General features: G+C 37.2%; 5 protein-coding genes and 1 pseudogene across 10 annotated transcripts; 2 read left to right on the top strand and 4 right to left on the bottom strand.

Annotated features, from left to right (window-relative positions):
• Nucleotides 1-26,968: 26,968 nt before the first annotated feature.
• On the top strand, nt 26,969-29,239 carry LOC149820217 (acid phosphatase 1-like). Its single transcript, XM_089982033.1, has 3 exons — nt 26,969-27,454; nt 27,975-28,184; nt 28,934-29,239. Exons 1-3 carry the CDS (start codon nt 27,063-27,065, stop codon nt 29,109-29,111), a joined length of 780 nt encoding a protein of 259 aa, XP_089838159.1. The 5' UTR covers nt 26,969-27,062; the 3' UTR covers nt 29,112-29,239.
• An 8,690-nt stretch (nt 29,240-37,929) lies between these two features.
• Nucleotides 37,930-49,003, top strand: LOC149820216 (acid phosphatase 1-like). The gene is made up of 3 exons (XM_089982032.1): nt 37,930-38,431; nt 47,739-47,948; nt 48,698-49,003. Exons 1-3 carry the CDS (start codon nt 38,037-38,039, stop codon nt 48,873-48,875), a joined length of 783 nt encoding a protein of 260 aa, XP_089838158.1. The 5' UTR covers nt 37,930-38,036; the 3' UTR covers nt 48,876-49,003.
• Nucleotides 49,004-60,653: 11,650 nt separating this feature from the next.
• On the bottom strand, nt 60,654-71,455 carry LOC149820215 (26S proteasome non-ATPase regulatory subunit 12 homolog A-like). Of its 2 annotated transcripts, XM_089982909.1 has the most exons (11): nt 71,373-71,455; nt 68,639-68,827; nt 67,728-67,835; nt 67,533-67,637; nt 67,246-67,302; nt 66,938-67,134; nt 62,596-62,695; nt 62,408-62,520; nt 62,160-62,313; nt 62,004-62,081; nt 60,654-61,250 (listed from the first exon to the last, which is right to left on the bottom strand). In XM_089982909.1, exons 1-11 carry the CDS (start codon nt 71,373-71,375, stop codon nt 61,029-61,031), a joined length of 1,326 nt encoding a protein of 441 aa, XP_089839035.1. In that variant the 5' UTR covers nt 71,376-71,455; the 3' UTR covers nt 60,654-61,028. The 2 variants fall into 2 exon arrangements, with proteins under 2 accessions (XP_089839035.1, XP_089839034.1); XM_089982908.1 differs by lacking the exon at nt 71,373-71,455 and having other exon boundaries at nt 68,639-68,915.
• A 23,951-nt stretch (nt 71,456-95,406) lies between these two features.
• On the bottom strand, nt 95,407-210,151 carry LOC149820214 (DUF1997 family protein, putative (DUF1997)). Of its 4 annotated transcripts, XM_089983869.1 has the most exons (10): nt 210,046-210,130; nt 209,331-209,437; nt 208,887-208,954; nt 208,540-208,770; nt 174,236-174,344; nt 164,966-165,011; nt 163,913-163,998; nt 98,227-98,285; nt 96,986-97,109; nt 95,407-95,835 (listed from the first exon to the last, which is right to left on the bottom strand). In XM_089983869.1, the coding sequence occupies exons 4-10, from the start codon at nt 208,608-208,610 to the stop codon at nt 95,812-95,814; spliced, it is 519 nt and encodes a 172-aa protein (XP_089839995.1). In that variant the 5' UTR covers nt 208,611-208,770; nt 208,887-208,954; nt 209,331-209,437; nt 210,046-210,130; the 3' UTR covers nt 95,407-95,811. The 4 variants fall into 4 exon arrangements, with proteins under 4 accessions (XP_089839995.1, XP_089839994.1, XP_089839993.1 ...); XM_089983868.1 differs by lacking the exon at nt 208,887-208,954 and having other exon boundaries at nt 210,046-210,151; XM_089983867.1 differs by lacking the exon at nt 208,887-208,954 and having other exon boundaries at nt 209,923-210,062.
• An 11,606-nt stretch (nt 210,152-221,757) lies between these two features.
• LOC149820213 (E3 ubiquitin-protein ligase SINAT5-like) lies at nt 221,758-244,666 on the bottom strand. The gene is made up of 3 exons (XM_089983865.1): nt 244,307-244,666; nt 222,667-223,053; nt 221,758-222,340 (listed from the first exon to the last, which is right to left on the bottom strand). Exons 1-3 carry the CDS (start codon nt 244,472-244,474, stop codon nt 221,978-221,980), a joined length of 918 nt encoding a protein of 305 aa, XP_089839991.1. The 5' UTR covers nt 244,475-244,666; the 3' UTR covers nt 221,758-221,977.
• A 33,337-nt stretch (nt 244,667-278,003) lies between these two features.
• On the bottom strand, nt 278,004-280,846 carry LOC149820212 (transcription factor MTB2 pseudogene; annotated as a pseudogene). Its single transcript, XR_016426860.1, has one exon. The product of XR_016426860.1 is annotated as a transcription factor MTB2 pseudogene (transcript).
• Nucleotides 280,847-288,358: the final 7,512 nt, after the last annotated feature.

Here is a 288,358-nt window from a genome sequence, read left to right as displayed (position 1 = left end):
ATATTGGATGAGAGAAATAACACATCTGCAAGTTAGGCTTGAAATTAAACAACGATTTTAATCAACAAAAATCCTGATTTGACTTTATATTTTATTAACAAAGTTTCCGAATCCCAAAACATCTGAAATTTTCACATTAGTTCGCTGACATATTTGTGTATCACATATAATAAAATCAGAAATTTACAGTGAGTACTTAAATACGAACTAACATGCTCTTTACTGATCTAAGATTAAAATACACAGAAATTTAATAAAACTCAATAAAACATGCTTTAATCAATAAAAACAATAAAAAAATACTTAAACAATAAAACAAAATTAATTTCTATGCTGAAATACATGTAATAAACATGAATAAGTAAAAAAATAAATAAAATACAGGGAATCCATGGTTAGATTTTGATTTACCCATTAAAAGATAGATTCGACCCATTAAACGAGTGAATCGTAATCTTTTTCAGGCGTTTAGCATAATAAATAAAAAAATAAAACATTTTTAATGGATCAAAATGTGTAAGAAACCATCAAACATCAGCTTAACATCATCTTGAGGTCCTCACATGATTTTTTTGAAATAAAAGAAAATAAAAAGCATGCTAAAAGAGGGGATAATGGTTATTTTAATGAAATAAAGTAATAAAAATGATAAAAATAATTAAATAAAACCTTACCTTGGGGCTTCAACAATGGAGGAAGGAGAGGAGATAGAGAGAGGAGGGAGACCACAAAAATTTGAGAGAAAAAAAGCCCTTTTTGACCTCTTGAAGTCCCCCTTTTATAGGTTTTCAAAACCTCCTTAATTAGGGTTAATTAAGGAGTTTTATTTTTTTAGAACTCTTTCTAATAAATCCAATAAAGGGGGCAATGATTTTTTGAAGAATTATAGCCTAGGTGGGACTCTAATTAATCTCTAATTAACACCTAATTAAACCCTAGAAAGTCCAAATGTGGCATCACCTAGTATGGACCCACATTTGGTTTTTAAAACTTGAATTTAAAACCTTTAAAAACCAATGGTTTAAAACTTAAATAAAATGGATTTTCAAAATTGCTTTTGACTCCTCTAAACCCCTAACCTAACTAGGACATTGACTAACCCTAGTCTAACCTTGACTTCTTCAAATGTGGTGCCACCTCGAGTGGGCCCCACTTGAATTTTCAAAAAACGATTTTAAAACTTGAAAATGAGAGGTTTTTCAAAAGAGATTCAAAAGCAGACTTTGAGATTGAAAGTTTTGAAATGGTACAGAGTCTTAAATGAGTCAGAACTTCTCTGGATATGGCGCCAACTGAGTGGACCCCACATCGAAGTTTTGAAAAATTTGAAATAAAGACTAAAAATAACTTTAAAAAGGGGTTAAAATCAATAAATGAGATTCAAAGACTTGGAAATAGAGTCATAATCGAACTGGAACTCCGGGCTAGAGTTCTGAATTTTTAGGACTCTAAGATTTTAGGATTTTAAAAGCCAAATGAATAAGTTTTTGAAAGATTTTATCAGAAATGGTAAAATAAGTCAGAAAATGCAGTCAAGGTTAGAGTCCTAATTTAACCGAAACTCTAAAATAGAGTTTTGAATAAACTGGGATTCTACAAAATGACCTAATTTTTTAAAACAAATTGAAATGAATGAAAATAGAAGTGAAAACAAACTTCAAGATAGAGTCCTAACTGGATTAGGACTCTGGGACAGAGTCCTGATCGGATTAAAACTCTAGATTTTTTTGGTATTTTCTGAAAAACAGATGAAAAAACTTGTAAAAACAGTGAAAATAATGTCAAATATTGAAATAAAATAGAGTTCTGATTCAACTCAGACTCTAGGGAGAGAGTCTTAATTGAACTAGGACTCTCAGATTTTTGGATTTTCTGAGAAAACAAATGAGAGAATTTTGAAAAACAGTTAAAAATAGGATAAAACTGAAGTTTTGGTTCAGAGTCTTGATCTAATTAGGACTCTGAGAAAGAGTCCTGATTCGATCAGAACTCTAAGAATTTTTGGTTTTCTGATAAGCAAACGATGAAATTTAAACATAAATTTTGAAAATCAATGAAAATGGAGTGAGAAAACAAACTTTGGATAGAGTCCTGATTTGATCAAGACTCTGGGGTAAAGTCCTGATTCTATCAGGACTCTAGGATAAAATCCGAGAATTTTGAAATTCTTTGATAAAAGTGTAATAGTTTTGATAGATGGAAAGATTTTTGAAAGATTTTCTCAAAATTGAAATCAGGATCAAAGTCCTGATCCAACTAGGACTCTCTGAACAGAGTCCTGTTTTGACTGAAACTCTGAGTTTTGACTCATTTTGAAAGATTTAGTTGAAAACAGGTAAAAATGGTGACAAAAGACAGAGTCCTAGTCTGACTGAAACTCTGAAAAAGAGTCCTAATCCGACTGGACTCTTGAAGAAGAGTCCTAATCCGACTAGGACTCTGGGATTTCGGCCAAAACGGAAGATTTTGAAAGGTTTTCTCCAAAAACAGGTAGAAAAGGTAGTAAAAAGTAGAGTTCTGATCCGACTGAGACTCTGGAAAAAGAGTCCTGATCCAACTAGGACTTTAAGATTTTAGCCAAAATGGAGGAAACTGACAAGGGATATAACCATAACTGGTTTAAAATCAGAATGGAGTTTTGAAAATGTTTTTAAAAGATAAAAAAAAGAGTCCTAATCCAACTAGGCCGACCCCATGGGGTTTAAACCTTTCCATATTCCAAGTTTTCAAACTTTCTTGCTTTGACTAGTCAAAAAATTTATTTTCTTTTTTCTTTTTCTTTATTTCCTTTTCCCATTGTCACATTCCTTCCTTCTTATTTAGTCCAGTCTTCCCATCTTAAAAGGCTCTAGTTTGGGATGCCCCCCCTCTCTTGGGAGGCTTCCTTATGGAAATGATAAGTTTTGACTTTAGGTTTCTCACTTTGATATTTCGTAAGTTTTACAATCCTTATGATTTTAAAATTTTAATTCCAATTTCACATTTTAAAGTTGAAAAAGAGGTGTCACGTAGGATGGGATGACCCACCTATAGACTCTTATAACTTTATTCAATCTAATTGAATTGTATTTTTCATTCCATTTATATATTTCTTAATTAATTAAATTTGGTATTTTGGGTTTCAATTCTTTCAAAACTAGAATTTAGATTTAAGTGGAATGACTCTAAATGCAACTCAAATTAGCTTCAAATGTAGGTGAATGTCTCAAAACCAAAATTTCGGCGATATTGATTATATTTTTTTTAACCAAAATTCCAAGTCTTCAAAAATAAATTTTGAAAGAAAATTTTCACTTTGGTATCGTATTGACCTAATTTTTAGCTTATTTGAAAGTTAAGATCTTTTAGTTTATTTTTTTTATCAAAAAATATTGAAGGAATCCATTTTAGAGGCCAGAAAAGAAAAGATATGAAAGTTACCTTATTTTAAAATAATGCAAAAATACGAGATCTTTGATATATGAAATGACTCCTTCAAAATTAGGATGTTTACACCAACTTACCTTGAGACAAACACAATACCATAAATTGGCCCCACAGTTCTGTGGGCCAGACCCCATCTTGGGGCGCATTGGCAAGGTAGCTTGCAATCTACAACTTCCTCTGCCATGTGAAGCAACATCTCGTATTCCACATTTTTAGGCTCATGCCTTACGTAAGCTCTCCTCCATCTGAACCTATCAACTTCCTGAACTTGAGAGAGATAGCCCAACCGGCTTCTCACCCGGTGCTTGATAAAAGAAAGAGATGTATCGATGGACACCTAATGTCTCAAGTATGAGGAAAAAATGATACCCACAATGTTATTTGGGTTGACCCAAACACGACCCAAGTGACATGTGGGTCAAGGATGGTGGAGGCCACCCACCATCATCTTTTTGTCCATCTCCATTGTATCCTTCAGATTCAATCTCCATCGCCAGAGAAGCCGAAGGCAACCCTTTGGGGGAAGGGCAATTACCCTAAATGTACTCTTTTGAATTATGTTGGTCATCCCTTAAATTCGAATTTCGGACTCCACCCAAAACTGGGTGGTTGTTTCTTGGATGGATTTGGATGCACCATGATGAGTCCCATGCCTGAGTCGTTGACAACCTGTGTATCTTTCGCATGACCAACCAATGGGTCCATTAGGTCAGTTCGGGTTGGGTCAGGTTTACCCGGCCAAATTTTATTTTTTATGGGTTATACTTCGTTCCTTTTTTTTTTTTTACATTAATTTTGTCATTATGGAGAGAGAGAGAGAGAGAAGCAGATCAAGTCACTAATTAGCAGCTGTCAATAGCGACAGTCAAGAGCCGTCGCTGCTTTCACGTTTTCTTGTAGCGCATACAATCCATTGAGATACTAGTCTAATAGAGCGAGTCTAGACCAAATTAAGCTACTTGGGAGATTGAGGACCATCTCTTGGAGAGGTTTTTGGAGTTCTGGACTTGAGGACAATGCTGATTTGTAGGAGGCAGGATTTGATTAGCATACCATTTTTTTTACGGGTTTTCTTTTTGGATCTTCTCTCACTTGTAGGAGGAAGTTTGTCTAATTAAGTCATTAGGCAGTCGAAACAATTTGAACTCATACAACATATTGTTTTGATTTTGTGAGACTCTTACTAGCAGTGTCTTCCTTCCTTGTCCCTTCATCTCTAACCTCATTCAAAACAAGGAGCATGTAGATCTTACTATGAGGCTATGCCACAAGGACACACCAATTTTGGCGCTGTGTCTAGTGAGAAAAAACGCTTGTAACATATATAACTGGTATTGATCATTTTATATATTAAAATCTCAAAAAAAACAAATATTTAAACAATTAAATAATAAAAAAGTCTGTGTCCTCGTGTTCATTTTTTGAGAAATTTTGTCAACTAGCATCTTGGCCTCATATCGAGTCAGGTCTGTGTGGCATAGCTTGGAGGAAATACTTGCAATGCACATTGCAAGTACTTCATACTATGAAGAGAATTCCTAAACCAGGTGCAGTACATCCGAAATGGGTTTAAAGTTGAAAAGATGCTCTCCGGATCTTGAGCGTCTTGAACTCAAAGGGCTACTTGTATATGGCTAGGACCCCATAGGTTTTCTTATTGCTTTTTGTTTTTCTTATCCCTATCTTTCCTTTTTTGTTTTATGTGAAAGGCTAAGTGAGTGCACTCAATTCCATGTCCGTGACTCTTGTGAAAAGGTACTAATTACTCTCTAAGGCATAAGTTTAAGCTAACATGCATCAGCAACTTTTAAACATACCATTCCATCTAATTATTGCTAATTCTTCATCTTTCTAATATATATTTTTTTGCTTTTCCCCTAAAAAAAACATATATTCTTTATACCGTAGGGTATGCATCATAGTGGGTGCATACCCTCGAGTGCACTAGTGGTAGACATCATTTGCCAGTCATTTGAGTTTATGGATGTGTATTGCAAAGTCTATTTGCTAGGAACTGAGTCTCTTACACATCGTCCAAAAGGATATATATATATGAAAAAATATTTGCTACTGATGAAGGTATGGAACTAATGAGCCACAAATCATAGGTACAAGTTGTATCGACTCAATTCAATCAACAGGATGCGTTCAACGTGGTTTGTTTGCTAAGGATCAACCTTGGATCATGCTTTTCTGATGTAAAATGTGATCTTTTGAGTAATGAAATTCTGACACATTGTTAGCCATTGATTTTTAGACCCCTTTAAAAACCTAATTGCTTATCATAATCACATTATTCAAAACAAGTTTTCTACTAAACAAACCATATAAATCACATCCCTAACATGAGATCTACAAATAATTGGATTTTTTTTTTAGAAAAGAGCCATTTTTATACGGAAAGTGATTTTCTGTATGATAAATTTAATGTTTTCCCCAAAAAAACTCACAATTTTCCAAAATCTGCTCGATGACCAATTTCATAGGTTTTCAACTTTTTTAGGACCTTTTTACCCTTAGCATTCATGAAACTCCCTGATTTTTGCATGTTACTTTGCAACGATCTACCGATCTCACTAAAAACAAAATTGGCACGATATTTGTGTAGAAATCACTTATTTCGCATAAATAGTATGAAAATTGGGATACTTCTTGTGAATATCGTAAAGAGTTTTGTGTTGGTGGTTGCAAAAGTTTGCCCATCGATGCAAAATTCATCTTTTGCGCATGGACTTTCACATGAGAAATTTTGTTTTACAATGCAAATTTTGTTAAGAGTTTTGTGTTGGTTGTTGTAAAAGTCTACTTTTGATGTAAAATTTATGGACTTTCGCATGCTGTTAATGTTAAGCAATGCGAGATATTGTTTTAACGTGCGAATTTACGTGTATATATATAGGTGTTTGTGTTCATTGTTTTCTTTTTTTCACATTTGTATATGAAAAGAGCAGTAACACTTTTTCCTCTAGAACCATAATCCTTTTCATGTACCCTTACGATAATTTCTATGAAAGCTTTTTCGCTATATTATGATGTCCATCAACTTCCCTAGTTAGTCTGTTCTCTCAATTCCAGTGATTACTGTTGTTTTCAAACTTTTTTCTTTTTCTGTAGATATGAACAGTTAATAGTCTTGCAATGTTTTTGTTTGATTGTTGTTATGGTGTATTATGTATGTTGTCTTGTTGTGGATGTTTTATTTATGTAACCTTATCTTTTATTTAATATTTGGCACCAAATTTATGATTTAGGGTTTACTATATTTATGATTATATATATATATATATATATATATATATATATATATATATAGAGAGAGAGAGAGAGAGAGAGAGAGAGAGAGAGACTTATATCTTCAAACACATAAAGTGTTTGAAGATATATTGGACGAAGTATCATTGTTGATCTGTGCGACTAAATGATGATGATTTATCATTTTTTTTATTGTTGTCCTAAATGTCATGTTTAAAAAAAAAAAGGAATGTGTGGCATTACACCGCACATTTAAACATGTTTGATGAAAAACATGTTTGAAGATACAAGTTTTCCTATATATATAGTAGAGCATAGATGCTTGATGAATAGGTACTTGAGCCCATAAATGTGTTGGTCAAAGAGGGTTTTAGACTTGAAGATTAAATCTATCATGAGTACTAAAAAAAAGTTAAAGTCAAAGCAAAACTGAACCGAAGGCCAAATCCAAATCTCAGTTTAAACTCAATGTCAAACGTCGAAATTCAAGAGTCGAGGTCAATATCAAGGTCAAGATCAAGATTCAAGATCTAAGATCAAGATTCAAGATTCAAGATTCAAGATCCAAGATCCAAGATCCAAGATCGAAGGTCAAAGAATAAAGTGATGCACAAGCCCAAGATCTAATGCTCTTGAGGGCCTTGCCCTTTAAGGCACCACCTCACTATAAATGAACATGAGATTTTTTAAAATCCTTTAATGTGGAACTAAACTTTTGCAGGCAACCCAATACCCACAAACTTAAGAAAAAATAGAAAATTAAAGGAAAAACATAGGGGTAGTTTTGAGCCAAAATATAACAATCCCACATATGGATCAAAATTATAGAAGAAGACTCAAAAGGTTGTTCGCGAAGATTCAATGCATAAGTGAAGGTACATTTTAGGTTTGAACTCTCATGTTAGTATTATTTAGTCATACTCTAGAATTTCAATAGCGTTAGCTTTGAATTGAGAATCCTAATTGACCTTTCAGACACTGTAGCACACACTTTCACTTCAGGCAGTCATAGTGTGTCTACCAATATATATGTCACATATTAAGGGTCCTATGCTATATCTCAATTTCATGAGTACTCTAAAGACAAAGTCTCAGTCCTATAGAAGGTGACCCTCACCTTCACACTCATATAGGTAAGTTCATCCAGAGTGTAAACCTGTTTAAAACACCCCAGCCATAAGGCCTATAGATCTTATTAAAAGTTTAATTCAAACTCATCTTCTTTATATAGATTTTGAGCACTCTGCATCAGGAATGAAAAAAAATATTAAGTGCTCAATTAAATAACTCAGAGATGTGTTCTTCGCATTGAACCACTCGACATGGTTTGACTCTCATCATGTGGTTGGGTTTCTGTCAATGGTGATTTTTTTTATAGGCTTTAATCTCATTCCCCTCGATGTCTTAAAGGTGATATCTTGAAAATTTTCTTTTGCCAACAAATCTGCTAAGTTTTGACAAGTTTTTATATATTCAATTGAAATTGGTCATTGTTTGAGTACAATATTGAGATAATTATGCTTTATATTGATATATCAAGATTTTCTACCATAAATATTACTTCTCGCTTTGTGTATAGCTGCTTGACTATCGTAATACATAGCTATCGAGGGTATTGACTTATCTCCTAATGATATTTTCAGTAAGAGATAATTTAGCCACTCAACTTCTATACTAGTTGATGCTAATGCTATCAATTTTGTTTTTAATGTAGAATGAGTTATCACAGTTTGCTTCTTGGAACCTCAAACAATTACTCTCTATTTACGGGTAAATATCTAACCACTTATGAAAAATAACTCATTGGAATCAAAATTCTAGTTTGTATCATTGTACTCTTCAAGTATAAAAAGTTCTCTTTCATAAAATATTTCATACTTTGGAGTTTCTCTCAAGTACTTTAGGACTCAATATATTGCATATCAATATTCTTATTCTGGATTACTAGTATATTGGTTCAACTTGCTCATAGTGAAAGCTATGTCTAGTCTAATTTCATTCATAGATTACATGAGACTGTCAATAATACTTACATACTTCAATTATGATATACTTCTTCTAGCATTAATCGATAGCTTAACACTAGGATTAATTGGAGTAGCAAGATGTTTACAATTATAATGATTATATTTTCTCCATATTTTCTTAATGTAGTGGGATTGAGTTAATAAATAATCGTTCTCATGTTTAATCAATTTAATATCAAGTATGACATCAGCTAAACTCATGTTTTTCATGTTAAATTTAGATAAAAGAATACTTTTGGTATTATTTATGCATTCTACATTATTACTAATGATTAACATATCATCCGCATAGAGACAAATAATTATAACATGACTATCTTCTATTTTTCTATATATACATTTATCAAAGTCATGATTTTCAAAACCATATGAAATGATTACTTTATCAAATTTCTTATGCCATTGTTTAAGTGATTATTTTAAACTATATAATGACTTTAACAGTTTGAATGTTTTTTTTTTATATGGTGCTATGTAACCTTACGGTTATTCCATATAAATTTTTTCTTCTAAGACACCAATAAAAAAAAAGTTATAACATCCATTTGATGAATTTAAAAATTGTAAATTGATGTCAAAGCAAATATAGTTCTAATAAGTACAATTCTACTTACAAGAGCTTAGGTGTCAAAATAATCAAGTCCAGGTTTTTATTTGAAACCTTTAGCTACAAGTCTAGCTTTAAATTTTTCAATAAAGCCATCAGTTCAAAGTTTTTTTTTTTTTTAAATTCATTTGCTCATAAGGCTTTAAAACCAACCAAAATTCAGGTTTTATTTTGTATGATAGAAACTAATTTTCTTTGTATAGCCACTTTGCAAGAAGGAGCATAAGGAGAGGCCATAGCTTTCGAAAAAGAAACAAGGTCTCTATCTATTCTATAAAGATAAAAATTAGGACAAAAAATATTTTAGTTTTTTGATCTTTTACTTTTTCAAATTTCAAGATTTTCAAGTTCACAAATTCTTTTCCTTAAAATATTTTCAATAATCTATGTTACCAAGTCAACCTCGCTGAGGATTTCCCTCTTTGTTTTGAAAATTTAGTGTGAGACCTCTATATAAATAGGTATAGAGGGTGGTTTCAATAGGTGAATTTTAAGAGAAGTTCTTTGAAAGTTATTGTTCATAAGTGTGAAGGGGTGCTTGTTGAGATTGCAACATTTCAGTTTTGACTTGTAGGGTCAAGGTAATCTGTATTGGTTGCATATTAGAGTATTTCTTCTTGTTCTTGAAATCCCCATAACATCGCATACTGTGATAGGTACCACCCATGCCACACCTGCAAAGAAGATCTGACCCTTTCCACTATCAGAGTCCACACATTTGGGCACAAAGCTGATGTCTGCGGAGGTAGGCCTAAGTATGATGAAGGCATCATACCACATGGTTAGCCAAAAAATAATCATGGATGTGTTTGATATGAATGGGTAATACACTTATAATCTCAAAAAATCAAAGCTGAATTGTCCTTCCTTGAATTTGGCAACTTTCCAAGGAGTTGTAACCTTACTAAAATGAGAGGAGACTCAACTGTACCATGTGATAGAGTGTGAGAGGAAGAAGATTCATAGCAGATGTAAGTCTTGTTGACCGAACCACTCTAAACCTTGTGTTCATTTTGTTGTTACTGTTTCCTTGGAGTTTTTACATGTATGTTTTTCATTGCATAGTAGCATAACAAGATTAAACTATGCCCCCATTAGTTTATTTTGTTCCGTTAGATACTATTTCCCTCCAGCAACATAAAACTTTAAGGGCATCCTCTTTGACCTCTAAGATGCCTCTCTTGAATTATGTTATGTAACTATATATTATATTATGTTTTATATCTTGGTTAATTTAGTTTTCTTGTTTATGTGTTACATAACACATGCCATTCAATTGTTTATGGCCACGATTTTTGCTCAAAATTGTCTCTATGTTTTCCCTTTAATTTTTCATTTGTCTCTAAAGTTTGTGGGTAATGGGTTCTCTACAAAAGTTTAGTTTCATTTTAAAGAATTTTAGAAAAGCTCTTTATAACACCCCAAAATTTTTGACTTAGAATATGTGAAAATTTGATCCAATTTTTTTTTTGAAATATGAGTTTTAGAAATAGCAACAGATAAAGTTGAGATTAAAAGTTGGACAATTTTAGTGGGTTAGATCTGGTTCAAACTTGGGTGTGTCCCAACCCGGTTCCGGACTTGGGCTCAAATAGGCACACCATAAGAATAACCATACCCGGGTTCATAAGGATTATATGAACCAGAACCGGTTCATACCTAGTAAAATAATATTTTTTTATATTAAAAAATTCTGAACGAAACTTCAGTTAGACTCGGGTCTGGCATGAAATTTTCACAAACTATATGTTGTATATTAATTGAACTCTTTGAGCCCTAACTGTATTCAAACCCTAATCCTGTTTTGGCTCTGGTCCAGGCCAAACCCAATCCATTAGAACCTGGAGATATGGAAGCCACTAATCCACAACAGTGAATCAAAATTGTGACCAACCAAGTTCTTGACAAGATTGGCAACCCAATTTTGAATGGCAATAATTGTAAAATAATAGAATAGATCTTATCAGGGATATCAATGTGTCGGTTTTGACCCAGGCCAGATCTGTACCAAACCTTGTAGAGTCAGAGTTTGTTGATATAAAAAAGGAGGTCCGATTAGAAACCGTATTTGACCCAAAGGATCTGATTAGTATATGGAGTAGGGTATGGTATATGAAATTTCATACCAGACCCGGTTAGGATTTGAGTTTCAATTAAGACCCGTAACTTTTCAATATAAAAAAAGATAAAAATAATACTTTTATCGATCGGGTATGAACCAATTCTGTTTCCTGTAATCTTTATAGGATCAGGGTATGGTTTTTCATATAGCAGACATGATAAGACCCTTGTCTGAACCCGGTACCAGCACCTACAAATATGATAATGTCTCAATGACAGTCTATCAATTATGAGAGGGTTGTGTATGTTCGCCCCCGATGATTCACTGAATCCCACTTCTGTGTTCGGGGCTTTGAATGAGCACCACGTATACAAGCACATGGGGCTCGTATTCCCGTGTATGTTGACATAACTTTGCATCAGACTCTGGTGTTGTTGCAAAGACTTAAGTACCCTTTCTTGCTATTCTTCTCATAAAGTGATGGTTTGAGAAAATGACAAAAATGCCTTTCATTCAAAAAAGAAAAAACAAACAGTTCAAAAAAAGGACAAACATGTCCTCCATCCAGAAAGTCGAGGATGATGTTGACTCTTCAAAGTCTTCTTCTTTTTCTATTCAAAAAAAGGACAAACATGTCTTCTTCTTTCTCCGTAAGACACTGTAAAACCCTCTCTCTCTCTCTAGAGAAGAAATTGATGTCTTTTTGCAATCGTTGTAAATTTTGAAAAGATTTTTATATGAAAAGCATGTGAAAACCAGACATCAAATAATAAAAACCGGTTGTCACTAGTGGATGAGACCGGGTCGAACTCAGGGAACGGGAATATTTTGTATTCAAGCACACAATTCTAAACTAATCTTTATTGCTGAATTATGGAAATGTAAAATGTTCAGAAAAATAAAAACAACTAGCTATTACAACAAATGAATACCCTTCGCAGAGGGCGTAAAGTGCAATATTTACAAACCCAATTAAATTCCTAAATTCTAAAATAAGAGAAAAACATCTTCTATTCTTGCACTTCCCATGTTATGCAATCGCTTCAACTCCACTCCTTCGTTATCCTGCACAAATTCAATGAACACGAGCAGTACCAGAGTTCGAAATAGAAATCTATATTGAATTAACTACTTCTTAAAAACACTGAAGAATATTAACAAAAGACTTCAATGACAACTAAAACTACATTAACTAACACAATTAACTAAATTTCAATTCACTAACACTCCACTTTATGAAACCTAATTATTTCAATTAACTAATAATGAAGACAATTAATCACTAATACTTCATTAACAAACTATGAACATACACTATTGAAAAACACAATATTAACAAACATTGAAAGCAGTAAAATCAAAAATTGTAAAAATCAAGAAATGATTAATGAAGGATCAAAAATTCAGGTATTTGAAAACAATAGGAAAAACATGTAAAACAAGCTAACAGAATGGCAAAGGAAAACTAATTTTGTAAAAAAAAATTATTGAATGAGGCAAAACGAGAAGAGTATTTATTTTTTTATCAAACATAGGAAATATGGAATTCAAAATGTGAACTAACCGCTAAGAATTAATATTCATCTAACGAAAACATCAATTACAAAGTTAATCAGTAAACTAAAATATCAATCTTAGAATTGATCAGCAGAGAAAAAGATTTCAGTACAACAGATTGATCTCTGCTGAGCTGTTGCAGAGTAGTTCACGGCAAAGCAAGAAATTCCGGCGAATGAAGAAAAATTCCGGCAGCTTCTCAATATATGATTCTTTTGATTTGTTTTAAATCCAACCGGAGAACAGAATGGATTCCAGTAGTGCCAGAAAAGTGACCGTGAATCAGATGTAATCCGTTAGCTTATTACAGACTTCCGAAAAAATTCACCAGAAATTTTTATCGATCCAGGTAATCAATCCCTTCTTCTTAAAAAAAACAGAATTCTATCGATTCAGATAATCGATATACAAAGCTTTATCCAGCAAATCCAGACCAATGTTTTGATTAAAAATTTATGCAGGTATTTATCAAAACTATTGATAAAAAAAATATTCAAGCCGATCCTTGTCGATCGCCGGATTCTTCATAGAATTTTCTTCTTTTTATGTTTTCTTTTTATAATTTTTTTTTTCATTTTCCAAATTGAGATTTAGCAGATTATCTTTCAAAAAGATTTAAAACGAAGAAGAATAAAAACTAATTAGAAGAAGAAGAAGAAGAAGAAGAAGAAGAAGAAGAAGAAGAAGAAGAAGACTTACCGGTGAAGGAGGAGGTGGCTTCCACTTCAGGCGCCGCAATCGACTGGAAATTTCCTTGCCACCGGATGAGGATGATCGGCTGTTGCTGCTGCAGGAAAAAGAAGAAGAAGAAGAAGAAGAAGAAGAAGGAAATGAGGGAATCCGACAATTAGGAAAAACAGAAATCAGAGGGGAAAATCAGAGGGGGAAAAGCAAATTTCTGGCGCACAAAACTGGAGCCCCCTCCGATCTGTTGTACGCCCCTTTTTAAAAGGGTTTACACCGATTGGAACCGGTTTGAAACAACCCTTTTTTATTTTTAAAACTTCCAAACCGGTTCCAACCGGTTTGGTTTTTACTTGCTACTTATTATATATATATATATATATATATATATATATATATATTTAAATACAAACCGGTTCCACCCGGTTTGGTTTCTTATTTATTTATTTATTTATTTTTTATTTTTTTATTTTTATATTTTTTTCTTTTCACAAGTAAAGAAAACTGTGAAACTTTTCAAAAACAAAACTATTTATTAAAGAACTTCAAAACTAATCTACTATATTTTTTTCTTTTCTTTTCTAAAAAAAAAACTTAAATTGAATAAAACTATTTTTCTAATTTTTTTCTTTTTAATAAAAACTAAAACCAACTAAAACTAAAATAGGTATAAGAATATAAAATAAAACTATTTTTTATTCATTTTCTAATTTTAAATCATTTTAGCACATTTACTCAAAAACTAACATAAAATTGGGTTTTTGAAACATTATTTCATAAAATCATGCATATTTAAATGTTAATAAACTCTAAATTATATGCATGATCAAATACCCCCATGCTTATGTTTTGCTAGTCCTCGAGCAAACTAGAAAAATGCAAGAAATCAAACTATCACCTAACTCACTTTCGTAGGAATCACGGTTGCATTTAGCTCATGCAACAAGCCCTTTCAACCCTTGGGTTACCCCAGTGGGCGAGTAAGGTCTCGTGAGGGTTTGCAGTGATGCTACCCACAAACATCTCTGTCATGTATGCATAATATTACACATCCTCACAAGCAGTAGGTAATTAAAGACTTTGTTTTCACAAATATTTCCTATTATTTCAAAATCACAATATAATTAGAGTTTTTTTTTATGTACCACCACAGAAAAAGAATTTCTTTCACTTTTCTAAATATCACAATTATTTATGTTTTATTCTTAGAAAATCCAATAAAAACATATTATTATTTACTTATCCTCACTCATATGTTTTCTGCACAGGTTTTCTCAATCACACTTCTAAGCACTGAACTTTTCTTTCTTTTTAAGCTCTTTTCTCTATTTTTTTTTTCTTTTCACGCTTTTTCTTTTTGCGCACTTATTTTTCTCATATAGCTTGCGTGTGGTCTGCTTTTATGCCTTGTGCAATGTCAATATCTTCTATACTTTTTCATACCAAAAGATATCAACTAAGACATAAAAGTGACTTCCTTCATTCACCCTTATAACATGAGAGTCAAACATTTCAACTTGTATCTGTTCTCAGCTACTTAGGATCACGAAGTTTTCCACTCTCCTTTTCGAAATGGAATTAAAAGTTTCAACTTACATCTAAGTTCCATCTACTAAGGATTGTGAAATTATCCAAACAACCTAACGCATGCTTTTTCTCACTTTTTGAGCTCATTTTTATGCTTTTGTTCATTTGCTTAGTTTTTCAAAATAAAACTGTGCATATTCATATTTATGATTCAAAATAAACTCTAACATGTATCTATCATCATTTCCTCGAAATCCACATAAACAACCATAATTTTTAGATCTATGTCAGAAAAAAAAAATCGTGGGGCTTAAAAATCCTCTAAAAACATCAGATTTGAAATAACATTCATATAAGTTCAAACTCTTTCTTTAAAAATCTACTTTTTATGAGAGATGTGTAAACATGTGCAAGAACGTAGACAAAAATATTCTGGTGAGCTACTACACCCTCCCCCATGCTTGAATTACACTGTCCCAGTGGCATTCCCCCATGCTTATGTGAAACTAAGTGAATGCACATGAGATAAAATCAATGAAGGAAAGAAAGTAAACTCAATGAAATCTAAAATGTGAAAATATGCCTACCATGATTATGGTTTATGAATTATGCACATGAACTATATGAAAGTACTCTTAAAAAAATTGTTTTTCTATGAATATTTACAAAATTTTTAAAATATATACAAACATGTGTGAGTCCTAAACTTCTAAAAGATCAACATCCTCAATGTCTTGTCCTGTCACAATATCTGAGATATAAGGCTTCAGCCGTTGCCCATTTACTTTAAAAATAGCACCCGTACGAGGGTCAAAAAGATCTATCGCTCCATATGGAAACACCCTATGCACAACAAATGGACCATTCCATCTTGACTTCAACTTACCTGGAAAAAGATGAAGACATGAATGATAAAGCCATACCTTTTGCCCAGGCTCGAACTGTTTCCTAACAATATATCGATCATGAAAATGCTTAGTTCGAGCTTTGTAAATCTTTGCACTCTCATAGGCTTCATTACGCAATTCCTCTAGCTCACTCAACTGTAATTTTCTCTCGACTCCAGCTTGGGTCATGTTGAAATTGAATTTTTTTATAGCCCAATATGCTCGATGTTCTAACTCAACAGGAAGATGGCAAGGTTTTCCGAAAACTAATCGAAATGGTGACATACCAATCGGGGTCTTGAAAGCAGTCCTATAAGCCCACAAGGCATCATCAAGGCGCTGAGACCAATCCTTGCGGTCTGGTCTGACTGTCTTTTCAAGAATCCTCTTTATCTCCCTGTTAGATACTTCAACTTGGCCACTGGTTTGTGGGTGGTAAGGTGTAGCAATCCGATGATGCACAAAATATTTCCTAAGTAAGGAAGCTACCTGCACATTACGAAAATGCGTCCCACCATCACTGATGATCGCTCTAGGAACTCCGAACCGACTAAAAATGTTGTGCTTGATAAACCGAAGCACCTCTTTATGATCGTTGGTCCGGGTGGCCACAGCCTCGACCCATTTTGAAACATAATCAACCGCCACTAAAATATATGTAAATCCAAATGATGGCGGAAAAGGACCCATGAAATCAATGCCCCAAACATCAAAAATTTCCACAATCAGAATAGGTAAAAGAGGCATCATGTCGCGCTTGGTAATGCGACCTGTTTGCTGACATCGCAAACACTTCCTACAGAATTCGTGAGCATCTCTATGAAGTGTGGGCCACCAAAATCCAGACTGAAGGACCTTTGCAGCGGTTTTCTGACTAGAAAAATGACCTCCACAAGCTAAAGAATGACAAAATGATAAAATGGAATGATACTCTTCTTCAGGCACACATCTCCGAATCATCTGGTCCGGGCATGATCTAAATAATTCTGGTTCCTCCCAAAAATAATGTTTCACCTGCGCAAAAAATCTATCTTTTTCATTCCGGTTTCAGTGCGCAGGATACTCTCTAGTAACCAGAAAATTTACAATATCCGCGAACCAAGGTAAACGCTTGACATGAAATAACTGCTCATCCGGAAAAGAATCAACAATCTGTCCTTGATCAATAGATGAATCTATAGTCAGTCTAGACAGATGATCTGCTACAAGATTCTTACATCCACTCTTATCTCGAATCTCAATATCAAATTCTTGTAACAGAAGAATCCAACGAATGAGACGCGGTTTAGCATCCTTTTTACTCATCAAATATCTTAATGCGGCATGATCTGAGTAAATGATAACTTTGGAGCCTAACAAATATGATTGAAACTTCTCAAGTGCAAATACAACGGCTAGTAACTCCTTCTCAGTGGTAGTATAATGCATTTGTGTGTCGGAAAGAGTCCTACTAGCATAATGAATAACATGAGATCGTTTCTCAATTTTCTGTCCTAAAATAGCTGCAACCGCATAATCTGAAGCGTCACACATAATCTCAAAAGGCACTGACCACTCAGGAGATCTGAGAATAGGAGCAGTGGTCAATGCTTCCTTTAGGGCTAAAAATGCCTTCAGACAGGCATCATCAAACACAAACGACTGATCTTTCGACAACAGGTTACACAACGGTCTAGAAATCTGACTAAAATCCTTAATGAACCGTCTATAGAAACCTGCATGCCTTAAAAATGAACGCACTTGCCTCACAGAGGTCGGTGGAGCTAATTTGACAATGGTCTCCACTTTGGCCTTATCGACCTCAATACCTTTCTCAGACACAATATGTCCAAGAACAATCCCCTGCTGTACCATGAAATGACTCTTTTCCCAACTCAACACTAGATTTGTCTCCCTACAACGCTGAAGTACACGAGATAATTTTTTGAGACAATCATCAAAAGAAGAGCCATAAACCGAGAAATCGTCCATGAAAATCTCAAGGACATCATCCATCATGTCAGAGAAAATCGCCATCATACATCTCTGAAATGTAGCCGGGGCATTACAAAGCCCAAACGGCATCCTCCTATATGCAAATGTACCATAGGGACAGGTAAATGTCGTCTTATCCTGATCCTCGGGATGAACGGCCACCTGGTTATATCCGGAATATCCATCTAAAAAGCAATAATATTGCTGGCCTGCAAGTCTTTCTAAAATTTGGTCGATGAACGGTAACGGGAAATGATCTTTCCTAGTTGCACTGTTCAACTTCCTATAGTCAATACATACTCGCCATCCCGTAGTAATCCTCATGGGAATGCTCTCTCCTTTCTCATTCTTTTCCACAGTGAGCCCAGACTTTTTGGGAACAACCTGGGTAGGACTCACCCACTGACTATCGGAGATAGGATAAATAATCCCAGCATCTAACAATTTAACTACTTCCTTTTTCACCACTTCTTTCATGTGAGGATTTAATCTCCTTTGTGATTCTCTTGAGGGTTTAGCTCCCTCATCCATAATGATCCGATGCATACAAAAGGAGGGGTCAATCCCCTTTAAATCCGCCACAGACCATCCAATAGCTTCCTTGTGCTCATGCAAAACCTGTAACAACTGATGCTCCTGTGAATCTGTTAGGTTTGCAGAAATAATAACTGGGAGAGTCTGCTCTTTTCCTAAAAAGACATACTTGAGTGAAGCTGGTAAAGGCTTCAACTCCAACTCTGGGGGACTCTCTATCGATGGCTTTGCGGGCTTCTCAGCTAACTCTGGAAGTGGTTCAGGATGCCAAATCCCACTGACATTATCTGCCTCACTATCTATCATATCAAGGCGATCCTCTTTGAATGATTCATCAATCTCCTCTTGAGGTGGATCACTCAACAACCAATCATGTTCAGCTTCTATAATATCTTGAATGATATCAACCTCAAAAGAAGCTTCTTCAGTATCAGACTCCATCGATGCACAAAAAATGTTCATCCTCATTTTCCTATTTCCAAATGAAACATCCATTTCACCAGTGCGGCAATTGATGCACGCATTGGCGGTAGCTAGGAAAGGGCGACCAAGAATAATAGGAGTCTGTCTGATGCTATCAACTCCCTCCATATCTAACATCACGAAGTCGACAGAGAAATAACAATCCTCCACCTTGACTAACACATCTTCAAGTATCCCTCTTGGGACCTTAATCGATCTATCCGCTAATTGAAGCGTCATAGGTGTGGATTTCATCTCTTTCAATCCAAATTTGTCATAGAAGAAACCCGGCAAAATGTTAACACTTGCCCCAAGGTCAAGCAAAGCACACTTAACAGTAATGTTTCCTATGACACATGAGATGATAGGGGTCCCTGGGTCCTTAAGTTTGGGCGGAGTCTGGTGTTGCAATACTGCACTGATCTGCTATGTCAAATATATTTTCTTCTGCGCATGGGACCTCAACTTCCTTTTCTGCGTACAAAGCTCTTTGAGGAACTTTGCATATGCAGGGACTTGCTGGATGGCATCTAGTAAGGGAAGGTTTATATGGACGTGCTTGAATATCTCAAGCATCTCTTGCATGTTTACTCCCGACTTACCTAATGCTCTCGGTTTCTCTAACGCCTCAGGAAAGGGGGCTTTAGGAATATGGGTTGTGGAAGGCCCAAATGGAAGAACCTTCTCGCTTTCCTGAGGTAAAACATTAGGGACAGGCTGCTTCTTACTTATCTTCTCTCTTTCTTCTGCAGCCTCCCTCGAATGGTACTGCTTCCCACTTCTAAGGGTTACTATTGCCTGAGCTTGCTCTTGATGTGTATCTGTCATATGCAAACTCTGCAGAGGTTCTTTACCCCTAGGGTTAACTATAGGCTGACTAGGCAATGCTCCCTCACTTCTCCTGCTAAGTGCTTCAGCGAGCTGCCCCATTTGAGTTTCTAACTTTGAAATTGAATGGGTATGTGAGCTCAAATTTGCCTTAATATCTGAAAATGCTTGTAGCATTTTGTCCTCGAAGGACTGACTATGTGAAGGCTCCTGAAAATGGATTTGATTATACGCAGGTTGGGCTGAAGGATCATTGGATCTGTGAAATCCAGGTGTATAACCACCTTGCCTGGATTGATTCTGGGAAGGGTTAGGAGCTTGGGCTTGTGAGTTACGCCATGAGAAATTTGGATGGTTTCGCCAGCCCGGGTTGTAAGTATTGGCAAATGGATTGGGTGCGGGCCTAGCGAAGTTCTGAGCCATCTGAGCCTGCTCTTGGACAAACTCAGGATACTGTGACGCAGCTGGACACTGGAGAACATGGTGTGCAGGACTCGCACACACCTGCATGGCAGGAGAGGGACCCAACAACAATTGATCTAATTTCTGGGACAATTGGTCTACCTTGTTGCTCAACTCAAGGTTCATCCCTATTTCGAAAATACCTGCCTTCTTAGCACTATCCTGTACAGGTGTAACTCTATCAGACCGTGAAGCTGTCGCGTGGTGCATCGAATTCTCACTTAATGTCTCAAAGAGCAACCACGCTTCATCCTCACTCTTGAGCATGAAAGTGCCCCCACATGCGGCCATTTGACGATTCTTCTCAATAAGACCGTCATAGAAATATTGCACCAGTTGCCATCAAGGCACCTGGTGGTGGGGACACTTGCGGAGAAGATCCTTCATCCTCTCCCAAGTCTCATGAAACAGTTCCCCCTCTATTTGCGTAAAACTGGTGATGGCTTTTCGATACTGATTCGTCTTACCGATTGGGAAATATTTCTTTAAAAATTCTCTTTGCATATGTTCCCACGTGGTAATTCTAACTGTATCTAATGCCTTCAGCCAGTGTTTGGCTTTATCCTTCAGAGAGAAGGGAAACAGGGTCAACCTCATAGCATCATCTCCAAAGTTGTTTATTCTCACTGTAGAACAAATCTCTAAGAATTCGTCGAGATGACGATATGGATCTTCATTGCTAAGGCCATAAAATGAGGGTAACATTTGGATTACACTGGCCTTAATCTCAAACTGATTTGCTCCTACATCAGGTCTTGTGATGCAGGAGGCGGGAGTATAGGTGTTAGGCATGAAGTACTCCCCAAGGGGACGAGTAATCTGCTGATTCTCAGCCATGGTTGCAGATCTCTGGGCTCTCCTAATAAGGGACTCGGGGTCCTCAATCGGCTCTACCAGCTCAGGGTCAAGTGAGCGTCGCCCTTGCATACACCTTAGAGTAGATCGGTGTAGCTCACGTCCTAACTTTGGGTTTTCTACCTAACTAACGCACTAAGCGGCCAAACCACGCAAACCACAAAGCGAGTAAACTAAAAACAACAAAAACTAAACAAACACCACGCAGTTACACATAACAGAGATTATGCAAAGAAATATAAAATCTATGTGTACGGTACCAATCGTACACAGTCACCTCTAAGGGAATCCTAATAGGTGGGCTGTGCAGAAAAGTAAGCTCTTCTCTAAGATATGCACATACGTGGTTCTAAACCTAAATGCAAAGCAAACACTAGGCAATAAAGTGAATACTAATATTACGCTGTTCCCCGACAACGGTGCCAAAAATTTGATGTCTTTTTGCAATCGTTGTAAATTTTGAAAAGATTTTTATATGAAAAGCATGTGAAAACCAGACATCAAATAATAAAAACCGGTTGTCACTAGTGGATGAGACCGGGTCGAACTCAGGGAACGGGAATATTTTGTATTCAAGCACACAGTTCTAAACTAATCTTTATTGCTGAATTATGGAAATGTAAAATGTTCAGAAAAGTAAAAACAACTAGCTATTACAACAAATGAATACCCTTCGCAGAGGGCGTAAAGTGCAATATTTACAAACCCAATTAAATTCCTAAATTCTAAAATAAGAGAAAAACATCTTCTATTCTTGCACTTCCCATGTTATGCAATCGCTTCAACTCCACTCCTTCGTTATCCTGCACAAATTCAATGAACACGAGCAGTACCAGAGTTCGAAATAGAAATCTATATTGAATTAACTACTTCTTAAAAACACTGAAGAATATTAACAAAAGACCTCAATGACAACTAAAACTACATTAACTAACACAATTAACTAAATTTCAATTCACTAACACTCCACTTTATGAAACCTAATTATTTCAATTAACTAATAATGAAGACAATTAATCACTAATACTTCATTAACAAACTATGAACATACACTATTGAAAAACACAATATTAACAAACATTGAAAGCAGTAAAATCAAAAATTGTAAAAATCAAGAAATGATTAATGAAGGATCAAAAATTCAGGTATTTGAAAACAATAGGAAAAACATGTAAAACAAGCTAACAGAATGGCAAAGGAAAACTAATTTTGTAAAAAAAAATTATTGAATGAGGCAAAACGAGAAGAGTATTTATTTTTTTTTTCAAACATAGGAAATATGGAATTCAAAATGTGAACTAACCGCTAAGAATTAATATTCATCTAACAAAAACATCAATTACAAAGTTAATCAGTAAACTAAAATATCAAACTTAGAATTGATCAGCAGAGAAAAAGATTTCAGTACAGCAGATTGATCTCTGCTGAGTTGTTGCAGAGTAGTTCACGACAAAGCTAGAAATTTCGGCGAATGAAGAAAAATTCCGGCAGCTTCTCAATATATGATTCTTTTGATTTGTTTTAAATCCAACCGGAGAACAGAATGGATTCCAGTAGTGCCAGAAAAGTGACCGTGAATCAGATGTAATCCGTTAGCTTATTACAGACTTCCGAAAAAATTCACCAGAAATTTTTATCGATCCAGGTAATCAATCCCTTCTTCTTAAAAAAAACAGAATTCTATCGATTCAGATAATCGATATACAAAGCTTAATCCAGCAAATCCAGATCAATGTTTTGATTAAAAATTTATGCAGGTATTTATCAAAACTATTGATAAAAAAAATATTCAAGCCGATCCTTGTCGATCGCCGGATTCTTCATAGAATTTTCTTCTTTTTATGTTTTCTTTTTATAATTTTTTTTTCATTTTCCAAATTGAGATTTAGCAGATTATCTTTCAAAAAGATTTAAAACGAAGAAGAATAAAAACTAATTAGAAGAAGAAGAAGAAGAAGAAGAAGAAGAAGAAGAAGAAGAAGAAGAAGAAGAAGAAGAAGACTTACCGGTGAAGGAGGAGGTAGCTTCCACTTCATGCGCCGCAATCGACTGGAAATTTCCTTGCCACCGGATGAGGATGATCGGCTGTTGCTGCTGCAGGAAAAAGAAGAAGAAGAAGAAGAAGAAGAAGAAGGAAATGAGGGAATCCGGCAATTAGGAAAAACAGAAAGAAGAGGGGAAAATCAGAGGGGGAAAAGCAAATTTCTGGCGCACAAAACTGGAGCCCCCTCCGATCTGTTGTACGCCCATTTTTAAAAGGGTTTACACCAGTTGGAACCGGTTTGAAACAACCCCTTTTTATTTTCAAAACTTCCAAACCGGTTCCAACCGGTTTGGTTTTTACTTGCTACTTATTATATATATATATATATTTTAAATACAAACCGGTTCCACCCAGTTTGGTTTCTTATTTATTTATTTTTTTATTTTTATTTTTTTATTTTTATATTTTTTTTCTTTTTACAAGTAAAGAAAACTGTGAAACTTTTCAAAAAAAAAACTATTTATTAAAGAACTTCAAAACTAATCTACTATATTTTTTTCTTTTCTTTTCTAAAAAAAAAACTTAAATTGAATAAAACTATTTTTCTAATTTTTTTCTTTTTAATAAAAACTAAAACCAACTAAAACTAAAATAGGTATAAGAATATAAAATAAAACTATTTTTTATTCATTTTCTAATTTTAAATCATTTTAGCACATTTACTCAAAAACTAACATAAAATTGGGTTTTCGAAACATTATTTCATAAAATCATGCATATTTAAATGTTAATAAACTCTAAATTATATGCATGATCAGAAATCAAGGGAAACAAAGAGTTCTTCCTGGAGAAGGCCATGAACATCAACCCTCTCACTCTCTCTCCCTTCTCTCTCTACTTCTGTGCACATCCAACAGACGATCCTACATTGCTCCATCGTCATCTTCTTCTTCTTCCTTCTTCGTAAAACACTGTAAAACCCTCTCTTTCTCTAGAGAAGAAATCAATGGAGGTAAAGGGTTCCTCCTGGAGAAAGCCATGAACACCAACCCTCTCACACTCTCTCTCTTCTCTCTTTACTTATGTGTCTGATTTAGAGTTTTTGCCCTTACAGGAGGGGGGTCCGGGGGCTCCCCCCCGGCGCGGATCCCGGGTCTCCAACGAAACGCTATAGTGATTTGCAGAAGACACTATAAATCGCTATAGCGATTTGCGGAAGACACTACAAATCGCAAATCGCTATAGCGATTTGTAGTGTCTTCCGTGAATCGCTATAGCGATTTGTAGATTCTTTCGCAAATCGCTATAGCGATTTGTAGTGTCTTCCGTGAATCGCTATAGCGATTTGTAGATTCTTTCGCAAATCGCTATAGCGATTTGTAGTGTTTCCGCAAATCGCTATAACGATTTGTAATGTTATTCAGTAAGCAAATCGTTGTAAATCGCTACCCGAATTAGGACCAACTTGTCAGGGCCATATCTCCCTAACCAGAGGTCATGTTCCAAATCTGTAAAAAGTGGGGTCTTCGTTATTGAGTCTAGTTTATTTCTGTAAATTTTCAGCAAATTTTATTGTCATTTCATTCCCCATTTTAACTTCAATGATACATTACAACCACAATCATCAAAAGAAAGATTGCCCAAGCTAAGAGTCACCGTTCTCGCTCTCCTCCTCGACAGCAACCCAGTCAGTGCAGTCGCGCTGAGGATGGCCAGCAGAAGCTCCACCACGTCGTCTTCCTCTCCCTAACGAGGAGGTCTCAGCGGAGCCGTCGTTCAGGTGACGGGTGTTCATCTCGTTCCGGTGACGGGTGTTCTACGAAATGTAAATCCCCCCTCCTGTAAGGGCAAAAGGCCATGAACACGCTGGGAGGAGCCCTCAGACCCCCCTTCTGTAAGGGTAAAAGCTCTGAATTAGACTCCATAACTCTTCAAGTTGAATGATGCTACCCACACTGGTGATGCTACCCACGCTGGGAGGAGGCCCCAGACCCTCTTCCTGTGCAGGTCAGTCGGTGCTTGATGGAGCAATGTATGATCTTCTAATGGATGTGCACAGAAGCAGAAATAGAAGGGAGAGAGAGAGAGTAAGAGGGTTGATGTTCATGGCCTCCTCCAGGGGAGATTTCTTTCTCGAATAATCCTGCAGTGCAGAGACTGAGTCTTAAATAATCATCTTCGGGGCACTTAAGTCTTTACAACCACTCCTTTTCAAGAACCGTCATTTTTTTTTTGCACCAATGGAGGAGAGGGTACTTAAGTCTTTGCAATCGCATCAAACTCCAACGCTAATTAATGCTGACAAACATGGGGATACGAGACGCACATGCTTACATACGTGGTGCTCTTTGGGACCCCCGATCATGAGATGTAGCTAACTGCCCTGTTCGGGGGGGGACATATAACCTGCTTTGATCAATTATGATAATGTCTCAATGAATTCAAATTGTTCTTGAGTGGTTTGGTTGAAGTTAGTTTCTGAAAAAGAAAAACACACACACACGCGCGCGCAAAGCCACCCAACTTATCAGCTATTCATAGAAGCTTCCCAATGTTTTAGTATTACATTTAACTACCCATCACATTTTTGTGTTACCCTTTATCTTGAGTTAAATAGTACTCATTTAACAATTGTTTTATGCAATTTCCTTTGAATTTATGGTAAATTTGGGTTACATTGTCATTAATTATTTGTATTTAAAAAACATATCATCATCATCATCAAGCCTTATTCTAGGCCAGATCCATATAAATCGGATCAAGTAAATGCCCACATTGGACCCCCCAAACTACCTTGTTTAAGTGTCTATCCATAATTTATATCTGTCTCTCAGATGGATCCTGCTCAATTTCATCAAGAACCGATATGGATGTGGGTCAGCTGCGCAACTCATATCCAACGCCATTTTCAGCATTTTTTAGGGTTGAAAATGGGTAGGATATTGGTCCAGTCTTGGATGACTTCTGTATCTATCTTTTGGTGAATTAAATCCTGTTTCAATGTGGGGGTGCTTCTACGCTGGGGATGCAAATGGATCGGATATGGGCCGGATCATCGCTTGTCTGAAGTCAAATTTTAGGTTGCAGTTTCAAGAATCCCGTTTATATAAAAAAATAAATTTTCAAAAAGGGAACTCAGTTTTGGGCATTAATAAAAAAGGTACCCAACGTTTAATTTTTTTTATAATATACCTAAAAAATAATTAATTAAAAAACTCACTAAATGTGATACGAAATTACCATTTTTACCCTCAACATCATATTTTCGAAAATGCATTTTGAAAAAAGAGTGACTTTGATCGGTGAATTAGTAAATTAACTCGTAACTCATCTTGGGTTAATCATAAGCACGGTTAAATTGATGAAACTTTGTTTTTAATTTATGGTGCAAAACTTTAGATGCCTTTTAAAAAAATTCAAAACTTAAGAGCGTTTTTTATTAATGCCCAAACTTTAGGTGAGTTTTTGAAAATTTCCCTATAAAAAAAAACAACTTACAAGCGGATTTGTGTTTAATTCGGATATGGATATAGACCCAACAAAAATATTGTCAGGTCCCAATCTGAAAATGTCCGACTACATATTTCTAAATCTGTTCAGCTTAAGATCCGTACACGAGATAATTAATTTGGATCTGGATCTTAGATCCGTCAATCTAGCCACTGATCTGGTAGGATGAAGCAGGCCCAATCGGAACATGAGTTGTGCTATATCCAAAATCCGGTTCCAAATGGGACCTTCCGAATAAAATATTTCTTTTTTCTGGTTTATGTTCATTATCTCTAGATTTTTCTCAGTCGTTGAATCCTATGTCCTGGACTGACAAACAGCTCGACCGACAAACCGACGAATAAATAAGAAGACAATTATAAGTGGACGATCTTCACCGGGAAGGAGCACTCTTCATCCCGAAAACTCTAGGGTTTCCCCGGCCATGGCTCCTCCGCCGCTCCTCCTCCTCCTCCTCGTCGTCGGAATCAGCGGCGGCTCCACCGCCAGGACGAATCGTCATGTGGTGCCGGAGATTCCTCGTTCGGCCGATCGCCGGGACGCTTCCTACAAGGGCGTGTTCTGCAACAGCTGGCGCTTCGCCGTCGAGACGAACGACGTGGGGCTGTGGAAGACGGTTCCCGAGAGGTGCGCCGCGTACGTGGAGCAGTACATGACGGGGGACCGGTACGCGTCCGATACGGCTGTAGCGACGTCCGAGGCTGCCCGATTCGGCCGGTCCGTCGAGCTCGCCGGAGACGGGAAGGACGCTTGGGTCTTCGACATTGACGAGACCCTCCTTTCCAACCTGCCCTACTACGCTGCTAATGGTTTCGGGTGAGGCCCTCTCTCTCTCTCTCTGAAAACACCAAACACTCTCTCTACGCTGCAAAATTTTGATCATTAATTTTATCTTTTTGGTGCAATGAAATCACGACTTTATCACTGATATTTATTACATGATTTGTGACAACTCTCGGAAGCCTGCTTTTATAAGAGGAAACCCATGTTTGGTAATATTTTCTCTTGAACGTTCAACGACGTATATGCATATTTCTCTACTTATCTGGTAGAGGTGACTCGTGAATGTTACCAAGTTAAAGGGGTGTCACAAGTTCGAATCCTACAGATGTGCATCTTTTGCCATGAGGTAAAAACTGTGTTTACTCTGTGGTGGGCAAGAGAGACCTCGAGATTTTATACCAATGACCTCACAAGTGAGTGAGGTGGTTTTCCTTGTTATCCAAAAAAAAAAAAAATGTCTCCACTGTTTAAACCAGCCCTTTTGTGTTTAAAGTGTTAAATGTTCCTGTCCAAACACCCTAAATCCATGTTCATGTGTCGTTGCTGAATTCAGGACAAAGCCTTTCAACGAGACCACTTTCGACGAATGGGTGGAGATGGGGGAAGCGCCAGCCCTGCCGGAGAGCCTAAAACTATACAAGGAACTTAAAAGTTTGGGATTTCAGCTGTTCCTGTTGACAGGACGTAGCCAACACCAACGGAATATTACAGAGTCTAACCTCTTATTTGCTGGATATAACTCTTGGAAGAGGCTCATTCTAAGGTACTCACTATCACAATGAAAATTGTTACGAATTTTGTCACCACCTCTAGATTGGAGATCAGACCTGGAACCGTAAATGGGTTCAGCTCGGTTTGGTTTATGCGGGTGCTGCTTGGTCTATATTGGTCCAGGACTGAAGGTAACATACAAAGTCCAGCTCCAAAATTCGATCTTGGTTTCTTGATTTAGTCTCCGTTTTAGTGCATTGCATTGAGATGGAAACACCATTTCCATCTATTTCTAAATTATGATTTTGCCAAAATATGGTGTCAATGATGTAGTTGCCAGAAACATCCTCTTGTGATGGTGTTGAAATGTGGTGAGTTCAGACTTGATATATTATCCCAGATTTAGACTCAGATCTGGACTTGGATCTGTATATCCTAGATCAGCTGTGCCCTTGAATTTAAGCTATGAATTTTAGTCCAGTGGTCAAGATTCAGATAATTCTGGAGACACCAAGAACTTGCTGAAGTCAAATCTTGACCAACTGTGGAGTATGGCATCGATTTTATGAATCTATCATTTATGAAATCCAATTTTTTTTTCGTAGATAGGTTTTTTAATATACCTATTATTTATTTAGAAAAGCAGTATAGTTGGGATATTGCATTATGCTCTATTATGCACTCTACCCAGTTTATCACAGTTTTTTTCTATGATCAATCAGAAATTCAAACATTTGTCGTTAAACCATCTTAATATGTTCGTTCAAAATTATAAATTTGATGCTGAATTTGGTAATTCAGAGGCCAGGAGGATCATGGAAAGCCTGCTGTACTTTATAAATCCGAGAAGAGGATGGAGCTTGAAGGGGAGGGCTATCGGATCCATGGGAGCTCTGGGGACCAGTGGAGTGATCTGTTGGGCTTTGCCATAGCTACCAGATCATTCAAGCACCCTAATCCTATGTATTACATTGCATGACCAGTTGTTGTAATTGTCTTCTTTTCTTTTTTTGTGAACAAATATCCTCATTGGATTGTGCAGAAACAAAGCATAATTTAGCTTGGTTTGTTTTCTGCTGCAATAAGATTGCTTTCTGCTGCAAATAAGATTGCTCTCCATTAGTTTTCAAAGTTTGGATGGCCTCTGATGAAACCCGTTGCCAGATTTACAGAAGAAAACTGCCCAAACTATGAATTATCTACGAATTTCTAACAATATCTACGAAAAGATAGAAATTGAAAACGAATGCAATGAATAGCAGGAAATTAACTTGAAACTTAAAACTGGAAACTAAATAACAAAAATCTCAATTCTTAAAACTGTCATCTTCCACCTATTTATAGATGAGGAGAATCTAACCCTGATGAGCTTAAGTTTCCTGTTTGATAGACACAAATTAAGAAAGAAATCTAATCTAATAAATTATCAAATTGAACAAGTTACGTAGATCCAAAGCAAAAGACAATATTCAAACTATAAAAATGGATCTGATTAAATCCTGTACACCTAGGTACATGATCCGCTACTGCTTCAGTCTTCTTTCTTTGTTATGTGTTTCTTATCCATGCTATGTAAATTTCATCCTCCTATTTGTTTTGCATTTCGGATTGGACCTATGTAAGGCTGATAAATGAAATAAATGACCAAACAAAGGGTATTCAGGCTCAACTCACTCCCCTCGCGAGCTGACCTGAGCTGGAACTCTTAGCCATGAGTTAAACGAGCTGAGTTTAGAACTAAGATCCAAATGCAAAATCTAACCTTTAAATTATGTTTAGTATGTTTTATTTACTATTTTTATATGTTAAAGTCGACTCAAATATAATGTTTTCTACGATTTTTAAAGCTCCCTTATTTTCATCAGTTGTGAGCCATTGTTTTTTCACCATTTCATGTGTAATATATATATATATATATATATATATATATATGTTAAAGGTAACTCCGCCTGTGTAGTTATACACTGCCGGTCCCAAGCCCGGATAAAGGAGGAGGGTTGCGGTAGGCCTGTGACAGCCAGCATAAAAACTTTGTCATATCCTATGAAAATGAACCAATATGAGAATTTCGTTGGGGCGTTCCCTACTGAGCGACGCGCTGTACTCTCTAGGCCCGGAGGCAGTGATAAATGTGCAAGGGTTGCTAGGTCGTCGCCCAGAAGCGACGCGTCACACCGGCGCCCGGGTGTGGTGTCAAATAGGCAAGGGTTCCCTCACTTTGTTGGACGGGTGGGGGTAAAGAAGTTAGTCCAAGACCATAAAATTAGGTTAGCCACTTGGAACATAGGGTCTTTAACTTGTAAGTTGGTAGAGTTAGTAGATGTTATGTGTAGGAGAAAGATTGATATTTTATGTCTTCAAGAGACCAAATGGGTAGGTGAGAAAGCTAAAGTGATAGAACCTTGGGGATATAAGATTTGGTATACAGGAATAAATAGGAATAGGAATGGAGTAGGGATTGCTATGAGTCGTCAGTTTATAGATAATGTAGTTGAGGTCCGTAGGAAGGGTGATAGAATTTTACTTATTAAATTAGTATTAGGTACGGATATTATTAATATTATTAGTGTTTATGCACCTCAAGTAGGTTTAGAAGATTCCATTAAGCATCAATTTTGGGAAGATTTAGATGGAGTAGTACAAGAGACATCTTATGGAGAAAAGCTTTTCATCGGCGGTGACCTTAATGGACATGTAGGCATTAGTAGGGATGGATTTGAGAATATCCATTGAGGCTATGGTATAGGAGAAAGAAATGAAAGTGGAGAAAGGATTTTAGATTTTTGTTTGTCCTATGATATGATCTTAGCAAACACTTGGTTTAGGAAGAGGGAGTCTCACCTAGTAACATTTAAAAGTGGGGTTAATACGAGTCAGATAGATTTTTTCCTACTTAGAAAGAGAGATAGGGGTTGTTGCATCGATTGTAAGGTTATACCAGGAGAAAGTGTAGCTACACAACATAGAGTCTTAATTTTAGATCTTAGAATTAGACAATGCCGCAAAAGGGATAGACATAGGATAGATCCTAGAATTAAGTGGTGGGCACTGAAAGGAGCTAAACAAGGAATGTTTGTAGAGCAGGTAGTTAAGGAAGTTGATTGGTGTCTCGAGGAGGATTCAGAATCAATGTGGAATAAGATAGCGGGTGGTATGAGAAAAGTAGCTAAGGAGGTATTGGGTGAGTCTAAAGGCGGTGCACCACTAGGTAAGGATACATCATGGTGGAACGAGGATGTCAAATTAGCTATTAAGGTTAAAAGAGAGTGTTATAGAAATCTAAGTAAGAGTCGTGATAATGAGAATTTGGAGAAGTATATGATAGCAAAGAAGGAAGCTAAAAAAGTTGTTCGAAACGCGAGGGCTAAGGTATATAAGGAGGTTTATGACAAGTTGGATACCAAAGAAGGCGAGAAGGATATTTATAGGCTTGCAAAGATGAGAGATAGGAAATTGAAGGATTTGGGTATGGTTAGATGTATCAAAGATGAAACGCAAAGGGTTTTAGTCAAAGATGAGGAGATTAAGGAGAGATGGAAAGATTATTTTGATAAGCTATTTAATGATAGTCATGCTCAAGATCTTGGAGACTTCTCCATTCCTTTTCATGAGATAAATCGTGACTTCATGCGCAAGATTCAAAAGAAAGAAATTGCAGAGGCTTTGAAGAAAATGAAATCAAGAAGGGCAGTTGGTCCAGATGGTATACCTATCGAGGCTTGGAAATGCTTGGGAGAGAAAGGTTTAGAATGGTTGACAAATCTTTTTAACTTGATTTGGCGAACAAATAAGATGCCTAATAAGTGGAGGAAGAGTACTTTGGTGCCTTTATATAAGAATAAGGGTGATATACAAGATTGCACAAACTATCGTGGTATAAAACTCATGAGTCATACTATGAAACTTTGGGAGAGGGTGATTGAGTCTAGGTTGAGGAAGGTTGTCATGATATCGGAGAATCAATTTGGTTTTATGCCTGGAAGATCAACTATTGAAGCTATACATCTTCTTAGACAACTTATTGAAAGATATAGAGAGAGGAACAAAGATTTGCATATGGTTTTTATTGATTTAGAGAAGGCATACGATAGAGTACCTATGGACGTTCTCTGGTGGACAATGATGAAGAAAGGTGTTTCTCTCAAGTACATTAGTATAATTAAAGATATGTATGAAGGAGTAGTAACCAATGTCCGCACTTGTGGAGGGGTGACAACCAATTTTCCGATAACGGTTGGGTTACATCAAGGATCTGCTTTAAGCCCTTTCCTATTTGCGATAGTGATGGATGAGCTTACGAGATCAATTCAAGAAAATGTACCATGGTGTATGTTGTTTGCTGATGATATTGTTTTGATTGATGAGTCTAGAGCTGGGGTTAATGCTAAGTTAGAATTATGGAGACAGACATTGGAAGCTAGAGGTTTTAAGTTGAGTAAGAGTAAGACTGAATATATGGAATGTCGGTTTAGTAAGCAACGAAGTAGTGATGGGAGTGTAGTGAAGCTTGGTGAGCAAGATATACCGGTGAATGATTATTTCAAATATTTGGGATCCATCATTCAAAAGTATGGAGAAATTGATGGAGATGTAAATCATAGGATAAAGGTTGGGTGGATGAAATGGAAAAGTGCTACTGGAGTGTTGTGCGATCGTAGAATGCCATTGCGGTTGAAGGGAAAGTTTTATAGGACGACTATTAGACCCGCTTTACTATATGGTACGGAATGTTGGGCTGCCAAGAGACATCATATTCAAAAAATGAGTGTAGCTGAGATGCGGATGCTTAGATGGATGTGTGGAAATACAATAAAATATAAGATTCGGAACGAAGAGATACGTAAGAAGGTAGGTGTTGCACCCATTGAAAATAAGATGCGAGAGAATCGTTTACGGTGGTTTGGACATATTCGGCGAAGGCCTAATGATGCTCCAGTTAGAAGGTTGGAGAAATGGGAAAATATATTAGTTAAAAGAGGTCGGGGTAGGCCTAGGAAGACTTGGATGGAGATGATAGGAAAGGATATGAATGCTTTGAACCTCACCGAGGACATGGCGTTGGATAGAAATGATTGGAGGAAAAGGATTCATGTGGAAGACCCAAAATGAATTTCTTTTTTGGTTCATATCGCTGACCCCAATTGTTTTGGGATGAAGGCGTAGTTGTTGTTGTTGTTGTATATATATGTTAAAGGTGGTAGCTGCTAACCACTAGCTATCTGGGCCTTTGAAGGGTTTTTTCTATGCTTTCCTTAAATCATTGCACAAATTGTTTTACATGCTTGATTTTATAGGAATCAACTCTTGAATCATTTGATTCCCAACGCATGTAGGTTTTTATAAGATTTAAAAATTGATAGTTTAAGATTTTAATAAATATTCAAAGCTTAAAAAATCATGCTTTTATTTCAAAAACATTATCCAAATGTCATTCCTTAGTAAATTGATCACGACGAAGACACATGTTTCAAATTTAAGGAAAACATGAAAAAGACCCTTCAAAAACCCGATTATCTAGAAAATTAAAAGACCCTTCAAAAACCCGATTAGCTAGAAAAGTAGTTAGCACTTACCACCTTCTCTCTCTCTCTCTCTCTCTATATATATATATATATATGTGTGTGTGTGTGTGTGGAAGTGTTACAATGCACAAACCATTCGTGCATTTTAATAACATGCACAATAATGTTTAACACAAAATTTTCCCCCTCAAAATAGCTTTTTCTAATTTTTTATATTGATTTTGTTGTCATTTGACAAGTATATTTTATTTAATTTGAACACCCAATGTCCAACCTGCCATCGCTTTAAAACCACTCACCTCTTCGCTAACCTCCCATCCTCCTCACTCACCGGTTATCCACCATCACCAGACAATTGCCCGCATCCAATCCCGCATGGGTACCGGTTTGATCTGGCCTCGTTAAACTCTCACTCAAAAAAAAATAAAAATAAAATCTGATCTCCATAATAACAAGAACCATCACCACCATGAGCTACTCTACCGGCAAGGTCAACTGAACTGCACCGGCTTGACCATGCATTGAGAGCACTCCATTCTATTAGAATTAGTGAATCCCCAAAGGATATGGTCACCTTGTGAAGGAATACATGCTCCATATTTCAAACACTCGTATAATTTATACATTTGTGTTTTCAAAGTTAAAATCATCAAATCTCAAGAAAAAACTTCACATTTTTATTTGTATTTGCCTTCTCAGCAGTCATCCTGTTCCATCCTCAAGCCTACCACTCAAGAATACCAAAATCACCCAAAAAGTATGCCATCATTTCACTCTACTAGAATCCCACAAATTTTGATTTTTTTCCACATAACCACTCAACCTATATTCTTTTTATTTTGGATGTTGAAAATTGCATAATTAAAATAAAAAACAAAGTACAAAATTGACGCAATACTAAAACTAGAATGGACATAAAAAACCAAATTTGAAGATTTCAAAAACAAGAAATTGTTTGCAATTTGAAGATTTAACATAAATGCTCAGAGAAACCATTTTTGGAAATTGAAATGAATAATTTGACGATTACAATTCACCCAGTTGGTTGAAAGCATTCTTAGCATACTATTGGTTGAAAAAAAAATGGGGATCACAATTCACCGAGTTTCGTGGTTCTGTGTAATTTCGCATATATTTTCATAAAATTTGCATATATAGAATAAAGTTCACGCAAATGTATCTGCGAACTTTCTATAACTAAAACATGTCAAAACTTCACAAATAGTGCACATGAGATTCACAAATTTACTAAAGACTTAAATGATAACCCCTCCATAGTGTTGCGATGGTTTGATAGTGACACTTCAATTTTTACAACGATGCTTCGATAGTGCGAACCAACATTAATTATGACACTTTGATTTTTACAATGACGATTTGATAGTAAAAAAGTGACATTTCACATTTTAGGGTTTGTTTGCGTCTTTAAAAAGCGATGGTGGAGAAGATTTTGGAACAACAAGGATGTCATGGTTGAGGCAGACAGGATTCTGGAGAAGATAGGAGGTAGAGATGTTCAGGTGGTGAATAATGTTGATAGTCCTCAGTAAAATGAACAAACCTGAGTTATGAAGATTGTGTAGAGGAGGCAGATTCACCTCAATCATTTGCTCGAGATAGGAGAGGTCTGCAAACAAAAATAATAAGTCGATTGACATTAAGAAGTCAAAGATTGAACCTCTGATGTAGAGTTATGTATAACTAAAAATGAGTCTTTTGAGGAATAAGTGTATGCTTTGAGTCGGATTGCAAGATTCGCAGACTCAAGAGTCGGATTGGAGAGGGGATGGTTTTGCCTCAATCATTTGCTCGCAAACATTAGAGGCACAAGGATCATCAAATTGTAGCACGAAGTTCACATTTAGGGTTTGTTTGCGTCTTTAAAAAGTGATAGTGGAGAAGATTTTGGAACAACAAAGATGTCATTGTTGAGGTAGACAAGATTTTAGAGAAGATAGGAGATGAAGATGCTCAGGTGGTGAATGATGTTGATGATCCTCAACAGAAAGAGCAGGCCCTAGTTGTGGAGAGTATGTAGAGGAGGCAAATTCACCTTCATCGTTTGCTCAATCCCAGGCCAAACCCAATCCATTGGCACCGGGAGATATGAAAGCCACTAATCCACAACAGCTAATCAAAATTGTGACCAACCAAGTTCTTGACCAGATTGGCAACCCAATTTTGAATGGCAATAATTGTAAAATAATGTTATTGTAAAATAATAGAATAGATCTTATCTTTGAAACAAGGGTATCAATGGGTCGGTTTTGACCCAGGCCAGATCTGTACCAAACCTTGTAGAGACAGAGTTTGTTGATATAAAAAAGGTGGTCCGATTAGAAACTGTATTTGACCCAAAGGATCTGATTAGTATATGGAGTAGGGTATGGTATACGAAATTTCGTACCAGACCCGGTTAGGATTTGAGTTTCAATTAAGACCCGTAACTTTTCAATATAAAAAAAGATAAAAATAATACTTTTATGAACCAATTCTGTTTCTTGTAATCTTTATAGGATCCGGGTATGGTTTTTGATATAGCAGACATGATAAGACCCTTGTCTGAACCCGGTACCAGCACCTACAAATATATTGGGGTTCGGACTCTCCTGGATTCAAACCAGATCCATGCCACGATGTCGGCATGAGCAAAAAATGCACATGTTTAGCATGACCTGATCTGCTTCCGGCAATGACAGGGACTAAAATAATAAAATAAATACGATGAACTGGACTAAAATAAAAAAACAAACAATTTATTTTGGTTGCAACTTGCAAGTCATTGGTTGCAACTTGCAAGTCATTGCCATGGTATCTCTTTTTTTTTAAAGCCACTTCATCTTGCGATACCATCAACGCATTGCGCTTAAGAATTCAAAAAAAAACGTCACGTTATGATTTTGCCATTTTAGAAATGTCTCAATGAATTCGAAAAAGAAACACACACACACACAAAGCCACCCAACTTATCAGCTATTCATAGAAGCTTCCCAATGTTTTAGTATTACATTTAACTACCCATCACATTTTTGTGTTACCCTTTATCTTGAGTTAAATAGTACTCATTTAACAATTGTTTTATGCAATTTCCTTTGAATTTATGGTAAATTTGGGTTACATTGTCATTAATTATTTGTATTTAAAAAACATATCATCATCATCATCAAGCCTTATTCTAGGCCAGATCCATATAAATCGGATCAAGTAAATGCCCACATTGGACCCCAACCTACCTTGTTTAAGTGTCTATCCATAATTTATATATGTCTCTCAGATGGATCCTGCTCAATTTCATCAAGAACCGATATGGATGTGGGTCAGCTGCGCAACTCATATCCAATGCCATTTTCAGCATTTTTTAGGGTTGAAAATGGGTAGGATATGGGTCTAGTCTTGGATGACTTCTGTATCTATCTTTTGGTGAATTAAATCCTGTTTCAATGTGGGGATTCTTCTAAGCTGGGGATGCAAATGGATAGGATATGGGCCGGATCATCGCTAGTCTGAAGTCAAATTTTAGGTTGTAGTTTCAAAAATCCGGTTTATATATAAAAAAAAAAATTCAAAAAGGGACCTCAGTTTTGGGCATTAATAAAAAAATGTACCCGACGTTTAATTTTTTTTTGAATATACCTAAAAAATAATTAATTAAAACACCCACTAAATGTGATACGAAATTACCATTTTTACCCTCAACATCATATTTTAAAAAATGCATTTGAAAAAAGAGGGACTTTGATCGGTTAACTAGTAAATTAACTCGTAACTCATCTTGGGTTAATCATAAGCACGGTTAAATTGATGAAACTTTGTTTTTAATTTATGGTGCAAAACTTTAGATGCCTTTTTAAAAAATTCAAAACTTAAGAGCGTTTTTTATTAATGCCCAAACTTTAGGTGAGTTTTTGAAAATTTCCCTATAAAAAAAACAACTTACAAGCGGATTTGTGTTTAATTCGGATATGGATATAGACCCAACAAAAATATTGTCAGGTCCCAATCTGAAAATGTCCGACTACATATTTCTAAATCTGATCAGCTTAAGATCCGTACACGAGATATTTAATTTGGATCTGGATCTTAGATCCGTCAATCCAGCCACTGATCTGGTAGGATGAAGCAGGCCCAATCGGAACATGAGTTGTGCTATATCCAAAATTCGGTTCCCAATGGGACCTTCCTAATAAAATATTTCCTTTTTCTGGTTTATGTTCATTATCTCTAGATTTTTCTCAGTCGTTGAATCCTATGTCCTGGACTGACAAACAGCTCGACCGACAAACAGACGAATGAATAAATAAGATAAGAAGGCAATTATAAGTGGACGATCTTCACCGGGAAGGAGCCCTCTTCATCCCGAAAACTCTAGGGTTTCCCTGGTCATGGCTCCTCCGCCGCTCCTCCTCCTCCTCCTCCTCGTCGTCGGAATCAGCGGCGGCTCCACCGCCAGGACGATTCGTCAGGTGGTGCCGGAGATTCCTCGTTCGGCCGATCGCCGGGACGCTTCCCACAAGGGCGTGTTCTGCAAGAGCTGGCGCTTCGCCGTCGAGACGAACGACGTGGGGCTGTGGAAGACGGTTCCCGAGAGGTGCGCCTCGTACGTGGAGCAGTACATGACGGGGGACCGGTACGCGTCCGATACGGCGGTAGCGACGTCCGAGGCTGCCCTATTCGGCCGGTCCGTTGAGCTCGCCGGAGACGGGAAGGACGCTTGGGTCTTCGACATTGACGAGACCCTCCTCTCCAACCTGCCCTACTACGCTGCTAATGGTTTCGGGTGAGGCCCTCTCCCTCTCTCTCTCTCTCTCTCTGGCACCCGACCCCGTCCTCTCATCTCCCCGCATCTCATCTCCCTCGATTCGCCGGAGCCTCCTGTAAACCCCCCTTTTTTTGCCAACTCTCTCTGTTTTCCGACCCCATCTCCCTCCGGCGACCATCTCCCTCCGGCGACCATCGCCCTCCGGCGACCATCGCCCTCCGGCGACCATCGCCCTCCGGCGACCATCACCCTCCGGCGACCATCGCCCTGCAACCCTTCGTCTTCCTCCCTATCGGCCTTAGGCCCCGTCTCTCTCTTCTCTCTGTCCTCTCTCTCTCTGGCGCCCGACCCCGGCCAACCTCCCTTGCGTCCCCCGCCCCTCAGCTCCGTCGATTCGCCGGAACCTCCTGTAAACCCCCCTTTTACATCAGGCTCCACCTCGCTCTCCCCCTGCGATCTCCCTCTTCCCCTTCTTCCTCGGTTCCCCGGACAACCTGCCCCTGCGGACCCCCTGTGACCCCCCTTGCAACCTGGTTTCGGGTTTCGTCACCTCTCTGCTAACTCGACTCGACGGAACCTCCTGCTATCCCACTTGCATCCTGGTTTCCAGTTTCGTCTCCTTTCTCCGTTGTCGAAGGGAATGCCGCTGCTGACATACTGAGCCCAGCCGCCGCCGTGTGGTTTTTCAGTTTCATCGGGCGTGGGTTTTCTTCCTCCACTGCTCTCCGTCTTCTTCCTCAAGGTATTTGTGCTTCGTAATAGGAAGAACTCTGTGCTAAGGAGGTATGATCTCTCTCTCACTCCATAGCACGGCTCCCTACCTTAGCCAAGAAAGTTGTGCGTTATCAGAGTCGTGCGGCCATCGTCCAGGGGTGGCGGGCCGGCGGCATGTGTTCGACGAAACCAACACTTTGATAGATTGAAGAAGGAAGGCCCTCATCAGAAGTCTTGCCATTGCTCGGCTTCTCCTGTTTCCCTCTTCCCTGTTTCCTCTATCTGCTTGCGCCCTCCTGCTGCTCATTTCTGGGGCCCAGCGTATCGCTTGTTGGACTCAAATGAGTGAGCCCTTAATTTCATCAAGATTGCGATCAATGATTGGGTGGCTGCCTTTGCTCTCTCTCTCTCTCTCAGTGGGGGTGTTACGTTGTCCTTTCTTTCAAGCTTAAATATAGGTTTTTCTTTTTGCTTTCTGCATAGCTGCGCTCCTGCCTTGCAGTGGGGTTTGTTTCTCATCTCAAACGTCGAGCATTTCCTGTGTGGGGTAAGGTTGAGCTTTTCGTCACGGGCTCTGCTTAGGCAACGCTGGTTCCGCCATTCTTCTTCCCTGTGTCATTGAATCGAGCGGTGGATAAGTTGTGACAGCAAATTTCCTCTTCCTGATAGCGTTTTTTTCGTGCCCTTCGCTCTAGATCTCAATTAAGTCTTGTCAGGTCGAGAGATTGGTGGTGTGTTGCTTGTTTCTCTCTGAATTTTCATAAGCATCGTCATTGCCACAAGTGTGATTCTTTCTTTTCCTCTCGGCATCACCCGGTCTGGATGCGCAAACGTTCGACATTCTCTTCGTTCTCGGTGGGGTTGTCGCTTGCATCCCAAGTCTCTACTAGGTTGTGGCGTTATCATGCGTGCTGGAGTAATTCTTGGTCAATCAGGCATCTTTCCTTCTTGTCGTGGGTGATATTAAGCAACCAACATATTCCTTTCTTGCGGTCAAGATTGGGTCTATTTGGGCCCTTCTTTGACCGCCCATTGCTAAGGTTTCTGAGTCCTTGACTCCGGCTTCCCCTGCCTCTTCTTTGATGAATGATATCCTTGTTTTGGCCTGGCTATTAGATGAACATGTATCCAAGTCGTCGGCTGCCTTGCGTGGGTTTGGTTTTTCTGGCGCTCTTTCTCAAGTCTCTTTGACGGCTCCTTCAGATATGCTTGATTGCAGTAGGGAATCAAACCTTTATCCTTCAGCGTCGTCGCTCTTGCTACTTGGTATGAGCTCGCATGTGTATGCCCAGGCCTGCGTTGACTTCTATAATGTAGCTCATACGATTATTTTGTCCCCTTCTTGGAACTTGGCTCCTTTTTCATCCCTCCCCAAGACGTCGGCTATTCCGCATGAGGAAGGAGACATCATGCAGTTTGTCCCTTTCAATGATTTCTCTTCGTGAGATCTAGAGCTTTTATCTTCTCCTGGACAAGGACCTCAACTTGCTTATTCTTGCGCACCTTCCCAAGTCTTGTTTGTGTTGTCTTCATGTTTGCTTGCTCGAGGTGGGCTTGACGTGCTTCTGCCTTCTCTTTCGCAGCTCGTGCCGTCAGGTTTGGCATCGCAGTCCCACGCTAAGGCCTGCTCTCATTTTCATCCTCCAGTTCAGTCAGTTATTTCTTCGCTTCTTTGGGACTCAACGTTTTCTTCGACCTTCTTCCTTTCCAGCTATTGCTCGGTGGCGCGGGTGGGCAATCTTGCTCATGGTGGCCTTAGTTTAACATCTTCCTTTATTCTCCTTTTATCCTAGAGTTTTGCTTACCCTGCTATCCATATTATGGGGATTCATGCTGTCTCCAACCAGGCTTACAGTCGCATGGTGATTGGCTTTTCGGTTTCTCATACTCGCCCATTTTCCTCTCGTGCCCCGGAGGTTATCTCATCTTTTCTGCATCCGGCTTTTCCGCCTTTCATTTTCCCGGGCGACGGTCTGCCAGGGTGTGTGTCGACCCACTTGCCTTCCTCTTAGCTCCTCTTGGGTATTGAGATTGATGATGCTGCTCGGCTGCTGGATATCTCTCTCTCTCTGCATCTCAACTGCTTGCTATATCGGCTGTCATGGATTCGACTATTTCTGGTCTCCACTCTGTCTCTTGGGATATCCTTTGCCCCCAACTCCGGCTTCGTTCGGTTCTTCGTAGGATGACTCTCCCATCGGGAATGTTCAACGTTCACCCACTGATAACCGCAGATGAAGGAGGTTTGTGTTTCCTGCCTCGATTGGTTGGTCTCTTTGCAGATCCCCCAGGTCGCGGCAGCCACCAGTCTTTTTAGATTTTGTCCAATGAAGCTCGTTTGTTGGAATATTAGGGGCTTCAATTCTGCTCCCAAGCGCTTGTTTTTGACGAGTTGGATTAGACAGGCTAATCCAGACTTGTTTGCCACCTGTGAAACTAAAATGGAGGACATCCCGCTTGCAGTAGCATCTTTCATTTGGCGGAGAGCAGATTTTTTCTTTAAGCCAACGGTCAACCATGCTTGTGGTATATTTCTCTTCGGTAAGAAGTCTTTAAATTTATCGTAGCTGTATGTTGGTCTCTACTCTTTGTCTGTTGCCTTCAGCTTACAGTCAGTTGGCCGAAGAGCAGTGGTGTCCGTGGTTTATGAACCTAACCTCGCTGCTAGGAGGCCAGCGTTTTGGGGAGATCTTGATAGGGTGGTTGGTGGTTAGTTCTAATGATAAGTGCCACCTATTTGTGGGCGATTTCAATTGTTTGTTTTCTCCTCATGAATTCAATTCTATCGTCTTTCCTAATCTCTTTATTCTCGGCTTCCAAGACTTTGTTCACCGGCATCTACTTTATCCTACGCTTCTCTTGGTCAAATAGGTGATTGCACCCGTGCTGTCGAGTTCTCGATAGGGTATTTTTCACCCTTTCTATGTTGAACCTCATCCCTGACGTCAAATGTATCTTGCTTGCGCCATCTATCTCTGATCATGGTCAGCTCATCACTGTTTGGGGGGATGACTTCTCCTTCAACAGACGCTTTGTTTTCGAGCAATGGTGGCTACAATAACAAGATTTCAATTCGGTTATTTTGGCCTCTTGGTCTAAACCTTATGCTGAGCATTGGGCTGCTCTTAGGATTACCAACAAGCTTTCGCGTTTTGTTAAGGATATCAAGGTCTGAATCCATAATTGCAACATTGTAAAATTTCAACATTTGGATGCGTGGGAGCGTGAGCTTTCTGAATTGTACCAATCTATGTCTTTACTTGACAATTTTTTTGAACCTCAACTTTTGAGTTTTCAGGCCAGGTCCATTGAGCTATCTATGCTTTTGAATAACTGGAGACTCAGGGATGAAATCTGTTGGAAGCAGCGATCCAAGCTGAATTGGCTCAAAGCCGATGATGGCAACACTAATTTTTTTCACTCCTATGCGTCTCATCGTCATCAGAGGAAAGCCATCCCTTTCATCTCCATTGGGGGTGTCTCTTTCTCTGATCAACTTGTCAACCCGGTTGTCACATGTTATTTCAAGTCCATTTATGTTTTTTCAGTGGTCGCGGAGGGAAAAATTGGGTTTGTCTTGCTACGGGCGATCTCTCATGAACAAACATGTGCTTTACAAAGAAGATTCTCGGATGTTGAGATCTTTCATGCTATCAAGGATCTGTCTGGTTGGAAAGCGTCTGGCTTTGATAGGTTTCATGTTGACTTCTTCAGGATTTTTTGGGATTCTGTCAATACGGACGTGGTTAGCCTCTTCGATGAGTTTTATCGCAATTCTAGGCTGCCCTACCCTTTTCATTTCGCCATTATTTCGCTTATTCCTAAAGATATCGACGCTTCGGATATCTCTCAGTTTCGTCCGATCTCGATGACGAGTGGTCTTTACCATTTGATTGCCAAGGTTTTGGCAAATAGGATGAAATCGGTGGCTCAACAGATCTTCTCGGACTCTCAGTTCGTCTTCATCCATAATAAGAGGGTGCATCATTCTTTTATCATGGCAACCGAGGTTGTGCACTCTTTACACCTTTGCTGTCAGCCTTCTTTCGTTCTTAAATTAGATTTTCATAAGACTTTTGATTCGGTGCAATGACCCTTCTTATTTCAAATGTTATCGAACTTCGGGTTTGGTCGTCGGTTCTCTGGCTGGGTTAGGGAACTAGTCTCGAATTCCCATGCTATGCTAAATATCAATGGCAGTTTCGGGGAACAGTTCAAGCTGGAGCGGGGTCTGCGTCAAGGTTGCCCTCTTTCGCCATTATTGTTCAATGCGATCGCTGAGGGTCTTATTGTGCTGCTTAAGCGGGCTGCTGCCTGCAGTTTCATTGATCCCTTACCGGTTCATGATTTCAATTTTCATGCTCTAATTTATGCTGATGATATGATCATTTTCGATCGTGCTAGTGTTCAGCATATGCTTCGGTTCAAACTTATTTTTCATCTTTTCCTCTCTCTTTTCGGCCTTTTTCTCAATGAGCAAAAGTGTTCTCTTTCTATGTTCCACGTCTGGCTCTCTATGTTAGCTGCTGGGACGAAGATTTTTAATTGTGTTGCATCTGAGCTGCCTATGTTGTATTGTCGTTACAAGTTAAGCGCCTTTCTTCTGTGGCTTGGGCTCCGACACTTCTTAAAGTTAAGCCCAAATTACTTTTGTAGCAAGCTTCTTATCTCTCGCTTGCTGGTCGCCTAACTTTAGTGAAGCACGTTCTATCGACAATTTTAGAATTCTTCATGTCCATGTTTCTGATGCCTGTGGGTGTAGAGAAGCAGTTGACGCGTCTGCTGGCAGGCTTCTTTTGGTCTGGGTGTTATCTCAAGGGTAAACACCACCTGGTTGGCTAGCGTTCGGTGGTCTTGCCGCGTTCTATGACCGGTTTAGTGTCCAGACTCAGGAGTATTGCCCTGGTCTCTAAGCAATGCTGGCTTGCTCATCAACCGGAGAATCCTTGCGCTAGTTTCCTTCTCTTTAAGTATGGGCCTCCTTCTCTTCTTTTAGTTTTCCTCAGTTCGAGGCCTCAAACATTTTTTCATCTGCGCAAGTCATGGTTGTCGGCTTTAACTATCTTCAACGACTATTTTGATGATCCCGCCGATATTGGTAACTGGGTGCATTAGGCGATTGCTCCTACCGGAAAGTTCCTGACCAGTAAAGTTTATAGATCGTTGCTTCCTCCGAGAGTGCCTTGGTTGCTCGAATCTGCTCTATGGGCGAAGGGCTCTTCTCCTCGATCTCGGGTCCTGGCTTGGTTAATCTTGCACGATAAGGTCCAAACTCACTCTACCTTAAAGAGGTGGGGCTTCCGGCTGTCGAGCTGTTGTGTGCTTTGTCATGCTGCTGAAGAATCCTTGTTCCACTCTTCTGGTTTTGCCCTACCTTTGTGGAGATCTTTCGTAGGACTTGGAGGCAACCAGAGGTCCTGGTTATGGAGGAGTCATTTGCGCTCGACCTCATCTTCGGTCCGGTCTGCCTTCGGCGCAGTAAGCGGAGGCGGTTAATCTGGAGGTCGTGATTATTTACCATGTGGTGGTTCGTTTGGATGGCACGCAACAATGCTGTTTTTCGAGATTCTTCGGTTCACATGAATCTTCTTGCGCACAAAATCCGAGTGGACGTTTACGCGATTCTGCGTATTCATCTTCCCGATCTTACTTTTCTTGCGGTTGTTGCTTCGCTCACCTCGAACATTTCGTGAGCCGCTTGTTTTTGGTTTGTTTTGCTCTTGCTTGTTTCTCTTTCTTTTTGTTGTTATGCTTTTGTTCTCTTTGGGTTCTAACTCTCCTGTGACTATGTTGAAATCTTGTTTCAGCTCTGTCTCTCTCGGGTAGCATTATTAAAATGGTGAAAATGCCCTTGGTAATCGTTTGGGCAAACGAAGGAGAAACAATTTCCCCGTGTGTTCATCGCCCCTCATTTTCTCTGGTTGCTTGTTTCTCCGGTCGACGTAAATGATGAAACTGCCCTTGCTGGGAATCCAGAATGTTGAAATTCTGCAGTTTTCTGTTCTCGCCCCCCCCCCCCCCCCTTTGAGTCCTTTTTCCCTGTCGTGGATAACAGAAATGCATCGCTCTCTTTCGCAAGCCGACGCCCAGCATAGCCCCCGTGGTGCGGGGATTTAGCTTGGGAGTTTTATGCCAGTCTCGACGATCGCAGTTATGACAGGCTGAGCCAGCGTGATCATGCCTTTGTGTCGCCCCCTCAATTAAGCTTCTGTCAAACGGTACCCTGAGTTTTCATGGAGTTGATTTGCCGTAAGGCTCCGTTTGAGAAAATTGGAAGGTGCTGATAGAAAATAATAAGGTTAAGTTTTTTTTACATATCATGCGATTTGAAATCACAGGAGATACATGAGATTTAGAAACTGAATCTCATTTACCTCAAAAGCAATAAAAAATAAAACTTTTGTGAATACTTCTTCATTGCGAAGGAAAAACTAGGGATTCGGAACCTCCTGAGTCTCACTTGCGTTTGCTGTTTCCGGGCCCTACTTTTCTCCCAAACAATGTTCGGGTGGGGTAGGATTTGTTGGAGGGCCGTAACTTCCTCGGCTCCCTCCCCTCCCTTTTCATATGCCTCCCAAACAAATGCTAAATGCCAAAGGAGCCATTGAATTTTGCTCTGACACTTTAGCTATAATTGTCATGGTTAAATGACCGATATGTTATGGGAAAATATAAATAGCAAAGGATGTTTCCCCATCACGTTAATATCAGAAAATTATGGTGATACATTTCATAAAAGGAAATACTTTGGAAAGGTTGTGTTTTTGACATTTAGGCCTGAAACGATCTCATTTTGGCGATATCTACTTGAACATGGACATGTCCAAACTGCCCTTGAATATCGTAGGATTATGCTCTCCAGCATCTCCGGCGATTCTTTTCAACCTCTTTCTCTTCCTCGCGTCCGTTGGTCAGTTTAAATGACCAAAATGCCATTCTATATCCTGTGGGTGGGTTTTTTCAGTGTGGCTTTAACGATTAAAATGCCCTCAAAATTGCTTGGAATCTTGAATTGTTCCTTTGAGATTTTCAGTTCATCTTATCTTCTTGTCAACTAAGCGTTGTCCTGACGGCTGGGAAACAAGACGAGCCGATCCGGGTTCAGCTCGTGCTGCTTGACACACCAAGAGCAATCTGTGGGAAGCCGAAACACAGGCTACCAGGCATTCCACTCAGCTTGTTAAGTACTAAGAAATATATTTTATATCACCCAATAAACTAATCTGTCTAAGTGCTTGACTTGCAAGCAATAGCTTGTACAGTTCAGATCTTATTGCTTCCAGCATTGAAACTGAACATATTAGGCCCCATATTTTGTTCTGCCCCGTTCTGCCCATGATAGATTTGAACCGTTAGATGTTTTTGCATGCTCGATTTAGTAACAATCGACTCTTGGATCATGTTTTTCTGACAAAAAAAAATGATTTTATGAGCTGAGAAAAAATGGTACATTCGCAGCCATTGTACGCTCCTCCTGCCCACCTTCTCATTCTGTTCCCTCAAAAATTATCGTGTTTGGCATTTTTTCTCACATCTAACACCATGGATGTGATCTATCGGTTTTGTTTAGTGGGAACAGGCTTTTGGATCACCAGAATCTGACATGTATACAAGCTTTTCCGGTGATCCAAAATCAATGGCTAGGATCATTTTTTCGTCAAAAAAACATGATCCAAGAGTTTCCTATTAAATCAAGCATGTAAAACGCATCTAACGGTTCAGATTTATCATAAAATACGCAGAATGGAGCTGAATGAAAAATAAAGCCTAATATGTTAAGTTATATATATATATATATATATATATATATATATATATATATATATATATATATATATATATATATATATATATATATATATTGGCTACTAATGAGCAAGAAATCATAGGTGCTTAGTATCAATCTAGCCACAAAGGTTCAGCATGGTTTGTTTACCAAGGCTCAACCCTTGGATCGTGCCTTTTTTATGTAAAAATGTAATATTTTGAGTTATGAAATTTCAACACATTATGGGCCGTAGATTTTTGGACCCCTTAAAAATGTGATCTTTAAAAACATATATATATATATAGTTTCAAATGGTTACTTTGAGTTCGACGCCATATGTTTATTAGTTCAAATTCTATTGCTTCAGCCTTAAAACGATATATTTTCTGTTGAGAAATATGCAAAATTTTGATCATTAATTTTATCTTTTTGGTGCAATGAAATCACGACTTTATCACTGATATTTATTACATGATTTGTGACATTATCCAACTATCGGAAGCCTGCTTTTATAAGAGGAAACTCATTTTTGGCAATATTTTCTCTTGAACGTTCAACGACATGTGTATGCAAATCTTACCAAGTTAAAGGGGTCTCACAAGTTCGAATCCTACAGGTGTGCATCTTTTGCCATGAGGTAAAAACTGTGTTTACTCTGTGGTGGGCAAGAGAGACCTCGAGATTTTATACCAATGACCTCACAAGTGAGTGAGGTGGTTTTCCTTGTTATCCAAAAAAAAAAAAATGTCTCCACTGTTTAAACCAGCCCTTTTGTGTTTAAAGTGTTAAATGTTCCAGTCCAAACACCCTAAATCCAAGTTCATGTGTCGTTGCTGAATTCAGGACAAAGCCTTTCAACGAGACCACTTTCGACGAATGGGTGGAGATGGGGGAGGCGCCAGCCCTGCCGGAGAGCCTAAAACTATACAAGGAACTTAAAAGTTTGGGATTTCAGCTGTTCCTGTTAACAGGACGTAGCCAACACCAACGGAATATTACAGAGTCTAACCTCTTATTTGCTGGATATAACTCTTGGAAGAGGCTCATTCTAAGGTACTCACTATCACACTGAAAATTGTTACGAATTTTGTCACCACCTCTAGATTGGAGATCAGACCTGGAACCGTAAATGGGTTCAGCTCGGTTTGGTTTATGCGGGTGCTGCTTGGTCTATATTGGTCCAGGACTGAAGGTAACATACAAAGTCCAGCTCCAAAATTCGATCTTGGTTTCTTGATTTAGTCTCCGTTTTAGTGCATTGCATTGAGATGGAAACACCATTTCCATGTATTTCTAAAGTATGATTTTGCCAAAATATGGTGTCGATGATGTAGTTGCCAGAAACATCCTCTTGTGATGGTGTTGAAATGTGGTGAGTTCAGACTTGATATATTATGCCAGATTTAGACTCAGATCTGGACTTGGATCTGTATATCCTAGATCAGCTGTGCCCTTGAATTTAAGCTATGAATTTTAGTCCAGTGGTCAAGATTCAGATAATTCTGGAGACACCAAGAACTTGCTGAAGTCAAATCTTGACCAACTATGGAGTATGGCATCGATTTTATGAATCTATCATTTATGAAATCCATTTTTTTTTCGTAGATAGGTTTTTTAATATACCTATTATTTATTTAGAAAAGCAGTATAGTTGGGATATTGCATTATGCTCTATTATGCACTATACCCAGTTTATCACAGCTTTTTTTCTATGATCAATCAGAAATTCAAACATTTGTCGTTAAACCATCTTAATATGTTCGTTCAAAATTATAAATTTGATGCTGAATTTGGTAATTCAGAGGCCAGGAGGATCATGGAAAGCCTGCTGTACTTTATAAATCCGAGAAGAGGATGGAGCTTGAAGGGGAGGGCTATCGGATCCATGGGAGCTCTGGGGACCAGTGGAGTGATCTGTTGGGCTTTGCCATAGCTACCAGATCATTCAAGCACCCTAATCCTATGTATTACATTGCATGACCAGTTGTTGTAATTGTCTTCTTTTCTTTTTTTGTGAACAAATATCCTCATTGGATTGTGCAGAAACAAAGCATAATTTAGCTTGGTTTGTTTTCTGCTGCAATAAGATTGCTTTCTGCTGCAAATAAGATTGCTCTCCATTAGTTTTCGAAGTTTGGATGGCCTCTGATGAAACCCGTTGCCAGATTTACAGAAGAAAACTGCCCAAACTATGAATTATCTACGAATTTCTAACAATATCTACGAAAAGATAGAAATTGAAAACGAATGTAATGAATAGCAGGAAATTAACTTGAAACTTAAAACTGGAAACTAAATAACAAAAATCTCAATTCTTAAAACTGTCATCTTCCACCTATTTATAGATGAGGAGAATCTAACCCTGATGAGCTTAAGTTTCCTGTTTGATAGACACAAATTAAGAAAGAAATCTAATCTAATAAATTATCAAATTGAACAAGTTACGTAGATCCAAAGCAAAAGACAATATTCAAACTATAAAAATGGATCTGATTAAATCCTGTAGACCTAGGTACATGTTCTGCTACTGCTTCAGTCTTCTTTCTTTGTTATGTGTTTCTTATCCATGCTATGAATTGTTTTGCATATTTTTTGCATTCGGGATTGGACCTATGTAAGGCTGATAAATGAAATAAATGACCAAACAAAGGGTATTCAGGCTCAACTCACTCCTCTCGCGAGCTGACCTGAGCTCGAACTCTTAGCCATGAGTTAAACGAGCTGAGTTTAGAACTAAGATCCAAATGCAAAATCCAACCTTTAAATTATGTTTAGTATGTTTTATTTACTATTTTTATATGTTAAAGTCGACTCAAATATAATGTTTTCTACTATTTTTAAAGCTCCCTTATTTTCATCAGTTGTGAGCCATTGTTTTTTCACCATTTCATGTGTAATATATATATGTTAAAGGTTGTAGCTGCTAACCACTTTTCTAGCTAACTGGGCCTTTGAAGGGTTTTTTCTATGCTTTCCTTAAATCATTGCACAAATTGTTTTACATGCTTGATTTTATAGGAATCAACTCTTGAATCATTTGATTCCCAACGCATGTAGGTTTTTATAAGATTTAAAAATTGATAGTTTAAGATTTTAATAAATATTCAAAGCTTAAAAATTCATGCATTTATTTCAAAAACATTATCCAAATGTCATTCCTTAGTAAATTGATCATGACGAAGACACCTGTTTCAAATTTAAGGAAAACATGAAAAAGACCCTTCAAAAACCCGATTAGCTAGAAAAGTAGTTAGCACTTACCACCCTCTCTCTCTCTCTCTCTATATATATATATATATATATATGTGTGTGTGTGTGTGTGTGTGTGTGTGTGTGTGTGTGTGTGTGGAAGTGTTACAATGCACAAACCATTCGTGCATTTTAAAAACATGCACAATGTTTAACACAAAAATTTTCCCCTCAAAATAGCTTTTTTCTAATTTTTTATATTGATTTTGTTGTCATTTGACAAGTATATTTTATTTAATTTGAACACCCAATGTCCAACCTGCCGTCGCTTTAAAACCACTCACCTCTTCGCTAACCTCCCATCCTCTTCACTCACCGGTTATCCACCATCACCAGACAATTGCCCGCATCCAGTCCCGCATGGGTACCGGTTTGGTCTGGCCTCGTTAAACTCTCACTCAAAAAAAAATAAAAATAAAATCTGATCAGCTACTCTACCGGCAAGGTCAACTGAACTGCACCGGCTTGACCATGCACTTGAGAGCACTCCATTCTATTAAAATTAGTGAATCCCCAAAGGATATGGTCACCTTGTGAAGGAATACATGCCCCATATTTCAAACACTCATATAATTTATACATTTGTGTTTTCAAAGTTAAAATCATCAAATCTCAAGAAAAAACTTCACATTTTTATTTGTATTTGCCTTCTCAGCAGTCATCCTGTATCATCCTCAAGCCTACCACTCAAGAATACCAAAATCACCCAAAAAGTATGCCATCATTTCACTCTACTAGAATCCCAAAAATTTTGAATTTTTTTCCCATAACCACTCAACTTATATTCTTTTTATTTTGGATGTTGAAAATTGCATAATTAAAATGAAAAACAAACTACAAAATTGACGCAATACTAAAACTAGAATGGACATAAAAAACCAAATTTGAATATTTCAAAAACAAGAAATTGTTTGCAATTTGAAGATTTAACATAAATGCTCAGAGAAGCCATTTTTGGAAATTAAAATGAATAATATGAAGGTCCATAAGTGATTTAGTTTTAACACTATGAGTTCATCTCTTTAAGGCATCGACTTCAAGAGAATTAATTGCAAAAAAAATTAAGATACATTGCATCAACCTAACTCACTGAGGCTTATATTCTTAGCCAGAATTATGAATTAATAAATTACATTACATCTAAAATTTTGATACTAAGATTTTTTCTCATGTCCAAATTGACATTACTTATATAAGTTTTAGATATGCTTAACCTATAACCAAAAATTGAAAAATACTAAGATAAAATCTTGTATAAGTCACAATGCATCCAATACCAAAATAATTTTTTTAACATAAGCAAAATTTATTTGAAATGTAGTCAAAGTTGTCACCCCAAAAGAAGGAATACATAGAACTCAGCCTCGTGGGCATTAGCAACAAAACAAGCATAAACAACCCAAAAACAAATAAACTAATCAGCAAACATCCTAAAAAAAAACTTTAGTGACTCAGCAATATCCCAACCTGTTCGATCCAATCCAGTGCAACTCCTCTTGAGGCCCAAATATCATCTTGAACATATAAGTGAATTGTCGCTAGCCAAGAAGATTTGTTATTGAAGAGACGATTATTCCTCTCCTTCCAAATGATCAACCATGCACATAATAAGTCCTATCAGATATCTATAGATTTCATCAAAAGTTATTCAAGGCTATACAAGATATCTAACAAAAATAACTTCTCCTTCCATGCATAGAGTCCTCCATGCAAGTTTAAAAGAAGTATTCTATTGAAAAAAGCTTAAAAGAACAGTACCAGCAATGTTAGAGTTTATTGACTGCAATTTTATCATGATAAATTTAGAAAACATAAAAGTCAATAGATCATTGTTTTAGTTAATCTATTAATCACAATAAAATCATAATGAATTGAAAATATCAGATTTTTTCAAAAGATTGTGATTTAAACACTTATTTATCATGATTCTAAGGTTTTTTATTGCCATTTTAATTTTACTATTATTACATTTGTCTATTTGTTGAGTTTTAAATACACCAGTATTTCCCTATGAAACGAAATTTTGAGGTTTTACCTTGCTTGGAACATCCCAATGACATGATTTGTGAGAGTATATTTCACTCTTTCCTTGCCTTCAGCTTCCTTCCATGATTAAAAATCAAAATAGAGATATTTGTGGTGAAAGTTTTTGGACCACATATCTTAAAAAAGGTCACTTCTAAAGGTCTTAAACTACTATTATCATGAAAGCAATCAAATTAGGGCTTATATCTTGGTTCACACCAAAAGTGTCATTCTTTAGCTAACCAAATTTGAGAGGGGTTTGTATAAAAGGAGCACCAAATATAGGGAACAAAGCTTATTGAAAGCTTCTAAAAATCTCAGCAGCTCACTTTAAAAGTGCAAAACCATGTTCGTGTTTCATGCTTCTAGAACAGTGCTCGCTTCCCTCAATATGGAGTCTGGATCGGGTGCAATATGATGGCACAAAATTTGTGCATTAAGAACCTGATTGCCCTCTGTCAGGTCTTGGGTCCCACAATTGACAGGCCCTATCCCCAAAGATGGAGGGTGATCTGGTGCATAAGGCACAAACTTTTATGCCATCATATTGCACTTGATCTTTTCACCTCAATATGAAGTTGAACTTTCACAGATACTGGAATTACACTTTGGAAAAATTTCATTTAAGGGTCAACCTTTTGCTTATAATTTAAAGAAATGAGTCACTTTTCAAACGTTTCAAATACAGACTAAAGTTTTTTATTAAACAGTCAAATAGAGATCTCAGGTCAACATTAAAGTTGGGCATGAGGCTAGCCCAAGCCCAAGTCCATTTTTGGAAATTGAAATGAATAATTTGACGATCACATTTCACCCAGTTGGTTGAAAGCATTCTTAGCATACTATTGGTTGAAAAAAAAATGGGGATCACAATTCACCGAGTTTCGTGGTTCTGTATAATTTCACATATATTTTATAAAATTTGCATATATAGAATAAATTTCACACAAATGTATCTGCGAACTTTCTATAACTAAAACATGTCAAAACTTCACAAATAGTGCACATGAGATTCACAAATTTACTAAAGACTTAAATGAGAACCCCTCCATAGTGTTGCGATGGTTTGATAGTGACACTTCAATTTTTACAACGATGCTTCGATAGTGCGAACCAACATTAATTATGACACTTTGATTTTTACAATGACGATTTGATAGTAAAAAAGTGACATTTCACATTTTAGGGTTTGTTTGCGTCTTTAAAAAGCGATGGTGGAGAAGATTTTGGAACAACAAGGATGTCATGGTTGAGGCAGACAGGATTCTGGAGAAGATAGGAGGTAGAGATGTTCAGGTGGTGAATAATGTTGATAGTCCTCAGTAAAATGAACAAACCCGAGTTATGAAGATTGTGTAGAGGAGGCAGATTCACCTCAATCATTTGCTCGAGAGAGGAGAGGGTCTGCAAACAAAAATAATAAGTCGACTGACATTAAGAAGCTAAAGATTGAACCTCTGATGTGGAGTTATGTATAACTAAAAATGAGTCTTTTGAGGAATAAGTGTATGCTTTGAGTCGGATTGCTAGATTCGCAGACTCAAGAGTCGGATTGGAGAGGGGGTGGTTTTGCCTCAATCATTTGCTCGATAAAAGAGAGGGTTTGCAAACATTAGAGGCACAAGGATCATCAAATTGTGGAACGAAGTTCACATTTTAGGGTTTGTTTGAGTCTTTAAAAAGTGATAGTGGAGAAGATTTTGGAACAACAAAGATGTCATTGTTGAGGTAGACAAGATTTTAGAGAAGATAGGAGATGGAGATGCTCAGGTGGTGAATGATGTTGATGATCCTCAGCAGAAAGAGCAGGCCCTAGTTGTGGAGAGTATGTAGAGGATACAAATTCACCTCAATCGTTTGCTCGAGTGAAGAGAGGGTCATCAAACAAAAATAGTAAGAACCAACATTAAAAGATTGAACCTTTGATGTAGAGTTATGTATATCTATTTCTCTCTCTCTCTCTCTCTCTCTCTCTCTCTCTCTCTATATATATATATATATATATATATATATATATATATATATATATATATATATATATGTGTGTGTGTGTGTGTGTGTGTGTGTGTGTGTGTGTGTGTGGAAGTGTTACAATGCACAAACCATTCATGCATTTTAATAACATGCACAATAATGTTTAACACAAAAATTTTCCCCTCAAAATAGCTTTTTTCTAATTTTTTATATTGATTTTGTTGTCATTTGAGAAGCATACTTTATTTAATTTGAACACCCAATGTCCAACCTGTCATCGCTTTAAAACCACTCACCTCTTTGCTAACCTCCCATCCTCCTCACTCACCGGTTATCCACCATCACCAGACAATTGCCCGCATCCAATCCCGCATGGGTACCAGTTTGGTATGGCCTCGTTAAACTCTCACTCAAAAAAAAAATCGATCTCCATAATGACAAGAACCATCATCACCATGAGCTACTCTACCGGCAAGGTCAACTGAACTGCACCGGCTTGACCATACTCTTGAGAGCACTCCATTCTACTAGAGTTAGTGAATCCCCAAAGGATATGGTCACCTTGTGAAGGAATACATTCCCCATATTTCAAACACTCATATAATTTATACATTTGTGTTTTCAAAGTTAAAATCATCAAATCTCAAGAAAAAACTTCACATTTTTATTTGTATTTGCCTTCTCAGCAGTCATCTTGTTCCAACCTCAAGCCTGCCACTCAAGAATACCAAAATCACCCAAAAAGCATGCCATCATTTCACTCTACTAGAATCCCAAAAAAAATGAATTTTTATCCCATAACCACTCAACTTATATTCTTTTTATTTTGGATGTTGAAAATTGCATAATTAAAATGAAAAACAAACTACAAAATTGACACAATACTAAAACTAGAATGGACATAAAAAACCAAATTTGAAGATTTCAAAAACAAAAAATTGTTTGCAATTTGAAGATTTAACATAAATGCTCAGAGAAACCATTTTTGGAAATTGAAATGAATAATTTGACGATCACAATTCACCCAGTTGGTTGAAAGCATTTTTAGCATACTATTGGTTGGAAAAAAGTGGGGATCACAATTCACCCAGTTTCGTGGTTCTGTGTAATTTCACATATATTTTCATAAAATTCGTATATATAGAATGAAGTTCGCACAAATGTATCTGTGAACTTTCTATAACTAAAACATGTCAAAACTTCACAAATAGTGCACATGAGATTCACAAATTTACTAAAGACTTAAATGAGAACCTCTCCATATTGTTGGGATGGTTTGATAGTGACACTTCAATTTTTACAACGATGCTTCGATAGTGCAAACCAACATTAATTATGACACTTTGATTTTTACAATGACGCTTTGATAGTGAAAAAGTGACAGTTCACATTCTAGGGTTTGTTTGTGTCTTTAAAAAGCAATGGTGGAGAAGATTTTGGAACAACAAGGATGTCATGGTTGAGGCAGACAAGATTCTGGAGAAGATAGGAGGTAGACATGTTCAGGTGGTGAATAATATCAATAGTCCTCAGTAAAATGAACAAGCCCAAGTTATGAAGATTGTGTAGAGGAGGCAGATTTGCCTCAATTATTTGCTCGAGAGAGGAGAGGGTCTGCAAACAAAAATAATAAGTCGACTGACATTAATAAGCCAAAGATTGAACCTCTGATGTGGAGTTATGTATAACTAAAAATGAGACTTTTGAGGAATAAGTGCATGCTCTGAGTCAGATTGCAAGATTTGCAGACTCAAGAGTCAGATTGGAGAGGAGGTGGTTTTACCTCAATCATTTGCTCGATAAAATAGAGGGTTTGCAAACATTAGAGGCACAAGGATCATCAAATTGTGGCACAAAGTTCACATTTTAGGGTTTGTTTGCGTCTTTAAAAAGTGATAGTGGAGAAGATTTTGGAACAACAAAGATGTCATTGTTGAGGTAGACAAGATTTTAGAGAAGATAGGAGATGAAGATGCTCAGGTGTTGAATGATGTTGATGATCCTCAGCAGAAGGAACATGCCCTAGTTGTGGAGAGTATATAGAGGAGGCAAATTCACCTCAATCGTTTGCTCGAGTGAAGAGAGGGTCATTTAACAAAAATAGTAAGTCAACCAACATTAAAAGATTGAACCTTTGATGTAGAGTTATGTATAATTGAAAATGAGTCCTTGGAAAAATCAGTGCATGTAAGATTCGCAGACTCAAGAGTCAGTTTTGCCTCAATCATTTGCTTGATAGAAGAGAGGGTTTGCGAACAAAAATACTAAGTTGACTAGCATTAAGAAACTAAAGATCGAACCTCTAATGTGGAGCTATGTCTGATTGAAAATGAGCCATTAGAGGAACAAGTGCATGCTCAGGATCAGATTGTATGATTTGTAGGTTCAAGAGTCAAAATACGGATGAGGCAATTTCACCACAATCATTTCTTTGAGAGAGGAGAGAGTTTGCAAACAAAAGCAGTAACCTGACTAGCATTAAGAAACCAAAGGACGAACCTCCTAATGTTGAGCATTTCCCTATTTCATCAATTAATGACCTTGTGCTTATAATGTTGAGCTATGTACTATGAATGTTTGTAACATATTCAATTTTACTGGAATGAATATATATGTATGAGTAAATTTATTTTTAAATGAATGGAATGAATACAATAAATATATGTATGACCATGTTTAGTTTGAATGAATTGAATGAAGTTTTATCAGACTCTATGACTAAAAGGTAGATTCACATGATTTTTTTTGCGGCATGAAGCTCACATAAAATATAGGCAAAAAATTATCAGTATTTGCAAGGATGAGGAAACCCACATAAAATATATGTGGGGATGCGGGGTTCACATAAAACTTATGTAAATTTCTTCAACCTCATAAATATTGATTATTTTTTCCTATATTTTATGTAGACTTTGTGAGGTCTTCCTCATAAAATATATGCATTCTTCTTCATCTTCTTATAAAATATATGAACTTGTTTGCATTCATTCTATTCTTTCATAAAATAAAGGCACTCAAACATTGCATTCATTTCATCTTTTCACAAAATGAAGTTGTTTATACAATGCATTCATTTTATTCTTTCACAAAATTAAGTTGCTCATACATTGTACTCATTCTATTTTTTCACAAAATAAAGCTGCCCATACATTGCATTCATGACATTCTTTCATAAAACGAACGAATGATAATATATTGCATTCATTCCATTATTTCATAAAATGAATTCACTCACTACCTTTTTGATAGGGACAAAATGGAGTATGTGTAGAGGTACCTCTATCTCTCTGGCCTCAAGAATGTTGCATATGACTGTATCTTGATGAAAACGGGTTCTTAGATTATCAATTGTAGCTCTCACAAAAAACTTACAAAAATATTATTTTTTATCCCACCCATACCATAAGATGTGCATACTGGAAAAACTCATCATCGATAATTTTTTATCGATGAAGTATCGTTGATCTTTTTACCGTTGTTGCGTGAACTTAAAAAAATGGTCATAATTTTTCATTTATAGGAGACTACAAAAAACCCTAGTTTTTGTGAAACCCTAGCTTCATTTTTTTACTATGCTCGTATAAAAATCCACATATTTTATAAGAAGATCACATATCCAATTGTTTAAAGAAACACAAATATGTCACATCTCAAAATTTCTTATTTTTGCAACACAAAATAAGTATTTTTCTCATGAAAACCATATTTTATAGGTACCAATATATTCAATTTTACTAAGGTATTTGTAAAGTTATGATCATAAGGTGGTTCACAAAACTTATTTTTGTGTGTTTCATGAATACCGCAAAAATATATCTGTGAACATACATTTAAGTGAAGGTTAAAAAAAAGAAAAAGGAGGCTGACATGGTTTTATGTGACTTTGAAATAAAATATATTTTTATTATGAGAAACAATTATATTTATAAGAGAATTTATACACTTTTACATCATCCATATAACATATCAAATTCGATACATAAGTAAAATCTCTATGCTAAAATCATTATTTTAAACTAATATACTGACACCAACTATAAATGATTAAAACATTTCAGCATATCTAAATGGATCTAATTTCATATCATCTATGATTTATTATAAAAAAATAAACATGTAATTATTATCTTAATCATTAAATCAAATCATTGAATAATCATCAACATTATTCTAGTTAAGATGACAAATAAGATCAAACATATTTAAATAGGCAACTGAACCTAGCTACCAAAATTCAAACCATTTAATTATAGTGAAATCTTAAACAGAGAAAAAGAAGAACTTTCTTTCAGTGTTAAAAGGCAGAATTTAGAGAATTGTACAAGTTTTTCAACTTATAAAAAATTTTGAAACTCTGATATATGGTTACAAAGTTATGGCTTTTGTAAGCTAACCATATTAGGCGTTACCCAATTTCAAGTCATGATCGAACCTAAATTTAGATATAGGATTGAAGCACACATTTGAATAAGTATTATAATGAATATTTAGCATTAAAAGAGAAAGAGAAAAAACATACTTTTCACCCATGAAGGCACAAAAAATAGATAAACAAATATAGCACAAGGCTAGATCAACTTACTTTAACTGAAACCACTGTCAAAAGATAATCATGATCAAGTTCTTATGTTCACTTTTAGTTTAGAAGCACAATGAATAGGGAAAACTTGAGTTTTCCTCTTAGCTACATAGCCCAATGCTGCCTATTTTGATTTTTATACTCCTTCTTAGGGTAAGACACAATATTTATTAGAGTATGGAGACATCAATCTCCTATTAAAAAAAGGAGTCTGTAAACACCCCAAATTTTCCACCTTCGCTCACAAACCCTTTCCTCTTACCACTAAGACCCGCTCTCTAAATCCTTCAAGGAACTAGTTGGTCGACATTTGAGCCAAAGCAATTCAGAGCCCGAATTTTGCCCCAAATTCAAATATTTCCAAATTCAATCTCTATTTTAGTTATCAATTTTCATCCCTGAACAAGAATGTCCAGTTTTTTCTTTTTTCTCTCAGGGGCCTAGGACTTCAAATCCCTTATCCAGCATTTTGCATTTTGCATGTCATCGCACATCAGTGCATGTCATTTCATGTTATTTCATTGCATTGCATTGTATTTTTAGATCTAGCACTCTTGTTTTTTAAAATCTTTAATCCAGATTCGAGTTTTAAAACTTTTCTTTCAAAATCACCTTCAAAAACCTTGGTTTTAGATCGATATTTGTCAACCCCGAGATCTTATATTTCTTTATTTTAAAATATTTTCTTTAGAAAGCGATATGGATTCATCTTAAACTCAATTTTTAACTGATCTTAATTCTTAGATGAGACCCATCTAGGTGGTGTCACTTTTGCATCCCTTCTTTCATCCAAATTTCTCAAATTTTAGAGTCATAGTCGGATTTGGACTCTGTCTTTTCACCTTTTTGAACCTTTTCAAAATTCTATTTTGGTTTTAAACTAGAAGAAGCCTTACCCCTTGTCCATTTCTTTCATTTTGGCTTAAATTTTAGAGTTTCAGTTAGACTAGGACTCTATCTCAGAGTTTCAGTAGGATTAAGACTCTATCTTTCATTTTTATTTTTACATTTTTTCAAGAAAATCTTTTAAAATCTTTCAAAAGAAACCAAAATTTTAGAGTTTCAGTCAGACTAGGACTTTATCACAGAGTTTCAATCGGATTAGGACTCTATCTTTTATCTCTATTCTTACCTGTTTTTAAGAAAATCTTTCAAAACTCTTCAAAAGAAGTCAAAATTTTAAAATTTTAGTTGGATCATGACTCTGTTTCAGAGTTTCAATTAGATTAGGACTCTAACTCTGACTTTATTTTTGAGAAAATATTTTAAAAACTTCTTCATTTATTCTTCAAAAAATCAAATTTTAAAATTTTAAGACTTTATTGTAGAGTTTCAAAATTTTAGGACTCTGCCCCAGAGTTTCTGTCGGTTCAAAACTCTACTCTGATTTCATTTTTTTACTCGTATTTTACTTATTTTTTGAAAACAAATCCAATTCTAAGAGTTTCAAAATTTTAGGACTCTATTTCAGAGTTTTAGTTTATTAAGACTAACCCTAATTTCGTCTTTTTATTTATTTTCACTAAAGATCTTTTAAAACCTCTTCATTTATCTTTCAAAACCCAAATTTTAGAGTTTCAAATTTTAGGACTCTAGTCAGAAGTTTCAGTTGGTTTAGGACTCTAATTTCAAAATTATAAATTTAGAATAAGAATTTAATTTTCTACTTAGATTAGGGTGATTGTATTGCATATAGTTTATTTTTTATTAATAATGTCAATGTGTGATGGATGATGATTCATGCATATTCAAATTCATAATGGTCTACACAAATGGCATGTGCACTAACTTCTAAGAAGTTAATAAACTTGATTGAGTTCGTATTTGTGGCCATAATCAGAATACGAACAATATCCAGATGATGATTCAGAAACATGAAACAGAATACCCAGAATTGGTCAGGCTCCAAACAACTTTATAGTGGCCATGTTCGTAGGCAAGTCCATCCACTTCAATTTGTATCAGTCATCACCATATAGGTGCATAAAACTGAACAGGTTCCATTTAACTTCAAGATAAATACTAAAACATGCCCAACTTAAATCAATGTCAAAGACCCGCCCGTTTTCTTTCCCAATGTAAATTATACCACAAAAAAAAGTTAATTGGATGCATAAATATGCAAGCACAGGATACCCACATGAGCCTGTAAATAAAAAGACAATCAAGAAATATAAAGTGCCTGATCTAACTTTTCTTTGAGTAGGAGAGATTACATGACCTGGTTGAGAACAAGAAAGCAACGGTGGGATTATAACCTCGCTAACACATTACAATTTAGAATCTCTACGATTGATCAGGCATGCCTATTGAACTTTAAGTGCTGCTTTGTGAACCATTGTCTCCTTGTGGATTTGATGGCAGCTTTTCTCAACAAGATCGAGAAGCTTCTCTAAGTTTGTGGCCCATGAGTTAAGAATATCACTGCTGTCCTTTGCAGTTTGGAAGCAAACTATCCCAGATGGTCTATCGATCTTGGCAATAAGGGACTTTGAGACAACCATTTCAGACAAGCATTTCTCCGTTTCCTGAAATAGAAAGTTGAAGCTAATAATGCATTAGTGTCGCATGAATAAAATGAATATGATGTATGCGATCAAGCCCATTGTTTCATGGAGACTTGAAAGAGGTTTAGATGCAGCATGGAACTGGAGAAGTCAGTATGAGAAAAGGATCACGTATGTGCTTTGAGAAGAATCTGTGCTAAGCATCCAAGCTAGTCAACAGTCTTAATGTCAGGTCTATAACCATCAGAAGTACAAGACATGGTCCAACTTCAGAGACAGGCTCCCATCATGGCAGGCAAGCCGGTCAGCCAAATGCCACATTGTTCTTTAAAAGTGTAATGCAAAGAGACAGTAGTAGGAGCAAACCTCTTAGAGAGAAATGGTGTAGAATCTATAAAATTTGAGAAGTGATCATGAAATAAACAGCAAATTCATGGCCACAATCATCAATCTATCGCATGCCCTCTAACTATCTTCCACAGACAAATAGTGGGGTTTGATTCACAGTTCGTTCCTCAATGAACTTGCCATGACTACCGAATTCATCAGTTTGCACTTTTCTGAACCCAGTCCAGAGGTGTTTGTGTTTGTCACTAATGAAAATGAACCAGCTATTCCCCAAGCAGCAGCAGCAGCTTTCTTCTCTCACTTCAACATATTAAATTTAGATTAGATAAATCAGATGGTCCTGGTTTTGGGGCTGCTGGGACTATTCTCTCAGGAAGTTTCAAGATGAAAAGCAGAAAATGAAGACACTACCCACACTTCACAAACCTGTGAACTGAGGCACAACAGCTCCGCGAGCCTCTTCAGGGTGATCCTCGAATAGTATTTTGAGACCACCAAAATGTTCTGCAAAGTAAACCATATTTCAGAGCATAGACATAGGCAGAAGTATAAACTAGTAAAAGGTTCCATCAGAACACTGACATGTTCAATAATCCGTTGTCTAAGATCTTCAGCTGCCTTCTCACCCAAATACCCGCCTAGCATCTCTCTCTCATGCTCAAACTCCTCCTCATATTTTTCCCATAGAGTAGTCCACCGGATGACTTCCATTGTCACTAGTTGCTTTAGCAGCAAACTTGTCATGCACCAATCCAATAGTAGTAAATGAATTAGTTAGTGATCAAATGCAACAAGATGATGAGTTCAAAACAATCAGAGAAGACCTCTACCCGAAATGAGGGATTTCGGCAAGATTTCTATCTTCCAGAGTAGAGTTGAGAAGACTAGATTGCATTGGATCATGTGGTGATAAAACCAGATACCAGCAAATTTTCCTCAGGATCTACCATTGTAAAAGGAACATAAGTTGATGAAGTAGAGAAATAACTGCAAGAGAGCTGTAAACAGTAGCACTTACCGGGATCCACTGCATTGGGTCTTCTTTGACAGAAGGAATTTCATAAATTGCCTTGTAACTACGGCAATTTTCTAGGTAGTTATTGTGATGGGAATGATACCTAGCAAGAGAACAAAAAAAGGAAAACAAGTTATTCCACTGTTACAAATGAATTAAACATAACTCAAAATAATAAGAACTAATAAAACGATCTCATGTTTGGTTAATGACCACTCAGGGGAAATATCTAGGTTCACTGTCATTTCCTTATATTTGTCAAAATTCTTCCTAATCTATGTCTAAGATCCTGAATCCACGTGATCTGCTTACAACCACACTTACAAGTGCCATAAGAAAATACTGATACCCCATCCATGTTGAAAAACAGCTTAACCATTATTGCTTTATTTATAAAGTATTAATCTGCATTGATAAATTACTAAAGATGCCAAAGAAAAAACACTGAAGCTTGTGGAAATGAACATGCGGTACAACCAAAGAACCTGAAACATGGCACTGCATCTAGAATAACATCCAAGCTATGTCACATGGGTGCGGGTGCGGGGATGCGGCACTTCCAAAAAACCCGGGTGCGGGGGTGCGGGGGTGCGGCAATATATATATATATATATATATATATATATATATATATATATATATATATATATATATATATATATATATATATATATATATATATAAAGTCCAAAAGTTGGACATAAATGACCCTGTGTGCGTTGACTGCACCCAGGGTCAGGTTGACCGCATCGGGTGCGGCACCTAGTTGGAGAATCCCTGTGACATATATTAAAAAAAAATTTCTTGGCAAAAAATTTTTTTTTTAATCCGAAAAAATGGACCAAAATGTCCCTGGGTGTGTTGACCGCACCCAGGGTTGGGTTGACCGCACCCGCATCGCGTCGCATCGACGCGGGTGAGGCACCCTGCAAGCCGAATCCCTGTGACATAGCATCCAAGTCCAACCATTTATTCTCTTCAACTTCTGACAAAGCACTCCAGACCATGCACTTTCCAATGAATGACATACAAGTAGATGCAAATCTATGAAAAATTGTGGATTTATATTCAAAATGACAGTTAAAAGGAAGGAAGATCTTCCTTTCCTTGTTGATCATCAAGCTTCGACACTGTCACAAGATCAATTCCAACAGTCAGGACTCCTCTGCCATTATTAGTCGATGTTTTGCACATGTACGATGATCCAACACTGATGATGCTTTTTGCTTTCCCTTTGATGGGCAAGCTGGGAAGTAGCCCTATGCTATTCAAAACCAAGACCTTACAATTAGGATTGTACGAGTTATTGACTTTACCATGCAGCTAGCTCATTCAATCACGCACTGATGATGCCTTAGCGCATGATTTCTCCTTTTTTTTGTTATCACTTCACTAACCATATTTTGGACTTCTCTTGCAATTAGGAAAAAAACACTAAAGTTAGACAAGGTCCATAAAGAGGCCAGGGAACAAGCCGCTTGTAAAGAGTTTGTTTGAACTCATAAAATAGGCTCAACAAGCTGAATATGAACAATAGGTACTCGGCTCGGCTAGTATAAGCTCGGTAGGTATTAAAAAATATATTTTAGATATATTTTACATGTATTTTATTTTTTTGTAATCATGTTTCTTCCAACTCTAAACCAATGTATTTTTTCTATAAACAAGCCAGCTCAAACTCGGCTTGTTTAACTCAGGCTCATTATGAGCTCGAACTCGGCTTAGCTCGCCACAAAAATGAGCCAAGCTTGAACACTTCAAGCTCGGCTTGTTTAGCATCTATAACCAATGCAATTACAGGAGCACAGCTTGGATGCTATTCAAAGGTAATGATTCTCCCATTTGGATATTTCTTCTCAGGCTCAAATATCAAACCAACAACACGGTCTACCCACTAGGAAAAATCAGAACAAGACCACAACTAGCAAATATATATATATATATATATATATATATATATATGACACGGCAATTTAAAAAATGAGGGTATGGATATATATATATATATAGAGAGAGAGAGAGAGAAAGAGAAAGAGAGTTTGGGTCCGTTATATATATTCAATGTTTTGAGGGTCCTTACTTGAATGGTTGAACCCGAGAGAGGGAGAGAGAGAGAGAGTTTGGGTTCGCTATATATATTAAATGTTTTGAGGGTGCTTACTTGAATGGTTGAACCCAAAGTTATCAAAAACGCACCTCAAGGTGCAAATAGCGCACCTCACCTTGAGGCTTGGCCAGCGCAACAAAGAAAAAAAGAAAGAAAGAAAAGAAAGAAAGAAATGAAAAGAAGGAAGGAAAGAAAGGAAAGAAAGAAAGGAAAGAAATGGAAGGAAGGATGGAAAGAAAAGGAAGGAAGTAAGGAAGAAAGAAACAAAAAGAAAGAAAGGAAGAACAGAAGAAAGAAAGAAGGAAAAAGAAAGAAAGAAAGAAAGAAAAATATTTATATTTGCAATTTTTTGTAGGAGAAGAAAAAATGTTAATTTTGCTATTTATTTGCAATTTTTTGTTTCTTATTGATTGTTACTTTATCAATAAAGCATTTCTATTATTTATTTATATTTGTAGATATTTTTAAAGGTTTTTTAAAGTTAAAGAAAAAAAAATTGAGGCTTATGCCTCGCTTCAGTTTTTGGTGAAGCGCTACACTATGCCATAACGCTTTTCACATCATTGGTTGAACCTTAATATAAAAGGAACAGAGTCTGGATCATATGTAGATAACCCAGCTCCTTTTATATTAAGGTTCAATATAAAAGGGGCCTTTCCCACCGTCTCTCTCTCAATATAAATATAAAAGGAATTGGGTCTGGATCTAATGCAGATCCATGAACCCAGCCCGTTTTATATTAAGGTTAAAGGCTTTTCCTCTCTCTCTCTCTATATATATATATATATATATATATATATCCAGAAAGGAGGACGAGAAGACAGAGGGGCCATGTGAAGATCCAACCCCACCACCTCTCTCTCTCTCCTCTACTTTTTATTTCTCCTCTTCCTCTTTCGTCTTCTTCTTCCTTCTCCTCTTCCTCTTTGTTTTTTTCTTCTTCTTCCTTCTCCTCTTTTTTCCTATTCTTCCTGCTCTTCCTCTTTCTCTTCTTCTTCTTCCTCCTTTTCTTCTTCCTCCCTTGCCTTTCACCGACAAACAAAAAAAGAAAAGAGAGAGAGAGAGAGAGAGAGAGAGAGAGAGAGAGAGAGAGAGAGAGAGAGAGAGAGAGAGTTGGGGTTCGGGGACGTGGGTACTCGGACTGTTTTGGCGTGTCGTGGTTACATAGTTGACCACCTGTTGTCCATGAACAGGGTAGCTTAAATAGCCTGCCTATAGGTCTTCCCTATCAGTTCAAATTTGAGTTGCAGTCAAATAGACAAACCTAGAGATAAAATTCAAGGTTCACAAGTTCACAAAGGTGCATCATATGATATTGGTGCAGAAAAGTTGCTATAATATTTAAGGATTCCATAAAGGAACATCATTGAACTAATTTGTTGAAAATAGTTCAACACGATCAAAGAATTTGGAGAAACCTCAACAAAAAATCCATTCACTCTGGTCAACACAATCAAAATGATGGAAAATGAAACATGTAATTTATATATTTAGCCCAATACAAGTTTCTACCATAACCATAAACTTATGGCATGACCAACACCTGTTACAATGAAATAGATATACCAGAATCACAAAAAATAGAATAGCTCCATACTGCTAGAAATCAATGGCATAGTTAAAAGGTATCCTGCAAAGGATGGCTAAATATCTGATGGAAGGAGAAGGCAAGGCACATGTAGCAAGTATATGGTTGAAGGGGGAAGTTGAAAAAGATTTCAGATGATCATTGTCAATAAATGTCATAAAGTAAATTTCAATTAGCACAAACTATTTTCTCAATCAGTCACGAGAATGAAAACAAAAAACAAGCTTGCAAATGCAGATAAGAACAATAAATAAAAGTAGGGCCATAAATGGAACTAGCGAATGCTGCTAAGCAGGACCGTTAGGAAAAGCGCTAAAAGAAACCAGTGTAGAAAAGGCACCAAACCTGACATTCAGAAAAATATAAATTACCCAAACAAAAATCACAGATATCTTGAGAGATCAATAAGAAAAGTAAATAATGTGTAGGCAGAATCTCTACTGAATCACAAAACCATCCTTCTTGACGCTAATAACATGAAGATAAGTGCAACCAGCTATACACAATTAAGACAACAGAGGCATGAAAAAAAAGATTCAATAAGAAATAAGAAAAGTAATTGAAAGACACTTACAAAGATCATCATGCAATATATTCTGATTAAAATCAACAGGTTAATAAGCTTGCATGATAAGCAAAATCCATCATACCGAATCATTAGTTCATAATAAATTTGTTTCAACTCTAACAGAGAAGGAATATCTGCAGGAGCCTCCTCAACAACATTATCACCTTCCTTTGGCTTTTTCTTCTCTTTTGAGGTGTCGGCATCAAATACTCGAGGGCTAATTTTCCTGGAGAGAATTTGCGCACGAACATAATCTTTGTGGTCCAAACACAAGCGCACCTGCAGAGCTTATCATGATGAGAAATGACATTCAAAAATAGATCTTACTCTGCCAACAAAGAAAAAACTTGATAATGAATATAAATATATACAGCCAGGGTGGTTCAATACTTGCTCAAGTATGAAAGCTATTTTTTCTGTTTTGGCCATAGCACCAAATGTCTCCACCTACAATGTGGTACCAACAACGTCAATGATAAGATAACTGTAATCTTGAACAAAATGCAATGTATCAGAAGTGTGTTGATACTAGGGTGAACATATAATATTACACTCTTTCCTTTTTGGTGAACATCAAAAGGGGAAAGTTCTTTTGAACATACATCAAGTTTGCTAACAACAACATTAGATATTTCCATTAGTTCCACAAATAATATGATGTTCAAGTTTCTACTTACCGCAATTTCTTGCATCAAATCAGCCGCCTCTGCAATAAGTCTCTGTTCTTCTTTGATTTTAGCAAGTTTCTTTATAAGCCTAGCCCTTTCGATTTCAACATATATCTGTTAATAAATGCAGTAATTCATGGTCATAAAAAGCACATGCTGTAATAAAACAATAGGTAAAATATGACAGGCCCAAGAAGGGGAAACCTTTCCAGCAGAGACATTATTCAGCGTCTTGATTAGTTCAATACGAGTTTCAAGGTCAGGTGTCTCATCTATATATTGCATTGCTTGCTGCACCATTGCAGTCACTGCCTGCAAGCCAGCAAATAGACCACAGACAAGGTTGAGATGCTGATGAAAAGCACCAACACATACATAGCAGATAATGTATAAGAATTTAATACAATAAAATTGAGATCCCAGATGGCGTGAAAAGATCAGCAATATATAAAATATGAACACCAATATAATGGTAAAACAGTAATAAAACGAACTTCTTTGTGGCATATGTTATCGAGTTACAATTGCGGCATGAGACAACATAACAGACCATGTCACCAAAATTTTGACAAGCACTCCACTTGGTCATAACAGAATCACATAGATCAGACAAAAAAACAGAAAACAAGAAATTTATCAAACAAAAAACCTTGCTAAACTTAACTATAAGCGGATCAAACACATCAATATGATACCCGAACAATTAAATCCATCATTAGACTCTGTTATAGTCATGATGTAATGACCATTACGTCTTTGATGTTATCTGATGGACAGGTCCGCAAAAACCATCAAGCACTTTTTTTCCTTTTATCAGTTCCCCTCACCTCAGACTAGAATAAGGTACCTGCCATTCCACCTCTGCTCAAAACCAAAAAGGGGCATGAGTGTGTGTGGATGGTGCATGTGTGTTCACAAAATCTAGACTTACATTTGTGCTTCAGGGAAGAAGAAATATTAGATGCCATCATGAGAGTTTCCTTTTAATGAATCCTCCAAGGCACGACAAAAGTAACAAAACCACTAAACATCAAAGATAAAAGTTTATAAAATGGATATTTTGACATTCTATTCACATAAATTATGAAAAAAATCAAAATAAGAACCAAATACACCTGCTTAAGTTGACCCCTCCTTTTTGATAGAAGAACAATTTGATCATTAAGAGTTTTCCATGCACGAGCTTCATAGCAAAGTTGCACAATTTCAATGACTGCTTTCCTGGTGCCAGCAACATCACCAGCAAGCCTCATCTGCTTTTCTACATTTAAAAGAGAATCGATTTTGGACTCCAGATTTCCCTCCTGCATAATATCGATAAAAGTTAACCACATAGGAAAAAAATAATTAGTTAAAAGTAAATGGTACTATAACATCTAGTCTAACAAAATAAAACCTGCCTCATGAAATAAATGCATATCAGACAAAAATGAAAAACAATAAAATAGACATGGTAGCAAAAGATATTAGCAACACGCTGAAGAAACAATCTTTCTTAAGGACACAAATGTACACAAGAAAATAGAGGTGGCATCTAGTCCACAAATTTTCCAACTTATCAGGCACAAATAATGATAATCAATAGTGAAATCATGTGAACTAATTTCATCAGATTACTGTTTCTACAAGAAGAAAATAATGCAAAAACAAACTCCATCAATTTTACCAGAGGGATGGGGAAAGGACTGGAGAGAAAATGTCCATGGTGAACTAATTCATGCTTTCTAATTGCCCATTCATGCCTAGTTTCTTTGATGAGTGAGAAGCCTTGTCATCTCTTTTTCACTTCCTCTTCCTTATAACCTCCTATTCTATTTGGCCCATGAAAACTGGATTCTGTGAGTGGACTATATGGTTGTCCATTAAAGTATTGGTTATTCAAATACTAGTGGCAGTGGAGAAACCTCAAGCAACACTAATAATAAAATTTGGTGTTTGAAGGGCCAACTTTGATACTGAAAGATGATTCAGTTTTTCTCACACCAAGGCTTCCACTGTGTTCAGAAAATATTCATTGAGTCACATAAGCTTCACAATTAATTTGTAACAATATCTGGATCATTGTAATCCCACAAACAGGAGCTTATGATATTTCCATCTTGGTTACAGAACACAACCAACTTACCCAAGTGGAAGTCCTTGACCTAACTTAAAGATAATCCCTACTCCTTTAAACATCCTTTACAACACACTAAGGAAACAAGCCGCGCTGCTTGTGTTCAGCTTGTAAAGAGCTCATTCAAACTCATAAAATAGGCTCAGCAAGCTGAACATAAACAATAGGTGTTCTGTTTCGCTCGTCTCTTATAAGCTCGTTAAGTTTACATGATATTATATAGTGTAAAACAAATGATCGAAGTATTTGTTTGCAAGCAAAATGTTTAGAGATAAAATCTTATTGCTTTCAGCTCTAAAACAATGTACTTTTTTGTAATCATAAACAAAGTAACTTTTTTATAAACACAAGCCAGCTCAAGATCGGCTCATTTAGCTCAGGCTCATTATGAGCTCAAACTCGGCTTGCCACAAGAATGAGACAAGCTTCAACATTTCAAGCTTGGCTAGTTTACCCTAGACACAATCACCTTTTCTTTCAAATCACCAACATCATCATAGAAAGCTTCTATTAGGTCAAACAGCCTACCCCTACCCGTCCTATGAGCCATGATAGCTCCAACAACTCATGGAGCCAGAAAACCTGAAACAACTATGAACCATATTAACCAAATACAAAGACTTAATTTCCACCAAAAAAGAAAGCTTCTTCTGACTTTTAGACTTCAGTAACAACTTCGACATTAACAAATAACCTAACACATTATGCCTCCCCCCTTCTCAACACCCACAATAACTAAAAACCTGAGTTCTATCGGGAAAATGTCAAGAAATTTTTCCTTGTGAAAGACGAGAGGTAAAATCTAAAAAAGAAAAATAAATCCCACATAACCAGATTTATGATAAACAATCTCAAGGTTCTCAACTGCATCACAACAGGTTCAAACACCACCAATAGTTGGAAATATCGCACCCATATCTGAAAATTTCCCAGGACGACCATTGATGTGAAGATGGCGCTAAAGTGGCAAGAAACAGAGAATGACGTTCTGATGATTACTTCAAAGAAAGAAGAAGAAGAAGAAGACAAAAAGTAAGAAATAAATCTCCAGATTATCCAAAAATCAAGCTCAATGACCAAGTTGTTTAAGAATTGGGTAGTATGACATAGATGCCTCTCAAAACACAAACTTCTCCATACTGGTGTTCATTTTTTGATATTTAGCTCTTAGCGCTTACTGCTAAAACGTATCTCCAATATGCAAAACAAATGCATCTATACCTTGCCGATAATTTTTCTCTTTAGCTTTTGAATTAAGCCAAAATTTCGGACATCAATTATGATTAAACAAGGAGAGCATAGAATTAACCAAGAGTAACTAGAACAGAGAACCACTATGACAGAATCCTGCCACCAACTCTTTCGAAATAGAAGATGCAGAATCACATCGACCAAAGACGTGTACCATAGCCTTCAAATCGGGAAACCCCCACTTGGGTAAGAGGGAAGACCCCAAATGTGAGCTCTCTTTTTATCTTTTGATAGGGAAATTACTCGATCAAAAAAAGTAGAAAAAGAGAAAACCCTAATCTTGAACTTTAGAAAAAAAGAACCCTAATTTTGAGGATGGAGCACTGCAAATACATAATGAAGAGGAATATAAACAAGATTGCGGATAGACGAGAAGACTAAAATTTTGAAAAGAGAAATCTGTTTGCTTGTCGCACGAAATATAAGGGGCCAAACACGAAAGAGAACACTCATACCAAAAGAAAACTCGAATCGGAACTCACCATTCTTTGTTTTTCCCTTGAATCGCCCCTCGATTCCTCCTTCCCTTCTGCCACAATCAAGAGAGAGAGAGAGAGAGAGAGAGTTTTTCTACAATACTTTTTGCATCTCTTTTTTTTTTCCCTTTCTTCTTTGCACTCTCAATGGATCGGATCTAGACCGGATCTGGTTCGAACTGGTTTTATATCCAATAAGACCTGTTATAGCCAGCACTAACCGGGTCGGGTTCAGTTCAGGTCGGGTCTTGTCAAACTCGTTCTAAAACTTAGACCCGTTCTTCTTTGGACTCTCAATGAATCGGGTCTAAAACTTAGACCCAAATCAAACCCAATTTGATTGTAGTCTGAGTTTGGGTTTGACTATAGCTAAAATTCAAGACCCATATGGGTTAACAGGTTCGGGTGCAAATCGGCTCAAATCACGGATGGGGTCTTAAGTAGACCCGTTTTTTAGTTGAGTCTACTAACAAATAGACTCAATCCCTGCCCAGTTTGATTCTGGTCTGGGTCCGGGTTCGGGTATGGCCAAAAACTGAGTCATATGGGTTAACAGGTTTAGGTAAAAACTAGGTCAGTTCTAAATGGGATGGGTCTCAATTTGATTCATGATCGGGTTGGATCTAGATATTATGAAGATTAGACTTGTATGGGTTGATTAATTAGTCTGAGTAGAAATGGGTCCATTTATTTTAATGCGAGTAAAATTTTATTAGGATTTTTAACCTTCTACAGTTAGAAAAGTTGTTATCATGAAGGAAATTTTTTGGATCAATGATAATTATATTTAAATTTTTCATAACCAATATACATTGGGTTTGAGTTAGAATTGCTTTGGTGCAGCTTCCAAGATGAATTCAGGTTCAGGTCAGCTCTCTTATTGTATAGAACTGTTTGGGTCATGTATGAAACGATTTTGGGTTGATAGCAGGTTCGAGCCTATTCAGTAGGGGAGGGCATCGGCCGCGGGCCCGTTTAGAGCTCGGCCCACCAGGCTTTAAGTGTGGCTCAGCCCGTTTACCAATGGGTTGGGTTTTAGCCTGGTTCTTAACAAGCTCGAGTTTGAAGAGCATCCCATGGCCCGTGATAAGTTCCCAACTTTTCATGTACCTAATTAATTAACGCTCTAGTTATTATAAAATTAATACAATTAATTAGGTAAATAGTAATGGTTAGCAAGTTACTATGCAATAATTAAATTTAAAAAATTTTATATTATTGAAACATTAATAAATAATTGAGGCCCATCGAACCAACTCGATAGCTCGTGGCCCGACACACGTATATAACGGGCTGGGTTTCGGCCTAGTACCTAACAGGCCTAAGCCTAAAATCTTGGCCCTTGACTTCTTCTGGCCATGTGAAGACTTTCACAAATTTGGTAAGCTACACAAATGCTATCATACTTAGTCTTTTTCATTTTTGTTTTTTCTAGGAATTATAGAGATTTTTTATTGAAATTCATATGGAATCTCATTGGCTCTTGTCCTTCACACTCACCAAGGTAGAGAGTAAGCCAAAATCTCCCCCCCCCCACCCCCCGTTGGGTTTTAGTTAGTTTCATTCCAACTAAGTCGAACCTCTAGTTACTTTTTTTAAACAATATATTATTTATAAGTTTCAATTTTTCTTGTTATTACTTTTAGAAAGTCCAGATTATGAAATTTTCACATTGGATCTTATATTATTTAGAAACTCCAAATTATGAAATTTCTACTTTAGATCTTCTAATTGGATCCAGTCCAAATCCAAGCTAGATCCAAACTCTAAAAAGCATATTAAATTCCTTTTTAATACTTTAACAAATTCTTCTTATCTTAAATTCATAAATTAATGAATAATTTAAGTGTAATTATCCACTTAATATTAATTAGGCATAGTTTATAAATAACTATTGGTTAATTACAAAATAAATACTAATTAATCATACTTAATAATTAAATGCTTAAAATTTAATTTAAAAATTATTAATAAATCCTAATTAGCCAGGATAAATATTAACTCACCAAATTGATCAATATTTTCATAAACTGAATTTGCAACATGGAAATTTTGATTAAAATTTTAGAAAATTTGTGGATCTTACAATAGTGGCATGCGTTAGGTCCCATTCGAGATAGGTTTTGTCTAAAAAAAAATTATGTGGCTGCAAACCCTTGTTAAGTTGGTGTTTGGTGATGCTTTTGATGTGATGATATGGGTCTAGATATAATCTGAAAAAAAAAGTGTTAATATGCAATATATATAGGTATATATATTGCCCTACATTATTAGTTTCTCTTGAAAAAAATGTTGAGTATTGAATTTATATTTCTCTTTTGTGTAACTTGAAAAAAATATATGTGTGTAGATTTTTTAAAATGAGCCTACTTGGTTTTGAGTTTGATTTTTTTAGAAACTGAGTTGCACGATTTTGAGTCTTGCATTTAGAAAAAAAGTGGTTTTGAGTGTTAGTTTTAGAAAATTTGGTTTTGAGTATTGATTTTAGAAAATTCAGTTTGAAGTGTTGATTTTAGAAAATCAGTTTTTGAGTTTTGATTTTTGAAACTGGTTTTTAGTTTTGATTTTTTCTAGAAACCAGTTTTAGCATTTTTTATTTAAAAAAAAAATATAAGTTTGATTTTGGAAAACCGATCTTGATTTTAGAAATCGATTTTGTGTTTGATTTTAGAAACTGGCTTTGAGTAGATTTAGAAAACGGTTTTGAGTTTTGATTTTTTTTTTCTAAAACCGGTTTGGGTTTCGATTTTAGAAACCCAACCACTCGGTTTGAGTTTGATTTTAGAAACCAAGTTTTTGATAAAACCGAGTTTTGTTTGCTATCATGCACATTTGCGCATTGTATGTTTTATTTAAGCCATTAAAAAGTATATATAGGCTTGAATTTGCTTTTGTTTTTTTATTGCATGATTAAAAGAAAAATATACAAGTTATTACCTTGAATCTATGATTTTTGTTGTTGTAAGATAATTAAAAAAAAAAGATAAAAAGAAATATGTATGATTGTTGCCTTGAATCTGCGTTTTCTTGATGTATGATGAGAAAAATATTTTCTGTGGTTATGAATCTAAGTTTCTTAATGTATTATCAAAAAATTATTTTCTATGGTTATGAATCTACGTAGTTGAAAAAAAAAATCCTATTATGATTTTAATTCATGTCATGTTTTTTAGTGAAAAAAATTATGTTATCATATATGCATATGCTGCCCTGTATAGTTAAAAAAAAATCGGTTATCGTATATACATATGCTGCCCTATATAGGTTCAAAAAAAATATGTTACCATATATACCTATGTTGCCCTGCATAGTTTCGATTTTTTTTTCTATTGATGCATATAAAAATGCTACCCTGGTTGTTTCAAAAAAAAAAAGTTGGTTGTTATCGTATATTACTCTGTTGCCCTGTATAGTTTCAAAAACAAAATTGTATTAGAACACACTATACAACTCCCTATGTATGGAACAATATTTAATACAGTTTACTATTTGGTTTACGTATTTTTGAGGAGGAAAATTATATTTTTAGCTATAATACAAGGTGTTGTTTGGGTGCATTTGCTTTTGAAATTTTCAGTTATGAATTTAGATTGTTGTCATATTATGACAACAATAAACATGGATGTTAAATTAAAGATGTTGTCATAATATGAACCACAATGTTCATATGCAATCTTATTTTTGTGAATTGTTGTCGTATTATGACAGCAATGCACCTGAATTTTATTCATATGAGTTGTTATAGTATGGATAACACTTGTTCATATATGTGTTCTATGAATTGTTATCATTTTATGATAGCAATTCTCATGGATTTATATTTATAAGATGTTGTCACAAATATGATCAACACTTGCATATGCATTTTTTTTTTAGTGGCTGTCAAATGTGAACAACCCAGTTCATATGCATACCAAATTTGTTTGAATAACCTATTGTATGAATTCTTATTCAATGGATACTCATGTTCATATATATATATATATACTCATGTTCACATATATATATATATATATATATATATATATATATATATATATATATATATATATATATAACCCATACTTATGTGCATTGGAGATAAAAAAATTTGTTATAATTTGTTTGCAACCCTGCTCACGTGCCTTATAAGAAAATAAAAATTTTAATAGCCTATTCAAATTGAATGTTAGTTTTGTCCAAAAAAAAATTTGTTTTGTCCTCTTACTAAATACTATCAAGAAAAAAAAAATCTTGTTTGACATTCAATGAACATGTTTTGAACTCTGGTTATATATATATATATGTGTGTGTGTGTGTGTGTGTGTGTGTGTGTGTGTGTGTGTGTTGGATAATATGAGATTTTATGAGGAAAAGAAAAATAATATTTAGTTTGAGAAATAAATATGTATGAAATAATCCATTTCATATGCATATTATGTAAATCTTGAAATGAGAATGTATGCAACCTAAGGATTTTAGAAAAAGAAGAAGAGAAGACGAAATTAACACTCACCAATATTTAGATATATATGTGTATGCATAAAAAAAAATGTAGTTCTTAGAATGTGAGTGAGCTAGTTGCTTGTGAATTGGGTGGAACCTTGTTTATGTGGGCCTTAGTAGGTCACATGTATATTTATGAACCTTATGTGGTTTCTTGAAAAAATAATAATATATAATAAAAGTGAGAGAACTAAAAACTATATTTTTAGTTGCTCTAGAACCATGAAAGAAGAATTTAACCTAAAAAAAATAGAAGATAAAGAAAAAAATAGAATAATACTAGTTAATCTAAAAAACTAGTTGTTTAACCTATAATGTGGACTTTGGTATTTTGGTCATAAACTTGAGATTTTCAAATGTTCCCAATTTTATTTCTCATAATGTGGACTTTGGTAAATAATTTTCCCAAGAGTGTAAAACCTATAAATTTTTTAGATTTTAAATAAATAAAAAATTCAACTTTACTATTGAATTAAAAATATATTTTTACTTTTTATTTGCAAGTATTGGTATTGTACATGCTCAATTACTCATTTTAGGTTAATAGGAGTAAAATAGTTATTTCAAGAATTATTTCAGACAAAATATTGTTAAATATTTAAATTATCATGCAAAATAATGGTTTTAGTGAGTCATAAACTCATCTGAGTGTTTTTTAGGTGATTTGAATCTAATTAGATACTTTTGATGTTTTTGGAAAAGTTTCTTAAAAAGGGTATTTTGGTCATAAAACAAGTTACCATAAATATTTTAATCAAATAATTATTATCGTTATAGTGGTTTTCCTTGTTTGAATCAGAGCCCTTAATTGTTGATTTTTATTGATTTAGGATTTCCTCATTTTGCATGCATGATTCCCCGCATTGGGAATCATGCTAGGCTGATGTCGACACTCCTGTCAACCATGACATCATGGGTCTCTTCCATTTAGCCACCTTTTTCCTTTAAAATTTTCATTTCAGGTCAAGTTTTTAAGGAAATTTGATATTTTCCTTGAAATTGGCTGCATCGATCATCGTGAAAATGATATGGTTATGCTTTGAACAGTGTGCAGACCTGTAGAGACACCTGACACAACTGTCCAACCTTGTTTTGGACTTTTTAGTATAGTGTTTTATGGTCTTTTGTCAATCGGGTTATCAATTTATATTATAGTTTTTGTCGCTCATTTGCAGAAATATATTTTGATGAATTTATCGTTATGTGAGCAGCACTGTAGCACTCTCCCACAGTGAGAGGACTCCCAGCTAACCCTATTTTCTGTGGTTTGCTTGGTGTTGTGTGCCACACACCAAGTATTCAGTGTTTTCCCTACGCGGCAAATTTGTTGCAGTTTGCGCGGGACTTCTTAGTTTTTTGAGTTCCGCTACTCTTTCTCATCATATCACAAAGGTAGGATTCTTAAATTAAATTTGTAGAATATAAATTTTTGTTGTTTAATATTAATCTAGTGTGTCTTAATGATACTTTGCTTAAATATCGTAATGTAGTATTATATGCAGTGAATTAGGTTTAAAAATACCTAATTTGATAGTTTTGCATAAAATAAATTAGCAAATATGTTAATTTTGTTATTAGCATGATTAGTGTAGCGTATTAACACTATTAAGCATATTGTATAATTCTAAAATTTGATTGTCATGGAAATTTCTCTGCATGCTAAGTGCTTGGTGAAATGCCTATGAGGCCAAATTATAGTTTTTGAATGTGGTTTTCAAATAAGGTTTTAAAAGGGTTTTCCAAGGTTGAATATGCATGTTTGAAACTTTATTTTGAAATAGGTTTTATACACATTATAAATATACTTTTGATTTCATAGTTTGTATCATAAACATGCACTTGAGAGTGCACGAATGTGTGTAGTTAACCATGTTAACACGTACATCACTAGTGCGGTCTTCGCACATGCGTATGCATAATTTATGTTTACAAAATGGAATGTGCTTAGATGTAATTATCAGTTTTAGTTGTAATATCATAAATGCTTAGATATATATTGCACTGTGCTAACTAATTTGCAGGTACGAAAAAAAATAAAGGATACTTATTATTAAGTATTGCTTGCGGCTAGAAAAACTATGTGCATTGAAAACAATGCAAAATGCAAATCGGGTAAATACCCATGATAAATATATGGTGCAAATGCATCACACAATAAATTTATTTTATTGTATACAACACTTTCATGCTCATACATGTCACTTAGTTGTAGATATCTAGGATTGTTGTACATGTAGTTCTGAGATCATGTTGAGCATGATTTGAATGTATGAGAATATAAGTACTTTTCTTGTTGTGGTTCAGGAGATCATGCTCGTCATGAATTTAGATAGTGAAATATGAAGTGTGTTTGTTGTAGGTACATGTTTTAACATGCATTTTGTAAAATGAATGTTGCATGATTGATGTAATTGACATGACTATTGTGAATGCTTGTATGAAATAATAATTTTGTAAAGCATATCATGCATGTAAAGTATGTGTTGTGAGTGTATGCTTTGAAATAAATGAATCATGTGTTTAAACATGAATATGTTTTAACATATATCCTATTTGTATATTGAATTATGATGTGACATGTATTATGCATGAAAAAATAAATCATGTACAACATGTTTCATGCATAAAAACACATGTGGTAGAATCATGCATAAGGCATGCTGTATTTGAATCATACATAAAAGTATGTTCTAAATGGATCATGCATGAGAGCATGTGTAGATGAATCATGACATGGTAGGATTATGCATGAAAGCAAATATTAATATGTCATATAGTATGCATGAGAGTATAGTTACAAGATGACATATAGCATGTAAGATTAAGTCATGCATATGGCATGAACTATTTAGTCGTGCATGAGGGCATAAACTATTGATATCATTCATGAGGGCACGAGAGGGTTATCTTGTGAGATAATGATACTTGAATGTGACCTATGACTTAATAATAAAGATAACCCTGAACCATGAGTTCATTTGAGGTGCCTATGAAGTCGAGCTCTCAAAGATGACTGAGTTTTATCCTGATCTTATGAGATGGCTAGGTCTGTCCCGATCTCTTTGTCCTCCTAGGAAAGGAAAGGGCGGTACAAGCCTCATGAGATATATTGAGTTTTTGAAGGCTGAAGGCACCACTTGTCTCCATCCTATGGAGGTTAGGGAAAAGTTGTACCAATGAGTCTTAAGTGGTAGTACCACAACTCTACAGAGTTAGGGATGCATACTTAATTTTTTGTCAGTGATTTTGGTTTAGCATAGGCCAAGACCTAGGACCATGGGTTCATTCTCTCAACTGTTGCATTGTAGAGTTGAATTGCTCGAAAAAGAATCAGTTAAGCCATAGGAGGATAAATAAAATATATAAAATAATAAATACTCATATGATTGTTTCTTGATGTCTATACCCTCTTTTATACCAGATGGGTATGAATAAACAAGAAAAATAATGAATTAGATTTTTAGAATCACTGCTATCATAAGCATAAATATATAGATATGAACATGCAGAGACTATTAAGGTTTGCATATGTCATTGCATATGAATTTCAAATATGAACGAAAAAGACATGTTTATAGTCATGTGATTGACCTGTTAATACAAGTCATGGACTTGTTTGATGCAAGTGAGGTGCTTGTGTGTATGTGTGACACATAGGAAAGGTCGAACTAGGATATGTTCCTTATATATCTTAATGCAAAAGTGCATTAATATTTTGAGAATGAACATGAGAATTGATAATTTACATAATGCATATCATAGTCATGAGTTGGACATGAGTATACTCTTTTGAGAAAAAAGAATGTGAAATGTTATATTTTCATAGATTGTTATGTCTTATTGCACTTGAAAGCATGTACGTATCAAATGCGTTGAGATGGTTGAATGAGATTTCAACCTATTGGTCATATGCGTTCTTTTAGAAACATATGTTATGTTTATGAAGCACTCTGATGTCCTAAATTGTTTGAGAAGCATGTGTGTGTGTTTCATGCTGGACACAGTCAAATGAGATTTGGCCTAATTATGTTTCTATAAATATATATGAATTGTGTATTGTCATTCATTTATGCAAATACCTATCATGGATATGAATGAATATAATATTTAATGTCATGGATGGGAATGAATGCAAATTTTAAACGTTATGGATACAATTTACGCAATTATGAATGTCATAGAATAAATGGTTATAAATATGAATGGATGTTATGTGAATGTTTGGATGTGGATTCTCTTGACACTCATTTTATAAATGATGAGAATTACACTCTGATTGTACCATTACAAACTTGATATGTATTCTTCAAGTTTTTGTTTTAAATTTTTTATGGGCAAGTGGTTGATTGATAATCTCCTAGAGGACTGAGGCGAAGTGCAGGTTGCAGCACGGCTGAAGGTTCCACTCTTACCTACTATGATCCTTAGGGGATCCAGACATTTTTTATAGTTATAAACTTGTAATGATTTAACCTTGTTATTTTTAGATCTTTATGTTTAAAGACTTGTAATATTTTAGAATGAGAATATTTGTGAATTTTGTCTTTCCATTTATGCAATGGTTGTATATATAATTTTAAAATGTAAATCTTTACGTAATTCCTTAATTGTTTTAAACCTTAAAGAAATTTTATTTTTCTCATTTTTCTACATGTGAGGATCCTTAGAATAATAACCTCAATCGAGTTGTGTTTATGGATGATTTCATATTGAATCTGATCCTCGGAGACTAATATACACTCATGCTTGTGCTTAGGTGGGTCGTTCAATATTTGAATCAGTTCGAATGTCACCATAAATGAACTTGTTAACATATTACTCTCAGAAATCATACAAAACTTTATAACAAATAAAAAGTTTTAAATTTTTCTTAAAATTTTAGGTTTGGAAAAGTTTTTAAAAGGTTGGATTTTTTAAGGACGTTACAAAGAACTTATTGTTAGGCACAATAAAGGCTTGTTGAGAGTGTAATAAGATGTTTACACTAGTTCAAGAAATGAATTTTCTCTTTAATCAGAAATTCAGTGTGTCTTGTTGAGCAAGGTCATAAGTACCTAAAGGGTACATTAAAAAATTTAAAATTTGATAATAAATCAAAATTTAACACAACAAGATATATTGATTCTTGTTTACGCCCTGAAAGATAGGGTAACTTGTCACCTTGAGTGACTCTTCACTCACTTTGAGAGCAAACTTGCATCAACCCTGTAGGATTGTGTTGAGTTGTCGACAAATACATTATTAGCTGGCAGTGGCATGTTGCTATTATGGGCCCTAATTTGGTCACTAGGGTGGACCAATCCCTGACCACGATGGCTTAGGGGACACAAATTCCTTTTTGTTGTTGAATGTCTAGCTACGTATACTGTGAATTTTTTAAGGAAGATAACTCCTTAACGAAAGATTCTATACCTTGGTGGTGGCAAATCGAGTTCTTATGGGGTTTAAAATAAAATATTTAAATCACTCATGATCAAATATACACCCCCATATAGATCAGCAAGTCTATAGCGACCCGAAACAATGGTGCCCTCATGGAGATAATAATGAAAGTGATAACTTAAGTAAATTGTGATGTGCGTTTGTAGAGAACAAAAGATGAACTTAAATAAAAAATTATATATATGCATGCATTTAGGTTATGCACAGTTGTTTGAGTGACCTCTCAAGTTACAGGTCTTGTTGTGTCAAATCCTGCAGGGAGTTGGGGTTTGAGACTCGTTGTTAGCCTTGGACTTAATTGGAGTCCAATTTGGATTGGTGACCTACCCATGTTCGCTATTGCATAGTAGGTGATCGTATTTCTTGTTAAGAATTGTGGTTTGTCTCACCCATGCTTATTTCTCTTTTTTCAAGTACCCACGAATAGGTAGGCTTGACAACAATGGATACACTTAATTGGAGTATTTTTTGAGCTTGATCATGTATCATTCTCTTCCTGAGAGTGCTCTGTGTTTTGGGTTTTCATCAGAATTGTACTTGGATGTAATTTTATTGAGATTCAGTGAAAGTTCACCCCTGAATTTTGTATTCAATCAATGTATATATCAATTGAATGAATATTTTGTTAAAACGATTTTTCTTTCCATTATGCTAGAAAATATTTGCAAAAGATTTTAGAAAATATTTAAAAAGAAATAAATGTTTGTTTTTTTGTTGTGTGCTCTATTTAAAAAAAAGGCTCAATTTTTCACCAGTTTGGGGTGCATCACTATCTTGGTATCAAAGAAGAGTTCCCATAATGGTCCAAGATCTGATCCAGAAACTCAAGTCTCGCATCTTGCCGACTACCTAACTCTATAGAGTGAGTAAAAGTTGGTAAATTATGATGTGATTGAATTATTTGGTTTGCGCTCGTGACAACTAGTTGTTTAATTGTGCTTACGAGTATAACAAGGGGCTTTACTATAATTTATTCATTTGGTTATTTCTTTATTAGATGTGTTATCCGGGAGACTGGATGAGCCAAAGAGAATTCATCTTAGAAGCCCTCGCTATGCTCACCGAGACAATGCAGACTCAGACCCAAGCACAACCACAGACGGTGACATACAAGAAATTCATGGACCTTAATCCTCCTTCCTTCATTGGAGTTTCAAAACCCAGGTTAAAACTCCAATGAGTTTATATGCCATCACTACTTTCACCTTCACTGGATCAACTTCGATACCATGGCCAAATATCACGTGGCCCAAATCATCAATCTAACTAGCCAGAACTCACATTTCGAGAACTTAACATAAAGCCTATGTTCTCATAACATCTCCAAAACAATACGAAGATGAACTCAATGTTGCTTTGTATTCTCTAAATATATCAAGATATCATGTATGAACACAATCACAAATTGATTCAAGTACTAATGGAAAACTTGGTTCTTCATATCCATAAAAACTACAGCAGCATTTGTCAAATTGAATCACTAAGAATTCGTAATGCCCATATCGAGTACGAAATGTTGTCTTCAATACATCCTCTTCCTTAATCCTCAATTGGTGATATCTCGTTCACAAGTCTATCTTCAAGAACATCTTAGCCATCTTCAGTTGATTGAACAGATCCTTAATTCTCGGTAATGAGTACTTATTCTTAATCGTTACTTGATTGAGCATCCTATAGTCGATGCACAATCGCAATGATCCACCATTCTTCTTAACAAAAAGAATAGGAGCACCCCACGACGAAACATTGTTTTGATGAAACCTTGCTCTAAAAGTTCTTCTAACTGCTTTTTCAACTCTACTGGTGTGAGTTTTGGAAAAAAAATTTAAAAATGACATTTTATATAAAAACAATGTGAAAGCCATACACCAAAAATATAAAAACCAATTTCAATAGTATTGAAATCATTTATTCAATAATTAATTTGTTCATGGTAAAACAATTAAAGTGGCAAACATTAAAAATAACCAATGTCAATAGTATTGAAAAAGATCGGATGGTTTGCATGGCTCCCTGCAGCAATCCCGCAACTGCTTCGCAGTTCATTTTGCCATATCTGTAAAATAGCAAGATTAGAGGGTGAGACTCCCCCTCAAGTCTTAGTAGGAAATTACATTGACATTGTATGGATACACAACAAGCATACATATACATGCATAAACTAGTATCCTAGACAATAAATAATCATCTAATCATCTGAATAACTATAACAGTTGAATTCAGGAAAACACCTTGTTAGTATCATCATAAAAAACGTCAAAGCATCAAAGATATGAGCATAAATACAACTGCATAAAACCTTAAATGAGTCTACTCCACTAATGCTTTATTTCACTTGCTTATAGAGTGACTGTCTCGGGCACACAAGAAGTGCACAAGATCAACCCATAGGGTTGCATTTATACTCATCCTGTTATGTCAAACTCTTTGTCGGGATGACATCGAACATCACCACCCACATTCAGTATGTTCTTGGTTCACTTTTGAAACACATGCTCAACATTCATACAAGTATCCTTTTAACAGAAGTAAACAATATACTCATGGAATGTAAACATTTGATGTAATGTACATATGTATTCTTATATATACATATGTATGATTTTACATACCTTATATATATATATATATATATATATATATATATATATATATATATTACCTGTCTTGATATCTATATCAGTTGCCTCCCAATTTTTTTTTATATACATGGGCTGGTTTGACGAAACCGAGACCACTGCACCTAAGTAAGTGTGGCAGCTGCCATCCACCCTACTCAATACAACAAACCAAGTATGTTGTGTTCAGCAAGTGCAATGACCTGCTGTACTGCAAGCGAGGTAGCCGACTGAGGTTTGGCATACCCTAGTTGGTCTGCCATAGCTTTTTTTTTCCTTTTTATTGACTGCAGTAGTCCTAGTGATTGTCGCAACTATGCCGGAAACCAGTAGGCTAGGGGTCCTGCAGACCCCAACCAGACTATTTATGGCATGCTGATGTGAGCAGCAGCAGCACCCAATAGGGTGCCACACGCCCTATTGTCACGTGTTGCACTTGGGTGCACGTGGCACAAATCCAGACCGGGCCTGGTTTGGTCAGGTCTTACTGGCATGACCCGGAGGTAAGGGGCTGGGTCGTGCAGGCCCAGTCCATCCCTTGCACACACACATATATATAAACATATATATATAGGTTTTCAAAAATATATTTTTTTATTGTTGTTTTTTTTCTCAAACATGCCGGTACATGCGCACATGTGATCAGAGGTTATCCATCATTCATACATGTTTAGATATGAAACTAACATAAATTCCTTGCATTGAAATTCAGTAATTATTGGCAAGCATGAAATCAACTCATTAGGTCAGACACTTACCAAAGAAATCAGATTAACCGTATGCCTTGACAATATTGTATTTTGTAAAAATCTTCATATCTCGGATTAGGTTAAATCAATAACAACTATATAAATATATTGAGAGCAAGATCGGATTCGGAGTTGTATTGTTTTAGAATTTGAATGTATGTAATGAAGGTATATACATATACATTGTTAGAACATTTTGATTTGTGTATCATATCTAAATTAAAATTCGATACTCAAAAGATGAATCCATAGTGGCACCTTGAAGAATGTATCATCCCATGAACAAAGGAAAGGGGAGAATAATAATCACGTGGCCTAGTCCATGATTTAGTTAAAAACAAGTTGATTACATGTCATAGGTTAGATCATCGTTATAGATTTTTGAGAAATCAAATCACCTAATATTTTGATGATCTTAGATGAAGTAATAAAAAACTAATCTGATGGAATGTGGATCTATCCACAAGGTCGACTGGAACATTTGCAGATGCAATGATATTTCCAAAAAATTCTAGACAGTATTCAAAGAAATATTAAATCCCCATCCCATTGATTTACCACAACTTAAAATAGGCCCAAATAAGCGATTCCTATCCAAAATCCCCTTTTTTTCTTAAGGTTTGAATACCCACTTTACAGGACTGATATGGGTGCATATATGCAGGCATGCACTCTACATTAAACTGTTACTACATCGAATACAGTTTCTACAATGCCAAATCTTGGTTTTTGAAGTTTTTCTCAAAATTCCATACCACATGTAAACCCCTTTCAAGAACCATGTCATATCAGTTCCAGCATTAATAATACAACTCATATGCTGATTAATATCAAAAGGAACATATGCAATTGATTAAGAACATTAAATCTAATTTTCACACCGTAAAAATCTTGATTTTTTTTAAAGCCTTTCTCAAAACTTTACATAGCAATCCTTGCAGATTTAAATCAAATCCAACAACTATGCATAATAAAAATCATCGCATATATTGCTATATAATAAATCTTAATTTTTTTTCTGAGGCTTTTCCTCAAAAACATCTTTCTTGAAACCACTATACAAATCATGTCAACCTTTCAAAAGACCTTAGCACATCAATTATAACATGAATCACAGACACTAAATATTGATTTAACATAAATAAAACAACAATGAATCCTTTAAAATCATTCAATATAATTTATATACATGGATCTTGGTTTTTAGGCCTTTCCTCAAAAACGTTTTTCCAAAAACATTCATACATCATGTAAAGCTTTCAAACTCTTTGAAAAAAAACCATGGTTCATGTTTAGATTATAACTAGATCTAGAACATCCCACATGCATGAGCACCCTTGGTGCCATGCATGCAAACAAAGCAATGTAAAACCTACCTCCAAAAAAAATTGGTTTGGATAAGAATAAAGAACACGTTGGATATAGGCTGCTACCGCCTTGCTGCAGATCTAATGGTTGCAACTAGTGCTACAAGGTGTACCTAAGGGATGTAAAAGAGGAGAGGAAGGAGGGAAGAAGAGAGAAGAGAGGGAAAGAGGGAGAGAGAGCAAAACGTCTATTGCCCTCTTTCCTCCTTATTTCTTTTCATTATTTTAGAGCTCAAGAAAACATGTGGGTATGGAAGAAAGTCAACACTACCTGAGAATTGGATTCTCTATTTCCACTTTCTTTATTTGAATTAGAGCCATCTCCAAAAACGTGTGGGGCTGGCTACTTCCACTTACCAATATTCATTTTTTTTTATTTCTTCCATGCCTTATTCAAACTCACTTTTAATGCTTTTTTACTACTCTTTTTTTTTTTCCTTTTCTTATTACACACATTTTTTTTCTCCATCCATGTCTACATGGCCAGCCACCTTAACAATAAAAAAAATCTTGTATGGGTGAGGGGTTAGTACTTACCATACTATAATTTTCTATTTCCTTTTTTATTTAATTCTACCTTAGTCAATAAAAGAGAAAACATGTGCCATTTGGAGACTGTCTCCCTGTTTTAAAAACTGAAATTTTGAAATCTCACATCCATATCGTGTATTTCATTTTGAATGTCAAAGTTTGACTTACCTTATTTTTTTTCTTTTGAAAATGTGTATGTCTACTTGACTTACCATTTTTTCTTTTTGACTTTATTTCCATTTGAGGAAACGTGTATTTTTACAAGTAGCTAAAGTTTGTCCAAAAAGAAATGTAAAAACTCAACTTACATAAAACATGTGTGGTGGGATTTTTTTCTCCAGCCATGTCTACATGGCCAGCCACCTTAACAATAAAAAAAACCGTGTATAGGTGAGGGGTTAGTACTTACCATACTATAATTTTCTATTTCCTTTTTTATTTAATTCTACCTTAGTCAATAAAAGAGAAAACATGTGCTATTTGGAGACTGTCTCCATGTTCTAAAAACTGAAATTTTGAAATCTCACATCCATATCGTGTATCTCATTTTCAATGCCAAAGTTTGACTTAACTTTTTTTTTTTGAAAATGTGTATGGCTACTTGACTTACCTTTTTTTCTTTTTGACTTTATTTTCATTTGAGGAAACGTGTATTTTTGCAAGTAGCTAAAGTTTGTCCAAAAAGAAATGTATAACCTCAAATAAAACATGTACGGTAGGATTTGAAGTCAAGTCATCTCCCAAGGAGGCAACGAACCCCTCTACAACACTAACTTCTCTTTTCATTGTAATTCATTTCTATATAAATTTATTTGTATGCATTATGGATTTTTAATGGATCCCGGATCTTGGTTGGATCACACAATATTTTGGATCTTCTATAAATCCAACTCCAATATCAAACTGAATTTTGGACCTATTCAAGATCTAGATCCAATTACCAAGTCCAAAATCGAATACTGGATCCAAATGATTTTATTCAGATTCAAGATCCATTTGGATTAAATTTATTTTATTTAAATACATATTCGATATGAAGAAAATTTACTTTTATTTATTCCAATAAATGTCAAAATTTTATAGGTTTTACATCTTCAACAAGACCTTGTACCCACAACACTCCAAACTGGCAAAGTACTCACAAAGTCAATCCATTCCGAGAATGACATCAAAGCCCGTTATCTCAAGAAAGATGAGGTTCACAAGGAACATACAACTATCAATCGATACTGCAATTCTTGGGAGATGCAATCCACAATATGCCTTAGCTCATATGAGTGTAGTTATCTCCACACAGTGATCCATCTCAATTGCTGAAATATCCAGCAACTGAGCAAAATCCTTCAACAAAAGAATGTGTCACACCGAAGTCAAACAACACTTGAGCTGAGATGTCAGTGATGTCCAGGGTACCTTCTATGACTTGATGGTTTGGTCCTCCTTATATGCAATAGCCACGTACACATGACCTGTTGTCCTCCTCTATTGCTACTGGGTTGGCTGGGGTTGCTGCTGTCAAGGAGCCTATTGATGCTAAATATATTACGACATCAATCACTGCTGCAAAGGCTATGGAGTAGCCACCCTCTGAGGACAAAATCTGATAAAGTGGCCCTTCTGACCACAATGCAAACATGTGTCAATCTCACTGAGACAAGATTGGCATGCATGATCTTTCTGGCATCTACCAGCAGACTGTCTTCGTAGTTGTTGTTGTTGCTACTTTTCCCTGTACCTTTGCTGCTTTTGATAAGGGGCTTGCTTATAATTCTTCTTCTGGTTCTTCTGAAATGTCTTCTGAAAGGATGTCTATGAATCCTTCTTCGTCCCTGATAAATATGGAGGTGGCTTCACCTTGCTTAGATTCTTCATTGAGGATCTCCAATCTTCGTCAATGATATTGGCCGCCTCAATTGCCTCCAACAGTGTCTGAGGGCACTCGACTAAAACCTTGCTACGCAGTCCATCACAAAGTCCTTGCACGAACTTCAATGCTTGTGCCTTATCTATCAAAACAGCATTGAGGCAATATCGCTCTAAATGTTAGAATTTGCGCGTGTACTCTAACAAGGTCAAGCTACCTCATTTCAGCTCTAAAAATTTTTGGGCCTTCTTATCCCTAGCAAAGTGAGAGAAATAAGTCTCCAGGAAAGTCACTCTGAACTCCTCCCATGGAATGACTATGACTCCTCCAAATCTAATCTCCTTAGTAGTCTTTTACTACTTTATTGCATCATCTACAAGTCGGTAAGAACCCAAAAGCCTCTTCTTCTCGCCTGGTACGTTGAGGATCTCAAAGATTTCTTCGATCTCTTGAAGCCAAAACTCTGCATGCTCTGGGTCTAATTTTCCTATGAAGGAAGGGGGATTGAGTCCCATGATTTTCTTATATGTCACCGCCTGTGTTGTCTATGGCTACACTTGGGTATGTCTAAACGGACTTGGTGAGCATAGTGAGGGCTTCTAGGATGAAGTCCCTCTGGCTTATCCAGTCTCTTGGATACCTCAATATCTAACAAAGAAATAACCAAATGATTAAATTATGATAAAGCCCTTGGCTATACTCATAATCACAAATAAACAACTAGTTATCACAAGAGCAAAACAAACAATTTAATCACATCATAATTCACCAATTTGTTAGAGTTTGTTAGATTAGTTTATTGATTTTTCTTATTTGAAATATTAGGTTTTTGTATAGTTTTTTTGCTTTGTTCTGCTTGTTTTGTGTTTTTGTTTTGCAGGAAAGCGATCAAACGTGCGATAGGCCCTCAAAAGTACCCATGAAGAGCCCTCTGAGGTCAAAAGGCCCCTAGAGCCCTCAGAAGGCCCAAAAAGGTCCCCTGAAGGCCCCAAAAGCCCCCCCTCAAGGAATGTTTCATCAAGTGAGCAAAGAGTAAAGGATCCTACAAATTAAATACTAGTAGCTTTTATAAGTTTGTTGGTTCAACTGAAGCATTCAAAGAGAAGTAGTGAAGATCAAATGAGACTAAAGCTAAGGCAACTGAAGACCCCTTTTCCTTGTCTTTTAGATTTGGTTTATTTAATTCATTAATTTGGGTTTATATAAGGCTATTTATTATTCTTTTTAAGCCCTCTGCAAGAGGGTAACACATTGTAATAGTCAGCTATTTTTATTTATTTTTATTTTAAAGATAATAAAGCTTACAATTTGTGTGGAATACAAAGTTTCTTCTCTCGTTCCCTGAGTTCAACTCGGATCTCACCCTAGTGTGAGCCAGTTTTTATTATTTGGTGTCTAGCTTTCACAAAATATTTTTATCAAAAATATCTTTTTTAAAAATCCATTTCATAAAACTTACACCACTTTAAAAAATCCTCCAGAAGAGGAAGATACAAATGATTTACCGGTCAGGTGTCAGACAAGAAATACGTAATAGCCAGTTATATGCATTCGAGTGAGCAGAAATATGCCACCTAAATTTATATTTTCATGATTTTTTACATGAAAACATTAAATAAAACCTCTAAAATAACATATGATTTTTTAAATAATCCATCATAGACAAATCTCATTTTCGTAGCTGTTAGGCCAAAAAATTGATCTGTCTTCCAAAACCTTATTTTCTCAGAAATAATTTTGGTATTTTTGCAATATCAAGAATAAAGATGCATATTTTTTCATGACAAAAATAACAAAATCAGAATAAACATCATACCACATGAACATTAGACTATAATTTCTAACTAAAAGTTTTACAATAAAATAATAAACTCTACCACATTTACATGTAAATATGATTTTTGTTTCTTAAAAGCCTATAACGTGTATTACACAATCTTTATTCATTTTTATTTCAAGTAATTCATTCACTTTAGGGGTGGAACCAATTCCTTCTTGGGAGAATCAAAATCAACCCCTCTTCCTTAATCCAAATTAGATTTTCCATTATGAAGACTATTTTTTTTATTAATTTAGTAGCTCAAATCCAAGAAAATGCTTGATATATTTTCTGTTAGTTTGAGTTTCGGTTGCTTTACCAGACTTTAGTGAGTCTTACCTCGTTTTATGAGGGACAAGTAATGAAAGTAAAGTAATGATGAGTAGTTTGAGCAAAGGATTGGTCAAGCTGCATCCTGCAATCTTGGTAGACATGATTTTTTTTGTTTTAAGTATTTGATCATGTAGAGACTGAACTATTGTTTTTATATTCTGATTTGAAATAAAATTAAAATTCTTTATATTTCAGTCTTATATTGTACGTGGTTTGAAATGTGTATATCCTATACATTTTGATTTGATTGTTATCTTTAATGTAACCCCGCTTAAAGTTTTAACCATTTTTTAAAATCGTTTCCGCATTATAAGATTTGATTTACTTATACTTATAAAAAAAAATTGATCTCAAAATTTTAATATTTGAACAATAATTAAGGTTAAAAGTTTGGGGGCATTACAAGAGTTGACTCCCAATTCTGGAGAGTCGACTCCTACCGAGGAGAATTGACTTTTGTTAGGGGAGAGTTGACTCCTATACCCAAGAGAGTCAACTCTTGTGTACCAAAATGTGTTTTTTTTTGTGGTTTGAGCTCAGGTAAGTGTTGCTAAGCTTGAAATTCAAGTTAATCAACCTAGGAACAAGTTGGGAGACTTGTGTTTGCTGTGTTTTTTAGTTTGATGCATTAGTATGAGATTGGTGGTCCAAGGAGAGACCCAATTTGTGTTGAGATGCACGAGTACACACATGGGACCCACCCTGGGGTTATCCTCCCCTATTTTTGGCCTAGGCTAATTCTGGAGGTCCTAAAAGTAGAAGATGCTAAGAATAATGAGGAAGGTGCTAAGAATAGGGAAGAGGCTTGGTTATTTCTGGAGGTCAAGACTTCAAAAACAGCCTAGTTAACTTGGAGTCCAAGAAGGCTTTACCAAACTTAGTATACTCTTAATACTTTTCTGTAAACTTTCAGAACTTATGAGGGCCTCCTATGCCTATATAAAGCCTTGAATTCCCCTTGTTGAGTATTATATGAAATTAAATCATAATTCTCTCCCTAATTCTCTCTCTCTTTCTATCTCACATCTCCCTCTATCTCTCAAGGGCTCTCCCTACCCCTCCTCTCTTTCTGGTTACTTGGCCTTCATAGATCATTGAAGCCTTGCTTGCTTGGTCTTTGGGTGCTGCCCAAGATTCAGCCAAGTGTGTGCGCCCCAACCTTGTGGAACGAGTGTGATCAGACTGCCCCAAGCCTTCCTTGGTGTGATAGACCCCATCTAGCGTATTCACCCCTTTTGGAAGCACCCTCACTTGGTCCCCGTGGTCCGTGTAAGTCCAAAATCCCAGACCCTAATCACCCAAACCGAGTGTGAACCCGTTGTAAATAAGTTTAGCTTACCTAATCCTTGTAATCCCTGCAAAACCCGTCAGACTTAGAAAATTTTTCTAGAGCAAATTGTAGAGAGACTGGTCTTGATTTTCAGACCTAAGGTACTTCAGTGTGTCCTTGGTTAACCCTCCAAATTTCAGAGCCAACTAAGTCCCCAATGAACATAACTGAATTTTACAACCTGGACTGCATGACTCAAAACCAACATGTCCTTGTCTTGACTTGAATTTTCTATGCAACTTTAAAATTTTGTATCTTCTTATTCTCGTATTCTCTGACCCTCAAATTTGGTCAGAACCTGCCTTAAAATGTTTGAAACCATCCCACAAAATTTGGGGTTTTTCTGCTACATCAATTGGGAAAATTGTTTTTTCTCCCACATGTCTATACCCAGTCATCCTATCTACCCGAGTTGACCCAGTTTTGACTTAATCTTGCCTGTGTCTAAACCATTTGAATCCCCAAGCCCAAGCACACATTAACTTGGTATCAAAGCGAACCCCATGCTACTTAAGAAAACCCATGACCAAACATCAGAGATGAATCCCAAGTTCATCAAAAAGATTAACACCAAATTTGGTGGTGTTGAAAACCGTGTGTCTGATCGTGAGGCCAACGTCCAATAAATCACAAACATGTTGCATCAACTCCAAGGAAACATCCAAACCATGCATCAACAATTCATATCATCTAACCATGGAGGAGGATCCTATGAGGAGCATGTCGAGTATGAAGACGAGGATGCACAAAAGGCCATTCTTGGACCGCACCCGAGAGAACGAGAAACAAACCCAAGAATGCAAAATTTTGGCATCTCCCTTTCACAACGGTGAAAATTATGTTTCCCACTTTCGTGAAAAAAACCCATAAGACTGGTTGTTAAGGTCAAACAATTTTTTGTAAGCCAAACTGTGCCCCCCCAAAAAACAATTAGGATGACGTATAGCTCACCTCGATGGTGAAACTTTAAGGTAGTACCGATGATGCAAGCAATGCCATGGGACGCCAACTTGGTTTGAGTTCAAAAGAGAACTCCTAAGAAGGTTTGGACATTTGCCCTATGTGAACCATTATATAAAAATGAAAAACATCATGCAAAAGGGGGTTCGTCTAAGAATATCAAATAGAGTTTGAAGACCTATGTATAATGTGTGGGAATTGGTTTGAAATTGCTTTGATAGGCACATTCATGAGAGACCTTAGGGATGATATATGGGTTGAGCTCATGGCTCAGACCCTAGATGAATGTTTCATAAAGGCTATGTTGGTGGAAGAGAAGTTAAGAATGATATCCTTTGTTAAAAGGCCTAGTCGACCCCTTGACAGGTCGAAAAATAACAAATCGAGCGAGGAGGGAACTAAAACTAAATTGAAGACCGAATTCATCAGTAATACCTAAATCTTATAACATCTAATATTTCTATTATTTGACAAAACATGTTTAAAAAAATTATAAATTTTTGACCAACTTTTATGAATTTTCATTTTTAAACTATAAGAAATCAACCTTTAAGATTTTAATTGTACCCTTCTGTATCCAAAATAACACACCTTAAAATCTTATCCACAGATCTTAAGTATTTTGAGAGATATGATTTTTACAAAAATATACTATCTCCAAAGACTCCCTATCAAGACAAGATTTTTGTGCTGGCTTGTAGAAGACATATCCCTCAATTCATGATTATCTGAGACTGAGATTTAAATTGGAATTACTTCCATATATATAAAACATATGCACAAAGTTCTAGGATTTATGGGTTCACAGTTTGGAAGAACCAAATTTATCATGCTGATTAACCAGATTAAAATATACAAAACAAAATACAAGAATCAACCAAGAACTCCATGCTTTCAACAAGAATATCAAGAACTATCCAACAATTTTAAATTAATCAAAAACATATTAGATTCATGCATACAACTACGGAATCATGTTGTAAATATAGAAATGCAATAACATTCAAAATCAAATGTTTTTTTAAAGAGATAACATGTTTTCTTCATAAGAATCAAAATCGGCTTTCGAAAAAGGATTTCAGATTTTGAAACCTTCATACATGACACCATATCAGTTCTTATGTGAATCTCTATTAATATATGTGATGATACCCATCCGAGGGTCATCACATGGCATGCTCATGTATTGTAGACTATACACACATACAAAGTTAACGTACCTACTTTGAAAACATTGAATCTTATATAAGCTATTCTCAAATTCATCTCTACCGATCGGTTGCACACTCAATGAAAATGCAACCACCCTAAACCAACTCTTATGTAAGCCTTCTCAGAGGGGCATGGGGGAGGAAGAAGAAAGAGGGAAAGAGAGAGAGAGAGAGAGTAAAAAAGAAGGAAAGAGAATAGGGGGTATGTGTGATAGGAAGGAGGGGAGAGCCTCTCCTTAAGTAATCCTTCCTTAAGAGATTCCTTAACCCAATAAAAAAACTCCACGTAAATCTTAGCTAAATTTGTATTTCAATTAAATTAGAGATTAATTTATGAATCATAACTAATTAGGATTTTTAATGCAATTAAAAAATAATTAAGCAATTTAGCTAACTCACTATCTTAATAAAATAAGAAAACTAATTAACTAAATTTACTAAGCTAAGAAGCAAAAATAGGAAAGTAGTTGGGGACATCCCTCCTCCCCCCACTTGGATTGACTTGACTTGGTAAAGTCCTTCTATTTTGGACTCCAAGATCCAAGAGGGCCCACATCCTAATGGGCATCCCACCCTATGAACCCTTCTAACCATATCTAAGATCCATTATTGAAATGCAATTGAAATCCAAATTACAATTGACCAAATCAAAATTCAAATTAAAATGCAATTATTCAAATTCAAATTGAAATTGAAATTCCAAACAAATTTGAAACATAAATTTCATCTTTATTTCTCAGAAATGTATTGAAAATTCTAAGGTGTTACACCTAAACCCTACGGTCCCTGTAAAACCCATCAGACTTAAAAAAAATTCTAGACCAAACTGTAGAGAGTCTGGTCCTGATTTTTAAACTGAAGGTACTAGTGTGTCCTTAGTCAACCTTACAAATTTCAAAGTCAATTGAAACTGTATTTTACAACCCGAACTGCTTGACTCAAAACTAGGATGTCCCTATCCTCACTTGATTTTGTCTGCAACTTTAAAAATCGGTATCTCCATGTTCCCAAGTCCTCTAACCCTCAAATTTGGTCTCAACCTACTTTAGGGTGTTTGAAACCATTTTACAAAATTTGAAATTGTTTGGCTCAACCAATTGAGATAACTAAATTTTCTCCAGAACTTGTTAGAACCCAATCATCCGGTCTACCGGTGTCCGAACCATTTGAACCCCTAGGCCCAAGATTGCATCAGTCAACTACCTTGTTTCTTAGGGTGATGTTTGGTTACCCTTTACATTCAATTATATTGCTTCCTCTCAAAAAAAGAAAAAAGTCCTGAATCACCATGGATTGTGCTTTGACCCAAACACCAAGTACCACGAAGTCCCTGTGTGGAATAGCTTGTTTGAAGATAAAGAATTGAGAACAAAACCATGAATCCATTACAGGTTGCGTGTCTGTCTTTGATCAATATTGTTCTTTATCAATCCTTATTGGCATGTTTCCATGCCGTTGAAAACCCAGAAATTAATTTGCCCACCAGACTAGTATAGACAACCAAGCTTGTTTAGGAAATTGGAAGATTTTTCATTGCATTCTAAGTGAGTGTGGTGGCCCGAATGGAATTTCTACTGTTGTCCGATTGTGTCAAGAGCTATTTAAATAGTTTCAGCTTCGCATATATTGTAGTTATATAAACACCACCATAATTGACTAGACTTGGAGATTCATATGGTGGTATCTTCTGTCATATTTGACTAACCATGGTTTCTGCTTTGTGTCCTAAAAGCCTGTTAACCACCACCACCACCATCACCCTGGAAGAGCAACACGTTCATCAGTCAGTCAGATGAAGCAGTAAATACACATGGCATTTTGAAATGATACTCTCAAGCACATGTTGCTTTCAAAGGCAACTCTTTTCGGTTCTTAGGTGGGAATGGGCCACGTATCTAGGGTTGGACCCAGATTATAGATTCCAGTTGGATCTTTCACCGAGAGATGGATCCAAATCGCTTTTGCAGTCAACATAAAGCAAAATTCAGATGTCAGCCATATTGATTTGGTCCAATAAAAGTTCCATCAACTTTCTCATTCTGCTTTGTCTGGACCAAATGCTTACAGCCGGATCTAAGTAGACAAGGAATCATATTGCGATGTTCTAAACCAGGACCAAATCTAGTTTGATCATGTCTCATTTTTTATGCAAAAGAATATGTGCTAGTTGGATGTCACAACCGATCTGAAGCTGCATTCGTTGGGGTCAACATAATTTTGATCAGTCAATCTGGGGTTGTCAATGGTCTGGGTGTGACCTGGTACCGACCGACCTACACCAGATACAATGGCCCTTGCATTTGGGTTTAATGCAGTGGGTCCGGTCAGCCAATTGGGTTGGATCAAGTAGTACAATGGACCCATGCCTGGCTTATAAATTTCTAAACAACCAGGCCCGACCTGCTTAAGATCTGAAGTTTCAGTGTAAGATACATAACGAAGCAAAAAGGGCTTTCCAGGGTCTGGTTTGTGCTTTCTGAAACCAGACTCAGATCTGCCCAGACCTGTCAGATTAAATCAGACTCAGACCTGGTGGCAGGCCCTAAAAGTTGGATCTGGGTCTGTAGCTACCGAGATCTGTCTCAGATCTGACCTGTCAGCAGCCCTAAGCATATTTCCAGCTCAGGCAAGCAAATTCCAAGTCTAAGCTTCAGCAAATTTTCTCACAAACTTGCCCATCTGATTGCCTTAGATTTGGTGTGAGGACCGCAACAGGGCCCCAGTTCCACAAACAGAGGATCCCCAGATCCAAGGATATGAGATCCTCAAAAGCCTAAAAAATACAGAGATTTCTGGCCCGATAGATTGAGGGATGTGGGTGTTTATACTGGGCCAGAGATCCTTAGAGATTGTAAGATCTCATATTGCCTCTGATCTAAGATCCAAGACAATCAAAAAACCAAAACTAACCTTAGATTGATGCAGGGAAACTTGTTGCAGAATTTGTGATTGGTTTGTGGCCCAACTCTGATAATCTTGAAGCAGTTGTTGGAGGAGCAGAGAAACTAGTTTGTCAACCAAAGCTTGCATGATCCTGTGTAATGCAACGAAAGAAAACAATGATGTGGACTGTCACGAAATGACATGGAATTTGAGACAAATATAAGATTAAAAAATACATATTTTGTCAACCAAGACCAAATACATTTGCATAATGTATTCAGCCAAAAACAAAAACAAATAGCAAAAACAATAGATATATACGAACATGAGAAAATAATATTATTAATATTCAAATATTCACAATATTTACAAATGAAGCTCCACTAAAACACACACACACACATTTACACATATAACTCTCTTGCCTATACAACAAAAGAAAGAACCATACATAAATGAGGACATCTAATGGGTAGTGTGACTAGTCCAACTAGCTCTGCTAAAGTTAACTTCAACAGCGAGTTTGACTAGCCCTATATAGGGATAGCAGTGGACTACCCCCATCCCGTCTCAAAATTCTGCCCTACATCCCTGCCTTCATCCATGCACGGGTTTTGATTTTAACCTCCATCCCCATTTCATGTCCTCCATCCCTGGTCCAAATGGGGGCACGGCGGAGCGGGGCCCCGTTTCCCCCCGGTCCACTACCATCCCTAAAGGAGGTCGAACCGCCTAAGGGTATTTTAATTATTTTACTAATGGAGATCGGGGACAGGGTGGGGGAACACATAAGTCCATCCCCGCCTCCATCCCTGCATGGGTTTTGATTTTAACCTCCATCCCCGCCTCCATCCCCGTTTCATGTCTTCCATCCCCGGTCCAAACAGGGTGGGGCGGGGCGGGGCCCCGTTTCCCCCCGGTCCACTGCCATCCCTAGCCTTATAACAGCTAGTTGGTCACTTAAAGAATGACCAAAAACATTAAATATCCAATCTAACCTAAAATATACATAAGTATACTTACCTAAGTATAAATTGTCCAAATACAAATGCATAACAGTTATACCTTGATTACACATGAAATACAAGAATGGCTAAATACAAGAGAAGAAATACCTATAAAAGACAAAACATTACATATATCTTAACAAAACACCAATGTTATTAATAAATGCTTAATTGAAACATTGAACTTTGGAAATTTGTGCATACTAGACTTCATGAAGATTCAGGTATTAAAGATATAGACTGCAATTCAAAAATACGCACAAGTTTCCTGGTGTTTCAACTGCTGAAATTGGAAGCAAAACAAAGGGCATCGTGTACACCTGAGATTAAGAAAAAAAAAATCAACATTGAAGAATTTAGTACTATCAGAATAATCAGCAGGGGACGCTTCAGAGAAACATACAACTGAGTCAAATTGTCACCACAACATCTCTATATATAAAACCTTTTTTTTTCATTTTCCTGATAAATCTATCCTCATAGATGTGATCTACATGCTCAATTTAGTAGAAATCAGCATTTGGATCGTTGGAACCCGATGCCTGTATAGGTTTTCTTAGCAATCCAAAAATCAATGGCCACAAGTGCACCAAACATTCCTGACTCAAAAAAGCATGATTTTCCTTGAAAAAGCATGACACAAGGCTCCATTCCCACTAAATTGACTATGCTGTACACATACAGGGTTTACATTGTCAAAATGATTTACATCGTGAGATCCAAGCTAAATTGTAGGTACAATCAATTATAGCAAATATGTACCCAATATATATTATTTGGTAAATATTCGATTCTAAAGAAGATACATAACTATCGAGTAGAAATCACCTTCTTTACTTTTTAGATTTTTTTTTGTAGATCGGACCCTATGGATGTGATTCACAAGGTTTGCTTAGTAGAAAATGACTTTTGAATCATGTGATTGAGACATAAGTAGGTTACACACAAATATAGTGATGAAAATATGCTAAATGAAATATGCTAAATGAGTTTTTTCAGTTTTTTTGTTTACCATACAAATGTGATCTATATGCTTGATTTTATAGGGATCAGCTCTTGGAGCATTTGATTCCAACACGTGTTTGAAAAAATCAAAGGCCCAAATCTTCATAAATTTTCGAGGCTCTAAATATCATTTTATCAAAAAATACATGGTCCAAGTGTTGATTTCTAGAAAATCGACCATGTCGAACACATCTACAATGTCAGATTTGAGAAAAGAAAAAGCACCAAAAAATCAGAAAAGCCCATTTAGCATGTTTCATTGAGCGTTAATCTCTCTCTCTCTCTCTCTCTCTCTCTCTATATATATATATATATATTGATGAGCAGTTCTTAAATTGTTGTAATTACTTCATAAAAGAGCTTACTTTATCCTAACTTGTAGATGTGTTCATCATTTCTTATTCCCTAAAAAACATGCTTTGGAATGCATTGAATTAGCAAGACATTGACTTCTATTTCATCAAGTTTTAATGTAATATGATCCGCTGATTTTCCACTGCTCTAAAAAACTGTAATAACCGAAAATTTCTCGTGTATTTTCCTTTATAAAATAATGCAAAATGTGCAAATGGGCCTAGGATCCGTATTTTTGGATCCAGGACCCATAAGGGGGCATATACCTATATATATAGTTAATATTATATATATAGATATATATATATATATATATATATAAAGAAATAAGAAATATAAAAAAATTTAGTGTGGGGATCCACAGTTGGATCCATTTGGATCCAACTTGTGGATCCACATTGTTGGTAAGACACGGATCCACCACAATGGGGTGTCGCGGATCCAGACTGTGTCTGGATCCCGGGTCTCGGTCTTGGACCCGGGCCACGCCCCCTGTAGCAGGTAAGTAACAAAAAAAAAATTAAAAGCAAGAAAAAATCTCTTAGACCCGGGTCGGACCCGACCCGGATCCGTAACCCGGTAGGGTCTTTTTAAAACCCGATATCGGCTACAACTTGTTTAAAGGAAAAAAAAAGAGGCAAGAATCGTGCCCTAGGCACGATTCCTGCAATACCAAAAGGGAGAGAAGGGGGTCGGTTACAGCAGGCGTAACCGAACCCCGCGCCTCTCGGCAAGAGGGGGGTTTCGGCGATAAAAGGGAAGTGGAAGAGGGGGTCTCACCCTCTTCCCTCGTCTCTCTCTTTCTCTCTTCCCCGTCTCTCTCTCTCACTCACTCCCTGCGTGCGACGCTGGCCGATGTTGAAGTCTCCCTTGCCTCCATCCATCCGGCGTACCTCGACAACCATCCGACGTCGTCCGGCGAAGCCAGCTCCCTAGCTACTGTCACCGGCGACCTCTTTCTCTCACGGCAGCAACCCCAAACACCGATTTCAAAGGTACGGGTTTCTCTATTGTCTTAGATGAGAAAAAAGGGACATGGATTCGTATTCCATGTGGTATTTTCGTGAAAATCCATGGATGAAATCAAGGTATTTTCATCTTCTTGAAGGTTGTTGTGTAATAAAATAGATATAGATGTATTTTTATGAAAACAGAATTTTAAACCATGAGATTTATGGCTTTTCATGTGTGCGTCAAGGTAGATTTGACCTCCACGATTTTCCAATGTATAAGGGATTATTTAAAACGTATGCATGTCACTGCATAGGTAAAAATTCACTTAAGTATATCACGATTAAGCACATATCTGAATGTAAGCTATACTTACAAGTATCCTTAGCCTTTTTATTTTGTTATGGTTGCATATATATATATATATATATATATATATATATATATATATATATATATATATATATATATATATATATATATATATATATATATATATAAGTGCATGTGGGTTTGTTTACACATGCATACCTGTAGGTGAATCAACAAAAAGCATGTTTTCTTGGCAAGGAATCGGTTTATATTTGAGCATCTGAATGAAGGACATGCATACTGGGATTCTTTTTCTATTTATGCATAAGCATACCCGAGGTTCTGAATTTTTTCTTCTGTTGGTATGCTGTAAAAAAAAAATTGTTTTATTAGTTTTGTGAGTGTTCGGTGGGCTGGCTGTCAGACCAGCTGAGTATTGATCAGCTGGCTAGGTCAGGCTGGGCCAGACCCACCCTGAAGCCGGCTGGGCACCTGGCAGTCCAGCCGAGTGGGTCGGATGGACATGTCGGGTTCTGTCAGGCCCAGTCCAGCCCTCGGCTGGACTGGTGCAGGTCTTGACAGACCTGCCAAGTGGGATATATATATATATATATATATATATATATATATATATATATATATATGTAAAACCCCAATTAAAAAAAAAATCTGTTTGGACCCGGGCCGGGTCGGGTCCGGACCCGACCCGGGCCCCTTTTTATTTAGGGTTTTAAAAAAAACCCGAGCAGTCGGGCGCCGCAACCCCCCTTCTCCCCCCTGCGTTTTCGGGCTGGATAGGGAAACCCATCGAGGGTTTCCCCATTCAGGTGCCCCCCCCTGCGCCTTTAAGAGAGAGGTTGGAGGGCGAGGGGAGTCTCGCCTCCCTCTCGCAGCCCTCGTCCCTCCCCCTCCACGCCGGTCTTCTCCTTGCTGCGCACGCCGCCGACGCCGGCCACCACTCCCAGGTACGTCGTTCTCTTCCCTTCTCCTCCCTCTTCTTTTCCTCACCCCCCCCCTCTCTGTCACCTCGTCGGGAGGCCGGCAGGCTGCGCACAGCCCCTGCCGTGCCCTCCTGCCTCTCCGGTAATCACCGGAGGGCCGACAGGTGGCCTGCAAGGCCCCTGTCGTCCCCTCTTCCCTCTGGGGGTGCGCCGGAGTGCCGGCAGGGGACCAATGGCCCCTGCGACACTCCCTCACCTTTGTGGGTGACAGGGAAACTGACGGAAGGTCGGTTTCCCTCCCTGTCACCCCCACCCCGGTCTCTCTTTCGGCAGGGGTCAGTTCCCCTGCCACTTTTCGACCACCTTTAGGCAGGGGCAATGCCCCTGCCGCTTCTTGTTTTTCGGCAGGCGGGGGCTCGCCCCGCTGCCTCTTGTGTTCTGGCGCGCAGGGGTAGTGCCCTGCCGCCTTCCTGTTTAGGCTGGCAAGGGCAATGCCCCTGTCACCCTTTATTTTGTTGGGCTGGCAGGGGCAATGCCCCTGTCGCCCTTTATTTTGTTGGGCTGGCAAGGGCTCACCCCCCTACCGCCCTCTGGCTTCTGGGAGGGCAGGGAATACCCCCCCTGCCGCTCTTGACCCTGCGGCTCCGCGATTTTTGACTGGCAGGGGTCGAGGCCCCTGCCATTTGTAGGTGTTTCTGGCAGGGGCCGAGGCCCCTGCCATTCCTCATTTTCGACAGGCAGGGGCTGGGGCCCTTGCCATTTCTTCATTTTTGTCAGGCAAGGGCCAGGGCCCTTGCCATTCTGTTTGTACCAGGCAGGGGCCGAGGCCCTGCCTTTCCCTGTTCTTGGGGTAGGGGCCGAGACCCCTGCCATGCGTGACCTGTTTGGCTGGGGCAAGGGCCCTGCCCTTCGCGTTTTGTCATGCGGGGGCCAAGGCCCTTGCCATTCGCTATTATTGTCAGTCAGGGGTCGAGGCCCCTGCCATTCCATATTTCGTCAGGCAAGGGCCGAGGGCCCTGCCTTTTATTGTTCTGTCTGGAAGGGGCCGGTATCCCCGGTCACTTAATCCTACCCTTGCTCCCGTCGCACCATTTGATTAAATTATCATTATTGAATACTCACCCTGTTGCAGACCTCGCATCGGAAACCCCCGCTCTGGCTCCGCGGCCCGAGCCTCGTATCATCTACACGCGTAGACGCACGCAGCTGCACGACATCCCGAGGCAAGGGAAAGTCGCACGATGGATTTGTAAGAATGAAATAAAATTATAAGGATTTTGTGATAGAATAGTTTATTTGGCATGCATTCCCACTCGTAGAATTTCCTAACGGGTGATTGTCTGTGTTGTGTTTCTGCATCTGTATTCTTTTGAAATTTCATACTTATTGTTGAAGCTCTACGAGTAGACTCATTGCTAGAAAGACCTTATTCCTGTATGTTCGCCTGGCTCACTGTTATAAGTTACTATAAATGCCTTATTGATTATTGCCTGATGAATCTTGGAGGTGACTTCTTGATTCTTAGTATTCGAGCATGCCAAGCATAATACAGACATTTATAAAACCTCGTGATAGGCTATCTATCGAGAACCCACAAAGTTACTTTGGTAATTAGATCTGAAGAAAAGTACGATACAATAGTACGGGAGGTCATTCAGTACCTCAAAGTGATTAAGAAATTCCTTATTGATATCCATGAGATGATACCGGCCTCCGCAGGCCCCTCTGCTCAGAGAGCAATTCAGGTTATGTATGAACCAAAAGAATCATAAACCATTATGCTGCCCTCTCATCGTAGTTGTACCTCTGGGAAGGTACGATCGTACTTTTGGACAAGTACGTCCCATGTGGGTTACGATGGTGGGATGATGAGGTTGTGGCAACCTCGATGAGTGCAATTAGCAAAAGGCTGAGATCACATAAAAAGGTGACCATTCGCCTTCACAGGCAAGATGCTCGAGTGGGTCTAATTGACCAGAGCATGTAGGATGGGGCGGCGGTTAAGAAACCCCCGTCGTACCCATCCGATCTTCACGGTTCATCAAGGGAGAGGATGGATGGTACAAAGACTCCGATGGACAGGTTGTTAACAACCACCCCACGAGCAAAAGACTCGGTTTTCCCCAGTCATCGGAGTTAGGGGAATTGGGATTACCATAAATTATCCTAGGTGGTAACTCCCAGGCACTTCTGCAGAAGTTGGATGCATCCATGGGCCACGAATGCCTTTGGGGATTTACTCTCTTGGTCACCGACCGTCCTCTTAGGAGCGGACTCAGTCAGCCATCCGGGTTAATGAAAACACCTGACATAATAAACCCCCGGATCGGTCTCGGCTGTTTCTACGTTTCGCGTCTGTGCGTACCCACAGGCCAGTTAATATCAGAACTTAAAGAATATATTCAGGAATAGATATAGATGACTGAGACTTACACTGTTTCTCTTTGCACTTATTACATTTGCTAGAATAGACTACAACTGCTTTAATTGCTTAAATATCATAACTGCTTATCTCATGAATGTCCTGTTTTATTCTCATTCTACTTATCTGTTCGTGCACCTACTGGTTTGTTATGAAGCTGACCCATTTCATGGGCAGGTGAGGAGTAGGACTTCACTGGCGGCCGATGGCGTGGTGCAACGTGGATCAAGATTCATTTTCTTTCTGCTGGCGGTTTGGCTCTGGGACTTTTTGGAGTTTTTCTTAGATTTATTGAACTTTGGAATAAAAGGCTCATTTTGTAATAAACTGCAGATTTTAATCGATTGCCTTATTTCTTAAATTCCTTTAAGATGTTGTACATGTGAATGATGGTTTTGCAGCTAACGTACCCAGGATTGTTGACTTGTGTTCCTTTCTAAATGTCTTCCGCTGTTGTTTTTTTTTAATAATAAACTTTAAATCTTTGAAAGGTTTTTTCGATAAGGTTTTCGAAATCACAAGTCGAAATTTTGGGGCGTTACAACTTGGTATCAAAGCCAGATCAGAAAGAAGTGAATCTTGACTATTGAGCATCCCATCGCGCTGTAAGTAAGTCTTTGATATTTCATAGCATGTTTAGACTAAATTATATTCTTGTTTTATTCATAGTACCGTTGGATATATGGATCCAGTTACTGGTTCTAATGGTATTCGCGGTAGGAGCACACGTAGTGGACGTGGCCGTTCCGTAAGGGGGAGGGGCGGACGTGAGATGTTCGGGGCTGGTTACTGGGCTAACCGCCCTCCTCTACCCATTTTTACGGATGAGCAAGGCTTCGCACTACCGATCGCCTACCAGATACCCTTGGCAGCAGCGTGGGCTGAAGTGCATGCTCGAGAAGGTGGTTTCGCGCCTTCACACATTCAGGTGCACCATCAGACACCACAGGAGTCATCGGGAGATTTTGTTCCCCCTGAGTTAGCAGAGGAGTGCGGTTTCTGCGGAGAAACTGGGCACACCGTGGATGCTTGTCTCCACAAGGCCAAGCATGACGACAAGATCGCAATTTCGACTGCCGGCGAGCAACCGCCACCTCCGGCAGACCCAGTGGGCGGTGTATCACCCACATACACACCTGCGACGGATTCTTCAGATTATAGTCTTGGCTCACCGGAATATACTCCGGCGACGCCCCTTTACGGGCAGGAGCCCTCCTACGATGAGCCACTTCCCTTCACCCCTAAGCGCAGATTCAGGCGCACAGGCAATAGAAGGGAATATCTTAGGAAGTATTCTAGTCGTCCCTAAGGGGAGGTAGCACGCACCCAGTTTTGTTGGAGTCTGTGAACTCATTTATAACTGCGGAATATAACTTTTGCTTATGTACCAGCACAGCTGGATTCTAAATATTTGACTCTCGGAATAAAGATTTATGTTCTTGCCTTTGTTTCTATACTTATGCCTACTAGTACGTCTTCAGTGTTTTTGATTTTTATCTTGATTGCTTTTTAAGGATGGCGAGAAACTCAAGCCACAGCATGGCCGATGAGTTGCGTGAACAGAGGGGATTCATGATGGATACCCTCAACTCCTTAGCTGAGGCGATTCGTAACCAGGGTCGCCCCCATCAGGATCCAGGTTCCCTTGTTGGGAATGCACCAACCGCCACATATGAAAAATTTCTGAAGCTGGACCCTCCTACTTTCTCAGGCAAGGTTGATCCTGACTTGGCAGAGGGTTGGGTTAAAGAGGTGGAACGGGTGTTCCAAGTGTTGTCCGTTCCTGATGATAAGAAGACAATGTTCGGGTCCTTTCGTTTGAAGGACGACGCTCGCGACTGGTGGGACACTACGCGGGAGGTGCAGTTTCCGGGTGCTGAGGTGATTCCGTGGGAAGCCTTCCGAAGGGTTTTTCTCGGAAACTATTTCCCTCCTCATGCGAGGGAAAAGAAGAAGGTGGAATTTCTGGAGCTGTGCCAAGGAAGCTTAAGTTTGAATGACTATATCGCCAAATTTCAACGGTTGGAGCGCTATTGTCCTCAACTATTCGAGGATGATCATGAGCGGGCCGAGAAGTTTATTCGCGGACTGAAGGAAGGACTCAGGCATAGGGTTCTCACCAGCATGCCCGCGACTTTTTCGGCGGCAGTAGCAGCAGCCACCCTACTGAACGAGGATTGGGAGCGTTCAAAAAGTGTGCAAGCCAAGAAGTCAACCGCGTCAGGTGGCGAGCAGAAGAAGACATTTTCCGGCGGCCTAGGGCAACGACCACCTTTTCCAGAGAAGACTGAAGCAGGGAAGAAACAGTTTCCTCCAGCAAAACGCTAGCGACAACAGGGCCCTCCACCACCCAGGCAACCGTCGAGTGATAACTGCCCCAGGTGCAAGAGGCCTCATGTGGGACAATCTTGTCCGCGGGACACTGGCGGATGCCTGTACTGTGGCAAGATGGGCCATTTCATACGCGACTGCCGGAAGAAAGCAGCAGATGACCTCAAGCGAACCGGCAACGTATCTCAGCCTCCTCGACCACCTCATCAGCAACAACAGCGAGCACAACCTAGCAGTGGCAGAGAGCCGGGTCGAGTTTATGCAGCCACGGTCGATCAATTGACCAAAGGGGATCTCGTTCAAGGTACCATTCTTGTTGCTGATCAAGCAGCTTTTGCACTCTTTAATTGTGGTGCCACACATTCGTTTGTTTCAGAAAAATTCGTAAAACAATTGCATATAACGGTAAAAACGCTTGATAATGCATTAGACGTGTATAACCCCGTTGGGAAGAACACGGTTTGCACCACTTTCATACCTGAATTGGACGTAGTTGTGGCAGAGCGGCACTTGCCTGCTTGTGCTATCCTGCTGGAGATGACTGAATTTGACGTCATCCTAGGCATGGATTGGTTGCACAAGTATCATGCCAAGATCTTTTGCCGTGATGGCAAGATCGTTTTATCACCTCCAGGCTCTTCGAGAGTAGAATTCAGAATTCCCAGACCTGTTCGAGCAAGCCGGATGATCTCGGCACTTAAGGCACATAACTTCTTGCGGAAGGGATGCACTGCCTTTTTGGTTAGTGTTATCTAGTCAGATCCAATGCCCATTCCCATCAGTGAGCTTGATATTGTTCGCGATTACCCCGACGTTTTTCCTAAAGAGCTGTCGGGACTTCCACCGTCTCGTGAGGTAGAATTCAGTATTGAATTGCTACCAGGTACGACACCAATCTCCAAAGCACCCTACAGAATGGCGCCAGCTGAGCTTGAGGAGCTGAAGAAGCAGTTGCAGGAGTTGTTGGATCAGGGATTCATTCGCCCCAGCGTTTCTCCTTGGGGAGCTCCTGTGCTCTTCGTGAAGAAGAAGGACGGGACTTTGCGATTGTGCATCGACTATCGAATGCTCAACCAGGCCACAATAAAAAACAAGTACCCATTGCCGCGTATCGAAGACTTGTTCGATCAGTTGCAGAAGGCCAAGGTTTTCTCGAAAATCGATCTTAGGTTCGGATACCATCAACTCAGAATTAGGAATGAGGATATTCCTAAGACGGCCTTTCGGACGAGATACGGACATTACGAGTTCACAGTCATGTCGTTCGGACTGACCAATGCCCCCGCAGCTTTCATGGACTTGATGAATAGGGTGTTCAAGCCATTTTTGGACACCTTCGTGATCGTGTTCATCGACGACATCTTGGTGTACTCAGAAAGTCGAGAGCAACATCGAGAGCACCTAACAGTTGTGTTGGAGACCTTGCGAAAGGAACGTTTGTATGCCAAGTTCTCTAAATGTGAATTCTGGCTCGAGGAAGTCATGTTTTTGGGACACGTTATTTCTAAGGAAGGAGTGTCTGTGGACCCTGCAAAGGTGGAGGCTGTACTTGGTTGGCAGCAACCAAAGAACGCGCGTGATATCAGAAGTTTCCTTGGACTAGCGGGTTACTACAGAAGTTTCATTCAGGATTTTTCTAAAATTGCGTTACCCTTGACAAAGTTGCTGAAGAAAAAGACTAAATTCTTATGGGACGAGAAGCGCGAGGCGAGTTTTCAGTTGTTGAAGGAACGACTTACCAGTGCTCCTATTTTGACCTTACCTTCTGGTAAGGGCGGGTTCGTGATTTATACCGATGCCTCTGGGTCAGGCCTAGGGGCCGTGTGTGAACACCCCAAATTTTCAAAGTTTTGTAAAAATGACCCTTTTGCCCCTAACTCCATTTTCTGAGAAATCGAAGCAAATTCTTCAGACTTTCTGGATTAAAAACCATATTGATCCATTCAAAATCATTTTCAGGTTCAAATCTAGCACTTTAAATCCGTATTTCCTCAAAATCCGGGTCAAAACCCATGTCTAAAGAAATTTTCTCAAAATAGTTTTTAAATTCTCAGAAAAATTCCTTTTTTGTGAATATTTTTGCAAAAACACACACAAAAAAAAAATTATTAGTTTTAACTTTTGTTTTCTCACAAACTTTAGGATTTTTATTCTAAAAATACAAAAAAAAAATAGAAAAATAACATAAAAAACCAAAAAATTTGGAAAAAAAATTACAAGAAAAATGAAGGATTTTAAGCCTTGTGAAACCATTTTGCTGAAAGCCTCATTTCCCAAACCCTTTTTACAAAAAAAAAATTCCTAAAGGGAGTCCTCTTATTGGAAAAACAGAGAATTCCAACAACCCGCTCCCGCGCGCTCTCCCCTCCTCTCTCCATCGTCCGATCCACAACAAACTTTCTTCTCTCCCTCCATTCATCTTCAACCGATTCCCTTCCTCTGGAATCTTCCTCCTCGTCTTTAAAGAGGACACTCGGGGGACCCATTGAGGGAGGCATTTTTTTTAGATCATTTCTTCACTTCAACCCATCCAGGACGATCGATCGAGCATCCGCCTTCACCCCCACCTGCATACAGCATCTTCCTTCTCCCTCTAGTGCCTCCCTTCTAAGCCACTGAAGAAACTTAGAATCCGCTTCTTCAAGCTTCGAAGTCTCACAATTGCAAACAAGGTAAGGATTCTCCATTTATCTCTGGCATCCCCTCATCTTCATAAAGTTTTAATGCATGTTTTAGAGTTCATTTTCCCCTATTTTCATCTTCGGTATCTGTATTTCTTCACCTGAGTTTTAACTTTTAGTAGTTATTCCTGTTTAAAGTCTACAATGGATTTTCGATCTTTTCTTATATGTCAATGACCAACGATGTCTCGTCGGTTCATCTAGGTGTTTGGACTTCAATTTTCTCTTTATTATCATCTTACCTCTTTTATTTCCTATAAAATTTTGCTTATAATATAATTTTGTACTGATCTTTATCCCTTTTCTCACTTCTGAGGCATTCGTGATAGGATCGGCCTGCTCTTTCTTAGCAGGATCGATCTATTATTTGCTACAGCCATGGAATATACAGAATTCCAACATTTTTTTTTATTTTCTTTAGCTTAGGCAATTTGAACATCTACTTGTTCGGCATTTCCCCTTTACATTTTTTTTTATTCCCTTTGTTATTGCTTCTTCCTTATTTTTTACTTTTTCCCATTTTCTTCTGTGGTTGATAGTGTCATTACTGATCGTTCTTTGTCCCTTTTTTTTGTTTATTATTTGTGTTTATTACAAGTTTATTTTTATCATTTCGTTTTTACTAAATTCGCACTTCTATCGGTATTTCACCTCACCCCCCCATTTATTATAATCAGTGAAATCTTTTCTTAGATCCTTATCCATGTCACTTGTTGTTCTGCATTTTGGGTTCTTTTCAGATTATCATATTTATCTCTTCAGTTTTCGTATTAACCAAAATATTTCATATTTTATCTTTGCATCATTTTTTTTCTTTCTTTTATCATCAACCCATCTTTCATATATACCTCTGCCCTCGTTAGTTGTAGATGCTAGCATGTCATCCGCTACTGCTTTCTTTAACATTTGGTGTTGCTGTGCTATCTTGCCTTGGTCGTTTTTTTTTGCATCTCGTTAATTGGTCACCTCTCAATCGATTTATTATATATCTTCCCCGTTACCATCCATCCGTTGCTATGTAATGCATAAAACCCCCTGTGCCTTGCTGTTATATTTCCCTCTTCATCAGCATCCAATTCTTTATGTCTCTGTAATCCACCATCCATTGTCTCCAGCCTGCTGGTAACCTATCATCTCAGCAATACCCTTCTGATTTTGTAGTTGTTCCATCTATTCTCATTGCACCAACACTGCACGCCACTTAATTTCAACCTGTTTAATCTGAATTATGTGTTGGATCCATGCCTATTTTGCATCGGTTCATATCTTTTGTTCCATATCGTTGCATTTTTTTTTGCTTAAGATACTTCCATGTTTAGGATGTTATCATGTTGAATGTGCCAGCATCTATACATTTTTTTTTTCTGTGGTTTAAATCTTACATGTTAATACTAGATATTGCTTAGTTTGAGGTCCATAATATTTGATCTACCATCGATGTCAAGAGGTATATTGCATTCTCTGTTTTTTTTTTTTTTTTAGCCTTGGTGATAGAACAATATATCCTAACTACACTTCTGTGTTATATTTCTGCACATTGGCATATCTTTCTTTCAAATCCCTGAGGGCAAACCATCGTCTCATGCACCTTCACGAAACCAGTGAGAAGGGCATTGAAAGGGCTCAAAATTAGAGCCCAGAAGCAGGAACAAGTGCGGTTGCAGAGGAAACTTGCAAAATGCTTCTATTAAGGGGTTGCAAAATGCATGTTTTAAAAAAAAGGTTTGCTGGTATGAGCATGGTCGGTATCCCTCTCTCTTAAATAAAAAAAAAAAGGGGCAAAAGTGTTGTGAAGGCCTGGTGGGATCTCTTTTTTTTTTTGTGATGGTCCTTATGTTACAAAGGCTTTTGAGCAACAGGCATTGGACCAACAATAGAATGAATCCATAACTGCTGCTTCAAGAGTATTTTCTGAAGAAAACATGAGACTGACTCAAAATTATTGGCGGTAGAACAGGAGACACTTATTTTTTTTATCACTGCTTGGGTTGCTGGCTGATAATGATTTGCAACCAGTTGTGGTAAACTCTCTGACTGTTGTGAGAAATTCACAGGTAACAGGTCCAAACCATAGCAGGAAACTGCTAGGAAGCTCAGGAGATCTAAATTTTATTTACTGATTAGATGGTAACCTCAGTTGTTTTTAACCATCTGAGACTGAAATGCTTCTTATATTCATTGGCAGTCTTTGTAACGTTCCATTTTAATAATGCTTACTGATATAAGATTGTCCTGGAGTAAGCTGTCTTTCAGTAGTCATATGAACATGATTTCTAGAGATTTTTTTTTTTTTTTCTCTTTTTTTTGGGTTCTACAGAATTATGCATTTACATACCCACCACCTTCAACACTGATTTCTAGCCTTGATTACCCATCTCCCGATCAGCAATAATTGATAAAATGCACAGTAGAAAGTTTCTTTCCACTATCACTAAAGTTATAACTGTGCAGTATCTGTCTTCACTTTTGGGTTACAAATTCACACCAAACAGTCCTGTTGTTTGATATTTATCACCATTATCTGTTGTATTCACTATCTGTAACAGTCACTACCCACAGCAGCACTTTGCTGCACCCCCCCCCTCCATTCCATTTTCCAGCTGCCTCCAGCCTTAAACATACTCCAGCCGATTACTACCAGCATCAATAATCAACCAACCACTAGCACTTCATGTTCCACCATACCCACAGTTCCCTTTTCAGCTGCTACAACACCTTTTCATCTACTGCCCCTTTTGGTTGCAATAATGGAGTTGAGATTATCTCACTCAATGATGCAGAATATGTTGGAGAGGCTTTGATCCTCCTACCTGCAGAAATTTGTAAATATTGTTACAATTCCTGATTTAGGAAATTTTAGGTGCTTTAGCTGCAAGGTCTTCATATGTCTCATATTTATTGTCACATACAAACATATACATATATATGTAGACATGTTGATATATATGTCATTTTTATTCTTCCCATTATAAATATCTTGCTATATGAGCCTCTCTACCATCGATATCCACATGATATGTGTAGATTTTTCTTCCCTTTTCATACTAACCCGGTTGTTTTGCAGGAAACATGTAAAAGATATCATTATTTGGGGTTGTACATTTGATTTTATCCATTGTAATAGTTAGGTTGGAATAAGAATTTACATTTCTTGCTTTAGGTAGAATGAACGAGCATTATAGAATACCATGAATGGTTTATTCCATGCATTTTTCCTCTATTTCTCAAAATCCCCACAATGGTGAAACACGAATGGCACGTGCACCATTTCGTAAGAGGTAAGTTAATTCTAAGTTGACGATTTACATCAACGGCCATAGTCGGGGTGTGAACAAAACTTAGAATTCTTATCTTTTACGAAATAACATTGGATCCACTTTCAAAATCCATCATATTTTCTCAAAATATTTTTTTTTCTTTTATCAGAATTTAACTTAGGATTAACTCAAAATATATACCAATGGCCATAGTCAGGGTATATTGAGGGTTAATTTCATTTTAAATTCTATAAAAGCACCAAAAGGGTATTTTATCCTTCACTTGAATTTAGATATGACTATTATATAATACATTCAATGACCATAGTCAGGAATGTATTATATCATTAGTCTTGTTTAAATTCATTTGAAGAATGAGATATGATTTTCAAATTTCAATTTCAAACTTATTCAAATTCATTCATCATATAGGATAGAATTACATCATATTTTTCAAAATTCTTTTCCAAAATCCAAGTGATCTCAAATATCTTTCTCAAGTCTATAGTTTAAATTCATTCTTCTATCTTATCTCAAAGATTCAAAATTCCAAGTTCAAAGTCCAATTTGACTTTGAAATTTCAAAATTCCATCTTGACTCATTCCAAATTGAAGCTCCAAATTCAAAGTCCAAATTGACTTTGAAGTTCATTTATAAATTCAAATTCTCAAATCAATTTTGAAATTCCAAAATTCCAACTCAATTCAACATCCAATTTCAAAGCTCAATTTAACTTTGAAGTTTCTGATCCATCTTCTGATTCAAAATCAAATTTTCTTCAAGTTTTAAATCAAAGTTGAGATTGATTCTGAATCTCAAAATCCAAACTTTCCTAAAAGTTCCATCTGGGTTTTCAAAATCCAGATCCATCTTCAAAAGTCCCATTTGGACTTTCAAAACCCAAATCCAAAGACAAATCCTAATCTCAACTTGGATCCAGATTTTCAAGTATAAATTTCATTCCACTTTGGATCTCCCATCACGGATCCAAATTCCATTTAGGATCCAAAACCTTATTTCACTTTTGGATCTCCGATCACAGATCCAAAATTCATCCAGATCTTCATTTCTACCATTGGATCTCAGATTCGGATCCAAATTCCAATTCTTAGGATCCAGAATCCAACCCTACATTGGATCTCAGATTCAGATCCAAATTCTAATTCTTAGGATCCAGAATCCAACTCTACTTTGGATCTCGGACTTCATATCCAAAATCCATTCTTTAGGATCTAGAACCCAATTCACCTCGGATCTCGGATTTCAGATCCAAGTCCAGTTTAGGATCCAGAATCCAATTCTACTTTGGATCTCAAACTTTAGATCCAATTCCATCTTAGGATCCAGAATCCAATTCTACTTTGGATCTCAAACTTCAGATCCAATTCCATCTTAGGATCCAGAGTCCAACCCTATCTCGGATCTCAGATTTCAGATCCAAATACCATCTTGGATTCCAAATCTTGAATCCAATTCCATTCAAAATTCCAAGTCCAAATTCCACTTTAAATTCCAATTCTCAAAGCCAGCCCCATTTTCATTCAAACCAAAGTTTCTATTTCAGATCCTAAATCCAAAAATCAACTCAAAACTCTATTCAGAATCCAGAATTTGGATTCGGATTTCATCTTGAAATTCCAACTGTTCCAAATCCCATTCCTCAAATTCCTTTAGATCCCCCACATTTCCTTCTAACTTCAAAACTTCAAAGTTAGAATTCAATTTCATTCCAAATATTCATCCAAGTTCAAACTTCCAAATTCAAAGTCCATTTATGACTTTGAAATTTTCTTTCTTTCAGTTTTAAGATCATTCCTCTCAAAGATCTAAATTCATTTTTCTAAGCTTTGATTATTCTAAAAACTTAGAACTTCAAATCTTAAGTTCTAAGTTAGAAAACATTTCTTCACTTTATCTGATTCACTTGGAAATTCTTCAAAATATTTTAAAAAGAGCATACATCTTTGCATTTGCACAAGCATGATTCATTGTGCATTTTAGACTTAGGATAAATACTTAGATAAATTCTTTGCAAAGCAAAAGGCATAAAATTCGACCCTTGGTTTGATTACCCCTGGTAAAGGCGCCAGGAACGGTCGAACCTCGTACCGACGAGCGGATCCCGTCTCCCAGTTTTCCCGCAGATATTAAAAAAAAAAAAAAAAAAAAAAACGGAGGCGAGTTATTTCAAATATTTTTAAAATTAAGGTCAAGTGAGACCCGCAAAAGAGTTCCTCTTCTCTTCTCTTCTTTCTTTTCTCTTCTCTCTTTCTTTCCGTTCTTTTATCTTTTCTTCCTTCCAAAAAGGAGAAAAATAAGAGGTTGGAAAGGAAAAGAGAAGAGAGAGAATATTACGAGAGGAAAATTTTTGCGATGATCACACCGTGCTGATGCAGAATGGGAAGGTGATCGCTTACGCTTCTCGACAACTTAAAATCCACGAGAAGAACTACCCAACTCACGATTTAGAGTTAGCAGCAGTGTTCGCACTGAAGATATGGAGACATTACTTGTACGGGGAGCAGTTTGAAGCATTCACCGATCATAAGAGCCTTAAGTACCTATTTTCGCAGAAGGAATTGAACATGAGACAACGACGTTGGCTTGAATTCCTCAAGGATTACGACTTCACCCTCTCCTACCACCCAGGAAAGGCGAACGTTGTGGCTGACGCCCTCAGCCGCAAAGCACCGGAAAGTTCGATAAATGCTTTATTTGCTGGATGGAGGTTGGTCGAAGACCTAACCTCATGGGAACCTTTCGCAATCACTCAAGGTTCAATCGGTTTATCCCACCTTGTTGCTCAACCTGAGCTACTAGCGAGAATCATCAATGGGCAGAAGACTGATGCGCGCTACGAGAAGTTGAAGGCTCAAGCGGTATTGGCAGATACACCTTTTCGTCTGAAGGAGGATGGAAGTCTATGGTTGAGGGAGCGCCTTTGGGTTCCTGACGACCCGATTCTTCGAGATGAAATTTTGGCGGAGGCCCACAAGTCTAGATACACCATTCACCCGGGTAGCACGAAGATGTTCAAAGACCTACAACGCAGTTATTGGTGGAGCGGTATGAAGCGAGACGTGGCTGAGTATGTCTCGAAGTGTTTAACGTGTCAGCAAATCAAGATCGAGCACTAGAGACCCGGTGGGGTCAGCAGCAGATAGAGATCCCTCTATGGAAGTGGGAAGATGTTACCATGGACTTTATAGTCGGTCTTCCGAGGACGCGGAGGAAGCATGACGCGATTTGGGTGATCATCGATAGACTCACCAAGTCGGCTCATTTCCTACCTATCCGTCTCAACCAATCGTTAGATAGTCTTGCTGATCTCTATGTTAAAGAGATTGTGAGATTGCACGGTGTTCCAGTCTCGATTATCTCCGATCGTGATCCTAGATTCACTTCAAGGTTTTGGGGACAACTTCAGTTGGCGTTGGGCACAAAGTTAAAGTTTAGTACTGCGTTTCACCCTCAGACGGACGGGCAGTCGGAGCGTACGATTCAAACCTTGGAAGACATGCTTCGAGCCTGTATGATGGACTGGAAGGGAGAGTGGGATTCCCACATCAGTCTGGCGGAGTTCGCGTATAACAACAGCTATCATGCGAGCATCGGGATGGCCCCATACGAAGCTTTATATGGGAGGCCATGTCGATCACCTGTTTACTGGGACGAGGTTGGCGAACGAAGTTTGGAGGCACCTATAGTCTTGCAACACTATACTCAACAAGTGCAGATGATTCGGGAACGACTCCGTACCGCTCAGAGTCGGCAGAAGAGCTATGCAGATAGACGCCGACGAGAGCTTACCTTCGATATTGGTGAGATGGTTTTTGTTAAGGTATCTCCGACGAAGAGCGTATTTCGGTTCGGGAAGAAGGGAAAGCTGAGTCCTAGATACGTCGGACCGTTCGAAATCCTGGAGCGAATTGGAGAAGCAGCTTATCGCGTGGCGTTACCTCCGCAGTATGCTCAGATCCATAATGTTTTTCACGTATCCATGTTGAGGAAGTATGTTCACGATCCATCGCACATCATTCATTATGATGATGTGGACATTAGAAGGGACTTGACATTCGAAGAAAGACCAGTGGAGATCGTCGACCGTCGTGACCAAGTGCTTAGATCAAAGACCATTTCCTTTGAAAAGGTTCGGTGGCAACATCATGGAATTGACGAATGTACTTGGGAACCTGAGAACGATATTAGGGAAAAATATCCTGACCTGTATTTTGATTCTTCAAGGTAATAGATATTTCGCGGACGAAATTCTTTTAAGAGGGGTAGGATGTAAAACCCCAATTAAAAAAAAAAAATCTGTTTGGACCCGGGCCGGGTCGGGTCCGGACCCGACCCGGGCCCCTTTTTATTTAGGGTTTTAAAAAAAACCCGAGCAGTCGGGCGCCGCAACCCCCCTTCTCCCCCCTGCGTTTTCGGGCTGGATAGGGAAACCCATCGAGGGTTTCCCCATTCAGGTGCCCCCCCCTGCGCCTTTAAGAGAGAGGTTGGAGGGCGAGGGGAGTCTCGCCTCCCTCTCGCAGCCCTCGTCCCTCCCCCTCCACGCCGGTCTTCTCCTTGCTGCGCACGCCGCCGACGCCGGCCACCACTCCCAGGTACGCCGTTCTCTTCCCTTCTCCTCCCTCTTCTTTTCCTCACCCCCCCCTCTCTGTCACCTCGTCGGGAGGCCGGCAAGCTGCGCACAGCCCCTGCCGTGCCCTCCTGCCTCTCCGGTAATCACCGAAGGGCCGACAGGTGGCCTGCAAGGCCCCTGTCGTCCCCTCTTCCCTCTGGGGGTGCGCCGGAGTGCCGGCAGGGGACCAATGGCCCCTGCGACACTCCCTCACCTCTGTGGGTGACAGGGAAACTGACGGAAGGTCGGTTTCCCTCCCTGTCACCCCCACCCCGGTCTCTCTTTCGGCAGGGGTCAGTTCCCCTGCCACTTTTCGACCACCTTTAGGCAGGGGCAATGCCCCTGCCGCTTCTTGTTTTTCGGCAGGCGGGGGCTCGCCCCGCTGCCTCTTGTGTTCTGGCGCGCAGGGGTAGTGCCCTGCCGCCTTCCTGTTTAGGCTGGCAAGGGCAATGCCCCTGTCACCCTTTATTTTGTTGGGCTGGCAGGGGCAATGCCCCTGTCGCCCTTTATTTTGTTGGGCTGGCAGGGGCTCACCCCCTGCCGCCCTCTGGCTTCTGGGAGGGCAGGGAATACCCCCCTTACCGCTCTTGACCCTGCGGCTCCGCGATTTTTGACTGGCAGGGGTCGAGGCCCCTGCTGTCTCTTGATTCGTCAGGCAGGGGCTGGGGCCCCTGCCATTCCTCATTTTCGACAGGCAGGGGCTGGGGCCCTTGCCATTTCTTCATTTTTGTCAGGCAAGGGCCAGGGCCCTTGCCATTCTGTTTGTACCAGGCAGGGGCCGAGGCCCTGCCTTTCCCTGTTCTTGGGGTAGGGGCCGAGAACCCTGCCATGCGTGACCTGTTTGGCTGGGGCAAGGGCCCTGCCCTTCGCGTTTTGTCATGCAGGGGCCAAGGCCCTTGCCATTCGCTATTATTGTCAGTCAGGGGCCGAGGCCCCTGCCATTCCATATTTCGTCAGGCAAGGGCTGAGGGCCCTGCCTTTTATTGTTCTGTCTAGAAGGGGCCGGTATCCCCGGTCACTTAATCCTACCCTTGCTCCCATCGCACCATTTGATTAAATTATCATTATTGAATACTCACCTTGTTGCAGACCTCGCATCGGAAACCCCCGCTCTGGCTCCGCGGCCCGAGCCTCGTATCATCTACACGCGTAGACGCACGCAGCTGCACGACATCCCGAGGCAAGGGAAAGTCGCACGATGGATTTGTAAGAATGAAATAAAATTATAAGGATTTTGTGATAGAATAGTTTATTTGGCATGCATTCCCACTCGTAGAATTTCCTAACGGGTGATTGTCTGTGTTGTGTTTCTGCATCTGTATTCTTTTGAAATTTCATACTTATTGTTGAAGCTCTACGAGTAGACTCATTGCTAGAAAGACCTTATTCCTGTATGTTCGCCTGGCTCACTGTTATAAGTTACTATAAATGCCTTATTGATTATTGCCTGATGAATCTTGGAGGTGACTTCTTGATTCTTAGTATTCGAGCATGCCAAGCATAATACAGACATTTATAAAACCTCGTGATAGGCTATCTATCGAGAACCCACAAAGTTACTTTGGTAATTAGATCTGAAGAAAAGTACGATACAATAGTACGGGAGGTCATTCAGTACCTCAAAGTGATTAAGAAATTCCTTATTGATATCCATGAGATGATACCGGCCTCCGCAGGCCCCTCTGCTCAGAGAGCAATTCAGGTTATGTATGAACCAAAAGAATCATAAACCATTATGCTGCCCTCTCATCGTAGTTGTACCTCTGGGAAGGTACGATCGTACTTTTGGACAAGTACGTCCCATGTGGGTTACGATGGTGGGATGATGAGGTTGTGGCAACCTCGATGAGTGCAATTAGCAAAAGGCTGAGATCACATAAAAAGGTGACCATTCGCCTTCACAGGCAAGATGCTCGAGTGGGTCTAATTGACCAGAGCATGTAGGATGGGGCGGCGGTTAAGAAACCCCCGTCGTACCCATCCGATCTTCACGGTTCATCAAGAGAGAGGATGGATGGTACAAAGACTCCGATGGACAGGTTGTTAACAACCACCCCACGAGCAAAAGACTCGGTTTTCCCCAGTCATCGGAGTTAGGGGAATTGGGATTACCATAAATTATCCTAGGTGGTAACTCCCAGGCACTTCTGCAGAAGTTGGATGCATCCATGGGCCACGAATGCCTTTGGGGATTTACTCTCTTGGTCACCGACCGTCCCCTTAGGAGCGGACTCAGTCAGCCATCCGGGTTAATGAAAACACCTGACATAATAAACCCCCGGATCGGTCTCGGCTGTTTCTACGTTTCGCGTCTGTGCGTACCCACAGGCCAGTTAATATCAGAACTTAAAGAATATATTCAGGAATAGATATAGATGACTGAGACTTACACTGTTTCTCTTTGCACTTATTACATTTGCTAGAATAGACTACAACTGCTTTAATTGCTTAAATATCATAACTGCTTATCTCATGAATGTCCTGTTTTATTCTCATTCTACTTATCTGTTCGTGCACCTACTGGTTTGTTATGAAGCTGACCCATTTCATGGGCAGGTGAGGAGTAGGACTTCACTGGCGGCCGATGGCGTGGTGCAACGTGGATCAAGATTCATTTTCTTTCTGCTGGCGGTTTGGCTCTGGGACTTTTTGGAGTTTTTCTTAGATTTATTGAACTTTGGAATAAAAGGCTCATTTTGTAATAAACTGCAGATTTTAATCGATTGCCTTATTTCTTAAATTCCTTTAAGATGTTGTACATGTGAATGATGGTTTTGCAGCTAACGTACCCAGGATTGTTGACTTGTGTTCCTTTCTAAATGTCTTCCGCTGTTGTTTTTTTTTAATAATAAACTTTAAATCTTTGAAAGGTTTTTTCGATAAGGTTTTCGAAATCACAAGTCGAAATTTTGGGGCGTTACAATATATGTTTCTTTGTGCGTTTAAAAGCTGCAGACTTTGCAAGGTGCATATAATTCAATATTTTTTTTATTCACATGTGTTAACTTATACGATCTACTTTAGCATTTTATTATTTCAGGATTTGGGTTCAAATGCACGCGTAGTCAAAAAAAAAATATAGGAATGTGTATTGTCATGGGATTAAATTTCCAGATTTCGTTAAGTTTGGTTGAAATATCTTTATGCATGCAATAGAATGAAATTTACACATGCTTGTATTTAGTATGTAATGGGTTACCCGAACTGGTATTGCATAATTGAATTTTCATGTGCATGAAGATAATGAAATTGATATGCTATTACATGTTCATAATGGCATGAGTGTTTGCATGGGTTGATGGGTTTACACTTGGTTTTATGCATGCCAGAGAATGACACTGCACACATGTCTAGGCTGTTTATAACATACGTGTTCATGGTAGTAATGCATAGTCGTTTCTTATGCACGTAAAGACGAGAAACCATCATGCCTTGCATGTAGTCAGTGACATGATTCATAAATGGAAGCATGCAATTAACCTGGATATATGTGAACTCGTGCATATGCTTATGAATTTATTGTCTCACACACATATCGAAAGTTTGCATACACGAATGTGCATTGAAAAGCATGTAAAAAGTAATGCATAGTGGCATGTGATTGAGGATTTTGGATTATGAATGCAGTGATGATCAAATTAGATCATCAGGGGCTGGGTGAGCCTCGAGAACCAGTTGTTCTCTGTTTTAGTTATTTTGATGCATTGCAACAAATCAAATGAGATATTATTGTTTTACCGCACTGTTCTATGTTGTCACGGGCTGTGGTCCCGTGAAAAGCTTAGCATGTTGATGTGCAAGCTTATGTTATTAATTCTGCATGTTAATTTGCAAATGTAAAAGAGATGAATTAATAACCATATAAAAGAAAGTAAAGAACAGTGTAATTCTTTTTCTCCTTGATGTCCCTGCTTTAGCGTGGGAATCTTGGATGTTGCGGTTTGGGGAAAACCGTGAGGATACAAAAACTCTGTGTGCATTGTTGTTGCCCTGAACCAGATATTGAGGTTTTTCTCCTGGCCACGGTTTTAGGAAGAGTCCGCCACTTTGCCTGGGGGTGGTGTGTTTTGACACAGCTGTTGTTGTTTTGGTATACCAATAAAGTGGCGCCAGTAGATGTTATTTTCCCTGGTGTCCCCGACTTTGGATATTGTTTTCCAAGGTTCCGATGGATGGTGTTGTTTCCTGATATCGGTCGAGGGCTAAGTTTGGAACCTGGTAATAAAATACAAATTTTGTGTGAAGCTACCCCGGGAACCCTACTTGACCTCGGGGATCGTACCCGTTTGGTGTATACGCGGGCAATGGTAAATTAAAAAGAGGAATTTAAAGATTGTGTGCATTTAATAGGACATGCATATGGAAAGATGGGTGTAAAACACGAAATTTTTATAAAATAATTCAAATTGGGCCTAGATCCATATTTCGGATCTAGGACCCATAAAGGGGTATTTATGCTTAAATGTTTGCGTTATACTAAAATAATATTAATATTAGTAATAAAATAGAAATATACATATATATATGTATATATATATATATATATGTATATATATATATATATTAAGCAAATTCGAGGATCCACAGTTGGATCCACTTGGATCCAACTTACGGATCCATGTTGTTGGGGGTTGAAATTTTATGAAATTAAAATTTTATTTTTAAAAACCTATCCGAGGATCCACAGTTGGATCCATTCGGATCCAACTTGTGGATCCATTTTGATTTTTTTTGGGGTCGGGTTACGGGTCCCGGGTTTGGACCCGAGCCGCGCCCCATGTTAACGCCTTTTAAATGAAAAGGGCAACCCGATAAGGGTTGCCCGATAAAACCCTAGCAGAAACAGAAAGGGGGCGTAGGGGGGTTACGCAGAGCGTAACGACCCCGCGCCCATCTCGGCAAAGAAGGGGGGGCCTGGGGTCGATAAAGGAGGGGAGTGGAGAGGGGGTCTCGCCCTCTTCACTCAGCCTCGTCTCTCTCTCATCTCTCTCTCTCTCTCTCTCTCTCTCGGTTTGTGTGCGTGCGCCAGAGGCAGGGAGGTCGCCGACGAATTTCGGCCACCAACAATCACGGCAAGCACCCTCTGTCACGGCAGCGACAAGGAGTAACCCCAGCCGATCGTGCATGCACGTCTCCAGCCTCCGATCGCCGGAAAATCAGAGAAATAAGGTACGGTGCTTCTTGGATTTTAGGTGAGGGATCGAACCTGAGTTCGATTTCGGGTAGGGATTGGAGAGGAGGGGTTCATGCTGTCGGAAATCCCTAACCCCTTAGAGTTTGGGGATTTCGGAACCCTGGTTGATTTGTTGGGGGTTTAATATTTTTCGGTTAAAGGTTTTTAGATTTGGGGATCCTCAGTGTTCTGATAGAAGGGGAGGTACGATGTATGTTGATCCCTGTTTGGGGATCTCGGTTGGGGTAAAAATCCCAAACCTAGAATCAGGTAAGTCATTACTGCAAATTGTCTCCATGCTACTCGGCTCCTAGAGTTGATTTTTTTTTTATGTATCGTAACTCGGGTGCAAATATTAAATGTTAGTCCATTCCTCATTTTATATTTTTCCAAAAAAAAAAAAAAATCCATGAGGCTAATGTGAAACAGTGCAGCTAATGATGGAAGCACATTTATATATCGATCGACTGACACGATGATGGCCTCTTGTTGGGTTATCAAGTAAAAATTGTTTTGGTTTTTAGGAAATTAAAAATAAGTAAAAAGAAAAAAATCTGTAATGCATAGTTACAAGTGTAGCTTCTTGTAATGTCTGAATGTTTTAAGTCCTGCTTGTTATAAGAATACCTAGTGTAAATGAAATTGCATGTCAGAACTATGTGTTGTATATTTTCCTGAAATTTTATTTCCAGATTATAACATGATGAACAATGTGGATTTGCGCACCTCTGTACACGAAGATTTCTTGAATGAGAATGCATTCTAGCTGCATAACTCTAATGCTAAATACACATTGGGCTAACGTTCAAATGTATATTAAGCTGCATGTTTCTATGAAGTCTAAAGACATATTAAACTACATATTTCTGGATAGTCAAATGTCTATTAGAATGCATATTTCTTAAAAGGTTTGAATGCCTGTTATTTGCTGTGAAACAGAGCGTGCTGTGTGATATCCGAGCTGCATTGAAGATTCATGTAGCTCTTTTCGGCATAGGGTACCTAGCCATGTTATTTTGACGGTCTGTGCATTTTAGTAAAGTCAGGGAAATATGGCATACATGATTTAAACTATATTAGCAAAAATGGTGCCTGTTTTGAGAACACTTTACTTTATATGAAATCCGCCGTTGAGGAATGTGTACAGAAGCCTGTACATGCTTAAGATTGCCACATTTAGTTCAAATGAATGACAATACACTTAGTGGCATATAGATATGTGCCTTTTTGTGAGGCAGTCACTTGGGAAATTTTGCCTGGTAGACAATATTGATTGAATACCCGATGCGGGTACTTGGATGGTTAACTCTAGGTTTTGGCACAGGTTACATACCTAAGTTAATTCAAAGTTAACGAATTTACATTGATAGCTCTATCCGTTATTATATACTTAAAGTTGAGTTTGAATATTTAATGGCACGTGTTAGCATGATTTATATAGTTTGTAAACTGTGAGATACTTGATTTCCGGTGAATATGTGAAGTCTTATCTTAGCACATCATTTTGCTGGTTGTTTAATCATGAATGTGATCATGGATCGGTTATTGATAGTTTGGTAAGCATGTACGTTTGATGAGAACCTGTATTTCATGTGTACGCTCACACACTTAAAGAAACCATGGATTTGGTTAATACCCATATGTGATGTAGGTAACACACACATATTAAAAATGCATATGAATGAATGATGACATGCATATGTTTGGGTTTATATTTGCATGAATATATATGCTTTTGGCACTTTGGCCTAGTGTTATGAATGAAACACTAATTTGGTTTTATTACGTGGTGCATTGATGGCCTAAATGGACATCATCGGCCTGGAGAGCCGTGGGTTTGATTTTCTTTTATATATGTTTTTTAAATGCATCACTTAAACCACATAAGATGGTTTGGCACTTTACTACACTGTTCTAGTGGTTTACACGGGCTGGAGTCCCGAAAGGGGTCCCCGCAAGGGAGGATGCAGGTTTTCACTTTACTTTTGCATATGTGTTGCAAACTTAAAGAAATTGACTTAATTAAAAATATAATGAATGAGAACAGTGTAATTTACATTATGGGATATCTCATCTGGAGTATGAGAATCTTGGATATCCGGTCTTGGGGAGACTGTGAGGATACAAAAACTCCGTGTGCGTTGTTGCCCCTGAACCCGATATTGAGGTTCTTCTCCTGGCCACGGTTTTAGGGAGAGCCCGCCACTTTACCCGGGAGTGGTGTGTTAGTCACAGCTATGAGTTTATGGTACCAAGGAAGTGGCACTTGTGGGCGTGGGGTGTCCCTTGTGTCCCCGACATTAGATGTGGAGGTCTAATGTTCCGATGAATGGTGTTGTTTCCTGATATCGGTCGAGGGCTAAGTTGGAACCCAGTAATAAAATACAAATTGCGTGTTAAGCTACCCTGGGAACCTACTTGACCTCGGGGTTTGTACCCGTTTGGTGTATCCGCGGGTCACGGTAATTAAAAAGAGGAACTTAAAGACGTGTGCATTTAATAGGGCATGCATATGGAAAGATGTAACTTAAATGAAAGATAACAGAAGAAATCATGCATTGCACATAATCATGCATTTTTCTGTTATGCATTAGATCATGCATGTTTGAATCATTCTTGATATCATGACATCATTTGGTGGTAGCATACGCTTTACTTTGTGAAATCGTGCTGAAAGGTTTGATTATTTAGTTATTGATATATGACATTGCTTTACTGTTCTTGACTGGTGAGTATATGCAATTATTAGTAGTTATGGATATTTAAATGTTGCAAATTTTATATCGGTACTCACTCAAATCACTGCATGAAATCTTATCCATGTTCTTTCTCTCACCTGTTTTCTTTAGAAGTAGCTGTGCTCAGAATTTCGGTTCTGACACCCTACTTTGTTGGTTTTTCACAGGTAATGGTGAACAGTGAAGTTGGACATGCATATGGGGATTGATGAGTTATACTTGGGCTTGTCAGCTTCAGTAGAGGATATAGTGGCTCTTTCTTTTGTCTTTTAGTTCTTTTAATTTCTGCAATTGTTACTTTACTTTCAGTTGAAGAAAACCTTGTCTTTAAAATTTACTTACTCATAATAAAAGAGTTTTAGTTGGTTGATATGGATGATGATTGCAACTTTCTTTGTGGTGGTTGGGCTATCCAATGGAAAGTGGAACTGGGAGGACCCCAGATCTCTGGGAAGGTTTCCGCAACTCTTAGAAAAAAAAAATATTCTGCATTTTTAAAGGGTATGGATTGGGGTCGTTACAATGGGAGCTTAAATGAAAGATAATAAGAGTTCATGCATCGCACATAAATCATGCATATTCTTGCTATGCATTAGTTCATGCATGTTTATCTGTTCACTTGGTTATTATATGTTGATCATTGCATGATGTTGATCTCTTTTGCATTTAAATGCCCTTATTGATTAAATTATGATCACTGTTACTTACTTCGTGTTCTCTCATGCTTAATATTTATTTTATTTTTGCATGGATGGTTAATTGTCTTATGAATTGGTTATAATTGTATCCCTCTAAAATATTACATGGATCCTATTTATGTTATTTTTCTTATTTGATTCATTAGGGGAACCTGTACGCAAAATTCTTCGGATTTCTGACCCTCTTCTTTTATTGGTTTTTTCCAGACACAAGTGATCAGTGAAATCGACTCGCTTCTGAGGGGATACGAGGGTCACATTTGCTTCAGACGACTTCACTTACGGACAGAGTGACTCTACTTTTGTTTTCTTTTAGTTCTTCTTATTTCATGCAAGTTGTTATTTTTACTTTTGACATTGAGTATGAGACTCTTATTGATTCATTAATAAAAGAGTTTAGTTGGTTGGTTATGGATGATAAATGTAAGTTTGTTTGTGGTGTGTAGTTATCCAACTGAAATTGGAACTGTAAGTTTGTTAGCACTTATTTTCACTGTATGCTCGTAGGACATCATGCTTCAAGAACATGACTGTGGGTTGGAGTCATTCTCTAGAAGATTAAGAAAATGTTCAGTTTTACTAGGCATGTAATGAGCATTTTGAATGCCTTCTTCAGTTGGGCTTATTCCGGCGGAACATCGACCAATGCTCCATATAGCCGTGGGGTACTGCTGCAACAGTGAATGAATGTGACACGGGTAGTAGCTTGATGGCTCGTTGGTAGCCAGCGTGACCACATGTGATCAAACGTGAAGGTGAGTGAATAGTATAATTTACAGAAAAAAAAAAGCATTAGCAGCAAATGTGCTATGTGGTGGTGCTATGGAAAAGCAGATAGATAATGAGGTACTGAAATGAAGTTGGAAGGAAAGAAAAAAAAATACAGGTGCAGTAGCAAATTAGTAACAAGCTAGAAGTAGCTAGCTGTTATCTTATATTGAGCAAAAAAAAAAAAAAAGAGGGCAAGGCAAGTCAAGCATTGGGACTCTACATGGTGGTGTCAGAACATAAAATCTTTCAGTCCAGTTTTAAACCTGAATTAGCAAAACCTCAAAAAAAAATACCTCATATGTCCTGTTACACCTGTTCATTTTTGGCATGCCTAACTTCTTGGCATGAGTCAGCATCACCCAGGCATTCAGCAGAATTGTATAGAACCAATCCTGAAAGTTTGTTTATTCAAGAATTCCGGAAGGAGTAACTGCAGACATGGGTGGAAGATGGCTTCCAGGTCATGAAATCCATTTTCTATGGTTCATGAAGGCCTCTATTACTTGCAACGAAGTCTTCCACGTGAAGCACTTTGATGTGCCTTTGGTACCTTCAGAGGTGTAAGCTTTGGAGGAGTTTCGACAATTTCACCAAACCTGATTCCCTCTCGTTCCAGGAACTTCCAAGGCATGATCATTTTTTTTTCTAAAAACATTCTTCTACTTGCTCACTTGTTCAGGCCAGCAGAAGCCAAATCAAGGTCTTGATTTGAGAACCGAAGGTCATCAACTACTTTTCTTATTCTTTTGCCTTCTTCTCATTACGTCCATTGTCTCCCTTGATATCCATACCTCCACCTACGCAAGTAGGCATGGCGGCAACTCTTTTTCTACTTTTTTTTTTTGATCAACTGCAACAGGATCATGCGTGCCATCACTTTTCAAAAAAAAAAAATCATCCGAAACATCCTTTTTCTTCACATGGCTGGATTTGGGATCGATGGGCTTTCTAGACCCACCTTCAGGAGTATCGTGAATCAATGCTCGATGGACAATACATCAGTAATTAAACACAGAAACAGCCATATGATGCAATGAGTGGGACGGACACAGAGATTAGCAGTGGGATATGAAAACAAATGCTGACAGGAAAATGAAACAAAAAAAAACAAGGGAAATCGGCCACAGGAAATTCAAATGAAAACAGGAAATAAAGTGGAAAGTCACAATCGGATATACCCATGATGCTGCGACAGAGATGAAATCAAACAAACGATCTAAATAAATATCCGCTAGCAACAAATGGAAAACTTCGTAAAAATAAGGATTGCCAGATGAGGTGTCATAGTCGACTTGATACAGAATTATAATGTTACAATGAAATGTGACTGATACAGAAATGAACATCATCCTTGAAATCTAATATGGTGACTTTTGAATCCCATGATATAAACTAGATTACTGCATACCAATCGGATAATCAAAGGAACGGGATAGCTGTGGCTTCAAGAGAACACAAAATTTTACCACATGAACAGACAATCGAACATATATAAATCAAAATAAATAAATAAAAAAAGGGGGATCCGCACCCTGTTACCAAAAAGCAGATCGATGTTGCCGATGAAATTGGGAATGCAATGGATGAATCACAAATGAAATAAAACATGATGCTAAACAGAAATATCAGTAAACAATGATGGATGAAACACAATTAGAAGGATAATTAAGTGTAAACTAAAACAGGGAAATCAAATACAGGTTGGAAATTAAAATCTACTACAACTGATATACAACAAACGAATATGATAAAACTCTGGAAAATCAAAGTAAAAAAAAAAGTGTAGCCAACGATGGGGCCAGATTTTTATTGCAAAATGCATGTCGATGCTGCCATAAACAGATCGACATTGCATTATTTTGCTTTAAACAGATAAGAGATGAAAAACAGAAGAAAGAGAAAAAAAAATCAGATTCAAGAAGAAGCTAGAGCAGAAGTACTCACCTCGATGGAGTTTCTATTGCAAGGTCGGCCTCCTTCAATAGGAGGGGAGAAAACCAGAGGAATGTAGAGGAGAAAGAGGGAGGAGAAAAAGAAGAGGAAGAGAAGAAGAAACAAAAGGGGGGAGGGGTGAAGAGCGGTTCGTGAGCAATGGATGGATGATGGATTGTCCCCCCCCCCCCCGAAGACCCCCTGCGCCTCCTGTTTTATAACAGGAGGCCGTTACGTTTTTTACAGGGGAGGTCCAAAAACATTTTGAAAACTTTTAAAAAGTGGTTCTCTTTTAAGTTTTTTCTGAAAAAGATGGTTTTAAGAAGGAAATTTTCAAAAAAGAGGTCTCTAAAAACCGATTTTCTGTATTTTCTTTTTCCTATATTTTTTTTTGTTCTTTTTATGTTTTCTGTATTTTTTTTGTGTTTCCGAAATAAAATTCTAAAAACTAAGGATTTTAAACTAATTTTGCCAAATTTTCAAAAATATTCAAAAAAGAAGGGTTTTCTGAGAAATCAAGGTTATTTTGGGAAAATTTCTTCAGAAAGTGGGTTTGGATCCAGACTTTTTAAAAAAAATGTTCGAGTTTTGAAACTCGAATCGAGAAATACAATCACGATGGATCCAAACGGATGCCGGATGGACTGTTTGAGCTATTTAAAAACTATTTTTTGGTATTTTCTGTAATTTTAATTTAAAAGCTGGACAACAAGACTCAGATTTGGATTTAGACAATGGATCTGGATCAAGTCAGATATATAAAATGAATTTAATTTCAGTAAAACTTGAGAAATGAACTGGAATTTAGATTTAAAAGTGACTCAATTGCTCAGAAAATGAAATCAGGGGCAAAAAGGGAATATTTAAAAGATTTTGAAAAATTTGAGGTGTTTACAACTCCACCACTGGTTTTTGTGTATTAGGTGATTCTTTAATCTGATGGAGACGTAAGAAGCAACAAAAAGTTTCTTTATCTTCGACTGAAGTTGAATATCGTGCCATGGCAACTACTACCATGGAAATTGTATGGATTCATCAGCTGCTTGAAGACATGGGAATCACTATTGAAGGGCCCACTAAGCTATGCTGTGATAATAAGAGTGCAGTATACATTGTCAAAAATCATATTTTCCATGAGCGGACTAAGCACATTGAAATGGACTGTCACTATGTTCGTGAAGCCTACTTAAAAGGAGTCATTGATCTACCTTATGTTACTTCAGAATATCAGTTGGCAGATTTTTTCACCAAAGCCTTATGTGCCCCAAGATTCAACTTTCTCCTTGGCAAACTCTCGGTCATCTTGCCCTAAGTTTGAGGGGGGTGTTAAATTGTATATCGATATTTGTAATATCATATATATTTATATTCATATATATATATAGATACATATACATATATACTATGTATATCTCTCTCTCTCTCTCTATATATATATATATATATATATATATATTCTTATCCACCCAAAAGGGTATTTCTGTAAATTCCTGTTTTACGCATATTCCATTTTGGAATATGCTTGTAACTTTGCCTTTTCTTTTTCTTTTCTTACTTTTTCTTTTTTCTTTTTCTTTTTGCTCTTTTTGTTTTTTTGTGCCACATAGGGAGACTCCCCAAAGAATCGTTGGGGAGCCTCCAATGGTCACATATGTGACCGTTAGGGGCTCCCAACGACTCTCTTGGGAGCCCCCTATGTTGCTCCTTTGCTTCCTTATAAATAGAGGCTTCCCCCTCTTGTATTTCTCATGGTTTTGAGTCAAATCCCAAGTGCTCACTAAAGTGATTCCAATATTTTTATGCCTTTGTGCATTTGTGAGTTTTTGTGAGTTGCGCTTTTGTGCACAAGTGTTCTAAAGTGTAATAACCTTAATTTTTAGGTTTTTATTTAAATATATTATGATATATACTTCTTAACAATGTGATTTGGGCCCGGGATCCAAGTCGCGGATCCAGGATCCATAAAGGGGTCTTTATATATGTATTTATCTCGTAAAACATATATGTAATTACATAAGTGCAAAAATTTTCAATTTGGCGAATTATTTAAGAGATAACTACGTATATAATGTATGTATGGGCGTGGGATCCACATTTCGGATCCGATACCCAGATAGGATCCATTTGGATATAGGTAAAATACCCTATATATTCGTATACCTGATTAAAAATATATATTATATGAGAATTTTTAGGGGGATCCACGATTGGATCCATTTGGATCCAATCCATGGATCCATACCAAGTGGGAGGCAAGGGTCCGGTCGGGTTTGGATCCTGAGCCGCAGGTCGCAGACCCGGACCCGACCCTCTCGTTAAAAGAAAAATTTAAAAATTTAATTTAAAATGCAAGAAGCTCTTGGACCCGGGTCGGACCCGACCCGGATCCGTAACCCGATAGGGTTTTTAAAACCCTATATCGGGTTGTTTTGTTTTAAAAGAAGGAAAGAGCATGAATCGTGCCTAGGGCACGATTCCTGCCCTTTCTAAAGGAGGAAAGGATGGTAAGGGAGGGGGGGTCGGCTGACGTAACCGATCCCCACCCATCTCGGCTGGAAAAGGGGGGGGGGATCTACCGATAAGAGGGAGTGGAGAGGGGATCTCTTCCCTCGTCGCCCTCGTTTCTCCCTTCCCTCATCTCTCTCTACCCTCGTTTCTCTCTCTCTCCCTCGTGTGGACGTGTGTTGGGGAGGTGGAGGTCGCCGGACAGCCGCAGCCACCAGCAGCTACTGCAGCCACGATAGGTACCCTCGTCACAGCTGCCGCAAGGGGCGATTCCAGCCGGCCCTACCCACACGATTGCAACCGTTGATCGCCGGAAATTTCTTAAATAGGTACGGGTTCTCCTTTTATTTCGAATAGGGTGAGAAGCACATATTTGTATTCTGTGCAATATTTTAGAAGAAGATTTCCAGAGAGAAGTAAGTTGAGTACTTACTCTTATAAGAGTTTGATAGCCCTATCTTTTGAACTATATTTTGGGAAGAATATGTACTTGTGAGGATCTTGTTCGTGGATCCCTAAATCAGGATAGCTTCACATTTTATTTTCATACGCAAATCAGGTCCAGTTTTAGAATATGTAAGATCGTGGGTGTATGATGCAAGAATGAGCATTAGCATGCATACTTGCTAAGATACATACATGAGCATGGAATTTTAGCTTAGAGATTCATGAAATGTATTCCAGATTTTTTATTACTTGTATAGATACATAATAAGAAGAAAACCTGTGTGTTCTGATTTATGCATGTGGGTAAAACCATATTAGTGTAAGCTTATAATTGAGAACAATTGTATTAAGTGGAATGTTTATTTTCTCTTTGGAGTACTTGTAGAAAAAGTTTGGATTCAAAGGCCTATGTAAGCCTCTGGGGTTATGAAGTGAACCCACAACAGTTGTCATGGTTTCGTGTCAGATGTGCATGATTTGTCATGGTGAATGTCATTGGAGCACTTCGTTTTAGATCACATATTAAAAGGTAGCAGTTTTGGAAACAAATGGGTTGATCTATTGTGCAGGACTGACCTGGCACTGATACTTATTTCCATCGGTTTTATAGTGCATCTTCCCAGTTTATGTTATTCACAATCTTTTGTTTTGTTTGAGTCAGGAATTTATCTCTACATGTTTATTTTATTCAATTGGCATGGTTATTTCCTGTTTTATTTGGTGGTCTCATATTTTTCTAATTTTGTTTCTTGAACTTGTTTTGTACATTAATATCAAAGGCTAAGTTGCATTATTTCTCTAGACATATAGCATTTTTTTTATGATTCATACTTATTCGTTGTTAACTTAAATCCCTTCCTTGAACATCATAGGATGGATGCTGGTCAGGCTGAACCAGACCCATCTCCGTACCAGCTGGACACCTGGCAGCCCAGCCGAGTGGTCGGTTGGGGCATGCCAGGCCCTGTCAGGCTTAGTCCAGCCCGGTTGGACTGGTGCAAGTTGGGCAGCATTCTGCCAGGCCTTGGCAGTGTGCTCACTGGCCCAGCTGGGTGTGTATGGTGACTGCCAAGCTCAGCCGACCGAGTCAGCTGGGCTGGAGCCGAGTCCCAGCCGACTGTTTGTCAGCTGGGTGCTGGAGCAGTCTCCCTTTTTAAAAGCATATATATATATACATATATGTATATATATATAATATATATATATGCAGTTTGGTATTGGACAGGCCCAAATTCTCTGTTTATGAAAAATGAATTGGTTAGGCTATGCCTGCAAATATTTCAGATTATGTTAAGTGTATTGAGCTTAATCATATGCATACAAAAGGGGTGTTTTTCCTTATGTGAATGAACTTGTTGTATGATACTTATTCAAAATTGTTGTTGCAAGTAGGCTTACTTGTGCAGGTACATATACGAAATTTAGGTGCTTTTGCAAGATCAAAATAGCATGAGTGTTCGTACGTTTTAACTGAAATAATTCATTAATGAAATCATGCAATTGGCAGGGATTGTGCAATGAATGAAAGTATGCATTGCATTGTTGGTGTGGAAACTTGTGCTCATGTATTAAAATATTATTGATTTTGGTCGCAGAAGAATGTGCATTGAAAAGTGTGGGATAAGAATGCCTAAGTGACATACTCTTGATGATTTTTGCTTATGAAGGCATTGATGGTCAATTGGATCATCAGGGGCTGGGTGAGCCTCGAGAACCAGTTGTTCTCTATTTTAGTTATTTTTGATGCATTGCAACAAATCAAAGGTGATATTATTGTTCTACCACACTGTTCTATGTGATCACGGGCTGTGGTCCCGTGAAAAAGCTTAGCATGCTGATGTGCAAGCTTATGTTATTAATTCTGTATGTAAATTTACAAATGAAAAAGGAATGAATTAATAACTAGATAAAAGAAAATAAAGAACAGTGTAATTCACTTTTTCCTTGATGTCCCTGCTTTAGCGTGAGAATCTTGGATATTGCGGTTTAGGGAAAACCGTGAGGATACAAAAACTCCGTGTGCGTTTTGTTGCCCCTGAACCCGATATTGAGGTTCTTCTCCTGGCCACGGTTTTAGGGAGAATCCGCCACTTTACCCGAGAGTGGTGTGTTAGTCACAGCTGTGAGTTTGTTTTGGTATACCAAGAAAGTGGCGCAAGTGGATGCTGTTTTCCCTGGGGTCCCCGACTTTGGATGCTGTTTTCCAAGGTTCTGATGGATGGTGCTGTTTCCTGATATCGATCGAGGGCTAAGTTTGGAACCCGACAATAAAATACAAATTGTGTGTGAAGCTACCCCGGGAATGTGAACACCCCAAATTTTCCAAAAAAATCCAAAAATAACCTTTTTGCCCCTGACCTCCGTCATCTGAATAACTGGGTCAATTTTTAACAAAAATTCAATTCATTTCTCGGATTCACTAGAATCCAGACTCAATTTTCTTTATGACCCAAATTCAGATCCAAATCGGGTATCCGGATCCAATTCTGGTCCCGGATCTCCTATTGTTCAAAAAATTCAATTCTTGAGTCATATCGGATGTTTTTTTTTTTTAATCATAATCTGAGATTCAAAACCCAATCCAGAATCCAAATCCATTTTTGGGGTACATGTTCTAAAAACAAATCCTGCATTTTCATAAAAACCTCATTTTGAAAAGTCTTAAAGCAAAATTTCAAAAACCTCGTTCGGGTCTCGTTTCCCTCAAAATCCTTCTTGAGTTTCTTAAATCCTAGATTTTTTTTCGGAAGACATGCAAAAAAATAAACTTGTTTTGCTAAAAACCTCTTTTGAAAACCGTTTTCATGAAAGATTACTTTTTAGAACCACCTTTTTGAAAAATATTAAAAAGTGAAAGACCCGTTCTTGGATAAAAGGACTTTCTTTTTTATGAAAGTCGCAGGTCCCCTCACTCTGGCCTCTCTCCCCTTCTCGGCTTCCCTTCCACGAAACACCGAAAACCCTCCTCCTCCTCCTTCTTCCGCCAACCGTAGGATCAGCCACCTTCATCCTTCAGCCATCCGATCCCCAACGACCTTCATCCTTCTCTCCACCATCCATCCTCAACAATCCCCCTTCATCTCCACCTTCCATCCGGAACGAACCCCCCTTCTCGATGGTTCTCCTCCTTCGATATAAGCAGGTATCGAGAAGGGGTAAAGGGTGGTCTTCACCCCTCCACCCTTCGGTTTTTGCTCAGCCACATTTTTCGTCCTCCGCTTTCCTTTTCCCCTTTTTCTCCTGATCTTCGATTCCATCTATCGGAGCTTCTTTGATCGAGCTAAGGAGATCAAATCTCCTGCAGTTACAGCATTTCACCTTTTCCTTCTCTTCTGTATATCTCCATTCTGCAAAGCATATCAGCACAGAAGTTCCGTGACAAAGCTGCTGATGAGCAACTCCCCAAGGGCTAGCCGTTGATAGATCAAATCAGATTCCAACCGCTAGTTATTTGTCATCAGCAACGGGGTCTTCCGTTGAAACTTGACCAATACTAAAAAAAAAAAGTAAAAGGACGAATAACCTTCAATATTGAGTGATTTGGAGTAACAATCACAGAGGACCTAAGCTGCAAGTCAGGCTACTGCAAATCAGGTAAGAGTTACTCATCCCTTTTCTTTTTATCATTTATTGTTTGAGATTTATGCACTGTAATGTTCTCTTTCTGCATGATTAGTTGACTCTTAGTATGTTTAAAATAGTATGACTGATTTAACCTGTGTGAATATTTACCCTGGATACAACACCTTACACCACCTTCTTCACAGCACACACGCTTTCAGTTTCCTGTACTTTACATCACATCCACAGCATTTTAACCTGCAGCATGCCCATATGTATATACCTCCAGTCACCCCCTGCCTTCTCATATGCATATTTACTTAGCAAAAACACATCGTTTAGGATATACATCGTATACTTTTCATTTGTTATGAATATGTTAGTTAGATAATTTCGTCTGTATTTCCTCATTAGCTCAGGCATTTCATTTTTTAATACATATATTCCTCCTCCAGCATAAGCATTTATACCTAGACTAACGTATATGCATACTATCTATTAGCCTAGGTACTACATCTCTGCATACATCTCCATTATAGCCTAGGTTTCTCATATGTAATTTTCAGTTAGCCTAAGCATATCATTTGGATTATCCATGAATGTCTCTCAGTTAGCCCAAGTACAATCATTCGAGGATATGCATTTTTTTTTAACATATGCGTCATATTCAAGCCATAAGTATGTTAGTTCTTAGCATAAGTATTTTCCATCTACTTTCATACTAATCTTGTTTTTTTTTTTTTTTTCAGGAAGTTTGTGAAAAGTGCTACCTTCTTTACTAGGCTAGGATTTTAATTCCCATCCAATAATGTGATAACTAGAATATAATTGAAATTTTATATTCCAGCTTTAAATTAGAATGTATGAGCATGCATCTTAGAAATTGCTCATTTTCATATCATTTCCCCTTTTTCTTTCAAAATTCATGAATGGTGAAACACGAATGGCATGTGCACCATTTCGTAAAAGGTAAATTAATCCTAAGTTGATGATTTACATCAATGGCCATAGTCAGGATGTAAACAAAACTTAGGATTTTTATCTTTTACGAAACAACACTGGATCTACAGTGGATCCGTTTTCAAAATTCATCATATTTTCGTAAAAATATTTTCTTCTTTTATTAGAATTTAACTTAAAATTGACTCAAAATATATACCAATGGCCATAGTCGGGGTATATTGAGAGTTAATTTCATTTTGAATTCTATAAAAGCACCAAATGTATTTTATTCTTCTCTTGAATTTAAGTATAGATTATTATATAATACATTCAATGACCATAGTCAATGATGTATTATATCTTCAATCTTGTTTTAATTCATTTAAAGAATGGAATAGCTTTTCAAAATCCAAAAATTCAAAAATTTAAATTCATTCATCATTTAGATAGAATTGCATCATATTTCTAAATTCTTTTTCATAAAATCCAAGTAATTCTTTCCTTCATTTCTCAGATCAAATCCTATTCATAAATTCAAATTCAATTTTATTTCTCAAAAGGATTCAAGAATTCAATTTCAAAGTCCCATTTGATTTTGAAACTTCAGAATCATCTTGTATTTCAAATTCCAAATTCTACCTTAAATTTAAAATCCAATTTAACTTTGAAATCCATTTGTATATTCAAGATTCAATTTCTAAAAAATTATTTTCCAAGTTTAAATTAAACTTGGAAGTTCTCGATTCACCTTCTGAATTTAACTCCAAATCCATCTTAGGATTCAGGATTCAACACTCATATTGGATCTCAGACTTCAGATCCAATTCCTCCTTATAGGATCCAGACTCCAATTTCACTTTGGATCTTAGACTTCAGATCCAATTTCCTCATAGGATCCAAACTCCAATTTCACTTTGGATCTTAGACTTCAGATCCAATTCCATTTTTAGGATCCAGAATTCGACTCTACATTGGATCTCAGACTTCAGATCTAAATCCATCTTAGGATCCAGAACCCAATTCTACATTTGGATCTTAGACTTCAGATCCAAATCCATCTTAGGATCCAGAACCCAATTTTATATCGGATCTCAGATCTCAGATTTTAAATCCATCTTTAGATCCAATTCCATTCCCAATTCTAGATTTCAAATCCAATTCCATTTTCAGATCTCATCCAAAACTCCCTAAATCCATTTCTATTCTTAAATACCATTTGATTATCTTAGATCCACTCCAAACTTGAAAATCCAAATTCAATTCCATCTCAAGTATTCATCTCCTTTCCTAAATTCAAGTTTAAAATTCAAAGTCCATTTCCGACTTTGGAACTTCATTTCCTTTCATTTCAAAACTCCAAATCATTCTCTTTCCAAAAGTCGAGATTTATTCTTCCAAAGACTTAGAACTTCTCTGATCTATCTCAAGTTCTAAAGTTAGATTCAATCATTTCTTCACTCCCTTATCAAATTCATCTCAGAAATATTTGGAGGTTTTCAAAACATCTTTCGAAAGAGCATTCATCCTTGCATTGCACAAGCATGATTCTTTGTGCATTTAGAGTTAGAATAAATTCTTAGATTATATTTAGGCAAAGCAAAAGGCATAGATTCGATCCTTGGTTTGATTACCCCTGGTAAAGGCGCCAGGAACGGTCGAACCTCGTACCGACGAGCGAATCCCGTCTCTCCATTTTCCCGCAAATTTTCAAAACGGAGGCGAGTTAAATTTCTAAATATTTTCAAATTAAGGTCAAGTGAGACCGCGCAAAATAGTTCCTCTTTTCTCTCTTTTTCTTTCTTTCTTTTCTCTTTTCTCTTTTCTCTTTCTTTTCTTTCTTTTATTTCTCCCTTCAAAAAGGAGGAAAATAGAGGTTAGAAAAGGGAAAGAGAAGGAAGAGAGAGAAACAATGAAAGAGAAAAAATTTTGCGATGATCACAGAAGTGGCGACCGTGATGGGACATCGTCTTCGTCCGGTTGAATCTATGCCTTTGCTTTGCTTTTATATAATCTAAGTCTTTATTCTAACATATGTCAGCTACGTTTCCATGCAAACCTTAGGAGCCTAGACTCTGTCCTAAGCTGACATTATTTTCATATAGGATCTAAGTATGGTTTGGTAGGACCATATTGAGGAGATTATCCATGTTCACATTAGACTTAGGTCTTAAATACAACTCTCTTCAATTTTAGGGATTGAATGCAAACAAATGTGTGCAAGTGTATGCTTCTATTCATTTAAATTCTATCTCTTTAGGACTTGCATTAGAGCCTTCTGATTTTATTGCATGTTGATCATATTTTGAAAACATCCCTACCTATATTGTCCCGGTCTTTACGTTGCTGGGCTGTCTCACTGAACCATACTCCGGGAGAGAGCCTCACAACTGGACCACTTATTTGGGCTCGCGCCCCCCTACCACGTACCTAAGGGCCATAGTCCGAGGTATATCGGTAGGTGCTCAAGGATATTGGGAATCCATTACCTTAGAACCGGAGGAATATTTCTATGCCACGTACTTCGAGCCTCGGCTCGAGTATATCGGCGTATCTTGATTGGAATCAGATGATCTGAACCCTAGAGTTAGGATTAAGGTCCTACAAACCATTTCAAAATATTGCATTTAGAGTCAGCTTCTAGGGAGTGTTATTCCGTGCATCATTGCTTGTATAAATTGATTCTTTTTGTAGATATTATCTTGAAAATTCTTATCTTTCAAAACCCTGGATATTTATTTCATAAAAATTCTTTTATTTTCTCAAAATCCAGGATGGTATATTTCTTATTTCTTTATTCTCTCATAAATTTCTTAAACCCTGGACATTCTTTTAAATTCTTTCCCTTATCTCTTAAAAGTCCAGGCGTATTCTTCTTCTGATTTATTTTCTTTTGATCCTGCCTGCAATTTTCAAAAATATTCAAGGTCTTGTCATCTTTAAAAATATTCTCATTCCATCTTCTTCATATAAAATCCTTTTGTTGAGAGATCTCTTTAAAATTCTCTTTCATTATCTCTTTTCCTTCCAAAATTTCTTTGATCTGAACCTTTCATTTTATTCAGACGAGAAAACATCAACAGTTCCAATCATGGTTCAAACGAGAGCAAGGAGAAGGGCAGCTCAGCAGCATGATAACAGTGAAGTGGAAGAGATGAACTCTCCCAGGTTGTCCCGAAAACATGATTCGGACGAGGATGATGTCGACCCAGCAATGTATAAAATCTTTCAAAAGATGATGGCAAAAATGATGTCTGAGCAAGCTGGGGCAGGTTCGAAGAAAACATCCTCTAAAAACAAGGTCAAAAAGAAGCCAGTAAAGAAGCATGTCAGGATCGGCAAGAAGAAGGTTCATCAAGACAGCACCTCTGAAGGTACAGAGTCAGGAGATGAGGATTCCGAGGAAGAACAGTTTGTGTTCGTCCCGAAACATCTGCGACAAGTCAAGAAGGTGGCAGAGGAACCTGAATCAGTCAACAAGCCTAAAGATGGAGTCCCGGCAGAAGACTCAGTTCAAATATTAACAAAGATGATCAAAGACCTACAGATCCGAGATAAGGGAAAGAGGGTATATACCAGACAGGACTTCTACCTTGGTTTAGATGGGGACAGCAGCCTGGAAGATCTCCCCCGAAAATTTATTAAGTTCGATGGGTCCGGCAACCCAAAGGCCCATCTCGCAATGTTCTTCGCCGAATGTGCCAGATTCAGTGAAGACAATCGGGCCCTCTTCTTGTGCTTTCCTCGCAGCTTAGAAGGCGTAGCCGCAAAATGGTACGCAGAGCATATCAACCCCGTCGAGCTGCAAAATTTTGACAAGGTTGTTAATCTGTTCGTAGAAAGATTCATGTTCAACACTAAGGCACTTCCAACCCTCAATCATCTGTATAACCTGAAACAAGGAGATAAGGAAAAAGCCGTAGATTTCATTTGGAGGTGGAGAGATACCTGCAACAAGATGAGAACCCCCATTTCAGAGGAGCACGCACTCCAAGTTATCCTGAACAATTTTTCTCAGCCTCTTAGAAGCCTCATCTCCACTTACCCATCAAAATCATTCATAGAGCTTATCGAACGAGCTGAGTGGCTCGAGATGGGGATGGACAATGGGAATTATGAGGGTATCACTCTCGTCAAGGGCAATCAAGACCTCAAGAAGAAGGTAAATTATATCTTTTCAGCTAACTCTGGGGGCAGTGGCAGCAAAGATAACAAGACCAAGCAGATGGGTCAGCAAAAGGAACCCTTCAAGCAGAATGACAAGCCAGTTCTCGCCAAGCAGAAGGAAAAGATAAAACGTGAAGGTTGGGGTTATGACCGCCAATTCTCTGCTCTTGAACAGTCCCTTGAGCAAATTCTGGAGTATATGTTGAGCAAAGATATGATTAAACTCCCGAGAGTCGCTGATCCTCCGGTCTCCTTGGGAAAATGGAAGGACAAGTTCTGCAAGTTCCATCGGGCAGTGGGGCACGACACCGAGCACTGCTTCGTCCTAAAGAACATCATCCAGGACTGCATTGATAAAAATCTTCTGATAGAGGACGAAGAAGAAGAGCAGCCCGCTGTCCTAACCAAGCCTTTCCCAGATCACTCAAAGAACTGATGATATCAAAGTTTTCTTGCTTTCTTGCTTTTGCTTTTTCCCATCGTCTTGTAGGGGCAAGTCAGCCCTAGTCTTTTGTGATCTTTTTGGTCACATGCTTGTAAATAGTCAAGTCCTTGTTTTCAGTAGTTACTTATAAATGAAATATCAATTTCCTTCATACCTTTGTGTTCAATTCTTACTTCCTTCGCCATATTGGGATATCTTTTGTTAAAAATTGCATTTACACTTCAAAATATTCTTTTTCCGTTATAATCCTGTCCTTTTTCGCAATGCGGGACAAAATCCTGACATCATTCATGAGAGAAATGATATTACCTATGAGGGTTTTTCCAAAAATCATGAAATTTTGAAAGTCTTCATTATGATGACCAAAGAGTTTAAATACTCTTTGGTCCAACCTTTGTCAATATCAACCCCCGAGTTGATCATGTTTTCAAAATAAGTTTTCGAACCATTGCATTAAAAAATCAACCCTCGAGTTGATCATGTTTTTCAAAAATAAGTTTTCGAACCATCGCATTAAAGGGTCAACCCTTGTGTTGGTCTTACCTTCCAAGATTGATTCCGAAACATTTATACTTAAAGATCAACCCTTGTGTTGGTCTTATCTTCCAAAATGGGTTTCAAAACACTTATGTTCAAAAGATCAACCCTTGTGTTGGTCTTATCTTCCAAATTAATTCTGAATCATTGCATTCAAAGATCAACCCCTGTGTTGATCTCATTTTCAAAAAATTGATTTCATTAACATTCAAGCATCAACTCTTGTATTGATCATATTTTCTAAAAAAAAAAAAATTTGATTTCGAATCATTTCATTCAAAGATCAACCCTCGCGTTGGTCATATTTTCTAAAAATTGGTTTTAAAATCATTGCTTCAAAAATTAACCTTCATGATGATCTCTCGTGAATGATCCCCCTTCAAAAATCAAGCTCTCGCAGTTAATCCTCTTTTCAAAAAAAAGAAAAGAAAAAGATTTCCTTGTATTCTTCTCCTACTTCTTAAAAGATCCCACATGCAGGCAGGATCAAACAAAATTCTTTTTCTTCTCAATCAACTCTTTCTTTTTATTATTTGTTTATCAATTTTATCAGTCGTATCAATTTTTATTCATCTCTATTAATTTTGTCAATTTTATTGATCCTTCATTGATTTTGTTAATTTTTCTTGTCAAAATCTTATTTTCAAAAATTACCCTTTCAGGTTAAGGGATAAACCTGATGCCTCTTTCCCATGAGGTATTCCTTTTTTCCTTCCTCTTTTCCCATTCAGGATAAGGGATAATCCTGAGACCCCTCATAGGAGCACCAATGCTACCTGTGAGAATTCTTGTTCAAAATAAATTCCTTTAAATTCTTCCCCATTTTTATAAATTTTATTCAATTTCCCTCTCAAGTTAAGGGATAAACTTGAACCTCGTCCCGCGAGGTCCTTCTTCCTTCAGGATCAGGGATAATCCTGAAGTCTTTCATCATCTTCCAAGTATCTTTAATTTTTGTACCAAGCTTCGCCATTCTTTTAGATCTTTGTCAATCTTTGTCAATTCTTTATTTCTGATTATTTATCAATTTTATTGATTCTTTTTCATTTGTTATCAATTCTTTTAATTCTTTATGAACCTTTTATCAAATTTTGTTGAATTTGTCAATTTTATTCCTTCTTTCCCTTTCAGGTTAAGGGATAAACCTGAATCATCTTCCATTTTCATCGATTTTCAAATTTTCTTTTTAAAGATTCGGGTTCCGACTCGGGTCTTCCTTTTATCTTTTCTTTTGAAGTTTCGAGTTCCGACTCGGGCTTCCCTTTGGTTCTGATTGAACCAATCATTTTCTTTTATCTTTTATTTTTTTCTTTCAAAGATTCGGGTTCCGACTCGAGTCTTTCCTTTTATCTTTTCTTTTGAAGTTTCGAGTTCCGACTCGGGCTTCCCTTTGGTTCTGATTGAACCAATTGTTTTCTTTTATCTTTTATCTTTTCTTTTTAAAGATTCGGGTTCCGACTCGGGTCTTCCTTTTATCTTTTCTTTTGAAGTTTCGAGTTCCGACTCGGGCTTCCCTTTGGTTCTGATTGAACCAATCGTTTTCTTTTATCTTTTATCTTTTCTTTCAAAGATTCGGGTTCCGACTCGAGTCTTTCCTTTTATCTTTTCTTTTGAAGTTTCTAGTTCCGACTCGGGCTTCCTTTTGGTTCTAATTGGACCAATCGTTTCCTTTTATCTTTTATCCTTTCCTTTTAAAGATTCGGGTTCCGACTCGAGTCTTCCCCTTTCATTCTTTCCTTTTGAAGTTCCGAGTTCCGACTCGGACTTCCTTTTGAATCCAATCCTCGCATTGGAAATCCATCATTTTAGAAAACCGAATTTCAACTCGGGTTTTTCTTCTATTATTTTTCATTCGAAGTTTCGAGTTCCGACTCGGACTTCCTTCTGAATCCAATCCTCGCATTGGAAAACATTTATTTCTTTAGAAATTTAAGTTTTCAAAATTCAATTTTTTTTTTCTCTTTCATCTTTTACCTTGAAAATCTGGGTTCCGACTCGGGGTTTCCCCCTTTATATATTCCATCTCCTTGAATATCCAAATTGAGTTTTATTCTCTTTAAAATCTCTTCATTCCCATTCAGGATAAGGGATAATCCTGAAACCATTCATAGAAGCACCACAACCTTCTATAATGGTCCTTCCAAATCCAGTCTAAGCACTGGTCCTTCATCACAAAATCCTTCGAAAAAATCCAATTCTCACATTGGTCCTTCCAAATCCAGTCTAACACTGGCCCTTCATCAAAATCCTTCATAAAAATCCAATTCTCACATTGGTCCTTCCAAATCCAGTCTAAGCATTGGTCCTTCATCACAAAATCCTTCATAAAAATCCAATTCTCACATTGGTCCTTCCAAATCCAGTCTAACACTGGCCCTTCATCAAAATCCTTCATAAAATCCAATTCTCACATTGGTCCTTCCAAATCCAGTCTAACACTGGTCCTTCATCAGAATCCTTCACCGAATCCAATTCTCGTATTGGTCCTTCAAAATTCCAATTTTCATAAATTGGTCCTTCAAAATTCCAATTTTCACAAATTGGTCCTTCAAAATTCCAATTTTCACAAATTGGTCCTTCATCAAATTCTAATGTTTTCATTGGTCCTTCCAAATTCCAATTCCATGAATTGGTCCTTCCAAAATTCCAATGTTTACATTGGTCCTTCCAAAATACCAATTTTCACAAATTGGTCCTTCAAAAATCCAGTTTCACGCTGGTCCTTCGAATCCCAATTGGTCCTTCAATCAAATTCCAATGTTTTCATTGGTCCTTCCAAATTCCAATTCCATGAATTGGTCCTTCCAAAATTCCAATGTTTACATTGGTCCTTCCAAAATACCAATTTTCACAAACTGGTCCTTCAAAATTCCAGTTTCACGCTGGTCCTTTGAATTCCAATTGGTCCTTCATCAAATTCCAATGTTTTCATTGGTCCTTCCAAAATTCCAATTCTCACGAATTGATCCTTCCAAAATTCCAATGTTTACATTGGTCCTTCCAAAATACCAATTTTCACAAATTGGTCCTTCAAAATTCCAGTTTTACGCTGGTCCTTCAAAATCTCGATCAGTCCTTCAAAAATTCCAATGTGTATATTGGTCCTTCAAAATTCCAGTTAGCACTGGACCTTACCAAAATCTTCCTTTATCAAAATCCTTCTCAAATTCCAGTTTAGCGCTGGTCCCTTGCCAAAGTCTTTTTACCAAAAAAATCCTTTACTAAAGTCTTTTACCAAGAATTCCTTTACCAAAATCCTTCTCAAATTCCATTTTAGCACTGGTCCTTCACCAAAGTCTTTTTATCAAAAGTTCCTTTACCAAATTCTTCTACAAGATTCTTTACCAAAATTCTTTACTTAACCTCATTCTTTAAGTTGGTCTCGTAAAATCCAGTTTTACTGATCAAAATTGCCAAAAATAAAAAATGTTCAGCCCCAGGTCCTATCAAAATCTATATTGAGTGATTATTTCACAAAGGATTCTCGAAAACTTTGTCAATCTGCTAAAATATGTCTTGATTCCAATATTTTACTGCACAAAAAGAATCACCTCAGATTACCTCTAGTATTCTTTTTCAAAAGGGTGAAGCTTTTTGCGAAAAGGAGTGAAAGTTCAAATCTTCTCTCTGTTGGTCAACCAAGAGGATGCAAGAAAGATCCTTGGTATGATTAGCAAAAGAAATATTCAATGATGTTGAAAAGCGAGAAGCGAATCGATATTGATCATAGCTATGACGCATGTTTTAAGTCGACTTTCTGGCAATCAGGCAGTGGAAATATCCTGAGCGTTAAAAAGAATCCACTCAATCCATATCTCCTCATTCGTTCATTCAAGCTTCAACCAAATATCCGCAAAAGGGATCTCTCAATTGTCGTCAAGATGAAGGCGAATTAAGCGAGTAGACCCCCGGGCCCAAAGAAGATTGGAAACATCTCCAAGATGACGGAGTTTGTGACAGATCCTTCCAGGGAACGTTCAGGTCACCGCCAAGATGAAGGCGACTGCGCTGAGCCTCCCGACAAACCCTAAAAGATATTTGATTGTTGCTACCATCTAGAGATTTTTACCAATGAGCCAATATCACCAATATAATTCACGAGAAAAAGAAGGATCGAAGCACCTCCAAGATGACGGAGTTTGTGACGTACCCTTCCCCGAAGAAAAAAAGAAAAAAGTCAGGAAACATCCAAATGAAGGATGATGTAGAAACCCAAGAAAGCTCATTGTCCCAAAAAGAGTGCCAAAAGATCATTATGGGAAAAGCCTCAGGATATCAAACTGCCAAAATTGCCAGGAATCATCTTTTCTTATGCGAAGTCCTTTCATCAATGTCTTTTCACTACTCTGCTTTTATGAAATTAAGAGTATTTCTTCTCTACTCATATCAAGGAAATGGATAACTTCCTTGAAGAAACTCAACAGCTTTGAAATTTGAATCTAACTCTAGTTTCCAAGGAGTTAATCTCATTTTGAAGGAAATACTCTAGGTGAAAAGAGGAAATACCTTTCGCATATACGTGCACACTTTCAAGCATTTGAATCAATTACAATTTCATCTTATTGGCAAAATTTTCTAGTTATCCAAAAATGAGATAAATGCTCAATATCCATTTTGATACAACCTAGCGTGGTTTGTATATTCTTTAAACGAGAGTTGCCTCGTTCGGGTGACGTATTTCTCCCAGTCCCATCATGGTATTCCTCATCAAGAAATCCATGCTTTGTATATCCATTCAAATAAAGATTATACCTGAACCTCGTCCCACGAGGTATTTTTCGAAAAACTGTCCCACCCAGGTTAAGGGCTAAGCCTGTGTCTTTTAAAAAATCCTTATCTTTGTCTCAACCATGAAACTTCTTTAAAAATCTCTCCTTTTATTATTTCGGGACCTTTATCCCAAAGTCCCATCACAATTTCCTCGTTTTCTTCCGTCCGAATTATTTTCATTTCTTCAAGGATTTCGTTTCTCTTCCCAAAACCCTTTCAGAATAAGGTACAAAACCTGAAAAAATAAAGCTTTTTAAAACCAATTCTTCCACACCCAGTTCAGACTTTCTGACTGGGGTATTTTTTTAGAAAATTTGGCGTGTCTTCTTTGCCGCTAAGCTCGGCTCGCAACCGGCTTAGCAGCAAAGAGGGGCATCTGTGAACACCCCAAATTTTCCAAAAAAATCCAAAAATAACCTTTTTGCCCCTGACCTCCGTCATCTGAATAACTGGGTCAATTTTTAACAAAAATTCAATTCATTTCTCGGATTCACTAGAATCCAGACTCAATTTTCTTTATGACCCAAATTCAGATCCAAATCGGGTATCCGGATCCAATTCTGGTCCCGGATCTCCTATTGTTCAAAAAATTCAATTCTTGAGTCATATCGGATGTTTTTTTTTTTTAATCATAATCTGAGATTCAAAACCCAATCCAGAATCCAAATCCATTTTTGGGGTACATGTTCTAAAAACAAATCCTGCATTTTCATAAAAACCTCATTTTGAAAAGTCTTAAAGCAAAATTTCAAAAACTTCGTTCGGGTCTCGTTTCCCTCAAAATCCTTCTTGAGTTTCTTAAATCCTAGATTTTTTTTCGGAAGACATGCAAAAAAATAAACTTGTTTTGCTAAAAACCTCTTTTGAAAACCGTTTTCATGAAAGATTACTTTTTAGAACCACCTTTTTGAAAAATATTAAAAAGTGAAAGACCCGTTCTTGGATAAAAGGACTTTCTTTTTTATGAAAGTCGCAGGTCCCCTCACTCTGGCCTCTCTCCCCTTCTCGGCTTCCCTTCCACGAAACACCGAAAACCCTCCTCCTCCTCCTTCTTCCGCCAACCGTAGGATCAGCCACCTTCATCCTTCAGCCATCCGATCCCCAACGACCTTCATCCTTCTCTCCACCATCCATCCTCAACAATCCCCCTTCATCTCCACCTTCCATCCGGAACGAACCCCCCTTCTCGATGGTTCTCCTCCTTCGATATAAGCAGGTATCGAGAAGGGGTAAAGGGTGGTCTTCACCCCTCCACCCTTCGGTTTTTGCTCAGCCACATTTTTCGTCCTCCGCTTTCCTTTTCCCCTTTTTCTCCTGATCTTCGATTCCATCTATCGGAGCTTCTTTGATCGAGCTAAGGAGATCAAATCTCCTGCAGTTACAGCATTTCACCTTTTCCTTCTCTTCTGTATATCTCCATTCTGCAAAGCATATCAGCACAGAAGTTCCGTGACAAAGCTGCTGATGAGCAACTCCCCAAGGGCTAGCCGTTGATAGATCAAATCAGATTCCAACCACTAGTTATTTGTCATCAGCAACGGGGTCTTCCGTTGAAACTTGACCAATACTAAAAAACAAAAGTAAAAGGACGAATAACCTTCAATATTGAGTGATTTGGAGTAACAATCACAGAGGACCTAAGTTGCAAGTCAGGCTACTGCAAATCAGGTAAGAGTTACTCATCCCTTTTCTTTTTATCATTTATTGTTTGAGATTTATGCACTGTAATGTTCTCTTTCTGCATGATTAGTTGACTCTTAGTATGTTTAAAATAGTATGACTGATTTAACCTGTGTGAATATTTACCCTGGATACAACACCTTACACCACCTTCTTCACAGCACACACGCTTTCAGTTTCCTGTACTTTACATCACATCCACAGCATTTTAACCTGCAGCATGCCCATATGTATATACCTCCAGTCACCCCCTGCCTTCTCATATGCATATTTACTTAGCAAAAACACATCGTTTAGGATATACATCGTATACTTTTCATTTGTTATGAATATGTTAGTTAGATAATTTCGTCTGTATTTCCTCATTAGCTCAGGCATTTCATTTTTTAATACATATATTCCTCCTCCAGCATAAGCATTTATACCTAGACTAACGTATATGCATACTATCTATTAGCCTAGGTACTACATCTCTGCATACATCTCCATTATAGCCTAGGTTTCTCATATGTAATTTTCAGTTAGCCTAAGCATATCATTTGGATTATCCATGAATGTCTCTCAGTTAGCCCAAGTACAATCATTCGAGCATATGCATTTTTTTTTAACATATGCGTCATATTCAAGCCATAAGTATGTTAGTTCTTAGCATAAGTATTTTCCATCTACTTTCATACTAATCTTGTTTTTTTTTTTTTTTTCAGGAAGTTTGTGAAAAGTGCTACCTTCTTTACTAGGCTAGGATTTTAATTCCCATCCAATAATGTGATAACTAGAATATAATTGAAATTTTATATTCCAGCTTTAAATTAGAATGTATGAGCATGCATCTTAGAAATTGCTCATTTTCATATCATTTCCCCTTTTTCTTTCAAAATTCATGAATGGTGAAACACGAATGGCATGTGCACCATTTCGTAAAAGGTAAATTAATCCTAAGTTGATGATTTACATCAATGGCCATAGTCAGGATGTAAACAAAACTTAGGATTTTTATCTTTTACGAAACAACACTGGATCCACAGTGGATCCGTTTTCAAAATTCATCATATTTTCGTAAAAATATTTTCTTCTTTTATTAGAATTTAACTTAAAATTGACTCAAAATATATACCAATGGCCATAGTCGGGGTATATTGAGAGTTAATTTCATTTTGAATTCTATAAAAGCACCAAATGTATTTTATTCTTCTCTTGAATTTAAGTATAGATTATTATATAATACATTCAATGACCATAGTCAAGGATGTATTATATCTTCAATCTTGTTTTAATTCATTTAAAGAATGGAATAGCTTTTCAAAATCCAAAAATTCAAAAATTTAAATTCATTCATCATTTAGATAGAATTGCATCATATTTCTAAATTCTTTTTCATAAAATCCAAGTAATTCTTTCCTTCATTTCTCAGATCAAATCCTATTCATAAATTCAAATTCAATTTTATTTCTCAAAAGGATTCAAGAATTCAATTTCAAAGTCCCATTTGACTTTGAAACTTCAGAATCATCTTGTATTTCAAATTCCAAATTCTACCTTAAATTTAAAATCCAATTTAACTTTGAAATCCATTTGTATATTCAAGATTCAATTTCTAAAAAATTATTTTCCAAGTTTAAATTAAACTTGGAAGTTCTCGATTCACCTTCTGAATTTAACTCCAAATCCATCTTAGGATTCAGGATTCAACACTCATATTGGATCTCAGACTTCAGATCCAATTCCTCCTTATAGGATCCAGACTCCAATTTCACTTTGGATCTTAGACTTCAGATCCAATTTCCTCATAGGATCCAAACTCCAATTTCACTTTGGATCTTAGACTTCAGATCCAATTCCATTTTTAGGATCCAGAATTCGACTCTACATTGGATCTCAGACTTCAGATCTAAATCCATCTTAGGATCCAGAACCCAATTCTACATTTGGATCTTAGACTTCAGATCCAAATCCATCTTAGGATCCAGAACCCAATTTTATATCGGATCTCAGATCTCAGATTTTAAATCCATCTTTAGATCCAATTCCATTCCCAATTCTAGATTTCAAATCCAATTCCATTTTCAGATCTCATCCAAAACTCCCTAAATCCATTTCTATTCTTAAATACCATTTGATTATCTTAGATCCACTCCAAACTTGAAAATCCAAATTCAATTCCATCTCAAGTATTCATCTCCTTTCCTAAATTCAAGTTTAAAATTCAAAGTCCATTTCCGACTTTGGAACTTCATTTCCTTTCATTTCAAAACTCCAAATCATTCTCTTTCCAAAAGTCGAGATTTATTCTTCCAAAGACTTAGAACTTCTCTGATCTATCTCAAGTTCTAAAGTTAGATTCAATCATTTCTTCACTCCCTTATCAAATTCATCTCAGAAATATTTGGAGGTTTTCAAAACATCTTTCGAAAGAGCATTCATCCTTGCATTGCACAAGCATGATTCTTTGTGCATTTAGAGTTAGAATAAATTCTTAGATTATATTTAGGCAAAGCAAAAGGCATAGATTCGATCCTTGGTTTGATTACCCCTGGTAAAGGCGCCAGGAACGGTCGAACCTCGTACCGACGAGCGAATCCCGTCTCTCCATTTTCCCGCAAATTTTCAAAACGGAGGCGAGTTAAATTTCTAAATATTTTCAAATTAAGGTCAAGTGAGACCGCGCAAAATAGTTCCTCTTTTCTCTCTTTTTCTTTCTTTCTTTTCTCTTTTCTCTTTTCTCTTTCTTTTCTTTCTTTTATTTCTCCCTTCAAAAAGGAGGAAAATAGAGGTTAGAAAAGGGAAAGAGAAGGAAGAGAGAGAAACAATGAAAGAGGAAAAATTTTGCGATGATCACAGGGAACCCTACTTGACCTCGGGGATTGTACCCGTTTGGTGTATCCGCGGGCCACTGTAATTAAAAAGAGGAACTTAAGGACGTGTGCATTAAATAGGACATACATATGGAAAAAGGGGGGCTTAAATGAAAGATAATATGGGTTCATGCATTGTACATAAATCATGCATATTCTTACTCTGCATTAGTTCATGCATGTTTACCTGTTCACTTGGTTGCTATACATTGATCATTGCATGATGTTGATCTTTGTTGCATTAAATTTTCCTTTGTGATTAAGTTGTAATTAATGTTAATTACTTAGCGTTCCCTCATGCTAAATGTTTATTTTATTATGCATAACTGGTTAATTGCCTTATAATTTGGTTATAGTTGTAACTTCCTAAAATATTACCTGAATCTTATTTATACTCTTTTCCTTATTTGATTCATTAGGGAAACCTGTACGCAGAATTCTTCGGATTTCTGACCCTCTTATTTTATTGGTTTTTCCCAGGCACAGGTGATCAGTGAAGTCGACTCGCTTCTGAGGGGTACGAGGGTCACATTTGTTTCAGACGGCTTCACTTACGGACATAGTGGCTTTACTTGTGTTTTCTTTTAGTTCTTCTGATTTCCTGTAATTTGATATTTCACTTTTGACATTAAACATATTACTCTTATTGATTCATTAATAAAAGAGTTCACTGGATTGGTTATGATTGATAAATGTAAGTTGCTTTGTGGTGTGTGGTTATCCAACTGAAATTGGAACTGTAGGGACCCCAGGTCTCTGGGAAGTTTTCCGCAACTCTTAGAAAAAAAAAATTATTCCGCATTTTTCAAAGGTAGGAGTTGGGGTCGTTACATAAAGTGTTCTTATTGTGCATGTGTGCCGGATTTATTATCAAGAATATTAAGGTCTTGATCTTAGTACCTTGTTTGGAGATACTTTTATATGCATGTGCACTAAAATCATGCATATTCTTGTTATACATTAGGTCATGCATATTTATTTACGATGTATTGGTGATTGCATGATATTTTCTCTCTCTTGAATAATAAATGTCTTTATTACTTAATTGATGTTCTCTATTGATAATAATTGTTTCCTCTTGCTTAACAATTGTTCTCTGTTGCAAGAATTGTTAAATAGATTATTAATTTGTTACAAATGCATTCATTTAAAACGTTGCATTATTATTTATATTCTTTTTACTTGTTTAATTCATTAGAGGGATCTATATGCAGAATCTTTGATTCTAACACTGTAATGCCCCAAAAATTCATCTTGTGATTTCAAAAACATTATTGAAAAACCTTTCAAAGATTTAAAGTTTTCACTTTTAAAAGCGACAGCGGAAGACATTTAGAAATAAGCACAAGTCAACAATCCTGGGTACGTTAGCTGAAAAACCATCATTCACACGAACAACTACTTAAAGGAATTGAGGAAATGAGGCAATAGATTATTAATAAAATCTGCAGTTTATTACAAAATGAGCATTTTCCTAAAGTTCAATAATATAAAGAAAAACTCCAAAACTCAAAGTCAAGCCGCTAGCAGAAAAAAGAGAAATTTTGAGCCATGTTACACCACGCCATCGGCCGCTTGTGAAGTCCTACTCATCACATGCCCATGAAATGGGTCAGTTTCACAATAAACCAGTAGGTGCACGAATAGATAACTAGAATAAAATAAGGCAGGACATTCATGAGATGAGCAATTTATTATATTAAAACAATAAATACAATAGTAATCTATTCTAACAAGTGTAACATATGCAAGGAGCTATTGTTGGAATAATTTCAAGCAGTGTAACTCTCAATCATCTACAACTATTTAAAAAAATATTCTTTAAGTTCTGATATTAACTGGCCTGTGGGTACGCACAGACGCGAAACATAGAAACAACCGAGACCGATCCGGAGGTTTATTATGTAGGTGTTTTCAATAACCCGGATGGCTAACTTAGTCCGCTCCTAAGGGGACGGTCAGTGACCAAGAGAGTAAATCCCCAAAGGCATTCGTGGCCCATAGATGCATCCAACTTCTGTAGAAGTACCTGGGAGTTACTACCTAGGATAATTTATGGTAATCCCAATTCTCCTAACTCCAATGACTGGGGAAGCCGAGTCTTTTGCCCGTGGGGTGGTTGTTAACAACCTGTCCATCGGAGTTTTTGTACTATCCATCCTCTCTCTTGATGAACCGTGAAGGTCGAATGGGCACGACGGGGGTTTCTTAATCGCCGTCTCATTCTACATGCTCTGGTCTGTTAGGCTTACTCGAGCATCTTGCCCGTGAAGGCGAGTTGTCAACTTTTATGTGATCTCAGCATTGTGCTATATGCACGCTTCGAGGTTGCCACAACCTCATTACCCAAACATCGTAACACCCATGGGACGTACTTGTCCAAAAGTATGGTCGTACCTTCCTAGAGGTACGACTACAATGAGAGGGCAACAAATAATGTCTTGGGATTCCTTTGGTTCATACATGACATGTATTGCTCTTTGAGCAATTGGTCTGTGGAGGCCGACATTATCTCATTTATATCAATAAAGTGTTGATTTCACACCTCAAGGTACTCCATGACCTCTCGTAAAATTTATATCGTACCAATCTTAAGGTCCAGTTACAATAGCAATTGTCGTGGGTTTCTCTCTAAAAATGAGTCTACACATAGAGTTTACATTAAGCATGCAGTTTCAAAAGAATAAGCATGAGGAAACGCAAAACAGACAATCACAAGTTAAGTAATCCTATAGGTAAGCATGTATGCCCAATAAACTATTCTATCACAGAATCCTTATATTTTATTTCATTCATACCAACTCTTTGTGCGACTTTCCCTTACCTCGGGATGTCGTGTAGCTGTGTGCGTCTACGAGTGTAGATGATACGAAGCTCAGGCCGTGGAGCCAGAGCGGGGTTCGATGCGAAGTCTGCAAAAGTGTGGGCATTCAGCGCTATATTATTTATTATACCAAGAAAAAAGAGTCAGGCAAGGCATCACTCCTTGCCTGTCGATCAAAAACAAATGAGAGGCGGCAGGGTATGCCCCTGCTTGCAGAAATCAAGGAAGCAACCGGGAATGAGCCCCTGGCTGCTGACGACAGTGAGGCGACAGGGGACGAACCCCTGTCGAACAGCAAGGCGGCAGGGGGCGAGCCCCTGCCGACAGCAATGAGGCGGCAGGGGGGCAACCCCTGCCGACAACAACGAGGTGACAGGGGGCCAGCCCCTGCTGACCGCCGCGAGGCGGCAGGGGGCCTGCCCCTGTCGACAGCAACAAGGCGGCAGGGGGCCTGCCCCTGCCGACAACAACGAGGCGGCAGGGGGCCTGCCCCTGTCGACAACAACGAGGCAGCAGGGGGCCTGCCCCTGCCGACAACAACAAGGTGGCAGGGGTCGAGCCCCTGCCGACAGCAACGAGGCGGCAGGGGGGCGAGCCCCTGCCTGCCGAGAACACCCAGGTGGCAGGGCGAGCCCCTACCAGCCGGTGATCGAGCGATGGCAGGGGAACGAACCCCAGCCGAAGAGAGAGAAAGAGAGATCGGGGCGGCAGGAGCCACCAACCTCCTGCCGATCCCTTCGCAGGTCACATAGGAGAGGAGGTGACAGGGGGACAACCGACCTCCCGTCGGTCACCCGATCACCCACAAGGGAAAGAGGGTGTCGCAGGGGCCATTGGCCCCCTGCCGGCACTCCGGCGAACCCCCAAAGAGAGAAGGATACGACAAAGGCCCCGTAGGCCACCTGTCGGACCTCCGATGGGCATAGAGGAAGTGGGAGGGCGTGGCAAGGGTCGTGCGCCGCCTGTCGGCCTCCCGGCGAACCCTCAAGAAGAGGGAGGGCACGGCAAGGGCCATCGGCCTCCTGTCGTGCCTTCCGGCGAGGTGACAGAGAGGGAGGTGAAAGGAGAAAAGGGCGTACCTGGGAAAAGGATCGTCGGCGTCGTCAGTCGGCAGTGGTCGCAGCGGCGGCGATCGGTGTTGGCAGCGTGTGCAGGGAAGGAGGAGAGGGCTGGCGCGAGGAGAGCGAAAAGATTCGAGAGGGAGGCATGCCTCCTCTCGCCCTCCTGCGATGCTCTTAAAGAGCTCAGGGGGGGGGGGCTGTAACGACCCCAACTCCTACTTTTGAAAAATGCGGATTTTTTTTTTTTTTTTTTTTTTTGAGTTGCGGAAAACTTCCCAGAGACCCGGGGTCCTCACAGTTCCAATTCCAACTGGACAGCCACAAACCACAAAAGAACTTGCAATTATCATCCATAAACTAACCAATACCTTTATTTATGATTTAAGAATTAATCTCCAAATAAAGTGTTTGATTCAACAAAAAGTAAAGTTACGATTTCAGAAATTAAAAGAACTAAAAGGCAAAAGATAGAGCCACTAAGTCCTCTACTGAAGCTGACAAGCCCAAGTATAACTCATCCATCCCAGATGCATGTCCAACTTCACTGTTCACCATTTCCTGTGAAAAACCAACAAAGTAGGGTGTCAGAACCAAAATTCTGAGCACAGCTACTTCTAAAGAAACCAGGTGAGAGAAAGAACATGGATAAGATTTCATGCAGTGATTCGAGTGAGTGCTTAAGTAAAATTTGCAACATCTAAATATCCATAACTATCAATATTTGTATTTACTCACTAGTCAAGAACAGTAAACAGTGTCATATATTGATAACTAAATGATCAAACCTTTCAGCATGATTTCACAAAGTAAATCATATGCTACCACCAAATGATGTCATGATATCAAGAATGATTCAATCATGCATGATCTAATGCATAACAGAAAAATGCATGATTATGTGCAATGCATGATTTCTTCTGTTATCTTTCATTTAAGTTTCATCTTTCCACATGCATGCCCTATTAGATGCACATATCTTTAGGTTCCTCTTTTTAATTACCGTGGCCCGCGGATACACCAAACGGGTACAAACCCCGAGGTCAAGTAGGTTCCCAGGGTAGCTTAACACACAATTTGTATTTTATTACTGGGTTCCAACTTAGCCCTCGACCGATATCAGGAAACAACACCATCCATCGGAACATTAGACCTCCACATCTAATGTCGGGGACACAAGGGACACCCCACGCCCACAAGTGCCACTTCCTTGGTACCATAAACTCACAGCTGTGACTAACACACCACTCCCGGGTAAAGTGGCGGGTTCTCCCTAAAACCGTGGCCAGGAGAAGAACCTCAATATCGGGTTCAGGGGCAACAACGCACACGGAGTTTTTGTATCCTTACAGTCTCCCCAAGACCGGATATCCAAGATTCTCATACTCCAGATGAGATATCCCAGAAAGTAAATTTACACTGTTCTTATTCATTATATTTTTAATTAAGTCAATTTCTTTAAGTTTGCAACACCCTATGCAAAAGTAAAGTGAAAACCCCGCATCCTCCCTTGAGGGGACCCATTCGGGACTCCAGCCCGTAACCACCACTAGAGCAGTGTAGTAATGTGTCAAGTGATGTATTTAGAAACATAACTAAAAGAAAACCAACCCACGGCACTCCAGGCCGCTGATGGTCCAATTTGGCCATCGGAGCATCACATAATAAAACCATAACAGTTAGTGAAAGCATAACCTTCACGGCAAGTGTTTTCTCTCAATCCAATACACAAGCTTGTAAATAATACATGGATTCTAGCCAAAAATATAATGTTCATCTAGGGACATACAAGCAAGATCCATTCCATATGTACAATTTCAGTTTCATGTATCCATTCTCCCTAAACAGTGTAACATGAGCACTGTTATACACAACTGACCCATTACTAATTACTAAAAAGTATACTAGTTAGTCATGCTTCATTTTATTCATATATTGCCTAACAGTAAATACTAATGAACCCATTCTCCAATGATAACAGTTGTGCCCAGTTTACCGAATATGAATGGGGAACTGTTCAAAAGAGTGGAGGTCGGCTATGTGTACCTAATAATGCTGTCCTCCGATTTGGCACATCACAATGTGACATTACAAGACATTCAAGAGAAACTATATCACTCATTCATAAGGAAAAGTAAACGATCTGGTGTAACCTAATACAAAATCCAATAGTCAATGTTATTTAAATCAAGTGAAGTCAATTCCTACTGTTTCAAGAAAATCAAAGCTATGAAAAAATTTCATAATGGTGCAATAAAAGTCAGTATGGCGAAAGCAGGCCCTACTATTGCAATATTGTTCCACTGCAGAGGATAACAGGGTATGCTAGAAAAATGGGGTATGATAATCAGAATGTAACAGGGTATACAATTCCTTTAACTGGTCAGCATACACCAAGGTATTCCATTGACACAACTGTATAGAGGCATGCTGTTAACATTAAAAGACTGTTCGATTAACACAAATTGATCATAACATAATAGTGTGGGCAATTATCACTAACCGATATTTATTTTATCAAAATATACCTCTAATGATTACTCAAATTGGTGAACCTAATACTATACCTGAGGAGGTCCCAGATGGTCATACCTTTGCATTAAGAGTTTCCAACCCATACCCATTGAGTAATTTCATAAACAGGTAGTACAAAGTTCAAATGTGCAGATTAAATGTTTTTCATATTAAACCTATATTCAGTATATACGTTTTAAAGCCCCCTTGGTGCTCTAAAATGAAAACAAAGTGTGAATCACACACCAAGCAACGAGGAACTAGTGTCGTTCATACTGTCTTGCCCCAGCCTGGGACATGGCCAGGGTTTCCCTTTTTTTTTTTTTTTTTCAATCGAGTTAGAGGCCAGCTCCCAGCTAACTGGGTCAGCTGGGCCTGCTATGGCCTGGTTCAAAAGATGCACAGCACCCAGCCGATTGGGTCGGCTGGGCCGGTCACCCCTCAATGCACATTATATTTATATTGAATTCGCCAGAACGATAACCCCAAACAGAATTTAACACATATCATGCCTCAATTCCAAATCAAGAGAAGGAATAGTAGGTCTAAATATTGACATCCACCTAAATAAAATAACTATCTTAAATCTGAACTAAGTTTAGGAGATAACCAATATACAATCCAACCAAAACAAAGGAAAAACACCCCACACCTGGAAAGATCCGAAACCCCCAAATCACCGAATTGGGGTTTTAGGTTTAGGGTTGATGTAAACCCCAAATCCTACTCTCAAATCCCCCACATGGAATCGAACCTATGTTCGATCCCTCACCCGAAATCCGAGAAGCACCGTACCTTATTGAAGATTTCTCCGGCGATCCCCGGCGGCAATCGCGAAAGCAGGGTCGCGGCTGATGCTCCTCACTGCTGCCGTGGCCTTCGGTGGTGGCTGACCGCAGCTCGTCGGCGAGATTCGAACTCCACCGGCGCGCGCACCGACTGAGAGAGACGCGAGGGAGATGAGGGAAGAGGGTGAGACCCCCTCTTCTGCCTCCCCTTTTTTATCGCCGAGATGGGGGAGGTCGGTTACGCCCTGCGTAACCCCCCCCTTTTTCCCCTTTCCTTTTCCTGTTACAACAGGATCGGGCAACCCTTATCGGGTGCCCTTTCCTCTTATTTTTTTTTTTAAAAAAACTGTCATGGGGTGGGGCTCGGGTCCGAACTCGGGACCCGTAACCCGGCCCCAAAACAAATATGGATCCACAAGTGGATCCAAATGGATCCACTGTGGATCCTTGGATAAAATTTTAAAAACATAAAAATTTTATTCATTTTGAATCTCACATTTTATAAAATCTTAACCCCCACCAAAATGGATCCGCAAGTTGGATCCAAGTGGATCCAACTGTGGATCCTCGAATCCGCTTAATATATATATATATATATATATATATATATATATATATATATATATATATATATATATATATATATATATATATATATATATATATATTTCTATAGTATTACCCATATTAATATTATTTATTTATGATTATACACACACATATATATATATATATTTAGATATATATAAATATATATATATGTACATGGATCCGGTATATGGATCCCATACCCATCTACGCACCCTAATTGAATGATCATTCTCTGAATTATTAAATAAATTAAAAATTATTGTACTTATACGTATATATCAAATTTACGAGGTAAATGTACGCGAAAAAACCCCTTTATGGGTCCTGGATCTGTAATTTGGATCCAGGCCCAATTTGCAAAATTTTATAAAATTTTCAAGTTTTACAGGGGCAATAAATGGGGAAACCCCGGTTGGTTTCCTTTATCCGCCAGAAGACGCAGATGGTGTAACGGCCCCAATCCATACCCTTTAAAAATGCGGAATATTTTTTTTTAATGTGGAAACCTTCCCAGAGATCCGGGGTCCTCACAGTTCCAATTTCTATTGGATAGCCCAACCACCACAAACGAAGTTGCAATCATCATCCATAACAACCAACTAAAACTCTTTTATTAATGAACCAATAAGAGTCTCATACACAACTCAAAAGTGAAGTAACAACTGCAGAAATTTAAAAGAACTAAAAGAAGCAAAAATAGAGCCACTATGTTCCCTGCTAAAACTGACAAGCGCAAGTATGACTCTCATCCATCCCCAGTAGCCAGTCCAGACTCACTGTTAACCATGTCCTGTGAAAAACCAACAAAGTAGGGTGTCAGAACCGAAATTTTGAGCACAGCTACTTCTAAAGAAACCATGTGAGACAAAGAACATGGATAAGATTTCATGCAATGATTTGAGTGAGTACAAATATAAAATTTGCAACATTCAAATATTCATACCTACCAACAATTACATATGCTCACCAGTCAAGAACAGTAAAGCAGTACCATATATCAAGAACTAAATAACCAAACCTTGCAACATGATTTCAAGAAGTAAATCATATGCTACCACCAAATCATGTCATGATATAGAGAATGATTCATACATGCATGATTTAATGCATAACAGGAAAATGCATGATTATGTGCAATGCATGATTTCTTCTGTTATCTTTCATTTAAGTTCCATCTTTCCATATGCATGCCCTATTAAATGCACACAACCTTAAGTTCATTTTTTTAATTACCGTTGCCCGCGGATATACCAAACGGGTACAATCCCCGAGGTCAAGTAGGTTCCCAGGGTAGCTTAACACACAATTTGTATTTTATTACTGGGTTTCAACTTAGCCCTCGACCGAATCACCTTCGAAACATTAGACCTCCACATCTAATGTCGGGGACACAAGGGACACCCCACGCCCACAAGTGTCACTTCCTTGGTACCATAAACAACAGCTGTGTCAAATACACCACTCCCGGGTAAAGTGATGAACTCTCCCTAAAACCGTGGCCAGGAGAAAGAACCTCAATATCGGGTTCAGGGGACAAATTTTCAGCACACGGAGCTTTTGTATCCTCACAGTCTCCCCAAGACCGGATATCTAAGATTCTCATACTCCAGATGAGATATCCCAGAATGTATATTACATTGTTCTTACTCATTATATTTTTATTAAAGCTAATTTCTTTAAGTTTGCAACACCATATGCAAAAGTAAAGTAAAAACCCGCATCCTCCCTTGCGGGGACCTTTACGGAACTCCAGCCCGTATAATCAACTAGAACAGTGTAGTAGTGTGCCAAACCATCTTATGTGGTTCAAGTGATGCAGTAAAAAAACATATGTGAAAGGAAACAAAACCCACGACTTTCCAGGCCGATGATGGTCCATTTAGGCCATCGATGCATCCCATAACAAAACCAAAAATAGTGATTTATTCCTAACACTGGGCCCAATTGCCAAATACATGTGTTCAACATTCATGTGCAAGTGCTTTTATGTAACCACTTAACACACATACATTCGTCCATAATTCATAAGTACATGCGAACATTTATGCATGATTTTTCATGCCAAACACACATTGATTTCATATATGCACATGTACTGGAAACCAATTCATAAATGCACGATAATCAAACATGTCCCATAAATGTAGGCACCTGAAACTTTTCATTCATAACACGTGTTAACATCTGCACACGTGAACATCACCTGGATATATAGAAAATGAAATTTCAGTACTGCACACATTCATATCATGTATGCGCCTATACCAACTGCCCCTCCAAAAGTGCTTGCAATCAACTTAGACTTCCTAAGTTATTGCCATTTTTTTTTTTACAAATGTTAACGGCCACTGTCATTTCTGGAATTATTTGCATTTCCTAGTATCTTTGGTGAGTGGCCGAAATGACTAACATCCCTTTGATATACCGGATGATTCTGACTGCTAATGAATTTTCTTGGTACAATGTTATTTGGGTTCATCAAAACTAGATCAGAATAGTCATTATTTTTATCAAACCTAAGCAATTATATGCAATCACAGTGTGCTTGTGTGCCCAAAAATATTGGAGGACTAATACTTGGGGGCATGAGATGAAACAAAAGAAAAACCACCTAAGTTCTACAATGACAAAATCATTTAGTGATGGCAGAAAGTGATGAATAGTTCTTATAGATATATTACAATTTAAGCACTATCACCAAGCCAGCAAGTGAAGACCATACCAAACTAACATGCAAAGGAGAGGTTGGGGGAGATTGGGTTGAGGGGAAAAGGAAGGAATGCAATTCTTGGTTTCTTAAAGCACATTTTATAAACAATTAACCGTTTATGCAAGTTGGATGGTGATAACCTGCACCAAAATAAGACCTCTCATATGAAAGATCAGAGAAGAGAGAGGGCTAGATGACAGCAACAAGAGAGGAAAAGGTAATACGCAGCCTCCTCAAGGTTGATCTCATTGTGTATAACAGGTTCTCGGTAAAGTTCCATAAATGCCTTAGCATACATCAATGCCATTATGTAATAGATCCCATTTATAGAAATGTTAGACATTACCAAAAATCGTTTCAACATTAGAACTAACACCATACATGTAAACAATATGTCAATATACCAATTGAACTCAGATCAAGAAAACGCAAGTCAGGGTAAAGTTCACTATATCAATTCTAACCAAAAACCACAGACTTCATTTCTATTTGTTTCAGTAGAGATTCGAGTTTAAGGCCTATCAAAATCAAATCAACGAAATGGGTACATAATAAGCACAAAATCAGTTTTGTATATACAATTCTCAAACACCTCTCCAAAAACATCGATTCACATGGAACCAACAATGCATGTGAATCATCTCAAATCAATCGATGACTAGCATGAACCAACAACTCAGGAAACTATAACAAATTTATTACCCAAATAAAATCCAAGACTTTCTGTAGAAAATGATGTTGAAACTGGGCATCACGCTAAAACAAAAATTTAATTGAACCAAACTACTGATTCTTTTATATGGTTTAACATCCCCCACTTGAACCCAAAATAAACAGATTTCGTTTACCTCTTTCCCTTCCGGATTTAGTTTATCGAGTCCCAAAATAGGAAACCCCCAAACCTGGGGTTATCCATTTATAGAAATCGGAAACCCCACGACTGGCGCTATCCAATACCTCAGCCGAACCCCAGATCGATTTGATTTAGGGATTTTGCAGGTTAGGGTTTAGACAAGAAAATCCCCAAATCGATTGGGTTTGGGATTTCCGATTCAGGGTTAGGCAAAGAAACCCCCAACTCCAGATCACTTCTACCCTCAAACCCCCACATGGAATCGAACCCATGTTCGATCCCTCACCTCGATTCCAAGAAGACCCGTACCTTTTTTTTTTGAAGCTTTTCCGACGATCGGGGGCTGCCGTGGCGGGAGTACCGAGCTGCTGTTAGCCTCGGCCTTCGGTGGTGGCTGGTGGCTAAAGCTCCACTCACGGCTGTGACAGACGAAGCTCCTCACTGCTGCCGTGACAGGAAGACTCGACTGCTGTTAGCCGCAGGTTTTTCCGGCAACCCCCACCTCTCTGATGCACACCCAACTCGACGGAGAGACTGAGTGGAGAGGGCAAAACCCTCTCTCCACTCCCCTTTATCGGCCCCAAAACCCCTCCTCTACCGAGAGGTACGGGGTTGGTTACGCCCTGCGTAACCCCCCCTTGCCCCCCTTTCTTTTTCTGTTACAGCATTATCGGGCAACCCTTATCGGGTTGCCCTTTTCTTTTAAAAGGGCTGCTACAGGGCGCGACTCGGGTCCGGACCCGAGACCCGTAACCCGGCCACAACCAATATGGATCCACAAGTTGGATCCAACTGTGGATCCTCAGATTAATAAAAAATGAATAAATTTTATAATTTAAATTTTATCTATTTATTATTATTAATGTTATTAAATCATGTTTGATATTATGTATTCCTAATTACCCCATTATGGGTCCTAGATCCGAAATGTGGATCTAGGCCCAATTTGCATATTTTAAAATATTTTGTAACAAAAAATTTCGGGTTTTACAGGTGGGGTGCGGCGCTCGGAAAGAGGATTTCTTAAAATCCTCTTCCTGAGTTGGGTTATAAAACTTTATCGAGGATGGACCCGGGTCTGATACTAATAATTTTTTTTATTTTTTTTTAAACGTGGGTTTTACAAAGACCCTTACTTTTGTGTTTTTATAGTATCTGAGGCCCAATGAAGGGACTTGCTTTTGCGAGGAGCTACATGACTACTTAAAGACTCTTTTTGTGACAGCGTGGCTCCACACTTTTGCTTTACTTATATTCTTTTGCACATACCGTTTGACTATATGATATTAATTAATAAAGTTAGTTTGTTTTGGAAGATTGGTATAAAATCCCTTGTGGTTGTGGATGTGTTATAACTGTAAAGGCCTCGGGGCTCTGGAATGTTTTCGCAATTGTTTTAAAAAAAATTTGCCACTTTTTCACGGGTACGAGTTAGGGTCGTTATATATATATATATATATATATATATATATATATATATATATATATATATATATAGAGAGAGAGAGAGAGAGAGAGAGAGAGAGAGGGATATGTTCAAGTCAAGGACGTTTTTTTTTACAAATCTGACCATACGGATATGATCTTCATGGTTGAAAACCTAGGAACCAATCCTTGGTTCAATTTTTTTTGATGTATAAATAATAAACTTTTAAAATGTTTTTTTAGCACATTACAAAATCTTATTTATGCATCAAAAAAATTGAACCAAGGGAAGGTTCCTAGGTTTTCAACCATGGAGTTCACATCCACATGGTCAGATCTGTAGGAAAACACTTTTACAATTGAAATATGAAGGTAGTTTGGGCAGTTTGTACCTTCCTTTGGTTGGACAGATCCCCCTCTTATATATATATATATATATATATATATATATATATATATATATATATATATATATATATATATATATATATATATATATATATATATATATATATATATATATATATATATATATATATATATATATGCAGTAAGCAATGTGATATAAGAAATTTACAAGTATCATCTATTTTTTTCATTCTGTACATAATAGTACAAGAGAACCATAGCAGCTGAGATTGCTGAAATTTCATTTAGAATTTCTGTCAGAACAATAATAGACAGCATCCCGCATTTCTCTTTTGCTCTTTGTTATCCAAGGCTTGGCACACTTGGAGCCTATGTCATCAATATAAAAAATGTAACAAATATAAATATAAGTGCACTTGAAGCAATAAGAAATGGTCTGACATATGATAACAATAGGAAGTATTGCTATTATATATGATAACAACTACAGAGAGTGTAACCAAGTCAAGTCTGCAGTTGGTGCATGCAATAGTATGAAAGAGGCAGACTGTTTGAAGATTAGTTTTTTTACTGCTCATAGCTATATCCATTGCATGTGTACATTTTTGTGGCATAAGAAAAGGATCTTCAGTGACTGGTTTCAGCTTCTTCTATGGAAAACCATGGTTCCAACTTAAAGAAAAGTTTGTAATTCAGCAAAAGAGAAGGTAAGCACCTCAAGAATGATAATCAGTTCCACATCAACATCCAGAAATGGTTCAGCACAGTTCTCATTCCACTTTATGTGGTTCCTCATAAAAGCTGCACATGGAGAAAAAATAAGCCATTAGAAAATCCAGAGTGAGCCGTGATGTCATGATAAACATTTAACATTATTGAATCTGACAATACGATGAGCACCTCTAGGAGGACACAAACATTATAACAGGAGAGAAAATACCTCAGTCCCTAAACAATACCTAATGAGAAAAATACCTCAAAAGGGGCCCAACTTAAAAAACATCTCAAAAGGAACAGAAAGATGGTTCTATTTACCCTGTGAGAAATTATTATCAATTAAATTTTCTCAAAAAAGGAAAACAATGCATTTATGAGGAACATTACTTTCTCTGGTCCAAGTTTTCTTTTATTTCTCTTCTTCAAACACACCAATTATATGTTGAAACGTACTCAGGTAAATTATCATAAAAAAACTGCTTGCCTGGACAATTAGCTGGTAACAAGGATGTCAAGGGGGGTAAATGAACTTAGCAAGCAGCAACAGATCCCAAGTTGATAGCATCAAGAAACGATTTTAAGATATGTAGGAAAGATAAAAGTTTAAGAAAGTGCTCCCTAAGCAAACAATAAGTACTCAAGAATGGTCGCAGAGAGGAAAAAATACACAGCGATAGATGTTCTTGAGTCAGTCTTCTATGTAAGTAAGTTTTCCACCACAAGCAAGTTTCAGAAGAGAAAGGTCTCCAAGGTGCTAGGAAAGCACCGTGTGCTTAGGGTTCTTGAAGCATTGTGATAGAAAGCACAGGGTTCTTGAAGCAGTCTTCTACATAAGTAGGTTTTCACCTTGGAAGGAAGTTTCAGAAGAGACGTTTCCAAGGTGCTAGGAAAGCACTGTGTGCTTAGGGATTGTAGATGTAGAGTAGAAGATTTTCTATGTAGAAAATCATAAGTCAAAGTGGAATGAGAACCAAAATCTGCTGTTTTGCATGGGGGGAGACAGATCACTATTTGCAAATCAAGACGAGTCGTGGCAAACATATAAACATACCTGAGAAGTGCTTATTCTGTTGTTCCAAGCTTTCTGGCCTTTCAAACTGCAATGCAAATAAAACCATGATTTACTTGACCATGCCAACAAGCTATTTATCAAAAATTCTCTACTGTATTTATTGCTCCCTTTTCCCCGGTAAGCTTTTCCAGTAGTATTGTAACACATTTGAAAATAAAACCTTTATGAGAATACAAGCTCAGGTTGAAATTTATAGCCACATCAACCTTAGTTACGGCTGAACAATGAGCCGAGCTACCTCAAGCTTGGCTCGGGCTTTGCCCAAACTCGTCTGAGAAAATAAACGCGTCAAGCTTGAGCAAGGATCCTAACTAATGACAAGTTGATGGAAGAATAGAAAATGAACAATGCAAGGATACAGGCATAGAACTTGGGTTCAATGGAACAAAGAATACCAGTAAATTTGTCCAAGTTTCAGGAGCTTACGGAAGCTTCAGGTTACCTCAAGCAAGTATATAAACAAGAGAATTCGGCAAAGCAATACCAGCTTGTAAAGGAAGTTAGCACCATGAGGGAAGGGAATAAATCTGTTGAGGAGTTTTATTCAAAGATGCAATGGGAGTAGGATCCTCGTCCTCTTATAGAGAACCACAAGTGTGAAAAGTGTACAAAATGTGAGAAGTGTAGTGGTTGCCAAGTCCAGGTAAACATGTTTGATCAGCACAAGGAGACTAGCAGGGTGATTGAGTTCCTTATGGCCCTACATTTAGAGAGTGTGTGTGTGTATCTGTATGTGTATTTGTTTGTTCTATTTATGTAATAGCACATGTAAAATGCTCATGTTAATTCTAGACTTGTACATGTTAAAAGTTTGGGTTTTATGCATGCAGAAAAATAAAATTATATATGCATTAGATGCAGATTTTATGATTGCACTTATACAGAATGTGCAGGGTTATTTTCGGACTGTTAGACATGCTCTCATGGAACTAATTAAGTTTGTTTCGGCGCCTACCAATGTTGTCTCGCATGCAAGTAGTATGGGTTGGACCTGGTGGGTACTATTGTACCCCGAGCTCACCGAAAAGGCTAAAAGAATTATTGTTGATGCATGATTATGATATTTTTAAGGCAATGTTACTTACATATGCATGTAATGGGCACCTGCAAATCCTGAAATTTATATTGTTATGCATATACATATTCGCATAAATGTTTGCATATTGATCATGAGATGATTCATGAAAAGAAACATGTATTTTGTATAATCATGTGAACACATGCATGTAAAAGTTGTTATTCATATACATTCTTGTTTAGTATGTATGAATGTGCATTTGAAAGCATGATAAATGAATACATAAGTGGCATGCTCATTATGGTTTTTGCACTAGATGCATCGATGGTCAAAAGTGGATCATCGCAAGTTGTGTGGGCCTTGAACAAGTGTTGCTCCATGTTTAGTTTTTCTTATGCATTGCAAAAAAATCAACTTAATGTCTATTGAATTAATTGCATTATTTCATGTTACCACGGGCTTTGGTCCCGTGATGAGTTTCGCATGTTGATTTGCAAAACGTATGTTATGTTTTGCATGTTGATTTACAAAATAAAGAATTGAAATAAATCATTCTTTTAATAAAAAGATAAAAACAAAAGAACAACGTAATTCACATTTTTCCTGGATGTCCCTTCTTTAGTGTGGGAATCCTAGACTGCTATTTTGGGGAATCGTAAGGATACTAAAACATCGTGTGCATTTTTTGCCCCTAAACCCAACTAGGTAGTTCACCTCCTGGCTACGGTTTTATAGAGTTTCTACCACTTTGCCAGGGGGTGGTGTGTAGACACAACTGTTGTTATTGATATACCAAGAAAGTGGCATTAGTAGATGTTGATTTTCTTAATGTCCCAACATTAGATATTGATTTATAATGTTTCGATGGATGGTATTGATTCCTGATATCGGTCGAGGGCTAAGTGTGGAACCCAATAATAAAATATAAATTGTGTGTTAAGCTATAACTAGGAACCTAACTTGACCTCGAGAATTATTATACCCGTTTTGAGTATCTGCGGGTTATAGTAATAAAAAGAGGAATAAAATTTGTGTGCATTTAATAGAGACATGCATATAAAAAAAAAACTCTGATAAAAAATAATAAATTACTCATGCATGTGCATTGATAACATGTATTTTCCTATTATGCATTAGAATATGCATATTTACCTGTTTCTTTACTAGTGTTATTAATGGTTGCATGATAATTGTTTCCTACCGCACGATAAATGTTTTCTATTACTTAGTAGTGAAAAGACGTCGTCATTCACGATTGGGTCTGGATCCTGATATCCAGACCCAATTCGTTTTATTTATTTAAACACATGCTCATTAATAACATGTTGTAATTTTAGTATTTTATGTAATGGGTATTTTCGTACCCTAATTTTTGTCCATGTGTACACTTAATGAAATGCAAGAACCGCAAACCCTATTGGGGTTTTCTTCTGCAGCCATCAAAGCCTCTCTCTCCTCTCTCGTCGTTTTCTGACATGGTATCAGAGCAGTGATCCTCTCCAAGGTCTTCTTCCAAGGTATTCCACTTTTTCTTACTCTTTCTTCAACTCTTGAATCTCAGCCAACGTATTCTGCAAAATATCCCTTTCCAGACACTGGTCTGAAGCAGGCATCTCGATCTTGGTTTGACAGCTTTTCGCTTGAAGTTGAAAAATATGGCTTTAGTCAGTCTCTTCTTGACCATTCTCTTTTCATATTCAAATGCAAAGATATAGTTACCATGTTATTGATATATGTTGATGACATTATCATTACAGGTAACTCTAATGAACATATTGAACAGGTTAAAGAACTTATGAACCATAGATTAAAGATGAAGGATCTTGGTAAGCTGCGATACTTTCTTGAAGTAGAAGTTGACAGGACTCCTGAAGGCATGACACTTACTCAACATAAGTATATCGTTGATGTTCTTAGCAATGCAGGTATGACAGATTGCAAGCCTCTAAGTACACTCAGTGTACTTCATCAGAAACTCAGTTCCCAAGATGGAGATTTGTATGAGGACCCTACAGGATATCGCAGGATAGTAGGAATGCTTCAGTATCTTACATTCACTCGGCCTGAGATTGTCTATTCTGTCAATCAGGTATCTCAGTTTATGCATGAACCGCATATTGGGCATATGAAAGCTGTTAAACGCATTCTTCGATATTTGAAGAGAACTATTGGAGATGGTCGTCTGTACAAAAAGAGTATGCATGGTCATCACATGCATGAACTTCTTACTTACACAGATACAGATTGGGCAGGAGATTCAGATGAGCGAAGGTTAGTCTAAGGATACTGTGTTTTCATTGGCTTAAATCTTGTCTCTTAGAGCAGTAGGAAACAAAAGGAGCACAGAAGCTGAATATAGATCAATAGCAGCTGCTACAGCCAAAGTAACATGGATCAGACACCTGTTGACAGAAGTAGGAGAATCGATTTCTAAAAGCATTCTCTTGTGTGACAATCAAAGTGCTATCAACATGTGATTCAATCCTATCTACCTCAGTCGTGCTAAGCATATTTAAATTGATCAACATTTTGTAAGACAGAAGGTCAAATAAAAGGAAATTGAACCAGAATACGTTTGGACTGCTGATCAAGTTGCTGCTTTGTTTACAAAAGGACTTATCAAGGATAGATTTTGAATGTTAAAAGGCAAGTTGTTCATGGTTCAAAACCATGTATAACTTGAGGGAGGGTGAAAAGACGTTGTCATTCACGACTAAGTCTAGATCCTGATATCCAAACCTAATCTGTTTTATTTATTTAAACACATGCTCATTAATGGCATGTTGTAATTTTAGTATTTTATGTAATGGGTATTTTCGTACCCTAATTTTTGTACATGTGTATACTTAATGAAATGCAAGAACCGCAGACCCTATTGGGGTTTTCTATTGCAGCTATCAGAGCCTCTCTCTCCTCTCTCGTCATTTTCTGACAAGTAGTTGTTCTTTATTGTTTCTTATTGCATGAATGGTTATTTGAATAATGATTTTATTGTAATTGTATCATTCTAAAATGTTTCATGAATCTTATTTATATTTTTTTTACTTAATTGATTCATTAAAGAGACTCATACACAGAATCTATGATTCTGACACCCTTACTTTTATGTTTTTCACAGCCTCTAAGACTTAGTGAGGGGACTTGCTACTACAAGGAGCTACGAGGACTACATGACTGTTTGACAGTTTTACTTAGGGACAGAGGAGCTCCACTTTTTGGTTTATTTGCATTCATTTATATATTATTCCCAGACTTTATAATTTTAATTAATAAAGTTGGTTTGGTTTCGTGATGGTAATGTAAGATCTCTTGTGGTTGTGGGTTGGTTATGACTGTAAAGGCCCTAGATTTCTGAGAATGTTTTCGCAATTGTTTTAAAAAAAATCTACTTTTTAACGGGTATGAGTTGGGGTCGTTACAGCTTTAGTATCAGAGCACACCACAAAATCTTACATTCTTGCAACCATGTGATCATATGTATATGTGAAAGTGTTATGCATGTACATTCTTTTTATGGTTGTGTGAATGAGTATATAAGAGCATGTTGAATAATAACATAAGTGGCATGATCATTGTGGTTTTTGCACTTGATGGTCAAAAGTGAACCACTGTAGGTCGTGTGGGCCTCGAGCAGGTGTTGCTCCATGTTTAGTTTTTATGCATCGCAAAAATCAATTGGATATTAATTAAAATAAATTGCATTGTTTCATGTTGTAACGGGCTAAGGTCCCGTGATGAGTTTTGCATGCTGATTTGTAAAACGAATGTTGTTGTGCTTTGCATGTTGATTTGCAAAACAAGTATTGTGAAATAAATCATTCTTTTGATAAAAAAAGAAAATAGTGTAATTAATGTTTTTTCTGAATATCCCTTTAGCGTGGGAATCCGGGATTGCGGTTTTGGAGAACCGTGAGGATATTAAAACTCCATGTGTAATTGTGCCCCTAAACACAATTAGGTGGTTCACCTCTCGGCCACGGTTTTAGGAAGATTCTGCCACTTTGCCTAGGAGTAGTGTTTAAACACAGCTGTTGTTATTGGTATACCAAGAAAGTAGCATCAGTGGATGTTGATTTCTAATGTTCCGATGGATGGTGTTAGATTCCTGATATCTGTCGAGGGTCAAGTGTGGAACCTAGTAATAAAATACAAATTGTGTCTTAAGCTATAACCAGGGACCTAACTTGAACTCGGAAATTGTATTGCTGGTTTTTTAGTATTCACGGGTTTTAATGAAAAGTGAAACTAAAATTGTGTGCATTAAATAGGGACATGCATACAAAAGAAAAACTTTGATAAAAGATAATAAGTTACTCATATATGTACATTGATATCATACATATTCCTGTTCTGTATTAGATGAAGCAGAATTACCTGTCTTGTTACTTGTGTTATGTTGATGGGCATGATAAATGTTTTCTTAATGTATGAGTGGCTATTTGAATTATGAATTTGTTGTAGTTGCATACCTCTGAAAATGTTGCTTGAATCTAATTTATGTTCTTTTTACTTATTTGAATTATTAGAAGAATTTATACACAGGATCTATGATTCTGACACCCTGCATCTTATATTTTTCATAGCCTCTGAAGTCCAGTGATGAGATCATACGCTTTGGAGAGCTACGAGGACTGTATGACCGCACTGACATATGTTTCCTTGGACAGAGTAGCTCCATTTAGTTTTATTTAATATTCATTGCTATTGCTCTTAGACTTTCATTAATAATGAATAAAGTTATTTTGGTTTGAATAATGGTGGTGTAAGCTCTCTTGTGGTTGTGGATGTGTTATAATTGTAAGACTCCAGGGTCTCTGCGATTGTTTTCACAATCGTTTAAAAAAAAAAAGATTTCACTTTTTCTACAGGTATGAGTTGGGGTCGTTACACTCTAGGGGCATTTTTATCTTTTCACATAATGCAATAGGTCCTGCCAATTAGGGGAGTTTTGTATTTTTTTGTTTTATTTTTCCTTTTTTTGTTTTTTCCATTCTAATCATTGGGACAGGCCCTTTTGCTTATCATTAGTTGTATATAAATGGGATCTCTCCCATAGGGAAGGAATGCTTCTCTTAAGCATTTACCAAGTGAATAAAATATTAATTTTTATATCTTGAGTGCTCTCTTGTGTGTCTTTGTGAGCTATTATAGTGTGCTCTTGGGGCCTTGTATTTGCCCATTAGTGGCTTGTGTATTGCCTTCGTGGCTTTGTGTTTGTGCTCTATATAGTGTGCTCTTATGAGCATTGTGATTGTGTTCGTATTTGAGATTTCATTTCATGATGGCGCGAGGAGCGGTATTCTGCACAAGTCATTCTTGCCTTCAATTACTCAAGCACTTGCAAGTTGATTGCAAAAGAGACCAAGATGAGGTCTCTTGGATCCTATCCTTCCAGTAATTATGGCAGCAGTCAAGGGGTAGATCAGGTGGTAGATATGGGGGTAGAGGATATATGAACTCTATCCAATGCCACTAATGTAAGGGATATGGCCATATGAAGAGCTTGTGTACCTTACTGAAAAAGAAAAGAGGTGGATCTTTTTCAGCATTGTCATATGGAGAGGGCACTAAGCCCAAGGATAGTCACACAGATGGTGGTGCCCAATCGGTTATTCCCCCTACTAAAAGGTCCTCATGTCAATCTGGTGGTGGTCAACTTCAAATTTTGGAGAAAATGCAACAGATTCAACAGTTGTAGTTTCTTACTCATTCTGCTATTGCTCTTTCCTCAGTGGGGCCAGACCCAATCATGTCATTGTCAAAATCTCAATATTTTGTTATATTTATTAATTTCTCCACCTGCACTTGGATCTATTTCTTGAAACACAAAGGCCAAGCATTTCCAATGTTTCAAAGATTTAAATCATATGTTGAAACATAGTTTTCTTGCGAATTTTTGTATTTCCATAGTGATGGCAGCGGTAAATATATACCCATAGACTCTACTAACTATTTGTGTGGTAGTGGTATATGGCGTAAATTGTCTTACCTGAAGACACCTCAATAAATTGGGTCTTGGAAAGGAAGCACTGACAAACAGCTTTGACTATGCTGATCAAGTCAAAGGTTGAAACGATTTGTGGAGTGATGTTTTTCATACATCAGCCTACTATACTAATCATATGCCTCTTTCCAACCTAGGTGGGAAAACTCTATATTTACTACTTTTTTATAAGCATTTGGATTATTCCATTATGTGTGATCTTGGAAGTGTTTTCTTCACATCCATGACTTGTCACGTGGCAAACGTTCTCAGAAAGAATGAGTGTCAGTTTGATGGATATGACGATGATATAGATGTTTTAATCTACTCTCAAATTGTGATTTCAAGGCATGTGATTTTTTTATGAGCTGGATTATTTTTCTAGCAGCAATATAGGGCATGAAACAATAAATTTCTTTTGGCCGACTACTTCATTTCACTCGAGATTAGTTATGTATCCAAAATGAAGATCATGGTATTGATTCAGCAGGAACACAGCCTATGAATGAAGATGGGCAGAAAATCATCATAAAAGTCGTGACCAGCCAAATTCAGCAGGCACCAACAGATTTTCAGTTTTATACCATATGTATATTCTCGAAAGAAACACCAACACCCAAGCAGCAGTAAAAGACCAACAAGAACAGATCCATCTCCGTGATTGACTCCCAATCTGTTCCCTTAAACCAATATTTGCATTCAGCAAATGAATTCTAGCAATCAGCAGATGTAATTGCAGCAGCACCCACCAACTGATTATACTTAAGACATGATGTTAGTGCATAGCATGCAGAAACCAGCACTTCAAATCAGCCTCTCTTGTTCAGCTCCAAAAATCTGAATGTATCTGGCATCCTCCTCGATGGGTGAGTTACAATGTTATTTCTGCTGAATACCAGATTTTTGCAGCCAATGTGAGACATGAAAAGGAACCCAGATTTTATCATGAGGCTTGAAAAAATAGGTGATGAATTGAGGCTATGAACGAGGAGATTTCAGTGTTATATGAATGCAATACCTGAAAAGCTTTTCCCGAGCTTCCTGATAAGAATCTAGTTGAATCTCGCTAGATTTATAAAATTAAATATAAAGCTTATGATAGCATAGAGAGGTTCAAAGTGCGAGTTACAATGGAGTATGCATAGGAGCATGGCTTAGATTTTAATGAGACATTTAATCTGGTGGTAAGAATGAAGACTTCCAGAGTTGTTACCTCTTGCAATTACATATGACTGGGAGTTACATTAGATGGATGTGAACACTATTTTTTTATAGGGAAAACTTAAAGAAGTGTACATGGAGCATCCACTTGGGTATTCAAAAGGAGATCCTCACACCACAGTGGTTAGATTAAAAAAGGCTATACATGGACTCAAGCATGTATATATAGGGGTTTGTGAGGAAATAAACAAAAATTATTTATTTCATTTTGGTGTGAGTGCATTCTTGAGATATTTGCAGATTCATTTTGGAATTTCTTGGATTCAAATACCATTTTTACAATGGAGTACATTTGGGTGATCATCTTGTCTCATGGTCAAGTTGAAAGCAATGAACAGAAGCCAAGTACTGAAGCTAAATTAGTCATAGCAATAGTGTCAATAGATATTTTGTGGATTGACATTTGACATTTACTTACAGGCCTCCATCAACAGATTGTTGTTAGTTTGTGACAACAAGAGTGTGATTGCTTTTGCCACAAACCCTGTCAACATTTCATGCATGAGAAGGTGGAGAGTGTCAAGACCAAAATAAAGCATCATAACTGTTGTCTTGTATGAAAATGAACCATTAATTCTCACAAGTTCCTAACAAGTGCAACTTCCAGGGTACATGTAAACTGCTCATAAATACATATCCATTATTGGACTAGCAGGTCATGTAAATTATGAATGCTCCTTTATCTGTGTGATTTATGAAAATAGATCCAGTCTTATCTTTCAATATGCTTAGTGACTTGTTTGCATCGGCAAGAATCAAAAGATGCAGTGAATGCACCTTAGAAGAACCAAAGCCAGCTTGAAATTATCATATAAGGAAGAACCAGTTCTATTTCCACATATTTTAGGTATATATGAATGATCGCTCAAGTAGCAAAAAACAACACCCCTAAAATGAGAAAATTCCATATCTCCAATCTATCTACTTTGTGTAGCTTCTAAAAGACTGCACATACAGATTCAAGTCCCTCATACTTCCATGAAGCATGTGTTCAAATTAACCTCAAGGACAAATATAGAAAACATACCTTGCAAGACAACATCTCAATAATGCAATCATCATTTGTTGGTGTGACACATAAATCCAGTACGGGGGCCACTTCAAAATTCAAAAACTGAATTTTGTGCAAAGAACATCTGTAGAAAAGGAATAAGATGTTGCATTTAAAAAATAATGAAGAAAATACATAAAAACAGCAAAATAAATCCAATTTAATTATGAGAGTTTTAAATAAATTAGGCACATCATTCGCTCAAACTACTTATCATATTTTACCTGCATTACCTGTCCCCCATAAAACGAGGTCAGACTCGCTAAAGTCTGGTAAAACAACCCAAACTCAAACTTAAAAAAATATATCAAGCATTTAAAGGTAAAGACATGATATATTATTCATCAATCGTCAAGTGATAGACAAGGGAACGTCCTATGAATCATTCATTTTAAGCATTCAAACATAAACACTTAAAAGCATTTCATCACTTAATATTCTATTCAACCTTAACTCACATAATACAGCATAATCTATATGCATTCAAGTTATACAAGTCATCGCATAAATATATATATTCATCTAAGACATTCAAATCATTGCAGCATTTTCATATGCATTCATAATACATCTTTTCCAGCAAGAGGAGATGTTTTTTCCAGCAGCCTCAAGCTCTCCTTGCTTCTTGCCTCCCTCTTCTCTCTCTTCCTTGCTCTTTCTCGCCCTTTTGCCGATTTCTTTCTCTCCTTATTCTCTCCTTTTTCTTCTTCTCCCCCCTTTTCTTCAAGCTTCAAACCCTTTCGTCATCGGCAACCTCTTCCTCTTCATCGGGGCAGCGTGGATGCAACTGGATTGACCACCTTCTCTTCTCAACCCTTCCATCGGAGGCGGTTAGCAACGAAAAACGTTGGAACGTGCAGTAGAGCTCTTTTCGTGCCCTTGAAGTACCCTCTGAGGTCCCCTCAAACCCTCAAAAGTACTCTCAGAGAGCCCTCAAAGGGCATAAGAAAACATGCATTACTTGTTCCATTTAAAGGAAACACAAAGAAAACACAAAGGGGACTACAAAAGACTTGAAGCACTGAAGATCTTCCTTTTAGTTTTAGATTAGGATTTTAATTCTTCTATTTATTATTTGGGCCTGTAATAAAACCATTTATTTCTTTTGTTTAAGCCCTTTGCGTAGGGCAGCACTCCTTTAGTCATTTAATTATTTAATTAATTATTTTTTTTTGGCAATAAAGAGTAGTTTAGATTGTGTGCTCAATACAAAGTATATCCCGTTCCCTGAGATCGACCCGGACTCCACCACTCGTGCGAACCAGTTTTTATTATTTGGTGTCCGACTTTCACTTAGTTTTCATTAAAATTATTGTTTTAAAAATCGTTTTCTAAAACTCACACCAAAAGGACTCTATCCAAGACCCATATTAATCTGGATTTGATCCAGCCCAAGACCCATTTGGATTTTTAAGATAGATTTGGATCTTGGATTCGAATCCGAATCCAAATCCATGCCCAACTAATTTTCCAACTTTAAATTCATTAGAAACCTTTAAATTGGAGTTAATTAATGTTAAGAAGCCTCCCAAGTTAATTTGATAAATTTTGTAAGCTTCTAAAAAATTATTTATTATTTATTATTAATTAATTAATTAATTAATTAATTAATTCCAAATTTTTAATTTGACAATTGTTTAGGACTCTAAGTAGAGCCCTTAAACCCATATAAAACCACTTTAGAAGTGTTCTAGTTCAATAATAGAATTTTTGGAAGCTTCTAGGTATTTATTTATTTATAAATAATAATTAATTAATTTTAATTAATTTTGAGATTATTTTTTAGAGTGTTTAGGACTCTTAGTAGAGCCCTTAAACACACCTAGAAGCATCTAAGAAGGTTTTAGAAAGCCTAATAAAATGAAACTTTGAAAAAGTCAATACTTGGAGAGTTTCAAAATTTTCGGAACTCTAAGAGAGAAGAGAGTTCCAACTGGGGCTGCACTCTCTTCTCCAGCCCATCTAGAGCTCTATAAATAAGTCAAAAAAAAGGGGGAAGAAAGAGAAAGAGAAGAGAAAAGAGAGAAAGAGAGAAAATGAGAGGAATAGAGAGGAAGAGGAAGAAGAATAATGCTTCATTCTCCGATCGTCCGGCGTTTTCCACCATCCTTCTTGTTTCATTTTCGATTCACGGTCAAGGTACGGGTCTTTCTCTTGTTTCAAATGAGAAAAAGAGCATGGATTGGTATTCCATGCAAGATTTTAGCGAAAATCCATGGGAAAAGAGTATATCTCAATATTTACTTTAAGATCCATGGTTGAAATTAATGTATTTCACCTTTTCGAAATTTATTTTGGAATACAAAGAACTACGTATATGCATATATATATAATGAGCTGCCGATCTACTGTGCTATTGTTTTAAAAGAAAATCATATATTGTGATTTGCGGGCCGATAGAACAAATTCTGTGTACAGTTTATTCCCATGCTAAAACAGAAATTCTTTTTTCGATTTGTGTTCATGCTAGAACAACGTGTATTGCAGCATGTTCTATATCAATGTATCCTTGTTAGATTCATATGGAAACTAAATGTAGAACTGGCTTATACATGCATACATGCATACTTTTGAATAGGCATACCTATGTTAGATTCAAATACACAGTATGTACCTGTGTATTTGCAAGTGAATCTGTGTACATATGCCTATATGCATATACAGGTATATTTGAATGGAAAAATGGCTTATACATGCATACTTATCTTTTTTTTATATGCATATGCATGCTTACCTGAGTCATAAATCTACATAGGTATGCCTATTCAAAAGTACATGCAGACCTGACAGCCCCAGCAAGTATAGTTACTAAAGCCTGAGTCAAAACTGATTGAGATTGAGATAAAGTTCAATAGATTTTAATTGTGACATCTTAATAAAGTCTGAGTCAGAACCGGGGCAGTGAATCAACGCAAAACCTGGAGGACATGGAGCTATGTCCTACAACTAGGGATCATCAGTTTCCTTTTATCCAATTTAAGTAATTTGTATCTTCTTATTTCATTTTTTTAGGAGATTGTTATAACGACCCCAACTCATACCCTTTGAAAATGCGGATTTTTTTTTTAAACATTGCGGAAAACTTCCCAGAGACTCGGGGTCCTCACAGTTCCAATTCCAACTGGATAGCCAAACACCACAAACGAACTTACAACCATCATCCATAAGAACAAAAACAATTTCTTTATTTATGAATAAGAGTAAATTTCAGAGACAATGTTTTATTCGACTGAAAATAAAGCAACAACTGAAAAAGCAAGAAGAACTGAAACAAAAGAGAGAGTCACTCTTTCCCCTACTGACACTGTCAAGATCCAAGTATGACTCTCATCCATTCTCAATAGTCAGTCCAACCTCACTGCTCACCATTTCCTGTGAAAAAACAACAAAATAGGGTGTCAGAACCGAAATTCTGAGCACAACCACTTCTAAACAAAGGAGGTGAGACAAAGAACATGGATAAGATCTCGTATAATAATTTGAGTGAATACAGATATAACAGTTTGCGGTATCTAAGAAATCATACATGCGACAGGTTTCATATACTCACCAGTAGGGAACACTAAAGCAGTAGTATATAGCAAGCATTAAGTAACCAAATCTTTCAACATGCTTTTAGGAAGTAAATTACATACACCCACCATCATATCATAATTTAGAGAACAATTCAATTATGCATGATCTAGTGCAGACAGGAAAATGCATGATTTCTTTTCAATGCATGAGTCATTTTATTATCTTACCTTTAAGTTTCTTTTTTCCTTTCCATATGCATGCCCTATTAAATACACACAACTTTAAGTTCTTTTTAATTATCATTGTCCGCGGATACACCAAACAGGTACAATCCCCGAGGTTAAGTAGGTTCCCAGAGTAGCTTAGCACACAATTTATATTTTATTACTGGGTTCCAAACTTAGCCCTCGATTGAATTACCTTCGAAAGATTAGACTTCCACATCTAATGTCGGGAATACAAGGGACACCTCAGGCCCACAAGTGTCACTTCCTTGGTACAAAAAACAATCGCAATTGTGACAAACATACCACCCCCATATAAAGTAGCGGACTCTCCCTAAAACCGTGGCTAGGAGAAGGAACCTCAATATTGGGTTCAAGGGACAAAATTGTAGCACACAGAGTTTTTGTATCCTCACAATCACACCAAGACCAAATTTCTAAGATCTTCATTCTCTAGATGGAAGACCTCAGAACATATATTACACTATTCTGATTTCTTATATTTTTATTAAAGTCAATTCTTTAAATTTGCAACACCATATGCAAAAGTAAAGTGAACACCCGCATCCTCCCTTGCGGGGACCCTTACGGAACTCCAACCCGTGGGGACAACTAGAACAGTGTAGTAGGGTGTCTGTAAACACCCCAAATTTTCACTCACCTTCTTGGCATTTCCACCAATCATTACATTTCGGTTCTCCGGAACCAATGAAGGGCAAAATGGTCATTTTCCAAGATTGAACCTTGCAAGAAAGTCCTAAATTCCATTCTCGAGTCTCAAAACTTCTCTATTTAGACTCAGAGACATCTTCAAACTGCAAATTTTCAAAATCTCATGCTTAACCAAAAGTCAGAATTTTCAAATTCAAATTCAGAGTGGCAACTTTGTAGGACATGTCTTTTGCATAGCATTGCATGAGCATTTCATATCATTTCACTGCACTGCATGTCATTTTGAGATCCAGAACTCCTGATTTTCAAAATTGTCAATCCAGATTCAATTTCTAAACTTTTCAAAATTGATTTTAGAACCCTGGGTTTTCAAAATTAGCAATTCTTCCCATTTTACCCCCAGGACCCCGAATTACGAAAAGTTTTCTCAAGAAAACAATCTGGATGGTTTTGACATTTCAAAATTTTGCCAGTTGGAAAGAGGGGGGACACAATTTCAAATTCATAAGACCTTATTTTAAATTTTTACAAAAAAAAACTCCGAATTTCCCTGCTTCTTTCAAAATTTTGCCCTGAAAAACCAATTTTTCCAAGTTTTGAAATCGAACCACAATCCACTCTGTGCTTTCTAAACTAGCCTATTATTGTGAAAATTCTAAAATATCTCATTTGGCTCTTATTTCAAATAAAGGACGTGGGACCCGCCTCGAGGTGGTGTCACACTCAAATTCTCAAAATTTTCCCTTATTTCCAAAATAGTGCCCACTCGAAAGTGGCACCGATTTACAAAACCTTGTTTTTAACTCAAATTTAATAAAATATTTAGTGGGCTCACGTAGGTGGCGCCCCACTAAGGCTCCTTGCCAAGAAAAGCAAAATTTTCTTTTTTTTTATCCCAAAAGGTTTTCAAATCTAGCTGAGGTGGCACCACCTTAAAAAAAAAAGAGGAAAAAGCAAAAAAAAAAATTGTTTCTTTTTAGTTATTACTCTTCAGCCTCCAAATGGAGCCACCGTGACACCCTACCAAGATTTTCGTTTTTTTTACCTAAGTCATTGAAAAAAATTCTTCTGGAGAAAAGGAGCCGCCCCCCTCCCAAATGGCGACATTTTTGAAATTTTTCAAAAGTTAGTTTTTTTTTAAGTTTATCAAAACCTTTCACAAAGAGGCCCGAGCTTTTGGCTGAAAGGGCGAATGATTTTTTTAAAAAGGGGGCTTAGGCCACCCGAAAAGGGGACCTTTTTCTTTTTCCCCTAACTCTCCAGCATTCTCCCTTTCATCTCTCTTTCCCTCTCGATCAGCAGGAGGCTAACCCCAAGGGCGATTTTCCTTAACCTCAGCCATTTGTTGTTCAACGACAAAAGAGAAGACCCCCAGCTCTCATCCCTTCCCCTGAGTCATCCTACCTCCAGCGACATTCAATGGATTTTCAAAGAGCAGTCTGAGAACTCACCGATCTTGTTTTCCCCTGGTCCTTCTTCATTCTTCGGTGGAAGAATTCGGTTCGTATCCATACGCACAGGAGGTACTGCTAGTTTGCAGCTACAGCACACCAGGAAGCGCCATCTCATTTGATCCACGCCTGATTCACCTCTGAAGGAAACGCCAACAGCAGCCACTTCTTTGCCAAGGTAAAGGCTTCTCTTTTCACTTTACCCTAAACCTACAGGAAGCCGATATTTGTTGCAGGCCGTATGTGTGGTAAATCCATCTCAAATGGCTGATGTGATTTACATAGTGGTTAGTCAATATGTCAAGAACTGATAATGCCCCTCAATGGCATTCTCAATTCAATCGAAAAGCCTGGGTTTAACTATTCCCCTGAATCGTGTGTTTTAATGGGATTATCACCTTCTATATGATGCTTATTTGACTTGCTTTGGTCTCAACTTACAGATTTCAGATCTATGTTTGCTTTATCACTTTCAATATATCCTCGATTTTATCTGAGCATTTGAAATCTATCGCGTAAAGGATAAAGACTTTACACATGTTTCAACTTCTGTGTAGTGAATAAAGCTTAGTCGAGTCCTCTGTTCAGGCATGACCCCTTTTTGTTATAAATGTCTTTTTTTCTTTTTTTTATAAACCTGCTGTCTTCACCATTTTCTTACACTTTCTTTTTTTTTTTTTAGTAACAGTTGTTCGGTTTTCCTGTGTTTCACTGGTTCTTGCATTTTATTGTTTTCTGCATAGTCAAAGAATTTTGAAAAAGAAACTGTACACCACCACCTAAATCGATTGTCCCTGAGGGCATATCGTACATTAAAGGAGTGCCGTTAACCCAGGCACTACATCCGGAGTCATTTTAACCTCCATTTTGCTACTTCGAACACCTCATTTCATGTTGCATTAACAATCTTCACATGCTTCGGTGGGCACTTTCATTATCTCTTCCAATAGTGCATTTCTAGTTACTTAAAATCGCCAGGCCTGTGTAAATTTTCCTCCTTGTAGCATTTAATTAAAGCCTCCTGGGCCAGCCTAAATCTAGTCGTTTACAAGATCTGTCCTACATCCAGCACTTCCTGGTAGTGTAGCCGACCTTCCCCGGCCTCTTAGTTTCAGTAGCCTTTCCTCTTATTTGTCATACATCCATCAGGTAGGTTTTATATTAATTGTACAGGGGAGGAGGAAGCACTTGTTGAGATTGTAATCCTCGGTGAAAGTCCAATCGATTACAATGATCTGATCAAAATCTAGTTGAGTTAAGGGGAAAAGAAAATTTTCCTTTTATCTGAATATGTGTATTATGTGTTGGCTTACACAGGGCTGCCTGTGACTAATAGTTATTTGAGTAAGATTCATTGCTCACCCATGTCTTTCACTACAGCCTATGGCTTCCCTCTCATATGTTACCAGCATGTTGTCACAATTTGTTTTAGCTAACGTTACTTATGATCACCTGCATTTGTATCCAAGTGCTTCATATTAGCATGCTTTTTTTTTTCTTTCTTTTTCCTGCTGTACGATTTTTTTTTCTTCTGCATCTATGGTTAATCTTCCCTTTGAGGTCATCTAATACCTGCAGTATGTTGGGTAAGAACTATGCCTTTGCCAACATATCACCATGCTGTTATTCACATCTAGATATACACTGCAAATCTGTCCCAAGTTATTGCAGGGTTTCTTTGTTTCATTATCAAGAGGACCTAAAGAAAGTATGTGGAACATGTATGCAGTCATAATCCTGTTTGCAGCAACTGAGTTATCACGATAGACTTTTTATAAACCTGCTACATGCCCTGTATATTATTCCTCAGTTTGAAATATAATTTCATTCCGTTTTTTTATTATTATTTTTTTTGCAGTAGATCTTTTGCTTGTTTTACTGTCACCCTGCATCTACATCTCCACTTGTAACATCATTTGTACATTTTCCTTTAGTCTCAATACAATTTCCACAATATCTTCACTTCTCCACAGCTTTTCACAACCCTTTTCCTAATATCCTTGAAACAGCCCATGGTGTTTCCACAATACATTTCCTGCACACTGTATATGTTATATTCATTTTCTGCTGCAGGTGTGCAGTCTTGAAAATGAGCCATGTTCTTGTATGAATATTTCAATATCCATTTAGGCTTTATGGACCATCTTTTGCATGCTTTGTTATGGATATATAAGGAAGCTCCATACCCAATTCTATTGAAAAATTTGTTATAATATGGGAATTACAGCTTCGTGAAATCCCCTACAGAAACTGTATATACCTGTATTTTCTGATTTTACCCATTATATGGAATTTCTATTAATATGTGTATTTTCTCATTATATGTATATATATATCTATATATATGTATATCTACGTATATCTACCTATATGTATACGTATATATGTATATACATATATATATGTATATATATACATATATATATACTTATATATATATATATATATATATATCCTTTCATGTGCACTTATTTCCATATATGAGTATCCATGTAGCTATTTTCTCATATAAATACACCCCCATTGTTACATGTCATTTAGCAACAATTTTAGCATTTTGATATATATATATATATATCTTAGTTGTATATATTATATATATACCCATTTTCTTGGTTATCTGGTACTAACTCTCATTTTGCAGGAAAATTTGAAGGATGTTGATTCTCTCTACACTATGTATTTCATTTTTTATTTATGTCAGAGATGTAATAATCAAACTTGAAATAAAATTTACTTTTACTGCTTAGATTAGGCCGCATCTCATATAGTTTGATTTCAGTAATATCCTGATTCTATGATGCATATATCTCAATTTTCGAAATTCACCGTGGATGAACACGATTCGGAACGAGGAGATACGTAAGAAGGTAGGTGTTGCACCCATTGAAAATAAGATGCGAGAGAATCGTTTACGGTGGTTTGGACATATTCGGCGAAGGCCTAATGATGCTCCAGTTAGAAGGTTGGAGAAATGGGAAAATATATTAGTTAAAAGAGGTCGGGGTAAGCCTAGGAAGACTTGGATGGAGATGATAGGAAAGGATATGAATGCTTTGAACCTCACCAAGGACATGGCATTGGATAGAAATGATTGGAGGAAAAGGATTCATGTGGAAGACCCAAAATGAATTTCTTTTTTGGTTCATATCGCTGACCCCAATTGTTTTGGGATGAAGGCGTAGTTGTTGTTGTTTGTTGTTGTACCGTGGATGAACACGAATGGCACGTGCACCAACTCTTAGAAAGTTGATGAACTCGGTGGAGTCCATATTTACGGCCCTAGTCGGAATATGGACGAGACCCAGATCCATCATCTTTCCACCAATCACATTGAGCCTACACTCTTAGGCTATCTTAAAATGCACATCATATTTCCAATTTTGCAAAGTATTGTGCATTAAATCAATTAAGCTCTGAACATGTTCATGGCCACAGTCAGAATATGTGAAGGATTTATTTTGACTTAATACACATTTTTCCAACAAATTTCTCAGAAAATCTTTTCAAAGTCCATTCATTCACTCATATCATTTGCATCATGAAATCATTGATTTTCTCATGATTTTCTTAAGAAAATTTCATTCTCAAGAAACTCTGAGAATTTTTCAAAATCGGTTTTCCCAAGTCAAGTTTTTCCACAGTTTTCCATGGAAAAGGTTATTTTCTCAGGATTTTCAAAAGAAGTCTCTCACCTTTCTCAAAGATCAAAATCGATTTCTAAGTGTTTCAAGGCTAAGATTCTCAGGATTTCAATTTCCCGAGTTTCAATTTTCCTTCCCCAAACGGGTTTTTCAATGAATTTCAATCATTTTCCAAAGAAAGCTTTCAAAACTTGAAGCTTTTTCTGACAAGCATTTTCCCTTCAAGTGTTCATCTTTTCTCAAGAATTTTTACCATTTTCTCGAGATTCTCATTTCTTCAAGATTTTCCAAATCTTTATAAACTTTCCCGAGAATTCAAATCTTCTTCGTCTGAGTTTCCTGAGAGATCGATTTCCCGAGAAATGCTTTTTAATTCCAAATGTTTTCTAAGCATACATTATATTTTTTTTCTAACCTACATTTTCCAAAATCTCATAGCACATGCCTGAATTCTCTGTGCATTTAGGATAGAACACAATTTCGATAATTTCACTAAGTCAAGCACAATTTTGGTCCTTGGTTCGATTACCCCTGTTAAAGGCGGCAGGAACGGTCGAACCTCGTACCGACAGGTCGAGCCCCATCCTATGGATTTTCCCGCAATTTTCAAAACGGAGGCGAGTATTTCAAAACAATTTCCAAAATCCGGTCAAGTTTGAATCGCGAAAGCATTTTCCTCTCTCTTCTGCAGGGAAGAGAAGACGGGAAAAACTTTGCGACGATAACAGGTTTGGCGACCGTGATGGGACCTGTCCTTGTCTGATTAAAATTATGTTTGACTTAGTTCAATTATCGAAATTATGTTCACAAAATGTCAGCTCCTTTACTTTTGATATCATGCGAACCTAGGAGCCTAGATTTTGACCTAGCTGACATTGATTGCATATAGCCTAGGCATGGTTTGGTAGGACCAGATTGAGGAGATATTTTCATGCTCACATAGACTTAGGTCTAAATATAACTCTCCTCAATTTAGGGTATGAATGCAAACAATGTATGCTCCTCTAAAGATTTTTAAAAAAAGTTTATCTCTTTAGGTCTTACAGCCCTCTATTTCTTGCATGTGATCATTTTTTCAAACCTCCATTACCTATCATTACTTGGTCTTCACGTTGCTGGGCTCTCTTCCAGAACCCTAGTTCGGGACAGAGCCTCACAACTGGGCCAATTATTTGGGTTAACGCCCCCCTACCACGTACCGCGGGCCACAGTCCAAAGTATATCGGTAGGCGCTCAAGGATGTTGGAAATCTTACCTTAGAACCGGAGTTGAAATTATATGCCACGTACCTCGAATTTTGATTCGGGTATATCAGCATAACTGGATTGGACAAAGATGATCTGAACCTAGAGTTAGGATTAGGATCCTACAGCTGTTTTCAAAATGATGCATCTAGAGTTAGCCTTTTAGGGAGTGTTGTATGTGCATAAATATTTGTGCAGGATGTGATTGTTTGTATGCTACCTTTATTTCCTTCATATTTTCACCAAAATTATTTTCAAATACCCATATTTCTCATCTTTTCCTTTTTCTCAAACCCTGGATGATTTTCCCAAACATCAAATTTCTTTCAAAACTCCAGGTGATTTTCCATTCTCCCGTTCTACTGGATCTCGAACTTCCAGCCTTATTCCAATCCTGCCTGCAAATTTTTGAAATTTCAAATTTTGCTTATGTCTTTCAAAAACTTTTCCATATCTTCCAGTATATCTTCCAAATTTTATCCAAAATTTTTGACATGTCCTTCCAATCCCATCATTTGTTTTTCCCTCAAGAATATTGGTTTCAAAATTCTTTTTTCCATCATGCTAAACATCCCATGTGGTTCTGCAGAGGGCATTGGCATGGTTGTGTGATCCAGACGAGATCAAAGACCGCGCTACTTCAGCACATTAGTTACAGACAGTGAGTGAGAAATGAATTCCATAAAGTCTGTCAAAGAGGGAGCTCAGACCATCAAGGAGGAGATTGATCCCGCTATATATCGGTTGTTCAAAAGAATGATGATCGAGATATTATCCGAGCAAGCTGAAGCCAATTTCAGAAAAGTTTCTGTTAAAGAAGATGAATCTATCACTATCCCTATGAGCATCATTGGCAACCACAACATCGCAACCAGTTCTAAACCCAGCAACAACAAAAACAGAGGCAGCCAAAGCAGCAATTTAGAAGAGTCTAAAGATCAGAAAGGAAAGTATTCTAGAATCCAGGATAGACCTTTTCAATCCAGCCCGCAACAAAAAGAAAAAAATCAAGGAAAACCAAAGCGCGGAAACTGGAGCGGTGATCGAGATTTCACTCCTATAGATGAGCCACTCGACAAAGTCCTCGAATACATGTTGATCAAGGGATTAGTCAGGCTCCCAAAAGTCACGGATCCTCCCACCATCATGGGAAGATTCTTGAACCAGTTTTGCAAATTCCATCGGGCAGTAGGGCATGACACCGATCATTATTTTGTCCTCAAAAACATTGTGCAAGACTGTATTGATAAGAACCTCTTTGTTGAAGGCAGAAAAGAAGAACATCCAGTAGCCCTAACCAAGCAAGTTCAGTCCAATTCCCAGAAAGAAGTCAAAGAAGTCAGCATTCAACAAAAATCCAGCAATCCGAAGAAGATAAAGCATGATGGTTGGAGTTATGATCGCGAGTTTACTCCTTTAGGTCAGCCAATCGAAGAAATTCTTGGATATCTGCTCGCGAAGAATATGATCAAACTTCCAAGGATTGTGGATCCTCCCGTTACCATGGGAAAATGGAAAGATTGTTTCTACAAGTTCCATCGAGCAATGGGGCACGATACTGAACGATGCTTCGTTCTCAAAAATATTATACAGGACTACATCGATAAAGAGCTTTTGGTGCCGGAAGAAAGAGAGGGACGAGTTGCAGTCCTGACCAAGCCTTTCCCAGATCACTCGGAAGAATGACAATGTCAATGCCAATGCCTTCTCATTTTGTCATATTTATTTTTGTCAGGACGATATAGTCCTAGTTGTTTTCCCTTTTTCAAGTTGTCATCCTTTTTAAGGCATCAATAAAATCAACTTTTCTCATTTAATTATGACATTCTTCTTTTGGTTGTTCTGTTTTTTTTAATATTATTCTCTCTCCCCCCATTACATTGGGGCATCTTTTTGAAAATTTGTTTTCAAACATTCTGTATGCAGGCAGGATCAAATAAAATCCCTCACCATTCATTTGCACTTCATTTGCATTTCATGTGCATGTGCATTTCATTTGCACTAATTATGCACCCAATTCACTTCCCCTTCAGGTTAAGGGATAAACCTGAATCATTTTCCATGATTTTTCAATTTCTATTCATATCCCCGTTCAGGATAAGAGGTTAATCCTGAAAATCAGACCACATACATCTAAATATGGTGGTCTTTTTCATTGCAAGTCAAATAATCCAGTCCTCGAACTGGCCATTCTCAAAACTTTCAATCCAGTTCCTGCACTTACAATTTGCAAAATTTTGATCCCCTAACCGGGTTCTCCTCTGAAGATTTGAATTTCGATCCAAGATCCTTTTTCCTTCAAACTCCAACTTTCAAGTTGGTCCATATTTTTCTTTTGTTGATCCGAGTTCCGACTCGAGATCTCTCAACCTCATTCGAGCTCAGATTCGAGCTCTTCATTTTCTTTTGTTGATCCGAGTTCCGACTCGAGATCTCTTTATTCATTCGAGCTCAGATTCGAGCTCTTCATTTTCTTTTGTTGATCCGAGTTCCGACTCGAGATCTCTTTATTCATTCGAGCTCAGATTCGAGCTCTTCATTTTCTTTTGTTGATCCGGGTTCCGACTCGAGATCTCTCTATTCATTCAAGCTCAGATTCGAGCTCTTCATTTTCTTTTGTTGATCCGGGTGCCGACTCGAGATCTCTTTATTCATTCGAGCTCTTCATTTTCTTTTGTTGATCCGAGTTCCGACTCGAGATCTCTCAACCTCATTCGAGCTCAGATTCGAGCTCTTCATTTTCTTTTGTTGATCCGAGTTCCGACTCGAGATCTCTTTATTCATTCGAGCTCAGATTCGAGCTCTTCATTTTCTTTCGTTGATCCGGGTTCCGACTCGAGATCTCTTTATTCATTCGAGCTCAGATTCGAGCTCTTCATTTTCTTTTGTTGATCCGGGTTCCGACTCGAGATCTCTTTATTCATTCGAGCTCAGATTCGAGCTCTTCATTTTCTTTCCGATGATGGTCCAATTAGGCCATCAGAGCATCACATGATAAAACCAAGTAGTGTTTATTCATAACACTAGACCAATAGTGCCAAAAGCATGTGCACTCATGCAACCATAACCCAACCATATGCATGTCATTTCTCAATCATATACATCTTCACTATGTGTGTTGCCTACATCACATACAGGTATTAACCAATGCATATCTCTTTTGAGTGTGTGTACATATAAAATTTCACATATCCATAAAGCATACATGCTCAAGAAGAAATATTGATAACCGAGGCACACTCATATTCATGACTACACAACCAGAATCATGAAATGCAAAAACAACATTTACATAATTACCGGGTAGAAGTGTAAGCTTTGACATATGCTAGGTCGGGCTTACCAAACCCGAACCCGCCATCCTTAGTCCCAAAGTCTGGGATCCTTGACATACACACAAATATATGTAGGTTCTGTAAATTTTCCTTTGTTCAGATCGAAATTTTGATCATACACAAAATCCATTAAATTTGGACCAGTTTTGGGACCAGCACAACTGATTCATATCAGTCAACATGTAATCATATACTTCATTGATATACCAATACGCGACATTTTAAATGAACACATGGACTCCTATTCAAGAATACAATGCCCAAAAGGGAAACAACAAAGGCAAATCACATCTGGAAGTCATGTATTGGATTTCAGATTTACATGTCCTTTCTTCTTGAACAGGTTATATTGAACACTATTAGATATAACTGGCAACTCAAGTTATGATTCAAGAATCCCATACTGCATCCTACAGTTATTGGTTTAAGCTGCACTCAAGAACAAGCTTGTGCCACTTAATAAAACTGTGTGCATAGTCAGCATGTCACGGTATAATAGTGGATGCCAAACAGGCAGCAAGAAGAAAACAAGTAGTATATCTCTACGTTCTTGATGTGCATCCATAACACGAATCCAACCCAAATCCAAAATCATACATTCAATCCAAGAATACACTATGTTGAAAGAAGCCCTAAACCCTAGGTAGAGAGAAAGAGATAGAGGGAAAGATAGAAGAGAGAGAGAGTGTGAGAGGGAGAGACGGCTGCACAGAGAAAACACTTTCATAATTATCATTAGGGCTTCTCTCTATGTTAAATAGAGAGAGGCTAAAAAGACTAATTACATCTAAGCCCTTTATAAAAAAAATAATTTCAAATAACCTCTAATATAAAAAGACTTAACTTAAAACCACCTATTCTCAACACTCCCCCTCAAGCTGGAGCATAGATATCAATCATGCTCAGCTTGTCACAACATTTTGAGAAATTAGGTCTCGCCAGGGCTTTGGTAAAAACATCCGCTACTTGATCTTCGGAAGATACATGATCGGTGCAGATAAACCCAGCTTGAACCAGGTCACGAACATAGTGACAGTCAACTTCAATATGTTTAGTCCTTTCATGAAACACTGGGTTGTTGGCAATATATGTAGCAGCCCTATTGTCACAATCATCAACATAGGAAGGGATACTTTCTCCTGAAGCTCGGTCAAGACTGATTTTACCCACATAATCTCAGCTGCAGTCTGGGCCATTGCTCGGTATTCAGATTCAGCACTCGACCTGGCTACAACGGTTTGTTTCTTACTCCTCCAGGTAACAAGATTTCCTCCCACAAACACACAAAATCCGGACGTTGACTTCCTATCTTCGACAGATCCTGCGTAATATGCGTCAGTGTAGGCAACCACATCCAACGATGGATTTCGTTTAAACAATAGACCTTTACCAGGTGATGACTTTAAATACCGAAGAACCATCATAGTTGCATCCCAGTGAACTTTTGTAGGTTTGCCCATGAACTGACTGATTTTACTCACGGCTAATGAAATGTCAAGTCTAGTAATAGTCACATATAGCAACTTACCCACCAAGGATCTAAAGCTGCCACTATCCACATAGTCAGACTTCTCATCGAGCATGTGAGTTTTGGGATCCATTGGAATATTAGTTGGCTTAGCTCCTAGCATTCCAGTCTCTTTTAATAAGTCCAACACATACTTTCTTTGAGACAACACTAAGCCCTCTTTGTTTCTTGCAACCTCGATACCCAGAAAATATCGAAGGTGACCAAGATCTTTAGTAACAAAGTGCTTCTGAAGATGATCTTTTGTTGCAGAAATATCTTGGGCACTGCTCCCTGTTAATATGATGTCATCGACATATACCACCATAACAACAATTCCAGTACTGGTTTTCTTGATAAACAAGGAATGATCTGAAGCTGACCTGACAAATCCAAAGTTCGACATTACCTCAAATAATTTATGAAACCATGCCCGCGGACTCTGCTTCAGGCCATAAATCGCCTTCTTCAACTTGCACACCTTCTGACACTCCCCCTGAACCTCGAACCCTGGAGGTTGTTGCATGTAGACAGTTTCATGCAAATCCCCATACAAAAAGGCATTCTTGACATCCAACTGAAACAAGGGCCATCCATGGTGCACAGCAACAGAAAGAACGAGACGAATAGTGCCAAGACGAGCAACTGGGGAGAAAGTTTCAAAAAAGTCAACCCCATAAGTCTGAGTGTAGCCTTTTGCAACCAACCGGGCTTTGTACCGTTCAATCGACCCATCCGAGTTATACTTAATGCTATATACCCATTTGCAGCCTACAATATCTGCATCTGTGGGAGGATCAACCAAGTCCCAAGTGCCTCGAGACCATAGGGCATCCATCTCATCACGCATAGCCTGCATCCAGTTGGAGTCGACTAGAGCTTGACTGTGATGAAGCAGAACAAAAGAGGCAGACAGAGCAGAAATAAAATTCTTCATAGATGCCCCAAGATTAGCTTCTGATACAAATTGTGTGATGGGGTAAAGAGTGCACTGTCTCTTTCCCTTGCGCAAAGCAATGGGAAGATCAACATCAGATGTAGGGGCAACAGTTTGCTCAGAAATACTTACCCGAGGAGAAGGAGGTGATGGCAGCATGGAGGTAGGAGGCACCCTGTGCGTGTATACTATGGGAGGGTTTCGGAAGCGAGACACACCTGACACTGGAACCAAGGACTGAGAAGGAAGCGACTCTAACGGAAATAGAGGAATCGACAGAGGAAGGATATCACCAAGGCTCTCCTGTAGTCTGGGAGTAGTACTGGAAAAATAAGGAATAGACTCAAAGAAGGTAACGTCCGCACTAATATACTCTTTATGAGATATAGGGTCGTAGCAACGATATCCTTTTTGGTTCTTAAGATACCCAAGGAAAACACATTTAATAGACTGCGCAGCAAGTTTATCTCGATCCGAACCCAGCTTATGCACAAAACACACACATCTAAAAACTTTAGGGGGGATAGGGAAGAGAGGAGCCTCTGGATGGAGAATTTGAATAAGGATCTGGTCTTCTAGAGAGCTTGACGGCATGCGATTTATCAGAAAACCGGCTATCAGAACCGCATCGCCCCAGTATGAAGCAGGCATATTGGATTGAATCATAAGGCACCAAGCAACATTAAGGATTTGTCTATGTTTCCTCTCAGCCACCCCATTTTGTTGGGAGGTATGGGGGCATGTAAATTGAGGTTGAATCCCATTACCAGAATAGAATTGAAGTAAGTCTTTGGATTTGAACTCAAGAGCATTATCAGTGCGAACAATTTTAACACATACATCAAATTGAGTTTTTATCTCGGCAATTAAAGATTTAAGAATGACAGGACCTTGAGACCGATCTTTTAACAGGAACACCCACGATAACCTTGAGAAGTCATCAACAATAAATAGATAATAACGACACTGAGACCTATTCGGAATCCTACTCGGACCCCACACATCGACATGAAGAAGATCAAACAATCCTTGACTTGACGGACTCTGACTAGTGGGGAAAGAGCTTCGATAATGTTTTCCCAATTGACATGTTTCACACTGAAAAGAAACTGAGGGAGGTATATGAGGAATGACACGACGAAGTTTTGTAACTGGAAGGTGACCCAAACGATGATGCCACAATAGAGGACTTGAGGATGATGTACCAGCAGAATAGGCCGAAACTTCTGGTTGGTGTAGGTAATACAGACCACCTTACTCATAGCCGCCACCAATCTTTCTCCCCGTCAGCAAGTCCTGAAAGGTGCACCCCATAGGATAAAAAATCACTCTACAATTCAAATATTTTGTCATTCGACTGACGGATAGTAAATTCTGTGGAAACGAAGGAGAATGAAGAACATGCGACAACTGAAGAGTAGGAGTAATAGACATGCTTCCCTGCCCTACAATTGGGGAAGAATTACCATCATCAAGACGTACCCCTTTTTGACCAGTCACAGGTTTTAAACCCAAAAAATTACTCGAATTTCCGCACAAGTGACCAGAGGCTCCAGAATCAATGATCCACCTATCACCTTGACCAGATAGGCCATCACCTGCCGAGCACACAACCTCCGCAACAGAAGACTTCGAAGTGGATGATCGTAAAGCAAGGAGCTCGTCATATTCAGCCCTGCTAAGTGTTACATAATCATTGGAGGAATCTGCATCTGATTTAACCACTTGAGCCATAATATAAACTAATTGGCTAGATTCACAAAATCAAGGAGCAACCACAGGCGCACACCCACAATCAACTACGAACCCGACTATATCAAGTTTTGATTTCACCAATGAAATCTGAGAAAAACGACTTGCTACTATTCAGATCCAAACTTAAAAAAATTCTAAAGAAACTTGACCAGCACCTTCCACCTCGACCGCGAATGGCTATTGGTTGCAAATCAAGATCACACATCCAACACGATAAAGATGTGTCTGGTTTTCAGACTATCACACATCAGTTTTCCGCGACTACACAGTTTTCCACACCAGAGATAAAATCTGGACAGGCTTCAAGCGACACAGGGAATAGCGTGTGTTGTCATCACGCATCAGCCACTAAGACAACCAGTAGCAGCACTCAACACAGAATCCCTCGACAAAAAAAAATTCCCACAAACAAAATATTTTCCCACACTGCAGGGAATCACGCCTGCTGCTTAAAAAAAAATCCTGCAATAAGTTAACATGTTGCTTTCACAGCACACACTTTCCAGCCAAACAGATCACGACACAACAGGGAACACGGCTGCTAATATTCATCTTCTGAAATCTAACAACAAAATAGAATCTGAGACAAACTCAGCACTCAAATTCACAACCAACTATAGTATGAGCACGCAGAAACTAGAAATCATGACACCTGCTCACCAAATAGAATCTGAGATAAACTCACCATCCAGATTCACAACTAGCGATAACTTGAGCACACAGAAACATAGGCCTTCAAAGAACTCGGCAACAATATAGTGCAGGAACCACGATACTCCCAGCCATATACTCACAGAAACCACGACAATAAACGAACTCGGCAACAATACAGTGCAGGAAATTACAGCATCACAGCAGAGATAAACACAGCAAGGAATCAAGGCAGGGGATCACGACATCACAGTAGAAAATCAGGGCAGAAAACTACGACAATAAAAACTCGGCAACTGGGAATCTCAAAAAAAAAACGAGCTACCAGAACTGTAGGGGGACACGCATCCTGCTTCCTTAGATCTGATGACAGATCTCCAGATCTGTCATCAGATCTTACACAGAAACCTAACCAGATGACCTTATTAACAGAAGCTTTTCGATCACGCTCCCACGATAGATGATCACGATCAATCATGCTCCCACGATCGCTGGCTCTGATACCATATTGAAAGAAGCACCAAACCCTAGGTAGAGAGAAAGAGATAGAGGGAAAGATAGAAGAGAGAGAGGGAGAGACGACTGCACAGAGAAAACACTTTCATAATTATCATTAGGGCTTCCCTCTATGTTAAATAGAGAGAGGCTAAAAAGACTAATTACATCTAAGCCCTTTATGAAAAAAATAATTTCAAATAGCCTCTAATATAAAAAGACTTAACTTAAAACCTCTTAATCTCAACACACTACCCCCAATGGAAGCAACAAAATTAAATGGAAGTCAGAAATCAAGATTTCCAACAGGAATATAGAAAATTTCATGCGGTTAACAGAAACAAGATTGAAATCAACACGTCAGGTCGACTGTATTTGTCAGCTTGAACAACATTTTCTTGTCAAACACAAGATCGGAACATTTGGCAGAGACACAAGAAGAAAAACTCAAAAGATCGACTAACAACAATTTTGACCTTCATGTTATGTTCTACCAATCTACTACTAACAGGGTTACAGAAAAAAAAAACATTCAAGAACCTTCTTAAGCCTATCATGGAATGAAATGAAAATAGCGACAGGCAAAACTCAGGCCACCTATGTTTCTCGTTTCCTAACTAGGAAACCCCCAAGTCTGGGGCATCCCTATAAGAAACTCGGGACCTCCACGGCTGGGGCCATCCACTACCTCAGCCGACCCCCCACCCCCCTGACATCGGCCTGATTTGGGGATTTTACGGGTTAGGGTTAGACCAAATTAACCCCATTGATTCTTGAAAACCAAGAAAGTAGCCATCTAACGGATTTCTGTGGCTTCTCATCTCAAACCCTTACACGGAATCGAACCCCTGTTCGATCCCTCACCAAGATTCAATGAAGAACCGTACCTTTTACGGTGATTTTTTCGGCGATCGGAGACAACTGTTGCAGGAGAATGTTGGTCGGTGTCGCTTCTCTCCACTGCCATGAAGGGGAGTGCTCGAGGGGCCTTTGATGGCCGCAGATAGCCGGAGCTTTGCCGGTGATGGAGCTCCCTTCTGGTGCACACGAATGACAGAGAGAGAGAGAGAGAGATGAACAGGGGAAGATCAAAACGTTGAATGAAGGGTGGTTTCCCCTTTTATTCAAGGCGTGCTCCCCATCTCTTCCTCCAGAAGGGTCGGAAGGAGTCAGTTACGCTCTGCGTAACCCCCTCCCTTTCTCTCTTGAACCATGCTGCAAGAATCGTGCCCTAGGCACGATTATTGTTTCTGTTTCCTTTTTACAACATGCACATGGGTCCGAGCCCCGCGACCTGCGACACCGAGTCCATTATTAAAAATGGATCTGGGTCGCCCATGGATAGTGGATCCTCAGTTGGATCCTTGTGGGTCCAACTGTGGGTTCGACCCTTTGTACCCGAGTTTTTTTTCTTTTCATCTTATAAATAATATTAATTATTTATTCAATTTAAAATTAATATTATACGTATAATTTAACACCCATTTTGTGGGTTATTTACGGATTCGGGTATCGGGTCCTAGGCCCAAATCCTATAATCCTATCTATTTCTTTCTGTTATTACAATTGTTGGGCTAACTGGCAGCCCAGCTGAATTGGATTCAGCCAGCCTGCCAGACCCTGGCAGCTTGTACACAGGCCCGGTCTGGTCATGTGGCTGCCAGACCAACCGACTAACGTCGGCTAGGCTAGTTGCCTCTGCAAAAAAAAAAATGTACATATTTGTTCTCACGATAAAACAAAAATTTTATTCATGTTAAGAGACTGTTTATTAAGTGTTTGTTCCATGGTAATTTTATTTTCATGGATAACCTAATGCAAAAACCGTTGGTTGCATGTATGCTTGCGAGAAAACCATTTATGAATACATATCTCAATAAAAATCTGTATAAACATGTTTGTTGGTTTATGAATCTGAGCATACATGAATGTAACCTTGCTTGTGCATGCATATTTGAGGTATGAATTCGTGAGTATATGTATACCTGATTTTATATATATATATATATATATATATATATATATATATATATATATATTTATGAATCTACATATACATACGAACCTGCATATGCATGAATGCAAAGTGTATACATATGCATATGCACAAGTATGCACACCTAATGAAAGCTTGCAATGCATGTGAAATGAAATGGGGATCTTCGAAACACGAGCTTTGATTAACAAGAGCAAGTGTCAAGAATGACACTAAAGCATAACCCTTAAAAAGGGTATAACTGGAAACAAAATAAAAAAAAAAATGTATTCTTTATTGATATGAAAAACCAATTGCTTAAGAAGCATTGGAGTGAAATACAAGAGGGGCTGCACCCCTTTATATACACAGCTGAAAGAGGACTCAATAGAGCTGTTGGGCACAGTCCAACAGCTCTATTTAGAGCTGTTGGAATGTGTCAGTCCAACAGCTCTATTAAGAGCTGTTGGACTGTGTCAGTCCAACAGCTCTATTGCTAGTCAAGTCTGGACAGGACTTGACTAGCAACAGTCATTCTAGTTCAAACTGAACTAGATGACATAAAGACAAAAAATAAAAATAAAGGAAAAAAAATACAGAAAAGAAAGAAATTAAAAATGTATTTATATATATAATAATATAATATTATTATATATACATATATGTACAGTTTTACATTTTAACACTCCCCCTCAAACTTACGGTACAATGAGCGAAAGTTTGTCTAAGAGAAAGTGAAATCGGGGAGCAGCGAGAGGCTTTGTAAAGAGGTCTGCTAACTGATATTCTGAAGTGACATATGGCAGATCAATTATCCTGTGTAGATATTCCTCTCTGACGTAGTGACAATCCATTTCGATGTATTTGGTGCGTTCGTGGAATATTCTGTTACTGGCAATGTAGATCGCACTTTTGTTGTCACAACACATTTGTGAAGCCTTTGTTGCTTCAACTCCCATGTCAGCAAGCAGTCGTCGGAGCCAAACTACTTCCATGGTCGTGGTTGTCATGGCTCTGTATTCAGCTTCGGTGGATGAGAGAGATACCTTCTGCTGCTTTTTACACCTCCACGAGATTAATGATTCCCCTAAAAAGACACAAAAGCCAGTGGTTGAGTGTCTGTTATTGGGATCACCTCCCCAATCAGCATCAGTATATGCAATTAAATCAAGAGAAGAGGAGGAAGATAAGAAAAGTCCTCGTGAAAGAGAGGATTTGATGTATCTGATAATACGCATGACTGCTCCCATATGAACAGAAGTAGGAGCATGTTGAAATTGACTTGCTGTATGAACAGCATGTGCTATATCTGGTCTGGTAATGGATAGATAGGAAAGTGCCTCGACAAGCTGTCTGTAAGGAGTAGGGTCTGCAAGAAGTTCTCCATCATCAATCTTCATTTTAACATTAACAACTTCTGGAGTGTCAACTTTCTTATCATCAGTAATACCAGACCTGAAAACAATATCAAAAGCAAATTTAGTCTGAGATAATAAATATCCTCTAGGAGAATAAGCAACTTCAATGCCTAAAAAATATCTCAACAAGCCCAAATCAGTCATTTCAAAATGAGATTTAAGAAGTGTTTTGATTGTTTCAACTCCCTGTTTATCGCTTCCGGTGATGATCATATCATCCACATAAAGAAGAAGCACAATGATTCATGCATCAGAATTCTTAATAAACAAAGCAGTGTCAGTTAAACAGAATTGAAAACCAATATCAATCATAACACGACTAAACCTATCATACCAAGCTTTTGGTGCTTGTTTAAGTCCATAAAGAGCTTTTTCTAAGCGAAGGACTTTACCCTTAGGAATACTTAGACCAGGAGGGGGTTCCATATATACTTCTTCAACTAGCTTTCCATTTAAAAAAGCATTTTTGACATCCATTTGAAAAATAGACCATTTTTTTATAGAAGCTAAGGCAATTAAGGTTCGGACAGTAGTCATACGAGCCACTGGAGCAAAGGTTTCTTCATAATCAATCCCATATTCTTGGGCATAACCTTTGGCTACTAAACGGGCTTTATATCTTTCAAGAGTACCATCACTCTTGGTTTTAATTTTATAAACCCATCGACATCCTATAGTTTTCTTCCCTGGAGGAAGATCTTGAATATTCCATGTAGAAGCCTTTTCAAGTGCATCTAATTCAACTTTCATGGCTTCTATCCATTTGATATCATTTTTTGCTTGAAAATATGTGGATGGTTCTTCATATGAGTGAATTAATGCAATAACTGCCCTATATGTGGGTGAGAAAGACTCGTATGATACAAACTTTTCTGGAGGCCTCGAGATTCGGGATGATTGTCTAGTTGGAATGTTAGAATATTTCTCAAGTGCACATGGAGTATTAGACTCTTGTCGCCTGGAATATTGAATACTAGTATCTCTATGAACTTCTTCATTTTCAACATTAAGATCAATAATTCTTGGATCATCATCAAAGTTACAATCAAGGTCATATTCATCAGATGTTGATGTTAGATCTAGCAAAAAGGAGTACTCAGTGACGTCTTTTAATTTTCTAAAATCAAAGAAGCTCTCCTTTTCAAGAAAGAAAACATTTCTAGACACATATAGTTTATTATTTTTGAAGTCAAAACATCTATAACCTTTCTGGTTTTCAGCATATCCTAAAAAGGCACAGGGAATCGCACGAGGGGAAAGTTTATCATTTTTGTCAGTAAATATGAAACATTTGCACCCAAATATTCTTAATCTAGAGTAGTCTGGAGAAATGTTCATAAGTTTTTCAATGGGAGTGATATTTTGTAACGAAGAAAATGGCATCCTATTAATGAGATAGGTGGCAGTTAAGGCAGCTTCTGCCCAAAAGTCTTTAGGGACTTGATTTGCTATTAATAAAGTTCTAGTGGTTTCTATAATATGACGATGTTTTCGTTCTGCCAGTCCATTTTGTTGAGGTGTATAAGGACAAGATCTTTGATGTGTGATGCCATGCAATTTAAGATAATTTTGAAAATCTGTGGATAAAAACTCTCCCCCTGAATCTGTGCGAAAAATAGTAATATCATTTTGAAATTTGTTTTTAACCATATTATGAAAAGTTTGAAAGTATGAAAATACTTCAGACTTATGTTTGAGAAAGTACATCCACGTATGTCGGGAGAAATCATCGACAAAAATAACATAGTAAACAAATCCTCCTTTAGAAATTACTGGTGCAGGACCCCAAACATCCGAGTGTATTAATTCAAGTGGTCTTGAAGAGAAAAAGGTTCTGTTCTGAAATGGTAATCTTTTCATTTTGCCGAGAATACAATCTTTACAATCAAATGATTCAGAGTTACAAAATTTCCCTAGATTTGGAAAATGTTGGATTTTGGCTATATGTGGGTGACCAAGTCTCTTATGCCACAGTTCCAACTCTATTTTTTTAATATTATAACAAAAAACTTTCTTTGGCATTTCCAAAAAATCCATGTAATAGAGTCCTCCTTCTCTATGGCCTTCCCCAATCAGCTTGCCTGACTGGCGATCCTGTACCCAACAACCATGAGAAGAAAAAGAAATATTACACCCATAATCAGAAATTTGAGATACAGATAAAAGATTTAAATTTAATTTGGGAACATGTCTAATTTCTAGAATAAAAAAATTTTTTGTTTTATAAATTTTTTCAAAATTTCCTATTCCTTCTATTTCAAGAGAAGTCCCATCAGCAGTAAAGACCTTTGACACACTTGTTTTATTTTTAACACATTTGGATAGACTTTGATTATTTGGGGTCATATGAAAAGATGCACCGGAGTCAAGAAGCCAAGAAATTTTACCTAAATCAGAAAAAGATGAGGCTGCTGCGCCGGTTGAAGCTTCAGATGAGGAAGAGGCACCTTTGATGAGAGGCTGAAGGATCTCCATTAGTTGGGCCAGGGAAACTGGTGCATCCTGATCTTTAGGCTCCGATCCAGCAATTGCAGCTCTTTTTTCTCTCAGCTCCTTAAGTTTGGGACATTGTGGCCTGTAGTGTCCCGGTTCATGACAGTGATGACAAATAACTTTCTTCTTATCATAGTCACCATTTTGTCGGTTAAAGTGAGGAGGCCTATATGATCGAACATGATTCCCTGGTCTAGACACGGCTAAAACGGAATCATCTTCAATTTTTAAAGAACCTTTCCGGAGACGATTTTCTTCCATTGTTAACTCTTCAATAGTTTCCACAATAGAAGGAATTTTTCCCCGGTGAAGTAGGGCCGATTTAGTGGTTTCAAATTCCGGCCTTAATCCAGTGATAAACTGGTAAAAATGTTCAACATCGAGTTGTTTCTGACGAAGCTCGATGTCTTCGGCACAATGCCACTTTGGTTCTAAAAGGGAAAGTTTTTCCCAAAGTTCGAACAACCCATTGTAATATTCACGAATAGTTTTGTCTCCTTGTGTCATCATTCGAACTTTTTCTTGGAGGTTGCACACGTGTGCAATATCTTTAAGGGAATACATATTCTTAAGGTATTCCCATGCCTTATCGGCATGATCAAATTTGGCAAGACTTGAGCATTTTTTAATGTCAACGCTATTGATAAGCCATGACATTATCTTCGCATGAGATATTCTCCATTCTTTCCATTTCTTCTCGTATGAGGCAATAGCCTTGATTTTCTCTTCTTCCGATAGAGGGACGTCTTTATCTCCCTCCTTTTTAGTAAGAGATAGCTTAGGTTCCGAATCGGAACCATCCACAATCCCCCATAAGCCTTTTCCCCATATATGGTGCTTCATGATTGAAGCCCATGTTACATAGTTCGTATCGCTTAGTTTCATAGGCATGATGGTGACTTTATCATTGTCATCCATCGATTACAAGGAGAGAAAGAATAGGGATAGAAGAGAAACAAGAAGGAAAATGAGAAAGAAAGAAAAAAAAAAAAAACAATACAACAAGATGTGAAATCTTCTCCAATGAAGTGATAAAACACTTCTCTTCAAGTGGCGAACACTTTTGCAAACGGGCACGGAAACCGAGGCAGCTTTTCCTCAAGATTTAGTACTTCCGCGGCTTTGATACCATGAAATGAAATGGGGATCTTCGAAACACGAGCTTTGATTAACAAGAGCAAGTGTCAAGAATGACACTAAAGCATAACCCTTAAAAAGGGTATAACTGGAAACAAAATAAAAATAAAAATGTATTCTTTATTGATATGAAAAACCAATTGCTTAAGAAGCATTGGAGTGAAATACAAGAGGGGCTGCACCCCTTTATATACACAGCTGAAAGAGGACTCAATAGAGCTGTTGGGCACAGTCCAACAGCTCTATTTAGAGCTGTTGGAATGTGTCAGTCCAACAGCTCTATTAAGAGCTGTTGGACTGTGTCAGTCCAACAGCTCTATTGCTAGTCAAGTCTGGACAGGACTTGACTAGCAACAGTCATTCTAGTTCAAACTGAACTAGATGACATAAAGACAAAAAATAAAAATAAAGGAAAAAAAATACAGAAAAGAAAGAAATTAAAAATGTATTTATATATATAATAATATAATATTATTATATATACATATATGTACAGTTTTACATTTTAACAGCATGACTGTGAATCGGTGTATATGTATGCATACAGGGATGAATCTGAATAGGCATGCATACGTGCCATATAAATCTGTAATTTTTTGGCACATGTGAATGCTAAATTTGTTTTTCAGCACGCTTATTATATTCTTTTTTTTATCGCTGGACTGACTGGCAGCCTAGCCGAGTTGTGCTCGATTGGGCAAGACCAGTCTCTGCCAGGCCCAGCCGGTCGACTGGGCAAGGGCAGGTCTGGCAGCACTTACCAGGTGCTGATAGACTCCAACTGGCCCAGCTGATTGGCTGGGTAGGTGTTTTCTTTTGAAAAAAAAAAGAAGACACATATATAAGTTGTCATGTGTTTGAAAAAAAAAAATGATGAACTTGGGCTTTGCATTGGATTCGAAATATGGAACTTTCTCACACAGAGAATGTAAATTTTTTATTTGTACATGTAACAGTTTTAAAAAAAAATGACCATGAATCAGACTATGTGGATGTAAGGGTCCGGTTTGGGCATAGTGAATTTGTTGCATTACGTTCTTGGAGATCTAATTAAGCACACAAAATTTCCAGATCTGTTACTTGAATTAGACTTGGTTATGTGCCTATGCAAATCTGGAACAGAATTTAGTTATGCATTAATTTCCAGAATTTGTTATTTACATTAGATTTAGCCTTAAGCATGCAAAAGACTGAAAAGTTCACATGCTTGGACTTGATATGTTATGTTGAATCAAAGTATTAATGCAAGGTTGCTTTCATGTGCATGTGCATACATAAAATTAATATGTTTTTGCATCTAAATAATTGCGTGAGTGTTCACATGTTTAATTGAAATGATTCATGAATGAAAGCATGCATTTGGCATGAATATGTGAATTCATGCATATGAACATTGAGAACATGCAGATGAATATTGTTGTTTCATGCACATCTCTAAATTGAGATACATGATTGTGCACGGGAAAGCATGTGAAATGAATGCATAGTGGCATGTTATTGATGATTTTTGCATATGAATGCATTGATGATCAAAATGGATCATTGTAGGTCATGTGAGCCTTGAGCATGTGTTTCTCCTTATTTGAGATGTTATGCATTGTGATATTATTGTTTTTATTGCACTATTCTATCCATGGGCTGGGGTCCCGTGAAGAGTTTCGCACGTGAATGTGCGAACTTGTGTTTGAATTGCAAATTAAAAGAGATGAATTAATAATAAGATAAAAAAAATTAAAGAACAGTGTAATCTACGTTTCCTTGATCCCTTCTATAATATGAGAATCTTGGACATTGCGGTTTTGGGGAACCGTGAGGATACTAAAACTCTATTTGCATTGTTGTTGCCTCCCGATATTGAGGTTTTTTTTCTAGCCACGATTTTAGGAAGAATCTGTCGCTTTGCCTGGGAGTGATGTGTAGACACAGTTGTTTTGGTGTACCAAGAAAGTGACACTTGTGGATTTGGATGTCCCTGGTGTCCCCGACATTAGATTTGGATGTCTAATGTTCCGAAGGCTGTTTCGGTCGAGGGCTAAGTTTGGAACCCAGTAATAAAATACAAATTGTTTGCTAAGCTACCCTAAAAACCTAACTTGACCTCGGAGATTTTATCCATTTGAAGTATCTGCGAGCAACGATAATTAAAAAAGAGAAACTTAAATTGTGTATATCTAATAGGGACATGCATATAAAAAGAAAACTCTAATAAAATATAATAATTTATTCATGCATATTCCTAGTATACATTAGATCATGCATATTTACTTGTTCTATTAATTGTAATATATTGGTGAGTGCATAATGTTTGTTTCTTAATGCATGTTAAATGTCTTTATTGTTTAATTTATGATCCATGTTGTTTATTAAATTGATCCTCATGCTTAATAATTGTTCTTCATTGCATGAATAGTTAATTGAATCATGAATTTATCATAATTGTATCCCTCTAAAATATTACATGAATCATGTATATGTTCTTTTTACTTATTTATTTTATTAGAGAGATTCGTATACAGAATTCTTTGGATTCTAGCACCCATATTTTTGTGTTTTTCGCAGCCTCAAATGCTTAGTGAGGCGACTTGCTTTTGAGATGAATCACGAGGGGAATCCACGATTGCTTGGCAAATTCTTTTGGATAGCATGGCTCTTTTTTTTGCTTTATTTATATTTTATTTGCTTATGTCTCAGACTCTATGCATTTTATTAAATAAAGTTTGGTTTGATTTGGTTTGAAATATCAGTATAAGATCTCTTGTGGTGGTGGTTGTGTTTAACTGTAAGGGCCCCGGGTTTCTGGGAATGTTTTCACACTTGTTTAAAAAAAATTGTCACTTTTTCATGTGTACGAGTTGGGGTCGTTGCATATATACAGTATATATTTTAACAATCTCCCTCAAACTTATAGTATAATGGCTGAAAGTTTGCCAAGAATGAAGTGGAACCTAGGAGATGAGAGAGGTTTGGTGAAGAAATCTGCCAGTTGATATTTCAATGTAACGTAGGGGCAGATCAATGTTGCCTTGAAGATACTCCTCTAAAGCATAGTGAGTCCATTTTAATGTACTTTGTTCTCTCATGAAATGTATGGTTGTTGGCGACGTAAATGGCGCTTTTGTTGTCATAGCACGCCTTCGAAGCTCCTGCTACTCCAATCCCCATGTCATCCGTAGTGGTTTTTAGCATGAGTCGGGTGGATAGATGGATTTGGAGCTCGATCGATCTATCTTATATTGTTTATTTTTATTTCTTTCTTTTGTCTTAAATATCGCTTATTAAAATCCCCTTGTATCATATATAACCAGGGGTATTTTTTTAATGTATTTTATTACTACAATTTCAATTATAAAAGAAAAGAAAGAGGCACGATTTTCCCAGTTTGGGAATCGTGTGAATCCAACCCCAATACTCTGTTGTCTTCTTTCACTCCCTGCAGAAATCTTAGGAACCCTAAATCTAACATGGTATCAAAGCCATTGATCCGAACCAAAGTTGGTAAGTCTTTGTGACCCTCAAGATCTGATTTTCTCTTCCAAGTATTAATCTTCCTCTTCTCATCCTTTCTTCTTCTTTTCATCTTTCTTTCTCAAAAGATTTTCCCCAAATCTGTGTTTTTCCCAAATCTGATTTTCTCTCCAGATATGTGTTTTTCCTAAATATGACTTTCTTTCCAAATCTATGTTTTTGCCTTTCTATTATTCTTGATTCTTTTTATTAACCTTGATTCCCATAAAAATCTTCTTGGGTTCCTTAAAATCTTTAGGTGTCATTGTAAAGACCCCAAATTTTCCAAGTCCATTCCAGACACCCTCATTTCACAGATGTCAGTCCTCTGCAGGGCAATGTCGAGTCTCACCCCTAGGTATACTCCAGTCTAGAGGTCAGTTTACCCCGTTCGGCCAATAAAATTACCATTTTACCCCTATGTCACCCTTAGACCTTTCGTCAGTTAGACTTAACCAGACTCATCTCAAGTTCAGAGAAGTTGGAATCTCTTTCATTTCTAGCTCTCCTGAGCTTGCGAGGAGTGAATCCTGACCATTGCAGCTAATTTAGCTCGTTTGAGGCAAAATAAGCTCATTTTAGCTCAAATCTTAACCAAATTGTCCTTGAGTCAGTCAAACCCAGCAGATCCTATCCCTAGGAGACTGATCTAAGTTCACCAGGAGTTCAAGTAGCTCAGTTCCAGTTCAAAGTCACTTTTTGCGCACTCGAACCTGCATTTCAACTCATTTCAACTTATTTTAGCTCGATTCAGTCCAAATTGAGCTGACTCCAGCTAGTTGAGCTAGTGATTCAGCTTCGATATTAGTTCATCTAAGTATAATTGGCTTCTGATTCAGTTCATTTCAATCATATCTAGTTTAAATTAGTTCAGACCAGTTATGTACCGTGTTTCTGCCCCTGCAGGGTGAAGACCAAAAAATAAAAATTAACCGGGTCATTGTTTCCAACAATTTTTGAACTAGGACAAGTCCTGATTCGGACTCGGATCAATTCCTTCATCTAATATCTCATCAATATCCGAGATCCGATCCATTTCAATCCAGATATTGGATTCAATGCTGAATCTGGTATCTAATTTTATCCTGGACCTGAATTTTTTATCTAATTCATTCAGAAATCTATATCCAGAGTCCAATTCATTCTTTGAACCTCGAATATCTCATCAGATATCCAGGATCCAACTAAGCCATTTCGGATCCATTTCAGTATGGATCCACCTTCTGAGTTGTTCAGAAGTTCAATTCAATAAATTTCTGAACTTTGATTCATCTAACATCTGAGATTCAGCATTCACTTCTTGGATTATAATCTAGATCCAAGATCTAATTTCATCCTCTGAGTTGGATCCAAGATCCAAATCCAAAATCCCAATTTTATAATGAATTTAGACCTTTTATATTTTCAATTCTTCAGAAATCCATATTCAGGGTTTGATTCTCAATTCGAACCAATTTTCTTTAAATCGAGATCCAGATCCAATCTTTTTCAAAACTTTGGATCCAGATTCTTTTTCAAAAACTCAATTTTTATCCTAATTTCAAAATAAATCTTTGGATTTAAAATTAAAATCCATCATTTTGCAAAAATCCTTTGAAAAACACCCTGGATCTAGTGCAAAATTCAGTTTGGATTTCGAAATGTCAAAATGGATCCAGATCCAATTTTAAAATCCGATTTTTATTCAAAATCAATTTGGGGATTTCAAACTCAAAATCAAAATCAAAATTTTATCTCAAATTTCAAAAATAATCTTTGAATTTCAAATTCCAAAAATCATTATTTTGCAAAAAATCTCAAAATTCAATCTAGATCCGGTTTTTGCCCAATTTGAATTTCATAAATCAAAATTGGATTTTTGAATCCAATTATTTCCAAATTCTCCTTTTTATTTCTCATATTTCACCTCACTTTTTATTTGGATTTTAAAATAAAAAATCAAAAATGCATTTTCAAAGAAGGGGCGCCACTTGGTATTTTTGAAATTAAACAAAAATCGTTTTTTAAACTACTTTTAAAAACCCCTTTTACCTTTAAAAAACACACATGGGCATCAGTTTGCAAAGTGATGCCATGTGTCAAAGTTTTGCCAAAGTTTCCCTTTTACCCATTTGGAAAAAAAGGAAATGTCCACATGGGCTTGGCACCACCTTTTTGGAGATTTTTTTTAGTCACGTCACTCATTTTTGCTTAAGCTACCCCCATTCCATGCTATAAATAGACCCCTTGGAGTCTCTCCTTTCATAAGTTGAAGTTTGAGAAATTGAGAGAATCAAAGAATTCTCTCTTTCTCTTCTCTTTTCCTCTCTCTCCTTCCTTTCTTCTTGAAGTTGACGCCATTTTGGGGGAAGATTCAAGCTCTCTTCAGCCCAAGGTAAGCCTCCTTCTTCCCTCTTTTGGATTTTTTCTTTTCTTTTTGCAATTTTCGATTTTATAGATTAGATATTTTTCTCAAACTTCTTGGTAATTTCAAAAGATAGCAATGTAGATCTATCTTAGTTCCATGTTAATTTTCATTTTGTGTTTTGATCCATTCAATTTATTATTTACTTTATGCATTTTCATTCTAGCCATTTAGAATTGGGATTTGATCTTCAATAGATCAAATTCCACATTCTATGGGCAAAATCAATTTCAATTTATGCCCCAATGCTTTCAATTTCAATTTTAGATAGTTTAATTTTATTTTTACATCATTTTCATCATCATCTATAATCTAGAATAGTAGATCTCATGTTTGATCATTTGATCAATTCATCTATGAGATTTTATTCCATTCAATTATATTGAGATGATATTTTTCATTCTGGTCCGTTTTTTATTACATCAGTTCGCATATAATTAAGCATCATTTCTATCTGAAAATTTTATGGCATCTTCATGCATATGTTTTCGGGGTCTCCACCAAAAATCAGATCAATCTGAGTTGATTTGATACCTAAAAAAAATCAGGATTCGAACCCTGCCATTTGGCCCCGTCCGAATTTGTCCCAAAATTAGATCAACTTGTTTGAGTGATTTCTCCTTAAACAGAGATGATTTCTCAAATCTGTAAAAAAGGATGTCTCCAGCATTGAGTCTAGTTTTCCCACACCAAAATTCATCAATTTCTATGGTGTTTTCATACATGATTTGGTTAAAAACCATGGCCCTGTTACTCTGTGTCATTTTAATGGTTCAGAATTTTATCCATTTTGTCAGAGTTATATCTCCCTAATGGGAGATCATTTTCGAGATCTGTAAAAAAGATCTTCTTCCTCTGAATGTCTAGTTCATCTCAGTAAAATTTCATTCATTTCTATAGAGTATTTCTATTTCTTTTGCATTTTAAGTCGAAACTCTGCCTGTTTACAATCTTAGGCATTGCTCAGGCCCAAGACCAACTTATTACATTTATATCTTCCTAATAAGAGATCATTTTCCAAATCTGTAAAAAGGAGATTTCAACTTAAAATGTCTAGTTTATGCATGCCAATTTTCATAAACTTTCATCAATTTTTCATCTGACATTCGGATAAAAAACCAGAGCACTGTCGTTTTCTTTGTCAAAAATTTCACAACTTTTCTCAGGTTTTTGGCCAACTTGATCAGATTGGATCTCCCCAATGGGAGATCATTTTCTATATCTGTAAATTGGAGATTTCTTCTCTAAATGTCTAGTTTATCTCCATAAATTTTTAACAAATATGATATCCTGATTTGACCTCTAGTGATCATGTCTACTGGTATTGTTGTAAAGCATAGCAACAACATTTCCAGGTATTATGTTTACAAAAAGAAAAATATAAAGGATAAGAGAGAGATTCGTGTTGAAGTAGCAGCTGCTGCATCCTGAAAAGGAAATTAAGAAGATATAAAGAATCATGATGCTTAAGTTTATATTCTTCTCCAACTCTCTCTCTCTCTATGAGGTTTTTAGGTTCTCATTTTTTTTATTGGGGATCATCAATGCGTGTGGCTACTTTATAGGCTCTATCATCCTTTCGCTAGTTTGGGAAACACAAGCTATGAGAATCATCAATGGAGAAATATAATTGTAACAGAAAATTTTCATTGGATGCAGATAAAGATACCCCTTGTAGGCCATTTATGCATCCAAAAACTAACAACTGATCTATTAAATTTTCAGTGTTACCAGAAACACAACACCAACCAATAAGGCAATTGAATAACATAATAATTCTATGTAATGATGCTATTCAAATAAAATAAGGTAGGTTAGAGCCTGGCTAAAAAGAAATATGCAGTAGTACAACAGTTATCCTATAGCATAACATGATTTCTTTTTTTCATCAAGAGAGCCAAAAGATGAGGAAGAAAACCTGTATGTATTAGGACTCAATTGCTCAAATCTTCGCAAGGCTTTAGTGTTCAGCATTGATTCAATCCCCATTGGATGGTTGAGAAAGTCAGCAATTGGATAAGATAATCCAAATTGGTCAATGTAATTTGACAGACTGACTCTTTCCTTTTTCCTAGCTAGCAAAGTAGCTTTCTTTGTACTTGGCTCGGATGACTTTGCTTTTGAAACTTGTATGATTCTAGTCTTCTTCCTACAGTAATTTGCGCGGTCATAGCCAACATAGCAAACAGACAATTCATCAGCCATACTTGTAAAGTACTTGGATGGAATTTAGTGTCTTGCAAACAGACAATTCATCAGCCATACTTGTATAGTACTTGGATGGAATCTAGCGTCTTCTTTTACAAACATCAAGCAACATCTGAAAATAAGATCTAGTTCCCAAAATCTTCAGATAAACAAAATAAATTGCAAAATAGACCCAAAAACGAATTTTTATCAAGCAGAAAATTCCTGTAGAAAACAAGGTAGCAGCATGTTGGGCACCCTAAAAAGCATATGTGAAGGGTGGGTGCAATTCAAACAACTGCTCTATAGTTTGCCACCAAAGACTGTTCAAAGAAAAAGAGAGCTAAAAAAGAAACCTACAAAATTTTTAAGAAAATTCCAACTTGAAAAGGAAAAGAAAAGGTAAGACCGACTTCACTCTTTTTTCCTAATTTTGAAGAAGGTGATCAACACTAAATCCAAATTTATAAACTTTATTATTACAGGTGCTCCAAAGGACTGAACGAGGGGCTGTGAGAGAACCATTTGCTAGGAAAGCTGTAGCATTCATAAGGTACATTCATTTGAGTTCTGAATTGCAGCCCGTATATTGGGTGCATTTGTATATGGAAGATAAAGCCCCTTCACTCCTGTTGACACAAAATCAGCCATAAGTAATAGAAAACAAAAAAAGGGAAAACAAAAGCAATCTACAGCACATTTTAGCGTAAAAAAGATGACAAGTATAACGGTTTCGCTAGAACTAATGGAACAAAAGAATACAATTCAATTTGATACTTAGGGGGCAAGACAAACTACATTAAAACCCACCAAATTAAAGAGGCCCTTCCAATTCCAACAAACAAGAGTGACAGCCAGAACTTCCAAAGTTTGACACCCTATTTGCATTCTTCTAACCAATTCATCAATTTTGACACCATGAAGAGTAATCAATCCAAAAGTAGCAATGCTCTTTATAAATTATATATTCTGCAATCTATGTCCAAATGAGAGAACAAAGAGGGGAAAGAAATATTAACTAATGAAGCTTCTATAATGAAAGAATAAGAAGCGTTAGAATTTCAACAAATTCAACGAAACAATTTCAAACCCCAAAAACTGCATAAACCAGCACCTTTAATTGTTTGGTCTCCCAATTAGAAATGAAGAAACCCCAACAACTGGCGAGCTTGTGGATTCCAATATTTCAGAGAAACCAAACTCGCAAGAAATGGCAAATGGGTAGCAGCCCGCATACCTTATCTTCGCACACCATGCATGTGCACACACTAAGACTAAGAAGAATGGTGATGGTGATAGTCGGTAGATGGTCAGATTGAACGAACGAGAGAGAGAGAGAGAGATGTCGCCTTTAGGAGCGAGCCATGAACGTTACGCCATCTGTAGCTAAATGCTAACCAATAGAAAGGGAATAAAATAAGCAAAATAGATGGACGAGGATTTATTTAAATTTTTAAACATTTTTTGTCATTTTTTCCCAAATTACAACGATGCTATGTCACAGGGACACGACATTTTGTTTGTGTGTCCCTGCTGACACGATCAGCATTATTGGACATGACGACATGGACACTATACGTACTTACAGATATTTTTTTAATATTTTTAACATTTGTTTAATACTTTGTATTATTATTTCAATAAAATGTATTTTTATTATTAAAATTTAAAATTCTAGTTTTTAATATTTAACAAATTAAAAAAATTGTGTCCTACTTTTGAAAACATTGCCAAACTTGAGAGTCGAACTCTCATCAAGCGTTTACCTATCGTTGTAACATAGCCATGATGACTAACTTGAAAAGTGGTGACTAGTGCGTAGGTGAAGACTTAAATGGGTCCGATCACATAAGCTATATAAAGTAGCGGGAAGAGATGTAACAATTTTATGAAAAAACTTTTTATCATGTAAGTTGATGAGGCGGAAATTAAGTTCACTTTGGATAAAATCCTAGCATTTGAGAATGTCCATTATACATAATAAGCTTGAAAGAACTTAAATTTTTACAAATTTGTTTTGAATTTGTGATAGAGTCTTTGATTGTAACTATGGCAAAAAAAACTCTTTGTGGGCAAAGGTTTTGCCACTTGTACTTTGTTCAAGATGAACATTAATGAATTTGCTTTTTCTTATTTACATAGTTGACTATTATATTCTTTAACACTTACGATTAGGATACATTAATTCTCATAGCATTCATAACATGAATAATTTTGGATTTCTTCTTTTTCATATTAAAATGTAACATAATCATAAATGTGAGACATCATTCAAACAAAGCTAACTTAACTTCTAGTACCTAGTGTAGAAAAAAAATTATAAATTTCTTAAGTTAGTACATTTAAATATGTGTCATGGATACAGTTCTTAGTCATGGTGGAAAGAGGTACTTTTTAAGACCCTCAATTGCCTAATGCTTCTTGAATTTGAATCTAATGTATACATGATAAAGATGTTTGTGGGTAATATCACTGCAAACCCTCACAAGACCTTACCTATCCACTGGGGTAACCCAGGGGTTTAAAGGTCTTGTTCCATGTGCTAAATGCAACCGTGATTCCTACGAAAGTGAGTTAGGTTTTTGTTCTTTTTAGTTAATTTATTTTTGTTAGCCAGTTTGCTCTAAGACTAGTAAACGATAAGCATGGGAGAATTTGATCATGGATATATTTTTACATTTTATTCATCTTATTTTATGCATGATCCATAGAAAAATTGCATTACAAACTCATTTTTAGCATTAGTTTCGAGAAACCGCATTTAAATTGAAAATATCAAAAAATCATCAATTTCAAAGCTTACCATGCATTTGTCAGTGTCTTGTTTAGTTTAGGATTTCTCTAACTTGTAGTTTAGTTAGATTAGAAGTTAATTAATTAATTTTAGTTAGTTTAGAAGTTTTACTTTTTGAAAAACACATTTTCTAGAGGAGACCCTTTTTGGAATTTTTGAAAACTATCCAAACTTCTATAGAAATTATGTAAACCTAATATTTTAGTATAAATAGTCTTTTTTCAGCATGAAACCACAATTTTGCCTATGAGAAAAATGTCCCCTCTCACTCTCTTTTCTCTTTTCTCTCTCTCTTCCTACCGGTTCCTTTCTCGTTCTTCCTTTCTTCTTCTAAACCCTTTCATCACCGGTATTTTCGTCATTTATTCATCGAGGAGGTATTTGCAGCTCGAGGAAAAGCCATCTTCTTTCTCTCAACCCATCTGTCAGAGGTAAATTGCACAATTTTCTTCTTCTCCCCTGTCTCTTAATAGTTTATTATTTAGATTAGTGTTTGCTTATTTCATAGAATAAATGCATAATGTTTCATTATGGCTTATAGAATGGTTCAATCTTCATATATTTGTTGCATTTAGTCTAGATTGCTTGTTCTTATTTATTACAAAAAGAAAAAAAGGAAAAAAATTATTATCTATGTATCGTGTTTAGCATAGCATATAGTTAGTTGTTCTCGTGTTTATTCTTTCCTTCCGTTTTCGTTATTCTCTTTTTCTTTTAAGTGGATGCATGACATACTGCATGTTGAGGACTTATATTTTCACACCAGACCTATCCTCATTGATAGATCTGGTCATATCCCCCAAATTCGACCCGAGCTATCCGATTAAAGTGAATCGGTGCAGACCGACTGACATTATTAATATGTTTTTATATATATCGGCATAATGATCTAATCATTCATCCATTGACCAAATCAGATCATGTGCGTTTAGTTGGTCTTGCTTTTCATAGAAGATAACATGGTCTGGTACACGTACCAGTTCACGTGGATCCACCGAATATAAAAAAACCATTATGATTTGAGGTGACCGACCATGCAATCGTATCCCTCCTCATGTTTTACGTCATTAATTTACTGTTTTGAATCTCATTAGATTAAGTGTTGATTCATGTTTTAGTTTAATCTCAGCCCATTTAATTAAATGTCTTTTATATAAAGTTAGTGTAGCTTATTTCAGATTTACTTAGTTTTAATTAGTTAGCCTTCTTTGGTTCACGTTTTTATTGGTTGTGCATTTTTTTTAGAAGCACATAGTTTAGAATTTTTGACCAATTTGTTAGTTTGTTAATGTCGACTGATAGTTAGTTTAATTTATTTCTTGCAATCTAGTTAGTTAAAAGTATTTCAATATGTTAGAAAAAATTAGATTTTTAGATAGATTAGGATTTAATGTTATCACGATCAATTAATTAGAGTCGGCTATTGGAATCCTTATTAGTGGTAGTCAATTGAAGTTCACGTTTTTCTTAAATTAGAATTACAAAGTTGTTTTAATTTATGTTATGCTCAAGTAGATTAGTGTTGATCACGTTTTCCTTGTTTTATAGTTAGTTGATTTGGTTTGATTCAAGATTTGTTAGTTAGTTTTGTTTCAAGTTAGTTAGTGCTACATGTTAGTTATTAGTTTGTTATAAACTAGTTTCTTCATTGGTTATTTATATAGTTAATTTGTTTTATGTTAGTTAGAGTCTTTTTTTGTGATTTTTGATAAAACTAACATTGAATTCATGTCTAGTTTTTCTTTGTTTTGTTTTATGTTTTTGTTTTGCAGGAAAGCATTCGATTGTATAGTGAGCCATCAAAAGTACCCCTAAAGAGCACTCTGAGGTCCCCTCAAAAGGCCCTTCAGGTCCTCAAAGAGCCTTCAACAACAAGAAAAATGAAACTCAACAAAGAAGAAACTAGAAGCTCAAAGCACTGAAGGCCTTTTTCTTATTTTTAGCTTAGGCTTTTGTTTTTAATTTATTTCATTCAATTAATTTTGGGGTTTATAATAAGACACTTTATTTTTATTTGTTTAAGCCCTCTGCAGAGGGTCACACTCTTGTTTATTTAGTTAATTAATTTTTATTTTCAAGGCAATAAAGAGTAGCTTAGTTATTTATGGAATACAAAGTATTTTTTCCATTCTCTGAGATCGACTCAGACTCCACCACTAATGTGAACTGGTTTTTATTATTTGATGCACAGTTTGCACAAATATTTTTATTGAAAATATATTTTTAAAATGCTTTATTGAAAAAGTTGCATCATACTTAGTGATGCGCATAAGAGCAAGTTTACCAGACAGCGTGGTAGTACAAAAATATTTAAAGACTTGCAAAAGAATTACTGGTGGAGTGGAATGAAGTGGGACATAGCAGAATATATTTTGAAATGTTGAACTTGCCAACAGGTGAAGATAGAACATCAGAGGCCTAGAGGTTTACTACAGCAAATAAAAATCCCTCAGTGAAAATGAGAATGAATCACGATGGATTTTGTTGTTGGCCTACCCAGAACCTGCATGGGTAAGGACGTAATTTGGGTGATTGTAGATTGACTTACTAAGTCATGCTATTTTCTTTTGATTAGGATGAACCAATTTTTTGAGAGTCTGGCAGATTTATCTATGCAGAAGATCGTGTGACTACATGGATTACCTCTATCGATCATCTCATATCGAGACCCACATTTTTCATCAAAGTTCTCGGGACAATTGCAAAAAGCTTTGGGGACTTTGTTGAAGTTTAGTACGGCCTTTCATCCTCATTCAAATGGTCAGTCAAAGAGGACTATTCAGACTCTGGAGGATATGCTGAGAGCATGCAACTTGGATTGGAAGGGTGAGTGGGATAAGTATATTGTGTTGGCAAAGTTTGCCTACAATAATAGCAACCATGCGAGTATTGGCATGGCACCCTACGAGTCGCTGTATGGATGACTGTGCAGATCACTGATATATTGGGATGAGGTTGGTGTGCGTACTCTAAACACACTAGTGGTGATAGAGCGCTACACTAAGCAGGTGCACATGATTCACAATAGACTAGAGACAACTCAGAGTAGACAGAAGAGTTGTGCAGATTGTCGATGTCAAAAGCTCATATTCAAGGTTGGAGATTTTATTTTTGTGCAAGTTTCTCCAATCAAGAGTGTGTTTAGGTTTGGAAAAAAAGGGAATCTTAGTCCTAGATTTATAGGACTGTTTAAGGTTTTTGAGAAGGTAGCTGCAACAACATATGGAGTGGAGTTACCACCCCAATATACGAAGATCCATGATGTGTTCCATTTATCATTGTTAAGGAAGTGATGCAGAGCATCCAAATCATCCATTCAGTGAAGATGAATTGGATCCAAATTCAACTCACCAGATCTGATCCGAGATGTGATACCTTGCAGATCCAATAACATGCAGGACTATCCGAGTCCAATTGGATCTTAGAGAAACAAAATCAATTTTTATTATTATATTTCAATTTCTGAGAATTTTGCTTTTACCTTCTCTGAAATTGCATTTTTACTTTTGATTCCATTTTGTCAAGCCTGAAACCGTATTAGTTATTTTTTTCTTGTTTTATTTTATTTTTATTTTTAAGTGTCAGATTCTACAGATCTGGATAGTTTTAATGCCATGTAGGATCTTTTTGTGGAACTAGAGGGTGTATTGGGTTTAAGGATAGTTTTATTTTTTTATCTAAATATTGCGAGTTCCAAATAATATTGTTGTTTGGATCTTTCCCAAGATCCAAACCCAAATAGAATCCTAGGTGGCACCGCTTTTGGAGGACAACTATAGCCCTCATTTAAATTTCTTTATTTGACTCAGAAGTCAAAAGGATTGTTGAGAGAATGTTTAATGCTCATTCAAATTTAGCCTTGTGAGTGGCTATTTTTGGGCAGCAACCTTGGGGAGGTCTCCCCTCCACAATGAAGAGTAAATTTTAGGGTTTAAGAGTTCAAGAGGGGAGGTCGACTAGCAGTCTTGTTTGCTTTTGAGAAGAAAAAAAAAGTTTTGGAAAAAAGGATGAGAAGCTTAAAAATGTGTGGTTTTTGGTTCAACAAAGAAGGTCTTGTTTGGTGTTGTTGTGCATGAGAAAAACCTGAAGTTTTGGTTGTTGTTGGAGTGTCTACCCTGAGTGTTGGAGACGTCAATTGCTACTGCTCAATATCGACTTAGAAAACTAGTGTTGCTGCTAAAGTTTGGCTTAGTTTTGTTGGCTGCAAACAAATACATCTTTCTATAACTTGTTTCATTCATTTTCTGCTATTGTATGAGTGTTGTCAATTTTTTGCTAGAAACGTATTATTCAGAACTATGTTGATTTGTTTACAAGTTGTTGATGTGGTGTTTTGTTGAAATCAAAATCTTTACTTGTTAAGTTACTTGTTGGAATTCGTATTGCTAAGTTTGAGAATTCATTTTCAGAGATTCAGTTGTTGTTGTCTCGTCGAATTTGTATGGACAAGCTTTCTAGTAGTATTTTTTAATTTGCTCTACTCTCCCAAATGGCTGAACATAAAATCATGAACTCTAATTTGTTGGAAATCTAACATCCAGCCCTACATTTTTCATGTTAAACATTTTTCCTAAATCTGCCTTATGAAGTGTCTAAATGTTCAGACAAGTTATCCTATTAACTGTGACCCGGATGCTTGTCTGTGATTTTTATTTCCTGACGGGGTCTGGTATTTTGCCTTGTTCTCATAAACAAATGAACAAAAAGTTTCAAATCTTAGCTTGTTGAAAAGCTAACATTCGAAACTCCAACTTTTATGTTTATTACTTATCCTGAATCTGTGACGTTGTTGGTCTAAAATAGTTGTCAATTCTTGTTACTTGAATGATATTTTGGTCCTCGATTGCATGATTACATTCCTGATAGCATTCAATGTTTGAAGCATATCTTTGTTATCTCTGTTGTTTTTGTCAAACCGAATGATGTTTTGAAAAGCTAATATCCTGATTAAGAACTTTCATATTTTAAGTTTTTGGTGAATCGATCATTTTCTATTTCAAAAAGTTACTTATTTTTTATGCATGTTTAAAATCTTGTTCATCATCCAGAATAGTTTAGAACTAAAAATACAATAACGTATATTGAACATAAATTTCAGGATATTAATCCAAAAATTACAATTTTTAGTTTGTTGGAAAGATAACATATTTTTGCACAACTTACCTATTTGGAGTTTTCCTAAACTTTAGGGTCCAAAAGCCCTTCCAAAGTCAACTGACTGAATATCGGCTGGACATCCAGTGACTAGTCTTTTTGGTCCAGAGAACTATTCATAAATCAGTCAACGCAGATCCGATTTCTGTGTTCTTAGATTCGTTGATAAGGTGTGTTTGTTGCACATCTTTTCCGTGTTTGCACCAACTACTGAAACAGAGTGCCTCTATCCCAAATTGTTGATTGTTTGAATCATATTCGGACTCCCCTCTTAAAACTTTAAGCTTCCGCGTGTGGAGATCCATTTGGATATCGGATTGTGGATTGACTTCGTCATCGATTTCGCATCATTTTAATATTAGAGCAAGGTTGTCGAGTTTCTTAATCTGACATGGTTATGAAATTTTTTATTTAGCTGTTTTAAAAAAAAAATAAGAGTCTTTTGCCATGGCTGGGCGAATGAGAGGTAGAGGTCCTAGTGAGCCCAAGCTTGAAAAGAAAACTAGGGATCTTCGAAATAAACTCATCGACTTGCAAAATCAAGTCCTTGATTAGTACATAAAAAATTGCGATGACATGATCGAGGAAGAACGACGATCCAAGGCCGGTGTGCACAGATCCTCAAGATTTTATAGACGGTATGACTCCGATCGTGGGTCTGACCCGCATCTATGTGCGTATTTGAGTAGAATTGTAGATCCGCCTAGAAGATCCAAATGGGAGACCCGTTGACCATATCCCAAGTTGACTTATGCAAATTTTTTGTATAGAAATACGAGTCAAAATATTTGTATATTATCTTTATCTTTCAGTCCTCAACTCAACTCCACCTCATTTAGATCTACAAATTCTAAGGTTTTGCTTAAGGATACCTCGTATATGAGTTGCGAGGTTGAAGAAAATCCCATTTCATATGACTTAGAACCTTAGAAAATCAAAGAAGACCAAGCATTTAGATCGCAAAAAGCCTTTGAAAATGTAGGTGCATACCAATTTACATATTTTGCTGGATTACATATTTCAGTAATCCTATATGTATATAATGGCTGCCTAATTTATAGGCAGCAACTCTACGATTGAAGGGCTTGTTTCTGGTTTCATCTCTCTGACTCGTCGCTTCAATCCTTGATACTGAAGGTAAATCAGAAAATAAACATGTTTTCCTCTTTCTATTTCTTGTTTTATACCCATTAAGTGTGACCCAACTCTAGGGTTGTTGGGCAAAGCCATGGAATTGAAGAGGGAGAGATGAGTAGGAACGGTGGGTGGACGTTTTTTATAAAGTTTGTACATAGGCATGTTGCTGGCATTAGATATGGTGGTAATGATTGAATAGTTAGTTCTTTGTTGGAAGTAAAGAGGGATGATTGGAAAGAATGGTGGTGTTTTCAGTTTTGGGGGTTGATTGGAAGATTTGTGATTGTTCATTGATTTAGATAAAAGGGGTTTTTCACGTGTTGGTATGATTTTCAGTAAAAAAGCTTCTTAAAAGGTATTTTCAAAGCTTTTGGAAGGGTATAATGGTAATTTTATGCAGCATTTGACTGTTTCATTGGTCAGTTGATATTAAGTTTGTTAACCCAAGCTGCTAAGAAAAGTCATTCAGGTGTCTGTATTTGTAAATACATAAAAGGTTCTGTAAATTTTATATATTTATATACAGGGTAATACATCCGTGCTAAATGAAGTATGCCAAATGAGTTTTTTTTTTTTTTTGCAGTTTCAACCACATAAATGTGATGGCATGTTCGATTAAACAGGAATCCACACTTGGATCATGGGTTTTCGATGGAAAAAATATATTTTGAGCCTCAAAAGTTTACAAAGATTTTGGACCATTGATTTTTCGAACCTTATAAAACGTGCCCATGTGCCAGAATCGAACACTTCAAAAGCTTATCCCTGTAGAATGATGTACATTGGTCACATCTGTATGGTTAGAATTTAAAAATATAATGAAAAAGCCCAAAAAACACGTTTAGTATAAATGTATTATCGTATGTGTGTTTATATATATAAAGAGAGGGAGAGTAATGGGTCCTTGCTAAATGAAATATGTTAAATGAAACAGGTTTTTTTGTTTTGTTTTTAAATTCTGACACAGATTTGATTTTTTAGGGATCAACTCTTGAACGATTTAATATATGGGTGGGATTTTATAAAGTTCGAAAAATCAATGGTTCAAAATCTTTGTAGATTTTTGAGGCTCCAAATATCTTTTTTGGTCTAAAACACATGATCTAGGTGTGGACTTCTTGTAAATCGACCTTGCCCAACACATTTATGGGGTCGAAACTGCAAAAAAAAACACTGAAAGAGTAGAAAACCCCATTTAGCACAAACCCATTTCTCTCTCTCTCTCTCTATATATATATAGAGAGAGAGAGAGAGAGAATGAAATGGGTCCGTATTAAGCCCATTTGGTTCAAAATAGAAGTTAAAGTGAGCTGACCGTCCATTGCAGGCGATGATGGACGGTTAGAGCTCAAAAAAAGATTGCATTGAAAACTCTTTACTGGCGCACTAAAAGTGCCAGTAAAAGTTACGTTAAAGGTCTTGGACCTTTACTAATGCTTTAGTGCGCTACTGAAAACCTTTTTAAAAAATGTGCTCGGCTTTTAGTGTACCATTAAAGGTCTTTTTGCCAAAAATTGTGTTTTTGGCACATTTTTTGTGTTTTTTGTGCGCTGACAGTCCATCAGCCAATGTGGTTTAGCATGGACCCATTACTATATATATATATATATATATATATATATATATATATATATATAGTCACTATAATATGAGAACTAGAAATATGGGCATTTCCAACATTTTTTTTTTTGCAAATCCAACCATGTGGATGTGCTTGGCATTGTGAATTTGCTAGGAATCAACATTGGATCATGTATTTTCATGAAAAAATATATTTTTTGAATGCATGAATATTTATTAAGATTGAGCCATTAATTTTAAAGGCTTTAAAAAATCTTGTTTATGCATCAAAATCAGATGATTCAAGAGCGAGTTACTATAAAACTAAGCATGTAGATTACATCCGTACAATTAGATTAAAGAAAAAGGAATAAAAAAACCATGAAAATCGCAGTTCACATGTTAGTTCTCGTATTCTATTAACTATATATACAGAGAGAGAGAGAAGCCCGTAACAGTAGACAAGCAAATTGTCCACTGTTATCGGACCATTATCCACCACTGATCACATGCGGATCAGTGGTGGCACAGTTTTTTTGCGAAACAAAGATAATTAGGGCAGTCACAACTACCACTAATTGTCTGAAATCAACACCGGATCGTCCAGCGTTAAGGCCATGCAATGTTACAATCTCTCCTATATATATATATATATATATATATATATATAGAGAGAGAGAGAGAGAGAGAGAGAGACGATTGGGCGCAATAGTGGATGCTCAATCATCGGATGCTCCTGCAGTGTCTGATTTCAGGAGAAATCACGGGAAAGGGTGATTTGGTGGTTCTTGACTGCCGCTAAAGACCTATTTTCCACCCAAGTCTTTAGCAGCAGTCAAGAGCGCCACTAAACCATGTATTTGCACAAAAAAAAGAGCACTGGATCGTCTGCACAATCAGCAGCGCTCCTTCATCTATTGTAACAGTGGATGAAAAGGCCGTCAACTGTTCTGTTATCGGACTCATATCAGCCGCTGATGGCATATGGATCACTGTCTTAAACATCATTTTCTCGTAAAAAGGATTTTTAGCAACGGTTGCAACCGCCATTAAAAGTCCATTTTCTGTCCAGAGAATTAGCGGCAGTTGTGATGCTAATTCTCCTTTTTTATGCAAATCGTTTGACAATACAGGTTTTCCATATATATATAAAGAGAGAGAGAGAAAGAGAGAGAAATTGGTAGCTGCTCACTTGTTAGGTGCCAAATGATATGTGCTAAATGGGTTTTTCTACCCTTTCAGTGTTTTTTTCGCAAATCCGACCCTATAAATGTATTGGGCATGATAGATTTACGAGGAATCCACACCTGGATCATGTGTTTTCAATGAAAAAAATGATATTTAGAACCTCAAAAATTTACAAAGATTTTGGACTGTTGATTTTTTTAACCTTATAAAAACTCAAACGCTTCAAGAGCTGATCCCTATAAAATCAAGTACATAGATCACATCTGTACGGTCAGAATTTCAAAATAAAATGAACAATGGCTAAAAAACCCATTTAGGACATTCATTCCGCACTTAGTGTGGGCAGCTACCAATCATTTCACATATATATATATATATATATATATATATATATATATATATATATATATATATATATATATATATATATATATATATATATATATATGGAAAACCCGTGTTGTCAAACGGGTTAATAGTCGAACGATTTGCACAAAAAAGGAGGTTAATATCACAAGGCAATGAACGCAACAGTGAATAAGTGAATCTCACCGGCACAGTAAAAGCTGCCAAACTGCAAGACTGCATGAATCTCCATAAGCCAAGAATTCAATTTAAAAAATACAAGCTTTTCTACTTAATTGAAAGCCAACGGCAACCATGCAATTGGACCAGGGATGTAATCGCATTTACGATACAAGCTTTTCTAGTTGACTGAAAGCCAACGACGAGAATAAAGGAAATATGAAAGTCTTAAACCGCATATATTCAAACTCCTTCAGAAAGAAGGAAAATAATTTCCATATCGTATCTGACTTATTTGGAAAAATATCCTTCAGCTTGGTGGGGAGCATTGGTTCCTTCAGGCACTTCAGGAACCAAGGATCCCCCGAATAACCATCAGCAAGGCATGCACTAGTGGTTCTATTGTTAGAGATTAAACAAAACAAAGAAACTTCCCCATGATTGTATTCAAGAAGATCATGCCCATGGATAGAAAATATCCTCCGGTCTTGCTACAGGCTCAAGAAACTCTCCTCAAGAGTCCCCTCTAGTAGTATACTAAGGTGATCTCTCTCTCTCTCATAAGCAAGGAAAGCATAAGAACGAGTGTGGTAACTGAAGCATGCATGTCTGAATATTCAACTTAATAATGTTAAATCATGAAAACCAAAAATATCACTTATTAACGAACAATTTGGAAATCCGTGAAAAACATTAAAATACATATGCAGCTCAGACTCCATTCGTTGCAACATGGTTCAGAAATCAGAAATCCAACAGAGACTTGGTCACATGCATGATCATACACCAATTGCATAAGCATCAACAAGTTTTAGCTACAAAGGTTTGGTATACACACACCAGTATCCTGGTTCTGTTGCTCTTTCCATATCCTGCCGGTAACGCGGAGCTTTAGTTCTTTCCGATCCCCACCTGAGAAGAAAAGTGCCATATTTCGCTGAATGATCAGACCATCATGGCTATCACGAACCTTACGGTGGCTGTCCCTGATGCTCCTAGGAATGCCCTCCCAAATTAGCTTTCGCCCATTGGCGCCAACCTCAAGACTGTAACTGAAACTCCTCGCTTCATTATCATCACCCATGAAGCGAAGAAATGCCATGTACACTGGAGCCATCCCCAGTTGGAAAGCTTCAAAGTGCAAGCAGAAATAGTGTCCAAAGCAATTGAAGACCTAGAGGGAGAGAGGTGACAACAGAAATGTACAAATTAATAACTGAAGACCACAAACATACCTTCACACGCAACCCCGTTGCAGAGTGTTTCAAGAGATTATTACAATGAAAAAATATTCTGGCAAGATACACAGAAGAACCTGATTTCACATGCTTGCAAGCATACACATAAAAAGGAAAAGGTATATAAGATATACGAGTTTGACCCCACACACGAGCGTGCACACACACACAGAGTAGGGATCAGATTTTCATCAAGTAAATGCAAGAGTAAGCACGTGAATGCACCTGATATTGCAAGCTTTAATAATTTAACCAAACTTACTGTCAGCATCCAGGTGGCATTTTCAACTTCACGAGGATTAGACTTGACATATCGGTGATTGAATGTGCATCCAGTGTGCATGTCAACTTTATGATCATCCCTCAGATGAGCAACAAGGAAGGGAATGTCTCCGACAACGGAACACTCAGACCCTGCATATGGGCAATTGTATGGCCTGAAGTTGCACTGAGCTTCATGTTTGAGTTTGCTGTAGTAAGGAAATATCTCTGAGCAGCCATGCGTGCAGTAATTGCAAGGAAGTTCAAGAGACTCAGCTACCTTCTCCAATGCTAAGCATCTGATATCCCCAAGCTCCTGTCTACAAGTTGGACATCTATTGTGAACTCTCGATTTACATGTAGAGCACAGAGTATGCCCATTGCGGCACTGCAGCAACAAAATAACATCAGTTGACTAGGTGTGTGCATATAGTTTTTCACGTCTATGTGCATACAAATGCCAGTAACAAGAAAAAACATCTACACGTGAGATGAGAGGATTAATAGACCAACGGAACCATAAAGCAATCATTCAATATAAAGTTGAACAAATGAATAAAGATTGATAGAACCCTGGTGGGTTCCAGAAACTAGTTTAAGGAGTGGTGATGGACGGTGGGGCATGTGTGCCAGAAGGAGGAATCAAACCTCCATCTGTGTGACTACACAAGCACTTTCATTGAGCTATTCCAGCCCCTTCTTCATGTGGTGATCCCCTCAATCCCCTTGCTGAGATCTCATTCTTAATTCTATTTTTCTTTTTCCATTACCTCAAATAGTAATACCTAGGGGATTGATATTGTAATATCGTGTATTTTCACACTTGGCCATTTTTAAGATTTTTTCGAAAATTTGGCTGTCTGGGAGAAAAATCGTTTGAGGATCGATTTTTTAGACTGATGCCTTTGAGTCTAGGCTTGACCCAGGTCTCGTTGATGAGGTCGAGGCGAGCCAAACGAAGCGTGAGAAAGAGTTTTAATTTCAACTTTTAAATTCAAGCGAAATTCGAGCAAAATTCGGGTTATTTTCGGATGAAATTCAGAATTTCGTAGTCGTGTAATATATCGTTGGATGTGTCTCTGAATTCTAAGCGCAACGATATCTTTTTTTCTTGATTTCGAGTTTTGGTTTGCTCGGAAGTCACATTTTTCTGAAAATTGAGCAGTTTATCGAAACGGATCCGGAGTTGGATCGGATTGGATCCATGGCCTACGATCCGAACTAATATGGATTTAGGTCTTATTTAAGTCCTACTTAAATCTGGATTTAATCCAGATCTTGATCCATTTTTGTTTTGGGTATGGGTTTGGATCTTGGATCCGGATCCAAGCCCCACGATTTTTTTAGCTTTAAATTGAATATAAAGCTTTAGTTTGAGGTCCAATAAGGTTAGGGAGCCTTCTGGGTTAATTTGGTTATTTTTGGGTACCTTTAGATAATTTTAATTAATTAATAATTAATTAATAAATTAATTAAATAATATTAATTCCGAATTTTATTTTTGGGGCTGAGTAGGACTCTATAAAAGAGTCCTTATTCCAGCTTAAGAGAGGTTAGAAAAAAGTTTTAAAAGGATTGGAAGTTTTTGTTTGAAAAGTCAACATTTGGTAGCATTTCCAAAAAATTAGGAAACAAAGGGAGAGAGAGAGAGAGAGTTCCACTTTTTGGGAACTCTCTTAGAGAAGGCTGGAAAAGGGATGGGCGACCTCCCCTATAGGGCCTATAAAAAGACCCCCAAAAAGAGAGAGAAAAGAGAAGGAAAAAAAGAAGGGAGAGAGAGAAAGTAAGGAAAAGAGAGGTAAAAGGGAGGGGGGGGAGAAGAGAAGGATATTTGATCTTTTTCAGCCATCCAACCTTTGATCCATCATTATTTTCCTTTGATTCACGCAAAGGTACAGGTTTCTCTTTTGTTTTGAGTGAGAAAAAGAACATGGATTCGATTTCCATATGGTATTTTAGTAGAAATACATGTGGAGGAGTAAATCCGATCATTTACTCTAAGATCCATGGATGAAATCCATACGTTTCATTTTCTTGAAGGTTATTGTGGAATAACATACATGTGGATGTATTCTTATATTAAAACAGAATTTTAATCTACGAAAAATATAGTTTGCCATGTGTGTGCAGTGTGCACCATAGTATTGTCGATTTTTTTTTGAAAGACCCATGTTACAGATTAGTAAGGCATGCGAATCTGGAAAAAATCAAACAAAAACGTGGCTGCATGTATGTTTATGGTAACAATTGATATTTATTTCATAATCCGGTTGGGAACTTATGAAACTGAGTATACTTGAATTATGCAAGCATACCTTGTGCAAAAAAAAAAGTTCATGCACCTGCATACTGAGATTTTTTTTCTTCTTTACTTGTGCACAAGCATGCTTGAAATATTTATATCTCTGTTGGTATATATACATAACTTTTACTGTGTTAGGCCTCAGTTGAGCCACATGCTGGCAGCCCCAGCCAATTGGATCGGCTGGGCTGGGCTTCCAACCCGGCCAACTAGGTGCTGGCCATGTAAAAAAAAAGGTTCTTTTTCCTGTGTGGGCTGGCTGTCAGACCAGCCGAATTTGGCTGACAGGCCGAGCCTGGTGGGCAGCCGAGCCCAGCCGAGTAGTCGGCTGGGCATGTTTTGAACAAAAAAAAGAGAGTTTAATGAGATTTTTTTTATTTCATGTTAGGGCCCAGCCGACCCTAGTCGACTGAGCCATGGGGCAGTCAGCCCCAGCCAACTGGGTTGGCTGGGCTGAGTGACTGACCCAGCCGACTGGGTGGGGTTTGGCTGCGTGCCATATATATATATATATATATATATATATATATATATATATATATATATATATATATATATATATATATATATATATACAACGAAACATGTGTTGTGGGTTTTGAATTTTTAAAAGTTTTGCAAGGGTAGGTATTCTAAACACATGTTAAGGATATATACAGGTTTCATATGTGACTGTGTGCTAAATGTGTGCATAAGTGAGGGTTGAATTAGCTCATGAAACTTGCAGTTATACTTGAAAATTTTTCCAGATTTGCTATCCATAATATATTCAGCCTTTGCATGTAAAGAATAATATGGTTTACTTTCCGGTATTCGATACACTATGTTGAATCAAAGCATTATTGCAAGACCCCATCCTATGCATGTGTATACCTTAATTTGATATGTTTGGCACTTGCATCATTACTTGAATATTCACATGTTTAATTAAAATAGGTATTTCATGAAAGCGTGCATGCAACATGAAACATGTGAATTAAGGCATGCATTGGTTATGGGTGTGTGTGTTGAATGGAAGCATGCATTGAACTTGAATACATGTGCACTCATACATATGCCTATGAATTTTATTATTTCATGCACATCTCAAAATGGTTTTTGCATACATGAGTGTGTGTTGGAAAGCATGTATGTCACATGTGTTAAAATGTATCTCTCTTTATGTAAATATTTACATATATATATAAAGAGAGATACATATACATATATACATCACGTATATATGTATATATATATATATATATATATATATATATATATATATATATATATATGTTTCTTTTTTCTTGTAAAACCCGAAAGGGTATTTTAGTCATTTCTCTTCCTTTTGCACATATTCATAATTATGAATATGCCGTAATTCTTTTTGCTTTTTTTACTTTTCTTCTTTTCTTATTTCTTTTCCCTTTTTTTGTCCTTTTTTCTTTTTTTTCTTTGTTGACTCAAAGTCAACCTTGGAGGGCTCAACACTAGCTGTTGGGCCTCTCCAACGGTTAGAATTCTAACCGTTGGAGGGGCTCCAACAGCTAGTGGAGCCCCTCCAAGGCTCCTTTTCCCTCTTATAAATAGGGGAGTTCCCCCTTTGTAAACTCCACTTGTTGGAGCTTTTGTTCTCCATTCTTCTCAATAAAATTCTTTATATTTTGTATGCCTTTGTGCATTTGAGTTTCTTTATTGTACCTTTGTGTACATTTGTTCTAAGTGTTCTTGTGCATTTGTGCACATTGGTGGTGTTGTGCTTATCGCACACTTTATCTCATTTTTGAGATATTTTCACATGGTATCAGAGCTAGGCTTGAAGGAAAAGAAGATTGTGCTTTTTTTCTCTTCGTTGGAGTACCTCGTAAAGCGTGCCATTAAGTTGTGGTGGTTGTAGTGAAGATTCGACTCTTCATCCTATATTTTAGAAGCTTCCTACATCAAGAAGGGACTCATTTCGCATTGTGGTACGCATTTATTTCTCTTTGTATCATCTCTAATGGGCGAAAAGGATTCTCACTTCTCTCTTGGCTTCAAATTGAATGAAACAAATTATCATGTATGGGCCGGGAATATGGAGGCCCATATAAAAGGAAAGGGTCTTTGGGGATATGTTCAAGGAACTATTCCCGAACCCGAACAAAAAATTACTACCCTTGAGAGAGGAGAGATCAAGGTTCTTGAGGGAGAAGAAAGAGAAAAGGCTTTTGAAGATTACAATAAGAAGCATGAAGAATGGGAAATGAAAAATTACAAAATACTCTCATGGTTCTTCTCTTCGGTTGAGACCAAAATTAATGCCAACATTCTAAAGTTCAAAAAGGCATATCAAGTATGGGAATATCTTGAAAGAATGTATACTTCAAGAGATTTGTCCCATAAATACTATCTCCAAAAGAAGGCTTTAACCCTTCAACAAGGAGAAATGTCCGTTAGAGAGTATTTCGCCGAGTTATCCACTATTTGGGATGAACTTGCCCTCCAAGAACCTAAATGGAGTGGTGAGGCTATTGAATTGAGAGCCAAACAATTAGAAGATGATCATTTCTTTAACTTTTTAAATGGGCTTAGGCCCGAGTTTGAACAAACTAGATCCTCTCTCTTGTCTTCTTTCTCTTCTCCTCCATTGGAAGATGTGCTTACCAAATTAAGTGGAGAAGAAACTAGATTGGGAATGAATAAAACCAATCTAAGTGTGTTGGTCGTTCCCTCTAAAGATGAGGATGAGGGTGCTTATGCCGTCTCAAGACCGGGAAATAATGTTAAAACCTATAAACCCCTTCATTTTAACAAAAATCAAGGAGGAAGAGAAAATGGTGGGCATTATGGAAGAAGAGATTATAGTAAGATCATATGCCATTTTTGCAAAGAACCGGGTCACATTAAACCGATATGTCCTAAATGGAAGAAGATGGTGGCTATGTCTACTACTTTTCAATCTACCAAGGAGGAAGGTCCATCAACTTCCAACCATGCTACTTTGGCTCTCAATCAAATCATGGAAGCTCTTCAACCACTCCTCAAGGGATACGTTTCCGGAGCCGCCATGACCACATTCTTTCCTCCCGGTAAGACTCTTTGGCTCTTAGACTCGGGTGCATCCTTTCATATGACTCCAAATGTTTTTGCACTTTCTAAATACTCAAAAAATTTGTCACCTTCTTTTGTCTCTACCGCGGATGGGGCTTCTCTTGAAATAAAAGGAATTGGTGATTTTGAAAGACAAGGTTTTTCTATTCCTAAAGTTAGATTTATACCAAAACTAAATTTAAATTTGCTTTCCGTCTCTCAACTATCGGATCATGGGTGTGATATCAAATTCTCATCAAATAAATGTTGGATACAGGATCGCCGGTCCGGGAAGTTGATTGGGGAAGGCTCTAGGAAGGGAGATCTTTATCTCATGAAATTTCTTCAAATTCCAAAAACCTCTTTTTGTAATGTTGCCCAACATAAGGATATAAATGTTTGGCATAAACGCCTTGGGCATCCAAATATTGTCAAGCTTTCGTATTTACATTTTGCTAAAACCTTATGTAAAGACAATTTCAATTGTAATGATTGTATTCTTGGTAAAATGAGAAGCTTACCATTTGGACAAAGAACTATGTTTTCAACTAAGCCTTTCGAAATTGTGCATTCGGATGTTTGGGGACTGGCACCCATTGTGTCTAAGGGAGGTTTTTCGTATTATGTTATTTATGTGGATGATTTCTCAAGGTATAGTTGGATATACTTCCTCAAACATAAACATGAGGTTTTCTCTACTTTTAAGGTTTTTCACATGTTAATACAAAATCAATTCAATAGTAAATTACAAATTCTTAGAACCGATTCCGGGGGAGAATATCTCTCAAATGATTTCAAAAGTTATATTGAAAATAATGGGATTGTTCATCAAAGGTCTTGTCCCAAAACTCCCCAACAAAATGGGTTGGCCGAACGAAAACATAGACACATAATTGAAACTACAAGAACTTTGCTAATTTCTCAAAAAATTCCAAAAAGATTTTGGGCCGAAACGGCTCTTGCATCGGTTTATCTTATCAACCGACTTCCATCCAAAAACTTGAATCAAATATCTCCATATGAAATCTTGTATAAAAAAGAACCCGATTACAATAGGTTAAGAATTTTTTGTTGTAAATGTTTTGTTCTCACCGATAAGAATGATAAATTATCTCCCAAAGCTATTCCTTGTGCGTTTTTAGGATATTCAGAAACCCAAAAAGGTTTTAGGTGTTTTGATATTAAGAATGATAAATTATATGTTTCAAGAAATGTAACCTTTTTAGAAAACATAAGTGGTTTTGAAGAACACAAAACCCATGAAGATAATGTCGATTATTCTTTTTTGTTTGAACTAATATCTAGAAATGAAGATTTTTTTAGCGATGATGAATTAAATGAGAATGAGGATATAAGTGAACGTATTCCTCAAACCATTCATGATGAAGAAGAAATGATAAATGAACCAATTACCTATACTCATAGAGATAAAAACACTTTTAGAAGTGCAATAGAGAAATATAGTGATCTTAGTGAATCTTCCAACAACTCTCGAAGAACTGAAAGATCTAAGAAAAATCCTTCTAGATTTATATCCTATAAGTCTTTTTCTCCAAAGCATAGGGCATGTCTTAGTGCCATTCACTCATATCAAGAACCTAGAAATTTTAAAGAAGCTAAGGAAATGATAGAATGGAGGGATGCCATGGACAACGAACTTAGAGCCCTCAACAAAGCCAAAACGTGGGTTTTTCAATGTCTTCCAGAAGAAAAGAAAACAATAGGATGTAGATGGGTTTTTAAAGTCAAAACCAAGAGTGATGGCACTCTCGAAAGATATAAAGCTTGTCTTGTCGCAAAAGGATATAGTCAAGAATACGACATCGATTACGAAGAAACATTTGCTCCTGTTGTACGAATGGTTACTGTAAGGTGTTTGATCACCATTGCATCTATTAAAAAATGGAATATTTACCAAATGGATGTTAAAAATGCATTTATAAATGGGGACCTTAATGAAGAAGTTTACATGGATGCTCCCCCTGGTATGAACGTACCAAAGGGGAAAGTCCTTCATTTGCAAAAAGCACTTTATGGTTTAAAACAAGCCCCTAAGGCTTGGTATGATCGATTTAATGATGTGATGGTTCAAAATGGTTTTTCCTCATGCTACACTGACACTGCTCTGTTCGTCAAAAAGTCTGATGCAGGAATTGTGATTTTACTGTTGTATGTTGATGATATGTTGATAACAGGTAGTGACATAAAGGGCATCAGAAACATTAAAACCACTTTAAAAGAAAGGTTTGAAATGTCAGACCTGGGGTATCTGACTTACTTTCTTGGTATCGAGGTAGCCTACTCTCATAGAGGCTATTTTTTGTCTCAAACTAAACTTGCCTGTGAGATTCTTGACAGATCAGGTATTACTGATGATAAAATCTGTGAGACCCCAGAAATTGCGGGATCAAAAATGAAGATCGATGATGGGAAACCTTTGGAGGATCCTACCCCCTATCGGCAACTTGTGGGATCTCTAATGTATCTTAGCATCACAAGACCGGACATCTCTCATGCCGTGCATACTGCAAGCCAATTTCAGCATGCTCCTACATCCGTTCATATGAGTACCGTTCTCCGAGTTGTCAGATACATAAAGGGAACTTTAAACAAGGGAGTTTTCCTTTCCTCATCTTCTGAGTTAAATTTGATTGCATATACTGACTCTGATTGGGGAGGTGACCCAAATAATCGTCACTCCACTACAGGCTTTTGCATTTTTTTAGGTGAATCCCTGATCTCATGGAGATGTAAGAAACAACAGAAGGTGTCTCTATCATCCACCGAAGCAGAATATCGAGCCATGGCGTCTACAACTATGGAGATTGTCTGGATTCATCAGTTGCTGCAAGACATGGGGATTCCAATTCAAGAACCCACAAAGTTATGTTGTGATAATAAGAGTGCAATCTATATTGCTAAGAACCACACGTTTCATGAGCGGACAAAGCATATTGAGATGAACTGTCATTATGTCCGTGAGGCATATCTACAAAAAGTCATCGATCTTCCTTATGTAACGTCAGAATATCAGTTGGCAGATTTCTTCACCAAGGCGCTTTGCTCTCCAAGATTTAACTTTCTCCTTAGCAAACTTTCGGTCATTGTGCCCTAAGTTTGAGGGAGGGTGTTAAAATGTATCTCTCTTTATGTAAATATTTACATATATATATAAAGAGAGATACATATACATATATACATCACATATATATGTATATGTATCTATATATATGTATATGTAAATATATATGTTTCTCTTTTCTTGTAAAACCCGAAAGGGTATTTTAGTCATTTCTCTTCCTTTTGCGCATAAAGAAATAAGAAAAGTAAAAAAAGCAAAAATAATTACAGCATATTCATAATTATAAATAAGGGAGTTCCCCCTTTGTAAACTCCACTTGTTGGAGCTTTTGTTCTCCATTCTTCTCAATAAAATTCTTTATATTTTGTATGCCTTTGTGCATTTGAGTTTCTTTATTGTACCTTTGTGTACATTTGTTCTAAGTGTTCTTGTGCATTTGTGCACATTGGTGGTGTTGTGCTTATCGCACACTTTATCTCATTTTTGAGATATTTTCACAACATGAACATGTAAGACAAAGCATGCATTTACATGAATGCTTAGACTAAATGAAAGCATGCATTGGACATAGACATGTGCATGGAATGAATGCATGAAATTAAAATGATGTTGTAAACTCTTGCACATGTATAATATTGTTTCATGCACCTGTTTAGATTGTCATAAATGAATGTGCATTGGAAAGCATTGAAAGAATGCATTGGCATGTTCCTTAAGATTTTTGCATATGAAAGCATAGAGGATCAAGATGGATCATAGCAGGTTGTGGATGCCTTGAGCCGGTGTACTCCTTGTTTTACTTGTTTATGCGTTGCAAATATCATATTTGATATTGTGGTTTTAATTGCACTGTTCTATTGTTATCACGGGTGGTAGACCGTGAAGAGCTGCGCATGTTGATTTGTGAGCTTATGTTTGCATGTTGATTTACAAATGTAAAAGAGATGAATTAATAACAAGATAAAAGAAAGTAAAGAACAATGTAATTTATGTTTCCTTGATGTTCCTTCTTTAGTGTGAGAATCTTGGATATTGCGGTTTTGGGAAAACTGTGAGGATATTAAAACTCCATGTGCATTATTGTTGCCCCTGAACCCGATATTGAGGTTCTTCTCCTGACTACGGTTGACTACGGTTTTAGGGAGAATCCGCCACTTTGCCTAGGGATGGTGTGTAGAAACAGTTGTTGTTTTGATATACCAAAAAAAGTGGCACTTGTGGATGTTGATGTCTCTTGTGTCCCCAACATTAGATGTTTTCTAATATTTCGATGGATGGTGTTGTTTTTTGATATCGGTCGAGAGCTAAGTTTGAAACCCAGTAATAAAATACAACTTGTGTGTTAAGCTACCCTGAAAACCTAACTTGACATCGGAGATTTTACCCGTTTGGTGTATCCGCGGGCAACAATAATTAAAAAGAGAAACTTAAATTATGTCATTTAATAAGAACATACATATGGAAAAAAAAACTTGACTAAAGATAATAATGTATTGATACATATGCATTGAAATCATGCATATTCCTGTTATATATTAAATCATGCATATTTACTTATTCCCTTAATTGTGATATATTGAAGAATGCATAATGTTGTTTCTTAATGCATGTTAAATGTCTTTAATGCTTAGATTGTGATCTCTGTTATTAAATGTTCCCTCGTGTTTAATAAATGTTTATTATTACATGAATGAATACTTGAATCATGAATATATTATATTTATGTCCCTCTAAAATATTGCATGAATATTATTTATGTTCTTTGTTCTTATTTGATTCATTAGAGGGACCTGTACGCAGGATTCTTTGGATTCTGACACCCTACTTTTTGTGTTTTTCGCAGCCTCAGATGCCTAGTGGGGTGACCTGCTTCTGAGAAGAGTCACGAGGGGACTACATGGCAGATTCTTTAAAGTTTGGTTTGATTTTAGTTTGGTATGAAAGATGAGTATAAGATCCCTTGTGGTTGGTTGGTTGGTTACCCAATGGTGATTGGAACTGTAAAAGCCCTGGGTCTCTGAGGTTGTTTCCGCACTTATTAAAAAAAAAATCCGCACTTTTTAAGGGTTATGAGTTGGGGTCGTTACAAGTTTAATCCACCACTTTCAATAACTACCTCCTTAACTGCACTTCAAGGGTCTACTACCTTAATGGTTCATTAGATTCCTTTTGTGAGACCCAATGGTCATGTTTGGATCCAATACCTAAATCCAACATCTCCCACTTGGCCATAGAGGCAAACAAACATATTATATCACTATTGGTGCATCATATATCATATATAGCAAAACATGCACCAAATAACCTTCCATAATGCCAAGGGTTTTTTCAATATCTAAGTGATGTTTTTTTTCTCGCATGCTATGGGTTATTTCTCTGGTCTTTCCATCATCATATGAACTACTATTTTGAAGGCTCTGCACGCGCAGCAACCTATTCAGCCCTGTGGCTCAAGGCATCCGCAATTATATTGGTCTTCCCAACCTTGTACCATAAGGTAAAGTCGAACTCAGCCAAAAACATCTGCCACCGAGCTTGCTTAGGCATCAACTTCTTCTATGTCTGAAAATAGCTTATGGAATATTGTCCGTCTTGATGACAAACTGAACACCCAGAAGGTAGTATCGCCATCTCCTGAGGCAATGCACGATGACTGTCATCTCACGTTCATGCACTGTGTAACGCTTCTCTGCATTCTTTAGCTTACGACTCTCATATGTGATCGGATGACCGTTTTGCATAATAACTCCGCCGATGGCAAAGTCTGAGGCGTTTGTGTGGACCTCAAAGGGTCTCGAGTGATCAAGCAGTCGCAGCACTGACTCCCTCACTAAGGCTTTCTTCAAGTCGTTGAAGGCATCTTGGCATGCTCCTGTCCAAAGCCATACCCGATTCTTCTTTAACAAGTCAGTGAGGGGCGCAACAATGAGGGAGTAACCTTCAAGGAATGACCGCAACTCTGATACTTTGCTTGGCGGAACCCATTCCTGGATGACTCTTATCTTTTGCCCATCCATGCACAACGCCCCACGCCCCACAATGTGGCCGAGGAAGCTAATCTCTTCCTAACCGAAGAGACACTTCTCTCGTTTAACACAAAGGTCATTCACCTTTAGCACCTGAAACAATGTTCGCAAGTGCCCGACATGTTCCATGTTGCTGCTATAGATCATGATGTCATCCAAGTAGACTACCACGAACTTGTCTAGGGGTAGAAAATCTGATTCATTAGGGTCGTGAACGTGGCTGGAGCATTCTTCAACCCGAATAGCATTACTAAGAATTCATAAGCACCATAGCGAGTGACGCAAGTTGTCTTCGGCTCATCGTCATCTGCAATCCTCACCTACCAGTAACATGATCTCAAGTCTAGCTTTGAAAAGACTCGGGCACTACCCAACTGATCGAACAAGTCCGCTATTAATGGCAACGGATACTTGTTATTTACCGTGACCTTGTTCAGCGCACGATAGTCCACACACAACCGCTTGGAACCGTCATGTTTCATCTGAAATAGGATTGGGGCACCAAATGGTGCTTTTGATGAACGAACGATGCCTACATCCAACATCTTGTCCAGCTGCCTGTGAGAATTCAGAGTTTCAGCCACGTCTTCATTATCAGCAGACTATGTCACACGGACTCGGCTAAGGAGGCATCGCACCCGAGTCGACACGCCCTGACACGGGTGCAGACACGAATACGGCCCGGACTCGGTCAACGAGTCGAGGCCGAGTTCATCCTTGTTTTGGACTCGGTCAACGTTGACCGAGTATATTTGTGTCCATTTTTTAAGACAAAAATGTATAAAAACTAAAAAAAATATATCTTTTATATATTTTTTATATACTTCTGTCTTTAGAGAGAAAGACTGTGCAGAGCACAGTCTTTACCAGACTGTGTAGATATTTTTTTTTAAATATATATATATATATATATATATATATATATATATATATATATATATATATATATATATATATATATATATATTCGTGTCCCCATGTCCAAAAATTTTGAAATTCAGCCGCATCCGCACCCATGTGACATAGTCAACAGAAAGGTAGATGGAGGGAGACAAGGGGATGCGCAGAAAGGTCATCTCGTGACCTAGAAAAGCTGTGTTAACAGAAAGTGACTTACAAATACAATGGACGATAATATCCCTGATTATAAATACAAAATACAAAATGTGCACATGTGCAAATTAGAATTACTAAAACATGTGATATGGATCTGGACCGGACGTAAATCCAGAACCATATCACGTCTTCTTTAACAGCCTCCCTCAAGTTGTGCATGATCTCGAATCATAGACAACTTAATTTTTAAGAACCAAAAATTATATTTGGTCAGCCCTTTTGTAAACATATCAGCCACTTGATCTTCAGTGCGAACATGGTATGGCTCAATTTCTTTCTCTTCAACCTTTTGCCAGACAAAATGTTGATCTATCTTGATATGTTTAGTATGACTATGATGAATGGGATTAAAAGAAATATTTATCGCACTTTGATTGTCACACAATAATAATGATCTTGAGATAGATTCTCCCAATTCTGTTAGCAAGTGTCTAACCCACGTAGCTTTTGCTATGGTCGCTGCCATGGAACGATATTCAACCTCAGTACTAGATCTGGCAACAACCTTCTATTTTCTACTACTCCAAGACACAATGTTGCTGCCAAGAAATATACAATAACCTAAAACTGACCTTCTCTCATCTGGATCTCCTTCCCAATCCGCATCTGTATAGATAAAAAATTTATGAGCCCCATTATCTATAAGATTCCTCTTGTAAACAAGTCCATCTCCCACCGTACCCTTTAAGTATCTCAATATCCATTTAACTGCATCCATGTGCCCCGTTCGAGGTTCATGCATAAATTGAGACACTTGATTTAAAGAATAGACAATGTCAGGTCTAGTGAAGGTAAGATACTGGAGCATTCCGACTATACTTCGGTATCTGGTGGGATCATCATATAAGTCTCCATCGTGGGAACTCAACTTCTGCTGTAAAACGCTCGGAGTAGCTAAAGGCTTGCAATCTTTCATTCCCGCTCTACTTAACAAGTCAAGAGTATATTTATGTTGTGTCAGGGTCAACACATTGTCTTTCCTGTCAACTTCTATTCCAAGGAAGTATCTCAGTTCTCCAAGGTCCTTCATTTTAAAATTCTGACTTAAGAATTCCTTGACTTTCTGGATATGACTGCAAGAGTTGCCTGTGATAATTATGTCATCTACATAAATCAATAAGAATGCGATGGTATGCTCGTCCCTGAAGATAAAGAGTGAGTGATCAAAAGTGCATCTGCGAAAATCAAGATTTTGAACTTTAAGAGAAAAACTATCAAACCAAGACTGTGATGCTTGTTTTAAACCATAAAGAACTCTCTTCAATTTGCAAACATACGCCTTAGGATCTCTTTCCGCATATCCAGGTGGTTGTTCCATATAAACTTCTTTTTTAAGGGCCCCATGAAGGAAAGCATTCTTCACATCCATCTGGCCCAATGTTCATTTATGATGAACGACTAGAGATAATATGATACGAATTGTCCCCATCTTGACCACAAGACTAAAGGTCTCACCATAATCCTGGCCATATTATTGAGTGAAACCACGTGCAACAAGTCTTGCTTTGTGTCATTCAATGCTCCCATCAGGTTTATACTTGATCTTATAAACCCACTTAGACCCTACGATATTTCTATCATTGGGTCTGGGAACAACTTTCCATGTTTGGCATTCATGTAACGCTTCTATTTCTTCATTCATTGCCTCTATCCACTTGAGTGACTTGACTGCATGATTGAAGGTAGTAGGTTAATCTTGCTTTTCAACCTGTGACAGAAATAACTGAAAATCCAGAGTGAAATTATCATAACTAACCCATCTCTAAATTGGGTGTCGAATTCCTTGAGATTTCCTGACAAATGAATGATTTTCAGGTTCATCAACAATCACATCAGTAATGGTGGGAGTGGTTTTTGTTGCTCTTCTCGTATAGACTGGTCCTGAAAGCTTCTCAATCTCCTTAGGCGGCAAATTGTCAATCTCAACTTGAGTTGTGCAAGAGATTTCATCCGAAACAAGAATAGGCATGGGAGCAACACTGCAATCAGATGAACACTCTCCATTGATGTTAGCAAACAACTCGATATTCAACCATGGAGAATAAACTTCAACACGATGACGCGTATTTTGAAAAGAATGCCCATCATCAAAATTCTGCTCATCAAAAACCACATTTCTGGGGATCTTAACACGCTTGGCTAGAGGCTCGTAGCAACGATATCCCTTATAATCATCCGCATATCCCACAAATCTGCACTTAGAAGCTTTATCCTAAAACTTATTTCTTAATGATTTGTCAATGTGCACATAACAAACACAGCCAAAAACTCGTAAATTATCATAATTTGGGTGCTTCCCAAAAAGAGTATAATAAGGTGATTTATTGGCTAAAATGACCATCGACAAATGATTTATAATATAAATCGCCGAGTGAAAAGCTTCTGTCCATAACTCAATAGGAATATGACTGTCATGCAACATTCTCATCGCACTCTCAATAATGTGGCAGTGTTTCCATTCAATCACGCCATTCTGTTGCGGTGTGTGAGAGCAGGAAACTCTGCGACTTATACCATTGTTTCGAAGAAAAACAATAAAGTCATTTGAAGTGTATTCACCTCCCCCATCACACTGAAAATTCATAATATTTGACGAAAATTGAGTTTTAACAAAGTCATGAAACATTCTGAACAATTGAGGAACTTCAGATTTATGTTTCATGAAGTATATCCAGGTATAATGAGAATAACTATCAATGAAAACAACATAGTATCAGCTACCCGAAGGAGAACAAGTAGGTGCAGGACCCCATACATCAAAGTAGATAATCTCAAAAGGTCTTGAAGCTCTTTTATTAATTGAATTGAAAGGAAGAACATGACTCTTGCACAATTGACAACTTGTACATTGCTCATTGCCAAAAGGAGGACTCAAACTAGATGAGGAGATAAGATTATCTCTTACAAGCTTTTCAACAAAAGAGGAACTACAGTGACCAAGTCGACTATGCCAAATATTTGACTTATTACATTTAGACAGACTAAGAAGACATTTAGAAGAGAATTCATCGGACTCCAACGAAGGCTTCAAGATGACAGGAGCAGAAACACGAACAAAAGAATCTTTCTTGAAGATATACATATTTTCTCGTCGCTCCCCTTTAACGAATGTCTCCCTCGTTTGAAGGTCCTTGACATACACAAAAGAGGGAGTAAATTCGACAGAAGAATGTGTATCATCAACAAGTTTGGAGACAAATAATGTTCTTTTTTATATTAGGAGCATGTAGAACATTGAACAGTTTTATGGATGAATTTAAGAAAGGTATTATGGCATTCCCAGTGTGAGAAATGGAATGATGAGTTTCATCTCCAGTGACAATACTGTCGTTATCGAAATAAGGAGATAAGTTCGAGAGTTTACCTGCATCTCCCATGACATGGGTGGCTGCCCTTGAGTCTATATACCATACTCCCTGGTCATCTTGTGCTATTGTCATTTTTGAAAGGGCTGCCAATAAAAGTTGTTGCATATCTCCACTAGATTTACTCCCATCAGTCTGCCTGTTTGACTGAATAATAGAATTCTTGCCTTTGTTCTGAGGGTTGAACCAACAATCAGCTTTAATGTGCCCCCTTTTATTACAAAGGAAGCATGTGGAAATATTTCTTGGATTTCCTACATGAGCATTAGGAGGCATGTTTGGGGTAGAAAGCAACCCACGTCCCCTTTGTCCACCATATCGTCCTCGAGCTCTACCTTCGCGATGATTATTTCCTCCACCACGACCTTGTCCATAAACCAGCCCAGTAGCCAAAACATTTTGTGAGTCAAGTTGCCCACCATCACCATAAAAAAGGTTCTGCAAACTGATCTCATAATGTAGAAGTTTAGAGCGTAAGTCTTCAAAAATGGGTAAAACATGCAAGCATGTGAGAGACGTGACAAGAACATGATAGTCTGCTCCCAATCCGCTTAAAACTTGTTGCACCTTATCTCTCTCTGAGATCGCACATCCAACAAGAGCCAACTGATCTGTGATGCTTTTTACCTTGTTCAGATATTTCATAACAGACATAGTGCCCTTCTTTAATGATTGAAATTCTCGCTTGAGATACAAAACTTTTGCTTCCGACATTTGAGAATAGGTTTGAGCCAACATATTCCATAGTTCAGCGGCTGAACAATCGTCTGGAATTGCAATCAGTATTTCTTGGGATAAAGTAGAAGTGATGTACGCGACTAGTGCTTGGTCTCTTTTCATCTAAACCGTGAAGTCAGGATTTTGAATAATCCGAGATGAGACAACCCTTTTATCATCCTGTATTTCCTGTGTGATAAATTGAAGCAGGACTGGAGTTGATCCATCTAGGTGCCCAGAAAGATCTTGGCTTCGTATGAAGGGAATTATTTATCTTTTTCAGGTCAAGAAATTTGAATGGTTGAGTTTTTCAGAGACAAGTTGACTCAGAAAGCTAGAGGAAAGACCAGAATGAGTAGAGGATGAATCCATATCTTTCAATTATGGATTGAAAGAAAGAAGAGGAACTTTTAGATGTCTTTAATTTCGGACCCTGTGCTGCGCACCTTTTTTTTTTGCAGAAAATGAATTCTGGTTACTGGTTATGTACCAGAACTGCATCAAGGTCTTTATGAAGATCCAATATACCAGGATAATCGATGACGTGATTCCAAAACAAAAATAATTGACGTCAAACAGAGAAAATTCCACCCAACAGTAATAATATGTAGAATCAAGATTGTTTATATGAGAAATATAAAGGAAGAAGTAAGGAATCAAGATAAAAGATGATTATGAAGGACAAAAAATGATTTGAGAAGGAAAAACAAAATAGATTTAACGTGATTTGATTTTAGGATTAGTTAGAAAGAATAAGGGTGATAACAGAAAAACAACACCAGATCTGACGTGATTTGTTCTTTAGACAGAAAACAGCACGTCAGATCTGTTTAGAAAAAAAACGAGAAGAATGAGAGGTAGATTAGAAGGGATCCAGATCTGAAGAGAAAACAGATCTGTCGTGAAACAGAAAAGAAGATAAGAGAGGAAGAATAAGGAATAGAAGAAAAGAAGCGAAAATATGAAACCAACCTTCAATGGGCGGCATAGATCGATTCAACCTTGCTCTGATACCATGTGAGAATTCAGAGTTCCAGCCACGTCTTTATTATCAGCAGAAAGGTAGATGGAGGGAGACAAGGGGCTGCGTAGAAAGGTCATCTCGTGACCTAGAAAAGTTGTTAATATACAGTGACTTACAAATACAATGGACGATAATGTCCCTGATTATAAATACAAAATGTGCACATGTGCAAATTAGAATTATTAAAACATGTGATATGGATATGGACCAGACGTAAATCCAAAACCATATCACGTCTTCTTTAACACTGCCTGTGCAGCTCTTTCAACTTAGCTGGCCCCATGCGGTATGGAACCACTGCGGGAAGCTTCGCTCCCAGGGTCAACTCAATCTTATGGTCGACCTCGCGTCTTGTTGGTAGACACTTCGGCAATTACGGAGGCATCGCCCCTCGAAACTCCGCCAACAATGGAGCTAGGGTCGGCAGCACTGCTGCTTGCACCTTCCCTTCTTCTGCGTGCACGACAACTAAGAATGTCTACTCCCCACGCTTGACACCCTTCTTCAATTGCATTGCTGACAACACTGAAGTCTTGCCTTTTTAAGTAAGGCACTGAACTGTGTGTGACTGGTTTGGCCCTATAATCGTCAACGAGTTAAACTTTGGCAGCAATATCATATTCTTGCTGCGCAGAAACTCCACACCCAAAATCATCTTAAAATCGTCCAGAGGCACAAAAGAGAAGTTAACCTTGTCGGCCCAACTCTCAATTTGGATAGCCACATCCCTTACTTCACCAAGGATGGGCTTGGCCTCAGAGTTCACTATTTTGATGGTCCTCTGCTTTAGCCCAGGCTTCAAGCCCAACTGCTCCGCCTCTTCCCGCGAGACAAAATTGTGTGTAGCCCCGGAGTCTACAATTGCTGAAGTAGACTTTTCATTCGTAATGATTTCTAGGTATATGAGTTCTTTTCTGACCTGCATGTTTTCAGCTGCACAACTTCTAGCTACGTTAATCGATCACATGGCCCCCGTCCTTAGTTGCATGGTCTCAGTATCACTGCATCTTGCATGCGCTGCATTAGCTTATCCATCGTCCTTTACAAGACGCTTCAGACACTGCCTAGCGATATGTCTATCACCACGGAACCAATAAGTAACAGTTGCTCCCTTGTTATTGTTGTTATACTTCTTGAAGTTTTGTTTCTTATCAAATTGGTGGGATGTCGACCCCTCACCTTTGTTGTCGCGTCGCTCATCATTCTTGCCTCCGTGGTCAGGCTTCTTCCTGACCTTGGTTGATAGGGTGAAGGGCTTGCGCTGAGTGTCAACTAAGCGCTCGGCCATCACGTATGCATCTTCCAAAATACTGGGGTTGCAATTTTCCATTTTGAACCGTGCCTATGGCTGAAGTCCCACAATGAACCAGTTGAGCTTGTTCTCATCTGACATGTTAGGCACCTCAAGCATAAGCTTCTAGAATGTTCTGACATAGTCTTGTAACGAACCAGTATGTTTAAGATCTGACACCATCCTATAAGCCTATCTTTGCGCATTCCTCAGCATAAAGTAGTTACGCAGTTCCATTTTGAAGTCGTCAAAGGTATCTATCACACATTGACCCCTCTCCATGTCACTGCGCTTCTGCCTCCACCAAGCGATGACATCTCCATCCAGTAAAGTTGATGCTGCCTTAATCTTGAGATCTTCAAGCATCACGTTGGTCTTGGCACATCAATCATTGATGGCCTATCACCATTTCGCCCATTTAGGGTCACTGTTCACTACAATGTGTGATTCTTCAACTGAAGCTCCCCTACTTCAGTCTGCAAGTCGGTCACTGTTGTCATCAACGAAGTGACCTGTTCCATCAGTAAGATCACCTGCTCTTGCAGGCTCGCAACCACATCATTTAGTTCACCGAATGATTTAAATGCGTGTGAAATCGCTTCTTCGTGCGAAGTCACATCTTCCACCAACTTGTTACAGTTGCAACCATCTACTCTTGGCCCTGAAGTGAACCCATCTCCTTAGCTTCGGCAATTGTCTTGCCTTTGGTGTTACGCAAGTTTTGATAGGGCGCCACGATGTCTTGCTCACAAATCGTAGTCTGTCGACACCGACTCCGAAGTCTCTTCCCCAGTACGAGAATGAGCTTTGGTAACACTTGTCACTGTCCTATTTCTTTCAATAGGCCAGCGCGGCGCGACGATCCTTCCTTACCGCCGCAAGTCTATTTATCGCTCGCTTGTCAATCGCGGAGCTTGTAATTAGAGTACAAGAGAGAAAGAGAGAATGAAGGAAGAAGAATTGCAATCACAAGAAGCAATCACAACGAGGGTGAACAAAAGAAAGCTCAACGCATTTAATTCATTCACAATTTAGCCTATAACCCTCTTACCGTTCAAGTATACAGACTGCCCCTTCGGGGTATTGATTAACCTAAACCAAGCAACTTGCATCAGACTCAACGAAAGCAAAACAAACTCTACACGCAACTTTACAATGTAAGTCACAAGGGAACAATGACATCTCTTCCAATTAGTATGTTTCATAGCTGGAAACCATTGGAGAGACATCACCAATAGAAAATATCATGATATTATCACAATATGTTGGAAAGTTTGAACAGGTAAAATATCATGATAATTTCTAAAAATGTCAGAACTTTAAGCATATCATGGTATCAATGTTTTGGTTTTTGACCTTCTTATTGATTTTGGATATTTTAAGAATGACTTTCCCTCTTTCTTTGTCTTCTTTTATTTTAAAACTTTTTTTTACACTTTGAAACAAAAAATAATTACTAAAAAAGTTTAAAACCTGTTCTTTTCAAACTTTTGTGGAAGTGTTTATATGTTTTCAATCTTTGAAGCATCAAGATTTGCATGAGATTTCCTAGGTTTTGTTAAGAAAAGAATCTAATAGTAATACATTTATGGGATTTTCCTCGCCACACCCGTACAATGTGACTATAATGGAAACATGACCCTAGATATATCAAATTGTCAGATATCCACCAGTTCCAATTTTTTTAAAAATGAAACTTTCAGAAACTTGGAATGAAACTATAATTCCGCCAAACCTAAGCTGAAGAATTTACATCTCCATGCCCAAGAAAGGTTAGAACAAACTAAAGCAGCATGTCAACATTCATTTAAAGGAAAAAAGAAAAAGAAAACACAATCATAACACCCAAAAGGAAGCGTCAAAAACTACCCAGTAAGATTCGTAGTTTGACAAAGGGTATGATCGGATGAAATGCCTATAAGAAAAAACAGGAAGCGTGGGGAAATGCATCTTCAGTAAACCAACAGGAAAAATATGAATGACCAAAGATCCACAAATTTTTGGAGGAAAAACAATGAGAGAAGAGGGATGAAAGTAATGTCAAGGAACATAAAAAAAACAGCCCGAAAAAAAATTTGCAAGAAAAACAAAAAAAAATAAGATGTAAAATAAAACCAAATTATCCCACAAAAAATTGAAAACCAATAGCATCCACCAAAATTTGGAGAAAGGCTCTAATCAACCAGAAAGAAAAAAGAAAAGAAAGTTTCAACCAAAAGAAAATGGCTAAAACCACTTTTAATTTCGCAACACTAAAAGAAAAATAAGAAGTATGTAGAAAGGTGCCGATCAGTAACCAATCGAATCAAGTAAAAATGACAGTGAATAAGTCCCAAATCAGAAATTTTGAGAAGAATGTGGAGCAAATCACTGCTCAACAAAATCAGACAAATAATAACTCAAAAACGATCTAAATCCAGAGAGAGAGAACTGCACCCATCGTCCAATCAAATGAACACTCACAATGACCAACACCCACAAAACAAATTATGACAAAGAGGAGGATTTGAGCAACATTTCATCAAATCAATACGAAAGAACCACACATTCACCAACGCCCAAAAGCAAAATGATTGGCAAAATTGGCAGAACAGAAATGCCACATCCCATCAAACAGATGACAAAGGCTAATAAATTGGCAAAAAACGAGCAAAAGGAGTGATTGGGCACCTGATGAATGGGCGGGTACATGGAATTGGTGCAGACGGGGCACTCAAGGAGCTCATGGACGCTGGTGGCGGGCGAGATTGTGGAGGGCACATGCGGCTTCGAGAAGGAGCGCTCTTCCTCATCAATCCCATCGGATGATGAGATGCACTCTATGTTATCCAATTCCATTCATAAATAAAGAGATCTTAGGGGTGTTTCTACGCACCCCAGGAAACAATCCTCCCCCCTTTTTCTTCCGCTTCCTCTCTTTCCTTTCCTCTTTCTTCTCTCTTTTCGTTTCCTCTTTCCTCTCTCTTTTCACTCTTTTCGGGGTAAATGGGACGCTGGATGAGAGAGAGAGAGAGAATGAAAAAGCAGAGAAAATGACGAGCTTCCAACGAAGCAAAAGAACATGGGACCTTTGTTTTGGGTTTATTCCCTCCCAAAGGAGAAAAGGCAAGTGAGTAATATCAAATTACATCATCATTGACAGAACGGTGGAATGGGGCGTTTTTGCACAGAAAAAGAATTTGCTACATATTTTAAATTAGAAATGGGTGCTTGGATCATGTTATTCAAACATGTATATAAAAAATTTTACAGGAGCTGAAAAATCAACAACCTATAATGTATCAATTTTCAGCCTTCATCAAATTATATTCTTGCATCAAAGTGTCACGGGCTAAAAGCAAAGTCTCAATGACATGCCCCGGTGTACCTCAACACCTAAACGTTCTAAGCACACAGTAAAAATTGAGCTAAACGTCACTAGTCAAGCAGGCCTAATAGCACAAGCATGCGTGAACACAATCACATAAAAAAAAGCGAAGAGGCAAGCAAGAGAGCATAGAAGAAGTCAAGAAAGCATAAACTTATATCAGCTAGTTAACAAGTACCGGGGGACCCCAAAATCATCTTGTACCCAGTGGTTCTTTGGCTAAGGGTCATTGCATGCACTTAAAAAAAGCAAAAACGGTAACTACATCAAGCAACAAAAGTAAGAAGCTTGGCAGTTCAGAACACTCTCTCTCGCCTAAGTTGGCACCATCATCGTCGATAATCATGAGTGGTACTTTTCCACGAGTTGATGGTACTTTCACATGCTGAATGCTTTCTCCCAAATAGCTTTACTCTATGATAGGCCTTTTCGCTGAATCAGGTACTTTTTCACTTCACCACAATAATTGTTGGACTAATTGAAGATGATTTGTGGTTTTGTACCTAAGATGGTAACTGTTTAAGGCGTGCGCTGCGGGATCGGGGCATGTTGAGATGTGTTCTATTGTGGATCTCTTTCATCTTCATGAAATGGCTTCATGTTGGATACATGCAATACTAGATGCACTTAAAAGTTTTATGGCAAATCCAACGTGTACGCAAAGTTCTCAGTGCGCTTTGTGATGGTGAAGGGGCCATCATATTTACAAATAACACCTTTGTGATGACCCCGAAAAATAGTAGTGCACTCAAGCTTGAGCTTTACCAACACCTTATGTAATACTTGAAAATTTCAATGATTAATAAATTCTGAAGAAAATTCAAGTTTTGATTCTGATATATCATAAACATGAGTTAGAGTGTAAAAACCCTGATTTTTGAGTAATTGTTGAATCCAAACAAAGATCTGAACTTATATTCAAAACCTTTATGGATTCAAACAAAGAATTGTTTAAAAACCATAATTTAGGGATATTTTCATAATTAATTAAATTATCAAGGGAAAAATAATAATTTGCCAATCCAGTGGCATCCTTCAGTAACATCCCCATCTATATAGAGGTAAAAAAATAAAATTGTTTAAAACATTTTCAGAAAATTAATAAATTTGTTAGAGGCAAAACAATAATTTTCCATCCCCAATGGCAAGTCCAACAATTTTCTGAACTATCCAAGAGTAAAAGAGTAACTTCTTAATTCTCAATGGCATCTCTGAAAGATGAATTTTGATCAAGGATAAACCTAGTATAAAAAAGTAAAAATTAAAATATAATATAATATTTTATATTATTTTGATCAAAATTCCATGGTTTGGGAAAAACCATGGGTGCTAGGTGTCACCCCACAGAGAGGAGGTGACACTAAGCTCACCTCTCTTTTTGACAAGTGTCAAAAAAAGGGGTAAGTCAGCATTTTCTTTTCAAAAAAAATGTCAAGTGGCATGAGGTGGGGCCCACAAGGGGGTGGCACCTCCTCTCTCCCCAGATTTAGCTCAATCCCTTCTCACTCTAAGTTCTCTCTCTCTCTAACCCTGAGCCTTCTCTCTCTAGAATTCTAACCTAAACCTTCGACAAAACCAAAACTTTTTATAACAAACCCCTTCTAATCTCTTCCCTCTTTTCAGAGGCAATCTTCATTCCTTCATAGGAGTTTTGACGGGCTAGGATCAGCCTTTGAGGTGTTGTTGACAAGAGTTCTGCTCAAAGTAGTAGAAATTTTAAAGTAGAGTCGCGAAAGCGCTGCTCAGAGTTTCAAAACCAGGTTAGTACTTACATCCCTCCTTTAGAACCAAATCTAGGCTTATAGAACCTCCTATTCTCCCTCTGAACCCCCAAGACTCCTCTCTAGATTTAAATTTTAGCAATTTTGCCAAAATTTAATCCAACCCTGCCTCTACACAGGGGAGGTTCTGTTAAAATTTTTGTAAATATTTTAAAGCATTCAGAACTACTGCAGCAGTAGTTCTGGCAAAAAAAATTTAAGAATTTTTAAAAACAAAGCTATTATAGTAGAGGTTCTAGCAAAAAAAAATAAGAATTTTTGAAAAGTAGAGCTATTATAGAAGAAGCTCTAGCAAAATTCTTTCATAAAACTTTCAAAAAATAAAATTAGTGTAGCAGTAGTTCTGGCAAAATTTCTTAAATAATTTTTGAATTTTTGAATTATTTTAATCAGAACTTTGGCAAAAAAAATTCAGACGTTTTAAAATTTTTGAATTTCATTTAGTAGGAATTATGTAAAAAAATTATAAATATTTTTAAAAATTTTAATTTTTATGAAGGGGATTCTGTCAAAAAAATTTAAACATCCCTTTTAAATATTTGAATCAAATTTTTTGAAAACCCTCTATAAAAATATTTGGGACGCAAAGTCATGTCAAAATTTTTACAACTCGAATTTGAGTTTGAATTTTTTTTCAAATATTTGAGATATTACATAGGAAACTCTGCAAAAAAATTTAAATAATTTTTATACATTTTTTAAGATTGTTTTTATATAATTTTTAGATTTTTAGTGAATTGCTAAACATGATCTTCTTTAGTTTTACAGTGCAGATACTACCCGAAATTTAATAGAAAAATATAATATAATATAATAGAGTTTTTACCAAAATAAATCACTGATCTATTATGTTCTACCTAAAATTTTCAAAAACCAAGGTAAGTTATTATACCAAAAACTTGTAATTTAAAATGTTAAATATATTATGGATACTTGTATCAAAATTATAGATGTAAATTATGCCATCCTTTGTATACCTTGATCTATGTTCATATGCTTTGGACTATATTTACATACATAATCATGTTTGCATGCATTAATTCAGGTTAGTATGCTTTGAATACTTGTTATCAAGATTTTGTTTCAATAATGATTTTAGGGTTTAATGAAATCCTACAAGCTTTAAATTAAAATGCCTGAAGTTGTTGTTTATGAAATGAATTATTCTGGCCAGGCTATGGCCAATGTTTGAGTAATGTTTGTTGCCATGGAGTATGTTGACGAATGTATAGCATGTGATTATTATTAAAAGGTATCATTGTACTAAAAATTTTATTATGTACAAGTTGTTAAATGAATCATGATTACACATAAACTTAAAATGATTTTCTGCCTTCATAGGCGAAATGCTAGGTTATATAGAGTAACATTGAATGAGTTGAAAACCTAATGGAAAAATATGTCATAATATAGTCCAGGCTTACCTTAGAGAAGGTAGGTGGTACAAGCCTCGAGTGACAAATGAGATTATTTTTCGGAGAGATAGATTCTCATAAGTCTCTCATCACTCGTAGGTTTTAGAGATCGGGGTAAGTGATTGCCCCAACTTTTGCAGAAGTTTCAGGATGCATCCATAGCAATGTGTTCAGTGGTCCTTGAGAAAAATTCTCCCGATTGCAAACTGTTTTTCTTGGGATCTATACACTAGTCATCTAGGGTAATAAAAATACAAATCGGCATAATAAACACCCAGATGGTGTAAAACCCAAAAAAGTTTGTGAATTTTAGAAATAAATAAAAGCAAAATTTTCTTCAAAATGAAGGATAATATTATATTATATTAAATATCTTGGATTCAAATATGGGCATATCGAATCCAATATGAGGATTTGGATATAGCAAGTGGGTTTGGATTCTGGATGGATTCAAAACCCAGTTGAAGTTGAATTGGACTTTTAAAAAATCCAGTATGGTGTAATCTCAATTAAGATCCAAAAATCTAGTTAGAAAGTTCAGAAGATCTAAAGTATATTTTATATCCAACTCAAATTTGACATCTGTTCGAAAAACCCATTCGTATATAAGTGAATTAACGTAGACTAGTAATACAACAAGATATGAAGTGGTATTGTGGTGAGGTGTATTGCCTACTTGAGAAGCAACCTGAGTTCGAATTCTATTAATCACACTCACATAGATTTTTAAGACATGGCTTTTCTTTTTTATAAAAATGCCTAACGTCTATAAGGATTTAAGTAAATTAAGTAAGATATAATTTGTAACGAAATGAAAAATAGTGCATTGGAGAGGTTCGATTCCTCTTTAGGGAAAGGACTCAAGTTCAAATCTCCTCGTGCACAAGGGTTTTGCGGAAATTGACTACAATAATAACATTTTTGTAATTTTTTTTTTATTTTATCATAAATTCCATAATTAATAATGGGATCCCACATTTTAAGGCAATGGGCTGGCCGAAAATCCCAAAAGGGAAACCTAGCTTAAGCATTGATATATGAATCTCAAAAAAAAAAATTTGAAAACATGGCTTAGTTATACGTTTTCTCATAGAAGCTAAGGATAAATTCAGGAGGAGAATGGAGCTTTGACTGCTCACATTTCTTTTTGGAAACTAAGGATGCTACCTTTTCAATTCACGATTTTCATTTTAATGGAGAGTTATAGGGGCTGCCATATGAAGAGGCTAGAGAAATTAATTTCCAACAGTTAATAAAAAAAATAAAAATAAGGAAACAAAGTATGAATGTTGGACATTAAGACTTACCAAAAATTGGTGGTGGAAGCTTACAATCTCTCTCTTCCCTCTCAATTTCATGAGTTTCCCCTTGACCATTCTTCTTCTCTGCTACCTTCGTAGAGAGCTAGACAGAGGGAGGTGGAGATAGAGCTCGACGGTAGAATCAGCCACGCAGGAGATTTTGGATTCAAATCATCAAAAGGTAGGGGCATACTCTCTTTATGCATGTGCGCAGTGCCATGGGATACCGATACATATTATACTATCCAGATATATGTATAATAATACATATATATATATATATAATTTTTAGCCTGTTTTACATAAGTGTAATGGTGTATATAGCTTTCCTGAAAAAATATATTGGAAATCTACGTAGTCATGTGAATTTGGTTATCATATTACTTATGCATACGATCTGCATTTCTTGGAGAAAAAAAATGGGTTATCTTAGATCTACGTAGTCATGTGAACTCAATCATCTTATTTCATATGCATATAGTTCTTAAAAATGGATCTGCATATTCCTGAACTTTAGATTTATTTCAAACTGGTGTAGTCATGTAAATTGATTATCACATTGCATATGCATACAACCATTAAAACCAACATGCATGTTTATTAAGAGGGAATCATGACCCTACGTACTCATGAAGTCTTTGTTATATATTGTTCTTTTATATGTAAGTCTAAGAATGGAGTTATAGACTTACCTCTCCATGTGGATCTTATTGGATTCTTGCATTTATACGTAGTTAGAAAGAAAAAAAAAGTGTACCATTATCTGGTTATAGATCTGTATAAGGCATACGCCTGATTGTTGGATTTACACAGACTACCTTAAAATGATCTATTGCCTCATATGGATGAGTAATATATATCGATGTGCATGATAGTGTTAGATATATGTGATCGTGTGCTCAACCACTTGACCAAGCTAACACTTTGATGAATCATTTGAAAAATCATTGCATCACGTCCTTTGATAAAAAAAATTATGCGCTGAGTTACTCGATCGATCCCATATATATATATATATATATATATATATATATATATATATATATATATATATAGTCATTTACGTTTTACAACATGTATTCTTTCTTTTATATATATGAAACGTAGGACTGACAACCTGATCAGCACACACCACTCATGGATTATGGAAAGAATTGTCCCAACATATAACTGTTTATGAAATTGTTTCATTACCGGATCAAGCATGTGAATGGTATATATATATATATATATATAAAACCAGGTACCAAGGAAAAACTTCAGTTGAATCGGGTCTTGACCGGGACCGGCTTGACTTCAGTTCATTTATCTGACTGCGATGTTGGTGATCAGACCTGACCATGGTGATTGGTCTGGTCCAACTTGACATCAGTTGACCTGAACCCAACAACAGCAGGCAGGGTAGGGGATGTTGCACCTTGCTGATGTCTTTGTTGTTGTTAGCGTGGGAGCACAACAAACTGGAGTCCATCCAACTCCAGTCTGTTGTCATAAATTTTTGTATAGCCGATGGTCCCTCTACGTAATAGGGCATCTCACGCTCTGCTGAGCATAGTCGGCTGGGATCACATTAACCCCAACTGTGGCCTCTTGCACATTGTGTTGGGTCCTTGTAGGTTTGAAACACAATGATACCATTGTAGAACTGAAAAAGCTTTGTCTATATTCGAATTACTGGTACTATTGCGAGTAGCTGACAACTACGGTGTGATGTCGACTGGATACATCTCTATCTCAGTCGTTGCCAGTGCCTCAATAGCCGGTACTACTGCCCATAGCAAGTCAGCTGGGTCTGCCCACCTAGCCGTCTGCAGGGTGTAAACACCCCCAATTTTTCATCTTCATTCACAAGCACCTTTTCTTCTGCCACTGGGATCCACTCTTTAAATCCTTCAGAAAACCAGTGGGTCGACACCCGAGTGAGGGCTATTCAGAGCCCAAACTTTGCACTAAATTCTAATACTTTTATCTTGCAATCGAGATTTAATATCTATTTTGGCTCGATTTCAATCATTAATTCTTGCCTTCGAACAAAAATGTTCAAATCTTTATCTCTGCCAGGGGTCCGAGATTTCAAATCCCTCATCCAGGGTTTGCCTTTTGCATCTCATTTCAAATAATCTTGCATCATTGTATGTCATTGCATGTCATTTCATGACATTTCATGGCATTGCATCTCATTTTCGAGATCCAACACTCCTGTTTTTCAAAATATTCAATCCAGATTCGATTTTAAAACTTTTCTTTCAAAATCAATTCTAAATACCTGGGTTTTAAATCGACATTTTTGCCATTTGTTAACCCTTAGGATCTTATATTCTTTTATTTCAAAATATTTTCTTTACAAAATGATTTGGATTCATTTTAAAATCAAAATTTTTAACTAATCTCAGTTCTTAGATAAGACCCATCTAGGTGGTGTCGCTTCTAGATTCCTTTATTCCTCAAATTTCTTAAATTTTCAGAGTCTTAGTCGGATCAGGACTATATCTTTTTACTTTTTAAACCTTTTTCAAAATTCTATTTTGGTTTTAAATCAGAGATAGTCTTATCCCTTGCCTATTCCTGTCATTTTGTCCAAAATCTCAGAGTTTCAATCGGATTAAGACTCTTTTCCAGAGTTTCAGTTGGATCAGGACTCTACTTTTCACCTCTATTTTTATTTTTTTTTGAGAAAACCTTTCAAAACCCTTCATTTTGGCCAAAATTTTAGAGTTTCGGTTGGACTAAGACTCTGCCCGAGTCCTAATCGAATCAGGACTCTATCCTGATTTCATTTTCTTATTTCATTTTCACTTATCTTCAAAAGTCCTTTTTAAAATCTCGTTATTTATCTTTCAAAAATGCCAAAATCCTAGAGTTCTAGTCGAATTAGGACTCTGTCCCCAGAGTTCCGGTCGGGTTAGAACTCTATTCTGATTTCACTGTTTGTTGCTATTTTTACTTGTTTTCAAAAATCCTTTCATCTATTTTTCAAAAGAAGCAAAATTCTAGAGTTTCAGTCGAATCAGGATTCTGTCCCAGAGTCCCAATCGGTTCAGAACTCTACCACGATTTCATCTGCTACCTTTATTTTACTTATTTTTCGAAAACAAACCCAAAATTTTAGAGTTTCAGTTGAACTAGGACTCTGTCTTAGAGTTTCAGTTGGATTAGGACTCTAATCTTGATTTCAAATTTCATCCTATTTTTACCTGTTTTCTAAAAGCTCTCAATTATTGTCAAAAAAACCAAAAAAATCTAGAGTTTCAGTCCGATCAGGACTCTGTCCCAGAGTCCTAATCCGGTTAGGACTCTATTCTGATCTTTTTCTTCATTTGTTTTAAAAAACTAGTCAATTTCATTGAGTTTCAGTTGATTTAGGACTCTATTTCAGAGTTTCAGTTGAGTTAGGACTCTAACCCTGACTGCTTTTTCTGACTTATTTTTACTTATTTTGATAAAATCTTTCAAAAACCTCTTCATTTGGCTTTCAAAAACCTAAATTTTAGAGTTTTAGTTGGTTTAGGACTCTAGTCTAGAGTTTCAGTTCACTTAGGACTCTATTTTTAAAAACTTCTGATTTTCATTCGATAATTTTTACTCTATTTTAAAACTATTTTCAGTCATTATTTTAACTTTTTTCAAAACCCTGATGTGGGGCCCACTCAGTTGATGCCACATCTGAAAGAGTTTTGATCCAGTCAGAACTTTATTTGGTTCAAAAACTTTCCATTTCAATTCCAAATTCTAAACCTCTTTTTGAAAACTTTCATTTTCAAGTTTTAAAAATCGCTTTTGAAAATCAAGTAGGGCCCACTCTGGGTGACACCACATTTGAAAGAGTCAGGGTTAGTCAGTGTCCTAATTAGGTTAGGAGTTTGAAAAGGTCCAAATTGATTTTAAAACTTCATTTTACTTTAGTATTTTCAAAACACATTTTTAACTTTTAAATTTAAGCCTTTAAAAACCAATGTGGGCCCACAGGGGTTGGCGCCACATTTGGATTGATTTAGGGTTTAATTAGGCCTTAGGTAGATTAGGTAGAGTTAGGGTTAGGTTAGGAGTTTTCAAAAAATCGCCCCTACCATGTAGTTATCCAAACCCATTTAGGAAATTTTCAAAATTCTTTCTAAAAATAGCATTTCAAAAACCTGTATAAAGGGGCCAAAAGGGGGGGTTGACCCTAAAGCTTTCTCTCTCCCTTTCTTGTTGCTTCTCTCTCCTCCCAACATCATCTCCTTTCTCCATTGGAGCAGCAACCCGAAAGGTAAAATTTGTCTACCTTATTCCATTAATTTTATTAGTTTTTTTTGCTTTTTTCTTTGGTTTTCACCATAGCCGCCCCTTGCATATGGATTTCAAGCTTGTTTTTCATTCAAGAATCATAAAAATGATTCAAGAAAGTGATCTAAGGCTGTGTATAGATGTCTTTCATGATTCCAATCTGTTGAAATCATTAGAAATATCATTTTTTATGTTTAAGCCAATAAAGAGATGAGATTCACTCGTTAAATGGGTCGAATCTCTCTTTTCAAAGGCTAAATCAAATTCTAATCGTGTATTCCCTGATTTTTTTTATTTTCTTATCATATTGATGTTTATTTTACTCATTCAAGCATTAAATCCAAATTTGTGATATTATTTACATATTATTATTATTATTTTTCATGTTTAGATTAAGGTTTTTCAAGTTTTATCGGTAATATGTGGTTTTTGATCCCAAGCATGCAGAAACAATGTTATTTTATGTATATTTTTCAGTAAAAAAATCTGTTTTTTTAGGGTTAAACCTTGAACATGTAAGTGATTTCCTTTAAAAAAATTGGATTATTTTGGATTCTATAACCCTATCAAAAAAATAGAAAACCGGACCCTACTTTTTAAACCGTGAAATCGCTAAGTGGATTAGGGAACAACTTGTCGAGGCAATATCTCTCTCATCAGAGATTCGATCTATGATCCGTAAGTTGTAGTGTTTTTGTTATCATGTCTAGTAATTTATGTAAAATTTTAAGATTTTTATGCATTTGTTTTCTATTTTTCCTTTATCAAAAAGTAGAATCGATTTCATAGAGCCCATTATACCTTGTTTAAACCCTAGATCAACTTGAGAGTTTGTATCTCCCTAACCAAAGATCCAATCGATGATCCGTAAAAAAGAGTATTTTTATCTGTGTATCTACTATCATATGCAAAAATTTTATAATTTTTTAACATGATTCTCTATATTTCTTTGTACCCGAAACTAGATGTATTTATTTTAACTTGTTACATATAAGCCGAAATCAAGCGTACATTGCCGAAGCGATATCTCCCTAACTAGAGATGATTTTTTAAATATGTAAATAGAAAAATCTGTGTTTTTATGTCTAGTATCTTTCTGTAAATGTTTATGATTTTTTATAATGATTTGATACCTAATTTGGGTCTGACATTGTGACAGGTATGTGCCTATAGGCAAAATCATATATTTTAGGGTTTTATTCAACTTTTATATTAAAATAATGTCAAAAATAAATTTTTTTGATTGAAGTTTAATTTTAGGCTTATCAAAACTATCCATGTCGATTTTTACAGATTTTTAAATTCATTTGATATATTATTTGATTAAATCATGAAAATAGGGTGCCCGCGGAGTCCCGGTTCGAGTAGAACACTGACAAAAATCACTATTTTTGTGATATTTTGATTTTTTTTTCTAGAGAATTTTATGTTTTTAATGTTTGATTGTATTTATAATCATGCTAGGGTGATTCACATCCGATTTTGTGTTTATTTGAATCTATTTGAGCCCTAAATCCAAAGTTTTAAATTTTTTTTCTTAAAACCCTGATTTCATGGCCATAGTCTTGTTTTTAGGGGTATTTTTGTTATTTTTTTCCAAATTCTGAATTTCAAAGTTGTTTGTTTTTATTATTTCTTCAAATTTACATCATCTTTTATTATGTTTATCTTATGAAAATATGAAAAAAGCTTATATTTAGATAAATCTAGTAATTTCAGATATTGCTAGATAAATCCAGAAAAACTAACATCTTTTCACTAACAAGTTTTCTAGTTTTGCAGGGATATTCAAGATTATATTTTTTTATTTTCATTTATTTCAATTCAATTAGTGGTGTAAATTAATTATAAATTTGGAATAAAAATTTATTTTTTCTGCTTATAAAAGGATTGCATTGCATATAGTTTATTTCTTTATATAAATGTTAATGTGTAGATGGATGATGATTCATGCATATTCAAACTCACCATGGTCTACACGAATGGCATATGCACTAGCCTTGAAAAAAGGGTTATATCAGGATAAATCCAGCAATTTCCAGATATTGCTAGATAAATCTAAAAAAGCTATATTTTCTTTATTTTCCTTTTCCTTATTTCAATTTATTACTGATGTAGCTTAGCTTAGGCTGCATTGCATATAATTTATTCTTTTATAATATGATTTATGTGATGAGTGATTATTCATGCATATTCAAATTTGAAATGGTCTACACGAATGACACGTGCACTAGCTTCTAAAGAGTTAATAAACTCGATTGAGTTTGTATTTATGGTCATAGTCAGAATACGAATAATATCCAGATTTATCATCTTTTTTTAAGCCATAAACAACCTACACTCTTAGGCATTTTCAAAAATCATAGCATATATTTCAAACTTTTCTAAGTATTTACCCTTTTTAGAATTAAATGAGATATATTCAATACGTATTCGTGGCCATAGTCAGGGATATGTAAAGAATTTATTTCATCCAAATTCTATAAGGCACAAAAATATCTTTTTCAAAGATTTTCCTTAAATTCTTCAGAAAATACTTTCTCAAAATTGCATCTAGGTTTAGACTGCATCATGAAAAGTTTTCACAGGGCCACACGCCCATCCCTTTTTGATATGTTTCCCAATTCCATCTCAGAAATTGATTTTCTCAAAATATTAGGATTTCTTCAAAAAATGATTTTCCTTTTCTTCAAAAGTACTTTCCCAATGTGATTCATGATTTTCAAAGTGTCCCTTTTCCAAGTATTTTCCAATCTTTAAAGCATACATCATGTTTTTAATCTGCAATATTCAGAATTTCATAGCACATGCCTGATTCTTTGTGCATTTAGGGAATAAAACATCGATTTAGATAGTTGAGCAAAGCAAATCACATGATTGATCCTTGGTTCGATTACCCCTAGTTATGGCACCAGGAACGGTTGAACCTTGTACCGACAGGCGAGTCCCATTCTACGAAATTTTCTCGCATTTTAAAATAGAGGCGAATTATTTTCAAAATCTTTTTCAAAGGTTAGTTTGACTTGCAAAAGTATAATTTTGCGATGATAATAGGTTTGACGACCGTGATGGGACCTATCTTCACCTAATCAATTTTGTGTCTTGCTCTATTCGAATTATCAAAATCGAGTTCTACAATGTAAGCTTCATATCTTGTGAACCTATGAGCCTAGAATCAAACCCAACTGACATGAAAGCATATAGACTTTGGCATGGTTTGGTAGGACCGATTGAGGAGGCATTATTCATGCTCATGTAGACTTAGGTCTCATACAATCCGCCTCAATCTAGGATCTGATTGAAAACAATATTTGCTTCTTTAAAATTTTCAAAAATTCTACTTCTTTAGGTCATTAGTGCCTTCTGTTTTCTTGCATATTGATCATTTTTCAAAAACAACCCCACCTACTTTTACCTGGCCACCACGTTGCTGAGATTTCTTCTAGAACCATAGTTCAGGACAAAGCCTCACAACTGGGTCACCTATTTAGGTTGATCCCCTCCTGCCACGTACTAAGGACCATAGTCCAAAGTATATCAGCAGACGCTTAAGGATGCTGGAAAACATGAGCCTAGAACCAATTTTTTTTTTTATGCCATGTATATCGGGCTTTGTCTCAAGTATATCAGCATAGCATGAATAAACACAAATGATCTGAGCTTTAGAGTTAGGGTTAGGGTCCTACAACTATTTCAAAATTTGTGCATTTAAAGTCAGCTTTAAGGATTGTTGTATGCGCATACTTGATTGTGCAGGATGTGATTAAATGTATTTTAGTTATTTTCTTTTATTCCTTTTATTTTCTTATATTTTTTCATAATTTTCTGAAAATCCTGGGCGATTTTCAAATTCTCAATTTATTTTCATTTCCTTTTATTATTCTCAAACCCTGGATGATTTTTCACAACCTCTACTTTCCTTCAAAAACTCCAGGCGATTTTCCATCATTCCTTTCCTCTGGATCTTGAATTTTCAGCTTTACTTTGATCCAGCCTGCAATTTTCTTCAAGAAAATCATGTATTTTCTCTTGGATTTCAATCATGTTATATGTTTTCTTCACCTTATTTCCCTCGTACTATCTGGTGAGTTTCCTGATCATTGTAGTGGGAAATTATCTGACCACCTTATTTTTGGGGTTTACGTTAGTTTCATACTTCATTCATCAAAGTAACAACGCAATTGTCGTAATTCCAGCAACGACCCGATCCCTGTTAATGGGATATCCTTTCAGAGCCAAACCTAATATCATCAGATTTTCCTCTTTTCCTTTTTTCAAATTGTGCCCTCAAAAAAATTTCTCCATCCTGACCATCTCCTTTGTCCTACAGAGAGTATCAACATTGTTGAGTGGTTTAGACCAGATCAGGCAAGAAAACTGTATCATATCAGCGCATCAGCGATATTAGCTGCTTGCAAGGAAGGATGAGTTTTCCGAGTTTGACTAAAGGACAAGGTCAGAAAGATGGCGATGACATCAATCCCACCATGTATACCTTATTTCAGAAGATGATGGCTAAGATGCAATCAGAGCAAGCTGAGTCTAGCTCAGGAAAGGTGCCACCCAGAAACAAGACTAAGGGCAAAACCATTAGGAAACACATCAAAATCGCCCAGAAGAAGGTTTAGCAGGACAACGAGTCTGAAGGGGCAGATTCAGCGAAAGAAGATTCTGGAGAAGAACATGAGTTGTTCATTCAAGAGTCTGAATCTATTAACCAGTTGAAGAAGCAGACCCTAGAGGTCGATGATCCGATCCAACTTCAGTTGAAGGAAGTGACCAGGATGGTCAAGGACCTACAGACCCGCGACAAGGGCAAGAAAGTCTACACTGGTGAAGACTTCTATGATGGCCTTGAAGGGGACGATAGTCTAGAAGATATCTCCCTTAAATTTGTCAAATTTGATGAGACTGGCGATCCTAAGACCTATTTGGCCATGTTCTTTACAGAATGCAATCGATTCAAAAGAGATAATCGGGCTTTGTTCATATATTTTTCGCGCAACCTAGAAGGCACAACAACCAAATAGTACTCTGAGCATATCAATCCAATCAAGTTGTGAGAATTCGATAAGGTGGTCAACCTGTTCATCGAGTGATTCTTTTTCAATACTAAAGCACTGCCAATGCACAATCATCTCTACAATACGAAGCAGAGAGATAAGAAAAAAGCCAGAAACTTCATTCGTAGATGGATGGACACTTGCAACAAAATGAGAAACCCCATCTCAGAGGAGCACACACTCCAAATTATCATGAACAATTTCTCACAGCCCCTGAGAAGTCTTATTTCCACTTGGCCTTCCAAGTCTTTCATTGAGCTTACTAAACGAGCTGAGTGACTCGAGACGGGGATGAAGAACGGAGTCTATAGAGACATTACTGTTATCATCGCAAAAAAAATTTCCCACCCTCTGCGAGAGAGAAAAACGATTCTGTGAGTCAAACTCGACCAAAGTTTTGAAAATTAGTTTTGACAATTACTCACCTCCATTTTGAAAATTTATGGAAAAATTCTGTGGAATGGGATCCGCCTGTCGGTACGAGGTTCAACCGTTCCTGGAGCCTTTACCAGGGGTAATCGAACCAAGGATCAATTTTGCGCTTTAACTTGACTCAAATATCTAAATCATGTTTTATTTTCCTAGAATGCACAGAGAATCAGGCATGTGCTATGAAATTTTGAAAAGATTCACGTTTGAGAAATATGATGTTTGCATTGGAATTTTGAAATATGCTTGGAAAATGATTGGAAGAGTGCTTAAAAATGGAATTCCTGAGAAAATCATTGAATTTCATTGAAAAACAGAAATTTGCATTAGAAAATGAATCTTGAATGAAACATGGATTTTCAGAAAAACTTGAACTTTGAGAAAATTGATTTTGAGATTTGGATTACTTTTCTGAGGAAATGGATTTGAGAATTCTGAGAAAATCAGGATGTTTCCTTGGAAAATGACTTTTGAAATGGAAAATGGATTCTCAGGAAAATCAGATCTTTGAGAAAATCGATTTTTGAACTTTGAAAATAATATTGAGAATGTCAAAACATTGGAAAATCATGATTTGAACTTGAGAAATACTTTGAAATATTATTTGAAAACTCAGAGTTCTGAGAAAATCAAATCCTGTGAAAGACTTAGAAGATTTTGAGAAAATCGATTTCTCTGAATTGAAATTGGGAAACGAGTTTGAAAATGATGCAAATTGAATGAATGAATATGAATTTGAAAGGTATTTTATTGAGGAATTGAGAAAATCCTTTTGAAAATTTGAGAAATGCAGTGCATTTTTGAAGTTAGCCTAAGAGTGTAGGCTGAATGTAGCTAATACGAAGATCACAAATCTGGGTTTCCTTCGTATTCTGACTATGGCCATAAATATGAATTCCACCAAGTTTGTGAACTCCCTAAGAGCTTGTGCATGTGTCATTCGTGTCAACCATAGTGATTTTGGGAAAAATGTGTATGAATGATACATCAGATATTGAAATTTTGCAGAAACTAAACTATATGCAATGCAGTCCTATTCTAAGCTGTGAAATAACTCTTATTCCAAATTATTACATCTGATATTACATTGAATTGAAATAAAAGAAAATAAAAGTCTTCTTCCTGGATATTCCTGCAAAACTAGAAAACATGTTAGCACAGAAATATAGGTTTATCTGAATTTATCCAAAAATATTAGGAAATTGCTAGATATTATTAAGATATAAAGCCTAATTCATACCCCTCTGATATAAACATGAGAAATAAGTAATAAAATTCGAAAATAAACTTGGAAATTCGAAATTATAGAAAATGACCAAAATACCCCTTATGACCTTGAAATCAGGGTTTTCTAAGAGACTTTTTGTAAAATTTGGAAATTTGAAAATCAAATGAAATAAAATTAAACACAATATGATGAAATATGATGACATGCATGAAAATTTAGAGAATTAGAAATTGAAATTTCGAAATTGAGGTCAAAATGACCAAAATACCCCCGATAAGAAGGCTATGACCTTGAAAACAGGGTTTTCTAAAATAAATTTTGTAAAAAGTTGAAATATGAAATGCAAATGGTATTGAAATTAACTCTAGTATGTTATGATATGCTTATTTACATGATAAAAACCTTAACATGGCAAAAATATCACAAATTATCGAATTTAACCTGATTTTTGCCTCTGAATTTAAAAGTAAACCAACTTATAAGGTTAATGAACTTGGATTTGAGCCAAATTTGGCATGGACACCTAGACTAACCTAAAAAAAGAATGAAACTTGAAAATATTTTTTTTTGATATGGCTCCGGCAAAGCTTGAAGAGTTAAAGTGGCAGTTAGAAGAACTTTTGGAATATGGTTTTATCTGAGCCAGTGCATCCCCCTAGGGTGCACCAGTGTTGTTCGTAAAGAAGAAAGATGCATTTCTGAGGTTGTGCATCGACTACAGGATGCTCAACCAAGCGACGATTAAGAATAAATACATGTTTCCAAGGATCAAGGACCTTTTCGATCAGTTGCAGAGAGCGAAGATTTTCTCAAAGATTGACCTCAGGTCAGGCTATCATCAACTTCGTATTAGAGAGGAGGATATCGTAAAGATGACTTTTCAAATGAGATATGGGTTATACGAGTTTGTGGTGATGTCTTTTGGCCTCACAAATGCACCAGCTGCATTCATGGATTTGATGAACTGGATTTTTCGTCCATTCATGGACACGTTTGTGATCGTGTTTATTGACAAAAAATCCTAAAAATCAAGATTTTGCCTAAAATCATAACTCTAAACTGAATTTTGGGTACTAGACTACCATAAAAATTATCCAAATTTTATGGGGTGATAGAGGACAGTTAGGCAAAGATTTTTGCCTTTTATAGATTCTGGTTTTGACCTATAGTTGAAGCTTGACAGCTCTGGCAAGTCGGATCAGAATCCGGCGATTCTAGGATCTAGTGCAGATTGACAGGTTTCAGAAAAAACATGGGAAAAATAAAAAACAGTGATGAAAATGACTGAGATTTTGGGAGAATGTCCCTGACAAACAAAGGAATTTTTTTTCTTTTTACAGTTTTAGGATTCAGGTTATGGTTTGGGAGAGAGCAGAGGATTATAAGAGATCTAAATCTCTGTAATTCTCAAACATTGGAATTTGACAGACAGAGAAGTTAATTCTGGGGAAAATACCTAGGTACTCCTAAAATTCTCAAATTTTGCAAAATAACAAGGAAAATGGTGAGAAACAACTTCTATGTTGGAAGTTTTGACATCCAGCCTATGGGTTGAACGGACACGGTGGATTTTCCCAGGGGTCTGGGAAATTCGATTTTTAGCAGGAACCAAAACTCCTTGGAAAAATCTAGGGAAATACTCGAAAACAATAGGTTCTAACATAAATTCACTGTATTTTTTTGAGGAAGATTCAGATCTTCAATGGGAGGGGGGGGATCCCGGATGTTCTTGTCTGCTAAAACCAAACCTAGAATTTTCTGAAGGGTGAAATCCCAATCTGGAATTCGGTTTGTTCAATGGGGTTCCAAAACCTGTTTTAATCTAAATTTTTTGCAGAATATCCAGAATACATGCATCCTTTTAGCATTAATTTTTCAAGATTTATTACAGAAATTTCTGACATGAAATAACACTTACATCAAACACACGAATCAAACTTACAAAATAACGAATAAGAGCTTAATAATCTAATCTAAATATCCAAAGTAAACCTAAAACAAAATTGTAAATATAACAATGATGCGTTTGAGAACATGAAATATGCAAGAAAACCATAAAAAAACAAAGAAATAAATTGGGAGGCACGATTCTCTCTTGATGTGGCTCTCAAAGTGAGAGATCCGATCCATTGAATGGATGGATCTCATCACTCTTTCGGTCCATACACATAAGATGTATGTTTTTCTTTTTTTATTCATTTATTTATACTTTTTTTTATCATAAGATAAAACAAAGGGTCCCCTTGCCACCTTGAATCTGATTGATCTTGGCTATACATTTACATTCATGACAATGAAGTTTGGTACCTTGAAAGGGTGCGCCGACTAGGAGAGGAAGTTGGAGGCTGCAACTTCAAGTGGTGACTACTATTGAAGTCTGGTACCTTGGTGTGTTGCCGCCTTGAAGGTTGGTGATGGCTGGAGGCTGTCTTGTTGAAGTTGATGGTGGCCACCGGTGGGGGCTACTGCTGTGCTGCAATAGAAGGCTTGCTGGAGCAATGGAGTTTGACGGTGGTGCTTCCAAGGTGTGGCTGCAACTGGAACCGTGGCTGGAACAAAGGATGGAGGCTAACGGTGGTTACCACCAAGAGAGGGGGTAGTTGCTATACCAAGAGAAGCTGTGGTTGATGGTTGCAGCTGGAGGAGATGGCATGTTTTAGTGGAGGAAGCTGCAAAAGAGAGAAAGAGATAGAAAAAGGGAGAGATAGAGAGAGGGAGAGCTCTTGGGTTAAGAGGAGAGCAAGAGGGTTTGGAGAGAGGTGAAAAGCATCCATCGTATCTTGCTTGGGTTGTTGAACTTAGGAAAAATAGAAAAGAAGTTAGGGTTTAATGAGAGGGGGGTAATGAATCTATGTGAATGGGCTGGACCAAGGAGGGAAAGGAAGGAAAGGGAAGAAGGAAAGAAAGGGAAGAAGAAGAAAGGAAAGAAAGAAGAAAAAGAAGAAAGAAGAAAGGAAAGAAAAGAAAAGAAAGAAGGAGAAGGAAATAAAAGGGAGAAAGAATAGAAAAGAAGGAAGAAAGGGGGGTCGACCCCCTTGTGGGTCCCACAGGGTGGAAAGATAAAATAAAATAAAATAAGAAATGATTACAAGGAAAAAGCGATTTTTTTTTGCTTTGAAATGAAAGGTAGATGTGAATGAATGAGCCATCTCAGAGTGGGCTCACTTTCCAAATTTGAAATTCATTTCAAGGATCATAGGAGTAGAATGTTATTTTTAGAAATTTTTTGGACAAAATGAACTGTTTTTGACAGTTTTTGAAACGAGCTCAGAATTTAAAGTTTCATACCCCGTTGTGAAGCAAATCCAGTGTAGAATTTAAAAATTTGAATTTGAAAGAAGTCCAAATTATTTTTATCGAGAAAATATTTCCAAATTTAGAATCCTGGGGGTAAAACTGTCAATTTTGGAAACCCAAGGTTTGAAATTGATTTCTGAAAACTTTTAAAACTCAATCTGGATTGGATTTTATAAAACTGGAGTTCTGGATCTCGAAAATGAAATGAAATGTAATGAAATGCTGAGAAATGATATGAAATGATGAGAAATGACATGAAATGCTTTGCAAAATGCAGACCCAGAAGGAAGAATTTTGGATATTGGACTTTGATTGACACTTGTACCAGTTTAAAAAGTGTTAAAATTGATAAAATTTGCAAAATGGTTCAAGAAATGGTTTTCGGGCTCTACCGGGCTAGAGTGACACTGAAAATTGGGGTTTGAACTGATTTGATCTAAAATAAACTAGATTGAGCTGGGTTTTAGAGTTTCAGAACTCAATTGGACTGTCAAGACACTGACTCAACTGAACTCCCCAAATAAATTTTCAAGAAAAGCTACCATTTTTAGAGAAATGGTACAAAATGATCGCCGGAGTGAGGTGAATTAATGACCAGAGCTGGGTTTGAGCTAGGATAAGGATCGGTAATACTGAGATGAACTAAAATTGAAGCTCAAACACTAGCTCAACTGACTCGACTCCGCTCAATTTCAGTTGAAAGAGTTGAAATGGGCTAAAATGGGGTCCTAGACACTTGGAAATAATTTTGAACTAAAACTGGAGCACTTGAACTCCTGGTGAACTTAAGCTAGACTCGGAGGAATATGACTGACTGACTCCGAGACAATTGACTTGGATTTAAGTGAGAAATGAGCTCATTTCTGAAGAAATGATCCAATTTTGGCAGGAATTGTCAAAAATGAAAATGGTCTGTTCATTGTGAGCTCAGGTGAGCTAGAAATGACTGACATTCTAACTGTTCTGAACTGACCAACAAGCTTGGTTGACTCCGACTGACTAGGGTCTGGGATGACCTAGGGGTAAAATGGTAATTTTCTTAATGAAGGTGGGTAAAATGGTAGTTTTCTGACACAGACTCGGGGTTGTACTCCTACACTGACCTACCAGGATTGACACTGCACGAGGGGTATGTTCGAGAATGAATGAGGAAAATTTAGAGTGTTTACAATTACCCTCGTTAAGAACATTCAATATTCAAAAAAGAAGATAAATTTCATCTTCTCCGCCACCTCCGGCCGCAATGACATCAAAGGTAACAAGGAAAACCATATAAGTCAGAGAGAGAAGTCGTCTAAGCAGAACGACAATCCTATTCAGTCCAACTTTCAGCAAAAAGAAAAGATAAAACATGACGGTTGGAGTAACAATCACAAGTTCACTCCTATAGAGCAATCACTCGATGAAATCTTTGAATATATGTTGACCAAGAAATTAGTAAAGCTCCCAAGAGCCATGGACCCTCCCACGATCATGGGAAGATTCATGAATCAGTTCCGTAAATTTCATCGGGCAGTAGGGCACAATACCGACCACTGTTTTGTCTTAAAAAACATCGTTCAAGACTGCATTGACAAGAATCTCCTTGTTGAAGATAAAGAAAACACCAATCAGCCGTCCTGACCAAACTTTTCTTCGATCATTCAAGAAACTGACAATGCCAATGCTTTCCCGTTTCTCATCTTGCTTTTGTCATTTTAAAGAGATGATGTAATTCTGTTTTTCTTTCCTTGATTTGTCATTCTTCCTTCAATGCATCAATAAAATTATCAATTGTTCTCATAGCTTGGTGCCATCTTCTTTATATATCGTTGCTCTTTCTCCTTCTTTGCAATATGTCTTTTTGGGAGAAATAACCTCTTTTAGAGTGCCTCCCGAATTGATCAAGAAGCTCGTTGCCTGATTACCTGAGCGCTTGTCAAAAATTAATTATTTATCCTTTTGATTACTCCCTAATCACACTAGGGCATTTTTTTTAAAATTTTATCTTTACTTTAAAACGTCCTGTATGCAGGCAGGGTCAAACAAAATCTTTTACCATCTATTTGCATTCATTGGCATCTATTTGCATTTATTTGCATTTATTTGTATTTCATTTGCACTCTTTTGCATTCATTTGCATTAATTTGCATCGAATTCATTACTCATTCAAAATAAGGGATAATCCTGAGACTCCCGACAGTCATCTTTCACAATCGTGAGGGTGAAAATTGAAAATCTCCCATCACAACCACTAAGCACTTATAGAGTACTGGTCTTCTCAAAATCAACCCTCGTGTTGAATTTCCCTCCAAAAATTATTTTTACCGGTCTTCTCAAAATCAACCCTCGGGTTGAATTTCCTTTCAAAACTACCTTCACCAATCTTTTCAAATTTGACTCTAGGGCCTAGTATTTTTCTCAAAAACTAGGCTTATCAGTTCCTCACGATTGTTTTCTTTCTAAAACCAGTCTCTTTTTCGAAACTCAACCCTTGGGTTGAAATCTCCTTCAAAAATGAGCCTTATGCAAATTTTTTCATAAAAACCCAACTTCTGAGTTGGATTAATTTTCCTTTAAGATTCGAGTTCCAACTAGAACTTCCAATTTTCCTTCAGGGATTCGAGTTCCGACTCGAATTTTCTTTCCTTCCATCGGTATAGTTTTCCTTTGAAGATTCAAGTTCCGACTTGAATTTTTCAGTTGCCTTTGGGATTCGAGTTCTGACTCAAATTTTTTTTCTTGAATCTGTATAGTTTTTCTTCAAAGATTCGAGTTCTGACTCAATTTTTTTTTACTTCAATTGATATAGTTTTCCTTCGAAGATTCAAGTTCCGACTTGAATTTTCCAGTTGCCTTTGGGATTCGAGTTCCGACTCAAATTTTCTTTCCTTCAATTGGTATAGTTTTCCTTCGAAGATTCAAGTTTTGACTTGAATTTTCTAGTTGCCTTTGGGATTCGAGTTCTGACTCGAATTTTCTTTTTTTCAATCGGTATAGTTTTCCTTCAAAGATTCGAGTTTCAACTCGAATTTTCTTTCCTTTAATTGATATAGTTTTCCTTCGAAGATTCAAGTTTCGACTTGAATTTTTCAATTGCCTTTGGGATTCTAGTTCTGACTCGAATTTTCTTTCCTTCAATATATATAGTTTTCCTTCAAAGATTCGAGTTCCGACTCAAATTTTCTTTCCTTTAATTGATATAGTTTTCCTTAGAAGATTCAAGTTCCGACTTGAATTTTCCAGTTGCCTTTGGGATTCGAGTTCTGAGTCAAATTTTGTTTCCTTCAATCGGTACAGTTTTCTTTTAAAGATTTGAATTTCGACTCGAATTTTTCATTTCCCTTCGGGATTCGAGTTTCGACTTGAATTTTCTTTCCTTCAATTGGTCTAGTTTTTCCTTCAGAGATTCGAGTTTCGACTTAAATTTTCTTTCATTTAAATCTGAATTAATTTTTCTTCGAGATTCGAGTTCTGACTCAAATTTTCTTTTCTTAAAATCTAAATTGATTTAGTTTTCCTCTGGGATTTGAGTTTTGACTCAAATTTTCTTAACTTTAAACCCAAATTGGCTTAATTTTTCCTTCAGAGATTCGAGTTCCAACTCAAATTTTCTTTCCTTAAAACTAAATTGGTCTAGTTTTTCTTTTAGAGATTCGAATTCTGACTTAAATTTTCTTTCCTTAAAAACCAAATTGGTTTAGTTTTTCCTTCAAAGATTTGAGTTTCGACTCGAACTTTCCAGTTCTCCTTTGAAGATCTAAGTTTCAACTCAGACTTTCTTTTCAAAATTCAACTTTTAAGTTGATCTTTTATCAAATACCGAGTCTTTTCGGGGTTCAATCTTTAGCCATGGATATGTCAGTTGGACATCAAGTAATTTTTTCACCAAGGATTTCAGAAACTTTTGCCAATTTGCTACCAAATTATATGTTGATTTCAAACTTTTATTGCATAAAAAATTTACCTCATATTACCTTCAGTATTTCTTCCAAAAGGACAAAGACTTTTGCGAAGAAAGAAAAAAATTCAAGCCCTTTTCTGTTGGTCAACCAAAAGGATGAAGAAAAAATCCTTGATATGACCGACAAAGGAAAACTGAATGATGTTGAAATGCCATAAGTGAATTGATATTGATCATAGCTATGGCATATTTTTAAAGACCATTCTTCTGGTAATAAGGCAGTGAAAATATCTTGGGCGATAAAAAAAAAGAATTCACTCAATTTCAATATATCTCTTTAATCATTCAAGCGATAATTAATTATCTGCAAAAGGGATTTCTCAACTATCGTCAAGTTGAAGACTGATGGATGAGTCAGACCCCCGGGGCCAAAGGAGACTTAGATCATCTTTAAGTTGAAGGAGTATGTGACGTGTCCTTCTAGGGAAAGTTTAAATTATCGCCAAGTTGAAGGCTGATGCAATGAATCTCCCGACAATCCCTAAAAGATATTTAATTACTGTTATCATCTAGAGATTTCGATCCAAAGAGACCATACAATCAATTCAATTCTTGGGACGAAAGAAGACTCAGATCATCTCCAAGTTGAAAGAGCATGTGACATGTCTTTCCAGGAAAAAACAGAATATCACTGAGTTAAAGGTTGATGTGATGAAATTCTTTCCCAATCCCAAGAGAGCTCACTTTTCATGTCTCAAAAGAGTATAAAAGACCATCAAGAGATTTCAATCAAAAGAGACAATGTTATTTAATATAATTCATGAGATCGAAGGAGACTCAAAACATCTCCAAGTTGAAGGAGTGTGTGATGTATTCTTCCAAGAAAAATCAAAACATAGCCGAGTTGAAGGCTGATGTGACAAAATTCTCGCCAAACCCCAAGGAAAGCTCATTTTCTATGTCTCACAAGAGTACAAAATGATCATCATGGGAAAACTCCAGATATCAAATGACCAAAATTGCCAAGAATTATCTTTATTCATATAAAATTCTTTTATCAATATCATTTTCATAAATTACTTTTATGAAACTAAAAACAAATTTCTTTCTATTCATATCAAGGAGATGGATAGCTTCCTTGAAGAAACTCAACAACAATAATTTGATTTTAATTCTGGATTCTACAGAGTTAGCCGAGTTGAAGGTAGTACTTTAGGTAGAAGAGAGAATATATTTTCGCATAGACGTGCACACATTTTAATCATTTTGAATCAACCACAATTTTTATCTTATTGGCAATCTTTTTAAGTAATCCCGATATGAAGTGAGAACTTGATATCCATTTTGACATATCGTGACATCACCTTATGCCTCCTTGAGAGGATAGCCTTAGTCGTCTTTTGCGTTATCAAAAGATTTGTCTCACTCCTCTCTGAAAGGATAACCTTAGTCGTCTTTCGCATTGTTGAAAGAATTGCCTCACTTCTCTCCAAAAGGATAGCCTTAGTCATCTTTCGCATTGTCGAAAGATTCACCCCACTTTTTCTCTAAAAGGCTAGCCTTAGTCGTCTTTCATGTTGTCGAAAGATTCGCCTCACCTTTTCTCTGAAAGGATAACCTTAGTCGTCTTTCGCATTGTCAAAATATTCACCTCACATTTTCTCTAAAAGGATAGTCTTAGTCGTCTTTCGTGTTGTCGAAAGATTCGCCCCACTTTTTCTCTGAAAGGATAGCCTTAGTCGTCTTTCATGTTGTCGAAAGATTTGCCCCACCTTTTCTCTGAAAGGATAGCCTTAGTCGTCTTTTGCATTGTCGAAAGATTCGCCTCACACCTCTCTGAAAGGATAACCTTAGTCATCTTTCGCGTTATCAAAAGATTCGCCTCACACCTCTCTGAAAGGATAGTCTTAGTCATCTTTTACGTTGTCAAAAAATTTGCCTCACTCCTCTCTGAAAGGATAGCCTTAGTCATCTTTCACGTTGTTGAAAGATTTGCCTCACTCCTCTCTGAAAGGATAGCCTTAGTCGTGTTTCACATTGTCGAAGGATTCGCCTCACTTCTCTCTGAAAGGATAGCCTTAGTCGTCTTTCGTATTGACGAAAGATTCGCCTCACCTTTTATTCGAAAGGATAGCCTTATTTGTCTTTCGCGTTATCAAAAGATTCGCTTCACCTTTTCTTCAAAAGGATAGCCTTATTCGTCTTTCACGTTGTCGAAAGAATTGCCTCGCATTGCCTTATTCATTTTTTGCATTATCGAAAGAATTGCCTTGTTCCTCTTTAAAAGAGTCGCCTCATTTGTCTTTCGTGATTGTCGAAAGAACCACCCTTGTCCCTCTTTCAGAGAGTTGCCTTATTCGTCTTTTGCACTAACGAAAAAATTGTCTTATATTTCTTCGAAAGAATTGCCTTATCCATCTTCTGAGTTGCCTCCTGCAACCCTATTTTCTTCCTTTTACAACCCCCTCCTGAATCTATTGTGCAAAATCCAAAGGTCCCATCATGGTGTCTTCATTCGAGGATTCCATATTATCTTCTTCCCATTCAGGTTAAGGGTCAAGCCTGAACCTCGTTCTTCCACGATGTATTTTTCGTTCCATCCAGGTTAAGGGCCAAGCCTGAGCCTCATTCCGATGAGATGAATTTTCTTCTTTATTCTCCATGTTATATCTACCACTATCATCTGAGATAACTCTTTCATATCCAGTCAGATCTTTCTAACTGAGGTATTTTTATAGCCCAAATTTGGTGTGTTTTTCTTTGCCACTAAGCTCGACTTTCAACCGGCTTAGTAGCAAGGAGGGGCATCTGTAAACACCCTAAATTTTTTACCATCGCTCACAAACCTTTTCCTCCTACCACTGGGGCCCATTCTCTGAATCCTTCAGGGAACCAGTTGGTCGACATCTGAGCCAAGGCAATTCAGAGCCCGAATTTTGCCCCAAATTCAAATATTTCAAAATTCAATCTCCATTTTGGCTCATTTTCAGTTATCAATTTTCATCCTCGAATAGAAATGTTCAATTCTTTGTCTCTGCTAGGAGTTAAGGATTTCAAATCCCTTATCCAAGGTTTGCATTTTGCATCTCATTTCATATCATTTTGTATCATTTCACATCATTTCATGGCATTTAATGACATTGCATGTCATTCTCGAGATTCAGTACTCTTGTTTTTCAAAATCTTTAATCCAGGTTCGAGTTTTAAAATTTGTGTTTCGAAATCAATTTCAAATACCTGGGTTTTAGATCGATATTTCGATTATATTTCTCTATTTCAAAATATTTTCCTTAGAAAACAATCTGGATTCATTTTAAACTTAATTTTGAACTGATATTAATTCTCGGAGGGGACCCATCTAGGTGGGGCCGCTTTTGGATCACTTCCTTCATCTCTCCAATTTTAGTTATTTCAGAGTTTTAGTTGGATTAGGACTCTGTTTTTTCACCTTTTTAAACCTTTCTCAAAATTCTATTTTGATTTTAAACCAGAGGTAGTCCTATCACTCGTCCATTTCTTTCATTTTGGCCAAAATCTCAGAGTTTTAGTCAGACTAGGACTCTATCACAGAGTTTCAGTCGGATTAAGACTCTATCTTTTACTTCTATTTTTTCCTGTTTTTAAAAGAATCTTTTAAAATCTTTTGAGGGAAGTCAAAATTTTAGAGTTTTAGTCGGATTAAGATTCTGTTCTAGAGTTTCAGTTGGATTAGGACTCTAACCCTGACTTCAGTTTTGAGAAAATCTTTCACAAACTTCTTTATTTATCTTTCAAACAATCAAATTTTAAAATTTCAGGATTTCATTATAGAGTTTCAAAATTTTAGGACTCTGTTCCAGAATTTTAGTCGATTCAGAACTCCACTCTGATTTTATTCTTTACTTCTATTTTGCTTGTTTTGCGAAAATAGACTTAATTCTCAGAGTTTCGGTTGATTTAGGACTCTATTTTAGAGTTTCAAAATTTCAGGACTCTAACCTCGATCTCGTTTTTTGCTCATTTTCACTAACCTCTGCAAGGATTTTTCAAAATCTCTTCGTTTGTCTTTCAAAAACCAAAATTTAAGAGTTTTAAAATTTCAGGATTCTGTTCTAGAGTTTCAGTTAGTTTAGGACTTTGTTTTCAAAACTCCTGATTTTCATCTGGTAATTTCAACTCTGTTTCAAAACCCTTTTCAGTCTTTATTTCAACCTGTTCAAAAACTCAAATGCGGGACCCACATGGGGGGCACCACATTTGAGATTTCTTAATACTAATTAGGAGTCTTAGTTAGACTTAATTAAGGCTAATTAGGTAGAGTCTTTTAGGGTTAGAATTCCACCAAAATCTGCCCCCCTTGATTGAGTTAATTAAGAAGAATTTTGAAAAAATAAAACTCTAAAAAAACTAACCTAATGAAACTCTATAAATAGGGGCTATGGATTTCGACCCCCACATGATTTCTCACCCTCTCAAAAACCATGCCCCTCTCTCCTCCATTGCTGCAGCCCCCAAGGTGAGTCATCTTATTCCTTTTATTTATTTTTATAAAATCGCCATTGTCACCCTCTTTAGCATGCTTTTTCCTTTCTTTTATTTTCAAAAAAATCATGTGAGGACCTCAAGATGATGTTTAGCTGATGTTTGAGGGTACCTTACACATTTTTGATCCATTAATAATATTTATTTTTTGTTTATTATGTTAAACGCCCGAAAAGATCGAGATTCGACCATTCAATGAGTCGAATCCCTCTTTTAAGGGCTAAATCAAATTTGTGACTATGCTTCCCTGATTTTTTTTATTTCATCATGTTAATGTTTATTTTGTTTGTTCAAGCATCAAATCATGATTCGTTACATTATTTGCATTTTTTATGGGTTTTGCATGCTTAAATTAGGTTTATTCATGTGCTTTATTGATAACATGCATTCTTGATTTCGAGCATGCGGGAACAACGTTATTCATGTGCATTTTTCAATCAATAAATTCTGATTTTTTTAGGGTTAAACCGTGTATGTGTTAGTGACTTCCCATAAAAAATTTAAATTATTTTAGATTCTATAACCCTGCTAAAAAAACCAGAAACCGAACTTTGATTCCTATACTGTGAAAATGCTACGTGGAATCGGGGATGGCTTGTCGAGGTGATATCTCCCTCATCGAAGATCCAATCGTCAATCTATAAAAAGTAGTGTGTTCGTTAGAATGTTTAATATATTCTGTGAAATTTTAAGATTTTTTCATAGTAATTTGATATTTTTACTTTGTCAGAAATCAAAATCTATTTCACAGAGACCGTTATGCATCGTTTAAACCCTAGGCCAACTTGTATGAATCGTATTTTCCTAACCAGAGATCTGATTGATGATCCATACAAAGTCACAGATTTAGCAGAATGTTTAGTTTTATCAGTGTGATTTTTGTAATTTTTTAACACTATATGCTATTTTTAATTAAACAGAAATCAGAACTGTCTGTTTTTTAACTGTTACGCATTAGCCAGAATTAAGCGTGTATTGCTGGAACGATATCTCCCTAACCGACGATGTTTTTTCGATTTGTAAAAAAGAATATTTTTGTTCATCTGTCTAGTTTGTCTTTGTAAATTTTTATAATTTTCTATGATGATTTGATACCTGATTCGGGTCGGACACTGTGACAAGTTCGTGACCATGAGTAAAAGCATATATTTTTCATGTTTTTATTTAATTTTCATATCAAAATAATACAAAAAATTATATTTTTGATTACATCTTAATTTTAGGGTTATTATAAGCATCCATGTCGAATTTTACAAATTTTGGGATTCATTTGATGCATTATGTAGTTAAATCATAAAAACAGGATGCCCACAGAGTCCTGATTCGACTAAAACACAGGCAAAAATTAATAATTTTATGATATTTCATTTTTTTATGAAAAGTTTTATATTTTTAAGGTTTGATCATGTTCATAATCATGATAGGGTTCTCCACACACGATTTGGTGTTTATTTGAATCCGTTTGATCCCTGAATTAAAAATATTACAAAAATCTTTTCTGAAAACCCTGATTTCAAGGCCATAGTCTTGTTTTCAAGAGCATTTTGGTTTTTTTTTCCAAAATTCCAAATTTTAAAGTTGTTTATTTTTATTATTTATTCAATTTTGTATCATCTTTTATTATGTTTATCTTAGAGAAGCATGAAAAAGACTTATATCCGGATAAATCCAACAATTTCCAAATATTGTTGGATAAATCCAGAAAAGCCGACATATCTTCACTAACAAGTTTGTTAATTTTGCAGAGACACTCAAGGCTGTATTTTCTTTATTTTTCTTTTCCTTATTTCAATTTATTAGTGATGTAAATTATAAAACTTTGGAATAAGAATTTATTTTTCTGCTTAGCTTAGGCTGCATTGCATATAGTTTATTCTTTTATAATATGATTCGTGTGATGAATAATGATTCATGCATATTCAAATTCATAATGGTCTATACGAATGACACATGCACTAGCTTCTAAGGAGTTAATAAACTCGATTGAGTGTGTATTTGTGACCATAGTTAGAATATAAACAATATCTAAATTTATCTTCTTTTAAGCTACAAACAACCTACACTCTTAGGCATTTTCAGAAATCATAGCATATTTTTCAAACTTTTCTAAGTATTTACCCCTTTTAGAATCAAATGAGATGTATTCAATACATATTCGGGGCCATAGTCAGGGATATATAAAGAATTTATTTCATCTAAATTCTATAAGGCACAAAAATCTTTTTTTCAAAGATTTTCCTCAAATTCTTCAGAAAATACTTTCTCAAAATTACATTTAGGTTTAGACTGCATCATGAAAAGTTTTCACAGGGCCACACGCCCATCCCTTTTTTATATGTTTCCCAACTCTATCTCAGAAATCCATTTTATCAAAATTTCTAAAGTTTTCTGATTTTCTTAAAACATTAGGATTTCTTCAGAAATCAATTTTCCTTTTCTTCAAAAGTACTTTCCCAATATGATTCACGATTTTTAAAGTGTTCCTTTTCCAAGTATTTTTCAATCTTTAAAGCATACATCATGTTTTCAATCTGTAATTTTCAGAATTTTATAACACATGCCTGATTCTTTGTGCATTTACGGAATATAACATTGATTTAGACAGTTGAGCAAAATAAAACAAAACAAAGCACATGATTGATCCTTGGTTCGATTACCCTTGGTTATAACGTAAGAAACGGTTGAACATCGTACCGACAAGTGAGTCCCATTTTACAATTTTTTTTTGCATTTTAAAACGGAGGCGAGTTATCCTTAAAATATTTTTCAAAGGTCAGTTTGACTTGCAAAAGTAAAATTTTGCGATGATAACAATCCCATGACTATGTAAGACCCACATTATAATCTATTCATTTTTTGATCTATAAACTTCATGACTTAGTATGTAGTAAACAGTGAACACTTAAAATAAACTGATATACAAATCAAAAGTTATGATAAAATTTTATGACATGATGAAAAAACAATCTTGCTTGTGGATAGCCTCAACTTAGGAATATATCATGAAAGGGAAATCCAATTAGCGTATGTAAAACCTCATAATGTCATGAGTGCAATACATAATGCATTGGTTATGATACAATGTGGGTGTCAATCCCATATGACCAAGTGAAAGATGTTAGATCCTAATACTGATTCAGTATAGCCAAATAAGTCTCACATAAAATCCAATGACCCACTTAAGTAGTGTGCTATTGAGATAGGAACCACTAAAATAGTGGTGATTCCACTCCTCATTAGATTCCTAGCATATTTGAGAGTCCAATGAAGTTAGTTAAGACTGAATAACGGCTACCTAGAAGAGGTTAATTATCATATTCCCTGCTTTTGCAGAAAACACAGAGAACTCAATATTCATATTGAGGATCCCCCTTAAGCATGCCGTTAATATCAACCATTCTTCTCTTCTGCCCTGACCGTTTCTGCGCACACCTTGATACTAGATCCGACCGAATATTGAGGATCCCCCTTGAAGCATGCCGTTAATATCAACCATTCTTCTCTTCTGCCCTGACCGTTTCTGCGCACACCTTGATACTAGATCCGACCTAAGAAGATAGGTGAGGCCATGAAACACAAGAGAAGCAAAGGGAAGAGAACCCATTTGGCTTCCATGGCATGTGAAACAAGAGAGATAAAAAGTAATAAATGGAGAAAGAAATTGAGGCAGCGGGAAAAAAATAGGAAAACCAGTAAGAATCAAAATTACAAGAAGGCGAACCTTATTCTGCCACCAACATGAGCGATTACCAAGCAAGAAAACCTGGAGTGGCAAAACCCATGTTCCTCCCGAAGCCATTTGAAAAAGAGAAGGCTGGAGCAAGAGAGGTCTCCAATGAAGAATCCATGTAGAGCGAGAGAGACGGTTCATAATAGGAAGAGAGAAAGAGGGAGATTAGGAATCATTGTCGTGCAGTAAGAGTGAGAAGGGGTGCGTTTGTGTGTTCATGTTTGCCGTTGGTGAACAAGGCAGCAGTTGGTTCGGCTACCCTGCTTTGTGAGGTGAATTCAAATGGTGAATCGCAGCCGAGAGAGGGAGATCGTCTTGCACCAGTGGAGGGAGACGAAGAAAACCCTAACCTCCAGATTATATAGATGGCATTGATTGTAATTTATTGGTATTGCAGGGGTGTTTGCAACGGGCTCACTCCTTCCCGCTTCATCCAGCCCGTGAAGTTTTTTTCCCTTCCTATTTCATTGGTCTTCGGATGGAAAGGAGCCTCTTAAGTTAGCCATCCAAACACCTTCCCATCTAAAATATTCTAGGACCCACGCCTGGAAGGCCTTGCCAAACGCAGCCTAATGTAGCTGGATTATATAAAGGAACATCTCTCGACATGAAAAACGTGTGTGTGAGAGAGAGAGCTACTTGCCCATGGCCGTACGTTCATATTGAACTGAACTAGGTAAATCAGAGTGTCTATTGTGTGTGTGCTTGTAGTTTTCTAGCTTTACATGACATTGATATCAAGACCAAGTATTCAGGGAAAGAAGTGAACTCATCAAAAGACTGGCAGAAACAAATATCTCCCCTAAAGTCCAAGTATCGGAACATGGTTTTGCAAGAAATTTCACCAATGAAATGTTTGATAGACAAATCAAGATTCAAGACCAGAAAAGGGCCATACACAGTAAATTTCAGAACCTGGGAATGACTTTCAGGTTCCAAACCCAAAAATTACTAAGAGAAAACATGTGCCAACGTCGGTGGATGCTGTTGAAAATGAAAACAGTGACTGATGATGCTAAAAGGATCCAAGTTTCTAAAGAAACTCTACTCCTCAGGTGCCGCAATCAGAGAGTCAAGAAACAACATCGAACGGTGTCACAAAAGACCAAATATGCTGGGTCATAGCTAATTTTGAGTTTATCCCAACAAAACTGGCACTTTTCAAGTCATTGAAATCCTAAATCAGGAATAATTAATGATTTTAGTGGGCTAGCAGTTCCGCGTAGCATAGTAGATGGTGTGCTTCAGCTTAATCACAAGTTTCTAATACATCTGCAAACAAAATCTGTCCAACTTAATTTAGTTAGGCCGCTTTGAGCCAACAAGGATAGTCCAAGGTTCCAACAACTTGATTCAAGCCCATTGCAAATTGGTCAAGAACCTCAGATGAATAGCTGCCCCGAAAGGGTTTGGTGTAGTGGCATGGTGCCTAGGCCACTAGACGGGCAGTCTAGGTTCAAATCTACAAGCATCAGCCCATTTGCACATTAACCGAAGGCAACTCCCTAGGAGCGAGGGGTGCGCTATGGTTTTATACAATCAGATAAACGACCATAGGTTTGGCTGGCATAGTCCAGCACGATCAGGTCTTACTCCCGAGACGGTTTCCCCATTCCTCCTGAAACAAAAACTCAAATGAATAGCTGCATTTTGCAGCTAATATACATCTTGATGCTGAGCACATTTAGACTCGATACAGACATTCTTCAAGTCATCCAAGTTTCTGGTCAGGTAGCAGACTTATCAACTTGCTGTACCCTTTGAGATGACCAAGATGGTAGCTTTCCAATTAATTGCAACTATAATATCAGTTTCTCCCTTCAGTAAATATACATCTTGGCATAGCGCAGCTAATCAAGCTAAGAGACCATATTATATACATTTAAGACTATTCTTTCCATAAGAGAGAGAGAGAGAGAGAGAGAGAGAGAGAGAGAGAGAGAGAGAGAGAGAGAGAGAGAGAGAGAGAGAGAGAGATACTAATAATGGCTTATAAAAATTCAAGCAACTGTATTCCTCTGCCACCCTGATTGTCAACAATGTTAACAGGATAAGTTGCCACGATATCACCTACCTTGCCGCTGCATTTTAAGCCCAAAAGAGGAATTCCTCCAAGGGGATCTTTCATAACTAGTTATAACTAGAATATACCAGAGATTATTACAAGGTTTTTGGTCCAATACATGATCACAGTTACGACTACAAACTCTTCAATTCACTAGAAAATACAGCAACCAACTTGTCCTTTGCAATCTGCTTGTGCCCAGGAGACTTTATAGTGAAAGTGTGGAATAATGTATCATCGGTTGTTGAAAACTTTGAATCCACCATTGAAATTTGTGCTTCTTTAAAAGAGCGGACAACCTTTGCAATGGGATGCATGTCCAACGGGCAGCTCATTTGGACAACTACCTTGTCTTGCAAGGCCTTGATGTCAATCTCAGGAGCACGAGTCTGCTTCCTGTTCTCTGCTGCACAGGCTTCTTCTTCCATGTCTTTGAGCTTCTTCTGAAGTTCTGTGATATAGGCAACAGCATCTCCGAGCAATGAGGCCTTATCCATCTTTGAGATGTTCGGCACCACTGCTCTCAATTCATAAAACCTCTGGTTAAGCTTCTCACGCCTCTGTCTCTCGGCTTCTACATGGTTAAGAGGCTCCTCTCTTCCATTGGCCGGCTTCCTCCCTCTCTTCCGTGGTCTCCTTTCAGCCATCTGTCCCGGATGATCTTCCTTACATGAAGCCTCAACATCAGAGTGCTCAGAGTAGATTACGCCAGACTGAGCAGTCGAAGCAACTGCTGAGATTCCAGTATAATCTGGCTGCCTGTTTTGATTCTGATTCTGAAACCGACTCAACAGGTTTTCCTCTCTACCACCATTAATGTGACCATACATGAGGTGCGCTCCAGCTTCCTTACTGACACCAGCTACGCCATTGCCAAGCTTTGGCTGATTAAACGTTTGAGCTTGAGAATTGAAAATCATGAAAGGTTTCCCCTTCTGGATCTGATTCCGGATCAGAACGGGCACATGCTTCTTGATGCCATTTGAATGAAGCTCCATTGATTCATGAGATGGATTTATTGGTGAAGAATGCTGCTCCTCCATCTTTGCAGTAACCAATTTCCCACTTGACTGACAGTGTACCATACTAAAATCTCTACCAAATATTTTTGGGAATTCTTCTGAATGTGTAACAGATCCAGAACTGTTACTGTTCTTTCTCTGTAGAACCACAGGTGCAATCACCTTAAGGGATGGTGGAGGAGATGATAATGTTGAAGTGCTGCTTGAACGGAACAAAGGACAGTCTCGACCATCCATAAACAGAGATTTAATCCTCCATATAACCTCTTCATTCTCAGGAATGGAATTCAAGGATCCCAATTCAAGGACCCCATTCTCAGTTGGAATGCAAACCAACGTTTGGAACTTAGCTGATCTTAAAAGGTGAGACCGGTAACAGAAATCTTTTGATGTGCTCAGGAAATCTGAGATCCAGAGGTATCTTCTGGTTCCAAAAACCTTTCCAGGAGCACCAACGCCACTAGGGAAGGAAAAGTACATTGACGAGAGGAAAAACATTTCCGTATCAGAAACTCTATCCAACCCTAAAGCATAACTGTCTTCATCAGACCCACCAGAGAATGTATGAAGATGCTGAAGAACCCTCTTCCTCTTCTTCTGTTCGGTAATGTCGTCCTCAAGAGATGAGTTCAGTCTCTTAGCCTCGCCTTCTTCTTGCGACTCTTTACAGTAACCATCCCCCCAACCAAGAACCAGACCCCCTGATTTAGACCTAGAGACCTGCCAAAAGATGGCATAACTCCAACTCAAAGTAGGACATGTTTGTCCTTCCACAAGTTCAGACAACTTGTTCTGCAGTGGAGCATCACCTGCAGACATTTCTAGGCCTTCAGAACAAACATAGCTACTTGTTAGGTAGCCAAAAGCCAGACTACCCAGAACATCCTCAGCTATTGCTTTTGCCTCTTCATGCCAACATCTATCCATTACCATCCCTCTATACTCAATCTTCTTTGCACTTGCAGAAAAATAAAGACAAAAATCTCTCAAAGAATCACTTTTATACAGAACCAACCACATTAAAATTTAACCCACCCTCACTCTTCTGCAGAACCAATTCTCACATAAAAATATTCCCTCCTTCCACAAACATCCCAAGAAACAACCAAAAAAAAAACAAAGAAAAGAAAAAGATCCACCAACAAATGATCACAAGAAGCTAAACCAATCTCCTAGAAACAGAATCCTCCTCCTCTAAACAATAAAGTAGATCCCCGCCAAAAAATAAATAGAAATACAATATGATAAACGCAAACGAATAACCAATTTCCGATTTTTTTCCTTTTATCAGTACACCATGAACAATTTACTAAAGTTTCCAAAGCAGAATTCTTTCCTCCCCCAAGACCAAACTAAAAAGGAAGAAATAAAGCACGATAACGAATACCCACAAACCAAACCTCTCAGCGTTACTTTTCTTCTCCTTATATCCAACTAAACGTCAAACAGAATACGCTTCTTGTTCGGTAACACACTCAATACAGAAAAATTTCTCATTCCCCACCGAGAAAAACACGAATCCACCCACGAATTCACAATTCTAACCCAACACCATCACCAAAAACCGAAATAAAGGGAAAAAGAAGAAGATGGTGGTTTCAGAAACTGAAGAACTCATCTCAGATGAGGATAAAACCAGAGTTTCTCCCAAGAAACTCGAAAACCCAATTTTCAAAATTCTTACCAGAACTCAACGGTCGGATTTTCAGGGGAGTCACTGAGGGAACGGCTAGATCTCTCTGGGATTGAGTCCGCCCTTCTCTATCCCTGCAGCACTATTGCTGCCCGCAAGCAGTAGAGCGGCTGCGAAGAAAAAGGCAAGGAAAAAGAAAGGCCGAAAATGAAAACGAGAAAAGAGAGAGATTTTACTTCTTTTCTTTTAGAAAAATTTATAAAAAGACACGCCGAACTTTTGACTTAATTACAAAGACCTGCCCAATTTTTAAGATTTTATAAATAGTGACCGATTTAAAAAAATATTTCTCAAACAGGCAGCATAGCTTAACCTTAAAACATTAACTCTGATAGAACTATGGTTAACCCACATCAAAAAACCTTTTTGCCATTACCTCGTCCTTGCTAATTGTCTTTATCTCCACCAGTGTTGTCAGAGGCATGTACGCCTCAAAGGCGAAGCGCACGCTCAAGGCACTGAGGAGTTGCAGTGAGGCGTTTACCACTTTGTGCTTTTTGTAACATTCAGATTATTCGTGCATCATCCATAATTTTCTGTTAAAGCAAATATTTTTGGGATATGCACTTGCTAACGTACGAATAAGATGAAATAACATAACTGGAGGAAATTCACGAGCCACCTGATTTATGTATTGCATCTGTTCTTACAACCAACAATCTTGTGAGTTCAATTTAATTTTCCAGCTATTTTCTTCACACTTTGTAGTTAACTGTGATCGTGAAATTGGTGTGACCTTTTTTATTGGCAGCAAACCATATTTTAAGAATTCTGCCATAACCTTTGTTGTTTGAATGATTTTAACTATATTTTGAAATTATACACCTTGTTGCATTGACAATTTGCTTCAGAACCATGTAGTATCATGGATCTGTTGTAGTATTGGATGGGTGTCCGCAAGTATCACTTATTGTGAATGCCATCTTTTTGTTATAGAACGCTTTTTTCCTTGTATATCGTTTTTCTTTTCTCCTCACATGCTCTGCTTGTGCTTGTAATTATCTTTTTTGAGGTTTGGATGAGTTATCTAGATACAGCTTTAACAGTTCGTGTCCTATAATAGAAGGCCACCCTGCATGTTGGCGTAATGTTTCCTATTATCTCAATGTTTTCATTGAACCATGAGACAGGGAATAGATAATTCGAACTGATTTTCTGTTGGGACTCTGATCAAAGCACTGCATAAGTAATCTGGATGATGAGAAACCCCAGAAAAGACAACCAAATACTCATGAATGGAGTGGTGCGTAGAAATGAGAGTTTAATTAATATGTTATTGTTGGAAGTCGATAAGATTGAAAAAGCTGGACTTAACAAAAAAATATTGCCAACTTAATCTTCTTGCCAAATGACCTTATAGATCGCCAATCGAGCTCGCGGAGCTATTGACGCCACACACGCCAAGTGTTTGATGGTATGTGTGAGAGGATAGTAGTCTTGAAGCTTATTTTATTATTTTGATCATGAAGCTTACGCTCCAATGCCTTGAGGCTTACGCCTCGCTTCGCCTCATCGCATTTAACAACCTTGATCTCTACGTCCTTTGGTGGAACATCGGAGAGACTAGCTGCTCACCGGAGTATGAGATGGAAATGTCTCACCCTCTCTTGTAGAAAGCCTCAATTTCCTTGCAAGGGTTCTTTACCTGGACGGAGACATTGAACATAGGTGAGAGGATTGGAGCTTTGGTGACACTAAAGCTCTTGAGACCAGCAAAGGACATGGGTGCAGGAGCAACGGCAGCTTGGGTGGGAGAGCTTCTTGTAACGTCAAGTATTCATCGAGAACGTTGTATAGATCATGTCAAACACTTGAGCGAGTGAGGAATAGAGCCCTCACCAGAGTTGAACTCCACCATCCAATCAGGTGGTGAAGGGTGGAGCTCGGGTTGAGTGGTGGTCTATTGGACGCCCAACGACTAATTACAAGTGGTGAACATAGGAAGCAAGATAGACCTTAGACATAGCAAAACCCTAAGGCCTAATGCTTCAGAAATGTTAGGGGATGGTGCTTGACAAGAAGGGGAAAAGAAACCTTAGAGAGTGAGAGATCCTATGGTGGAGAGAGGAAGATCACAAGGAAAAATCTTGCTGTATCGGACAAAGGGAATTATGGTGGTCATGGTGGAGAAAACTATATATATATATATATATATATATATATATATATATATATATATATATATATATATATATATATATATATATATATATAAAGAGAGAGAGAGCTGCTAATGTTTTTCCGCCCTTCATGTTTTTTTTTTCTGACCCCATAAATGTGTTGGGCAGGGTCGATTTATGAGAAATCTGCACTTGGATCTTGTGTTTTCTATGAAAAAAAATGATATTTGGAGCCTCAAAATTTAACAAAGATTTTGGACAGTTGATTTTTTTAACCTTATAAAATCCCACGCATGTGTATGAATCGAACGTTTCAAAGAGCTGATCCCTTTAAAATCAAGTATATTGATCACATTTGTATGGTCAGAATTTATTAATAATAATAAAAAAAACTGAAAACCATTTAGTACACTCATTGAGCACCTAATGTGTGAGCAGCTACCAATCACTTTCTTTTTCAAAGAGAGATGGGCTTTCGGGCAACCGGAATCTGGTGCATTTCTGGCAGAGCACAAGGTCGCTCGCTATTATCGTTTTAGTATCTTATAGGAGTAAAACCAACAGTTAGTGCACGTCCTGAATGTTAGTGCACGTCACCTTTTATCTCTGTAAAAAAAACTCTTATAGCGGTAAAATGGTCTTTTAACACGAATCAACCATCCTTTGACCAAGGTTAATACTCTAAGCGCCTGTTTGAGAATTATTTTGTTAACTCGGTGCCTATTTGTAAAATCTGAATCTTTAGTCGGGTCTGTGTAATTACATCAAAAGTTAAACAGTTTTTTGCAAAATTTTCTTTCTTTTTTGTCAACATGAATTACATGAGTCAATATATGTATTTGTGAATACGGAAAATTAGCAATACTAGCCGTGTACTTTTTCTTTATGAGCTTCTTCTCTATATTGACTCAGCCAACTCGGCCCGGTTTATGTTCATCTTGGACCCTGACTCGGTAGATAAGTTCTACTGAAAGCGTGCGTCGAGCTCTTTACCTCGCCGTGACTTGGACTCGCCACGAATTGAATGTTTGACCCTGAACGGAGGGTGTGCTTCTGCACTAGGGGTGTCAGGGTTTGGTTCTGACTCAGATGGTACCATACTTGGATCTGGTTTTGGGGTATGGTCAAGCCCACTATAAGAAAGACCATATCCAGACCCGATAAGAACTACATGAACCAGAGGCGAACCCTACCCGGTAAAACCATATTGTTTAACATTTTTACATTAAAAAATTGCAGGTCCTAATCGAAACTCGGGTCAAGTTCGGGTCTGGTATAAATTTCACAAACTATACCTGAATCCATGTATTAATCGGACCTTCAAATCCAGACCCGAGTCTTAATAAGGTCTTATTATTTATCACCATACCCCGACCCTATAGGGTTTGGTTCAGGTTGGGTCTGGGTAAACCAGACCTGTTGACACCCTTATTCAGCTTCCGCAGATCTCTGCGGAGAGACTTTAGACACATGGATAAAAAGCTGTGGATGGTGTCGGACTAGCGATCCTCCGAAACGAGGGTCTAAATTTTCATGTCAAGATCCTTAAGTTGTTTTAGTATAGCCAAGGCCAGCCGGAAGAAAGTATTGTCTGAACCACTTGGTTGGTTAGTAGGTGCTGATTTTTGGTTGGCTAACTTGATGAGTCAACTTGTAAGTCGGGATGAATCATAACTAGATCATGCATTTGGTGAATCAAGAATCATATACTCAGTTTATAACAAATTCGATTGGGCTTTGTTGAAAATTTATTTTAATCGGACACTCTACGTAGCAAGGCTACACACGAGTCAGGTTCAAGCCGAGCTTGGCCTGGTTCGAACTCAGATCATCCAAAAAATGCATGTTCAAGCTCGGCTCGAGCTTGAGCCAAGCTTGAAAAGCACATGTACGCGATCAACTCAAGCTGAGCTCGAGCAGGTCTCGGCTCAACTCGAGATGATCATTTTTATTTTTAACAATTTCTTTTTTGTAGTCAATAGAAATATGTTGGGAACGACTCTCAGGTGAAAGCCCAACGTCTTACCCATTAAGGCGAGACATTTTTTTGTTAGTTTTGTCGACAAAATAATACATGTACCAATCATAGGCATCATATACCTATATGAATCGACGACTAATCATGTTTCACCGAGCTCGACTGCTTGTTTAAGCAAGGCTCATTTATATATGTCGAGCCTAGACCATTGTTCAAGCTCGGCTGATTAAATTTTCTGAACGAATTCGAACTAAGGTTAAATGGGTTGAGCCTAACCAAGCTCGAGCTAGCTCAGGCCGCTCGTTGTGCAGCTTACTAGCGAGTCTAAAAGAAAGTTTTTAGCTTGTTGCTTAAGTTTGTATGACTGATTTTCGAGGATCGCTAGACCGACACCATCCACAACATGTTTGAAAGCGAGAAAAACTCTGATAGAAAAAGAAAGTTTTGCCTATGAGAAGTTCTTCAAAAAAATTTGTTGTCGCTTGTTTGTGTAGCATGAGAAAATGGGGCTGGAAAGCAAAGAAAAATATTTTCGTTTGTGCATGGAAACATTTTCCTCCTAGCTAATAATATCAATGCCAAAGGCAGCTCTAATTGAAGGCTATTAAACGTGGAATGTGTTTGGTGGTATTTGGCTAGTTGTATTGACAACCTTCAACAGTCTAGTTGTATTGACATCCTTCAAACGGTTCATATAGCAAAATTCAACTATGCAACCTGTAATGCATCAGAGGATTTTTGTTGATATTTTCATTTAAATAAAAATAAATTTATGAGTTATTTTAATGTTTGGATCTTTAGGTGACAATGATTGACCTTATATATGGGGTACAATTGCATTTAGAGTTTATTTAGAGTTGAATTTTAGTTTTTGGAATTAAATTGAAGTTAAATCCACTTTTAAAATGAAAATGTAAATTCAAGATAAATTGCGAATTTCGCCTAGACCTAAGTGAGACCGCTTGTGGGTGAGGTGGCTCATGGGACCCATAGTAGGGGCGACCCAGTGGGATGGGTGCCACTTGTCACTCATCTAGAATGTAAGACCAACCTAAGGGATGGCCCACATGGTTTAATTAGTTTAGGTTTTATTTAAGTAACTTAAGCTATATAGTTTAAATTGAATTGGTAAGTTGGGATTAAATAATTAGGAAATATAATTTTATGATTTAGTTTAATATCAAGTAAATCCACTGGGAAGGGATGTCCCATATGAATAAAATCCCAAGTCAAGGAATCCTATATGGATTCTAAATATGAATTGTTAAGTTTTGAGAAAAGTCAAAATTGAAAAGAATAAGAAAAAAAAGCAAATAAAAAGGAAACCTTGGGCCGAATTCTTTTTGTTTTAGAAACAAATTAAACATATGAAAGAAGGAGAAAACCTCTTTGGATTCCTAAAGGAGGTCATGGCCTTGCTATATAGCCAAGGCTTAATTGTCGTTATGAAACCTAACTACATTATAAAGAAAAGGAAGGAGAGGGCCACCCTATTTTGACATTTTCTCTCCCATTCTTCTTTCTCAATTCCTTTCTCATTTTCTCTCTCATCTCTATCTTTCTTACCTTCTTTCTCTACTCCACTATGTTGGAGCAAAACTTTCATTGAAGGAGGCTTGAAAGAGGACAACGAACTCGAAAAAAGTGGTAAAAGAAGTCAGAAATCTTCTTACATCTATTCGTGATTTGATATTGGTATGCATTGACATACCCTCTACTGATCCATCGCATGGATTAGCATGCAACTTAGCCTAGAAGCACCTATGACTATGGTTTAGCATGAAGGCATGTTTCAAAAACCCAAAACTTGGTTTTGGAGATTCAGTTTTGAGAAATTAAGGGTTTTTCCTCAAATCGATTTTGAAAAAAAAATAGAATATGTGTGCAAGCATGTAAAATAACAATGTATTTAATGTTTATCGGCATGTAAAAATTTATAATTTGATGTTTTCATATATTACTATAGCCTTCATAGATTTGAAAATCGGTTGATGGGAATATGTTATAGATCTATGCATAAATCGACAGTTTTTGTATGTTGTGTATGTAAATCAATTAATCTAAAAATTTAATATCATGTTTATGTTGGTTTATATTATTAGATATTGTGATATCATGAGAATATGTTTGCAAAATTATTTTTATGCAAGTATGAATGGGTTTCATGAATGTGTTTTATGCTTAAATACAAACCTTGAATTCCTAAACCTATTGTTCATGTTTTAGACTTGACCAGTTTTATGAAGAATTTTGTTTCTCTCAGAATCTCTATTAAAAAAAATAAACAAAAAATACTATGATGTTCTACACATCCGGAGCTTGATTTGAGAACTTTATTTCACTCTGTTTGGATTAGCTATGAGGAAAAAAGAGTCTGTTATGTCATGTCTGCAAGAATGTTTCTACCAATATTTTTGTGAAACACATAAACCAATAAAAAATGATGCAAATCGAGGTGGATAAAATCTGGGTGATAGATCTTACATAGTAGAACACCTAGTATAAAAAGATTTTGTAGATTTCTTTTCTAAAGATCTCAAAATTTTACCCAAGATAGGGAAATTTCTACACGTTGTAGAAACCTCTTTTATAATTTTGCAGAACACATGTTTAAGCATCTACTGAAAAATCCAAAGGGGACAAATCATAACATGTAAATTTTAATTATTTTTGCAAAACCAGGTAGACTGTTAACAAGTTATAATTTTCTATTTTGTTGAATTCTAAGTGCCCATCATTCATGTATTCAATTCTCTTAATTTATAAGGAATATGGATTTAGGCTTTGGTTTGCATGTTGTAGACATCTATGTGGACCCTAGAAAAAAATCCAAAGAGTTAATTGTGGTATGTATGATTTTATGCATACTTTTTATCGACTGACAGAAATCAGCAGGGTACAAGCCTGAACAGGGGCAGATTTGCCTAAGGCACTAGATGAATGACTTAAATTATTGAGATGATTTACTTTAAATGCATGTTGATCTAGCCATGTACAACCTGTTAAAGAGAATGATGACCAGAATGATGTCAGAACAGGCTGAGGCCAGTCAGAAGGAGGTTGCTTCGAAGAGCAAACCAAAAAAGAAAGCTGTGAAAAAACCGATCAAGATCGTCAGAAAGAAAGTACAACATGACACCACTTCTGAGAAAACAGAATCAGTTGAAGAGGAATCATAAGAGGAAGAACATTTTGTTTATCATCAGAATTTCCCGCCGCAATGTGTAAAGACCGCTGCAGAGCCTGAATCGATAAACAAGCCTATTCCAGCTAATAATCTGATGCAAGAGCAGATGAAAGAAATGAATCGGGCCATCAAGGATATCCAGGCCAAAAGCAAGGGCAAGCAGACCTACTCTGGTGAAGATTTTTACAATGGTCTAGATGGGGATGACAATCTGAAGAATCTCCCTCGGAAGTTCCTCAAGTTTGACGGAACAGGCAACCCCAAGGCTCATTTGGCCACTTTCTATGCTGAGTGCGGCCATTTCAGGAAAGACAATCGGGCGCTATTTGATTGTTATCTTTAGTGTAACCTCTCTCAAAGTCTTAACCATTTTTTA

Source organism: Nuphar pumila, chromosome 12 (genome assembly GCF_984573655.1).
Source record: "Nuphar pumila chromosome 12, dmNupPumi1.hap1.1, whole genome shotgun sequence".
Classification (NCBI taxonomy): Eukaryota; Viridiplantae; Streptophyta; class Magnoliopsida; order Nymphaeales; family Nymphaeaceae; genus Nuphar; species Nuphar pumila.
The sequence above is the reverse complement of the archived record's forward strand: the minus strand, read 5'-3'. Positions and strand labels throughout refer to the sequence as shown.

Excerpts from the sequence above, each read along its gene's own strand:
- LOC149820217 (XM_089982033.1), top strand. The coding sequence starts at position 27,063 with ATGGCTCCTCCGCCGCTCCTCCTCCTCCTCCTCGTCGTCGGAATCAGC. Across the intron at positions 27,455-27,974 it reads TACGCTGCTAATGGTTTCGG|GACAAAGCCTTTCAACGAGA; the intron begins GTGAGGCCCTCT and ends TGCTGAATTCAG. Across the intron at positions 28,185-28,933 it reads TGGAAGAGGCTCATTCTAAG|AGGCCAGGAGGATCATGGAA; the intron begins GTACTCACTATC and ends TTGGTAATTCAG.
- LOC149820216 (XM_089982032.1), top strand. The coding sequence starts at position 38,037 with ATGGCTCCTCCGCCGCTCCTCCTCCTCCTCCTCCTCGTCGTCGGAATC. Across the intron at positions 38,432-47,738 it reads TACGCTGCTAATGGTTTCGG|GACAAAGCCTTTCAACGAGA; the intron begins GTGAGGCCCTCT and ends TGCTGAATTCAG. Across the intron at positions 47,949-48,697 it reads TGGAAGAGGCTCATTCTAAG|AGGCCAGGAGGATCATGGAA; the intron begins GTACTCACTATC and ends TTGGTAATTCAG.
- LOC149820215 (XM_089982908.1), bottom strand. The coding sequence starts at position 68,857 with ATGTGGTTAACTTTTATCGATATTATGCAGGAGGGAAATCTGGAGTCC. Across the intron at positions 62,696-66,937 it reads TATTATGAACTAATGATTCG|GTATCATTCCCATCACAATA; the intron begins GTATGATGGATT and ends TTCTCTTGCTAG. Across the intron at positions 62,521-62,595 it reads ACCCAATGCAGTGGATCCCG|ATCCTGAGGAAAATTTGCTG; the intron begins GTAAGTGCTACT and ends TTACAATGGTAG.
- LOC149820214 (XM_089983866.1), bottom strand. The coding sequence starts at position 209,407 with ATGCACCCAATATACGGGCTGCAATTCAGAACTCAAATGAATGTACCT. Across the intron at positions 163,999-164,965 it reads ACAGAATAAGCACTTCTCAG|CTTTTATGAGGAACCACATA; the intron begins GTATGTTTATAT and ends CTCCATGTGCAG. Across the intron at positions 95,836-96,985 it reads TTTCCCTGCATCAATCTAAG|GGTGATGGTGGTGGTGGTGG; the intron begins GTTAGTTTTGGT and ends TTGCTCTTCCAG.
- LOC149820213 (XM_089983865.1), bottom strand. The coding sequence starts at position 244,474 with ATGGAATTGGATAACATAGAGTGCATCTCATCATCCGATGGGATTGAT. Across the intron at positions 223,054-244,306 it reads TGTACCCGCCCATTCATCAG|TGCCGCAATGGGCATACTCT; the intron begins GTGCCCAATCAC and ends TTGTTGCTGCAG. Across the intron at positions 222,341-222,666 it reads ATGCCACCTGGATGCTGACA|GTCTTCAATTGCTTTGGACA; the intron begins GTAAGTTTGGTT and ends CTCTCCCTCTAG.